Here is a 204,480-nt window from a genome sequence, read left to right as displayed (position 1 = left end):
AACTAACCAATAACTGCACTAATATTGTCTTTGCATAAAATAACTCAATGAAAATTACCTAACTTATACGATCAGTGTAATTTATATCAGCACCGATATCGAAACGCTATAACTAACTATGATGGTATAGCTACTATATTTTATTTTGTAGGAAAATCAGCACACTTCCGGTGTTTCTGTGATTAACTTGACGCAGCTCGCAGCATCCAGGCCGTGCGACTGTGTGACGCTCCAATCAGCAGCGTTCAGTGAAGGCTTGGTTGCCCAAGCACCCAATTAATTTGGACTTAGGGCGTGTTCACTCTGAGGAGGCCGTACCACTACCAGATCAAGAGGGTGATTATGAAGACAGCAGTACAGCAAGGCTGATTGAAGTACCCTTAGGATTCATAGTTAGTACTAATGTAACGGATTTAAAGGATTATGTATCTTTATGAGGTTCACCTTGAGGTATAAGTAGCTCGTTTACCTTTTGTGCGTTATCTTTCAACGACTTCAGCTTCATCTGCCACAGCTATAAATGAGGTAAAGGGGGGAAAGAAAAAGAAATTCTATTGCAAGCAAGAACATGGTACTAGCAGAAAGTGTAACTGCAGGCGACTCATCAGCTCTGATTGGTGGCTGAATTAGAAGCTGGAGAATGGCAACATGTTCAGGTTTAATGTGATCAAAGGGGAGCTGCAGGCTGTCACCTGTATTTAAAGCAGTGAGTCGTAGTGAACTCAGGTGCCAAGACACTGAGAGATCCTCTGCTGGAGGAGCATGGAAACTGGAGCTGAATATCAATGTTCACGGGCTGCTGACAGTCACAAGCTTATAATTGCCTAATTAAGCAACATTTATCATTTTATTCAGTATAATTAAGATATAGTAGGCTATATCTTAATTACAGACTAAGTTACAAATGAACAAATACTGAAAATCATAACATTAATTCACTAATGCAGAACCATTCTTAGTAATATTTGCAGCAGATATGACTTGAAAATATAATAGGAATCACCTCATATACAAGGAGTTCCCACTAAATCAAAAGTACTGATTTAGATATTGCATCATGTATCTCAGAGGTTCTTTTGGGGGACAGGGACCCCTTGGGGGGGGGGGGACCCAATTGGACCCAATTATAGTCCTCAGCTGATAAAATGCTGGGTACTTTGTGATGACATGCCACTTTAGCTTGGCTTGCTTCATTGGTTTATATACTAAAACTTGAAGACACACAATAATAATAATAATCATAGACACAGACATAACGTGTAATTTCAGCTGCCCATTTTCACATTAATATGGCAATAAATACATCACTGGCTCTCAAACTCAGCTAATTAGCACAATGGACAAATAATAACAATAGAAGACTAAAATGTGTTGTGTGTCTTCAAGTGCTAGCAAATGAAGCAATGAAGCCATGTCTGGTTAATAAAAATCATTCATACTTTTGAATCACTTTGGCTGTCATGTCCAACAGCCTGTGCCTTACTTACTTGGACACCTTAAAAGTCTAAACACATCTACTGGTTTGACTGTAATGTGACACTGATATTATTTTAAAGTACCTTTGTCATTTATTAGCCACAGTCAGTTTCAGTTTTTGGCCAGATAATGGTCTAACTTTAAAAAAAAGGTGATGGTACATATTTCTCTAACACTTAATTTGGTTCTGGCGTAATTCTGATGCTGAACATCTGAAATATATTTTCTTAGTGTAACGTCAAAAGATACATTTTACAAGATATCAATACATTTAAAAAAAGAAGAAAGACCCATGGTGAATTTTTTTTTGCACAAAAACAATACATTTATTCAAGTGTTCTCCAGCACAAGTACATACGAAGCCTTTATCTTCTCTTTGAACACTAAACAAAGGTATGGGGCAGAGAATGACTGCTACATCTGCTGTATGAACTGGTCTTGAGGAAAACCATACAGGCCATAAAACAGTTATGACAGAAAGAAAGTCACAAAGAGCGTTAACAGTATCACTGAAGTATTGACCTGCTTTGACCAGTAAAATGAAATGCTGTTTCAGATTTTTTTTTCTTCTTTTTTTTAAAAACAAAGAAACAAGTAAGCGTCAGTTCAAAACAACATTCGGAAAACAGACATGGAGAATATTGTGGCATGGAATGTAGGATTAAGAAGCAATGCGCATTAAGCATACATTATGCTACAGTAAAAGTTATTACCATTTTTTTTCTCACACAATTTTCCCACAGATAAGCACCGACTACAGCAATCTCTAGTCTAAAACAATATAGCAAACCTTTCATTATTTGTTATCCTTATTTTTTCAAGTACAAAGTTAAAATGCCTTTGTTAATATATTTATATGAGTGAAATAATAGTTATTTTTCATTACTACAAGGAACTTAAAACAGTCATTGTCAAGACATGTTTATTTGTCTTCCAATCAAACACATTTTTCTTGATTAGGTAAAATGTTTAGCACCATCGGAAACGCCTACAATCCCTCTTTTTAAAGTCTTACAAAAAGAAACAGAAGTTTAAAAAAAAAACACCACCGTGTAGGGCTGTGCAGTGAAGTTTAGACCGTCAATCTTAAAGCTGTCTTTAGGCCAATGTTAAGATCACAAAACATCCAATCTGGATTCACTTGAAACAAACAAATAAAAAAACAAAAAAACAAAAAAAGCAGAGTTGGAATCTCTCTACATCTAATGCTTGAAGCTTTGAATGAAATTTGTCAATGATTTTTATTTTCGACCTAAGATTTTCTTTCTATTTGATGATATATATTAGCAAAGAATTCTATTTGTACATCTCATTTGTAATTAAAAAAAGAAAAGAAAAAAAAATTGAAAACAGCAACCAGAAAACTCTATGTACAGAATGTACAACCATGAATATGACGTTAGGTATTAAAGGTGGAGAGGGGGATAACATCTGATAAAATACAAAGCACGAGAGCTCATATTGAGCCACCATGCATGGACAAAAAGGATGGCAATAAGGTCACTTAAGAAATTAATTACATTAAGAAATTAAATTTCAAATCTTAAATATGATTTAGAGAAGCGATAGCATCTGCTCTTACTCTTTACTCTTTGAGTGCTGACATCCGTGTCAAACACTGTGTCAGGCTTTTGTTTTGACAAACTGCAGCCTAAATCCTCTGTGTTTAGTTTAAGGATTACAATCAAGAGAATTTAGTTTGCGCGTGTAATCCATAATTTGGATCGGCGCTTACAATTTGCCAACGTGACGACTACAATTTATCGAGCAAATGGCAGCGGCCCTACTGTCCTTCACAGGGGACAAAATATTTTTACAAAGCAGGAAACACAGCTTTTTGACGCTGCCTTACATTTTTACAATCTTAATAGCAACAGACATTCCTTGAATTTACGTGGCAACATACTGTATCGCTGCTTCGAAACAGAGAACAATATGGATGATGGAAGGTGAGAAAAGGAGTTGGAGGTTACAAATGACAATCCATCTACTGTACACCGAGTCAAATAACATGGTTTCACATATAAAAAAAATCCATTCTTTCACTTCTATTGGCACAGCCCTACTGTATACAAAAAATATTACACGAGGATTGATCAGTTCACATCATTAAACTAAACGAAAAATAAACCAATTCACAAGAAAAAAAAAAGTTTTTAAAAGAAAAAGAAAGTGTACGTATAAAAGTGCTTGATAATGTTGATAAAACAGCACAAAATTGCTATAAAAAGGTAGAAGAACTCTGTGAAGCGGCACCATATTGTTGAGTATTTGCACCTGACAGTTATTCAGTTTAGAGAGGTGGAAGCCAAGGAGGAGAGTTACCCGGCCTGGTCGCTCTCCCTCCTTTACAGCGACCACGCTTACTAACAGTTGTACAGTAACGTCATTGTTCATGATGAAACTAGAAAAAAGTAGCTCATCACAGACTTTGATCTTAAGTTTTTTCTTTTGAATGACAGAAAACATCATCTCCCATGTGGCTAGCTTCACTTTCTGTTTGTGCAGATTCAGACAGTGAGCCTGAGTGTAGCAAGGCTGAGATTAGAAGAGCACCAGTACAAACTTGTGTAATAGCTGTAAAAACGCAGAAAAGAGTATAAGCTCTATTTTGCAGTCAAACGTCGGTCAACCGAACGGCATACAACATTATTTTATTTTTTTTTCGTTAAATGTAAAAACGTCAAACAAAAGTTCATCCAGCAACAGGTTAAAACGCTCCGTATTGTCTAAAAATGCATTGCCACATGGGCTATGATGTTTCATATCATCTTGGAGCACCATGGTATTGTAACCATATTACAGTAGTACCTTTATTACCTTCAGTTGTGTATAGAAACTGTAAACAAAGAGGTATATGTGATCTGGTGTTTTGGATTCTCAGAGACACAGCTCTCTTGACACTGAAGGAAACATCCCTGTGAGGCTCAGTAGCTGGAAGCATGGCTGCACTGCAGGTGGGAGTCTCGCAGTACGCTCACACAGCAGAAGCATTTCACATATCTTGAAAAAAAATATCCTACTTCCTGTCTTTCTGATGTTTCCCAATGTATTCCTATCCCTCTCTCTTACAAGACGTATTTAGCACTCTTCTGTCTTCGTGTCTTGAGAAGAAAGCATAGTCTCAAGTATAGCTTGCACAAACAAATAAACAATACTTGATAACACTGCAGCGGCCCTACTGTAAAATGATATATAAAATTAAATAGAATAAGAATTGCAATTCAAATACAAGAAATAATGTGAAATCTATGTTTCGCTTACAAATTATACCAGAGTATAATTTGAGGATCAAGGCTCTTGTTTCTAGTCACAACATACAGTTGTGGTTCCTAAATTATGAGGTACCGTAAGGGACATTATTACTGAAATGCTCTCACACACACGACTAAAATTTTATCTCTCACACACACTACTGAAACGCTCTAACAAACGCTACTGAAATGTACTCGCACACGCTACTGAAATGCAGTCACACACACTACTTAAAACCAAGGCGTTTCAGCTGGATAGGGCAGTGTTGCCAAATCCTTAGTAAGGAAAGTCGCTATTAGCGTTGTTGTCCTAAAAGTCGCTAGAAGTTGCTAAATATGGTCATTGCCTAATTTGCATAATTGGTCATGCTTATGTAATTGTAACCTATGTTGTAGGAGAGAGAAATAACATCGTGGAAGAGACATAAAGTGGGTAAAAAACCACCCTAAATGGATTAGGAATATATTTAGAACTACAAATTAAATTCTTTGAGTAATTATTGTTTTTTTTAATGTCACAATTCTAACCCTCCTCCTTTATCCGGGCTTGGTACCGGCAAAAGTGACCCAAAAAAGGCACTCTGGCGGAGTTACACACACACACACACTGTGTGTGTTTAAGTAGTTTTAAACCTTGTGATTTACAAAAAGTAAAAGAAGAACTGACTGCGTTAAAGTCAGGGTGGGAGCAGCGGCTTTGCTCATGCGTGATTCATTTGCAGTTTGGATGGGTAGGGATCAGCATCTCCTGCTCTGACAGCAGCTGGGGGCGACTGCTGCCTGTGAGCACTTTGGCATGGGCGAAGTGCCCACGGCAGCACCCGCTGCTTGTTGGGAGTAAGACAGATATGTGCTTTCACGTCAAAAAGTGGTCATAGGTCTTCCTAATAACAAAAGCAAAAGTCGCCAGATTTGTCGCTAGTCGTTTTTTAGAGAAAAAAAGTCGCTAAGGGGGTCTGAAAACTCGCTAAATATAGCGACAAAGTTGCTAAGTTGGCAACACTAAAACACCTTCCTGTTCAGCTGAAATGCCTTGGTGTTCAGTAGTGTGTCTGAGAGCGTTTCAGTAATAATGCCCCTTACGGCACTTCATACTAAATGGTTCTGAGCTAATTTTTTGACTGCTCAGTCACAGGCAAAGTACTCTTTGAGTGGTGCAAACAGGTGGCGGATAACTGGGACGCTCCATGATCTGCCCAGCAGCCTCTGCCTCGCCAGTCGGCTCATGTTGGATACGTCTGTATAGTGGACTGGAAAACCAAAGACCCTGATGTGAGCAACCATCCACACCACACGTGCAACCAGCGAGCAGACAGGGGAAGACAAAGGAAGAAAACCTTGAAATTCTGACCTCTGAAAAAAGCCTACACAGTAGTTGAAATCATTATGTTTACATACCTCTCCATCTCAGTGCACCACAGTATGTCTTCCTTCTCATTCATGTAGACTGGGAAGTGCTGGTCCTTGCCCTGCTTGATGGAATTAGACCTGGTAGTGATAGTCCTCACCTTGCCAAACTGGAGGACAATAAAAAAAAAATTTGTTTATGCCATTTTTATGTCCTTGCTGCGTAACAAACTTACAAAACCTGAGATACCTTTTCTAAAATGTTGAGGTTATCGTGATCAGATAATTTGGTAAACATGAGGTTCCATGTGAAGACCTGTCCCTGGATCTTGGTCCCAGAGTTTTGAGTCTTCAGCTTTGTATTTTTGATCTTTATTTCATGATTCTGTATTGGTTTTAGTCCTCTGTTGTGAGTTTTTCGTGTTCTGGTTTCTTGGTTTTAGGCTGGTTTAAGAATCCCTGGTTATTCCCGCCTCTCGTTTCCTTTTCTGGCCCAGTATTGTTTCCATGTTTGTTTACCGCCCTCATGGTTGTGTCTTCTTTCGTTAAAGTTTTGTTTCCTAGTTTTTTGGACATGGAGTACTTTGTTCTTTGTTGAAGTTTAAGCTCTGCAATAAAGTTGTCTTTTAGTTTAAACTTAGTTTCTGAGTCATGTCAAAGCTGATTTTTTTTGTTAGATAAATTCAATTTGAAACTATTACATCTAGCTGCCACATGGAGCCACCAGTGTGCAGAGTTTTACACTCCTGAATCAAATGAACTGTATTACGAAATCCGAACATGTCACACAGTGGAAATTTGCATTTATCTTTTATATTGGTCTTATTCTGATTCTAGTGTTTATTTGTGAGTGTAGTTTTTATTTGCATGATTTTATTCTGGTTGTATTGCATGTTTCTTCTGTATACTTTATTAATCCTCTGTAAGAAAATTACTCTCTGCATTTAACCCATTCACTCAGTGAAGCAGTGGGCAGCCAATCCAGCGCCCGGGGAGCAGTGTGTAGGGACGGTACCTTGCTCAGGGGTAACTCGGGGTAGCCGTTCGGTGGATTTGAACCCCCGACCTTCCGATCATGTTTTAATCCACTGTGGACTGGCTGGGCATGGGACAAATTAGCTGATAGCGGTCACCTCCTGAGGCATGGGTGTGTCCAAAGGCGGCCTATCAGCTGTTTAAAGGACCTATTAAAAGGAAGCTAGCTGAGCACTGGAAGGAGAGAGGCCCCAGATATGGAGAGGAATGCATGGAGGCCAGCTGATAAAGAGGGACCCGCTGCCTGATCATGGGGGTGCGACACCTCATCTGGAGACAGTCTGGTCAGCGTGACGTGGCGACCCAGTCCCAACAGCAGGAATGGCGACAGTGGGAGACAACATGTGGGATTGACAGCAGGGCAGAGGTATACCTCTGGCTGCATTTGTGAGTAGTGTCTCCACCGTTGTGCAGCCGTGTTGGGAGACGGTCGCCATGGCTATAAGCCAGGCCAACTTCCGGGACGATGGTTCTGGCCCCTGTTTGTTTACTTACAGGGCAATGATGCAAGGGGAGCCGTGGTGGCATCGAGCAACGGACTCCAGTGCAGAATTCGAGCTGGGCAGGGATGTGATGGGACGAGAGGGGGATAGAAGGCTTCTCCTCGTCTTCCTGGGACGAGGCTGGTATGGACCCCGCTCTGGAAGAGCGATTTCTGCCCTGATTGTGAACACCTAACAAACATTCGTCCTTGGCTGTGGGACAGTTACATTGTGTGACGGGGTGGGATTTTAGAGCGCATAGAACATTGCGTTTTATAAGGTTTTTTTGATATTGGGTTTGTTTATTCCTGGGAATTTTAGTACCTCTACAACATTTTATTGCTTATGGCTTTTAGAATTGTTTGTCATTCTTGCTCCCTGGCCTGGAATAAACCCTTTCTGATCAGACCTGCTTCATCTTTGTGCCCTGGGTTTCTGACTCGCTTGCTCCCCCCTTGTATGTAAAGAACCATCCTCTAGTATGACATTCTGCCACACCAGCTTTAGTGTCTCTGATATTCTACTGTATTTAAATTGAATGAATCAGATTAACCAGAGAGATTACAGCTGCCAGACTGAGTTTTTGTGTGCACCGGTGAGCGAACATGATGTGTATTGAAAGACAAGCTGCAAGTACCTTGGCTGTCCTGCCATGTTCTAAACAGTCCTGGAGTTCCAGCCTATCAGTGCACATGGCAGTCAAAGGCCTGAAAGAGAGAATGAACAATTTACACTTTAACACGTTATTTAAATCTAACATGCATTTCATTTTTTTCCTGGTCCCTATATACACTTACAATAGTGGATGCTCACATTAAACTTGGACTAAGTTTCAAACAATTACATAACAGGTCAGGGTATGGTGACACAGTTGTCAGCACCGTCACCTCAAAGCAAGAAGGATGTGGGTTTGAGTTCACCAGCTGGGCGCCACGGACCTTTCTAGATGGACACGGGCTGTGGGAGGAACTGGTGATTCTAAATTGTTAATAGGTGTGAATGGTTGTCCGTGTCTCCGTGTTAGGATGGATGGAATGAGTGCAGGTACAAATAACCCTGGTGAGTTCAAATCTTTGTGGACAAAACGTAACAGTCAAAAACAGTCAATTTTCTCATTACTAGGTGTGCAATAAAGCTCATGCTACATTCCTCTGATTACTCTACCTTTTTCTAAGCCCTCCCCTACAACCTTGCATTTAATGCCACATTGCTACGAACTCTGAGTAACTGTCTTGAGCAAAGTCTACAGAAATGCAGACTTGTGAAACTATGGATAATGTCTAGCAGAGAGCTCTTCATGCATTTCATAATGTCACAGTGGGATAGCCTAAGTCTCTGAGTCTGTAAATGTAGACATTGGGATTGAGCCAAGGGAGGAACGGGGCCCAGAAAAAGATAACAAATTATTATTTGAACTGTGAATCATGCAAAGCTACACTAATAGAGTCCAAGAATAAAAATATGGAGCTGGAGGTAGTAAAAGGTCCCATTTACAAATGTGAAAGTAGGGCATAATAGACTGAATTGGATCTGCTATACTACAAGTCTCTACTTCATCGGCCTTTATCTGCAATTTTAAACAAGAAAAAAAATCTCTGCCGGAAGTATGAAATTACTTCTAATCTAGCCACTGAAATCAGTTTCAGTCCATGCCATAATGGCACTTCATTTTGATTCAATGATTTTGGAGATAATCTAATCTAATTTGCTGTTCCATGCTTTGAATGCAGTATTAAGAAAACAGAAGATAATCTGCCAGGACAAGAATAGTTAAAAAAAAAGAAAAAAAAAAAAAGAAGCCAAATCAATTGGGTATGTATGACTCACTATCACTACCTTATCTATAGTCATAGTAAAAAAGACAGTATGATCCTTAAAATTCTGTTTTCCCATAAATAAACTAAAAATAAAAATAATCTGGTCTTTAGCAGGTCTTAAAATATGATACATAAAACCTCAAAGGGCCTACAAAACACGACGTACCACACTGTGTGACTATCTATTTAACAATCAAAAATCAGAAGCAGTGCGTGAGAAACTAAAGCCACACTTCTTCTTCCACACTGCTTCAACAGGAATTAAGAGAATAAGTAGCAGCCAGGTGCTGCTAATCAAGTTCACTCGATTCATTGATCATCAGCAAGCACGCGCCTCTAAAAAACAAAAGGTTTAGGCAGTTTGTTCATCAGGAACATTCACATGTGTGTTAACACAATGCCAAAGAGGAAAAACATCAGCAATTATTTTCAGCAGAGAAGCTGTTTCCAAATAGTCTGAGGTCTCTCATTCTGCAGTGAGAAATATTATTCACGATCAGAAAACATTCACGACAGCTGCCAATCTCAGCAGTGGCGGGCCATGCAATGCTCAGAGAAATGACAAAAAAACAAGAGCTACGTCTCAGCCTCAACAGGCCTTAATTAGATAGTTAAATTCTACAGTTCAAGACACACTGAACAAATGTGGCATACTTGGAAGGGTTGTCAGGAGACATCCTCTTCTCTCTAAAAATAATATGGCAGCATACTTAGATTTGCAAAGATGCATCTGAGCAAACCACAAGACTTCTGGAACAATGTCCTTTGGACAGATGAGACCAAAGTAGACATGTGTGGCTATAATGCACAAAACCAAATACAGCACATCAGCACAAACACCTCATACTAACTGTCAGCATGGTGGTGGAGGGGTGATGGTTTGGGTTTGTTTTGCAGCCACAGGATCTTGGCATGTTGAAGTCATTGAGTCTTTGTATACCAAAGATTTCTAAAGCAAAATGTGAGGCCATCTGTTTGACAACTGAAACTTGCCAAAATGATGTCATGCAACACGATAATAATCCCAAGTACAGCAGCAAATCTAAAACAGAATAACTAAAAAAGGAAATAGCGGAAATGCTATACCACATAAATTTACCATATAAATGCCTGCAAATCTCAATGAACTGGAGGAAGTTCCTCCACAGCAACATGAGAGACGAATAAAGTCATGCAGAAAACAAAACACTTTAAATTATGGCACCTAAAAGTTATAATGAAACACAGGGTGTGATTAGTTTTTCACACACCACTTTTTCTTTTGGGCTTACTTTTCTAAAAACAAGTAATAACATAGTGTAACATGTTCTGTGTTGTTGTTCATTTTTAGTTTGTTTTTGCATTATTTTAAGACTTGATACGGACTAAAGAATTTAGGTTGTACTTTGTTGTAACATGACCATATAATTTGACATAAGCAGTCCCTTTATAGTGTTACTTTTTTGTTAAATACTACTTCTTTTCTCACCATTCATACACCAACCTGTTCATGCCAGGAAGGTTACCCCAGAAGTAACGGGCACGGTGGGCAGCTGACACTTCCTTGGCATCGATCATCACTGGGTTACACTGAAAACAGAGACGAGGAAGAACAAGCACCAATCAGGAAGCAACAAAGGTAAAAAGCTTGTGATTGCATACAGAATAATACAAGTGTAATCACACAACAACAACAATTTTATTATATAGCACAATGTTAATATAACAGAAAAGAGTCAAAATTAAACTTCAAAATTGTCAGTTTCCTCAGTGGACAGTCATTTAAAAAAAAGAGAGTATTCTAACAGCTAATGAGGGCTTCACCTAACAGATAACCAGAAACACCATCTAGGAGTAGATTGCAGCGCATTAAAGATGGCATATTAAACTGTTGAATGAAGATCAAGACGTCAGAGCTCCGTTCTCATAATTTTTGCCTAAAGATAATGAATTATTGCCACAAGGGGGCATTCAAAGCCCAACAATACCCACTTCACCAACGGCACATCATACATCTACCGCCTACAGCAGGTAGAGATTATAAGTATCAGTAAAGAAATTAACCTCTAAAAAGCGAGATATGTCCCTCTTGTCACTGACGCCCATAGCAACCACATTTTCAAAGAGCCAGAAGAAAGGCCTGTCTTCCCCCTGCTTCGGCCGAGCCTCATGGAGCAGTCGGTAAAACTCAAAGAACAGGCGTCCGGTGCCCTCTGTGAGACAGAAAGAGGTATTAAACCAGGTGCTGAAGCAAAGCAAAAGACATAAACTCCTTATATTCTAGTGATTTATTTAGGCCAGTGACTTTATATATGAATGAATTTCCCAACTAATACATTAGCAAAGCAAAAAAGCAGTGGACTCATTTAAACTTACCATACAGACCCTTCCTTGCAGGATTGACTATTGAGAGGTCATTGCATGGGCTTCCACCTATAACTAGATCAAAAGGACCCCACTCGTTTATCTGTATAGAGAAAAGAATCAGAGTCAGGATTAGGGTTATGAACTGAACCAGCAATGTACTCCTAGTGAGTAGTAAATACTAATAAAACTAGCTATACAGATGCTAGAGTTTGAATGTTTTATAATGTCTTTATTGTCTTTTACTCTCCACTCTTGGCTTTTAATATGACAAGGTAAAGTGTCAAAGAAAAGCATGGTCTCACTGTCGGTCATTTGTACATCTGGTAAACAACCATACTGTTAAGCCTTAAAAATATCCACATTTTCTGTTTAGAAGAGTCTGCATTTAATTTCTGGTTTTCCACAATAGAAAATGATATCCAATGCTACTTAGTACAAGCGAGTAATGATATATTTGTAAGTTTGTAGCCATTTGCAAGTTTGGTGTCTCTTTTTAGTAACTTATTCTCACTCACATGTTTGCGCGTGATGTTCCGCACGTCTCCAACGTACATGATGCGACCCTCATGCCGGACGATACCCACAGTGATGGAGTCTTCACACACTTCAGAAGCTATGTAGCGACCCACTTGGATGCCAAGTTCTTTGAGCACCAGCAGTCCTGTGCAGGGTGTAGTTAAAGATTTTTTTTTTAAAAAGAAAAGAAGGAGACAGTCTAAAAAAATCTGTCCACTTAAATGATCTGATCTGAAGAACTGGAGCTATCCCTAATAAATAAATCCTATGATGACTAACACAAATATAGCTAATAGCTATATAGCTAGTATAGCTAGTTATATATGGCATGTGTAGTGACTGAGACATGGCAATGTTCTGACTAATAAAGGAAGAAAGTAAATCCATCTAATTTTTTATAACACAAACTGGGGAAAATTTTCTAACCTGTGGCTATGCCATCAAATAGTGAAAGGACACGAATGGGCTTCCTCTTCTCCGCCATGACTGGGGCGTAAAGCTTTGGTGGATCCTGAAATTATTGGCAGAGGGGGCAACAGTGAGACACAAAGGAGACAGACTCCTCAGTCACATGGTGATTGAGATTTATGGCCTAGAGGTCAATTACTTACAAAATCTTGATCGTGATTATTTGCAAAGAAGTGCTGGAGACGGCTGGGCCAATCGCTACGACGCTCCAGCAGACCAAACACACCCTTCTGACCGCACATGTAGCAGTTCCATGGGTCTTCTTTGATGGCAGCGTGAGCGGCTCCTTGACCAACAAGAAGGTCCACGCACTCCACACAGAAGCACCTGCGCCAAGGACAAGGACATTTACTTCTAAAATGATAACTAACCCTACCTATTAAAAGCAGTCACAGTGTTAAGTACAGTAAGCGACTAAGTGACTAAATGTGGTAGACTGCATGTTTTCCATTAGAAGACCAAAATAAACTATTAACTGTTTAAAATGGTCTTGATCTGAGAATGAAAATGCAGGAAATGTAACGTGCAAGTAGGGTTGCCAACCGTCCCTTAAAAAACGGAATCGTCCCGTATTTAGAAACAAAAGTACACGTCCCGTATTGAGCTAATAAGGGACGCACTTTGTCCCGTAATACAGTGAGAATCAAAAGTAGTCTATAAATGTTAATGGAATTAACGCTTTGTTGGAAAACATAATTCCCAGCCCCTCTCCTGCTTTGTGACCAATGAGCTGACAGCACACTTATGACAATTCGAGTATGACAATTCAGATTACTGCTCATCTCATTGGTCGAGGAAAGGTCGCTTGCGGAGAAAATACCGGAAGACAACAGATGACCACAACAAGAAGCATGGCCAACAGGGAAACAAATGCCAACACTGCAGTGCAAGTCTCGGACGACAGTACACCTAAAGCTGGGCAAACACTGTGCGATTTTTTCAGTCACGTTATTCAGCTCCTGCTCAAACTGCACGATTGACTCGCAGGGGTTAGAAGTTCATAGGTCACGATGCAGGGTCTCACACTATACGACCCGATACTCTGATGCGACCTGAGTGCTCACACTGTGCCTCCATAAAATGAAGGTTATAACAGAAAATCTGTCGCTCGCTCTCCCTCTCTCTGTCTTTCACTCACACAGACACACCACCACCATCAACTTTGCTAAATTGCTAATGAAAAACATTGATCAGGCAGCTGTGATTGAGCAGCAATGTAAATCCAACTATTTTCACAGTTGTTGTGGTCATGATAATTTTGTGAGGCCACATCGAAAAGGCTCGGATGAGCTTTCCAAAGTTCTACAAGTTGTGCCTCCATCGCTTGTGTCCAGATCACACGCTGCACAGCTGTGCTGCTCCACCTTTTTCACCGACGTTTACGTGTTTGCGCGTGAGCAGTGGTCGTGAGGTGTTAATCGTGTCTCGTTACCCCACGTATACTACACGATGCACGATGAAGGCCAAAATCGGGCCGATCGCCAAAACGGTCGCACGACTCAAAAATCGGCTCAAAATGGGCCAAAAATCGCACAGTGTGAGCCCAGCATTAGAGCAGCAATGTTTGTTCGCTCAGAGAAAGAAAAAAAAAGGCTGCAAAAGTACAGGGAGGAATGGGAAAAGGAAAACACCTGGCTGGAAAAGTGCACGATAACACCTTTAAAGCGCACTGCACTGTGTGCCGGCGCACTTTTTCCATAGGCATGCTTCTAGTGGTGGGCACATGAAGAACAAGAGGGGCGTGAAAGCTCGGGGAACCCTTAACCAATTTCTTGTCCACCAGGCCACGGCAGAAGCAGATATGGTATGCAAACACTGGTTTGTTTTTTTTAAACCCTCTGGTTAAGGTTAATATGGGCATGTGCAGTGAATATCAGCGCTATGTGGCCAGAAGTGTGATAATATAATTTATTTTGTGTAATAAACTGCAAGGATAGATGATTACAACAAATAGATGACTAATACATAAAAGTAATACATAGATTAATAATGATGATGAGTTAAGATGCGTAATCATGGGAACAAGCAGGTTTACAAACAGAAGCAGCTGATTAGCATTAGAAAAGCTGAAATAATACCTCAACTGAAGCCAATTGTACTAAATGCACTATATGTGCACAGTTACAAGAATATTTTTCATTCTATTGCTTTCTATTAATTTATATAATTTTAAGTTAAGCAGGACAGAGTTCTTTTAAAGAAAGATTTACTTATATTCTCAAAAGTTAAGCATGACAGGCTTCTGTTTAAGAAAGAGACCTGTTTTATTGTGTTAATGTTGTCATTTTGAGCTAAAAATAAATGGCTAAATGATCATTTGTTTCCCATATGGTCATATCACAAAGAATATGCATCTGCTTAAATCAAATTCAAGTCAAATGGTTAAAAAATAATTTCACACACAAAAAAAAGAGCTACCACACTGGGAAGGGTGAAGACAACTGGGTTGCCCGGCCCTGGCCACGAGGTGTCCCTTATTTATTTTTCAGGGAGTTGGCAACCCTACGTGCAAGTGAAAAAACTTCTGCATCTTTGATGGGGTTTACCAAGGTTGTCTAAAAGGCCCCAAAGTTCATAGGATAACTATATTTGAATTCTTATACAGGTGTTTGTAAGTTTATATACAAGTTTATATGCTGTTCATTTAGCATTTAACCTTCTGTTAGTTTGAGCCAGCCCACCGTCTGGTGATGTCATATAGTTAGTAAGGTGGGCAGTTTTAGTGTCGGATGAGCAGTGTTGGTCAGGTGGGGGTGCACTGATTCCTGTGGGATATGATGTGTGCGTGAATGGTAAGTGATTATTAACCTGTGTTGCATTTTGCTTTATTTGTGTTGATACTGTGATATATTTACCATTTAGGAGCTAATGTAGTTCATAGTTGGAGCGGTATAGGCCACGCACGCAATGCGTGAGTTCACCCTCATTTCACATGCTAATTGATGTCAGTTACTTCATCCTGGTTTGGCTTTAGTTTGCCACATGTACGATCCTCAATATGTTTCTAACGTAATTCCTGTGTTATCAGAGCTTCCCTGTATGGTATATGTGGTGCTCGTGATTCTTTAATTTAGAATACGGAGTTTATAGCGGATAATTTGTTCAGAGTACCGCTTAAATGCCGAGCGTAGTTCGACCGGAAGTACCATGTTCCTACTTCCCCTTCGCAATAAAAGCATTACGGCGGATTATAACGGAGAAGCCTTTATTTTCTACAGTTACCGGAAGTAGTTCCTCTGTACTGACGTTAACTTAACCTCGCAGTAATGCTATTTAGCTGGCATAGTGTAAGCAGTAGAAGTGTACTACATTGCTCTGCTCATTTAAAGGATAGATTTATGTAGAGATACATCTTTTTGTGTTTAGCATTACTGCCTTACACTACTGTGCTCTTTTCTTTATGTATGGTTATGTTAACTATATTGTATTATGCATATATCTGGATATGTCACTTATCTCTTCACCTTATTTATCACTTATTTGTATTATGTACTTCTTTAGTAGAAAACCACACACACACACACACACACACACACACACACACACACACACACACACACACACACACACACACACACACACACACACACGATTACAGCCACAGGAATTGAGCTGTGAAGGAAATAAACTTCCTCAAACCAAACCTTAAGCTTTTTTTTCCATGCTCTGGGAGAATTGGTGAAGTGGTGTTCTGGCTGACACACCAGGGTGACCGTAGTGCTAAGGAGTGAATCAGTGCCATAACCGTGTCTATCCCTGATACCTCCACTACACAGGTTATTTGCATTTTTAGGAAAAATCGTTTAAAAAAAACCCTCAACAAATAAGTCTGTTAAGTCTTTCGTTTGTGCCAGTAGGACTGTAAGGAGAAATGTTTGGTCTAGCAGTAATGGTTTAACTAGAAGAGGAACAGGAAGTTGTGACTGAAAGAGCCCCACACACACAGAAGACAGAGTGGTACAATGCCTCTGTTGAAAATTTGATTGCCAGGGTAATTATTAGCCAACAGCAAAGCCAGATGCATCTGGCATAGTTTACTACCAGATTAGAAAGGAATACAGAGGATGGTCCATAAAAGATGAAATATCCAGTGAGCAGCAGTTCTCTGGGTAAAGATGCCTTGTTGATATCAGAGGTCAAAGGAGAACAGCCAGACTGCTTCACACTAATAGGAAACCAACTGTTACTCATATAACCACTTGTTACAACCAAGGTATGCCGAAGAGCATCTTTCAACATGCGACACTTGAAACCTTGAAGGTTAATGGGCTGGAGTGGTAGAAGACCACATCGCGTGCCACTTCTGTCAGCTAAGAACAGGAAAGTGACGCTCACCAAAATGGGAAACTAGATGACTGGAGAACTGTTGCCTGGTCTGATGAGTCTCAATTTCTTCTGCTACGTTCAGATGGTAAGGTCAGAATTTGGTCTTAACACTATAGCCAGTTTGATTACTCTTGCTGACCTCATCCACCCCCTTTATGATCACAGTGTACCCATCTTTTGATGTACCTTGATATAAAGAACAAATATTCTCAAAATTGCATCTTCAGCATCTTCACTGTATTCACATGGCCTCCAAAGTCACCAGCTATCAGTGTGTGTTTTATGACAGACAAATGTTGCCCTGGAGTCACCTGCTGTAATAAGAACAACCACAAAGGTGGTTTGAATACTTCATCAAGTAGGCAAGATACAAATCCAAATATTTACAGGCTGAGATCAAAAAGAAAATCAACCAATGAGTACCAAGGACTCGTATGAGGGGGTTTGCTGACCGTAATGATCGTAGGAGAACATCTGTGTCCTTCAAATAAAATTATACAATATGAACATGACCGACATGTCTCTCTTCTCTAAATCAGTTTATCAGTCATAGGCAGAGATGGGCAGTAACGCGTTACTTGTAATGTGTTACTGTAATCTGATTACTTTTTTCAGGTAACGAGTAAAGTAAGGGATTACTATTGCGAAAACGGTAATTAGATTACCGTTACTTTCCCGTAGGAACGCTGCGTTACTAAAACCGTGATTTTTTTGCCAGAATGTCTCATGACAGTGACGTAAGCAAGTGCGACGTTCGTGACAACAGCTGTGTGCAGATCAACAATGGATCATATATCGAATGCAGGAGAGAGTATGAGCGTGCAGCGTTTAAAGCGTGGAAGTACTGACCTTATTTTGAGTTTAATTCCATAAAAAGTGACAAAAACATTAGCGTCCGTTGTGCCTGGGAAGAAAACTTCTCTTTATAGCGAAAAAAGCCCCTAAACTTCCAAGCAAGCACCGAGTACGCTGAGAAACTCGCGGATTCTTCAACTGACCGCCGCGGCACACCTGCACCAGGGTAAACCTCCGCCTACGCTACTCCTGCTTTACAGGTGAAAATAGAGCAACAGGACCGCTAGTCTTTGATGTTAGTTATTTTCTGCTGTGTTTTACTTGCATCTATTTGAAAGACTGAGTGTAAACACAAAAAAAAAATATTTTATGTGCTGGAATGTGCAGAAAATAAGTTTAAATGTTAAGCAAATTTCTTCCAGTCAGAGACTGTTGCATATAATTAAATTTTTGCTTGATGCATAAAGTTAAAAGATTAAAACTGATAAAACAAGTTAAAAACAAGAGACTTTTCCATTTGATTACATTTTGTATGATGGATTATGCAGAAAAAGTAGAAATGGGCTGAAAGATCTATCACTTTATCACCTATTCAGGTTGTAAATCGTGTTTTTAAAAAGTAACTAAGTAACTAAGTAATTAATTACTTTTGAAAAAGTAATCAGTAAAGTAACGGGATTACTTTTTGGGGGAAGTAATCGGTAATTAGTTACTGATTACTTTTTTCAAGTAACTTGACCAACACTGGTCATAGGTCAAGCACAGTTTCATTATCACTCTTTGTTTTGTATTTAAAAGGTGTAGATAAAAAGGTTTTTAATGGGGTTTGTGGGTTTTGAGAAGCAGCAAGTTATCGTTAACACTGTCATCCAAATGTCAAACGCCACCATCCAAAAATAGCATTGTTTGTGATCAGTCCAGCATGCCTCTGACAAAGCTCAATCTGTTCTCAATGGTATTTTTCTAGACTTCAATCTAACTGTGTGAGAACACCAGTCTGTTTCTTTATGTTTAACAATGCTCTATTCAACAGAAATACAGTGCAACCACACTTTATAAAATATTTGCTATCAGCAAGTTCTCCACTGGGCTGCCACGATGTTGCCTTACATCACTGCTACGAGATTAGTGACCCATCACAAAGCCTTTATTGTGCATCCAATATGAGCAGTGAACGCACAATCCTGCTATCTGTGCTGGAAAAACAACTGTAAATTTAGAGGCAAGTACTGTCCTATTCAAAAATGAAAAATATTGCTGTTATTTGCTACACAGCTTCACAATGTTCTTTATTAAGCAATAATTTTATGAGTATTTTTTATGACAAAGAGATTTGAGAACAAGTCAATTGGCTGATTATCCTGTAATAAAGGTGTGAAGAAAGCATATGAGAATTTTGCAAAGATTGCAAGTTTTTTTTAAAGACCCTTTCATACTCTACTAACAGTAGATTTAGGTTATGGAAGGTCAGTTTATTTTTAGTTTCTTGTTCTTAGCTCACAGGAGTGCCACTTGGTGTGGTCTTCTGCTGCTGTAGGCTTCTAATGCTTCAAGGTTTGACGTGTTGCAAATTTAGAGATGCTCTTCTACATACTTCGGTTGTAATGAGCAGTTATTTCAGTTACTGTTGCCTTTCTGTCAACTTTGCACCAAGAAAATCCCTCATAGCTATGGTTTTAAAAATCCAACTGTTGTCTTGACCACTTAGCATATCAAAACTATAAAAAAGGCTGTGCTCAGGTCAGGTAATGTGTAGCTGTATATGTAGACTAAATCTAGTTCTACCAGACTCCATGCACATCCATGTAATTGCAACACAGGCTCTCATGGTAGAAACCTTACCGACAACAATTGTTGTTCCCACACATGAGCACCTCTCGTCCCCCGCAGCAGATAGTGCAGTATGACTGGTAGCCGTCGTCGTCGTATTGATAAGCACATTCTAGGAAGCAGTTCTGCAAAAAATATCCAAAATATACTCTAAGACACGGGGTCACATCAGTTGCTGCTTAAAATATGTGTTGTTTATTAGGAGCTTTGAAATTTGCTGTGACTTTTAATAACACCCTAGTTGAGTCCAAGTCTAAGCCTTTATCGCAGCTTACCTTGCAACTCTGACACATTCCTCCAGCAAAAAGAGGGTGCTCAAGGCTAACATTCAGACTTCCACAGGAGATACAGATGTCTGCAGTAAGAGAAACACCATGTTAGTATTTAACAGGCAGAGCTCTGAGAGGAGTGAGCACCCAGAACTCACACCTCTGTGAAACAATTTGAATATCTATGAGATACAGTTGTGGTCAGAAGTTTCCATACGCTCATCATGGGACACGAAGGGTAATTTGTACTTTTAATGATTTCCTGTTATTTTTCCAGAGTGGGATGATTGTACAGCATACATCTTTGCACTAGTTTTAATTTATTTTGGATTTTCTCTTATCTAAACATGGTCAGAAGTATAAATCTTTGAATAACTGGTGCTGAAGGTTCTGCAATGTCTTTTAACTTGACAAGGCCTGTTAGCTTCTCATTAGTGATCATGACTGGTAGTTTCTCTTTGCCAGCATTACAGAGGATAGGCAACAACACCAAGAAGCATGCTTAGAGTAGTAAGGGTGAGTGTTTCAACCTAGAAACACTTCGTTATCCAGCTGTCAGGTAATTGTCAAGCATGGTGGTAGCATCACCCAATCCTTTAACTTCACCTCAAATCAACAGCTGGTTGAAACTTTGATATAATTGGATGTCCCAGCTGGGCAACGATCCCATATACACATCAAAACTGATTTTAAAATGAATAAAGCAGGCTAAAATTAAGCTTCTGGAATGGCCTTCCCAAGGCTTCAACCTGAACCTTATTGAAAATGTGTGTACTATGTACCAGAAAACCAACAAATTTAAATTAATTCTGTCAATACCACCTAGAAGACCAGTCAGATATACAGCCATAATTATTCCAGAAGCTTGCTGATGGCTCAGAAGGGTTGAGCTGCAACTTGCTAAGAGAGACTGAATGAAATGTATGTTTGAGCCCCAAATTATTATTCATGACCATAAGTGTGTGTAAACATTGACCACAACTGTAGGTCTAGATCTAGTTAGTTTAGCTATCAGGTTATGAGAAAACAAACAAAGCTGCTAATAAGGTAGATGAAATTACAGAAAACCCATTTCCTCCTTTTTACTCATTGTTATTTTGTGAACACAGATGCATGCATATAATCGGCTTTGCCCGTCAACAACAGGTACAAATAAGAGGTGTGTCGGTGCCTCCTGAGAGGCCCTTCGGTGTTGCTACAAGCAAGAGCACACAGAGAACATTTCACTTACCCTCTAAGCTGCGGCACTTTTGTCTCACTTCATAAACAAGTCGCTCTGACACAGAGAAATGAAGAATCTGTGTTAGTTCCTTCATTTTTTTTTAGAAGTAAATTCAAAAAAATATAGGAAAAAATAAATAAAACTAAAATTTAAGATGGTATCACGCAAATAAAACTTCTTCGCCAAACATGTCAGAAACCACTTAAAGTATCAGTCATCATGATAATCCCTGACAGCACAAATGCTTTCATGATATATAAAGAAATAATGTAACAAACAGATCATTTGATGGGTCAGTCAAAATACACATTTGGTTATGTTATTGTTGGAGTTTCCTCTGTTTTCCTTGTATTACTATGGGATCTTTATTTTACATTATAAAGCACCTTAAGGCAACTGTTGTTGTGATTTGACACTACATAAATAAAACTGAATTGAATTACACTTCTTTTCTTCTTTTGTCATTTGGAAGAGACGGAGGATGAGTAATACTTGTAATAAAGACAGGGCACTGTCTTTCTAGATAGCATCTATTTATTGTCTTTAGAGCAACCTGAATCTTTTTGCCTTCTCACGTCACTTGCTAATGGATCTCTTGTCCATACCTTACCTCCCAGACCACTATAGTGATGTAAAACACCGCCGCAACCTCCCCAAGGAGCTGGACACAGAGTTCATGACTCCAATATAACCCAATAAATGAGGCACGTTACCTCGTGTTCTCTCATCAATGATGTCCTTGACCTTAGGTTTCTCTGCTGTGCTTTTGCGAGGCTTTTTGGCTGGAGGAGGTGTATAGGCTGCTGCTTCTGGCTCTACCCATATTTCAGGATAAACTTCTTTGTATGGGTTACGCTCCTCTGGGGTGCACAACAGAAGCAAAAAATTAATATTGCACCAAATGTTACGGATGTTTTTAATTACCAAGTGTATAGAATACATCTGCTATGCCATTATATATAGCAATTTTTAACTCTTCCAGATGGGTCATAAATAGGGTTAAAATAGTGATGTCATCTTACCTTCTGGTGGCTCCAAGCCTTTGGGTCCAGTGGGCTGAAATCCTGTCATAGCCCACTCAATCATCTGCTTGTTTAACATTTCCACGGATTTTGAGGTCTCTGTCTCATCACTGTCAGGGCAGGCCATGAAGGCCTTTCCTGCCCGGCTGCTAGCCACCTACAAACACATTCAAAACGTTTTTCACCAAAAATGTATTCTTATTCTATGATATTTACAGTAAAGATCCTTTAGTCCCATTCAGTTTAATACTATGCCTAAAATGGGTGGATAATTTGAGAGGGCTCTGCCTGCGGGGCGTCTTGGATAATTTTGCTCTTGAATTTCTCATTGAGAGCACTTATTTTGAAATTACTTCTTCGTTTTTTTTGCATTTGGCTCTCCAAATTATGGTAATTGCAGAAACGTTTCTGCAATTTTCATAAAGCTTCTTAAACACCCTCTTCCTGAGATGCTCAAAAAGACTGGGGAACATGGAATAAAGTTACTTCTTATTCTATATCTGCAAAAAGACACAAAGACACAAACAAGATGTGCCATGTTAATATTCGTGGCCTTTCTAAAGAACCATTGCAGCTGCTTCAACCCTACTTCAAGTCTTTATGCTATGCCAAGCTAAGTGTCAGTAGGCTTTGGTTTAATGCCACAGCAGATATTGAAGTCTTTACATGAAAGATTGAAAACATGTAAAAAATATGAATGTCAGATACATTCGCTTTGTAAGTTTAAAGGTTTAACTACAACGAAAGCTGTGCCCTAAAATCTTCTCCCATGCTCACCTGTAAGACTTCGTAGATGGCTTTCCTGTACATGGGCTGCTTGTTGTAAGTTGGTTGGTGAAAGGCATTGTTAAAGGAACTTAAAGGCAATAGTTTCTCTACACAAACCTGTGAAAATACACATAAAAATAAACGATTGTTTACACCGCATGTTTAAAGGAATCGTGTTGAGGTAAAAAAAAAACTTTCCAGACATTGAGTTTTCTGTTTATATTCTAAAGGATCATCTGGCTGAGTAAATAAAACCAATAAGCTCATTATAAAGTCTGTGGCTGTCACTATAAACAGACGTCTGTTTTGCTTGAAGAAGAAAAAAAAAAAGACCTAACAGCAATATTAATGTTGGCTCTAAAGACTCACCACTGAGAATTTTCCATCTCCAAACCACATGACCCATCTGGTTCCCTCAGCAGCTCTGCTACGTCCCGTCATCCACCAGGATACGATGCGGCCTGGCCACCAAGAGAATCCTCGGAGCTTCCCCCAAACCAGCTCGCCGATGCCAAAACCACGACCGTCCTGCAGCCAAAAGAAAAGACAAATCATCCCCTCTGCTATGACTTGTGGGCAGAGTTGTGAAACCTTTTTTCAACAGCCTGTCTAGGGATATTTTTTACTTTTTGGATGGTTAGATCGCTTAGATAAAAACGTTTATATGAAAATGGTGACCGTAGCAACATCACAAATCACCTTTTTTTTCTGAGAAAGCTAAACTCACTTTCCCATAAAATTAACAATGCTAGGGATTTTTATGTGGGAGAAAACTATGAAAAAAGTACAGCTTATGAAAATAGGTTGAATAATTGCCGAATTAAGTAATTGATTTACACATATCTACTCCAAATAACCGTTAAATTAGTGCATATTTAAAAACCTGTCATTTATTTGAATGCTTCGTTTGCCCTTTAAAGTTTGCAGATGTCACAATCAGAATTCTTAACAATCCCAGAAGAAATTATGTAAATATCTGAAATGAATACATTCCCAGAACGTGACCGGCTACCTTGCATGATAAAGATGAACCCTCACCGTCAACTGGATCCTTTATCCAGTACAGACTAGCTTACAACCAGACACGAGTCAGTGGGAAACCCAAAATGATCTTACCTCATACTCAGACTCAGTGTCTGGAGTCTTGGGGGATGTCTTGTCTTCTCCTTCGATGGCGACAGGCTCTGGGGTCGTGGCCACAGTGGGGGAAGCTGGGTCAGTAGGCTGTTGCTGCTGTTGCTGCTGCTGAGGTGGCTGCTGATGTTGCAGTTGTTGCTGTTGCTGTGGCAGCACCAGCGGTGATTGCTGTTGATACTGAGGCTGTGACTGAGACTTAGTGTGTGGCTGCGGCTGCAGCTGCTGCTGCAGCTGCTGCTTTGAAGGCTGTGGGTGTTTGATTATTGAGACCTCTTCATTCCGGGTCTCTGTTTCATTATCCTCGTGATCCTTCATCGCGTTCATTGCTGACATTTGTTTGGCCTTTTTCTCTGCCTGAAACAAAGCCAAGTGATAACAGAGATGAGGACATGATGCGTGCAGTCACTGAGTTTAAGTAAGTTTAAGCTAGATATCAAGATATCAGGAATTTACACTATTAGAGGATTTAAAAAAATATAATTTACAAAAAATATGTATAAATGTGACCAAATCAGACATAGCTGTTTGTATATTAATACAAACAGCTGAAGAATAACTGTGAAAAAAGAAGAAAAAGAAGCCACTTGTGATGAAGCTAACCAGTAAGAGCACAAAGCTGCACTTTCTGGATTGGCCATTTGAGGCTGGCTCCAACAGCAACTCAATAACCATACCCTCCCATGTTAAAACATGGTTTTGGTATTTATAGAAAAATTACTGCCCTCACACCAGCTGTGCAGGATCTGATTTGTTAACACCTCCGTTTTAAATATTATTAAGCCTTAAAATTACAGGTGGACGGAGCTGTAACAGCTAGCTATGTTCCAGACTTCATCTGCATCTCTCATTTTGTGTCTTTTCATGCAACTGTGTAGGGGTGGGCGGTATAAACGGTATATGGTAGAAACGATATAAATTTGGCCAGCAGTAGATTTTTACTATACCGCTCTACCGCAATAGCACATGTTGATGGTGTCATTATCAAGCTGCGCCTGGTTGCAGCGGCTGCAAACAACATCATCTAACATTGGGTAGGATGTTTTTTCGGGTAGGATGGATTCCCAGAACACCGGGCGACAGTAATAGCAAAGAGACAAAGCACTTCTGGAATATGAGGAAAGTCAAAAACTGCGCTTCCTCCACTTCCCTACCATTGATTCATTAATGCCGAATTCCCTCGCAGCTGCTCTATTCCCATGTTGTTGCTGTATATTAATGACTAACCTCGTATTGTGGATGGATTATCTTAGTTGTTCTCCTGACTGAAGTTTGGTCCGTTTATAGCATCCTGCTATGCAATTGCATTTGTCCCTAACCAGCAGAACCCTCACGTTAACTTTTATCGAGTGGAAAAAAGTTAACGTTCATCCTTCAGCTTCACTGTGCTAATGTTATGCTAACATAGCTGTTTTGCTAGCAATCACGTAGGACATTATTATATACCAGCTAGTCCAACTTCAGTAACCCTACAAACGTCACTGCTTAGTTTTCTGTCCTCATTTATGTTGGAAGTGATAGCAGAGCTGTACGTTTGAATTTCTTCAGATATCTCTCAGTCAGAACATGGCATGTCATGTTTAGGTGGAAACCAGCGAGCTAACTTCCTGCTAACTTCTAACTCCGTTGAATTTAATAAATTCTGTTTTCATGGATGCCTGGATGTTAAACTTAATTGTTACAACTGGTAAAGCAGCAACGCTGATCATTTTATTAAAGATGAAATAATTTAGACAGTTTTTAACTGTCAGTAATGCCGCAGTGTTCCTTTGACTTTGGGACCTGAAGCAGATGGAGTTTTGGACCCAGATTACCAGGCTCCTGACTACGGTAGCCGTAATGCTCCGAGGCGGTGTGGCTTCATAGCTTACCAAAGTCGTACTAAAGCATTTTTGACAGATTTTTGAGCGCCGTGTACCACATAAAATCTGTTTGAGGTCAGTAAGCACAACCAGAATTCATACATAAGGCACACTGTCGATTTTTGAGAAAATTAAAGGATTTTAAGTGTGCCTTATACTTTGTAAAATACGTTATACAGAAGAAAAGAATATATCGCAATATATATCGTTACCGCACATGCTTCAAATTATACCATGATATGGATTTTAGGCCATATCTCCCAGCCCTACAACTGTGTGACAAATACTGACTTGCTGTGCAAATAATTGTACCTTTTCAAAAATTCTGAGCACCAGTTTTGGTGAGTGATACTTTGTTTATATGTTACTTGGCGCTAATTAGCAGCTGTCTTTTTCAGCATGGTAGCACTAGCTAATAACTTAACTAATACCCCACCAACTTGTCAAGATATGTAATGAAGCACAGGAAACCCAGGTACTTGCAAAAAAAAAAAAAAAAAATCAGCCAAGCAATGATGAAACATCAAGATTTCAAATATTTGCTGTCTTAACTTCATTTACTACAATATTTCTCAAAACGCTGTGAAAAATCTAGCTTATTTGAACCAAATCCTCATATAACATACCTCTTGGCTATCAGAGCAGAAACCCCCACGCTTTGCAGCTAAACATGGGTGTGCGACCCTTTAGCCTGATAACACTGTGTGGTTTGTGTTTGATGGACAACCTACTGAAGTGTTAAACTGAAGCTTAATCATTTACCAACGTCCTTTATGTGAGTATTTATCAATTTGCAACATTCTTAAACCACAAAAATAGGCACAGTTTGACATTTTCAAGTTAAAAAATTAATTGAAAATAAACAAAGGTAGATAAATGATGTGTAACCTGTGCCTCACTTCTAGGCTGAGCTACTGTAATTCGTTATAATCAGGTTGCTTTAAAAACTCCTTGAAGAGCCTTCAGTTGATCCTGAACGCTGCAAGGGATGGATCAGGTGACACTGAACCCTTCTTTAGTAATGCTGCAACAGGCTTAGGCTGCTAGGGGGGGCTTCCTGTTGCTCATTCAGTCTGTTTTCAGTACCTCTGTTAATACATCACTAAATCACATTTAATCTTTATTAATTATTAAATATCTCTCCCATCATGAATCTTTTGTCCTGTCTTCCTCCTGTCATGCCCAACCGGTCACAGCAGATGGCTGCCCCTTCCTGATCCTGCTTGTGGTAAAGGTTTCCTCATGTTAGAAGAGTGTATTTCCTTCCTACTGTCACAAAGTGCTTGCTTATAGGGGGTGGTGTGATGTTTCTTTTTGTTTTTTGTTGTTTTGTTTTTTTTTTGGGGGGGGGGGGGGGGTCTTACTAACCTCAAGGAAATATAAACGCAATATATCAAAGAAGTAAAAAAAAAATAAAAAAAAAATGTAAAACTGCCAAAATGTCTGTGAAGGTTCTCAGTCATCCAGGTCATCGTAGTCAAAGGAGCTTGCAAAGAAAAGCGTCTGGACTTCTTTAAGTTGCTTGAAGACGTTTCACCTCTCATCCGAGAAGCAGTAAAACTGCCAACAACTTCTATGGACACAGTTTTTTACTCACAAGGGTAACAATTTGTTACGCAGCCCAGTCTTCCATAAATCTGGTCATGCATGAAATGCTTCCCTCAGATATAGATATAGCTGTACAGAGGCTGACGGATTTGAAGCTATTTAGCTATAGAACATAAGAGGCACGCCTCATTTCTGCTGTGTAAATGCAGAATGGTAGCCTTTGCAAACGCGTCTTTATCTCTGCGTGTGAGACCTATTCATCAGCAGCACTGAATACAATAACTCTATAGTGTACAGACCTGCAGTGTATCGTTCACTTGGTTTGTGGTACCTGACACTGAACCGCTAGGTCGATCAGAGAGGACGAGACACAGCCGGGACTTAAGCCTCTCACAGCAAATCCCCAACAGCTGCACTCATTCTGATCTCTCTCTCTCTCTCTCTCTCTCTCTCTCTCTCTCTCTCTCTCTCTCTCTCTCTCTCAAACACACACCCAGTAGGGCTGTACTGCGAACACGTGCTAACTTTCTTCTTCCTTTCTTTCTTTTCCTTTGTCACACACAGAATATATGCAGTACCATATGTAAACACGTGCTGGTCATACTATAGGCTCCACGTGAGAGCAGTGCTGCACAGCTGTGCTTACTTTTGCTCAAGTGTTTCTCAGGTTCTCATATCTCACTCAGAGGCTCTGTGGGAAGAGGAGGAAAAAAAGTCAAACAGCAGAGAGGCTGAGAGAGAGTATAGCACAACGCTCCGTCCTCTCCCCCAGTGTGACTAGTAAACAATAGTGCCTTTAAGGGGAGGTAGTGCCGAGCATGGGGAGGGGTGTCGGCGCAGAAGAGTAGAAACATGTGCTCTTCAATCAAGAGGCTCTGCTGTGGTTTATAAATATCTGTACTGTATTGCGGGATGGATGGTTCAAAGCCCTCGGCCATATGTGTTAGGCCTCTTGGCTCCAGTACAAGAACACTGAAGTTAGTGTTCGAGAGCCCTGCGTGAATGTGCGGTTCCAGTTGGTAAAATACAAAAACTACCAAATGCCAGTTAAGCTGACATAGTTTGTGGTGGAATAATCCGTGTTGTTATGGGCAAGTGAGGAGGGCAGTCACTGGTGTAGCTGTGACGAAATGAGCTGACTTAAGACTAACTGGAAGGTTAGTTAGTCTTGGTTTAATGAATTAAACTGGCACAGTGAGTTTCTTCATATTTGTTGACTGGTAATTGCAGGTATACAGAGTTATCTGTAAAAGCCAATGAAGCACCTTTTTCCTGCATTCGTTTTTGTGTTTTTAGGACTCGGCTGTCTCCATGACTCCTTCTCCTCGGAGCCAATGAGAAAGTGACGCTGAAAATGCCAGTGGGGGGAGGAGAGAAAGTACAGTGGCTATAAGAACCAGATATTTGTCTTGCCCCCTTTTGGGGGCCTCACAGTGTGTGTGCAGCTCCACCAGCAAGACAGGCCCTCAGAGTCTAAAGGGGAAAATACGAAAGGAGGTAGCAGAGACACAATGCGGTCTTTATCACTTACACACGCCTGCCCGTCACTGACAGCTTAGAAATACCAGATACCAGAAATACCATATATCCGCTGTCACGCTGTGCTGAACAACAATACCAAAAATGACAGCAGACATACTGTAGTTGTAAAAACACTGCAAAATAAATGTGCTGAAAACAACTACACAATCCCCCTTCCCCCACCCTCCAAAAAACTATGTTAAATGTTCTAAAGTATCATGCAAGACTAAGCTTCCAGTGATCGTGGACTTTGTTATGAGCAGAGAGAAAACAGAAGCTCTGCAGGCCCCTGGCAGACTGTGGAGACATGTTGGGCGCACAATAAGGGATAATCAGACTTAGAGGATGTGCTGCATGATACCCTGAGGGCTCAAGGGGTGACAGAGTGCACTGCAACGGAGGAAGAAAAAAAAGAGAAGTGATATTGGTCTCTGGGGTGTGCAGATGATACTTTACTATCAAATCTGGCAGCACTTGTTAACAAAAAGGTCACTTTTACTGCATAGCTGCAGTCAGCAACTGTCTATTATATGGTTATTAACTTTACAAGTTATAGACGTCTCAGTATTTACGGGTCAAAGATTTAAAAGTGCAGTTGCTGAGATGAAACAACACTGTGCATGTTAAAAATAATATGATCCAGCTACAAAGAGAAAATCAAATCTGATTACAGAGAGAAGCGTGTTAAAACTTCAAGAAAAAATGCCATTTAGTCAAAACAATCAGGTATCCTAAACATTAGACGAAATGCACTGTCACAAAAATTACACTGAGCCTTTGAAACAACACAAAAGAGTGTGACCTTTGAATGCAGTAGTCTGTCATGCGCAACAGGCAGGGGAGGCACAGCGGGGACTCATTTGTGTGACTGTGTGATGGATAATGCAGTGAGATGTCTTTTCAGTGCAAAGACCTAAGCTTATCTGCTGAGCAGAACTGCAGCAAAATAATAAAAACTAAAGCCACAACAGGTGTAGTTAACTCCAAATGGAGAATAATCTGATCCTAAGCTTTGAAAAAGCTTTTAGCGTGGAAATACTTTGCAAAAATGCACAAATGTCAGGTTCAGCGGCTACTGCTTTCATTAGGCTGTTTTTAGCACTGATCCCTACAACATGAGTGTCCTCGGAAGAGGGGGTGCGGGGGGTCACATCGCCCAGAAAATACGTTTTAAAAAAGGCCATCTGTTTCTCATTGTATTACATCCCTTTAAGAGATAATTAGGAATTTTACAGAGCTACCCATGAATACATAAATCAACTTCTCCATTAATCCACAACTAGAGTTGTTAACAAAAAAAGCCACTTAAAATATTTCTAAGGGATTGAGTTTTTACAGTAATCTATGTTAGGAGTCAAACAGAACAAAGTGCACAAAGATAGGAAGAAAAGGGCTTCACTTCACACTTTTTCTAGGTGCATGTTATGTAAGGTGAAGGATACCGGCACTGAGGAAATAAAAAACAAACATTTTTTTCAAAAGTTAAATATACTTCACCTCTGAAAACAATGCTATTCTAACATTTCTAGCTGCTGCTCTGAAGCAGGAAATAGTTTGAGCAAGTATTCAACCCAGGGGAAAAAGTTTTTTTCATGCCAATCAACTTTTTCCCAAACACGGCTAAAGCTCCCTGCTCCCTCTTCCTTTTTAAAGAGACGTTTCCCTTTAAGCCGTGCAGAGCAGATGGTCCACAACAATTCTCGTGGAAATACCTGAAGTCAGCATATTCCCCTCGCTGTAAGCAGGCTAATCAGACATGCACACTATCCCCCTGTGTTATCAAACAAACAATGCAGTGCACATACCCATACACGCCAGCGTGCAACCCTCATAATCCAGTGTGGGGCTGAAGTTTTTTTTCCACCCCCACTCTTGGCGTAGGAGAGATCGCTTAAAAAAAGAAAGCATGAACATTTCTTTGTCTGGGAATTCAGGGTCAGGTGATTGCCGACAGGAACGCTGGTTGGCTAGAGAGGACTTGCAAAGTTTTGGCAAGGAGCCAAGAGGCTCTCTTGCAAGCAGGGTTGGAAATTTGCTGCAAACCTCATCTTCACCCTCATATCCATAGCACAGAGTTCATTTCCATAGCTGGGGGAGGGGTCCTTGGAAGAATGGAGCAGGGAAAAGGAGAGGGAGAGACCGAGAAGTCCACTGTAACACAGGGCAAATGAAACAAACAGGGATCCTGGAGAAAGTGCAAGACAGCCTTTCAACAACATATGGCCCCTGTTGCAGCAGAATGCAACAGCAAAGATCTTTGTAGCAAGAGCAGAACCAAAATTACGGGATATGAATCATATCAAGAAAGGGCTTTTATGTCAAAACAAATCACCCTTTTATGCAAATGAGTTCAAAGCTTGCAAAAAGCCAGATAAGAAAAGGATGGGGAAGGGGGGGGGGAGCAGGTACATTCAAAATTTGCATCTTGCAAATCCCCATAAATCCCTGTCTTGTACAGCTACTTCTTCAAGAGTATCCACCTCTGTTTGGAAAATGTGAACTACCCACTTTGTATTTTATGACATTTCACTCGTAGGACTAATTTGGCAATATTTTCTCTCTGGAGACACTTTTACGGTCCCGAGGAGAGCAGAGGGAGAAGCGAGCAGCAGAAGAAATGGAAGACTCCCCATTATGTAACAGATGAAGGTAGGTGCCATCACATTACTATGAGGATTAAGTAAGCAATGTGGAGAATTTTACAATGATGAAGGATGATCTATCATCATTCACAGATGATAAATGTTCTAAAAAGAAAAATCAAGGATAAATATTTGCCAGAAGATAAAAGAGCAAGCTGTGTGATTGTTCTGAGTGTAGTTAATGGATATAAAATATTGTTTGAAGTGTGTTAACAGGTAGCACAGAGGTCTTCATAAAACCTGCGTAAAAATCCCCTCCTTTATTTGGAAGTGGCCACTGGTTCTGGCAAAAATAAGAAAAAAAGGAAGGCCAACTGTACCACAATGCAACATCATCCAACAGTAAAATTAGACAAGTGGAAATTCCTGGTTTGCAAATGCTGTTTGATTCAGCAAGAGTACTATCAGGGACCATAAAAACAGATCATATTTCTCCTATTTCAGCTTCTCTTTATTGGCTTCCTTCTAAATCCAGGAATGACTTTGAAATCCTTATTCTGACAAAGTCCTGAATCATTGGCCTCCAACATATTTTTTTGTATTAGAGCAGTTCACTCTCAGAGTGTAGACTAAAAGTAGAATGGGAGGCAGACCCTTCAGCTTTCAGGCACTTCACCTGTGGAACCTCCCAGTTTGCATTTGGTAAACAAGCATGCTCTCTAACTATCATATTTGATAAAGCTTAGAGTTAGCGCTGTACTCGGTGACCCTGGACCTTCCCTTAATCTCCTAGAGACTGAATGGCGACCGCCTGGTCAGAAAAAATATATATGTAATTAATCAAAAAGATGATGACATGCAAAAAAATTTCTTACAACTGCTTTGGTTGCTAGTATTTCGCTGCAGTCGCCCATACAGAAGAGGTCAGCTTGTCTAAAAGCACTCCAACTACATGCTAAACCATAGGGAGTCTGTGAAGAGTGGAATGCAAACAATAAAAAGGAAACCATTTATTTTCACAGTAAAAGTTGCATCTTTTGAAGTGTGTTGGTTTCAGCAAAAAGGGACAACTTTTACTTGAATAGCAAAAGTTCTACTTTTGCACTTTGCAAAAGTAGAACCTTTTCAAGTTTTGCAACCACATGTTTGCAAATCCATGCAACCACAGCCACAGAAATCTGCTGCTGAACAAACCAATTAGGTTTTTGATGCAGCACCTTCTTTGCATCCAATCTCACCCAGTAGCAGCCAGCAACCTCGAGGAACCACTCAGCAACCTGTCAGGGCATACACATTTTTCTCTACCGACTGGAGATTGGCAGGGGGTTGCCAACCTGTCTGAAGACCTGTGCGACTGAGGCCTTAGTTATGCTGCTACCAACTGAAGCTGCTGGGGGACTTCCCATGATGCACTGAGTGCTTCTTTTCGACTCATGATGCATTTACATGCCACTATAAAATCTACTTTCGGCAGCCCCATTATTCAATAGGGATTGCTACAGCTGGTTGCTCAGTATGTTTGATTTGGCAATACTGTCAGGGGGGCTTTACTTTAAAATACAAAACACCTTGAGGCGATTGTTGTTATGATTTAGTGCTACATATAGCTATATATACAAATTAAATTTACTCTGCAACTGTTGGGTTGAAAGATGAAATGATTGCTACTGTGATTACGTTTCAAAGCAGTAAAGTCGGCTGGTGTTTGTCCAGCAGAGGAACTCTGACTTTGTCTATAATACGTTCTGCAGTACAAATAGCAAAGTACACAGCACAGCTGCAGATGGTGGGCAGAGTCAAGCAGTGTCTTCACATCAAGTTGTTAACAACCTTACAAATACATTGCTAGAATTTTTTTAAGTGCATCTATAATACACTACTTTTTTCTATTTGACTGAATACACAGGAAGAAAATGGGTTAATATGCTGATAATTACTTTTTTTACTCCTGAATCCTTTCCCATTAAATTATGAACCCGTGCCATATATAAGCATCTGCGAAAGCTTTGAAAATACTACTCTTACAAGATCATCCTCACACTGGACTTCTTTAATTTTTAAACACCATTTCTTAAATCTAAACTTAGTCTGATCTAGCCAATTAAAAGTACATTCGATATTAACAAAGACAGAGGGAGAATCTGTCCTTAGGAGACTGCATTGGCTGGCTCAGCTTCAACACACCAAAAGCAGTCAGAATGATGCAAATCGAAATGTAACACATTTTCATCCAGGAGGCATGAATCATATCAACACACCAAACGAATGCTATTTACACAGCTGTGTGTGATTTCTTCTCTGCAAATGCAAGACACAAGAACTAAGCCAGGAGACACAGGAGCCTACTGAGCCAGAAAGGCCTGGAAATCCACTGAAATAAATGGTACCTTCATGAGATATCAAATGACCCATCAAATACACTTGGCAGAGCATGAATGCACTACGAGCTCTGTCTTTTACCCTGGCGGCTTTAGTCAACGCCTGTCACTCATCCTGCCGTCTGTGGTGGCTGGGACAGAGCTGGGGTACTCACCTCCATCTTCCACTTGGCCAGCAACTCCTCTCTGGTCCTCTTGCTAATGTAATAAGGGTCACCAGCCTGGAAGGTTATTCTGGGCATGGGCCTCTGACGAAGGCTGATCTCCCAACCAACTCCCCCTCGCAGCCTGCCTCGACCTCCCTGTTTAAGGCGTTAAAAAAAAAAGTTAGCTATTTGTTTTTGATTCTTCTTCTGAGAGTTTCTGTCATAAGGAAGCATCCAGATTTGTAGTAAAATGACTGATCTGTCGCTACAACCTGCAAATTAACAATTTAGGTAACAACTGGGTAATAATAAACTTAAGATGGGGTTAACTACATTGCTAAAAATATGATGTCTCGCATGCTGGTGATTGGTCAGGCAGGAAGAAATGATGTCACCATGTCTAACAGACTCAAGGCCAACAATACCGACTTATACAACAAGCTCCCAAGTGTATTTGATATTTCAAATTTATACACCATCAGGTACCATTTCTTTCATAAGTCCAAAGGCAAGAAAACGAATAGCCTCCACTTGTGTAATGGTGCTGATACAGTGTAGGCTTCTTTGCTCCATTTATGGGAAGGCATGTGGCAAAAGTTTAATGAGTAAGTTTAAAGGAATAGCTTCTCATTTTTGCCATGTTCAGTTCAGAACCCAACCGGTTTGACTTCTGGTTTGACACGAGCAAGGTAATTCACCCACTTCAATAAATGAAGCTACACTTCTGCAACGTGGGACAGTCACCTTAGCTACATTAACCAAAGAATAAAGACACAACAGGACAGAAATCTTACCTCAGTCTTTACCGCATCACTCCCATCCTCCTCCTTGTGCTCCACATCTAGAGAGAAGACAGTGACACAATGGATGGCCTGAATCATTCATAAGAGAGAGGGAGCTGGCATCGGCTTTCGCTGTATCAATGTTGAGCTTCAGTGAGCTCTCGTCCATCACTGAGCCATATTATACATATATTAATCTGACCCCCATAAATGACGTGTTTGATCAAATTAAAGTCAAGTTAATAAACTGCTGAAAGATACCATAGCCACTCCGAACATTCGGAGGGCCTGCCCAAATTATGATGAAGATGGAGGGTGGCCAGGATTACTTGCAAATGTTGTGTTTCTGACCTGATATCCCCCCTTCATGAGAAACACAGCTGGCTGCCATTAACATGGCCCCTCCCTAACTACTGAGAGTGAGTTTTGAAGGCAACAGTACACTGCTTCACGTCTGTGACTCTGGGGCTGTATATAATCTCCCCGCCAATCTCCAAAGCCTGAAATGGATCGACACAGGATTCTCATTTCCCTGCAGTTGTCTTGTGTAGATGGAGATGTATGTAGTGAGGAGACACAATAGCCAGTGCTTGTCAACATTATTTTGGAAGGAAAAAAACAGCCTCCTATTTTGTGTATTAAAGCTGAGGAGTGAATAATTTACTTTGTACCTTAGCTGAGTACAATTTTGTCAAAGCTAAGTTTGGGCATTCAAAGATCACAGACTTCACAGCTAACAGGAGGGTTTCACCTCACAGTTCATTCAGTAGGAGTTTTTATTTTTATTTTATTTTTTTCTTAGTTTTAAAAGATTTATTTTCACATTTGGAACTGTTTTAATAAACCCCACTGAATCAATTTAATGGAAAAATAAAAAAGAATAAAAAGAAAACCTGACAGCTGAGGCCAGCTGGCTACAGTCCAAATGACATCTTAAATTATCCAAAAGATAACTGCAGTGTCATATCTTTGTCCACACATATAAACACACACACCTACACGCACACACGCACACTTACACAGTTACCTGCACACACCTGTTTAATAGACTTCTGTTTGATACGCCTTTCCAAGCCTATCTTTAGTTTTCCATTTTAAATATATTGTTTGGTTTTTTTTTTACTCCTTTCCACACTACACTCTTCATGATGGAGTCAGGATAACAGCTGGGGGGGACACTTCATACAAATACGCTGCTGCTGCCACAACTCAACTATTTTTCCTTCTTGGTTGTCCCAGTCAATTGGTTTAGCCCATTTTAAAATCCACTGATACCATTTAGACACATCACTTCATGATGCATTCCTGCTGGCTGGTTGGAAGACATTAAAGAGGTTGAAGCTCCAGTGCTTACTTGACCAATACGTAATGAAGTACCACAGGTTTTCCTGGATTGTCAACCTGTCTAAAACTACTGCTTATCTCCACAGACCTTGGAAGTAGGTGAAGCTGTGCTAGAAATGTCCTAAATATTAGACACTGTGAGAATTTTTTTGTCCCAGATAATCTTCGGTTGCAAGACTGAAGACTGAAGATTACATTGAATGCCTCTCACTGTACAACACAAGCACCGTTTTGGGATTTCCATTATCTTGGACACCCCAAAATTGCAAACTGGCTTTAACACTGCCAACACTATAGAGAAGAAATCCCTCATGCATCCATGGCGATGAGAAAAATGAGTATTGATAGTTTTGATATAATATTTCTGAGGGACTTCCTACAGATTATTAGTACGGTTTACTAGACTACATTCATGCAGCAGTTAAAAATGTCTGATTGCCACTGTACAACTTTTAGAATATGATATCACACGTTAAATTATACAACAGCACAAAAGTAGTTCAAATGTAAGTAGTAGGTCAAACTAGAGCAGGGCGATATGACCAAAAATATTTATCACGATATGCATTTGAAAATTTGTGATAACGATATAACTGACGATATAATTGACACTAGACAAAATACTTTACAACTCCACAACTTTATTAGTACAAAAAAAATCCCATCAATGTATTTTTACTTAAACAAGCAGCTGTTTTTATGAGCATTAAAGTTATATAAAAATTTAACAGTGCAAATGCAAATTCCTTGCTGACAGTTTAACCAAAAGGCATTTCTAGTGGAAATTGGCCTCAGCATAACCATGTATAATATCCATAAAACTTAAAAAGAGGTTATACACACACAATACGATAATATTATGTTGAAGCACAGTACGTATCACTCTGCGAGGCTCCTGCCTACGATAGCCGTAATGCTCCGACAATCCATCAAGCGGTGCGGGTTCGTAGGTTAGCAAAGTCGTACTAAAATATTTGACAGATTTTCGAGCGCCGTGTACGACATAAAATCATTTCGAGGTCAGTAAACACAACCAGAATTCATAAATAAGGCACACGGGATTATAAGGGGCACTGTTGATTTTCAGAAAAATCAAAGGATTGATTTTAAGTGTGCCGTATTTTCCAAAGAACACGGTAATAACGTCGTCCCGCTAGCATGCTCTACCAAAAATAGTGCTTTGTTGTGTGTCTGACAGACGAAAGCTAAACCAGTTCCACACCACTGAAGTTGCAGCATTTTTACAAACCAATTCTGGTTCATCCGTTTCATTCAACGACCCGCTTTCGCCCTTCTCATTCTCCACCATGCTTTTTCCGCCATGTGCGTATGAAAAGAAAGGCACTACGCATGTGCGTTTTACCCATATTCTATCGCGATATTTCATTTTCTTATCGTTGCCCAACATTATACCGGTATTACCGTGAACGGTATGATATGGCCCAGCCTTAGGTCAAACTATAACCAGCTACAGTAATAATATAGTAATAAGAATCTTTGTAAACAAGCAAGCGTTCAAGAATTTTGAGCAATATTTAGATTTTAAGTGGATGAGTCAATCTAACAACTATAGTCCTTCATTTATAAGCAAAAAGACAACTAATCATGGATATGTGTGGGTTTAAGTGGGCAGAAACTCAGTGTAAGAAGCTAAATTTTTTCAGGGTGCTATTCTTGCCAAGAAATGAGGAGATATTCATATAAGAAAAGCTCTAACCGCTGTATTATGGCATTTTGATCCAAAAATGCAAACCTCCCAACATTACTACTGGAAAATTCTACTCTTCTTTTTAAAAATCTGTAAAAACATTCACGCAATTACATGAAATCATCATGCTTTACCCACCGCTGATATATTATTACTGCTCAAGACGCTAAAGAGTACCAGCAAGTCCAGTGTTTTGCACAGGAAAGAGTGCCTAACTGTACAGAGGAAGTTGCGAAACCGTAAGTGAGAGGTACAGCAGCGGGGTAAAGCTGTCAAAAATGGCACTGAAAATATTTGCTGAAACGTGCACTGAAACCGCAGTCTAATAAAAATGCTTCAAACACAGTAAAAGCTCCAGTTGGGATTTCCCATTAACTTGGCCATGATTTAATGTCTGGGGGTGCACACCAACAACGGCATGTTATTCATTCTTAAAAGGCATTGTTTGCCTGTGTTCAGCGGAGCAGCGAGAGGTTAGCCTGCGAGCATGGATATCACCCAACTGAAACGCTAGCCTGGCAGCAGGGATTCATGATTTATGAAAAGGTTTTCTGCCACAGTGGCTGCAGAAACATTGATAAGCAAGCCAAAATCAGCTTCATCACAGAAGCTCAAACCAGAAGCTCGTGTATTACTTTCACTATGTTTAATCTGAATGAAGGCACGTGTTTCGAAAAGGGCCCTGGCTCAGTGATATTACACCGGGGCAGCATACACACAACATTGAGGCAGCTGTGGCCTGAATTAGCATGATGGCACAGCCAGAGTACACATAACTAGCTGCTGTTTTAAAGCCCAAACACTATCATAACACTCGAGTCCTAAGAGGTTAAGGACAACTTTTGATGGCGTGTTTTCTGCACAGGATTGTTAGTGAAGTGCCCTGCAAACCTGTCCAAACAATAGTCCGCTCTCTTAGCAGCCTCTTCAAGTTGGTTCCATGTGTGGCTGAACTTGCTGCACCACCACCACCACCCCCCCACACACACACCCTGACCCCACCCCTCTCTACTGGTCTCCTTGTCCTCATCGGGAATAAGTGACTATATAACAAATCGGTGAGGCATGCACACTGCCAAGGTCACTGGGTTTGCATGAGGAGCTGGCTAATGTTGCCCACAGAGAGTATACTTTGAGTGGGTTCCAGCTCTAGTATTGCTGGAGCTCAGTTCAACTCCTGCTGGAGCTAAAGTCCTTCCTGTACCCTCCAGATGGATAACAGAAACCCTGTTTAGCTGACTATTGATCGACCGCAGTGCCTCCCACCAAGGTCTCTCCACTCTAAAAAGGATATACCAACACATTTTAAATGTTTAGTTAAAACCTTAATAAGCCCCCTGCATGGATTGTTTTGGGATTTTTTTGCAGTCTGATATGCTGTTGAGTATAATGCAATAAGGTAAATGTTAACATCATACATGCGCATGCCAGAGTGTTTGCATAACGCCTTGCTGCTTTCACATTTCTGTAAAATGTCACCATCCTTTCTCCATGTTGATTAAAAAAAAATCTTAAAATCTCGAGCAAACTTTCTGCTGTATCATCCCACATAGCTGCTGGTGAACACCATGATGCAGCCATGTCGCTAACATCTGCTGCAGATTTTGAAGGACTTGCAGAGTGCTTGCAAACCTCTACTCTGAGTATCTGATTGTGAAGGTTGTTTGTTTGACTTTGTGGCTAACGGTGCTTTATCACACTACCTAGTTCCTCTGTCTGACAAACTGGTCTGACATGTCGACAACTGGTCTTATCTTGTGAGAGAAACTTTGCTGAGACCTTTCATTTCTGTTACACAGCTAAAGTGGAAAGGAATGCTTATAGGTTGTTTCCTGCAAACTCCCACAATTCACTCTAGATTATCACGGCACAGGGCTCATTAAAAGTGGTTATCGTGGAAAAGAGTGCTGACAACCCTTTCAAAATTTTAGAGATTAGGTCATTCTTTATGTGGTCTTAATGTTTGAAAAATAATTACAAACACATTTGTCACTGAAACACTGGGAATTTACAAAGCTGCTGTTAATTTTCTGAGTTAGCATGCTCCTATATTAGACTAAAGTTGTAAACAGTGCTTTAATGTTGCACTTTCCACTGGTTTCAAATCAGTGTCCTCAAAAAAGACACATTCTTTGAATAGAGGCACGAGTAACACTTTTTCTGACAGTAATATTAGCCTTTTGACAGACTGGTCAAGTGCTTTTCAATAGTTTTAACTTCATGCAGTCCCTAATAGTATACTCCCTAATAGTTTTCACTTCATACAGTCTACTTCTAAGGCTTCTCCTCACTGTAAAAATAAAAAAAGATGCGGTGCATTGATTAGCGCTGTCACCTCACAGCAAGAAGGCCCTGGGTGTGAATCCCAGCTGGGACCTTTCTGTGTCAAGTTTACACATTCAGGTTTAACCGGTAATACTAAATCAGCTGTGGATGTGAGTGTAAATGGTTGTCCGTCTCTGGGTCTCTTCCACAGTGTTTTTTATCCTGTCTTTTGTCCAGGTCACAGCAGACACCTGCCCCTCCCTGAGCCTGGTACCCCTGGAGTTGTTTTCCTGTTAAAAGGGAGTTTTTCCTTACCACTGTTGCCAAGTGCTTGCTCATAGGGGGTCATCTAATTGTTGGGGTTTGCTCTCTATTATTCTAAGGTCTTTACCTTGCAATATAAGGCGCCTTAAAGCAACTGTTGTGATTTGGCACTATATAAAAAACTCAGTGGAATTAAATTGTCTCACTGTGTTAGCCCTGTACCAAATTGGCAGCCCGTCCACGGTGTACCTTGGCTCTCACCCTATGACAGCTGGGATAGGCTAGTTCTCCCCACGACCCTGAATCAAATAAGCGGAAGAAAATGGTTGGCTCAAAACACTTTCATGATTTATCAGAGAATTACCATCATTAAGGTAGAAATGTGGAAATCAGATTTCCATGCCATCTGCGTCCCATGCTAATGGTGAGCGGCACTGGACTGAGCTTTAAGAAATCTGACCCTTTTTCACCTGCAGCCAATATGCATATTCCTGCCTTTTGCTTGGAAGTGAAGTAACAGATCCTAGAAGCACAGATCAGGTGTATGCAGAGTGCAGACTCAGTTTGTAAAGAGTTCTGGGCACAAAGCCATCCACCTGGCAGGACCCCCGACAGGGAGGTGGCCACAACAGAGACCTGCCAGCTCCCAACAGAGGCCCGTTGCCAGGAGAGAACTTGCTCCTCCCCTCGATTTATTTATTGCACTCATCAAGGTCATAGCCAGTGTGTCTGCCGACTGAGAGCGGAGCAGGAGAGGCACGTGGCTGAGGGAGAGATAGGACAAAAAATGGAGTGCATGTGTGCTGTGATGGGTGTGTTGGGGGGGCTAAGTGATATGGTTAATCTCCATCTTGGCCTAAAACCTACCTGTCAGCAGTATTTTCTCACAACAATGCCCCACTGATTTACATCGCTTTACATGGTTGTTTTATCTCCTGGTGCACTGCGACTGGTGCTGATTTAGTCCAACAGAACAAAAATCTGATCTATACAAAATAATTCTATTTGCCATAATTATTTTGTCAAATTATTTCCTGAAAAATAAATATTTGAGGCATTCTTCAGTACGACATTTCCTTTTTGTCCTAATTTTCTTGCATCCCTCTATTATAAACGATTTAATCCCGCTAATTTTAACTGTTAATGTGGCCATATTTTCAAAATGAACATGAGTAGAGTAATAAATTACATGCACTAATCATTTTGTCTGTTACGTTGTACAAAGTCCAATAAATGCAGCGAACATTCGCATTCGAGAAGCTGGCAGCAGAAACTACTTGTGCATGGAGAAATTATTAGAAAAACTGAACAGACAGATTAATAAATAATTGCTTCTTTAATCTAAAACTGCACACTGGGAGCAGAGCCTGTTCTTGTCTTATTAAAAAGTTAAACATCTGGGCATTTTCCCTAAATTTTTAATTAAGTGTTGTCTTCAAGATTAGTTTGTGAATTCATACTGTCAGAGCTGCTGGTACATGTAGTCTGCGTTTTGATGTTTTAATGAACTGCTGGATGAGTCGAAACCTTTGGGGTAAATTAAATTTGTATTCTTTTATATCCTGCTAAAACGGCACATTGTAATTAACTTAGAGGATAGCATAATAAATGTAAAGTGATCCACTCTTCTTTTCACTACATTATCTGGTAATTATCCCTTTCTTTTTTCATTACATTTGTAATTTCATTTTTGTCATATGGAGCACGCTGAGCTTTTAAATGCCAACTGCTTCTGCATACTGAAAGCATTTGGTAGCCCAAACTGAGGCAAAATAAGCGACATATTGCATGCATAACAGTCTGCATACTGTGTCTCACATAAATGTTAACAGTGGAGATCATCATCACCAATTTGCTTTGCAGACTAGTCTGTGCAGCAGCATGAAGGCACCTCTTCGAGCCCAGTGTTACTAATCCTGGCAGCATCAGTCGACCTACTTGGTCTGACATCCATTTACGGTTCATTACTCAACATCTTGTACTTGTCACACGCCCAGGATTTTTTCTTCCTGGAGCCACACAAGACTGATCAAAAGATAATAAACCTCAACTAAAAACTAAAAAAAAAACCCCAAATGAAAATGGCCAAAATCTTACATTTAGTTGGGTGCTCCAGTTTCCGCCTCCCTCGTTTCTTGCGCGGCGTCATCAGGCAGTCATCATTGGCTTTCTCCAAGTCCTGTTCTTCCCGGCTGGACAGGAATCCGTTCTCTTGAGGATGACTCAGACTCTGCCCCTGAGAGCTGTCCTCTGCACGGCAGGAGGAAGGGTCTCTGGGAATCCCATTCTCGACTTCCCGCTTCTCCTGTTTTGGGAAGCAGGCATCGGGCATCCTGTCTCTGATCCCGCCCATGTCCCCATTGAAGACCTGTGCCATCGCCATAGTGTAGCTGTGGCCTACACTCGCACTGTCTTTAAGAGAGCCACAGCTCTCAACCTGCTGAAAGGAAAAGGGGAGGTTGAAATGTTAACATCCTGATGATCGATCATCCTTAAAGATTCTTACAGCTGTATGCTATAAATTGATGTTTTGAAGTGTACAACAGAGTTGTGCCTCAGCAGTCATGAAATATGACTGGATAGCTGGCTGTGAGATAAACACAACCTTTCTGAATTTACAACAAATCATCCAGTGGATCTGAACGACCCACAATAAAACAGTTGGCACTATCCGTGTCAGGATAAGCACTTTTCAGCGGTGGCTAAATGGCCTTTTTCAAAGAGAATGTGAATGAAAGCATTCATCTCTTTCATATTAGACAAGCCTAATTAAATTTCCTCAGCTCTATCTGGACAGAATCAAACATGTAGCTCAGCTCCGCACGTATTAATCTGTGAATTATGGCAAACTTATAAACTTCAAAGCTGTGCCAGTAAATGTGCTGTACAGCCATTAACTTGCAAGAAGGAAAGGGATTACATTACAGTTCATCAGGTACACTAGTGCACTTTTTGTAGTCATGTATTCATCATTACAGCAGCACGGAAATATGTTGAGAATGTTGGCTGTTTGACAATGGGAAGGCTTTTTCTCCGGCCAGTTTGGAACGCCCAGTCAAGTGTTTCATTCTATAAAGCGGAGTAAATTCAAATAGAGCTGACCTGAAGCTGAAAGTTTCAATGGCAGGAACTCAGTCATCAATCCTTAAATAAAACACCAACTATCTTAGAAGACCTAGAAAAGTCCTAAATGTTTGAAGCAATGTAATAGTGTCTTTGCTACTGCCTAAAAATAGCCCTAAAAACCGAGTTAGTGAGACAGTCCCACTATAGGGTCACTGAGGGGAGAAAGTGGAGTGTGTCTTGTGAGATTAGACTGTCAGCAGTTACGACAGTATCTGAAACTTTTATCTGCAGGTATTTACAGAAGTTTGAGGAAGGGGGAAAGCAATGCCTCAGGAGGCTTGTCTGTCATCGGACGAAGTTGAGCAAAGATCCTCTCCAGGAAGGTAAGGATCAAATCCGTAATCTGATTCTTACAGTCGGAATAAGCAAACACAACTTAAATCAAGTTTTAATGTCTGTGTAATGGATGCAATGCAAATTATGAGTGGCAGACATGCGAAAGAAAAAAAAAGCTTCAGTGGAAGTTGCTCTGAATCGTAAAACAAATCTACAGCAAGCCAAAGTCGGTTTCAAAGCATTCTTCAGAGGCCGCAGAACTCTAAACGACTTCATCACTGTAGTAACTGAGAACAAATTAACTGTAAACTGAACAATTGCACTCCTACAAAGAACAGCTCTCCAGTAAATCTCTTTGACACGACGAATGAAAACAACCCAGAGCTCAGACATTATTAATATTCTGACTCAGTTTACTACTAGAAAAAGAGGCTACAGTGTGTGTGTGTGTGTGTGGGGGGGGGGGGGGGGGGTTACGCAAATATCACACACATGCAAAAAAAAGAAGTAAGCAAAGAGAAAACCCAAAAAACTCATATTCTCAGACACACATGCTAGCAACACACAGAACTCACAGTGAAAGAATTACGCAACAGATTTGTGACATAGTTAACAACATGCGGCCCCTGCTACAGGTCAAAAGTCAAAGTTGGTAAATCAGGCAGCTTAGACAGAGAGAGAGGTTGAAAAAAATAAAGACTAATTACCTCAACCAACTTACTGCTACAACACTCACACACCCTCATAGAACTAGGTGCAGTAATAATATGATTATAAAGGTTTCTAAAAATACACATTGAAATTAAAATTAAATGCAGATGTACGCCTGAAAATATGAGCTAATAATTCATTACACTGCCTGATAACTTCTTACATTATTCAATTAACAGCAACTGGAAACTGTTATGCGAAAAGAGGTATTTTGCTGCCTTTCTACGTGTTATTATCATTGATTGAAGATCTTCTGTTTCTGGAAAGCTAGCTGAACAGGAAATATTAAGATGTTTATGGAAGTTTTTCTTTATTTTCAGGGTTTTTTTTTTTAATACCACTCCAGTGTTTGATCTGTTTAACAGAAAACTAATCATCACATTTAACAGGCAACAGGGCTTTTTTGCAGGCAAGTTTTTGTTTGGATTTTTTATATTTTTAGCCTGAAACTTCAGAAATTCATCAGTTCACGTGAAACTAGTGCAGTGCAGCAATAAAGAAGCTGGGTGCCCTAAAAAAAGAGCTTAGTCATGTTACTTTGTTCAGGCAGGTTTTCTAAAGGATTAGCTCAACATCTTTCCAAGCAAAACCTGTTTATTCATGTTCCTGCCAAGTGCTACGTTCTCATGTCTGTACAATAAGAATTAAGCTATAGCAAGTATTTTATCAAAAAGACTTTACACACCTTATACAAACTTATTCTATACATATGATATAGTCAGTATATAAATGGCTATCTGTGTACAGCTCCTAAGCTATGCTAACATCCTGATGGCTTTAGTTTCATACTCACTTTGTTACCTAGTATATTGATCTTGTCACTGAACACTTAAAAAGAACGCAAATATATGTAAAGAGCAGAATGAGTGAGTATGTACACAATAAGGACAAAAGTATAGACCTGAAGCAATGGGGCTAAGATTCAAAGATTAAGAGGTTTGACCCAATACTTTCACCCATATACAGTAGTGTGCATTGATAAAATACATACACTTTTGTAGAAAGGACATTTCTGAGAATTTCTCTCCACTGTCTTTGTCCATGTGGGTAAACGCAACATACGAAGAGGGCTAAAGGCTTGTTTACGCTATCCTTTCCAACAATTACCTTCTGTTTTCACTCAGCTTTTGACAGTTTGCATGGAAAACAACATTTTAAAACCAATGTTCCATGTCAGCCTCTTTTCAAAAAAGTCAAACAAAAAAATTAAAAGAGGCTTTCTGACAGCATTTGAAGTTGGCCAATCTGGCATTTGAGTGACTCTTTTATTCAGAGAATAACAACAACAACTGTGAAACATCTATGTGAGCAGAACGCCTGGTACACATGGTCAATCCCCCACAGCTGTGAAAACACTCAGTGAGGCGCCCCGATTCTGCGTACGGCTTTTCTTAATCAGTTATTGATACCACTCCTCAGCTTCTTTAAATACAGGGGCACAAACCCTCTGGCATATCCCATCCAATCATACATTATCTGTAAATATTTGTCTAATCCTTTTTTCCCTTTTTGGTTTGTTTAATTGCACAGTGAGAGTTAATTAAGATGATTTTCAACAGAAGCTTATGCAAATGCTAACATCTCAGGGAAAGAAAAAATACCCAGAAACATGTTGGCCCTTAGAGTCATTATTAAATCAGAGCTTTTAACTACACAAGGCATCACAAATAGACTGCAAATGGTGTTAGTGTAGTGCATGCATGTATCTTGGAAACAAGGTTCAAGAATATGTCATGTTTATTCATGAGTACAAAGGAGTACACGTTGTGTCTTACAGGTTAACAGATTTCTGAAGGCTAAAATAATACTTGTTTTTCTACTGAAACTGCTTATAGGTGCCATGTGCAAAGACAAAACAAGAGCTTTCATTATAAACTGGTACATTCCTCAAATAATGTGGCGTACAGATAAATGATTACTTGACGATGAGGCAAAAACATGGCGAAGGGAAGAATAATATCAAATATTTTTAGATGGGCTTTCCTTACAGGCATTTCCGCCATTATAATCTTTCTGCTTGAATGGAATGATGAGATTCACTCAGTACATCGGGCTTATAAATACCAGTGAATGAAACCGAATATGGCCAGGTGGGATTCACAAGAACAATCATGTTGAAACTGGTCAGATGGTTAAACACATCGTTCTGACGATGCTGGAAAAGGGCTGAATTTTGAAACCAACAGTCTAACAAGCACTTCACGCGATGACTGGCCAGCTACAGTATGTGAAGGTGAAAAGGCAGCCATCTGTCCTTCTGCCTTCCAGGAGGGTTTCAGTTCAGTAGTTTCAGTTCTGAAACAGCAAACCTTCGGTTGTGGTTGGACAACTTGAACCCATTTTGAGTTCTAAATTTATTTCTTTGCAACTTTTTTTTTCTTTTGACATTTGACACTGAAGGCAGGAAACAACGCAAGTCAGCGAGGAGGCTGATATGTGACAAAGTGAAGTGGCTGTCTCGCTCAGAGATGAATTACAACAACAGCAACAGTGAACATTTGAGCATTTGGTACATGTGGTCAATTCCCCACGCAGCTGTGAAAGCACTTACTAAGGTGCCTTGATTCGAAGTAGAGTGTTACTATACCAGGTATTAATACTAACTCCAAGCTGCTTTAACCTCCTAGGACCTGGCGTCCACATATGTGGACATCACATTTTGTGTTATTTAGACCAAAATACTCAGTTTTGCTCTACAAGGGCCTGATATCCACTTACGAGGACATTATACTGCTACTGTTCTATCAAAATTTTAAACGAATATCCTCATATGTGGCTCTTATTTTTCTTAAAAACAAAAATAAGTTTTAAAAAAAATCTGGTAATTCTTTGTTTTTACATTCATCGGGCCCCAATGTGACCAAATATCAAAGAGAAATTAAAAATGCATGCCGTGGAAGAGTTTGGGTCTTAGGAGGTTAAATTTACTTACACAAGCCCTCTGGCACATCATCTGCAAATATTTTTCTAATCCTATTTTTGGGTTTGTTGAATCAGACCTAATCACTGCAAAACAAGTATGCATGCGTGGACAAATGTAATTTGTTTAGACATGTCAACACTCACTGAAAACTGCTTGCGTTTTCTTCCAGGCTTGCTACTTTTAGGTGACTTCTCCTCCATCAGGTCCGAGTCCAGTATTGTTCTCTCACCCTATCAAGAAAAAATGCATGCCACAATTTAGACAAAGTACCTGCAGCTGCTTGGGTAAAGATGCACGTAACACTGAATGATTTAATTAGTGCATTTTTGTGTACAATCAGCTAGATGGCAGTTTCACCTCCACCAAAGATACTAGATCTATAGGAAACAGAGACAACTGCACTACAGTGAAACACTTGAACATTTGGGAGGGCTGGAGCAGGTCCTCCAGTGTCTTTGGTTGAGTGGACAATGAGACAGATAGAAACTGAATGACACATTCCTTTGAAGTAGGCTGAAATGAAAGCTCCTCGGACGCAGTGCTGACCTTCCACAGACAATTCCCTCTTGACACCGTTACAAAGACATAGATCGGCCCCCACCTTCCCCTGCTGCAATTTCCCTTTGATTAATAAAACTGTCTAGCCCCAGGAACAAAGCCCCATGTCTGCCATCACCAAGTACCCCTGGGGTTGACGGGAGAAAAGATGATCCTAATGTAGATGCTTTGAGTTTCAATATTGACTGAATAGAACCACCAGTACCAGGTTTGAATGCAAATGAGAGTGCAACGCCATTCCTGACAGCTGCAGTGGGGGGGGTGGAGGGCCGGGTCCTTATTAAATTCCTTCAGTACTGAATGTGAAATTCCATCAAAGATAAACGGGGTCTCTGCACTGTAGGCATTCTCCAACCTCTGCTGACATGTTGATAAGTGTATGTATGTCTAATCTCTAGTGAGATGGCGTAGTACAACATGATAAAATGTTACTATGAGATAGTACAAGCTTTTGTCTATATATAATGGGTGGAGTTAAGTCTAACAAGAGGAGTTACTGAATTACGGAGGTAAAGTGGTATAAAACATTACTAACTTTAAGAAGCAGCAAACCAGAGTAAAAGCAGTCTCCAGTGCATATCCACAGTTAATTTGTCATCTTAAAGACATTTAACTAGAAATTACAACAATGAACATATGAAACTACGTCAGATTTAGTGTATTTCAATATGACACAGAATTACTGTGCTATGCAGACTATGGAAGTATCAAACTGCAATTAAAGATAAAAGCAATTATGGCATTGCTTTAACCTTGGATGTTGGATCTCATGTTCATACCTGAGCTGTCTGCGCTTCATCAAGAAGGCGATGCCATGAACACAATCCTTCAGCAATACATGGAGTGGAAGGCTGCGACGCGTTCATGGATAGAGCCTGGTGGGTTTTCTATGTATGGCTTATTTAGGGAGTCATAAATACACAAGACATGTTGCCATTTCAATACTGTTTGTGTGCAAAGGTGGCGCTGGCATGAATTCTCCAACTTTCCAAGTGGCACGTTGACTTGAATGGGCATTCCAGCTAAAACTTCAGAGACTGGAAACTTCCTGCTTCCAACAGAATGCAGGATAACTGTGGGACTGAAAAGCGAATCCAAGGTGGAAATGCCTTGAACCTTAATTATTTCACAATGACCAGCAGGAGGCAACTCTTGTAGTTGCTGTATGATCTATGAGTAAATGGGCCTACTTCTCACTCAATTTATGACCTCAGTAAACACTCTCCTACTGAGTTTAAGACCTCATTCACTCATTTCGCGTGCTGTTTAACACAGCATGACGTTCATTTTTTAAAATTATGGTTCCATTTACAGTAAATTAACAATAAAGCAGGTTATGCTTTAGGATTTGGCTCATAGTGTGGTATTTTGGGGGGGGGGGGGGGGGGGAGAGATTGGCTGTGGTTCAGGAGGTAGAGTGAGTCATCTATTTTTTGGAAAATTTAATCCCTGATTCCTCCAACTCGAAGCATCCTTGGGCAAGATACTGAACCCCAGGTTCCTCCCGATGTATTCTTTGGAGAGTGAGTATATGAATGCTAGGTCATAAGTGTTTAGGAATAGAAAAAAGCACTTCTATGAATGTTTGTGTAAATGGGTGAGGCTTATAGTCAGTGTTGGGGAGTAACGGAATACATGTATCGCCGTTACGTATTTAAAATACAAAATATGAGTAACTGTATTCCGTTACAGTTACCGTTTAAAAAGGAGAGTGGAAAAGTACGAGCTGTCAAAGAGCAGAAACGGGAGATGAAAGCATGTAAATATAATAATAACCACTGCAGCCAAAAAGAGTGCCTGATGAGCCCAGTTGTAAGTAAGCTATTAAGACTCGACTGTACACTGTGATCGTATTTTCCTCTAAAACAATAAGTTACGTTGGAGCAGCCTTTCAACGCCTCTCTCTGTCTCTCGCTAGCAAAGCGGACTCAGACAACAAAGTAAAGCTAGTTTTCAGCTACGAGCCCGACATGAACCCGACGTATTAGCCAGAGGTCCCTTTACTACGGTTTCGGAGCCGCGGACCTGTTCTATACACGCGCGGAATAGTTTTCTATATGAAATCGCTGCAAAAAGTGCAGCCTTACCTAATGTCCACCTACTGTTACTCATTTTATATTAAGATTTAAAAATCTAGTTGCTATTGGTATGGAGAGTATCCTTCAGTTATAGTAATAAATCACACAGCAATACTACATTCATGTAGTTGTAAAAAGCATGATAATATATTAAGTAATCCAAAGTATTCCGAATACGTTACTCTCATTGAGTAACTTAACGGAATATGTTACAAAATACATTTTGAGGCATGTACTCTGTAATCTGTAGTGGAATACATTTGAAAAGTAACCTTCCCAACACTGCTTATAGTAAATAAGAAAGCAATTTGAGTCCATATATGCTCCTGTTACATTTTTTTTTTAAACAAGATGGCAGCAGCAAAATGAGACTAAGCAGCCCACAAATCAACAAGCTGCTTCAAAGTGCATGTGCACGTCTTTTACTTACACTGCATGACTTCATCTGGTCTTCCACCCTGGTGTTACATGAAAACATTTACCTTATAGATTATACTCTAGTGTCATAATTTATTCTGGAATTAAAGAACAGGAAATGAGGCCACAGGATCCATTCATAATTAGATCTAATTAAATCATTTCCTTTTATCAGCACAAAGGGTTCAAAAGTCAAATTTAAACACTTAGGGGGTAAGGGGTTCTTGATTTGGGCAAAAAGATTACAAGCTGCTAACTGGGCCTTGGAGTTAATTATTCTTTCAACTGCTGTCTCAAAAGTCAAAAATTCACCTCATATGTTAAACCAAAATGGACGGGATTTCCTTCATTTTCTCAGAAAATTATTTAAACAGGAACAATTTCATTTTAGCCGTACAAAATGTGCCCTTTGACGATGATCTTGTCATGTGAAAAAAAAAACTTGCAGTATGCAAAGTGAGTTTTTACAGTAGCCTTAGTGTTGAGCATATTTCATGAAGTACCTGGTAGCTGTGACATTCTGGGTTTGAGTCAGTCCTACAGTAAAATCTGCAACTCATCCGATTCTGTGCTGATGAAATACTATAACTATATAATATGTTTTAAAAAATACCATAAAAGTACCACAAGGTCTACTAAATAATTTAAGGGCAAGGGGTTTTAATCATTATAGGCAGTTATTTCAACCGTCTGGCCACGTTTCGCCCTCAGTGTCTGCCATAGCCATCAATGCTCCTGGGAGATAAACTAATTTGCATAAGGAAATAGATATAATCAAGGTAAATGATACTCTGATTGATGGGCAGAGGATTAAAACTGGAAGAAATGGTTATAAAATAAGTGAAAATAATGACATTTTTGTTAGAGATAAGCATTTGAACGGTTATTTTTACACGTAGATTTGAAACCTTTTGTAAGAGAATGTGTTTTGATGATGGTTCCAGTTCATTGTGCGATCACTAATAGAGTGCCTGGTGCGTCGGTTTTTCCCTACCAGGGCGGCAGAATTTGCATAGATAATAGCACGTTTTGAGTGCAGCCTGGTGTGCAGGCTTATTTGGGAACCACTTACATGGATGACACAATTCAGTGGTGCCTGGCTATCTCTGCAAGGACAGCACAGCACAGCACACCGCTCCTCCAGTTCTCTGTTAGAGAGCTCAGGCTGAGGTCCTCCGACTGAGGACAACACGCCATTTTCACATTCAGCTTCACCCTAATATTTTCTGAGAAAAACAACAAAAAAAGCCTGGAATATAATTTGTTCTTGCCTGGAGTGAACCCTACTACATTGTCAATATCTCTGCACTATTTCCGTCTGGGTAGCCAGTTATTTAAGGCAATGTCTGTTGCCAGGCAACAAGACTAAGGGCAGTACTGTGTAATGGGAACACAGAAGAAGAGGACAGATCCCCCCAGCAAAAGAGCTGTCGAGCCATTCCAGCTCCATCTCAACCTACACCAGCCAACGCCCACGTCACCAACCACCATTATACCAGTAAATGTCACAGAATACAGCTGCACCTCCCAACAGCCTCTTCGGTGCTGCTGCTATTGCTGCCACACAGGTGATGCTGCAGTTACACAGAGACTGAAATTACAAGTGCGTCTGCATCATGAAAGGTGACAAGGCATGTCACGTGCTGTTGGATTCTACTGTAAAAATTTGCCCATTTCTTCACTGAATAGAGGAATTCATTGCAATGAGGTCTGCTCTAGCAATTCTTTGGACTGCACAGATTAGTGAGTGTGGGTTAATGATTAACGGGAATCGTAAAATTGAGGAAGATTTGAATTGGTTTTGGCCTGAAGTGACTATAGAAATCAATCCAATCCACTTCCTTTCATTTTTAAGGCTTTATCTGTGTAACAGCACGGTCATAAAAAATACAATTCATGTACACATACTCCGTGCCAAGATCATATGAAAATACAAACAGGCAGTGCATGCTATATCACTGCAGGACGAGCTCAGGGGTGAATAATGTCTTTTTAAATCAGTGCTTCCGAAGACATTAAAAGAAGCACTTTTCAGTGATGGACGAGCAAATCCAATTCAATCTTGAGCTCAAGTCAAGTGATTCAGAAACCCTCCCGACATCTTTTTAAAATCACCAGATCATGAGTTAAGTTCCGCAACGTGTCAAGTGACGCATTTTTTGTTGTTGTCACGCACGTGTTTCTTACCATTGGATTTCCAGGTGAATCAGCAGTGGTGGTGGTGTTGGTGAGAGTGTTGGACGGCATCATTGAGAGTCTTATGAGCTTATGGGTAATGTCTGATGATGGGTAGTGTAGATATGGACTTTCACGTTAAAAGGAAGTTGAAAAGTTTAAAAGAAAATAAAGCAATGACGGATGATCCCCTCTTCTTCCTGCTCTCCTGGAAGTTAAAAGAAGAAAAGCAATGGTAAGATATGTTCAGCAAGTTTGTCTTTAATGTGTTGATTCTTTAGTTTCATGCAGACTAGATAATCCAGTGACATATTTTATGTATCTTCTCTAAAATGAAGTTGTTTTACCCTGAGCATCAGCTTTCTCTTTGCTGAGTACACGTCATGTAGCTATAGGACCCTCACAGGCTTCTATAGATACTGTATGGCCACTATATCCTACAGGCCCCTTTACACCACATGAATGTGTGTTGTGCAGTAGACGACATGAACTGGGTGCATCGTGCAGCCTGAAAATAAAGAGCGCGATGCTCCAAACTAAGCGCAAAAATACTTGTATTTTTGTGGGGACATTTTTCAAAATTCATTAATATTTCATTTCCATCGTGAGAGTCTGGGTTAAAGTTACTCGAGCGGTCTGCCTAACGCGCAAAGCGAAGCCACAGTTACACTGTTTTGCACTCGTGGAAATTTAAAACAACAACCTATATTCGTACAGGATGTGTTGAATCTAAAGGCTAAAATGAGACTGATGACACTCGGTTGTGATTTATTTAAAACATGCTGTATGTAAAACACACTGCCGGATTTACGTCCACGCTCGTGGAAAATAAATGTAGGCAACAACCAGAACGTGTTAAAAAATAATTTATTATAAGGCCACACAGGCGTTCAGTGTCACCGCATTTCCATGCCATCAGCCTGCAATCAGGCCACACGCTTACACCATACTACGATCGACTGATGTGCATATATTATTCAACCGGCTATGCGTTAAAAATTGCAAAGTTTTAGACGTCTTTTTACAGCAGGGGAAGTCTGCAATATGACCCAGGGGATTGTGGATCTTTTACAGGCCACGGACACTGAAGGATAACCCCCCCGTTATTTCCTTTAATGAGGCCACAGCTTTGAGAAGCCGCGATGCTGGTTCCGTGCTCCAAAACCGGTCAAGTTCACATCTCGACGTCCAATCAGCACATCTGCAAAAAGCGAACCCTAAATCGCTATTTCCCCATTTCCATCGAGCGCCTTCCGGTCGTTAACGTTTTTTGTTCACATAAAGGTTACCCTTCCTGCGTGGTTGCTCGTGGCGGGTTAAACAAATTTACATGCGTGAGTCACTGTGTGTCATTACCCGGTTTTCCCAAGTCCCAGGCCTGACCCTTTTTGTCTCGCTTGCTCCCGGAGCCTCCTTCCTCTTCTCTCCCCGTCCTCCACCTCCCCAGCCGGCCAGCTCTCTTCCAGATGCGCCGCTCTGACTGCAGGGGCCTGAAGTGTGCCTGCTTTTCTCTGGGTCCTAGAAACAGTCATATATCGTGGACTCAACACATTTGCAAATATCTACATTTTTGCACGATAATAGGGCTGGTATCGTCACTGATTTATATAATCGATTAGATTCCGATTCACAAGGTCCCGATTCGATTGGATTTCGATTGAAATTTTGCGTCAGATAAACAGCTTAAAAGTAATTTCTTCGGTATTAAACAGCAGAAATAAGCAATAAGCAAGAAAATTATGCAGAAAACTGAGATTTAAGATGGGAAACTATTCTTGAACTACACTGACAGAGAGAGAGAGCTGTGCAGGAAGTGTGATTTTATCCTGATGGAAGCAAAACAGCAAAAATAAGAGTAATTAATGACCATATTTATCAAATTTAAAGCGTAGTTTGATCTTCTTTTACTGCTGGTTCAGTGCATTTTGGTCGGAGAGCGACAAAACCTGCACCATCAAAATCTATGAGGTGTCGAGTCTGCGCTTTGTGTTTACGTCTTTGTGTTAATAAGAAAATCGATAATTGAAACCCAGCCCTACTCCATGTGTATCCCCCGAACATTTGGGATGCCTTCATATGTTTATTCTTGAGTATTTACCAAAGCTATTATAATTAACTAAACGAATATTTGGGGAATGCGTCTATTGAGATTTGTGTACATTGTAATGTGTGCATGACTGTGAAAATAAATGAAACTAAGCTGAATTGAATTGAAAACAAACACTCAAAGTAAAATTAAAAAAAAAAAGCTCAATTGGAAATGCAAGTCTTTAGTAACTCTGGCCTTTACCTTATACTCTAACATGAGACAGGTAAAGGGGAATCCTGTATAACAAAGATAATTCAGGCTGGGACTCATGCTACCACACTGTGTGCACTGAAGACCACAAGGCTGCAGGGATGCCTCTATAACTTTATTTACAGGTCTATGCATTATTGCACAATTGGAACAATACTATGCTTAATTTCTAAACTGATTTTACACCAGAGACATTTTAATGGTCCAGATGTCCCCTAAGTGCTGCTCTGGTTGGCCCCAGTGATGTGACCTTAGGGTAAAAATAAGCAGTAAACCAAACCACATTTTTACCACTGCCCCTTAGAGAGTCTCTGCGTGCCTGTGCCAAATGACAATATGCACTTGCAGTCATAACCAGTCCTGAGCTGTTTTGTCCTTTATGTGTGTGTAGTCCCCATCTCCTTTTCTGCTCATTGCATATTCAAAAGATTGTCCAAATCTCACATGTCAAAAACCTGATGAACCTGATCATTTAAAGCTATCACCAGCAGCTGTTGAAATGCCGTGCACGTAAAAGTGACACACTGACAAAATATGCAAGATAAGTTCTTAAATGTATCAAAATACACAAATACTAAGTTGAGAAAAATGAAACAACCAAGCATGCAAGAAGTTTCCTGTTTGAAAATGATTGTTGCATTTTTAGTATTGGCACTGAAACACACAAAGGCTTGAACTTGTTCAAATGTAGTGTGTAATACAAGTAATACATGTGTAATAGAAAATAATGACAAAACACACACACACAGGAACCTGGAGAGACTTCCTAGTTTTTATTTTGTTTCTTTTATGGGCCCCCTGGTGGCTGTGGGGCCCCAAGCAGCCATGTAATTAGCTGATGCCTGAAGCCAGCTTTGGGGTCTGGTGAAGTAACACTTGTGTCATCTATGCCTATTTTAATTAAACTGCAATGTGTGTTTTACTTCTTGACGCTGGTGTAGACTTTTTCTTTTAATGCCCCACTTTTTTTTTTTTTTTTTTTTACATATTTATGGATTGTAACATTCCCTGTACAGTCTGTTCATCCCTGTTCAGATCCTTCAAATTACTCGTAAATGTGCCTTTGTTAGATTTAGACATTTATGATTCTTTTTTTTTAATCCTAGATTTCTTATTCTGTACGCTAATTGGTACCTGCGATGCTTTGTCTCTGGTATCTAATAAGGGATGAGAGGACAACAGTATCCTTCAATCCTTTCTCGGTCAAATCAACAGTTTTAGAGAAGCAGACAGTTCAACTGGCGAAACGCAGTTGGGACTAATAAAATGTTCAAAGTTTCACTGTGATGCCTGTAAGCGCTGGAGTGGAGGCTGTGACAAATCAAAAGTAATTTCTGTGAAAAAACTTTGGTACGTTTCCTGTAAAAGAAAGTTTACTTACACAAAGACAATTTAAAGTCATTTACATCATGCATTAATACATAATAATAATAAGGCTTTTAAATGCAAATTACAAGAACATTAAACAAAAGGAAATAAAAACAAGTTTAGAGATGTAAGAGTAGGATAATTCATGATGAGCTTTTAAGGCTCAGCTGAAGGCAATACACAATATTAAAGGTATTAACATTTAGTATCTGAGATCTTTGCTCGGTTTTACTCAGTAACTTCTAAGTCCTTGTTTAATTTGCCCCCTGGGAACAGTTAGTATCCTTTATATCGCAGTAAAGAGTCACATTAGTAGGATTTATTAAGATGGCAAAACAACACATTAAAAGAGAAGCTGGACAAAGGTATGAGTTAAAAAAAAAAACAGTGCAAAGGTCTAAGATTCACTTTATTTCAAATGTATCTTAAATTAAACGTGCAAAAATGCATGCAGTATATCAAAATGTTTGGGACTATAGTCCATATAGAATTCTTCATCTTGCACCATGTCTGTGGTTTTATCATTTTCATTTTATTACTCACTATTGCAAACAACCATCTATACCCGTACATGCCACTAGACGCAGTCGCCCAATGCCAGATTCCAGGAAGGCTAAATGTTCACCGAACAAATCCCTTTGGGGCAGCTTGAAGGCTTTTCATGGGCAATGAGGAAGAGAGGACATGTGTGCGTAGCAGGCAGATGTGGTTCACTGATGTGGAAGTAGCAATGGCTCCTCTTTCTCATAGTGTCATTGGGACTGAGTGGTTCATCTGAGGATAGCAGCAGCAAGACGATGGCACATGACCTACAGACATAAGCAGCGTGCTGCTGGCTGGTGGACACCCTTTGTCTATTCGTGGAAACCCCAAGAGGAGGATACTGAGAGGTCACAGTATCCTGACCTCATGTCAGCTTCATAGCTTTTGATATGATCTACGCCTGAAGTATTGGGAAAAAGGCCACACTCTTTTTGATTTAGAGTTTGGTGGGCTTCATTTTTTGCTGGGTTATTCTGTTTCTCTGCTTCTTGTTTAAAAGAAGATGCTGAAAAGGTGGTTGCACATAAAAGATTAAAATCAAGGGTACTCACACTTTCTTGTGTCTGCAACTTGGAAATACTTGTGTAAGGTTGGCGAAACAAGCAGTAACTGAGATGTAAAGAAAATAGCCTGTTAAACAAGTAAAATATGGATGGATATTACACTGTAGACTTACCTATATTAACAAAGGATGAAACACTCATAAGACAGCAAGTGATGATTTGTCCTTAGATACACATTGGAGTAAACGTTCTTTTTAATCTACTCTACATGAATGAAGTGCATATTAAATAAAAGGGATGTGACCAACATTACTTGCAAAGTTTCTGTTTCCTTGAACTCTATACTTCCTGTATTAAGTGAAATACATGTTAAAATAGCATAATAGCATGTGTCTTCACCACTAATGCATTGAAATAAAGGAAGTAATACTTTAAATGTGTAAGAATGACCTCATTTACAAGTGTGAACATCAAACTAGACAAAAAAAGTGATCAAAGAAACCCAACTCAACATTTGCACTGCAACAAACTTGCAAGTACATTTCAGGATTCAAAAGCAGTTATCTTAATGTTTCTATGTTGCAATGAAACCCAAGACTTTTACTGCCCCATTCTTTTAATTGGTATTATTAATGCTCGAGAACGTAGTCTAATTAAAAATAATAATACTGCTATGTAAAATTCAGCAATGAAACACTAACTAAAATTAGTGAATGAGATTTTTGTAAGAACATTCACTATAAATTAATAGTGATGAGAGTTGCTATGAATGATGCTTCCATTATGTGTGAATTGTAGCCTCAGTTTCCTGTTCTTAGCTGACATGAGTGGCACCCAGTGTGGTTTTCTGCTGCTGTAACCCATCTGCTTCTAGGTAAGACATGCTGTATGCAAATTTCTGCATACCTCAGTTGCAACGAGTGGTTAGTTGAGCTACTGTTGCTTTACTGTCACCTCAAAGCAGTCTGACCATTCTCCTCTGACCTCTGGCATCAACAAGCCATTTTCTCCCAGAAAACTGCCACTCACTGGATATTTTCTCTTTTCCTGACCATTCTCTGTAAACCCTAGAGATGGTTGTGTGAGAAAAAGACGACAGGCCAGCAGTTTCTGAAACACTCAAACCAGCCTGGCAACAACAACCAAGTCACCTAAATCACTTCAGTTTGAACTTCAGCACGTCATCTTGACTATGTCTACATGCATAAATGCATTAAGTTGCTGCCGTGTGCTTGGCTCATTAGAGATGCGCCAGTGAGTACATGTTACTTGCCACCAATGATAGCTGATGTATGCATCGAGTGATGATAAATAAAAAAACGTGACCAGCCGCAGCCATATTTTAAATCTTTTTAATATATCTCACATTTGATTTATTTACAAAAGACAGTGGCTTTGTGACATAAAACTCTGTTTTGTAAAATCAACATGAGAAACAATGGGTACCAGAAGCATAACCATACAGAACACATACATAGATAAATAACATCAGGGGAGCGTTGTCGCCGAGGTTGTCCTCGTTACACATTGTCTCTCTGCAAACATTAAAAGGATCACGATGTATGCACCTCTGTGTGACCAGCTATGTTATAATTGTATTACCCCGAGTTTGGTCTGACAGGGTATGTACATACAGTATTGCCTCTGCGTTGGTTAAAATGACATCAGTGACTCTCTATCAGTAGATCTGGAATGTGTGTGTGGTTTTTTAAATTATCTTTTTTTCTGAAATATTTAATATGAGTTTGTTTTTGTTTGGGGATTTTTTTTTCCCCAGCAGATGAAATCATTAAATACGAACATCTTCAGGCATTCTGTGAATAAACTATGAACAACAACGTACTAATGCAGATATACTTTGATATATACCTGGAATTTGACACACAATGTCTGCAAACAGTTTGGCACAAATGTAAAGGCTGAGCATGAGTAAGTTTCCCCCAGAACATAATAAATAAATAAAATCAAAAGCTAAAACAGACATAAAGGCTGACAGTATTTGCTGAATGGTTACTTTGTACAGCACTCTACAGAACAGCTACAGGCACGGACTGAAAGAACAAACGGAAAGCTCAATTTTGCACCGGAATGCATGGTTGAAATGACGGGGAAGACAGGAACTCGCTAAATTTTTACCTGTGCAGTTTTGTAATTTTGGGACCTTTGACGCCGGACGAACTTTTTGACAGCAGGGGTCCCAGAATTGTACTTTACGGCACCTGCTATATATTATATTTGGGCAATTATACAAGTGAATCCTTATTCCAACAAAATCATTACAATAACGATACTCCACTAATATTGTAAACCATAATAACAGTAATGATAACGCAGAGCAGAAAAGAGAACTTAATGAAAAACGTCACATTAAGAACAACAATAACAGAGGAGTGTCTTTTTGTTGTTTTTCTTGACACAGTGTAACAGGTTGTTCAAACCCTATACTTAGCTTATAGCACAGGCTTAATTTACAAATCTCAAAGCAGAAAAAAAAATGTAAATAAATAGATCACACTTTTTGTAGTTTAACTGAGGCAGACTTTACCCTGCGCTTCTTTCTGGGACTGAACACATCCCTCTTAAACTGCTCACCAACGTTTACCAATCAAGCATTTACTTAAAAACCCGACGTTGCCTGTTTTCATATGAGATGAAAGGCTACTCTGAAGGACAAAACAGTGAGCTAGACAAAAATGTAAAATTAACTGAGACTCACTCTACTAGTGACGTAGGATAAACTTCCTTTCATGTTAACAGCTGCCTCCTTAACAGGCGAATCACTCTGCTTTTCCACAAAAAGTACAAATTCACACACAGACAAACTATATTCAACAACATGCTTCACTGAAATCTCCTTTTCTTCGAATCCAATAAATAAAACAAACTTGACTTGGTAGAATGTGAAACTATTTTGGGAAACTTCAACAAAGCCAGTGACCACAACTGCACTATTCTGCAGTTAAATCCTCCATCTTCAATTAACATTGATCTTAGTTTGTGGCAAAAGATTTCTTCATGTTACCATCACATTTCACCTAAATTACCTCTGCAGTCCCTGAGCACCTACCTTCATTGCACATACACATTGTCAATATTCTCGAAATAACAAAATAAAGCTATTAAAACATTATCTACTTGCTCACTAAAACCTTAAATCCTCAAATTTTATAACTCAAAACTAAAAGTCAGTGCCTAATTCATTACTATTTAACATCCTGAGGTGCTTCTCTATATTTTAAACCAGTGTTTCCCAACCCTTTGGAGCCACGGCACATATTCCCCATTAGAAAAATCACACGACACACCACCAAACAAAAATGTCACAAAAAGCATATTGATCATTTTCCCCGGCACCGGCCATAGCGGAATTGGTTTGGTTTGTCCCCAGTATACCTTTTTTGCTTTCTTCTGACCACTACTACAGCAACCCATTTAATTAGAGCAGCCAGTTATACTGCCCTCTAGTGGAACAGAATGTAATACAGTAGTTCTGCCAGTCGCTGAGTACTAATCAGGTGGAAACAGATAACGGCACACCTGATCATTTCTTACAGCACACCTATGTGCCGTGGCACAGTGGCTGGGAAACACTGCTTTAAACAATAAATACTGAGGCTACCAGCTAGTCAGTGTCATTTGCAAGGAGGCACCATGCTGTGCTGAGCAGTACAATGCCCTTCAGGTGGTTCAGTTTTCACTGGGAGGAAACAAGGCTTGGCTCATTATTGTGTATAGAGCAGCCCCTCGGTTTGTAAGCGCACAGCCCTCTTTATTTGCAAGGGTTTGCTCACTGAGAGCACATTAGCAGCAGAATAGTATAGACTCATCGAGTGTGTTTACATGCTCCTGATATTCTGGAAACAACAGTGGTAAAAGTTCCATGCTATTCCTTATTCATTCCAAGATTTTTTTAAACGATTAAAGGAAAAATTCAGCCTTGTGGAAACTACACCTGCTTGCTTTCTTGCCAAAAGGAGAAAATCAAAATCAGTGTCAGATGTGTACTCTGGTCTGGAAGGTAAATGCAGGACAATAGCAATCCTTGCAATCACCGTGGTCGCTGAAAGGTTGCCATGGTCACCAGCAGTTTGCATGAAAGACTTGTCTGCAAACATTTGCAAACTACTCACCAAGCTGTAGCGAAACTGTTTATAGTAAAACAGAAACCAGAAATGGAGAACTTATGCCGTCAAAGTAAAAGTTGTGCCTTTTGAAATGTGTTAGTTGCAGACGATAAGGAAACTTTGATTTTTTTTTTTCTCACACTTTTCACAGCATCACTGTTGCTTGCAGACAAATTATCATCTCCATTGCAAACTACAGGTAGCCAGATAAAGGTTTTTGATGCATCACCTTATGTGCAACTAGTTTCAATTAGCAACCAGGGGCTCGTTGACTGGTTTCTAGACCTGTGTGAGTCAGGCTTAAGCCAGTATTCTTGGCTAGAAGCGGGTGCTCAACAGCTAACTTGGTTTTGCTTGCTTTTAAATATTCGTTGAAAGAAAAATAGAAAAAACAACCAAATCTAGTGATTTTATTTTATTTTTCCCAGCTAAGTTAGCTAGTATTTTGTTTTTGTGATTCTTGATTGCCAGGCCAATGGCTTCTGACAGACCAGCTAACCCTCCTCCGGCTTTTATACTAGATTAATCTAATTTTGTCCCAGCTTAATCCTTTCATAGCACTACGAGAAAGGAAATGAAATATTCCTTAATATGAAGCTTTTCTCCAGGCTGTGACCAGAGCATAGAGCGTCTTTGCTATTGGAGACTAGAGTGGCAGAATACAGATGTGCAGGTAAACACACTCAGCATGAATTCTGAGGCAGGACACTTCTGACACTCCAGCTGTCATCATAAACCCACAAAGAGCTGGCATAGTGTGGTACAGTACCTTTATCAAGACACGAGTGCAACGTCATGCAAAAAATATCAAAACAGAAAAAAAGAAATGCTAGTGCTAATCATACAAAAAGCAATGACAGGGAACATGTGGTGACAGCAGGTCGCCTTCATGTCGGGGCATTCCCAAGGTCATGTGTGTACAGAATCTTATATACAGATGATCTGCTGCGGTGGAACAGTTGGGAGAGAAAGCACAGCAAGCCATTCCTTAGCAGTCATGAGGGAAATCATTGGGTAATTACAGCAGTTTTTGTTTACAGGACAACATACATACTTGCTAATTATACACATCTTGCTACCAGCAAGGTGCGAAGAAACTTTTTTTTTTCACATAGTGAAATCCTGTTAGATTACAGCATGCATTACTCTACGTGCTAATGCCAGGGGGGTTCTTGTTGTTATTGTTGCTGATTCTTCCCAGTTAATGACTGTATGTCCTTACAGGATGGGATGGTGTTCTCTTTCCCTCAGTGCTTCTGTAATCTCACTGTGCCTGGATACACAAACAGAAGAGCTTGTTGACAGCCCGAAGAGTCTAGATGAATTAGTTGTTTTTTTTTTTAAAAAAGAAAAAAAAGAATGTGGCAATACGCCACAGTGCATCGCTGCTTTTGGATGAAGTGTGACAGAAGGAGCCCAGTTCGAAGAGCCAAACAAGTATATTTTTCTTGGCTGATATAGGTGCCATGCAAATATTTAGTCGGAGCCAATCATTCAAATCCAACAAATGAAGAAACAACACAGTCATTGTCATCAAAAGCTGCTGTTTCTGCAGTAATTTTATATTATCCTGTCAAATTTTGATTGATTTTATGTTGCAACAGAAAAGAAACCAAATATTGCATATTTTGATCCTGGCCAATCGTTATAATTACTATTACCAGACTTACCTCTGTCTCCACCATTCCTCATGTTGGTCTCCTCATCCTCTGCGGCATCGTCCACTTTAAAAAACAAGAACTACATTTTAGTGACAGCAGTTCCTTATGTAAATACTTGGGCACAAAAGGCTAAAATATAGCAGAAAGAACACAGAAGTGCCTTTTTCAAGATAAGAAAAAAGGACTGAAGGCGAAGAGGAAGAAAAAAAAGCTAAAAACCTATTTTGTCTAGACTAACCTGAGTGAAGCTCTTTCACCAGTGACGACATGGTGTTTGTGATTGAGTCAGCAGCAACTAAAAGATCATTCCGAAGATTTCTAGGCACACCTGAGGAACAGAGAACGGAGAAGACATCAAATGACCAGTCTTGGAGTGTAACTTTGCGTAAGTATAATCTGCTTCAAATCCTCTTTGTTTTACTGGTTTCAGACTAACCCTGAGCAAAGGCCTCCAGCACATCCCCTCCCACACCTGCCAGGCAGTCCTGTGGTGTGTGAGTTGGGGTGGACCCAGCCGAGGTGGAACGTATGGGCATAGGCATTGAGCAGCCCGCACCGTGGCTGGGAGAAGAGTGAGGGGAGCCTCCAGACTGTGACTGCAATGGATAAAACCATTTATGATAGTTACGGTAATCATCAGCACATTACCTAACCTCCAAACGTAGGAACCACATGCTGAAAGTTCACATGCAAGAGGGTAGAGCACAACTTCCAGGGAGCACTCTAAAAATAGTAGCAAAGTTGAAATTGGAGAGGTATACAACCAGATAAGCTTAAAGAAGAGACTGGCTACATTTACATCAGGACTGATTTCTGATATTTATGTGTTTGACCCTGGCAGGTACAAAGACACTAGCTGACCGGTGTCATCTTCTTCCAGAAGCATAATAAGCGAAAAACATGGAATCTATGCTTGCTAACCTTTAGTGATTCTACAGAAAGAAGATAAAAAAACAAAGAAACCTAAATATCAGCCTAACATCAACTAATCAAATTCTCGAACAACCAGTTTAAATAGATGATGCTCTATTGGGATCACAGATTGCAGCTTTAGGAAACCTTTTTGTTTCTAAAGGTGACTTCTAATGAAATAAATCTTGACACAGATGTGACCAAAAGAACTTAATCCTTACTGGGAGAACAAACAAACAAACAAACAAACAAAATATTGGCTAAAAGCCACAACCCCCCCCCCCCCCCCCAAAAAAAAGAAAGACTTGTGGTAAAGCTATACTGATTGGCTTTACCTTGTCTGTCTATAGTACACCTTTACTGCATTCACAGGGTTAATGAGAACCATGCGTAGGTGTGCATGTGGGGCTTGTGCTGAGTTGGGAGCTATATCTCATAGAGAAAGGATCAGTGTGTGTCTCTGGGACTGTTGCAGGCCTGGGTTGATGGCTCCGTGCCAGGCAGCAGATGGCCAGCCAGACTGCAGTCATATTAGAAGTGAGTTTGTTAGCGCCAATGAAAGGAACAGGTCCCTGACATTTGGACCAAGAAAAACACAGTTCTCTCAACTCGCCTGGGTTAGAAAACAAATTTTAAAGATTGTGCCTCTACCGCACTGGCATGAAGCTAACAAGGAAGTGGTGGAGCAGAATCAAGTTTGACAACTAGATCAGTGTAATCATGTTAGGTAGTGGAATCCTATCATCTTTCTTAACAGTCGTCTTAAAACCTATTATAAACGCTTCCTTCAATCACATCTGTGTGGAGAGGGGAGCAGTGGACTAAGTGATGTGACTAGAGCAGGTATTGAGCCTTGCAAACTGAATTAAGGGCAACTTACAGCCTGCTTCTGCTCCTCATCCTATCAGCCAGCAAAGGTAAGCAGAGAGTGAGAGAGCAAGGAGAGTGAGAGCAACAGAATTAAAGCAATAAAAGAAGAAGAAAGGGGTTTCTGCATGCACCACATGGCACGTTTACATAAGATTACTGCTGTCTTGGTTTTGAAGACTTAAGGAAATTTTCAATTCATCAAATAAAGCCTAATTATGTAAGGTAGAATATCATTGATAAAACCTGTGAAATATAAAAGAATAACAGCAGATTTAGGACAGTTAATATCTGTTCTGTTCTGGGTTATTATATATCCCTACTTGAAGATAAATCTTCTCCAAGCAGGTGAAAGTTTTACCTTTAGCAGCCTCATGAGACCCTCCAGCTGCACCATCAACTCCCGCCTGCTCTCTTGCAAGGCTGACATGCGCCTCTCCAGCTCATCCTTCCTGTGTCTGCCGAGGAAGGAGGAAAACAAAAGATTTATGCATTCCTGTTTTATTTGTAAGGCATAATCTTACACCAGTGCTTTGCTTTAAACTCCAAACAGACAACAAAAGATTCCTGGAAAATATTCTGTAAAGAAGGTGGTGTCATCTGAAACTGAAAGCATTTCAGATGAAGTCTATTTCAGAGACTTCATCAAAGTCTATTAGCAAATTATTTCATACACTTATTCACTTCCTGAAGAGCAGCTAAGTGAGGGGATTATTTTTGTGTCTGGGAGACAGACTTGCCTTTAGGTCCCACGGCATTTGCATCAAGTATGTGCACCATAACCGGCATTATTAGGTAATATGTTTTCTCGATATTGAAAAAATGACATCAATGTCACACCTTAAACCAAGTGTGTCAACCTACAGCCATTAAGGTCAAATCCAGCCATTAACCCTCACCCTGACACTAACACTATGCTATCAGAATATGTGTTCTTTCACGTTTTGGCATTCAGGAAACAAAGACTCCTGGATGCCAAATAACAAGGCTCTAGTGTGTTTTTCTGTTCTTGCTATGATTAAGCCCCAGTGTTCCCTTTTATTCTTCATGAGCTCTTTGTTGTTCAGAGGTCTGTTTTAGGATAAAGTTTTGATTTGCTGCTTTTCATAAAGTACATGCACAAAAATGGTCTAAAATAATTCTTTTATATATAAAAACATGACTCTGTGACTGCTTGTGGCCTCTTTTCAATTCAGCTTCTGGCTCTTTATCACCCCCTGGTGTCCATACTATGTAACTGTATATTGAAAAAAAAAATTAAAGCACAGTAGCAATCATTTGTATGGCTAAAGTTGTCCTATAAGAAACGTACAAACATTTGCAGATTGTAAGCAGCAGTTATCTGTTCTTCATCCTGTGGCTGTATAAATGCAATAGGACATCTGTTCAGTCCAAATACAGCTCCACACAGAACACTGTGCTGTTAAATATTTACCATTTGATGATGTCTGCCCTAAAGCAAACATACTAAGAGAGCATATTAATATATGAAAACCTGTTTACTAGTAAGAAACAATGTGGTTACGTGACATAAGACAGAAATTACCTAATAATTACCATATTATGAAAATATTATCAACACTAACATGCCAAAAAGAGTCCGCGTGGGGAGTAAAATTGAAAAAAAAAAAACCCATGATACAAATGGATGAATGACTAAAGATTAATTTAGAAGCTAAACAGTTAAGCTATAAAACATTAAAAGATGATGTGATTTGAACCTTTGGCACAACTGTTGACTTGCAATGTTGCCTCTGATGCATTATTTAGGCCAGTTGACACAATCAAGGAGTCGTTCAAGGTAAAAAGTGCTGTAACATGTCCTCACAGGGTGACTCTCTCCCAGCAACTGAACCCAAGGGTCTCAGTGTCCTGCCAGCAAGACAAATGTCCATGCTGTTGTGGAAGCAAATGCTCCCTAATTAGGCACACATTAATTTTACGTAAAGAATGAGTTCAGTCCAAAAAGGTACAACCGCCCTGAGGTTTTGTTTGTTTTTATTTCTTTATCTTTTTGACCCCTTAATGATGATGTTATATGTGATGTATCGTGTCGGCAGGTTGATACCTGAGGAGTCGTAGTTCGGTCAGGAGTGTGGGGTTCTGCTGGGCTTTTTCTGGTGTCGGCTGAGAGGCCTGTTCATGCTCCAAACGCAGCCTCTGGATTTCCTGCAGGATCTCTCTGAATATAGCAGACAGCAGAGACGAAACGTGAGCTTTATTACTCATGCTGTGTTGTCACATGTTTAAAAATACCTTAAATGCAAAACTTGCATTTGAAATGATTTAAAATGTGAAAGGAAAAGCACATATTGTTTACATACTGTACTCAGATGAGTCAAAGGACAAAGATTTAATAATGGGTTTACTGCTAATGCATTCACATGCAAGCAGCATTTTAATATTACAGATGGCTGAGAAACTTTCAAAGGAACAGCTTGATTAGCCACGCTGTGCACCGTTGTAATATTTTTAGCACACATATATAATCATCATCTCAACTAAAGGCTGTAACAGAAAGCAAATGAGTGCAACAAAATCATGCATCACTGCTTTACCACCAACAAGCCAAAAAATCAAATCAAAACCTGTCACACATGTATGACAATGGTCGCATGATAAGCTGTACCTGTTTTTGTTCTCCAGCTCTGCAATCAGCTGCCTCTGCTGCTTATTGGCATCAAAGTTGAAACTGAGATCTGTTGGAGGACATTGTTGCTGAAAAACAAAATTATCATAAAACAGTATTAAAAACACGGTGGGGAGAACAAAAGTTAAATACAAACAGCTATCGCGTCTGACCACAGCGAGCAGTAATGATGCTCCGCTGGAGACTTATTATGTTTCAGCATAAACAGGAACCACAGCGTCGCTTTATCCCTTCCATATATAACAAACAGTGACAAAGAAATCTACTGCTGCTGCTTCACAACAAAAGAGTTCAGCTGGCGAAACCAGCGGGGCGCTTTTTATTTTGAAGCATGTATGTGTCACCCTCGTTACCATTTTTCTTCACCAAAATGTGCCTTCAAAACATATTTTTTTCCATTTCTTGGAGAGGTTTATGTTTAAATTTCTAAAAGGTAGCAATGGAATATGAAAGAGTTAAGAAGGAGAGAGTTGTACTCTTCCAGCTCACGACTAGTGGAGCATAAAATCAGAAAGCAGTTTTTATTAAGAGAACCTGATTTTGTTTGGCTGCAGAGTAAACAGACCCAGCAGTTGGTGTATTTGTGATAAGGAATCTGGCTTGAGGAGTATTTGTTGCATATTTGAGCCACACTTTGCTGTTAACATGTTACCAGCATAGAAAGGACTAGAACTTTTAATCAGATGACATGTGCTCCTTACTTCACTGTATTTCTAGAAAAGTCATCAACGTAAGGGCTACGTTTCCCATTGCTTAGAGATTTTAATGCCCTGAACATGTTCAACTCCCAGCTTGGCTGACCTTCAACTTGAGTCATTTCCCTGCTCACTGCCCCATGTGCCCTGCCTATTTCTCTACAGCGCTCTGCCAAAAAGTAAAAATTCCTTAAGTCTTTCTAAAACAAATACAAGTCATGGAAAATAAAAGCTCACATTTCAGTTTCAAAATCCAAGTTCCCTGTGCTGATGAAGAAAACCTGACAAAAACTTCAAAGCATCAAATCTGAAATGCAGGGTGACTGATGCCCACCATGGGGTCTCATACTCACTGTGGAGTTGCCCGCCTCAGCTGCCAGGCGGGCAGCGTATCGAGCAATGAGGCGGTGCTCTTCATCTAGCCGGCTGGGACTCTCCAAGACACTGCCCAAAGTCAAAGATAGAAAGACACATCATGCACGCGTGCACACATGCACACAAGCATAGACAGCAACAGTGACTCAAATGTCAAAAGCGCTTATGTAAGTAGAAAGGAACAAAAAAAATTGCATGGCGCAAGTGATTATATAAAATAATTTGCATGAAAACAAAACTTCATAATTAAGGCGACCTTACAAAGGACAATTGGCTTTGACTGCAGTGTTGATAGACAGTCTGAGGTACAGTAATTGGTCATAACAATGAACTGTGATGGATAAGAGAGAATGCAGCATGCCAAATGCATTTGTGACTGTGCCAATGCCCATTCTGGCCATTTCATCACTGACTGGAAATGTCAAATAAGGCGCAAGACTTTAAATGACCATGGGTGTGGCATATGGTGCGGACAGACGACAGGACATATGCTGTTCTTTCTCGGCAGGCGGTCTGCAGTGAAGAGTGAAGGACAGCTGATATGGAGTTGGGCGCTATCTGAGAGTAAGTGATGATTAAGACCATTAAACCCAATCTGGCTTCAAACCCGCTGCATCAGCAACCACACGGCCTCAAAAGGACTGATAATCAGCCTCTTAATTAACATTTGTATTTGAATCTTATCTATACACATAAATCTGCTAGTGTACTGAGATCATTTCAGCTATTTTTTTCAATGTTTTTTTCCCATAATTTCACTGATTACATCATTAAATAGTCACTGTACGATTTGACATATTTTTAGATACTATCACCTGACTGGAGGAGATTAAACTTGGTCCACTAGAGGAGAAATCACTCAACCAACATGTCATAGCAGTCGTTTTGAGCCAGATCTCTGAAAATGTCTCGTTAAGTGGGGCACTTTCTAAATAATTTACCTTCTCGTCCTCAGGCCAAAGCACAGGCAGAGTCTGAGGTTTCTTGTAGAATTAAAGTAAGGCATTAACATACGTCAGGGAGCCGTTTGGGTTGAATCTTCAGGCTGGAAGCAGCTCCAGTGTTTTGTTCTTCAGGGAGTTTCTTGGCACCACCTGATGGCCTGAGCCAGGTTTCAGACAGAGATGCATGAACTACCTTTAAGCGCTCCAAACTGGCATCTTTCCCAGATACTTATTTTAGTTGTAAGCATTTTTACTCAAACACAATTTCTCAGACACCACTGTGTCTGTCATGTTTACCTATTTCAGCTCAGCGTGGGCAGGCTCAGAGTTCAGATTTCTGGTTTCTTTGACGCTCCTATAAATAAAGACTAAATGACTTTTAAGTGACAGATTTTGGATATCAAGTGTTTACAGCACTAAAATCAATATATATGATTTAGAGTAAATTCATCCATTTTCATAAAAAACAGCAAAACATTACATTAGGTCATTTGCCAACCACTATAAGTACGATAGAGTGACGTTAATATGTTTTTGAACAATGACGCAGTGTTTGTAGTTTTACCTAGGTCACCATCACATTGGATTTTAACCAAACACTAAATATGTCATTGAAATAAAGACATTCAGCTTTAATTCAAAAGTTTTGCATCATCTGTTTAGGACATTCAGCCATTTATACATAGTTTGCCATTTTCAGAGACTCAGAATTAAATGGACAATTGGATGACGAGCAGTTTTGTGGCTAGGTGAGGCCTGTTTCCTGGTTATTTACAACGATCTAAGTGGATAAAAGATCTAACGCCTAAATCCCAAGTGTTGAACATTTGGCTGCTTTTCGATGGAAATCTCAATATCAGGTCCAAAGAGATTCTGCAACAACTCAAGGAGTCTATCATCAGCCAAAAATCAAAATCTATCAGAGAGAGAAGAAAATTTCACACCCTACGTCAAGAACACTCTCAGGGATGAAGGTGTATTATTGTCGAAGTCTAGAATCAAGAGAACCCTTCACACATATAATTACAGGGGGCTCACAACAAGATGCAAACCACTGGTTACACTCAAGAACTAGAAGGTCACTTTGCGAGGAAACATCTAAAAGAGCCTGCACACTTCTGAAAAAAAATTCCTTGGACAGATGAAACCAAGGTGAACTTGTACGAATGTGATGGGTGTACACGGCTCAGATTCAGCCTAATAGGACAGTGTTTTATAGTAGATAGATAATGGCCCAAAGCAAACTGCAGAAGCAACCTAACAGTTTCTCAGGTTAAACAAATGGTATATTGTTCACTGACCAAATAAGTCACCTGATCTCAACCCAACAGAACATGTTTTTTTAGTTAATAAATACAAATCTGAATGCACAGAGACTCAGCAAAGGCCTGGTAGGCCATGTCATGTGAGGAAATGAAGCATTTGGTGATTCCCACTGGTTCGAGAACTCAGACAGCCATTGATTTTATTTAAAATCAGGTTAGTTTGTCCGATTACGTTCAAGCCTGTAAAAAGCTGCCCATTATTCTGTATACATTTTAAAACCCTTGAATTAAAGCTGAAAATCTGCACTTCAGTCTAATATTAAATGCTTGACTAAAAAAATACAACGACGGTGTACAAGAATTGTGCCTTTATCCAAATGTGTATGGACCTAACTCTATCTGTTCCGTTTCATTTACTCACTAAATACACCAGGTAAGCCTGCTTCATGAAAATTATTCTCAACTTCAATGTTAAGCAAGCAATAGCAGTTCATCAATCACATATAACTACAGCTGCTTTGTCAATAGTGCTTTCATACTGACGTTTGGTCAATAGTGAGTTGACTCTGAGTTAATGCCCTTTAAGTCTGAGACAGCATTTTGTTTTTTGCTGCTATAATGCGGCTAATAAGTTCTAAATTGTGGGCTGTTGGTTTGCTTGCTTATGCTGAGATATTGCTGTGTGAGAGGGAGATGTGGAAGAGAGCAGATGCCCTGTCAGCAGAGCAGACAGTATCAGAGAGCACACTGTGATGGAGGCTAGGAGCACAACACGCACTATTTTTTTTTTTTAGAGAGCATCAGTTTTTTTCTTTTCCCTGACATCTTATAGTTCTGTTTCTGTTTTTTCTTTTGTTTGTTTCCCTGCAGTAAAAAATCTGAAAGAGTCAACAAACAAGGACTGCACTGGTGCTGCTTTTCAGTTTGAGGCTTTCAAACTGAAGCAGAGCCACAAGGAGCTTTCCATTATTCAACAGTAACATCTTTGACTCGTACATCCTTAGTAAAAAAAAAAGCAGGCAGGCTAGCGCTGCGCAATTATCAAATACAATAATATGAACCCACTTTGACCTGCCTACTGATATCCTCACTGCCACTCACAACACAACCTATTTTAGAAGCGTCACAATGGCTCAGTGCACAATTCCTGCCCTAAAAATGGCAGCTTTGTGGTTGTTAGGACCCCTCCGAGGCAACAGCATCTTCGGTGCATGACATCTTCCCATACAGCCATGACTCACAGAGCAAAATGTCAAGACAAAGGTTATCGGGCTTCTTCAATGCACACAATGAAGCAAATCTCAGGAGAGTGTCGCCTTCTGCCTGCCCATGCTGCAAAACGTAATGTCTTCCACTGACCTCCACAGGTTTGGATGTGAGGTATTGTTTACAGCCTCGGGTGACCCTATCTTGTCGGCTTCCCTCAATGCAAGCTGTAATCTCGATACCGTCGGGCCACACAGACAAGACTGCACTGCACAAAATGTTGATCTTGCAAAGAAAACTAATCCGGTATTGATTGCTACTTTGCTTTCAGCAAGGTTAAATACTTACACTTTGTTACCAGGTGAAGTGACTGATCTTTAAAACAGAAAAACAGGCTTATATTAACACGTCTCTTTAAAAACACAGTTTAGGGCTAAATCTAGTTGCACATCATTGGACCCTTTTTTTACAAGGTGCCCTTCAGCTGCGAGGGTCCTTGGCATAGTATTGTATGATACCTCAGCCTGGAGAAACACAAGTGGATTAAAAAAAAAAAAAAAAGCATCCACAGGACTTCATTAAACTGCACACTGAATTCTTAAATAAATTCTTTAGAGTTCAATCAAACGCCGCATGCTAAATAGGTTTGATATTCATGCCTCTATTCATTCTCTACAGTGGACTGTAGCGTGTCTGCTAACGTGCCTGTCTTGCAAACACAAATTGCTGGAAAGATATGATAAAGAGATTGTGAACACAAAAAGGAAAATTTAACCAGCACAGACCTGCGAGAGAGAGTGCAGATACATTACAGCTCCCTCGGAGTGCTCTCCATTATTGAATTCATAACCACAATGGTTCATTAGCACTGTGAGTAAATAATAATTGAGGTTGCCTTTAACTGAGAGGGGCAGAAATAAGAGGACAATTAGGCTGCTTTCACGGGGCCCTCGCCTGCTATCTGCTTACATGATAAGGCTCCAGTTCTATCATAATCTATTTGTCAAATCAGCCCTTTAAGTAGGAGTGCTCGCATATTCTTCACGACAGCGGAACTAATTTTCCTCTAAAATTACTCACAAGGCAATGCTGTTCGGATGCAAAAAAACAAAAAAAAGAAAAGAAAAAAAAGAAATGTGTGTCAAGTGTGAAGGAACAAATAACATCTGTAGTTTGATTCACTGACTGCCCTCTGTTATTTCCACTGATGGGAGGAAACCCGAAACCATCTGAATCCTGTGATTAGAAGAACTGACAGCCAGAGTGTGCAACTGCAAGTGACGTCTGGTCATCTTTTAAAGATGTTATACCTTCAGAATGACACCAGGCCTGAGGGTCGCTTACCTTTTAGTTGGAGTAGGTGCCCCAGAGGACATGAGCATTGTGTCGTTCATGTTGTTGGCCGCTGGTTTCGGCTGACTAAAAGACAAGATTAGAGGTCTTTAATGCTGCGCTGCAGAGGTCTGTGGTGCTTGTCACCAGGGAATGGAGGAGAGGGCATTTGCATTTTATTAATAATCATGAATCAGCGATCCTGGCTTCAGTTTAATCCAACTGTACCAGGAGGGTGAGGAGGGAAGCAGGAGGATCATTATAAACCACTGAGTGTGTTGCAGGAAAAAAAGCAACATGCTGTACTCCAGTTAACTTAAAATTGTTGCAAAATAATTGACTATTCCGGGAACAGCGAATTAGATGTTTTTGGGCTATTAGCTTAAACCTAATTAACATGAGCAAGAGCAAGAGCAGCAGACAAGAGATCTAATTAAACTGGAAGTCTGTGAAAAACTAGTAAAGGTGACATTGTAGGAGGTAATTTTTTGTGAGAGTAAACAAAGCAGTGGGGTCCATCTGGCGGCTGAATCAGTGGCAAACTCATCGGAGTCCAAACCCCCGGACCACAGAGTCTCATTAACGCGCCGAAATATCACTCTGCACATCTCAGGTCCTCTCAGCTTCACATCCGACACAGAAAACAGCAGAGGAAAGCATTTGATTTTCAAATCCTTGAAGACGCATCCGCAGTATCTTTGTGTAGTTATCAGCTTTGATTCTGTTGTAACAGTTTTATTTAAAACACTCATTACCACATAAAAGAAAATGCAATGTAGAGCACTGTGTCTTATTAAGATTATTTGTCCAATCAGCTTTTCCTTTTTTCTTTTTTCCAAATCAAACTATTTATATCTACATTGTGCAAAAAAGCCACCTTTACCCCCCCACAAAGTGCATCAACAGCACAGGCAGTTCTGTATATTACTCAGCTACTAAAAACAGAAATCAGCACAAAATATATGAAAAAATGCAGCAGTACTTCTAAATGCATGCTCCTCGCATTAACGTGGGTGCTCAAGGGGGTCAGTGTGTTCTTTTTGAAGACACACTGCAATTATTAATTCATTCAGACGTTTATGCCCCTCAAGAGTTGCCTAATGGGGTCGTAAGAGACGCAAGTCCGAGTATTTGTTTCTGGGGCCGTTTGCACAACCACAGCACTGCTAATTTCTGGATCACGCATTAGGATAAACAGGAACGCAAAAGTGTCACTACTAAATGGCCACGCGCTGCCTTCCAGTCTCCCTGACAAACACTCCGGCTAAAATCCCAGCGCATGTGAAAAATGTTTACCTCTTTTTTTTTTAATCACATTAAAAAAAAAAGAATCCACCCTGAAGGTGAGCTCCAGTCTGAGGACAGGAAGCGAGGCGCCACACTTACCTCTGTGAGGAGAGAAAGCACCTGTCTGGCTGGCAAAATACATCCAATTGCTGCTGTTGCCAGATGCCTAATCTGCCCTCAACTGAGCAGGCGAGCATCTCACTATTACACTGCTGTTGTCTCCAAGGAAACTCAGCGGTCATGTGACTTTGTGACGACGTAGATTTGCTCTCTCCCTCTCTCTCTCTCTCTCTCTCTCTCTCGCACACGCTCACTCTCCTCTCTTCACCTCTCGCTAACACAGTGGAAATTAGGGGGAAATGCCTTTTGCTCAAAATACCTCCTCTGCAAACTCTAAACAAAAAAAAAGCACAAATGTTTTATCATCTCCTCAGCAGACAAGCGCACAATGAACTCTACAGTTTCTACTATAATTGCAATTATATATCCTTACTCTTCCCCTTACCTTTAGTGAGTTACATAAGTCAAAGCTCTTCCACAGTTAGCCTTCTATAAATAATCATCAGCCCTTTTTGAACATACCAATAAAACTCCTCTGGCACAGCAGGGTGCCATAAAAAAGCTTCCTCTTATGTAAAGCAGTATTTCATTCTCCTCTAAATGTTAGAATGAACTCTAACAGGCATCCCGACTCGTTCACATCAGTGTCTGCAACGCTGTGATTCACTGACTCCCTGAACGCTGATTAAGGACACACAGGCCAGACATTTGGGCGGCGCCTCAGAGGTCAACCAGGAGTGAATTGACACAACATTTAGGCACTAAGAGATCAAAGTCTGCAATGCGCTAAGCTTTGTGTTACCTGCGTGCAGCGAATGACAATGTACCACGTGCTATTTATACTTGGCTTTGAAGGGGGTACTGGGAAAATTAAGTCTAGTGGCACCTCATGCACACTCGTTCGCCTTATTTCTGAAAAGGACGGGTGCCTTCAATCGTCCTCAGTCGGCTAAAAATAATAAGCAAGCGTGAAGCATCCTCTCCTGCTGTGCTCCTATTTCCCGCGAGGCTGACAGTACCTCGGCCATAAAAACCCAATGGATCACGCTCTCAGTGAAGTGAATTATATGCCTGTTCTCTACATTTTAATGACACTGATGGAATTTTCATTGACCTGGAGAATAAAAAAAAGAAAAAGAAGAAGAGGCATAAAACAGAGGAAAGCATTTTAAAATGTTAATGGATTTCTAGGGATTATATAGAGAGTGGAAAATTGGTTACTAAATATTAAACACTGGAAGAGAGAATTTGAGCCTACAGACTCACAGACTTGGTGTGTTCCACATTAAATGCAAAGTACGGCAAGATGCCTATTTTTTGACTCTTAGTCTGTTTTGGTGCTTAAAGTCTTTTGGCAGAAGCGGTGCTAAGTCTGAAGGTAAGAAGCCGCATCCTAGATTTAAAGTTTCTGAGACAGACAGAAACTTTAAACTTTAAACCTATAACTCCTCTCTAAAACACAAATCCCCAAGAATCTCGCTGACAGTTAGAGTGGAGAGAAGAAATTCACAGCTCAGCTCACTGTTGGTCTTTGCTTTCAGATGCCAGTAAATATTTCAGAATAGTTTCAGAATAGATGCACTTTGTCTGAAGATGATATGAGAGTTTGGACAACTGGGAGACTCGTGTCCGTTCGATTTGGGCGTTTTGATCAAACTTGACTCTCTAGCCTGATTCTGCCATTATTAGTCACTCACAGAAGCTCCGTCAGCCATCACAGACACACACACACACACGCACACACACCTAAGAGATCGCACTGATGTATGTCCTCTGCTTTTACGATATGAAACACCATCTCTTCACAAATAACATTCATCAGAATTGGCAAGCAGCAGCAATAGTTTTAGTATTCCAACACTGCATCTCTCTCACTCTTATGCATCACCAGTAAAATGAAGTCGATGTAGAATAAAACTAGAAGCCTGGCAGTTTTCCTGTGACTAATTATCTGAGGGATCCATTTCTATAGCCAGCAGGGAACTCGGAATGGTATGCAGATAATTGCTGTGTTCCCCCATCATTTTTTTTTATTAAACTGCCCATTAAAAAACAGAATTATTCCATTAGCGGCAGAACTCATGGCTCATGGCTACAACGAGGGCATACGATTTACAATTTGATGTTGGATTTAACGGTACAGTTCAATTTAATTTTGTCCTTGTCTTACAGTCAAACAACAAATATCATATAACATCAAAGCGTAGTTGTTATTTTTCAGTTTTTATGTTTTATTAAACATCACAGATGTAAATTAATCAGCTCTAGAGGTGCTGGGAGGCTTTTAAACTTTAAACTTTCATCTGGAGCCAGATTAGCTAGCTCCCCCATTTCTGGTATTTATGCTAAGTTAAGCTAAGTTTTAAAGCTGCTTCTTCATAATTACTGAAGAAACATGGTTGAAGCACCGCTTTATTCACAGCCACTAACTGTAATTTTTATACTCTGAGCACCTCTTTTCACTCTTTACCACTGCAGTATGTCATTACAATTTAGTCTTCTCTCTCTTAGTTGGTTTTGTCCTGTCTCCCTATTTCCACTTAACCCCAAACTGGTGGAGGGCAGTGTTGGTCAAATTACTTGAAAAAAGTAATCAGTAACTAATTACTGATTACTTCCCCCAAAAAGTAATCCTGTTACTTTATTGATTACTTATTTTCAAAAGTAATTAATTACTTAGTTACTTTTTAAAAACACGATTTACAACCTGAATAGGTGATAAAGCGATAGATCTTTCAGCCCAATTCTACTTTTTCTGCATAATCCATCATACAAAATGTAATCAAATGGAAACATTTCGTTTTAAAACTTGTTTTATCAGTTTTAATCTTTTAACTTTATGCATCAAGCAAAAATGTAATTATATGCAACATTCTCTGACTTGAATAAATTAGTTTAACATTTAAACCTATTTTCTGCACATTCCAGCACATAAAACAAAATATTTTTTGTGTTTACACTCAGTCTTTCAAATAGATGCAAGTAAAACACAGCAGAACATAAATAAAGTCAAAGACTCAGCGGTCCTGTTGCTCTATTTTCACCTGTAAAGCAGGAGTGGCGTAGGCGGAGGTTTACCCTGGTGCAGGTGTGCCGCAGCGGTCAGTGGAAGAATCCGCGAGTTTCTCTGTGAATTTCCCATTACGTCATAGCGCACTCGTGCTTGTTCGGAAGTTTAGGGTTTTTTTCGCTGTAAAAAGAAGTTTTCTTCCCAGGCACAACAGACGCTTATGTTTTTGTCACTTTTTATGGAATCAAACTCAAAATAAGGTCAGTACTTCCACGCTTTAAACGCTGCACGCTCATACACTCTCCGCACTGATATATTATCCATTGTTGATCTGCACACAGCGGTTGTCGCAAACGTCGCACTCACTTACGTCACTGTCATGAGACATTCTCGCAAAAACATCACAGTTTTAGTAACACAGTAACGCAGCGTTCCTACGGGAAAGTAACGGTAATCTAATTACCGTTTTCGCAATAGTAATCCCTTACTTTACTCGTTACTTGAAAAAAGTAATCGGATTACAGTAACGCGCCCATCTCTGGTGGAGGGAGATGAGTGCCCCTCCCTGAGGCTGCTTCTGGTGGAGGCTTCTTCCTGTTGAAAGGGAGTTTTTGCTTCCCACCATCACATAGTGCTTGCTCTGTAGGGTCTTTACCTTACAGTATAAAGTGCCTTGAGGTGGCTGTTATTGTGATTTGGCACTACAGATGAAGAAAGTGTTTTTTTAACATAGCAAGGGATTTGTAACATAGAATTTCCATACATTGTAGTTTTCTTTAGAAACCAGAAATAATTTCTTTTTAGACACATTACTTCAGAAAAAAACAAAACAAAAAACATCTACCAATTACCATGATCAATATTATTAGTCCCTCTGGAGAACTGACCTTTTTATTAAGCAACTGCACAAACTACTGCTGTGTATTGATGAAATTTAACCTTGTAAAGGTTGTAAAATCAAGTTAAAACTGAGAGTTATCTCCAAATTTGCACACAGTATAAAAACTTCGGCATGGGTTTGAGCTGTCACTTGAGAAAGCATCACGCCAAAAACAAAAGAAATCGGTTTGGACTTGAGATAAAAAGAACTGTTGGCACTCACAAAGCAGGAGATGGATATGCAAAGTTATAGCAGCGTTTCCAAGTGTCAAGAACTGGAGTGAGAAGTATCATCAAGAAATTCAAAGAGAGCCACACAGTACGGCACAAGCTTGGCAGAAGCAGGAAGAGAAAGATTTCAAAGACTCTGGAAATAAAGAGATGTGTCAAAAGACACCAGAACAACTGCCAAAACTCTAGTGAATGACTTACCAAGTTGGCAATTGTTGTCTTAAAGACGAAAATCACTCGAACCCTCCACAGGAACAGACTGCAAGGTTGTACACCAAGAAAACAAATACAAAAAAGATAACTTCAAGCCTGAAGTATTCTAAGGACAACGTTGAGAAACAGAAATACTGGAGTCACTCCCTTTAATCAGGTGAGACAAAACTAGAGCTCTTTGGTCAAACTGAAACTGTTTATGCTTGGAGAAAGACATGAGACGTGTACAACCCAAAGAACAACATCCCCACAGTGAAACATGGTGGTGGGAGTATTATGCTGTGGGGATGCTGCAGTGCATCTGGAACTGTGAGGTGGAAGGTGGAAAGTGGAAGAAAGATATGTGAAGATTTTGAATGAAAAACCTCAAACGGTCAGCACCAAAACTGGCTCTGAGTTATCACTTTGTCTTCCAACACGACAATGATCCCAAACACACATCACTCCTGGTGAAGAACTACCTCCAGAAGACCAAAGTGAACATTACTGAATTCTGATTATGTTTCTGTGTGCAAGGTAAAATAAAGTAAGCATACAAAATAAAACCAGGATGTTTGGAAAAGCTGTGTTAAAAAATTCCTTGCTCTGTTTAAAAGCGCTTGGAAAATACTTTAAATACTTTAAATAAAGGGAGAGAAGCTAATAATATTGTCCTTATCTGTATATAAATTAACCTGATTTGAACTGAATGACCTCAAACTAATTTCTTAAACATGGCAACAAGTTCACTGCACTCATATGATCTGCGTAGTCACCAGATCTCGCCACATCCAATAGAAATCCTGTTGGATGTGGAGGAATGGGAGATTCCCTTCATGAATGTGCAGCCGACAAATCTACAGTAGCTGCGTTTACGCTATCACGTCAATGTGGACCAAAATCTCAGAGGAACACTCGCAGCACCTTGCTGAATTTATACCACAAAGAATTAAGGCAGTTGAGAAGACAAAAGTGGATCCAACCCTGTTGTAGCAAGGTGTACCTAATAAAGTGTCCAGTAATTGTGTAACATATAAAATGCTAATGAGGTTCTAGATTTTGTTACAGTTAGATAGAGCCATGCTAGTACTTTTCTCACATCTAAAGATAAGCAGACTTAAGTGTCATGTTTAATGTATAATTTCATACTAAGGATCATATTCCAAAGAACTAAACAACACTGTTATTTCCCCCTGTGTGTTGTTTTGCAGATGTATCTGCCTGCTATTTTGAAGACCTGCACAGTTAAATTTGGGAGCTTTTAATCCGAACCAAAATTGAGAATGACAGTCGCTGATGAATACATATTTTGAAGGGTTGTCAGGTTTAAAAGCTTCTTTTCATTGCACAGCTGATGAGAGGCGCTACTTCATCGCCACACAAATCAAAACATAAAATCATTTCTGGAACCAAAAATAGATGTTTTGTTTTTTTTGTAAATGCCCTTTCAGACATAACAATAGAGACAAAAAGATATAAAAAGAAGGGGTCAACAGTCACATCCATTATCCTAAAAGTCAGCAAACACGAATACAGAGTTTCAGCAACCTGAAAATGCCATCTGCAAGAGCATGAGGATGCACTTTGTGTTCAAAACCCTCAAAGGAGATCATAACAATAAGTTCTTGGAATTTCAAAGAAAGAATGCCAAACATATTTTTTTTATTAAAGCCCAATAAGCTATTAAAACTTAAAAGTAAAATTATAAAAAGTAGAAATAATCGTGGTACAACTTCCTCTAAGCTATATTATATTCAGTATTATTTAATCAAGGGCCTTTTCTCACTGCAAATTTTAGTTTACATCAGAAAATACTGAGCAATTAAAACCAGTTTTAGAGCTCTAAACAAAAGCCCCAGCTGGTTTCTCTGTGACGGAGCTCCATATTCTCCGTGACTACACTGTCTGAAATAATCAACATCATAAAAAAAAGATAGATATAGATATGGATTGCAACTTCCTGTGGCCCCTAGAGATACATAATTCTAAATATATTTTAGCCACAAATTTTATTTTTTATCAATATTAATCTACTTGTGTGAAGTAATTTCATGCTACGCAGCCTATAGTGTGCAAGCTAATCCAATCGCCTTATCTCTCAGTAGGAGGAAAACATCCGGGTCGACAGTTGGCTCTCCCTGTTGTGATGAATTGTAAATTTATGCAAATGTAAACTCCATCTTAAACGCATAAGTTTGGGCACAATGCAGAAAAAGCCCCCTGGCAGTGGGCAGAGTCTGGATATAAAAGCGAATCGGGGTAAAACAGGAAATCATGCGAATGTATTTACGTTGTGTCAATTTTCTTGGTATTCACGAAGCTACTTTCTCCCCTGTGATGCAGTACACTATCAATTACTCACTGACACTTGCCAGCAACAAAAGGATATACAGACAGCTTAGATTTATGGTCGTGACTGGAATATGAAGCGGGATTTTGTTATGAAACGTGCTATGGGAACTGTCGAAAGCTCAAATACAAAAGTTGAGAGATTTCCTGCGATCATGTTAACGCCATAGACAAGAACAACCATGGACCACTGTTTTTATACTCAAAACACAGTTAGATGTTGTCTTGGTGGAGACCATAAAGTGTTGGAGTTTCAGTGCAACAAAGAAGACGCTACGTGAAAGTATCTCAGTGGTGGAATTGATTATGTTAATAGTACTATTTTTCAGCTGAAATGTAAATGAGTCTTCAGGGTTTAGGACACCAGCAGAATATAATGCATTTTCTATAATGATTTCCCAAAGCCTAGAATCTGAGATTTATACCATCGTCCCTGTTTCATTGCCAACAGACTGATGAGGATGACTGCGCTTAACGGCAGCAGCGGCTGAATCTGTGTAGTATATCAGCATTTCCATGGTAGCAAATAATCAGGGACGAGATGTCTGAGCAGGATGGCGCACTATCAGTCATGTGGTGACAGCAAAGTGGAAAGATGGAGGCAGTTACATGACGGTAGCAGACTATAGATCATGAGGATACTGATCCTTGCCATGCTGTTAATCAACAAATCTGCTGGGGTTCCCTCAATAATGACAGAGAGAGCAGGAACAAATGCATTGGGAAGAGTACTTACACAGTGTGGGTGAGCTCCTGTGGTCTCTCGGCCTGCTCGGGGAATACGGGATGTGGCGGCTCTCCGATGGGGACGCAGCCTAGCGATTTACTGATGGCATGGCTCAGCTTTTTAGCCGGAGACTTCTGTGAGTTAGGCAAGACAAACAACGCATTGGTTAGCTTTGCAATTTTGTTGACTGCTGTGACTGTGTTGGAGTGAAAACAGTTTTACGCTGTTAGAAGTCATTTACATAACTAGGTCAAGACGTTGTTTACTGTGGGAAAAGTGGGGATGAGAAGTACTTGTTGCATACTCAGTAAAAGCTTCTATTGAGCAGGTTCGGTGGATTCTTTAATCCAAATGGCTGAAAAACTGCAGTGAAGCTTGACAGCAATGCTTCATTCAGGAGAAATAAGGGAAGAAGCTTCAAAATATAACAAACACATTTAGGTTTGGCTACTCTGACCAATGGTTTAGGATGATTTCCAGCACTTGTATTTCACTCTTTAGGAAACTCTGAATTATATGGGAAAAGTATACAGTACTATCCCTAATGTTTCTGATGAGTGATACTTTAACTTCTTAACTGAAGTCACTCATATCTTATGATTTTTTAAATTATATTTTCTCATACTGGCAGGTTAGAGCATCTTTCAACATATTTTAGTGCGGTACAAGGTGGTCACCACAACAGATCATTTGCCTTCATCTCATCCTGTCCCTAGCATCCTCTTCGGCTCTCACTAATCCTCTGCATGTCCTCCTTCACTACATCCTTTGGTGTTCCTGTTTTCCACCTGGCTGGCACCTCTGTGTTCAACATCCCTTGTCCAATATATTCACTATCACTCTTCTCCAAATGTCCAAACCATCTCAGTGCCTCTCTAACTTTGCCTTCAAAGTGCTTATCCTGAGCTGTCCCTCTGATGTACTCATTTCTAATCCTGTCCCTCCTGATCACTCCCAATGAAAATCTTAGCACCTTAAGCTACCTTCTACTCTGCCTCATGTCTTTCTTTTGTTTGACCGAATGTCTCAACTTAGAAACTTTTCTTTTCACTTTTGTTGTTATCCTTCTGTCACAAATCACCCCGGACGCTCATCTCCACTCACCTCTCTTGTGCACTGTCCATTGCTTTGGATGGTTAACCACAGGTATTTATATTCATGCACCTTCACTGCTTCTTTCAACTTCACCTCCCCCTCTAAGCATGACTCCATCTCTGCAGGCTCTCTTCCACCTGCTTCCTACTCTTACTACAGATCACAATGTCAATTGCAAGCATCATAGTCCTTGGAGATTCCTGCCTGACCTCATCTGTCAGCCTGTCCATCACCACTGCAAACAAGAAGGGTCTTAGAGCTGATCCATGATGTAATCCCACCCCCACCTTGTCACTCCTCATGCACACCTCGCTATTGTTGCTGCCCTCATGTTCTGCACCACCATCAAATACTTCTCTGTCACTTCTGACTTCCTTGTGCAGTACTACAGCTCCTCTCTTGGCATCCTATCATGTGATTTTACTAGAGCCATAAAGACACATTGCAACACATTCTGACCTTCTCTGTACTTCTCCATCAGCGCTGTCAAACACTACATCTGTAGCGCTCTTTCCTGGCATGAAGCTGTACTGCTGCTCACTAATTTTCAGCTCTCTTCTTAAACTACCTTCACCAACTCTTTCACTGGTAGCTCTGATCACTTGACTGTCATGTTGACACCTGAATGCAGGCCCAGAATGAGCCAAATGCCTCCGGCAAGTCAGATATCAGAAAGCGGCCTCATGAGGCTAATACATCCTTGCAGGACAGCTTTGAGTGCGCACGGTGGACCTTTAGAGACACAGCTACATCAAGGGAGTTGTATAGACCTCTAGGAATACACAGATGCTGTCACTGAATTTGTAAACAAATGCACAGACGATGTGACTGTCATCAGAACTGTCAAGACACTTGGTGACAAGCCACAGCTGACAACTGAGGTCTATTCACCACCGAGGATCAGAGTTATCATCTGGAAACAGCTCAGCCTATAGCATACGAAGAAGCAACTGAAAACAAGCATTATGTGAAAAACTGTCAAATCATTTTACAAACAACAAGGACACACAGTGCTTGTGGCTGCGTTCCAGACAGCAGAAGGCTATAAACCCACTGTGCAATCAGGTCTTAATGACCCCACTCTACCAGATAACACTCAGCACTCTGAACACAGACAAAACTAAGGACATGATCATGGATGTCAGGAGGACAACCTCCAGTTGTGTCCCACCACTGACCATCAGTGGATCTATAGTAGAGCAGGCAAAGTGCACCAAGTATTAGGAAGTGTATCTGAAGGAAGGTTTGAACTCCAGTGACAACACCACAGCCCTCATTAAGGAGGTAAAACATTGTCTCCATCTCCTCTGTAACATGAAGACATTGAACCTGAAGCGGGACCTCGCCACTCCACCCCTGACAGTCTATTACAGAGGCACCACCGAGAGCATAATCATGTCCTGCATCACTTGCTGGTTTGGAAACAGCAGGTCTGAGGAAAGACACAAACTGAACAGGATTGTGAAAACAGCAGGTGACAGCATCATAAATGATCCCTGCCATCTATCTCGCAGCCTGTTTTCTCACCTGCAGTCAGGAAGAAGGTAAAGAAGCATTTTATTCTGCTATAATGATTTTATTCTAAATGCTTCTTAACCATGTTTTATATGATCCAGATATTTTTAAGTACCAATGTTTATTTTCATTATCATTGTTTATTATGGTCCTCATATGTTGAGCTAAATGTTTATTTTCCCTAGGGCAAGCAGAAATGGTATTTAGTTTTTATGCACATAAAAATGATACAGTTCAAGTTCTTTCCCATATCTTCATAGTGTGACTGATTAAACACATCCGTCTGTAGCTACTACAGCTCTGCACATCAACCTTGTTCTTGAAAATCGGGGCGACGTGCAGAGCTGTAGTAAACAGCACTCCTCTTTCTTGCTAAGAACCTTAATGTTAGCACAACGTAGTGAGATGTGGTGTAGGAATAAAAATGCATGTCCTTGCCTGTATAATCTCACACTTGAGATTTAACTAACAAATAAAAGTAGGAAAAATAAATGTACTGCACTTGGAGGCAGATAGAGAGCAATTGAAAAATGGATGAGCATCCATTTTTTTCTGTCACATAGCCAGTAATACTGCCAGGTAATCAGGACCGAGGTTAACAGAAAAAGCATCCAAATGGCAACAGCAAATAATTTCACTGGTGTGCGTACATCATACCAATTTATCAGGGAAGCAGGACAACATCCCAAACAGATGCATGCACCTACCCCATGTTATAATTTTCTTTCTTTTTTTATATCAGAGAAAAAGCGTTTTGTTTTTCTCCGGCATGTCATTCCAGTCCTCAGGCTACAAGAGCAGTCATTCTTCTCTGTGTAAAATCCAAGTGGTATGTGAAATGGGTTCAGACTTCCCATGTTTCAATTTATAACATAATGATTGAGCTTTGGGGGCAGCAACACAGTAAATTCAGTCAATACAATTTTATTTGCCAAGATGAGTAAAACCCCATTAAATCCCTGCTGAATTTGTCTGAAAGGACGAGAAATGTGGGCACATGGTTGCTATGTCATAAAATCAGTCGAGATGAGACCGAAGAGATATTGACTTTTCAATTGTATGGAAATGGGAAAAGCATAATGTAAGACTGAGAAATAATCAGAGCCTTTTCCCCTTACCCAAGACGAGTGCTCCTTCATCTGGTGCTGGTTGCTATGGGGACCATTAGCATGGCCACGCCAGAAGCAGCTTTGACAGAGCTGGTAGCCATGGCACTGTTGGCACCGATACCGGAAACCCATCATGCTCTCACTCCGGCAATAAGAACATTCCACCGGATGGAAGACTGAGTGGATAAACACGAAAACAAAGACACTTTCCTGTCAGAGTGGTGATGTCACTAATCTCAGAGCTACTTCTGTATTTGGTTTGTTTTAAATAATAAAAAAATTCAGATACTTTACGTATGTCAATTTTATGTTACCTTATACTCCACTATATTTACTTGAGAAATTAGTCAATGCTTTACAGATAAAGGACAATTAAAAATGATCTTCTGAGTTGACTCCACCACTTCTGTAACAACCAATAGCTAGAAAGTTGACACTATGACACATCTTTAAGACAGCCCACCTCCCCCCCACCCCGCCCCCTCATTAGCATATGAAATGTAGAGAGAAAATATTTTTATTCATTTGGAGAAATAAGCGACGGGAAAGTACATTTATAATTTATTTACACAATTTGTTGTCATCGTCTTGATTTTGGTCTTGGAGCCAAGCCAAGACTGGTTTCATGATTTCTTCTGGCTTTTCGTATAACAGGATTTCCTTGTTGGTTTTTTATGATATTTCACTCACTTTATAAAATGTTACCATGAGAGAAAATGTCTAAAAATAGTGAATTATTATTCCTTTCTCAAGCATCTCTTCTCAGTATTAAATTTGGTTTGGGAAAACTTACCATTTTCAACATTAGCAAGTCGGTGCATGAGCGGCAGCCACACAAGACACTGCGGGGGAGGATCTGCCATCAACACATCCAAAAATGTGTTCAGCATGATCTTCTTCTAGATACAAACACACACATGCATGCGTTGAACAAGTGTAAAGCACTGAAGACTTTGAAAAAAGTAAAGGAGAAAGCTGATTCAATATTCTCTTCCTACCTGCTGAGGGAAGCACGTCCGCACTGAGTGCTCCGTGTAGCCGAATGATGGGCCCTCGAACACGGCTGTGGGGAGTTTCAGCACCTCCCGAAGGAACTGATCAAACTTTGCAAACACCATGACGCCACTGGAGTCGGAGATCTGCGAGAAAATATCTGAGAAAGCAAATGTCACATTTTACTTTTGAGCAAAAACAGGATGCAAACCGGCACTTGACATTTATGTGAATGGAAACTATTGATCCTAGGTACACAGACTCAGCATTAATTTAATGCATTTAAAATAAATGAATACTGTATATATGTTGCAGCAGTGCCCCTGTGTGTTTAACTCGAGTAACTACATGCAGACCCTGGCATAAGTAATTAACCAAAACATCAGCTTTTAAAAAAAGCAGTCAAAATTGTACTTACAGCGTAGTTTGTCAACAATCTTCCCTCCACACATTGTTGCCAGCATGGCTTTCATTGAGAAAACTGTCAACTTCCCATGGCTTTCACTGCAAGTGGAAAGCATTCCAAGAAGCAGAAAGTTGAATTCAAAATGAATAAAATATACATTTGTTTATTAATTCTGCTCCTATAGTACTAGGAATTTATGGTTTTTATGCTTTTCATGCTTCTTTTTTTAATTTAACCTGAAGTTTTGTCATTTAAGAGGAAAAACTAACATTCAGGAGTACGAACAAAAATAAAATTGAAAAATATGACTGCAGTGTTGATTTTGCATCCTTTAGCATACAAAATGTGAAGAATCTTTAACTAAACCTTAAACTACGGTTGACCGTGGACGTACAAATGATTATTCACCTGCTTTATTAGGTTTCTACAGGGAGTGCAGAATTATTAGGCAAATGAGTATTTTGTCCACATCATCCTCTTCATGCATGTTGTCTTACTCCAAGCTGTATAGGCTCGAAAGCCTACTACCAATTAAGCATATTAGGTGATGTGCATCTCTGTAATGAGAAGGGGTGTGGTCTAATGACATCAACACCCTATATCAGGTGTGCATAATTATTAGGCAACGTCCTTTCCTTTGGCAAAATGCGTCAAAAGAAGGACTTGACAGGCTCAGAAAAGTCAAAAATAGTGAGATATCTTGCAGAGGGATGCAGCAGTCTCAAAATTGCAAAGCTTCTGAAGCGTGATCATCGAACAATCAAGCGTTTCATTCAAAATAGTCAACAGGGTCGCAAGAAGCGTGTGGAAAAACCAAGGCGCAAAATAACTGCCCATGAACTGAGAAAAGTCAAGCGTGCAGCTGCCAAGATGCCACTTGCCACCAGTTTGGCCATATTTCAGAGCTGCAACATCACTGGAGTGCCCAAAAGCACAAGGTGTGCAATACTCAGAGACATGGCCAAGGTAAGAAAGGCTGAAAGACGACCACCACTGAACAAGACACACAAGCTGAAACGTCAAGACTGGGCCAAGAAATATCTCAAGACTGATTTTTCTAAGGTTTTATGGACTGATGAAATGAGAGTGAGTCTTGATGGGCCAGATGGATGGACCCGTGGCTGGATTGGTAAAGGGCAGAGAGCTCCAGTCCGACTCAGACGCCAGCAAGATGGAGGTGGAGTACTGGTTTGGGCTGGTATCATCAAAGATGAGCTTGTGGGGCCTTTTCGGGTTGAGGATGGAGTCAAGCTCAACTCCCAGTCCTACTGCCAGTTTCTGGAAGACACCTTCTTCAAGCAGTGGTACAGGAAGAAGTCTGCATCCTTCAAGAAAAACATGATTTTCATGCAGGACAATGCTCCATCACACACGTCCAAGTACTCCACAGCGTGGCTGGCAAGAAAGGGTATAAAAGAAGAAAAACTAATGACATGGCCACCTTGTTCACCTGATCTGAACCGCATTGAGAACCTGTGGTCCATCATCAAATGTGAGATTTACAAGGAGGGAAAACGGTACACCTCTCTGAACAGTGTCTGGGAGGCTGTGGTTGCTGCTGCACGCAATGTTGATGGTGAACAGATCAAAACACTGACAGAATCCATGGATGGCAGGCTTTTGAGTGTCCTTGCAAAGAAAGGTGGCTATATTGGTCGCTGATTTGTTTTTGTTTTGTTTTTGAATGTCAGAAATGTATATTTGTGAATGTGGAGATGTTATATTGGTTTCACTGGTAAAAATAAATAATTGAAATGGGTATATATTTGTTTTTTGTTAAGTTGCCTAATAATTATGCACAGTAATAGTCACCTGCACACACAGATATCCCCCTAAAATAGCTAAAACTAAAAACTACTTCCAAAAACATTCAGCTTTGATATTAATGAGTTTTTTGGGTTCATGCAGCGTTCTGACGTATGGATTTCTAGTGTGGTTCCCCAGCTGCACCAAGGCCGATCAGCAAGCACTCCAGCGGGTGGTGAAAGAAGCTGGCAGAATTATTGGAACAAGTCTGCCAGAGATCAGTAATATCTTCCCTACTCGCTGTCTGAGGAGGGTGCACAGTATCCTGCGGGACCAACATCACCCTGCGCGCCACCTTTTCCATCTGCTGCCCTCAGGGAGAAGGTACAGGTCTATACAGGCCAGAACATCCAGACTGGCCAACAGCCTGTATCCACAGGCTGTGAGGCTCCTGAACTCTCTGCCCCCCTCTCACGGACAATAACCATATCCAACTTCTTAATAGCAATGAACTGGTCTGCATTGGTGCATCATATCTTTATTCTCTTCCCCCTCCTGCCCCCCCCTCTTTCTTAAATAGATAACTATCATATCTGATATCATATCTCACAGTACAATAATATTGAATGGGTTGCATTGTTGTATTTTGTCATGTTTCTCAGGTCTTTGTCTGAATTTCTACGAACATTATTGCTAAGGATTGTCTTATTGCATTGGAGTCACACTGGGTTAAATATGTACACTTGGGTTTTAAGGGGTATTTATTATTTTCTTCTTTTTTTGGGGTTGTATGGAAGCCCCAAACGCAATTTCATTGTTCTTGACAATGACAATAAATAAATAAATACTAAAAATACTAATACATTGAGAACATGGTTGTTGTTCAATAATAAAATTATTCCTCAAAAATACAACTTGCCTAATAATTCTGCACTCCCTGTATTCTTCTTATAAATCGTTTTAACTTGCCTAGCGAGACCAGCTTGTTTCGTCTGAGATTCATTTAGCTCTTGCTTCCGAGCAGAAGTAACAGAGTGGATGAAAGCTCTCCTGCCTAATTCAGTTTGGACCTGAGGGACAGATAGCAAAACTGCTTCCTGTGACTGCAGCAAGTCGTTTCCAAAAGTTTCACAGAGATACGGGAGCATGAATAATAACAGAGTGGGACCAGAATGGCTTTACAGATAAAAGTAAACCAATTGAATGGATCCCTGAATGGAGAGGGCAAGCAGCCAATCAATTTGAGTACACGAGGTACAATAATGAGAGAGTGCTTTATGGTCAATAATAAACCTCCCTGATTCAGGAAGCGGATATTAAGAGGAGGGACGTACCGTAAAACATCTCCAGGGTTACCAGACTTTGTCGACCGGTACAGGGTAGCTTATATGTTAACATTTTTGATTGATGAGCGGTTTAATATTTCAGTTAGTTAAATGTACATAGACAGGGTCCTTTAATAAAAGTAAATATGCTTGTATAATCTTAATTATTAGCTAGCTTAGAGTCTATTTGTTAGCCTGATCCATACCCACCTAAAATCCTGATTTTGAACCTACTAGAAGTTAATAACATTTTACATTCTTCATCGATTGCTGGGTCATTGATACTCTGTCCTCTGCACCAATCTGTATTTCTGGGATTTCTGAAAACAAGATCCATGGACCATCTAAGTGCCAGTAATGGTTTTACTGTATTTTGATTATGTTTGGAAATAACTCAGCCATGTATAAGTGTCTATTTAACATCCTGAAAGTTAAGCAGCTACAGGAAATGTTCTCCCCTGGTCTTTTTAATCACATATAACACAACACAAACCAGAAGGAGAACACTTGGAAGTGCCCAAGCAAATCTTTGGGAGGTGGCAGTCTTTCTGTTAGTGTGACAAATCACAGAGTCAGAAATGTGGATTTGTGAAGATTTATGGGTTGAAATTTTAAAACTGCACTTGATTTAAAAAAGGTTCAAAAAGAGCATTGTGCAAAAGTCCAGAGCCACCTCAGATTTCTATATATTTTGCTAGGAAGATGAGAAAAGGCTCCCGAAATTACTGATTTATTAGTGAGCTTGAAAGTCAGTATTTAATTTAACCACCTACATTCGTCAACACAACCTGAACTCTCTTACTTGCCATTTCTTTAAGTAGTCGTCAGGAATAGTTCTCTTCCCACTTACCGAAGGACATTCAAAGTTAAGTTCTTCTTTGGATGTTGGCTCCCTTTTGTTTAATTCTGTTGAGGTTTGGGCTCTGGGGAGGCCACTCCAAATGACTGATAGTTTTCTACTGTTTTTCTATCCAGGTATGCTTTTACTGCAGTGGCAAGGTTGGGATCATTGTCATGCTGAAAAATGAAGTTGTTGCTAATCAGATTATTTTAGATGGTATTGCATGGCGAATCAAAATCTGATGGTACTTTTCTACGTTCATAATTCCATCAATTTTGATAAGATCCCCCAAAACCACTGACTGAAATGCAAAGTCAAACCATGACAGAGTCTGTACTGTGTTTTACAGATAGCTGCAGATACTTTTGTACCTGATCTCCTCCATATATACTAATCATATGAATCCAAGACCTGTTGCCACTGATTTTCATTCCGGTTCTTGTGTAATTTGGCACACCTCAGTCTTTTATCCTAGTTTCCCTTCCTTGACAGCCAACCTACCATTTCTTTTGAGGCTTTAGCAAACAGTGGATTATCTGCAGGCTCCAGTGTATCTCTCGGGTCCTGTGTAAGGTTTTTGATGGATTTTTTTACTAGTTTTTTCTTCTATTAAGGGGATGACTTTCGACACCATTGATCTGCTGTAGATCATTTTTAGAACTGTCACTTCTTCTCTTGAACTTCAATTGCTGAGATATTTGGGGTGGCGGGAAAAAAAATCGAACCAGCACAGTATTGTGATTTTTTGCATGGTGATACTGTATTAACCCAGGGACATGAAATATCAATATTTTTTGTTAAAAGAATGAAAATAAATAGAAAATAATAAATGAAAATACCCTGGGAATACGACTCAACTGCATGACCATCCTGAGATAATGTTAGCTGAACAAGTTTACACTAAATCCAACACTGGAAAAACACTTAGCTTGATAAAGTACGTAATTGCCAGCTTGACCCATTCAATAGCAGACTGACAACAGAATGATAGCAGGTGACAAAGTTTATGTCACGGTCCTGGGTCAGTGACGCAGTGTTTTGTATTTTCAGTTATTATATAGTCTTTGATTTCATAATTTATCATTTCTGGTTTCTTGGTTTCTGTTCCTGTGCTCCTCCTGTGCTCCGTGTTTCCTGTGTCTCCTCAGTCAGTGCCAAGTCTGTATCTTTGTGATATCTGTGTGATTTGTGTATCTTATTTCAAATAAGAAAAAGCTTTTTTTTAAGCAATGCATTTTATAAGCGATTAAGAATTGATTATTACCTAAAAACTGATTTGAAGCAACAATGTCAAATAGTTGATGGCTTCAGCTCCTCTTTTGTGACAATGTGAGGTTTCCACATGTTTTATATTAGTGGACTTGATCCAGTAATCTGTAGCCACTTTTTGTCTTTTTAACCTATTTATAAAAACTATTTACAGTTTATTGCAAAACTCATGTTGGATTCATCTTTGCTTGTTGTTCTGTTGAATTTTTTTTTTTACTGCATACAGTAAATTTTCTTGCAGTCCTGCAGTTACACTTATCTTGAATTTGCTATTAGCCAGCAGATTCAAACCATGAACCATCTCGCTGTGAAGCAACAGTGCTAACCACTGCTCCAATGTGCCACCCTCCTTTGGTAAATATTATCTTTAAAAGATCCTAAATAAGAGCTGTGCCTTTACTCTTTTGTTGTTTGTTGTTTCTATCCAAACAACACCACCTACAGACTAGACTACAGTATAGTACTTCTCTGTGTTGTGCACCTATTCCATACCTATCATATGTGGCCACCATGAAGTTGAGCAGGAGCCCAATGGACTGTTCCACATTGATCTGGTGGGTGGTGGGCAGCCGCTTGTTGAGCTGGTAGTAAATGGAAGACAGAATAGTCTCCAGTCGTGACACATTGATTTCAGCATTGTGGTCCAATGTGTTGAGCCCGTTGTCACGAAAGGCTTCGATCATGTTCCAGACATCCACCAGATGAACTGTGAGGGGGGATTGGCAAACAGACAGAATACAATCAATCAAGTCTGCATTCATGTTCAAACAAATGTTTCTGCTGGTGTTATAACGGCTGAAAAGAGGTGACATTTTTTTCTTACGGTTACATCTCTTCTGCACAAACCGAAGTTTGCAGGCAGTCCTATAAGTTGACAGTCTGATGACATCAAAGTTTTGAGCTCCTGAAAAATAAGAGAAACGCAGTCTCAAAAAATCATCTATACCTGACAAATGTAATCTGATATCAAAGTAAAAATATCACTTAAAGCTTTTTGAATGTTTATTTAATCAGTGATACGCTCTGTGTGGGAGGAATTACACGCGAGGGACCATGCATGTTTGTGCATTACATGAGATAGTGAAAAGACATCTCTCGCAGTCGACTCCACTCACTCATTTCCATGAAGAGCTGTCTCTTCTCCACCATGGCCTTGCCTCGTTTACTGCCTTCCTCGATCATTCTGTGGCACATCAAACACCAGTGCATGCAGCACTTACTCTTACTGTGCTTACTGCACAGCAGCATAGTAATAAATGCAACACACAACTCATTTCAGTGTCAGAAGTCATAGAGATAGGACTAAGAAGGATTTGAATGAACTACACTTCTTGCATAAAACTAAAGAAAATGCAGATATATACAGAACAGATGATTTTTGTGGATAAAACAGAATAGAAAAGGATCTGGTGTTCAAGTCTAAATTACATTTACCAGTGGAGGGCACACAGTAAGTGATCCAATATGTGGCTATAATGAATTATTGAAACACTCAGATGAACCCTTGAATACGGCTGTACCAGCAGGAAGTTTGCAATTTACCCTCTGCACAAAGGACAGCGTTAGTCATCAATATAACCTTGGTCAACTATGTAGATGATTTTGCTTTGAAATTTCACTTGTTTATTACTAGTCCATTCCCTATTACCGAGAAGGGACAGAGAACTGAAAAGAAATTATATATACATTATACTGAGAGTGTGCTTGGTAAAAGAATAGCCGTGTCAGAACTGTGACTTTTATTAAAAAGAATAGTTTAACACTGTCCGGATGATGTTACTTCCTTCATTAGGTATATAAGGAAAAATTAAAAAATATATCCTTTCACATTTGTAGGTTTAATATGAAGCTACAATCAGGTGCCAAATAGCTTAGCTTAGTATAAAGATTTGAAAATGTGGAAATTGTTTGCTCTCCAGCTTCTAAAACTCACATAATGACCAGAATAGGTTGTAGTTTAGGGTGGGTTACATAAGGGATATTTATATATAGTATTCCAGTATTTCTGCATAGACAGTTTTACCAGTTTCTGGCTATACTAGCTTACCAATGTGAGAATGTTTTAGATCAATTACGCGATCTAACTCTTGGGGGAAGTGGAAATAACTAGAGATGCGCCAACTGACCAACAAGAGACCAGAATCAGCTGATTTCCAGTGTTCTTTGCCCAGACAGGTGACCAGCCAGTCAGCCTCATGTACATATATGGCTTATTATGGGCCAGACCACAATGGCATAGGCAAACAGTCATATACTAGCATCTTATTGGGTGAAGACACAAACCTTGGCAAAATAAATCGCCACAAAATGGAACAACAAATTTAATAAGACACTTAAATCCCCCTCACCAAGCTGAACATGGATATTTTAAAAAGGTAGCAAAGGCAAAATGGCTAAAGCTATCAGTATCAGCCTCGGTATGAGCAATGAAAGAGTAAGTGTAACTTACTGCAGTTTGGCAAAATTATTCAATCTTATCAATTCTTTACTAGTGAAAATAAATTTTGCATTAAAGAAAAGTATGCTGTCTATTGCAGTTCTTAGAAAGAAAATCTCAAGAAGCCAAGGAAATTGCAATCTCTACAAATCTTTTAAAATATGATGACAAAATCTATTTAGCTCTAAACTCACGAGCATGTAAATATTTCTCAGTGCCCCCAAATAATTATCTGATACCAAAGAAGAGATGCCTATTGAACAGCTTTAACTGTTGCTGCCTGATTGAACTTCACTGTTGACTCTGTTGTGCATTTTCAAACAGGATTCACTGCTGGTGTATGTTTTCTTCTCAGCTCAGCAGGGAAAGAAAAGCCCCCTTTGAAACAACACAGGTTTCATTACTTCATTCACTTCTTTCTCTGTACTATTTTTCAAAAGCATCTCCATGGCTTTTATTATTGTGATTCCAGTCACTTCTTTACAGTGTCACTTCTCTCAAACACAGGACAATTTAATTTACCGTTACCACCAATTCTTTTGGACTTGTTTTCTTATCTGACAAAAATAATTTACCGTGAAGACAATTTGCACATGGACACTGTATCCTTTCCTGCTTACCAAGCGCTTATATGACATGCTTTACATGTGACATATTATGTCACACTGATTTTAAAAGTACTTACCTGCCGCACACTGTATGTCAACAAAGTGAAGCCTTAAACGTTGACCCTGTGAAAAAAAAACAAATTGAAAAAGGTCAGCGAGGGTGTCTTGATATTGACTCGACACCACCATTACTACGAGAGATGAGCTATTTCACGCTGACAAAATGTAGTAGACTTTTAAATAAGTAATTAACACCTCCCTTGTTTACCTCCTTCAAGGACTTATTAACTCTCACTTTGTGCTTTTCTTAACCTCCCCTCCATCGCCTCCTGTAGAGATACTGGTGAGCCAGCAAGGGAGCACTCCAGTGCCTGTGGTCTGTGCAAATGATAATTCTCTATGACATCCCGCTCAGCAGTGACTGCATCCTGTGGGCTAATGACACCGACTGAGCTGCAAAGGAACCACTTAATGATGACGGACACAGAGCACATTAGGGATAGCCAATAAGCCATTAGCACTGGGTGTCCCTGGGACCAAGGACTCAAGAGTATCCCAAACATGTTTAGATTACTTGCTTATTCTCATGGTGAATTGAGGGCATTCAGCTGATCAGCAAACCATAGAAGCCAAGGTTCGAAGTGTGTAGACAAGAAGCCCCCCCCCCTTTTTTTATTTTGCTTTCACTTCTATCCAACCTTGTTTTAGACAGACTGATCTCTAATGTTATGACAGAGCCTATTTCCAGTCACAAACTCGCACCTCTCCCTTGTCTTGAACATTTCTCTGTGCTGCTTACAAGAGCCAGCAAAGATTTTTAAAGGGGACGCTTCATTGAAATTAAGTTTTAAATAATAGATATTAATATAATAAGAGCCACATCTAAAGACTATTTTCAACATCAAACAATCTGCTGATATTTTTCTCAAATGTTCAATCAATATTTTTGCCATACGACAGCTTTGGGTGATTTCTTTAACTACAGCCTGGCTTTCTAACAAGCAAAACCTCCCACTTCCTAAACAGCGGGTTGAGTAAAGCAGAAAATCCAGTTGTGGGAATCTGATGTTTGCTTGAAAAACCAAACGAAATGTCAGATTTTTTCCAAATAATTAATTTTTTTGAGCAACTGAATGACTCATCTTCAGCTCTTTGACAACAACCACTCGTTTCACAAGCAGCAAAACCACTCTGTGCAATAGTCAAAAATCTGCTTCAGTGCTTATAAACACCATCACATGCCTTTGGAGCTGGCAAAGCATGGTAGTTTGGATAAAGTCAGACCAATTATATATCATAATTGTGATTCTAAATAGAGAAAAAAAAAAGAGCTTTGGGGGCATTTTTAGAGCAGATATGTCAAAGGGGCACGGCTGCCCTTTGGCGAAATGGTTAAAAAACATTGGTTATGCAGTGGAAGACCCAGCAGAGACATGTCAGCAAAATATCACAATGGTTCATTGTAAATAAATTCCCTCTATGAGGTAACTGCTGAAATTCATGAGTATGCAACAAGGGTTGCACACTGGCAGTTCGTGTTCACAGACGTGTAATCAGAGCCTGTAAGCAGATGACAGTTTAACGGTTAAGTTGATTATTTGATGGAAGTTTTTAATAATTCATGCCAAAATAAATTCAGCACATTCAGATCACAGTCGGTGTGATCACTGTTTCACCGGTCCCGATCAATGGGATTTCTGGCTAGTGCCATTTATTCATCTCCCCATAAACAATCACAAGCTCGTAATAATTTGGATGTCAGATGCTTGCAGTGAAGTCAGACTGTGTAGTAATCATCACAGGCATGGAAAGGTGCATTTTACTGTAACCGCACCTTCAGCTCCAAGGTAATGACAACATCCTTTGACGCGAGTCAACATAAGGACTCGGTTACTGCAGTATCTCTCCGCCGCTGATATCATTCACTTCTCCCTTTCTACGAGCCTTAATTCTAACGCTGAGCAGCACCGCAACACTTAAAAATCACTTCTAAAGCGACGGCAGAGCATCAACGCAGCCATGTTGCTGATTTAACCGCCTATTTACCTTATTTCCGCAGTGGGGAATGTGTGTCGTGATGTCCATACATTTATTTTTTATTTTTTTAATTTGTATTTTTTTGGTTAACAAACAATGACAATTCTGCATTTCTTCAAATCCTACTGGTGTCTCCACAGCCAAGTAAGATACATGGCGGGGAATTGGCCTTTACCGGAGGAAAATCGCGCAGGTTGCGTTTAGAGCATCATCATCATCATCATCGGTGGCAGCAGCAGCAGCATCAGATAGGGAGGATGTAAGTGGCTATGGGCGAATAAGGGGGATATTTCCTCCGTGCTGGACAGCCCCACTTCTCACCTTTAATAAATCCACGCGTTTCCCCTGATGTTAAAGCTGTCCGGGCGATGAGAAACAGCTCGGACCATCCATCGTCGTTTTTCAAGCCCCTCTCCCGTCTCATCCGACTTCAGTCTTCGCAACTGCGGTTGTAGCCGCACACAGAAACGTAGAGGCGCCCTGCTCCGCTCGGCATCGTCAGCGACCCAGCGGCAGAGGACAGTAGATACAAGCAGGCACGAAGATGCCATGCGCGACCAACTACTAGTACACTTTACGCATGTGCGCACGCACACTGGTTAAAGGCGCACTACTATTATTAATACCGCTGTTACTCTGAAATATAATCCCCAATATTATACACTGAATAGGAAGAAGCACAGAATTCATTTAGACTAATTTAAAGGGATACTGCAGCAGTTTGGGACTTTCATAAAGAGGGGAAAGAAAGAGATGTGGCCGGCGCAAATACTTTCTAAAAGACCGGAAAAGTATCATGACTTTCTAGTTGTCTGGAGAACCAAGCTCCATAACTCCTGGGCTCTACATTTCTCATAATGCAGTTCAACAGCGTCATAGAGTGTTCCTGTTCTTTATTCAACAACTGGACTCTTGTGGATAATATACTGACCCCAAATGTTTTTAAATATTAAATTAAATATAGTTTATTTTTTGAAGCTATTTAATGAAAATAATACCCGCTCCCCAACTGTGACAGTGTGGTGACCTCATATAAAAACATGTATCCCTCCTAAGGGCAGAGATCTTTAGGAGACACCCCACCACATTTCTTTTTTACATTTTTCTAAGACAGTCAGGGATAACTCAGCTACAGCAATCAGGGTTATGATGTCAAACTTTGGAGCAACAGAATTTTTTTTGTCAGACTGGCCCATACAGGGGTCGTAACATTATTGTGCTTTAAAAAAAAAATAAATTTTATATATATATATATATATATATATATATATATATATATATATATATATATATATATATATATATATATATATATATATATATATATATACACACATACATATATATAATTATAAATAGTACCAAAGACAAAAAATACAATAAAATGAAGATGCAGTCAAAGAAGAAACTTTTTCCATTATTATTTATTCATAATATTCTATTACTTTGATAAAATACACTTTGTTTACAAGTTCTGATTACTATATTACATTCACCTGGAGTTTTAAATGGAGACAAAATGACACTGACATTTAAGAAATTCACCTAGTGTCAAACATGACATTAAAAGAAGAAGGGAAAAAAAGTGGAGACCCCCCCCCCTTCCCTTCTTCCAGCCATTTTCTATATGATGTGCTCTACACATCCAAATGCACACACACAGTTAGCCTTAGTATTGATTGGGACTGCTGTTGGACTCTTGTTTCAGTCATCATTAACCAAAATGTCAGCTGCCTTTAGGATTGAGAATGATTGTTGTTAATATTTTTTGCAGTGCAATCCAGTCCAGCAGGACTCTAACATCACTTTCAACCAAATATGACGTAAATGTTTAATGGGGATCAAAAATGAGAATAAAAGAGACATCTGTATCACTAATTAAAACATCATTATGTCCTTAATAAGTGAAATTTCTATGCCTTGTGAAACTCCTACTAGATTCTAGCCCTCAAAAACAACTTTCCACAAGACACACCCACCAACTAAAAAATAAAACTATATTAAATGAATGACTTTTAAATGGTGCATTAAAACATTATCTTTTCATAAAGTGATGATGCAAATAGACAAGTAAAAGCTACACTTTAGACAACATCTTCATTGAAAAATATAGACCAATGGATTCACTAAAAAACCTGGACCATACAGAATATCAGATACCTGGACTATTTGAAAAGTGATTATTCTGCACGGTGGTCTGTCCAGCCTAGAAAAAAAAAACACTATAGGAAAGAACGGGACAGCCAATATATTAATATAGTAAATACCCTGTTGATTTGTCAAAAACAATTAGCAAATAGATCTTTTATATTAAAATATATTAATTAAAATATATTACTTTGATTAACTAGTCAGACATTTAAAAACAACTTCTGATTATTTTTTGTTTTCTTTAAGGTGACTTTGGCATACTACCTTGGAAATAATTGCTATAAAAGAGGTCATGTTTTGTACCTCCAGGAGATTCTAAAATATAGATGTGTCAATATTTGTAACCAGCAAAAACACAAAACTTTTGGAGATAACACTTCAAACACAGTGGCCTTTTTACAAGTCAGTACGCACTAAGCACTAATGTTAAAATCATCATAACGGGCCTGCAAAGGTTATAACAAGTGCTGACACCACTAATGTGTTGTGCATCACAAAGACAAATTACTGTTGATTAAATACATATGTGACAAATATCATTTTTACAATACTTCCAACCACAGTATTATAGAGGATCACTCTCTTAATTTCCTGGAAAAAGGCCACGTTAAAGTGAAGTGTTACACTCACTTATTGATGTATTGGTGACATATTGTACCTGTTTTTAGCATATTTCACTGTTCTTCTCTATTTTCATTCCACAGTAAAAAAAACAAAAACAAAAAAAGAAAAACATTTTGAAATAAAGAGCCAGTTATGCTCAAGCAAGGTGTGCAGCACGAATAAAATAACAATATTTCTACATCTAGGCAAATACCATACATGAGCAAGTATATACAGCAAACTAACAAAATTGTCAGCATTTTCTCCACCCGCCTTGAGTGTTTAAATTAAGTTTGCCACTGCTGATTTATCTATACAGACGCACAAGCATTAGAAATCCCACACCAAGGGAGATCATATCCACAAACCTGATTTTTGGGGAGGAAATGCTGATTCACGCAGTAGGAAGTGACTTCAGACCTTCATTGGAAGTGAAAAGATCTTAATTTACCAACAAGGATTATAGAGGAATTATATATGATTCTCTTTTCTTTAGGTTTGATTTTAAGTGCTGTACACTGTTATTACTTTATATCCAGGTGGTTTTCGAGTTCTTTGCCTTGGAAACAAGTCAGGTTGATTTATATAAAGTATAATTCAAAAATCACTCTATATCTTCTTACTAAAACTATACATGTTCATTTCTAGTTCTTAAATCTGAGTGTGTTCAGTAATAAAAGTACAGTTTCATATAAAATAGTTACTGTAAGTTGCATTTCCCTGCCACACGTGCATAAATGCCAAATAGGAGGTACTCTACATCAAATGATTATCATTAGCGCCCTTTTTCTTCTTTTTTTTTGCCGTTAAACCATAACTGATTAGGACCAATAATAAAAAGTGTCAGTCTAAAGCACAACAGTCATTATGTTCTAAAAAAAAAAAAATAGCAACATTCATTTTCCCTCCTCAAAAAGAAAACAAAACAAAAAAAAAAACAAAAAACTAGACGCATATATATATTTAAAAAAATATATCACACTAATCTAGCCAAGTGCAAACACTGCCAGTTTTCATTTCTCACATATCTGACAACATTTGATTGAAAATGGATTGGCATTTCTATGACACAATTGCACAAAACGACTTTTCTTAGATGTTAGTGGAAAAACAAGACCATCCAGTGTAAATCCTTGCCTTTCCCACAACGAACCGATCCTAGAGCCGTTTTCTCCAGAGTGTGACTTAACATGTTTCAGCCTATTATGCACTGATTCTAAAACACTTGCTTCTGCTTTGTGCTGTGACAATACAACTCTAACCAATTTTTTGTTACTGTTAATTTAATATCATCGTACCACTAAACACGAGACACATAGTTTTGAGGGGCCTATGCAGTCATCATGGCAAAAAGCTCCACACCCCTTGCACATGATCATTGCCTTCAGTCGGCAGTAGCATTTAGACTGGACGTCCTCCATGTTGGAGCCCTCAATGAATGACTGTTCAGGTGAGGGCTCGCCCTGGTGGCCGTGGTCTAATGAGTGACCAGCAGGTATGGTGGTAACAGTCACTGAGAAGGACATAACGCTCCCGTGGATGCCACCACCATCAGCTTCTGATGAGGATGTGGAAGAGCCGGTGCCTGCAGTGCTGCGGTTCAAAGTGTGAGGTACGGACATGCTGATAGTGCCACCGTAGCGTGACGCTACCGGGGGTTCCTGATTATCGAGTGTTCTCTGGGATTGAAAGGCAGTCGGCCGCTGGTGACTGGGATCCACGTGGGTAAGATATGGCTCGGAGTTTCCTTGATTACTATTGCAGAGTTCGAGGTGCCTTCGGTGTGATTGAGAAAAGGGGCTGGTGTCTTTGGTGGTTGCGCTGGTGTTGTTGTTATCACCACCAGCTTCAAAATACTCTGATCCAGGCTCAGTCTTTATGTTATAGTGATGCTGAAAGCCCGCTGGTTCATTAGACTTGCCTACTGAGCATCTTTGCTGCTCTGTTTTGACCCCAGAAGGAAACAGAAAAACCTTCCTGGCTGGTTGGTCCTCCTTGGCTGCGTCCTCTGCTTCTGTGGTTTCCCTTTTTGTGCTGGTTACAGTTGTGTTTGGAATGGCAGACAGGTGAAGTCTCCTGCTCTCTGATCCTCTGCCATACGTGGAGACATTGAGCAGGTAATGTCCTGTCATGGCAGGCCTTGGCATCCTCCTTCGACCCAAAAAACCAACAGAAATCCTGGATCGATCCTGTCGCTCTTCTGCGTGCATCAGTTGCTGAACTTTGTACTGAGGTGACTGAGGCCCTACACCCCCTCCATAAGGCTGACTTTGTTGGACTTTCCTCTGCATTAGAGCCTGTAGGATCTGCTCCTGAGTCTCCTTGTCAGGAAGTTCCCTGTGATGTTTTGTGTTTTCTGAGAAAACACCAGCTCGGCCTGATGTATTGAACTTCTCAGCCCTGTGCTCAGCAGAATGTGACGCCTTTGCCATAGTACCAGAGGAGAAGTTTGACATCTTTACTTCCACCTTGGATAGCGGTTTTGGGAGGATCTGCTCCAGTGGAACTTCTTTGCCCTGCAGAAGCTGAGTGACCAGCGGGTTGTTTGCAGGGATGCAGGAGCTGATTCTGGTTGTTGATCCAGTAGTTAATGGGATTTCCTGTTCCTTTGAAGCATGCACCAATGATGGTTGTGCTGATACACTTGAACTCTTTTGGACGCTATGGATTCCTGTACTGACTGTACCAGCAGAAAGACTTGTATGTTTTTCTTCAGTTTTGCTTAAGTACTTCTGAGACTGGTTTGGGCTACATGGACCAAAAGAGTCCACTTGGCAAGGAGAAGATATACTAAACTGTGTGGCTGCTAACCTAGCAGATCCCTGTGGGGATGTCGGGCTGGATAAGTGGTGTGTCTGCTCACTACTGCCTCCACCTGGCCCTGGGCCTGGCACTGCCCCCTTTGAAGCAGATGATGCTGCTGCTGCACGTTGTGCTCGGGCAAGCTGAGCTTTGGCTTTGATATCTGCCAAAGTGCGAGCACCAGTACGGCATGGGCTACTAAGTGGGCTTGGGAGGGGAGTCCTCGGTGAGATCTGGCTAGGTGACACAGGCAAGGGAAGAATTCGTGATACTGGGATCTGCAAAATGGGAAAAAAAAACAAAACGGAGATGAATTCCCATTTGTATATCTAAAAAATATAAATAAAAAAAAAAACATATAACAATATAAATAGGCTTCAAGCTGTATCCTATTTTATTTTCCCACACGTACAAAACAACAAACTCTGGGATTTACTGGGAAAACTCTAAGTCTTTGGAGCATAGTGAGACTAACAATATACTCAGCAAGTATAGTTTCCCAACTCTGAAAAGATAAAGCTACAGACCTGTCAGGTCCGCTCAGAAAATAGAGTGATCTGAGCAGACTTTGAGCTGCCACATTTATTCCTACCTTTAGTGGTGGAACCCTCTGACTTGTTGTTGAAGTTGGTGTAGCAGGGCTGGATATGGATGATGCTGAGGGAGACGCAGATGAGAATGAAGACACTGAAGAAACTGACGACATGCGGGGTCTTTTCTCTGGTGTTAATTCACCCTCTATCTCACTGAGAGACTTCCTTTTCAGTGGCTCTGAGGAGCCACTGGGCTCAGAGATGATCTCTTCGCTCTCTGCAGCAGGCTTAACCATAGACACCGACTGAACTTCTTTCAACTCTGAACTAGCCTTTGGTGGAGGGCTGCTGTCCACAGACAACTGGGAGCGTTCAGTTTTCTCCTCCTTCATGTCTTCCTTGTGCTCCTTTTCTGGCACTGTACATGCTGCACTCCATTCACCACGTTTCTCAACCTCTGGTGCTCTCACTGCAGCCGCCAGTCCAGTATTTGCAGTTGTATTCATCTTCCGATCCTCAGCATACTGTGAGCGTCGCGTCTTCATGGGTTCTGCAGTAAAGAGAGGCTCTTTTTGAGCAGGCAGTGCTTTCAGAGGCTCCTGTGACGATGTCTGCGCTGGCTTTACGTCTTTTGCAGGAGCATCAGTCAGGCTGCTGTCCTTGGTGCACTTAGATTCCTCTAGTGCTTGAGCGACAGGTCCTGTCTGATGAGAGGGGGACTGAGGCCTGGCAGACTCCTGATTCAAATCAGCCTTTGTCAGCTCTTTGGATTCCTCATAGCTGAGCCCAGAACTGTACAATAGAAAGGGAGACAAAGAAAAAGAGAGAAAAAAAAAACATAAATCTACGAATTAAGTCTTTCTTGAATGAGGAAAAAGTCATTAAACACTTATCTTTTAAATTTTTTTTTTTTAAAAATACACAAGAAGAGCTTTGAAAATGACAATAGCCCAAACAAACTAAAAACTATTAATCAGCTAGTATTGTTTTATTCATTGTAGTATTTTACTTTTCAATCTGTTCTTTTTCTTATGAATTGCTTAATTTTTAACAACAAACTTGACAACAAATGACAAATCTTTGAATCACAGAATCTAATCTGAAGTTGTGCATTAAAAGTGAAACTGTTGGAAAAAATTCATACATCCATAAAACGAATGACACTTATGAGCGCTATCTGGGCATTGCACTGACATACTATTTTGCCCTGTTTGGTTAATCTGTTCCAATATGTTATACAGAAAGTAAATATCCTTTAGAAACAGATATTCAATCAATATTCTTAAGAAAAGTGACTGTTCCATTTTCCTTTTGTAAATACTACAAGTACTAAGATTTTAGTCTTTTTTGATATTTAAGAAAAAAATACTACACTGCAAGATAAGGGAGGGTGTAACCTAGGCCAGTTTTTGTAGATATAATTTCCTGATGTCCCCTAAAGTTCCCCTAGAGGATGATGGAAAAGATGACAGCTGTAAAAGTGAACTAACTGAAGGTGTGTGTGACTGTGCCATGGCTGTTTAGACCAGGCATGAGTGACTGATGTCATTTGATACAGGACACCAAGGACAGTATATAAAGAAAATTAAATAAAACCTGTCCTGATATCTTATTAAAAACTCTGCCAGGTCAGGATTAGATGACCTTTGGTAAGACTGAGAACTCTTTTTGGCTCTCATTTTCTTTGAAAGCCTTCAAAGGGCTTTCTGAGAGTGAAGACATGGGGTTTTTTACAGTTAAAGTAAGAAGTTGGTTTAGGTTAAGGTTTGGATAAAGATGTCACACTTATTTGTGACGGTTAAACTTGGGATTAGGTGGGGTTAGAGTCTCGGGAAAGCAATAACACCAATACATGTCCTCACAAGAAAAGCCAAGCAAACATGCCTCATACTCATTCTCCCTGAACACAGAGATTCTAAAATTTTAGCTAAAATATTAGAATTGGTCATCTAAACAACCCCAAACCTACGACACACTTATTCGGGGCTAAAGATCTTCACCTGCCAAGTGGAGACCGAACAGCTGGACTGACAGATTAGCAAGATACTGTATGATGTCCAAGTTCATGAGAACTAGGTAGGATTAGTGGATCAAGAAATTATAAATGAAACAGAGAACCTACTTCTCCCCATAATAGTTTTCAAAGAAGGCTTCCTTCCAGTGCTCAACTTTCTTTTCCTTCTCAATTTCTTGGCGCATTCGGAGCTGCAATTCAGGAGTGAATTCCCCTAAAAATGGAAGAGTCACAAAAGAGCAAATGTAAACCTTGGTGTTGTGCTTTTTTTTTTAATGTGAATTGAATTTTGCAGTTATGAACTGAAAGCTTTTGAACTAACCCTCAGCCAGCCTGTCTTTCCAAGACTGAGCTGCTGATGTGAAAAACTCATTGTTTAAGGCAGAGCTAGTGACCTTCAGAAGGCCGTCCATGCAAGCCTGAGGAGAGAAGGCACAATGTTATGACTAACAGCATGACGATCAACATCACTGCATCGGTACATTGACCTTATTTGGATTCTGCCTATGATCTAGAATTTGCATCAAGAATCATACAAATGTTTTACAGAGATTAAAAAGATATTTTATGAGGCATATATCAAATAATGACTGACAGATACTGCACACAGCAACAATTTTACTTACACATTTACATTTAATGTAATATAAATAGCAAACGTTATAACATATGTATAATTTTAGGGCTACCTGGCGGTCTACTTCTGGCAGAAGTTTGACCAGCCTTTGCTGACAGTCTGGAGGCAAGACAGAGAAAGTGTGCTTGTTGATGATTGCTCGCAGGTTGGTGTTAACCAAAATAGAGTCTGGCGTCTCCACGTCTATTTTATACTTGGCACGTTTTATCTGCCCTGCGATACAAACAAAACAGGAAACAGATGTAAACCAAGGGAGATTCAATAATGCAAAGAAACAACTGTGAATTATGTAGTTCACTTTTAAATGTAGTAAAATAATTTGTTTTACTTAACTGTTTTCTGTCAAAGTAGAATAATTTTACTTACACCTAAGAAATAACTATGCAGACAATTAATTCTAGATTACAAGCAGACACAGAAAAGCTGAACATATAAAGTTAAACCCAACTGTCAGATTATTCTTAACACTCGAAACAAAAATTCTTACTGTAAATAATTTGGTTAACCCGATGTTAGAAAATTTCACTCACATATGAATTAATAGTGCGTGTGTGACTGTTTGTGGCATACTAATGGATATTTGTGCTATCAGGCTGATTAATGTGGGAGTGATTTAAAATACACTAAGAGGTTGTTATTGTGTGCCATTGTGCTCCTAACTGTCCTAAAGAGTATTTTTATTTGCTTCTTAAAAACAAAGCAGGACTACAGGGAAACTACTAATTGCTAACTTTTTTCTGTTAAATATTATAATTAAATCATAAAAATTTCCACACAACTGATTTAAATAAAAGCAGTTGTCTGAATTACCTGCACTGAGGCGACTGGACCTTTGGGGAACCTTTCTGGGTACGACTGGGTGGCATAAATCTGAAAGAAGAAGAGGAGCTAAAGGAAATGCTCTGAGAAATGAAAGCCAGAGATCCGACTGCTTCAGTTTCCACATTAAAGCTGCCAATTATATGAGTCATGTTTGGATGATGATGATACATAACCTTTTGTAGTCTAGCTATAAAAACCTGCAATAATAAACAGGATAATTCCCAGAACTACATCACTATCCATCATCTATCTACAAAACTGTGAGTAATATCATGCAATTAACATCAGTAAACTATCCAACAATTTGGCAATGTAAGAGTTACCACCTACCAGTTTTTGTTGTAATGTTATCTGCCATGTCTTTAAGGGTTTTCAGAAGCAGTCTTGGACTGGAGGAGGTTGGCATTCCCCCCTGTCTACGCTGGTTTCTCTGCTGCTGCTGCTTTAGGGCCTTAAAATGAACAACACAGAAAGACGCAAATAGCCAGCAGTATGAGAAAAACAGAGTGTGAATATGTGTAACCCTCTGTTTCCCTGCAATTGCTCCCCAAGGGCCACTTGCCTGGTTAAATAACAGCTAAATAACAGCAGAGCAATAGAACATAGGTTGCATAACAGAGGCATAAATCCTCGCCTTGCTGTAAATCTGAGAACAAGTCAGATCAAATTTGTCACAAATTTCTCTACACGTTTAAAGAAGCAAAGAAAGGAGGTCCACCACAATAAGATATAAAATAGGAAACAATAAACAGATCCGTCCAGTAATGTTTCAGCCAAGTCGCCATCTTGTAGTGTTACCTACGCCCAAATAATGAATACAAATTCACACCAGCACAGATGGAGTGAATTACAATGTGTGCAATCAAATTAAATCTAATTAAATGGAACACAAAAGGCAAAAGACAGCCAATGGGAAATGGGTTCTTTGAAAACATTAACACTGTAAAAACAACAAAAAAACAGCTACAGGCATTTCTCCCTGATGTTTGAAATAATCAGCAAGATGTCAGATAGAGAAAAAAAACAAAGAACACCAGCTGAAACACTACCATTGAGTTATATGCTGCCAATTAAAACAAAGTAATGAACATAATCATACAAATTTAATTGCTCATTGTAGCCCAAAAAGAGCCCAAGTCTAAGACTCCACACTCTGTATACCGATGTAAAAACAAAAGGGTGGATTTGCATAGTGCAGAACACAGAGGGAGTGATTTATATGGGAGTGGGGTGTGGCAGGAACTCATGTTACTCATCTGAGTAGGGAGGATAAGTTAACAACTTAAATGTATGTTTAAAAAAGAAAAACAACAAGAAATATATGTTGTTTGCTGTACCTGTTTCAAAGCTTTCTTGCTGTGTTTCTGCGAGGGAGAGATGAGCTTACTGGTGGGGACAGACGGCGACGAGCATCGAGGCTGTGGAGACGACGGCTGTGACTGCAGCTTGGAGGGAACTATGAAATACAGAAGCACAAAACAGATGTTACCAAATACATTTCCTGAGGGCGGTGTGCAGACTTTATAACATTGTGCTTTTGTTTTGGCGAAACTGAAACCAATTCTGTAGACAAAGAAGCAGATTACATTACCTTACTAAAATATCATATTGTTAAAAATGAGCTCAACTTCAGAACAATCCCCCTCCTACTATCTGCCTTCTGTTTCTTACAGAACATCTTTCTACATTCTGCAGCAGTTCCTTCCCAGTGCTGCCTAATTTGCATTTGACTTTGCAGTCCTTTGCATCGATTATTTCAAAAATAAAGCAATATCAGAGCCCTCCTACTCAGCTGTAAACCAAGGTTATTTGCTTGGTACTTTTAAGTTGTGCATAATGAGGAAGTGGTCACGGGTCATACTGAGAAAAATCAGTTTCCTGTTTTAACCGTCACTTAAGTTATTCAAGTGGCAGTGAGAAATAATAAGAGTCGGTAAGACCACAACCTGAGGAAAACAAAATAATTGGCACTTGATGAAAAGCTCCCTCTCTCAAACCGCATTGCAATCAGGCACAATCAGGTGTTCATTTCACAATAAAGCAATATCTTAACCCCACAGAATCACAAAAGATCAGAAACCGTTGTAATGTGGCTGTTGTGCGCTGCCAGCAGGCTCTTGGTGAACAATTATCAGACAGCATTAAGGACAAAGTAAAGCTCAAAGATAAAACCCACCTTTCGCTATCATCATGTTCAGTGCTGCGTGTATTCCAGGAAATGTTTTTGATGAGGTGGTGTATTTTATGTTTGTGGTAAAGCCACTTTCCAACTTGGCATGTCTAATGCGACTTGAGCTAGTTTCCGGTGTTTCCACAATAACCTACATCATCAGCTGACAGGGGGGTGTTAACTCTAACTGGCATAACCAATCAGCTACAATCACCTAAAAAAAAAAAAAAAGCCAAACATTATTGCATTATGATCTGTTGATGGGGTTTTTTCCTTCTCTGTTGACTGATGAACAGTGATGACACTTCAGCAAAAAACACACGCTCACTCTTTAATAAACGTCAACAGGGGTTGCATCTAAAGGTGTTTAAGGAGTTAGTAAAGACATATTTCAGTGCTTTATTAAGTAGTATTCACTGTTAATCTATATAGGTGGTCTGGAAGTTAGATAATGGTGACATATTTCAAATCTATAACACTGATCAACAAGTGTTTTGTTTTTCAAAATTTACTTTTTGACCCCAAATCTGAAAACCATTTTCATCTGGTTAAGCCATTCCAAGTACTGGACAACTGGGATGACTGAACACACACAGCAATGCGTTTCAACATTTAAGATGTAAGTTTGGTCTCGAGAAAAGTGAAGCCAAAATCAACAAAGATGTTTTTGTTAGTCCTGAAATCCGTGAACTGATGCTTGACGATGAGTTTGAAAGGAAATTGTAGCCAGCTGGATCAGCAGCATAGGAAACATTTGTGCAAGTAGCCAGAATTTTCTTGGCAATCTCAGAGCAGAGAACTTGTGTTTAACATGCTGAAATCATATCAGTTAATGATATGATGTTACTGTTTTGTCAACGTTCTTTCCATCAAATCTGAGCGATGTCAGTGATGAGCATGGTGAAAAATTTAATCAAGATATTAAAGTGATGGAAAACTGATATCAGGAAAAATTTAATCCGAGGATGAAGGGTGATTACTGTTAATTCTTGCAAGGAGAGACAGATATAGAAGCAAAAAACCAAGTGCCTCGAACATTTTTAAGTGCGCTGAAAATGTGCTTTATTGTGTCTCTCATATCACCTTCTTGTTTATTTTCAGGAAAAAAAAACACATTAAAACTGTTTTAATGGGAAATAGTTAACATTCCAGAGATTGCACTGATACATTATAATGATATTCAAGTGTTAAAAGAATATGATGGGTACTTCCAAAATCTTATGCGCAAAAGTTAATTAGATTTCATATCTAAAATCAGCTTCTCACTGCAAACTCCAGCTTCCTTCCATAGTCCAAAGACATGCAACTAAAACTAGTTTAACCAGGTTAGCTAGTTTGAGTTAGTTATACTGGAAATCTAAGGTGTAATGTTGAATGTGAGCACAAATGGTTGTGTGGCTCCATCAACTAGCTCTGCGATAGACTGGCAACCTGTTTAGGGTGTACCCAACCTTTCATCTGTAATAGCTGGATTAGGTTCCAGCCCCACTGCAACCCGAAATTGGATAAGCAGAGGAAGATGGATGGATAATTTTGTTTGAAATCTGCAGGAAATATAAGCTAAACATGTAATCGAGCTATTAAGAATGAGACCCTTTCTTCATGGCAGACAATCTGACTGTTCAAACTGCCCATTTATTCACTCTGTAGTCTACTATTCAGTAGAGTAAATCAGCCATCCTGCAGTGCATTTCAAAATTACAGCTGCAAATTTCATCCACTACAAGTATACACTGGTACAGTTCATACACTGACTTGGACCATAATGTTTGAGCAGTCTGCTGTCACAAGTTAAAAAACAAATACTCATTACATATTGATAGAATATGATTTTCTTACCCTCTGAGAATTCCTGGTGAACACTTAAAACTAAAAGACCTACCAAAACTGTATTTGAGACATCAGGTACAACTAAATTTTTGGCATGTCTGAAATGTGATGCTGAGTAGCCTGCTTATCAAATATTTACTTTAACGGAATTTACTGCTTTGCATCAATTATGTTAATTCACAGTTACAGCTAAAATCTTCATCATTCTTAGCTAAATAAAAAAATACTTCATATAAAGCACACATTTTTGTGTTATGAAGTATTTCAATGCAATGGTGAGTTATGATAATTACAATGAGTACTTTTTTTTTTTTTTTTAAAGCCATAATTACAAATTAGATTACAAACAGACAGCACATATTAATGTTGTAGCAGTAAAGGTAGGACCAAATTATCTTGCAACAAAGAAATGTCTGGAAACTCATTGCAAACAAGTGACTTTATGGTCATGTGTAAGTTAATTAAAGAACCTGTATGCAAGGGCACAATACCTCTTCGCATCCACCTTCCTCTCCTGCCCTCTTGACTGATAGCACTACTGTTGTTTTCTGAGCTTCGAGAGTCAGAAAGATTGTCACTGCTCTCCTCAGAGCCCTCTTCCGACAGTTCCTTCACCACATCTGAGATGTCCTTCTATATGAAAAACAGAGCAAAAGACTCCATGTTATTTTTATGCAGGAAACAGAGCGGAGGAACAGTTAAGCAGAAGTAAATAAGAAAATGACCAGCTACGGCATGTACATTCATAACTTAATTTGTGTCCAGGTACCCGAAAAGCTGCAATTAGCAAAGAAAAACATGTGCTAGTTCTTTTTTCCTGTATTGGCTGAGTAATAAACAGTGCCTTGTGTCTCACAAACCTTTAATGTGTAGACTCCCATTCTGCCCGGAACTTTGTAGAAGATTCCCTCCTCACCACGAGAGTTCGTGTGCAGCATTGCATTCAGACACGCCAGCGGTGACGTTCCGCTGGATCACAAGAGGAAAAACACAGTTTACACATCTGTTCCCCCATAAATCAGATGGCTGGGAAAAGACGAAGGAAGGGGAGAGGTTGGTCTGGTAACTTGGGAGAAGCTGCTATCATGCATCAGGAAAACATGTGTGAGTTTAGGTCAGATTTGCATCAGTGCAGTTAGAGGGGAAATTTGCTCTGTGCTTTATGAGAAATCAGCTGCAGAAAACTGATCCAATGCTCATCTAATTAAAGTGATGGACCGATATTCACAGAATAAAGGGGTCTGACATAAAAATGCCTGTTGCAAAAAAATTAATCTGTCAAGCTTTGCTTAAGTCATGCACAAATCTAGACTGACAAATTGAACCTTACTTTTTTTTTTGGTCAAATTGCATTTGTGCTGCTTTACACAGTATAACACATAAGGCTTTGAACAATATAATTACTAGAAAAAACAAAAGTCTATTTTTAATTTTTGGGAAATTACTCTAGTTATGCTTAAATATTTCTAATTTTTATTTTGTTAATTACTCGGAAAAAAAAAGAAAATGTAATTTTTATGCAACAGGTGGCTGTGGAAGCTCAAACTATGAACGTAGCATTGCATTTTTATGCAACCTCACCTAGAACATGTTATTCCTATTAACATGCAAAAAGGCAACTCCAAACAAACCTGCATTGCTGTGAGTTTGTTAAGATAAGCGGGGGGGCTACCTTTTCTTACCTTCTGGATGAGAATAGTGAAAGTGAAACAAAAAGAAATAAAACAATTATTAATTGAGTAAAGTAACTGTGACTATGTGAATAACAAAAAGGCACATGATATGAGCAGCTGAGAAATGACAGATGACACCTGTTGTGCTCTCATGAAAATGTCTCATATATGAAGTGTATCTGCAGCTCCAAAGCTATGACAACAAGGACCTGTGTACCTTATTTCCTTAAGTCTTTCTCTTTGGATCACTTGCAAGATCTCTTTATGGCTCATAGGTGTATTAGGGTACTTCTCCAGAACCTAGAAAATAAAAATGCAGATGATTATATTTTGCTGAGAGATTATTTAAAGGAAAAATATTCAGAAATTAAGAGGCAGTCCAAAGGTTACTTCATTAAAGATATCACATTTTTTACACATCAGTAAAATTAAATTAAAATAAATAACCACAGGAACAACACTCCTCACTCACCAAGATATTTCTGTACTGTTCGGCAAGCTAACAGGATTTTATCTGTAGTAGGAGGTACAGGCTCCCCTTATGTAAGTATAACCACTGTAAATATCCATTTGTTTCTCTGTCAGTTAAACTGCAAAGTGCTCATGACTGACTGACAGAGAAGTGGCAAAGGTTTTTAAGCTTTTTTTTAATCTACTAATTGTTATTTGTTCTAATGACTGTGTGCCTTTTTAGGGTTTTTGTCTTGATTTTTATTGATTTTCGATGCAAGACTTGCCTGATCCAGGACGATTTCCTCAATCTTAGCTTAAAGCCTGAGCAATTTATGCAAAAACTCAACTAGTTTGTACTATGGTTAAAATGATCCAGTCAACAAGCACAGCACAGTTGTGTTTTGTATTTCTTCCTTTTTTCCACTATTAGAAATATATTTGGCATGAATATTTTGCAATCTCTGGAGAAAATGCACAGAATCCGTCTAGTAATAAATAAGGGGTGGTAAATTAAAGTTTCATTTGGGTTTGAGGTGGATGCACCACCTTATGCTGTAACATCTCACTTCTCTGAGTGTTGGCTGAAAAAAAAAACATGACAATAAAAGCTTCTCATAACAGTATAATAATAATAATAATAATAATAATAATAATAATAATAATAATAATAATAGTAATAATAATAATAATAACAACAACATATCAGCAACTTTAAATCGGTAATTAAAAAAAACTACTATGGCTGACCTTAAGATGTAGCGCTTACACTTTTCCCAAACCCTCTCGAAAAGCCTTGAATTACTTTAGCTAGTGTTTTGAGCACTGCAATGAAACATAACTTTGAGTCCTACAAACGTTATCGCTATTTATTTTCTATGCAGTTAGCATACTACACGCTGTGCGCAAACTATAAAGTGTAAATACCTGTATGAAGCTAACGCAAGGCGTTACAGCCGATTGCAATGTGCTTAAATTATAAATTACTATTGGACGTTTTGATAATTTTATACTCGTTAGCATGCTATGCTGTCAGCTAGCTCAATGCTAACAACATATATTGTACTCTTGCAAAACGCTAGCATGACTAGACGGACTTTGTCATCGATTTTGTAGTTAAGTAGTTTGCTCTTGGGTTGCTTTAACTACGGAAACAGGAGGTTTTGTAGTGGTTTATTTCCAAATAATACAAATCAAACTTGTTGACGAACAGAGTTGCGTTAGCAGGCGTTAGCCCATGCTAGTCGCGCTAGCGCGCAACATTGGCGTGATTACTTCACGGTTACTTCATTGGACTTAATATCCTACGAGACCTGTCAGCCTTACTATCCCCACAAAACACATACAGTGGGTTCAGAGGCATGCTTGGGTGCACATGACTTATATTTATTTCGCTGTATTTATGCTTTGAGGTGCCACTTGATGAAAGCTACAAGGCTAGTAGTGACAGCGGTCTTTCCAAATGTCGAACCGTCAACACAGGCCTTGCGCGGTGCACGCAACATTTCATCTTCACCAGCAGGTCGTGAACTCATAAACACAGTTGTACAAGTGGGAGCGTTCAAGGAAAACAACCACAACAAACGCTACATAAAACACCAAGAATACCGTTTTCGCTGCTTCCGCCCACGTCCTCCCCTTCTTCTTCTTCTGTCTCTCCCTCATTGCGAATGTCCTGTTGCAGAGTAGTCTTCAATTTCTGTTTCAGTTAAAATGTTGCTTTAGTTACCGCGTAAGATCCACTCCGTCTGCCATGTTGGACTTACTGTAAAAGAGTCATGTGACTCTAAAAGAAACGTCATCTTACTGTATGTAGCTGTCATTCCAAGTCCTCAACTTTCCCACATGTATTTACACATTTGCCAGCTGCAACTATGACGAGAAAGGAGGATATATATATATATATATATATATATATAATAATGAGTTTAAGACTGTTTAAGTCTCTTTATTTTCATGTGTAAGCAAATGGACTTTGCACAATTTCACAACTATGAAAAAATAAGGCAGCTGATATAGAGAGCACTGCAAGCTTTCTTCACATTTTTGGCTTACAATTACACTGGCTACAAACTGAAGCAACAATTCATCAAGCATACAGGCTAAACCAAAGTGGTCTTGCAGACACTCCCCCCACCTCCATTACCCTTCAGTGTTTTGGCAAAGACTGATATATGGCTAAACAGAAAAAAAATAAGTATTTAAGTGTTCTTATTGGGGGTGGGGGACAGATTCAGTAAATACAAACTGGACTAAAATACACCCCTATTAGCTGAAAAAAGCCTGGAAGCCTCGTCTGTGCTATTTTGATAGGGCAGTGTAAGCCAAGAAAATTGCATGGCTTAGGCAACAAAGAAAAAAGCCAAATCTTATTAAGCCAAACAGCAAACTATCACTTTTAAGAGTCAGGCATTTGAAAAAAATCAATAAAGGTTAACTTCTGGGTTAAGCTGAACACATGCTTACTTCACCGTTTTGCATAAGAGAACTTAAAGCAATCTAAAGTCAAGACATATAGCCACCCCCCCATCTCTCCCAGACATTACTGGTGCCACCATTAATTAAGGCCGGCCCTACAGTGCAGGTGTAATCGACATAAATCAGGGGCTTGTCTGAGTTGGACTTCCCAGTGGAAGATAGGCAGCTGAGGAAGGTCTTTGTCGCTGAGACGGAGAGAAGTTCTGAAGTTCTGATGTCAGAGTGGTGGACGAAGAAGATGATGTGACAGATGCTGCTTGTGGTGCCTGATACCTGCAAACCATTGCAAAAACCACTGACTATATTTTAATCTTTAATATCACAGAATGATGCACAAGATTTAATAGGTGAGATATAAAAAAACAAAACAAAATATGTGAATTGTATTTAAAGCAGAATGGTGCAATGTATGGTAAAGTGCATGGACATGTTTTCAGGAAATCCAATTTATTAAAGAGGAAAACTGAAGACAAAATTACAAAATTATTCTTCTAAAATTTTGCTGCAAAATTCAGTTAGAGCCATAAATAAAGAAATTATCTACTTGCTGTTCTCTTACCAGGACTTAGATTTCCTGACCATTGGTGATGCAGTCCTTTCTCTAAAGAAAACATTTGCCAGGGGATCGTGTATTAGCCTCGGTGTAAAGGCTCTCTCCAGGTGAGTACCATCAAGATTTAACATGAACATGGTTGGGGGAGACATGTCTAACTCCAAAAGCATGATGTTCTCAGCCTGTAAGGATATACAACAATAAAAATGTAGTTAAAAAACACATTTACTTGCACAAAAAAATCCAGCCTCCACTCTAAGCCAGTTTCCATGGAGAAGCACATTAGATTTAATCTGAACAGTCACAAGAGACCAAGATATCCCAGCTCAGTCTAATGTTGGGTTACACTGACACTGATGCAATCCTTATAAAAACATTCGTTTTGCTGGATATAAGGATATCAATATGATCCCTATGGTGGTTATTACTCCTTGGTTGTGCTGCACAGCCTGAAATCAGTGTTAGACTCTTCCATGGTGCTGACTGGTCTTCCCTGCCGTGAGTGTATTTGAACTGAGAACCCGGTGTTAAAGACCACTGCTGTAAAATACCTGTCTATATTTAAACAAGATGGCTATCAGGTAATCAGATATTTCTAACAGTCTGTTAGTACACTTAATCAGACAGCTATAATATTTACCAGACAACTGCATTAAAAAGACTCCATAAAACACCAACGCCACAGACATAGATCCAATCCAGTGACATGAATTAGCTGAAGTGATGCCTAGATGCAGAGTTAAAAGTTTGGACCCAGCCAAATTCTTTGCGATTCAAAAATGGTCTGCAACTGTTGCACACCAAAAACCTTCCATCATTTTATGCAAATAGTTTTCTCCCTTTCCAGTAAAGGCTTCTGTTGTAAAGCTTCTGCTCTTTAATGTCTTATTAACAGTATCTTAACACTGATAAAACATGAAACATTAAACAGCCATAGAGTGATGAGTGATTCTTCTGAAATGTAAACTGTATGCTTTCTTACAATAATGGCTCACTGGCTAAAGATGCGAAAGTTAAATCTGTGAATAGTTTCCATGGCTACAATGGTCTCCGCATCCTTCAGCAAAGGTTCGTGGTTGTGAACATGAAAATGGAAATTAGATCACAACTTCCCTGTTTCGCTGCTGTTTCTGCCAACTGGCCTTGTGAATTTCCAAACACTGACCTGGTATCGAGATGGGGCCCCGGTAGCTGTGGCAACAGCCATCTGTGCATATTGGCTGACTGGCCTCTTGTAACCCAAAGCTGAGAGAGGCCTTCTCCTGACCTGAGTGGGTGTACTGGAAAAAAAAAAAAAACATAGGAAAGGATGAATTTCTGCAGTTAAATACACTTAGGGTGGATGTCACCTGAGATGTAAACCTTTTTGAGACCCATGTTCCCCATAGATAGCCAGCTAATTAGCTTGTAGCAATATTTCTCAACATGGCAAATGTCCCAGGTTAGGAAATAAAAATACACCAGATTCATGAGAATTCATAATATATCATTATCTGTAATCCTTAAGACCAGAGCCATTTTCATGTGAAGGATTTTTTTTTTTTACTTTAGTGACTCCCAGTGGTAGCTAAAATTATTGTGGCTGAAAAATACCAGATATGCTGTTAGATGTTATAATTTAGACACAAATTCTATCAATATAGTCAGTATATGAAGTGCTAAAATATCTTTTGGCCAGATCCACTTTTCTGGTTATGTGCTTCTGTTACTTAATTCCTATATTTTCCAGGGGGTTGATTGAGAGCCCATAGAAAAGAAATGTGCAGGTGCATTTAAGTGTAAAGCATGCAGATCAAAAGAACTCTAATAGCTACAGTAGAAAAAGCACATGTGTATCCCTTATTTAAAACCTTACACATTCCAGGTACACAGCGGCTGGTGTTTTTCTGTTTCAGTGATGGATTTCTTGCGTGCTCACAATTTCTTTATGAGAATGTTCTTTCTTTAATGTACCATTTACAGATACAGATATTTAATTTACTGACCTCTCTGATGGAATAACTGGTCGGAGTCTCCACTGGTCCTCCTCGCTGTCAAAGTACAGCCTATTTATAATTTTGTTCTTTTCCTCGGGAGGTATAAAATTCTCAATCAAGAGATATCTGTAATACAGAAGACAAGCGGGTGCAAATTGAAATCAGCCAAAATAATACAAATTAAATTCCTGTATAAAATGGTGTAAAATGGAAACAAAAACTTGGGCATATGTGTGTTTCATTAGGATAGTCTTAGAGTACCTTTAGATAATTGTTGTTTTGAATGAAGGTGAGACATCTGTTTAACTTGATATATATTAATGATATTATAGTGATACAGTATAACAGGAAGACACCTCAATGATGGCGTAAAATTTAAAAGCTTAGATTGTATATTTCCAGGTGAGGTCTAAAACAAGTTGCACCAATGAACAACAAAAAATATTATCTTGGTTACAAGCATGCATGAATAATTTGCATTCCTGATGACTAAGAAAGAACAACGCTAAAGACCCCAACTCATGAAAAAGTTTATTAGTTTATCAAATAAAAATGCATTATAGCCAAAATTGGGTGGATTTCTTTCTTCTTTCTTTCTAAAAAGAAAAATTCCATAATGTATGTTTTATGTACTACTTACTTGTACTTGAGCTCTCGGGTGAGCTCATTCTGCGTCTGTTCAAGTTCCTGTCTTGTTGTGATGTGTTCGTCAATGATTTCTTTCATCTCTCTCTTCAGTACCTGTAGTTTGGTACACAACTGTACAGAAAGGACAGAACAGAGGTCTGCATCACGAAACCTGGAGTAGCAAAATGTTTGCATGAAAACAGTGATGGTTTATGCAAATGTAAAATACCCCCGCACAAGAAAAGTCATTAAAACCTCAAATTTAAGCTCACAATAACAATGGCTAATCTAAGTATTTTACTGACATTGTCTGTGTAAAAAGGATTGTTTATAGTAAATAAGACTAATAGTTAATTGATTTTCCAATAATGCCATTGGGACGCATTAGTTGGTGAGTCATCTTACTCTTTTCAGCTTCTTTGTCTTAAGTTCGATCTCCTGCTGCAGGGAGGAGTATGTTTCTTTCATTTCCACGGTCTCCTCATCCTGCAGCATCATCTGCTGTTGGATCTCTCGCTCTTGTCTTATCTGCAAATTAAACATTCCAAGCTGAATAAAAGCAACAAAAAAGTTTCTTTATTATTGATTTGATTTTAGACGCAATTAATAACCTGTTCTGCAATTTCTTGTCTCTTCTGCTCAAGCATTTTTTGTTGTTCATTGGTGTGATCGATTATAGTCTTTCCCCCAACTAACAGTTTGCTCTCCATGGCCTGTGAACAAAGATGCAATTAATTATTTATGCAGATTTCTTTTGTTCCACCAGTGTCTCGTTAATCTGAAATTTTACTGATTAATTCACTGGTTTCACACTTACAATACCTTATATTTCTCTATGATCTTCTCCACTGAATCTTGATCCCACTGCATGTCCTCCACGCTTCTTCTGTTTTCATTCAGGTGCTTTAGCTTTTCACTGCTTCCCTGGCAAGCCAGGACTATTGGGATGTCACCTGCATCTTTCAAGTTCCCATCTGGTTCCTCTTCCACAGTCTTCCACACATCAGCATCCCTCTCTCTAAGGACGTCCTCCTCCATGCCAGCCAAACTTTTACTCAATCTTTTGCTATTCCTCCTCCTTCTTCTCTCTTTCGCGAGCATTCCCCGCTCCTCTAGCTGAGCTTTCAAGCGTGCGATCTCCTCCTGAAACTCCCTCAGCAGGGCATCTTTGGGGTCCTCATTAATCCGTGGTTTGTTCTTTATTTTCTTGGCTCTGCTGGCGTATCTCAGCGTGGCCTGGGATTCATCAAAATTCTTGTGCGAAGGCCCCACTGTTGCTATCATGACAGTCTTTGCATTGCCACCCAGGGAGTCCTGGAGCAAGCGGGTCAGTTTGGAGTCTCTGTACGGGACATGGGTGCTCTTCCCATCCACCAGAGCTGAAATGACATTCCCCAGCGCAGAAAGGGACAGGTTGATTTTGGCAGCTTCCTTCAGACGCTTCCCCTTGGCGCCTGTCTTGCTCTGGCGCTCGCTGCCAGCCAGGTCAACCATGTTCAGCTTCCCAACTCGGATGTGGTCCTCACCGTCTGGCCCTACTTCGCTGCACTCCACAGTGATGACAAAAATTGCATGAGACCTAGAGCTGCGTTCATTCATGTTGGTGAATCCCACAGACCTGGACTGGTTGCCTATGTTCATCACATGTTCAATCTCTGTGGCATTCTTGGTCACCACTGAAGACAGGTCTTTAACATACACGCCAAAGTCTGGGCTTTCTTTAAGTTCCAGTTTCCTGTTGTTATCTTTGCACAGCAGGTCTCGGATTTCCTCCTGGTAGATCTCGAGATAGGATGACCTCACCAGGTATTTCTGATTCTGGGTTCTGGATATTTGTGTGAAAATGTGCTGAAATGAATTAGGTATGACACCTCTCCTCTCTGGGTCGTTTGAAACCCCTTGCATGGTGTGGGTTTTACCTGTCCCAGTTTGTCCGTAAGCAAATATAGTCCCGTTGAAGCCTTGGAGGACGGACTCCACCAAAGGTCTCACCGCATCGTCATAAATGTCGCTTTGCTTTGAATTCCATCCGTAAACAGAATCAAACGTGAATACTTTCATTGGCTCATCAGGTGGTGCCTTCGGGTTCCTGATGGTGATCTGCCCCAGTTTGTCATCAATCTCTAAAATGTTTTCAGACCCCGCTATCTCTTCTCTCCTGCTGAACGGCCGGCAGCGGACCACTACCCTGACCGCCTCACAATGTTTGGTTTTGGACATTTTATCTTAAAAAAAGGCTAACATCACCTCACCACGTTAAAAAAGCAATTATCTCGCGCTGAGTCCACATAATTTCTCTTCTCCGTACAGGTGCAGCAACTCCCATTTTATTTAGTGAAGAAAGGCAAACAAGTCAGACACGCCTCATGTGAGCCGCTTTCATCACCCACCGATGACCGCAGCGTCTCCTCCGCCCCGAGCATGTCTCAGAAAAGAGGCGATGTCACAAGCTTGTAGAGGAGGCTGATGAAGAGGGGAAAAAACCCCCCCACAGAATATCCATCCATCCAGACCCAGCCCACACGTCCCCGGTACACACCCTGCTCTGCGGACAATGGAAATAAGACATGTGACTTGCGCAACGAATTAGATTTCAGCAAACCTTGTGGCCCACAGACGCGGCTCGTTTCCCATCTGAGCAGGACGTGAACGCACCTTGCAAAAGACAACGCAGGTTTATTTCATTCAAGCTTTTATTTCACATCACATTGTCCAGACCAAACCAGAAAATCTTCCACGTAGAAAAAAGAATGAAAAGGCATTCGCTAAAACATACTTGTAGACATTCATTATAGAGGAATTTCATTGTTACCATTTGGAGCCGTTTATTTTACATCTACAGTGTTTTTACATATGCAATGTGTAAATAATTAGCCCCTAACACACCTATGCAATTTTTTTGTTAATGATAAAAAAACAACTTCAATTTTAGATCATCCGTTGCCAGTTTATTAGATAGACCTAACAAAAACCAATGCAGTCTGATCTCCATGAAGATGGAAATGTTCCAGTTTTTCTGACAGTTTTAAAGAGGTATTGATTGCGTTTTATGATAATTTGGGATGCTTTTGTGCACACACACCGTGGGAAAGAATTCAACACACCTCAGATTGCATCCTGTCAAATAATCACAAAATTAGATCTACACCACTTTAAAACACATTAAAAAACAGAACATTACAAATTTCATGAAGGCAGAATTTACTGTAGGACTATTACATTAAACAGCATTACTTAAGGTTAGGTCAAGGTTTAGACTCAGTGCGTTTCCCCACCCTATACCGATATAAATGTTAGGCACATTCAAATGGCAGGCTGGAGTTTTTACTATTAGCTACTGGCACAGCATGGTGATTCGGTCACTTGTGAAATTTCTTGCTGGAATCTTTTGCATGGTCCAGTAGAAGCTGGCATGGTGCAAAGTGATTCCCGTAGACGGCCTCGTATTGCCTCATCTTGTTCACCAGTTTGTCAGCACCAAAGCTGTCCACGAAACGGAAAGGTCCTGGAAGCAGCAAGATGTATGAGAAATATTAGTATTACATACATTAAACAGGAGTAACTGCAAGATGAGTATTCAGTTGTGAAATGCCTTTGCAATCAAATCTGACCTCCAAGGCAGGGGGGGAATCCAAGACCAAACACTGCTCCGATGTCTCCTTCCAAGGGGTTGTTCAAAATACCTTCTTGCAAACACATCACAGCTTCGTTGACAAATCGAGAGACAAGTCTGTACTGCACTTCAGAGTCTGATGAACTGTGAGAAACACGAGTGGTTAAACATCCCAACCTCAAGAAGCAAGTAGAACACTGCATGAACTTTTAGATTTAGACCTGCAATGATAGCACTTTCTCTCCCCCCCCCCCCCCTTTTTTTTTTTTTTTTTAATAAGAAAAGTCTGAACTGAATGTCCTTTTACTACTACTACTACTACCTCTATAACTGTCAACTTACACAGAGGGGTTTGGTGTCAACTTATATTTCTCAAGAATGTCTCCAATATCCGGGTTCACATCTCTGACTTTAGTTCCTGGCTGGTAGACGTAGCAACCCTTTCCTGATTTGCGGCCTTGAGAATAATAAAGAAAACATTAACACAATTGAGAATCAAGTAAAATTAAAACTTAAGCCCTTAAGTCACTCACCATATTTCAGTAAGAAGTGAAGTACATACCCTTGAATCCAAGGTCCACCATAGTCTTCAAAACCTCCACATTTCCACCACCAAAGCGGGAGCCAAAAGCTTTCCCAAGGTCCTCTGCCACATGGGCTGCAACGTCAATGCCAACTTCATCAGCCAGTGTGGCCAAACCCACGGGGAACCCAAAACCTGTGGTGAGTGCATCCAGTTTCTTGGGGTCAACACCTTCCTGTAAATGCGGAAAGATAAATTAACATATTCTCTATTAAATATTGATGCTGTTACATCATTTACAGCAGTCAGCACTGAACTCCGAGCTGGAATTTGTTACTGGAACAACACTAACCTGAAGTAATCGCACTGCCTCAGCCAACATGGGAGCCAGGCATCTTGTTGTGTAGAATCCGGGTCCATCCTGCAAAAACATGTTACATTTTAAGCTAAACCATTGTTAGTTTTAGTTTAAACTAAGAGGGGAAAGAACACACATGGCGCCAAATCTCACCCCAACAACTATGATGACTTTTCCTTGCTTCAGGCCAACTGCCACAGCGGAGGCAGTGGTGTCCTTTGATGTCTTATCAGTGGTTATAATCTCAAGGAGCTGCATCTTGTCCACTGGAGAGAAGTAGTGCATTCCAATCACCTAAGAATGGAGAAATAAAACAAATCAAAACTTTCTGATTTCAGGTTAGGTCAACATCAGCACCATTTTTTATGGATTTTTATATATAGCATTATTTGAAAGGTGGATCTTAGGAAGTTAAACTCAAGTACAGACCTTTTCTGGTCTTTTGCTGGCAGCTGCGATGTCCTTTATGGGCAGAGCAGATGTGTTGCTGGCAAATATGCAGTGAGGGGGGATCACCTGAGGACAAAAGCAAGATCACAGCTCAAAGTTACAGTTAGTGCTACAAATGCTTACAAACCAAGTATAAATCACATGGTTTAAAAAAAAAAATTATACTCACAGCTTCCACCTCCTTTATAACTTTATGCTTGATGTTTATGTCTTCAAACACAGCTTCAATAACCATGTCGGCCTTTTCAAAACCCTTGTACTCCAACTGGCCAGTCAGGTTAGACAGTATAGAGTCTCTCTCAAACGATGTAATGCTCTTCTTTTTAGTCTTATCATTGAGCCTTGTTTTAAAAGAAAGAAGTCATACGAGTCAGCAAAAAAAGCTATAACATTACCAGAGGTGACCTGACCGTTATTTTATCATGGCTGTGTCACTGCATTTCCCATCAGGAGGTGGGTTCGGTGCTGGGTGATATAGAAATGAGCTCACCCTTTGTAAACCTGCTGTTCGCCTCTTGCCAGTCCTTCCACTGTGGTGTCTTTCAGGATTGTATGCACACCTTTGTCCACGCTCACTTGAGCAATACCTGCTCCCATAAGACCTGCTCCCAAGATGGCAAGAGTGCTAGTGGTAAAGAAAGACAACCTAGATGTTAACTTACTGTCATGAGGGTCAATATGTCATATTATTTAAAAAAAATAAAAATAAATAAATAAAATAAAATCAGCAGCAAGAATTCACGCAGGACTAAAACTCATTAAAAAAATATCAAGGGCAGGACATTAGCAACTTTAATTATTAAAAGAGGAAGACTTGCTTGGGAATGTTCATGTGGGTTGTACTTTTTTGAAAGCTTTTGGCTTGTTTATAGTTCTGTTTTGACTTCTGGCAAATTACCAGTTGTGTTAAAATTCTTTAAGTTGTTTTGTTTTTAAATTGCTGGATGCAAATATGCTAACTCCCTTCCCATCTGCATTACACTTACTTCACTTCTCTTTCAGGGGTTCCAAAGCGATTCTTCTTGCATGCAACCTGACCATGGTACAGACCAATCAGGGCTGCCGATTCTGAAGTTTTAGCCAACTGACCAAAATTCTGTGATGAACATGGATATTGATGCCGTTTATAAACACATTTTATTAATGTAAATATTTAGGGTGCCAATAATTTAGGAAAACAACCTCACCTGAGACTCCGCTAAGTATCCAGCAACAGGTCCTTGTTCAACTCCAGTTTTCACACACTAAGAGGAGGAAAAAATATATAATAAAAATGTTATATTATTTTCTTAAAAAATCTCGTCATAGAAGCCAAAGGTGCAGATTGCATGAGAAAGGTTTACCCAAAAGCGATGCCATGACTTTGACTTCTCTGTACTATTCATATCTTTCACTGTATTTCCTAAAACATATTCATTAGAAGGCGCTTTTACTTACTTCGATGATTTTCAGGGGTGCTGGATAAAGTCCTTTGCTTTGCTTCATAACTTTGCCTTGGACCGTTTTGTAAATCTGATTCCGGACAAAGGGGAAGCTCATAACATAGTCTTGAATCTCTATGGAGATAAGAACAGAAATGTTATTACGATAAAACAAGCAAGAGTGACTACAGAATCAAATGATAAACAAATCCAATACAACTTACTCTGCATTGTACCCTTTTCTTTGCGAAGAGAAATCTTTTTGTTGGCAATCCCTTTGGCACACTCAATGGCAACTTCCTCAAGGTATTCTATTGTTCTTTCCTCTGGACTCTTCAGTCCTGGTCCTTTAATACAAACAGAAATAATCTCATCCTCAGACTGAACAACGTACACTCAAATACCGTATTTTCACGACCATAAGACGCACTGTACTAAAAGGCGCAGTCTCAGTTATGTGTGCCATTACTGTATTTAACACACACATAAGGCGCACTGGATTATAGGGCGCATACAAGTACCGTATGCGTATTTAAAAATAAAGCGGGAGCAAACCTGAGTTCGGTACCTTACTCACATTTTTATTACCAGTAATCGTCATCATCAACAACACACAAGCATACAAGTGTGCGTATTTAAAAATAAAGCAGGAGCAAAACAAAGTTTGGTACTCACATTTTTATCATCAATCAAACCCATCGAAGTCCTCATCCTCTGTATCTGAATTGAACAGCTGCGCTAAATCTCCATCAAACATGCCAAGTTCACTTTCTTCACTGTCAGAGTCACTTTCCGTGCCGTGCGGCTCCTCGGAAATGATGCCGGCTTTTGCGAAAGCTCGAACAACAGTGCCAGCAGACATGTTAGCCCAAGCATCTACAATCCATTGGCAAATTGTGGCGTAACTCGCCCGGCGCTGCCTTCCACTCTTAGTGAAACTGTGGTCTCCATCGGTCATCCATCGCTCCCACGCCGCTCGCAGCCTTACTTTGAACGGGCGGTTCACACCGATGTCCAGCGGTTGGAGTTCCTTTGTCAGGCCTCCCGGAATGACAGCAAGCTCACAGTTCATTTGTTTCACTAGTTTTTTCACATCGGCTGTGAGATGGGCACGCATAGAGTCACAGATCAACAGCGATGGTGATGCGTGGAAAAAAACCACCTGGTCTCCTTACATACACCTCCCTCAGCCACTCTTTCATCATTTCCTCATCCATCCAGCCCTTTTCATTTGCCTTAATGATGATTCCTGCTGGAAACTTCTCTTTAGGCAAAGTCTTTCGCTTAAAAATCACCATAGGCGGCAGTTTCTGTCCATTAGCATGGCAGCCAAGCACAACAGTAAAAGAAGACTTTTCATACCCCGTTGTGCGTATCGCTACCGTGCTGGTCCCCTTCTTCTCCACAGTGTGACTCACCGGGATGTCAAAAGTGAGCGGGACCTCGTCCATGTTTGTGATGTGGCTGGGCTGGATGTTTTTGTCGCCGATGTGTTTGCTGCAGTAGGAGCGGAAGATGGCCAGCTTTTCCTTATAATCTGCTGGAAGTTGCTGCGCTACCGTAGTCCTGGTCCGGATGGAAAAATGGCACCGTTTCATGAAACGAAAGCACCAAGACGGACCTCCTTGGAAATGTTCAATGTTCATCTCTTCAGCTAGTGAAACTGCTTTTAGCCGAATGGTGACCGTCGAAACGCTTCTACCGCTCGTTCTTTGCTCGATGATCCACCGCTCGAGTCTTTCCTCCAACTCGGGCCACCTCGCCTTATGTCCGCGGAAACTCTGCTGCGTTTTCTTGACCTGCCGGAGCTTGTTTTCTAGCTTCTTCCATTTGCAAACCATCGATTCGTTAATCTTAAATTCTCTCGCCGCTGCTCGATTTCCATGTTCCTCCGCATAGCTGATGGCCTTCAGTTTAAACTGTGCTTCATAAGCGTGTCTCTTTGCCATTTTCAGGGTTGTTAAAACAACGATGTTCCACATAATGCACATACCTGTCCTTTTATACAGGTATGTGCGATTGTCCGGTATATACGATCAATGCCCACACTTCACCCTTTAGCCTTCTCATGGTGTTCTCTACTACGTCCTCCTTACAACACACAGGGCGCACTGCGCTATAGGGCGCGGCGTACTTTTTGAAGAAAATCTAAGACTTTTAAGTGCGCCTTATGGTCGTAAAAATACGGTACTTACCAAACTGCACAGATTACAGCAAATTATAATACTTCAAATTACCCACATGTTCACCATTTTTTAATTTTACTTGGGTAGCATTAGAGTTTTACCTAGAGGATCTACAAGTTGGTCAACAAGCCTCATCTTTTTGGCTTTATCTGCTCGGATATTTCGTCCTGTCAGCATCATGTCAAAAGCAGAGGGGAGGCCAACCTACAGGTAAAGAAAGCAGATCAATAATGCACTGAATAATCATCACTATTTAATGTGTGGAGAAAGAAAAATACACTAATATATTTTTTTAATTTTTATAGAGGTTATAATGTGGTCCACACTAGAAAACAGCACATGATGAACTGGAGTGATAATCAGTCTGCAAAGTCTCCAACAGCTTAAACCAATTACGAGCATTACCTGACTGCTCTGTATTAGAGCTTTGCCAATATAGAACATCGTTGCTACCATTTCACAAGTATCTCCCTGAATGCCACTTTTTTAAGTGAATAAAGTTCAACAAAATCAAAGACAATTTGGGGAATAAATTCCAGTACTAACCATTTTGGGGAGTCTTTGCGTACCACCAGCTCCAGGTAGAAGACCCAGCATCACCTCTGGAGTCCCGAGAACTGTTTTGTTGCTCTTTGTTGCAACTCTGTACTGGCAGGCAATAGCAAACTGAAATGCAACACAAAGAGCAGGTTAGAGAACACATTATCATCATCGATCCCTGTTAAACACAGCAAGCTGCTAAAAATAACACTTATTTACCTCTAAGCCGCCTCCTAAGCAAGAACCATTGATGGCAGCGACAATGGGCTTTGGAGATTTTTCAATCTGCTCAAACATTTTCTGTCCTTCCTGAGAAAGTTTGGTAACCTCTTCTGGGGTTTTGCAGCCCTGGATCATACTGAATCAGATGTAGAATATTTTAAATAAAATGACAAGCCACTTGGACTCATTATTCAGAGACGTCACTCATTTTAGGGTCACGCTTTGTGTCTGCACTACCACCCTTAAGGAGTTTGTGCTTACTTGATATCAGCTCCTGCAATGAAACATCCCGGCTTTGATGAGATAAGAACAGCACTGTTAATGGCATTGTTTTCCCACACTTCATTCATGACCTCTGTCATCTCTTTTTGCATTTGAATAGACAGTGTGTTGACCTAGAGGGAAACATAATTATAGTTACATTTAACCTGCACGATGCAAGACTGTAAAATAAACTAACTGTCTGTTACTGAGCTCACACCTTTGAGTTTGGGTCATTAATCCGTACAACAGCGACGTCTCCCTTGACTTCATAGTTCACATGTGTTCGGGCTGCAAATACAGAAAGAAGAGAGTGTAATTAGGTTCAGCGAGTGTCTGACATATTTTTATACAGATGATTGACAGTATGATTGTTCTGAAATTACCTAGCATGGCAGGAGATACTGAGAAGGAGCGATAAGATGGGCCTGTAAAAACCAAGGGAAAAGACAGTGCATTATTAGTTTATGTGCCAAGTTAGTTTACTATTGGGTTTTTCCATCACAAATCTCTGTATGACTTCTGCTGATCCATGTCCCATCTGCCTGAAAATTTTATGATCTAAAGTTAGGATAAATACACTAATTGCTGTTCAATTTTAGCTTTATATAGGAAATCCATTTAAGATGCACTTTTTTGAAAAATGGTCCAATCCTTTTCCAACATTTTTTCCCCACAAAGTTAATTCTCAGGTAGTATTTGTACATGAATATAAATATTACCATAAAGTTCAATCAGAGCCAGGGGTCTTGGCCTTGGAATACTACTTACCCGAAAGAAGCTACTAATCCCCCTTTTATTACTGTTAATTACTCAAATATACATTTATTTTTTTATGTAGAAAAATATTTACATTATACTTTCTGAGCCCTTGAAATCTCTTGGTATATGTTAAACTTAACCTGAATTAACACAATCCTTCAGGGTAGCAGATGTCAAAATGGTTGGTATAGGATGTATTGAAAAGGATATGAAATATGCATGTATTTCACAAAATCATTTTCTTAGTTATAATTAGAGTAAAATCTGGAAAAATCACAAGTTTTGTTTTTCCGGAATAGCTACAGATATTTCTTTTTTATTGTATAACTTGTCATATTAGCTCAATCCTGCACCAAAGTTAAGTAAGTTGATTATTCATTTCACGTTCAAAAGTATTATAGGAGTTTTGTTTTGCATAATCGTGAAATACAAGTATATATTATTTAGAAACAGTCACGTTGTCTTTTTTATATAAAGGTTTATATTAGTGTGAGCTCAAATGTAACACTTTCTAAGACTGCTTAAATTTATTTTTTCATATTTGAACTAAAAATGCAGATATATCTGTCCCATGTTACAGCTTCTGTTTCAATGTTATAGTAAGAAAGAATTTCAGGGTTTTACCTTTAATAGTTTTTGAGATATTAATGTTCAATGGCGTCAGATTTCAATGTGCGGGAAAAAAAGCCTGAAACTGGATGGGCAGGCCTTCTATAACAAAAATCTCTCTTTCTACATATACACATACGTGCGTGAAGCTAAACTTTCACAACAAGCATTATGTATGTTCAAATCTTGGGGCATAAAAGACAAATAAGAAATGATCTAACAGAAAAAAATGTCATGATCCGAGATGGAATAACCAGTTTTTAAAACATTTTGAAATATTTTAAACAATATCTTTTGCGTACAGATTTAAGAGTCAATGTCATATTTAAAAGGAACTTAAACCGAATGTCCTCGTGCATTAAATACATCTGATGTATATGAGACGTTCACACAACATTTCCGTGACCTCAGTGCACAGCGACCTTTCACCTACATTCTCCCCTCACCAGTAGGACAGAAACCGCGGTCATCACAATTGAGAATACTGTACACAAGCCTTTAAATCTCAGTCTGAACTGTCTTAATCAATACAATGTAAGGCTTAAAAGTGAAGCAAATCGATTTACAGCTTTGATCCACTCCCACTTTAACTTATGGGCTTCCGTAGCAGTAGGCTAGCTAGCGCTTAAAAGTGTTCTCGCTGCACAGATAAAAGTTTAGGAGTGTCGCGCACTTTGAAATTCTGGTTAAACTTTAATTGAGATATACGTTTACTGACTCAAAATTAGCGTTATTTAACCTGCACTACCACACGTTTATGCAGGGCATTCATTGGCGATAAGAGCTAGTCGCAAGCTAATTATACATTTAATACATTTACGACACTTAAATACATTTGGACTCTCGCTGCCATTCTCTCTTCCGACTTTGCTTAAAATGTCTGCATGAAACAAGTGTACAGTCTACCTGTAAAAACGTTATATCTCCTTAATGTGAGTCTGGAGAGAACACCAACAGCTCGTACACCGGCCATCTTGGAAGCGTAGGTCAGTCTGCGGTGGCGTGAAGGGAAGCTAGCTAACTAGGAGGTGCTTTAGAAGAGAAGAACAAGACTTGTACTACTTCCTGAAAGCGGTCAATCGGACAAGGTACTTATTGGCTGTCTTTCAACAAACCCCCACAGCATTGGTCAAATCTCAGGAACTCGCACGTAATTGGACGCCCAAAGACTACAAAACGCCTCTTAACCAAACTGTTAAAAATGAGCCAAACGTAAGTACTGCCGGCTGGGTTTCATCCACACTGTCCTTATACATTTTTTAAAATAAAAAATTCAAGCAATTACTACTATTGTTATTACTATTTTGTGTATAGCGAAAATGTTCAATTTTAAAGTTAACAATCACACCGTATTCATGATGCAATCGCAGCATGCTACCACAAGGTAGAGGCAGAAATCAGTGAATACAAACATAACCAGAATATTTGCACTGAGTTCTTTAAATAGCAGAGATATTTACCCATGTATATGTATTTATGACTAAAATGTCCTTTAGCTACAGATTTCAGAGAAGTGGCGCCTTTTAATAAAGGCACGCAGGAAGAACTGCGTCTTTTTTTAAAATTTATTTGCCTAAAGCTACAGTCTTCTGCATAGATAAAGGAAGCACATTTCTTCAGGTAGCCAACAATTTTGTGGTAGACTGCATGAATGATCAGTGCAGATTTGCTCTAAGAAAATTTGCTTTTTACATTAAGAAATATTCACACAGGAGATATTACAAATACAATTTATTGAACAAAAAAAAAGGAAAAAATATTTACAATTACTGTCTACGTGTTTGTTCTCCACAGTAACAGCACAAGGGCGACACCCCGTGGGCAGTTAACTGAATTGCATTAGATTGACAGTTTACGTTACAACCATCCACTTGAAGTTAACATACTAGCCTAACAGTTTTGCAGTTAATTCAATATTTATTAATGTTATAATGTTCACATTTGTGTTGAATCCGTTTTTGAGAGATTTCCTTTCAGAAGTGCGATCGTTTTGGATAAGGTGGTTTGTATTTCTGAGGAACTGCTCTACCTCAACTAACAGGAACTGATCACTTTCATGATATGCTGTTTGTGGCAAGACCAGATGAGGGGATAAAAGAAAATCTAAAAGAAAAGTAACTATAATTCCTTTTAGACATGTGCATAATAGTGAAACAATAAAATATTACTATCCTTAGGCAAAAGTCATACCAGCTCTGTATTGTTGGATTATCTCTTGAACCTATTGCACCATATTCCGTATTATGGTTATATGTTAAATCTGATACATTTTTCTTCATTCTAACTTTATTATCTTATTGACAGTAAGTAGGATAGGACTGAAGAGGTTTCATCAGAAAACTGAAGTGGAAAATCTAAAGTGAGATCTGCACCTAACACTGTAGGCCTGCATTAATTTATTACATTAGGACATGCGTGTAGTTTGTATTCATATGTATATGCTGTCTAAACTGATAAGAAGTATTTATTATACTTACATTCTGACCTTTGGCACAGCGTGTTAACACGGACATTTGAAGGCAGCACCAATATATTGGAGAAGGCGGGATTATGTGTCGTTACGACGAAAGAATCCAATCAGAGGCCAGCTTTTCACATAGTAACCCCAATCAGCGAATAGGGACTGGCTGGTTGCGAAGGTAGTGGTCGTGGTGGTGTACTGGAAGAAGCAAGTGTTTCCTCTGGGCTTGTTAGCTGCAAGGTTTAGTAACAACCTTTTACTCGTGTATCTGTCAGGTTAGGCGCCGAATTTATCGGCGTTTGATCCCTTTGTTATGCATTATATGGTTTCTGCATGCTAATTTTGCAATCTAGCTTGGCAGGTGAATCTAAATCTGTCTGAAAGCATATTTGAATATAATAGGGACACGAAATTACGATGCCATCCCCGATGGAGGGATCTTCCAGAGAAGGTGACCTGTTTACTGTGAAACACGAGCTGAAAAATGGTAAGTTAGCTGGGAGCCGGTAAAACTCAATGCTGTGAATTTCATTCGATATTTATGTTTTGGAGACACGTGTCGGAGCGAGAAAAATGTTAGCTGGGCTAGCTTAGGGGAGGCAACTGTCACTGTCAGTGATCGTTTGTAGTAAGCACTAACATCAACGTTACACAAGTTCAAACATGGCAGAGGAAAGCTAACATCCGACTGTCATTACTACTTATAACGTTACCGCGAACTCACACAAACTAACGTTATCTGACCATATTATTACGGCGAGCTAGCGGCTAGCGTTTGTTATAAACCGAACTCAACCAGGGAAATAACATTAGCTTAAGCTAGTTGTCAGCGTGTAACCAGGTTAAAAACAGAGCATCGATGAAGATTTCACTAAGTTAATGCCATTGTCAACGCCTTAACTTATTTTGCTGGGTTTTCCTGCTGTTGCCTGTGTGTGACTGTTTTTGCTGTCACAGCTAACTTCTCCTCAGTCAAAAAAGGCAGAGCCAGCTGCAGTGATGTCAAGTCCAACACGCTAATGTTAGCCTATAGTTTCATTCTGCATATTACACAATAGTTAAGATCACCTGTAACCTTAGCTACAGCTGTTGCTTCTAACAGTGCATGCAATGACATATTAATCTCCTGAGCAGCCTGGTTAACTTTATACTACTAAGCCTCATCCCTAAAAGGGTAATCTACTGAAGGACAGTATAGTGTGAGTTCACTAAGAATTTACAGTAAATCTAGGCAGGATTCACAAATAAACAGAGATTTTAATGTTAGTGTTCAATTCAATTCAATTCAATTTTATTTCTATTGTTCGAAAGAGGGTTTCTGTGAAGAAGTGAAGAAGACTGCTTAGTGAAGTTGTACAGTGGACAACTAGGTTATAATGATACAGGGCTCCTGTTCAGGCTCCAACATGACTATGCTGCACCCCGATTATTGCCCTGCCCTAAAAATGCAGTCTGTCTAGTTGTCACTTTTTTCCCTGTGTGTTTCATTTAACACAGTGAAACTTATGGCTACTTTGCATCCAGCTGTACCATTTTGTCTGTGGAGATGTCTTAGTCCAGAACAACCACACAGTTCTCCAAGCTCATATGTCAATATAAAAATATGTCAATATCAGTTGTCATTGCACCTCCCTGTCTTCCTGTTGGAGATCAAGGCAGAGCTGTACTAAATGTGGCTATGTTATCATAAAATAAGTAATCATGCTTGTGCTGGCAGTTGCACAATAAAAGAATATTCTTGCTTGTCCGGGGCTTGTATTAGATGTTGGGTCTTTAACAACAATTGCTCAGGAAACCAACCAAGCACAAAGTTTAACAGATCTGGGTTTTTTTTTAAAGTTTTTAATTAATTTATTTTTTTTAAAGGAAGCATAATTTCCCTCCAATAAAGCAAAGGGATTCCTAGGACTCCTCTGTTAGGCTATTAATAAACACCAAAATCAAACTGGGCCTTGGCAGGGTAAGCTTGACAAGGGTGTTATGCAACCTGAATCTCTGACCTTAAATTTGAAGGACAGCTTTGTTGTTCTGAAATGATACAGTGTGCGCTCAAATTGCCTAACAGTTGCAGCATTTTGTCTTGTGTGTAACTGGAGAAGCAGAGGAAAAGATTAAATCAGCCGCTTTAATTGCTCAGTACCCTATTTCCAGAGTGCGAGACAGAAGGAATGTGTTCACTACAATGGACATGCATGTCTAAGAGTGTGCCGTGCTCAGTCAGCTGTACTGGGAGACCATGATTTAGTGAGACACAGGGAGTCACAGACAGTGTGTGCTGAATTCAGTGAAGATCTTTAATGGAAGATAATGACCTTTTGCTGGTTAATTTAGCGAGTTTGCTTGCAGTGGAAGGGAGGATTATTTTGTAGTGCTGCATATTTAGGAGACAGGAAGAGCAAATGTGTTTTTGTAACACTTGTTTACATGGAGGAAGTTTGGTAATCATGCATGTGTTATTTGCGGTCATTTTTTTTTTTTAACGTAATGGTGAAGTGAAATCACCATAACAATGCTACCAGTCTGCTGTTGTTGGTGTTTTGTTGTCTCTTGTTTTAATTTGATGGTTCTTCATTTGAAAGCCCAATTCTCCAGCTTTTAAACCTTTTCATTAAGTCTCAGTTAAGTCACATAGTAAAGTGCATCAGAATTCAAACTTGACCCCAATCTACAAAACAAGTGTACCAAAAAATGTCTACTGGTAGACATGCAGTGTTGATAACTCAACAGTAGTTAAAAACAAATTAAGATTTGTTTTGTTGATTAATAATAGATAAGAGGAGAATTTTTTACTCATAGTCCTTTATTTCATCCCCAATAGAGCACACGAGCATGGTAGTTAACAAACCATCTTTAATCCTTATTATTTAAGACTGGAAACAGATATATTATAGAGCTGTGGGGTAAAGATCGGACCAGAAATTAAACCCTTCAGTTTTCTATTACAATGTGTATCCACAGTTTGTGCTTCTTTGAACCTTAGGTATCTTGACTTTACTATCTAATCTTTAGCCATTAATAGTTATTTCCAGGTACTGAAAAATGCCAGGTGGGAGCTTCATAGTGCAACTGCATACAGTCAGGCTGTGAGTATAAACAAGGATGCACTATGGGAAGCACTGAGACATTTGCTGAACATTGGTATTAGCCTATATTAGCCTTATTAACTGGTACTGGGATATTGCTAAACAAAATCGCATTTGCAAATATCAGTGGCCAATATTTATGTGTTATATCCGTTTTGCACTGGCCTGCCTGTTTCTCTAGAGCAAAAGGGGGAATAAAAAACAACAAAAACCAAATGAAAAATGAAAAATAGTCATATCCAGAATTTCAGAGCATCCCTAAATATAAAGTTTTTCTTGTAGTAAGCATTAAGTGATCTTTCAGTGCTAATAAACTTTATCCTATGTGATTTAATTGCTTTGGAGAAATCTTAAAAATATAATTTCACTGACAATTACTTTTCATGCCAAAAATACAGTATGAATATATTTTCAAGTGTCTGTGTATATTGACAATCAAGCCATCTTTATTATTTCAAGTATTCACTACAAATATATTAATATTGTTATTTTTACTTTGACTTCAGCCAACCTGACGGGCCATGTAGAGAGGGTGGGGATAGAAAACTTTGAGCTATTAAAGGTGCTGGGTACCGGAGGTAAGTGCAGTGTTACTTTCCCTTAATGTAAACTTGAACATTCAGAAATTTGTTTGCACGCCATTCTGTCATCCAACAAAAGAGTGTTTTTGGAATGCTAAGCGTGTCGAACGAGTCTTTTCTGTTTACCCACCTTCATTGAACTTTGCCCTGTCTGTGATTATTTTCCTGCCAGCATATGGAAAGGTGTTCCTCGTGAGAAAAGTCAGTGGCCATGATGCAGGAAAGCTTTATGCCATGAAGGTTTTGAAGAAGGCCACTATTGTACAGAAGGCCAAGACTGCAGAACACACGCGGACCGAGCGGCAGGTGTTGGAGCACATTCGCCAGTCTCCATTCCTTGTCACACTTCACTATGCCTTCCAAACAGAAACCAAGCTGCACCTCATTCTTGGTGAGGATATTTGATAATAATTTTTTAAATTTTAAGATAAATTCAGATTTTAAATTGTTATATCAAAGATTTAAGGCCTATGGCAACTGTCTGAACCCAGTGGAAAACCCCCACATTTTTAACAGCTAAATATATTAATGTACGCAGAGAATAAAAATTGTCTTTCCTTGTAGGGACATTAACTAACTTACATAACAAACATGATGTTTTCCTTTATAGATTATGTAAATGGTGGGGAGCTCTTCACGCACTTAGTGCAAAGGGTGCGGTTTAAGGAGCAAGAAGTAGCCCTGTATAGTGGAGAGATTGTCTTGGCACTAGAACATCTACACGAGGTGACCTTCAGATTTAGCTCAACAGTAAACAGTAGCGCTTCTTCCGTCCTTGATGATTAACCTGTGTTTCATTTTCTTGTTCCAGCTTGGGATTGTCTATCGGGACCTTAAACTTGAGAATATTCTACTAGATTCAAACGGTCACATAGTTCTCACAGATTTCGGCCTTAGTAAAGAATTTGATCAGGTACAGTTTGCCTTTATGTGTTTAAACCTCTCAAACCTTTTCTATTCTCAAAATACGTTTTAGCTAATAAAACCCCAAAAAGGACATTTTGCTTTTTCTTTAATGCCCTCAAAAACCCAACTGTGAAGCCAGATTTTTACTTTAAATAGTGTGGGTTTGGGTATTTCACATTAGAGATATTTTTTCATCAGTATAGAGATATAACCACTTCTCACTTCCTCATTACAAATGCAGAGAAATATTAGGATGCAGCGTCTGTTAGGATAGAGTATTTTATCTCTATTCTGTGTCATATTTGTCTTACGAAATGTTTGGTTTTGTTTTTAAAAAATAGGCTGAAAGAGCTTTCTCTGTCTGTGGCACCATTGAATATATGGCTCCAGAAATTGTGGAAGGAGGAGAGTCTGGACATGACAAGGTAAATTCTAGTTTCATGTCATTGCCTGTTTGATCAAATCATGTTGCACACTCTCCAGTGAGAAGTCACGGTTAGGTGCTTTCATGCATTCCAGGCGGTGGACTGGTGGAGCCTCGGCGTGCTGATGTATGAGCTTTTGACTGGTGGGTCGCCCTTCACTGTTGATGGAGATGAGAACTCGCACACGGACATTGCCAAGTATGAATTCTCCTTGATCATCAGCCTCAGCTTGCAGCTATATTTCAGTTATAATCAGTCTATAATGCTGCTGTATATCTCTCGCACATCACAGGAGGATTGCCAAAAAAGATCCCCCTTTCCCTAAAGACATGGGACCACTGGCCAAAGACCTAATCCAGCGACTCCTCATTAAAGATCCAAAGAAGAGATTAGGGTCGGGGCCTAATGGAGCGGAGAATGTAAAGAAACACCCATTTTACCAGGTGGATTTCATTGCCTGTCTTGTAATGGTCACGATATTTAATATAACTAATGGACTGAGATGTCATTGTTTTGTACTGAGTATTTCTACATGGTTTTCACATTAGAAAATTAACTGGGAGGACTTGGCAGCCAAAAAGGTGCCTGCGCCACTCAAGCCAGTGATTCGGGATGAGCTGGACGTCAGCAACTTTGCAGACGAGTTCACAGAGATGGACCCCACCTACTCTCCCGCAGCTCTGCCTCAGAACTGTGACCGCATCTTCCAGGTGGGAGGGAAGGAAGACATCTTAGACAAGCAGACTGTGTTTTGTTGTGACTCATGCTGCTGCTGTTTGCAGACAGGAATATTTCTTTGTGCTCCTTGGAGGTCATCGCACAGGACACCGTTTATCGGCATTTGTTTAGAGCCCGTGTTTGTCTGGGCTTTGGTAGCAGGCAGTGTGAAATGTTGACACGGATGAAAAATCGCATTATACATTATCCGCTTTTTGTCTGTGACTATATTTGACATACTTCACAGCAATTGAAGTAATCAAGTGAAGTTTTGAATATCCTCAAAAGGTTGCTGTAAGTCAACATGAGTCTGTCTGTGTGCATTGGTATTCAAATTGACTAAAGGGTCTTTTATTGAAGTAATTGCTGCCATATGCAGCTCTTATTGAAGTAACAGATGTGAATGACTATTTTTGATGTAGCTTTGAACCATAATATGGCCCACAACTCCATGCCAGCTGATGGCTGTCTGATGTATTGCATGAAATTTCAACTCTGATTGCCTTCTGGATCCTTGAGCATGCTAGATCAATAGATCCATTAACGGGCTTCTCTCATGGAATAAAAGGTTACACTTTGAGAGCATCACCACGTCTGTCTCGGTTACGCCTTCAGTCTTTGATTGCCAACTTCATCTTGGCTTTTTTCACTCTCAGCTGCCATTCATGTAGTCTGAAATTTTGTGGTCTTTATAATTTGCAAGCCTAGCAATCTCTGCGATAACGACAGCAATCCCAGTTTTAAACCGTGCACTTGCTCCCCCGCCGTGTCGCACAAAACAAAATTAAAATTGCATTAAGAGCGCCAAGATGTAATTTCACAGCAGAGCAATCAAATATTCAAGCCCGGCAATTTAGGGCATCTCATTCATTCAACACCCATCCTTCCGTCCATCCATTGCTGTCACTACATATCACACAGCTGTGTGTGTGCCGGTGTAAAAGAGAGAGGGAGAGATTAATGCCAGCTCAAAGCTCTGTGCTCCCCACAGCTGGAATTAAGCAGGCAGCGCTCCACAATGACAGGCCTAACAATAGGAACAGCTGGACAGCCACTGTCAGTCACACATGAAGAGAATTGGGCTTATTGTTGAGCTGACAGGCTGGTTTTGATAGATTTAAAGAAAACTACGCAATTTTGTTTTATTTTAAGGGACTCTATTTTTCTGTGGCAGTGGAGGAAGTTTCCTTTTCTCCTGCCCTAGTCCATCTCTCGCTTTATGTCTTAGTAAAATGTAAACACCTAGGGCTCTTGTGTTTTTATTTGCAGGGTTACTCTTTTATGGCCCCCTCCATCCTGTTCAAAAGGAATGTGGTGATGGATGACCCTGTCCAGCTGTGTGGGGGTTCTGAAAAGCCAGGCTCAGCTGCGGTGGCCCGCAGCGCCATGATGAAGGTAAAATGAATGGACTTGGTTCTCCGAGCACAAACACACTTAAGCTAATGGATGCTGTCACAGACAGATGAGAACTTTTCCTTCCTTTCCTTTCCATTCCACTTGAACTTTATTTTTCTTCTGTGCTAGTTTTACTGCACTCACGTTCCGTTTCAGGCTTAATCCTGTTTATTTAATAGCGTTTGTTCGTGAATACACTTGCGTGTCTTTGCAGCATAATGCTTTTTGAAAAGGTAGCAGTGCTTTTTGTGCGCTCAGTTAGCTTAAAGCTTTCTCAACAACATCCTGGGAAACTGAGCTGTTTTGCAAACCTTAGCATTTTCTATTTATTATGAGATTAGTCATAATGCTGAAAGGTATTGTAATTATTTATCTTAGTCCTTTTCAGTTTGCTGCTTCAATAATCCAAGAAAACGGAGGGAAAAACAAGAAATTGGGCTTTTAAATTGTATCTAAACAATGAAGGAAATTAGTGGTTTAACTACAGTAGCTGGCTTTTCTTTTCTAAAGTTTCCACTGGGTGCACATTATAGGTTTTAAACCAGATTCTGGTTAGCAAACAGGAAGCTTATTAACGGTATTTCTGTCTTATCATGTGACGATCTTAACTCTTTTAGTTCAGATCTAAAGTCGAGACTTTCAGTGCTATTTTTTTTAAAGTCCTCGTCACATTTGTATTTCTTCTTTTCGATTTTGCATGTGAAGTGTACAGGGTTGGTGTGGTGATATACTTAAAAACAACCCTTTGTGTAGCATAAAACTAGAATGAGAGAAGAATTATTATGAACATTATTATGGGTGAGAAGAGGGATAGCTTTGGGGATTCTAGCTGTAATTGAATCAGGATTTTTAATATAAATTCTGCATACAACCTCCAGAAAAGACTTGACTAAAAGAAAGGGAATAGAAAGAATGAAGAATGTCAAGTGTACCAAGTATTCTCTGTAGAAAACTGAAAGCAACTAAGGCCCTGAGATAATACTCAGATAATTGGCAAATTAATTTGGTCATAAGTAATGTAGGAACTTGCAAAATCTCTACTTTAATTCTACAAACAAACATCCTATATCAGGCTATAATATTTAATGTGAATTTTATTTGCGTGATAATAAAATATACACATAATTCTTACTTTTTGTGATTATTTTTATGCGTATTTGCAGGACTCGCCTTTCTATATGAGTTATGAAATGGACCTGAAGGAAAGTGCTCTGGGGGAGGGTAGCTTCTCGATCTGCAGACGGTGCACACACAAGAAGACTGGGCAGAAATATGCAGTCAAGATTGTCAGCAAGAGGTACGAGTTCACTGGGTGCACACATGTGTTTGTCAACTCAGATGCTTTTGGCTCTGTCTTTTGTTTATAGATTTACTGGATCAGTTGGACCGCCACCCTCCTCCATCCCCTGCTCAGCCAAGTCTGAAGCCAGTCTGAGAAGACTAATAAATGTTAAACTAACAAAGGCCAAATAATGTCATAATTCGACCTGATTACATATTTTCCTGATTTTTTTTTTTCCCTATGAAAAATCCAGGTTATATAAGTAGATCACTTGGTTGTTTTTACTGCCACGTCCTGTAAAATCCCATGTATGCTTATAATACACTCCTCCACAGTTTGGCACCCAGTATTATAGTTCTGATTATAGTTGACATTAGGACTGATGCAAGGCAAACCCATGTCCAGTATTTTCTAGCTCTTCGTTGGTTAGAGCAAAACTGCCCTAAAGTATTTTGGAAATTCCCCTAAAGTAAACAAAATAAATAAAAGAAACCTAATTCCTAAAACCTAATATTTTCCAGTGTGTTCTGGGTTATAAAAGGATTTTTTTTTTTTTTTATACTGTATTGAGCATGTTATAAGAAAACGTTAACGTGGTACAACTAATAGTGTTGTAATGTGTGTAAATGTTTTGTCTTCTTTAAAAAAAAAGAAAATCTTAGCATATTGTGCTCCTAAACATGTAATGCAAAAGTAGGAAAATGTTCCACTTGTCCTGTGTGTGTATATGTGACTGGCTTTGCTGTAGGATGGAGGCCCAGACTCAGCGGGAAATAGCAGCCCTGAAGCTCTGCGACGGTCACCCCAACATTGTCAAGTTACATGAAATTTACCACGATCAGGTAAAGATAATCGCGTCCGTTACATTTGCCTCCATAAATTCTGTTTTCCATGGGGACTGCAGCCTTATTAAGTCGAGGAAATGGAACAAGGCAGATTAATGGGGATGCTGGTAGCCCTCTGGGTGTTTCTTTATCTCTTTGCATATTGTTTCATGAACATCTCACACTGTGCTCAATATTTCGCCTCTGATTTATTTCTAAACTGCAGCTGCACAAACATCCATTTTTTGCCACTGAATAGTAACAACCTAGATTCACTTGTTTTGCTAATTGAGCCGCACACTTAACCCAAACTAAGCGCGCATATGTTCTAAATGTAGCTTACCCCCGGTATATGGAAGGTGTGACCGTGTGTGTGACTGTGTACAGCTTCATTAGCCTCGGTCCTTCATGCCCAGGAGCACCACTTTAGTCCTGATGAGCTCAGTGGGGTTATTACTGTACCTCACAGGTCTGTGACCCAGATCAAAGCAGCGCTGCCTCACCCGCCTCAGCTGAGTCCTGTCTTTGTTCCCTAGATCCTGCACTAATGAGAAGCTCAACCCCGCTGCTCTGGCACATCATTCTCCTGCCACTTTGTCTGGCCCCTTTCATTTTTACTTAATACCAATGTGGTTTAATGTCACCATCATGAGATCAAGGATGGTTTTTTGTGTGTGTTTGTTTCTGTTTGTTACGCAATAGAAAAATTACAGTTTAATGTTTCACCCATCACTTTTCAGTTGTTTTCAATGTGGTGTTCAAGCTTTGAAAGCAACATTGATGATATTTTAGGAAAGACAAACTTTCCAATATTTATTTAATTGCCAAACATTTAAGAGTGTTTGTGCATGCCGAGCTAATTCAAGGGTTGTTAAAGAATATAGGTTAAGAGTGGGTGTAACAGATGTAACCTTATCCTGTATGTGTTTGCTGTAGCTTCACACATACCTGGTTCTGGAGCTGCTTGGTGGAGGGGAGTTGCTGGATAGAATCCGCCGGAAACAACATTTCAGCGAAACGGAAGCCAGCCGGATCATGCGCAAACTGGTGTCTGCTGTCAGTCACATGCATGATGTAGGAGTTGTGCACAGGGATCTTAAACCGGAGGTATTGGAGAGCTTCTCAGCTGAGCTATTGCCAGAGATTTCTTTCTGTCCAAGCACAGTTTGTGTCTTTGTGATGAATGCAGGCTGGCTGGATCGTACGTTTCTGAAAAAGAATTACTGTGTTTTTCTGAACTTTGTATGATCTGTCCTTCTCTCGTTCTCACTCTGCTATTTTTTTACAAAACAAGAGTAAAATTGTTTGACCCCAACGTGGGTCACAAGTACCTGGTCAGTCATGATGTACAATTTACTACTTGAGTGAACCAGTTCTGCTGAGCTGAGAAAAATGATTGCTGTGCGTGTCTCAAATTGCTTTGTAGAACCTGCTCTTCACAGATGAGAGTGAGAACTCTGAGATAAAAATCATAGACTTTGGCTTCGCTCGACTGAAACCACCAGACAATCAGCTCCTAAAGACTCCCTGCTTCACCCTACAGTATGCTGCACCAGAGATACTCAAATATGATGGCTATGATGAGTCCTGTGACCTGTGGAGTCTAGGGGTCATCCTGGTGAGTGGAGCAGCCACGCTCAGGTTAAATCAAAGCACTATTAATTTGACCGAGGATCATTGATTGTTCAGCAATTGGGGAGAGAACAACGAGCAAACCGTTATCTGAGTTTTTGAATGGTGAACAAGCTGTTTATGCTAACGTTACCATTTACACTATATGAATCATAGATTGTAGTGCATTTATTGATGTTCATGTGGTGAGCCTAGGACTGTTGCATTGTTGGTAGGGTTGAGTTGGCTGGAAATGGAAGGGTATTGGATCTTTAACTTACTTTAAATCCTGACTTAAGGCTTTAATTTGAATTCCATTAACCTGTTCTATTATTAATATTTTTAGGTACAATTGTTGATTACAGTTATAGCTGATCTTTTTTATGGTTATATAATTAATAGATTAGTAGGCCTTCTTTTTTTTTATTTTTTTATATCCATCCATCCATCCATCCATCTTCATCCGCTTTGTCCGGGGCCGGGTCGCGGGGGCAGCAGCCTAAGCAAAGAGGCCCAGACCTCCCTCTCCCCAGCCACCTCCTCCAGCTTGTCCGGGGGAATACCAAGGCGTTCCCAGGCCAGCCGAGAGATATAATCTCTCCAGCGTGTCCTGGGTCTGCCCCGGGGCCTCCTCCCGGTGGGACATGCCTGGAACACCTCACCCAGGAGGCGCCCAGGGGGCATCCTTGTCAGATGCCCGAACCACCTCAGCTGGCTCCTTTCGATGTGGAGCAGCAGCTGCTCTACTCTGAGCCCCTCCCGGATGGCCGAACTTCTCACCCTATCTCTAAGGGAGAGGCCAGCCACCCTTCGGAGGAAGCTCATTTCTGCCGCTTGTATCCGCGATCTCATTCTTTCGGTCACTACCCACAGCTCGTGGCCATAGGTGAGGGTAGGGACGTAGATCGACCGGTAAATTGAGAGCTTCGCTTTTACACTCAGCTCCCTCTTCACCACGACGGACCGGTGCAGCGTCCGCATTACTGCAGCTGCAGCCCCAATCCGTCTGTCGATCTCCGGCTCCCTTCTCCCATCACTCGCGAACAAGACCCCGAGATACTTGAACTCCTCCACTTGTGGCAGGAACTCATCCCCGACCCGGAGTGGGCACTCCACCCTTTTCCGGCTGAGAACCATGGCCTCAGATTTGGAGGTGCTGATCCTCATTCCCGCTGCTTCACACTCGGCTGCGAACCGTTCCAGTGCGAGCTGGAGGCCTTCACCCGATGAAGCCAACAGAACCACATCATCTGCAAAAATCAGAGATGAGATTCTGAGGCCACCAAAGCGAAAGCCCTCCGCCACTTGGCTGCGCCTAGAAATCCTGTCCATAAAAATTATGAACAGAACCGGAGACAAAGGGCAGCCCTGGCGAAGCCCATCACCCACCGGGAACGAGTCCGACTTATTGCCGGCAATGCGAACCAAGCTCTTGCAACGGTTGTATAGGGATCGAATGGCCCGTAGCAATGGGCCAGACACCCCATATTCCCGCAACACCTCCCACAGGACACCCCGAGGGACACGGTCGAATGCCTTCTCCAAGTCCACAAAACACATGTAGACTGGTTGGGCAAACTCCCATGCACCCTCAAGTATCCTGGAGAGGATAAAGAGCTGGTCCAGTGTTCCGCGACCAGGACGAAAACCGCATTGTTCCTCCTGTATCCGAGGTTCGACTAACGGACGAACTCTCCTTTCCAGCACCCTGGCATAGACTTTCCCAGGGAGGCTGAGGAGTGTGATCCCCCTGTAGTTGGAACACACCCTCCGGTCCCCCTTCTTAAAGATGGGAACCACCACCCCGGTCTGCCAGTCCACAGGTACTGCCCCTGATCTCCACGCAACATTGCAGAGGCGTGTCAACCAGAACAGCCCTACAACGTCCAGAGCCTTCAGGAACTCGGGGCGGACCTCATCAACACCAGGGGCTCTGCCACCAAGGAGTTGTTTAACTGCCTCAGTGACCTCGCACCCGGAAATTGGCGGGTCATTCCCCTCATCCCCAGACTCTGCTTCCTCCTCGGAAGACGTGTCAGTGGGATTAAGGAGGTCCTCGAAGTATTCCTTCCACCGCCTGACAATTTTCTCAGTCGACGTCAGCAGCGCTCCGCCAGCACTATACACAGTGCAGGTAGAGCACCGCTTTCCCCTCCTGAGACGTCTGACGGTTTGCCAGAATCTCTTCGAGGCAGTCCGAAAGTCTTTTTCCATGGCCTCTCCAAACTCCTCCCACACCCGAGTTTTTGCTTCAGCCACTGCCCGAGCCGCATTCCGCTTGGCCTGTCGATACCTGTCGGCTGCCTCCGGAGTCCCACAGGCTAACCAAGCCCGATAGAACTCCTTCTTCAGCCTGGTGGCTCCCTTCACCTCTGGTGTCCACCATTTGGTTCGGGGATTACCACCACGGCAGGCACCCACCACCTTGCGGCCGCAGCTCAATGCAGCAGCTTCGGCAATGGAGACTCTGAACATGGTCCATTCGGACTCAATGTCCCCAGTCTCCCTCGGAATGCTGTCGAAGCTCTGCCGGAGGTGTGCGTTGAAGATCTCGCGGACTGGGGCCTCTGCTAGACGTTCCCTCATGCAGCTCCACTTAAGAAGATCCATACCAAACCTGTCATCCTTAGTAGTATCTGTTATCCAAAGAATGGTTGGCTGTTCATAGGTGTGGTGCTTTTTCGTAAAAAAAAGGCAGAATATAAATTCCAGGGTATATTAGTGCGTTAAGTTATTTTGCTTGTTGAAATGCAATATTCTTGGTAAGTAAAATTTCATGTAGCTCAAAGACATTATGAAAGTATTGCTCTGTACATGAAAGGTAGATTTTTGATGAAACTCATGGCTCTCACAGGTTGTAATAGAACTAAATAACTGATCATTGATTAGCCCTATTCAGGAGCATCCTTCTTTGTGACTTAACGCCATCACTTTCCACAATGCTCCAGGAAAGTGACCTGATTATATAAATGTATAATTTACACAAATCTTTTCAGAACCCAGATTCCCACTTTAAAGCTTGTCTAAAAATGCTTTTGACTGAAGTGTTTCTATAACCAAATAAATGTTTAATCAGAAGCTTCATATACTCTTGATTTGCACATCTTATCCAGTTTGAGGATTAAACATTTGACACAGGCCACTCTGATTAAGCAATCAGCTGTTATTTTAACTGATTTTGGTAGTAGTTTAGGCTAATCTGTGTTGGATGATATTCATCTCCTCTTGTTCAGCGGTACAAACTTCAGCATCCTGTGGTGAGCTGACACAGTTTACGCTCACCACAAAAAGAAGCAAAACCTGCCCCACTCTTAGACCTGGTAAAGGCTATGCGGATATGTCATCCTCATTCAACTTTTTTTTTTTTTTTGCATGGAAGAGAAGAATTAAAAGGAGAGGTAGACAGGATAAGGAAAGGACACATAGTTGAGAGAAAGATTTCTGTAGTTGGCCAGTCATCCGTACAGAGCCATGGCTCTATGTTTAAGTGCTGCTTCCCACCGTCGCCCCCTGGGGGGATATGGGTGTACTGTGCCTCTTGGAGGTTTGATGAAATGGCTACTGACATGCTTTGTGCACAATGCCCTGGAAGCCAACTGAGTTGAGATATAGAGGGAGAGAGAGATCACAGCACAACAGAGCCTTTGCTGCCAAAAGGGTTGTTCCCAACTACTGTCATTTTAATAAGAAATATGAGGGCAGATGCATTCAGGCCAAGGTGAGAGAATCCTGTTCTTTCAGCTGAGCACAAACCGCTCTTCTCTTGAGTGCTAGTTCAGCCATGGTCAACAACTTGCAGCATAACAATGGAAAAATGTGGACAGTCGTGATCGGTCAAGGGCGCTTTTAAAACATGTTATTTTAACAGTAAATGTGTTTAAACACTTACGTCTAGTTACTTAACCAGCTTATTGAAGGTAGTGTGGCACTGACAAAAATGAGCACATAGTGTTTTTTCGTCCGCAGCTGTTGTATAAAGTGTATAAATTAGATTTTCACTAGAGATACCTGATTTCTGAGGACAAAGGCATTAGAGATTTAAATGGAGAAAAAAGATAGTTGGGATGTTTTAGAAGATGTAAATAAAAAAAAAAATGCAATGCAGTTATTCACCATCAAAAGCACATATAAAGATAAAAGAAAAATGTCAAACCGCTTAAAATATCTGTTCATTTCAAATTTAATGACAGCATGTTTAAAAGGCCAGTTAGGATCCTTGAATGTTTTACTACAGAGCCACACTGATCTGTGCAGAATGGGGTTTGATGTTGTGTTGCTAGAATAGCCAAGATCTTCCCCGAAAAAGAGGTTTTCCTGATGAGAGCATTTGTCGCTACCAAACCTGTGTTGAATTCTCCCAATTCTTTGAATCTTTGGGCTGAAGGAAGGACAATACTCGGTGTATAAATGCTCAATCAACAATCATTTATTTCCATACAATTCAACAATAAGAGCATTACAACGTCCGGACGGGAGAGATGCTACCAGAGGGTCAGGCACATGTCTCAAAATGGTGACGGGTTGCTCAGCTTTTTATAGTCTCTAGTGGCCCCCAGCTAGTCGTAAAAGCCAAAACATCACATTTTTTCTCTGTTACAGCGCCTAAGTTATGACCTCGGCAGTTGTTTCTCTGCTTTCTGTAAGGTGGGGGTGTGGAATGTGGTCTATCTATCTCCCCTGTCTTTAGACACAGAGTCTCCTGCTTACAACCTTCTCTTCATGATTCAACAATTAAGCATGTCAAGAAAACAGTGTAACACATTCCCAGCAGATCAAGGATACAGAGTGATACACATTTATCTAATGAACTAATATGTGAATATGTTCTGTTAACTCAAAAGTATAATGAGAACTAAACTACATACAGCTCACACACTCTATATTAAAGGGTATAATGTGATCTACAGCAGTATTCTAATTCAACTACTCTGATTACATATATAAGGTAACATATAATAACAGAATAATCTAATAATTCCCCCTTTTGATCTCTGAAAGAGATCACTTACAACATGCACTCCAGGGTCGCAAGGTCCAGGTTTTCTTGATCCTGAGGCCCTCTGTCCCCCTTTAACGGGTGGACCATATGTGGGATGACCTCTGTGTTCACGCAGTTCAGATGCAAGCAAAGTTAGATTTACAACCATAACAGCAGTTACAGATGACTCTCCCATCACTCCCCAATTCTCCCACAGCTTTATTCTGGTGCTCCAGTTTTCCACTCCCATTTTAATGCCCCCTTATACCTTTCAAATGTACTTAGACTAGAACCTCTGTCTAAGGAGCTTTTAACCTTTATTTTTATTGCTGCAGCTACCAGTGTCTTCCAGTTGGGTGATTCTCAGCTTCTTTCTTCGACCTCCGGGGTTAGACCACCCTTTAGTCATTGCACAGTTCTGGGGATTATTCTGCCCCGATTTCAAACAAGGATCTGTGTGTTTTGGGTTCACCGGCGTGTCCCCCTTTTTGCCAAGAGCCTCTTGAACCTCGTTGGTCTGGTGTTCCTGGTTTTCGCCAACCCCTTCATGGTTATTGCTGTGTTTGTGGGATCCATCTTCTCCAGGAGCCCAAACGTCATGACACTTGACCCCAGTTGCTGTCTCGGCAGTCCCTACATCTGTCCCTGCTGTGAAGGGTCCTCACATCTCCGGGTCCCCGTCTGGTGTCTGTTCCTTTCTCTGCAAGAGACAGAAAACCAAAACACCTCTCTCCCTAGCCTTGATAATCTAATATTGTTATCCATTGTTCTTCTAATGATTCGAATTTGGTTTAAAATATTATGTTCAGGACTTATTCTAATCATAATCTATGTGTGTGTAAAAGAAATCAAAAATTAGTGAACCCTTTCTAAGTCTAACACATTATAAGCTTAAGTTTTACCATAGCTAATTTATTAAACACAAAAATAAACTCATAGAAATTTTCATATCACCATTGTTTGATGTTCAAACTCAACTCCCCCTTTTTGACACACTCCCATGTGTCAATTCATTGGAGCTAGACAATTAAAAGAGAAGGTTGGTGACATCATATCTCAGAAAGTATCAGAAATTCTTCTCTCGAGTACCGTTGCTCCAGCCTTGTCATCCCTGAGGATCTTCGATCCCGAAAATGTCCCTTCTCCTCATGTAATAAAGTCTGTCATCCTTCCATGCCCTGGTAACTGGTCCATCCAGAGCTGTAACATTTTGAAATGTACATACAACAAGCCAAACCACACCTTGGTCACACCAACCCTTTTCTGCCCTGAAGATGTCCAACACCATCTTAGTCTGGACCAGGGTTGTAATAGTTTTGCAATTTTCATCAGTTTTAATCAGTTTTTACCAATTGTTTGCTAGTTTAGTTTAGTTTTTATTTTCTGAAAATCCTTAGTTTCAATTTAGTTTTATTTGTGTTTTGCAAAAAATTAAGTGTAACAAAATCCCAGTTCCATCATATCAGTCATGCTCTTCTGGTTATCCTTGGGTGTTGAGACTAATAACTATTAACTCTTGCCGCACCGAGTGGTCCTAATTTTGGTTGAAGTGAATTGATAACCTTTTGAAGGGGATTGTTTCACACCTTTATTTAGATGTCCCAGTCCTGTTGTCTCGGGATACATCACGCTGCCTTATCTGGGGTTAGCTGTTTTCTGGGGATGCGGGTTGAGTGGGTGAGCTCTTCAAGGAGGGGGAGTGTGCTCCCCCTGATGAGGTCTTCTAGGTAAGCTAGGTTAACCTTCTTGTGTGGGCTTTTCAAGTGCACTTTAAGGTTAGTGGGACTTTTAGTTTTATAAATGTCACTCATGACCCCCTGATGACCCAGTATTTCATTTTTGCACACTGTAGTACACATTTTAGTTTTTGCTTGTAGCTCGCATACTCTACTTGCCACTCCTCTAATTCCTGATGTTTCTTAGAGAGGGCAACAGTACCTTTAAAATTATATCACATGTGTGGGGGTGTGGCCTTGCCAATTGTTTTGCCCACCTTTTCAAAATGGCTGGCGTGCCCACAAGCACATTTCATGGAAAAAGAAAGGTAAGCTTGATATTTACATTTAAAATGTTTTGTTAAACTCAGATTTTTATTTTATTCTTTTTGCAAGTACCCCTCCTCGGTGGCGAGAAACTGTTGGTGTGGTCAAGTGGGTGCTCTAGAAACAAACGCTCAGGACAGAACAGTTATCAGTCATGTACTTCCTACAAATTTTGCATATGTTTTATTTCATATTGATCCTCTGAGTGTAATGGTACATTTTAATTTGAATTTATCCAAACTAAACACAATATTTTCTTTATTTACTTTGCTCTTGTTCTTTTTCAGTACCACATCCTATCAAATGTCCCTGTCGATTATATTCTACATTTAATAACTTACTATTTCAAGTGAGAACCTAAATCACGTGGACCAATGTTTATTATTGCATATCTCTATTCTGAATGTGGCCAGTCATTCATAGGTATTGTTCAATTTTGGCGATTTTCCTCTATAAAATTTAATTGACTTTTTACAGTGGCCTGCTATGGTTAATAATAACATATTCCAGTCATGAGTGGTATCAAAAGTCTTCTCCACTGTAGCATTTGGCATTCCCAATAATATAACATGATACCTTAATCAAAACACAGCTAATATAGCACAGTTTTCTTAATGCAAACATCGGTAACTCAAAATCAGCAACCACAGTGTTAAGTCTGCAGTTCATACTTATGTGAAGCTAGAGTCTCCTCCTCCAGTCTCTCTTATCCTCCTGCTCCTGAAAAAACAAAACAAAACAAAGCGAAGCATCCACCCTTCTCTTGTCGGCTGGGTGAATTGTTTATGAATTGTTTATTGGCATTTACTAATCCTAAAGTTGGTGCAGTCATTGTCTCAGTATCAAGTCAGTCAAAGCTTCCAGTCCGTCCATCACAGTCCATTCACATGCATACCTCCATACACATTCATACCAGATGTTGCTGATAATGGAGTCTCCCGCGCAACCTATTCGAGCCTCCATCACCAGCAAGATGACGTCATCATTTTAAAGGAAAACAATTCCTTGTTGTTTTTTGGGCCGGATTGACTCGGTGCAATCCTTTTAGATCAGTGTTCCCTATAAGTGAATTTCTCCCAAGCCAATTACAATCATGGAGAAGCACACTTTGCAACTGTTTACAGTAATAATATTTTATAGCGCTTTAAATTTCAATCTTTCAGGCCTGGTTTAAAGAGCTGATTGTTAAATCATGAACTCACAAAATATCACCATATCACCACCGGTGGATCACACCTCTCAGATGTTTTTTCTCCAGTGCACTGTAACAAAAACGAAAACAGACATAACCAACAAAATACTACTAAAATAACACAAACTAGGGCCCGTTGCAGACATGTCCAAGCATAAAACTATCCCTCTCTCGCTTACGAGAAAGAACACAAGCCAAAGCTCACTGATAAAATCAAGCTAGCGCTAAACAAAACCAAACAATCAACCAGAAATTCACAGGAACATTTTGCTTCCTGCCGGGACAATATTGTGTGGGAATGAGAACCTCAGGTGCCGTAACACCTTTTGTTCCTCCTTGAATTAAAACTCAATCACAGAAAATGCCGTACTCCGACCTAAAACTTACACTATTAATTCATCATTTTCACTCTGTGCCACTGTTCCTCATCAGGGCTGTGTGAAGCACAGCAAAGAATTCAGTCAAGGCCTTGAGCCATAAACAGACATCACGCACAGACATTGTTTTCATAACCAAACTTTTTTAGACCTTATTCCTAAAATCTACATAAATGCCCTCTGGGTGACATATAACACATTCTAAGTAATCAATGGCTCCTCATAAAAATTATGCATTGGGATGTTTGTGTGCAGCATTTTGCATATCAGCATAAGCAAAGCATTCTTCATTGCATCAGCGTGTATGTGTGTGCGTGTGGATCACTCTTCATTGCACAAGCGTGTGCATGTGTATGTGTGTGCATCACTTCTCAGTGAATCAGCATTCCCGTGTGTGTGTGTGTGTGTGTGTGTGTGTGTGTGTGTATATGTGTGTGTGTGTCATTTCTCACTCACTCAACGAGTGCACGTGTTCATGTGTGTATTTCACTTCATTCTGAATCTGTGTGTTTGGAGACGTGTGTGTGTGTGTGTGTGTTCATCACTTTCCTGTTCTGGTGTTCTGGGTAAACCACGGCCTGAAGCATGCCCTGGGGTCCTGCCCCCCTCTTTTTCAGTTTGTTTGCGACCATTGCTGCTGCTGCTGCTCAAAATTCAGTCCGTCCTGGTTCTGACCCCAATTGGGGCAGTCCTTTCTCCAGTGTCGATGTTCACCGCAGGTGAAACCTGCATCTTCTTCTGTGTTTTTTGTCCATTCTGAGGTGCCTTCTGTCCTCAGTTACTCCTCTTGTCTCGGTCACGCCCTTTTTCGCCACCCGATCATCCGTGTTGGTCCATCACTGTCCTGCACAGTGTGAATGCAAAGTTATCAAGGTCAGCATTCTTTCGCTCGGCCTTACTTTTCATTCGGGCTTGGCGGGCGTCTCGTCACAGCTCTGTCAGCTGACGCAGTCTGGGAATTTTCCCCCGTGTAGTGAAACGGGCCTTAGGTTTAGTGCTCTCCGTCTCGGCTGCATGAGATCACATTCCTGCAGGTCTGTTGACATTCTCAGGTCGTTGTTGTGGGTCCAGCTGTTGCAGCATTTGGTCAGTGTCACGTATGGGGGAGAGCAGGAGTCCAGTCAGCCTCGGCTTTCAGGGCCGGCAAAGCAGCCTGTAATTAAATATGTATAGAAAAAACAAAAAACAAAACAAAAACAAACAAAAAACAAAAACAAATGAACAGGAAAATGATGTTGTGTTGGCTGTGTTATTCAGAGGGGAGACAATGGGGCCAGGCCCTGTGTCAGCCTTCTCTCCCCCTTTTTTTTTTTTTTTTTTTTTTTTTTTTTGTCTCCCGATATAATCAACTCCTAACCCACCAAGTTGACAGGACAACACCGGTATATGTTAAAATTCTTAAGATCATGTTTAAAAGCCCAAAAAAGGAACTTTCTTTCATTCAGTAATCACTTTTATTAATCAATCAACAGAAAACATGTCACAATTTGACTCTTTTTACCACTAAATTTGTTGTGTCTTGCCTGGTTGGTTAGACCAGTGTTCCTTTTTTTTTTTTTTTTTTTTTTTTTTTAGTTAAATTGTTGTCCTGCAACCCAGAGGGTTTCTTTGTCAGTAATGTATAGACTTCATCATTTAAGTATGTTAATTTTTCTTTAACCTTGCTGGAAAATCTTCACGTGTTCATGAGTGTAAGCTGTTTCTTCATTGCGTGTATGTGCATTTGTATAAAAGCAGGTTAATTTTATCTTTTCTCAAACTAGGCGTTACCTTAAAAGGAGCCTTTCTCTCAGATTTCTCTGCTTGTGTGTTTTTGTTTCACCTTTTTGTTGTGATGCTCCGGACGCCTTCCCAACCTCCACAAGTCCGTTGGCCCCAATTTTATGTGTTAAAACTTCTCTTAATTTCTTCTCTAATTCTCTCCTCGCTGCTGTCTTTTTCACAGCTGCTGATTCGTGCTGGGTGTGGTTCCCATTACCTATAATTTTGCTTCGACCGCTGTGCTTGTGGGGGCAGTTGGTCCAGGTCCGCAGCTTCCTGTATTAACACACTAAGAGATTTATTTAATTTCATTTTCATCACATGTTAAACAGATAAGCAGGCAACCCGCCTACCTTGACAGCGTAAACTGTACGCCAGTCTCCCAACACATTCCTCTCTGTACTCCTCCATAATTCTCCACTGCACACCTCTTACTATCTCTCCTTTTTATTTTTATTACACCACAGAGTAATACACCCAATTATGCCCGTCTATCTCTATGTGGCTCCAAATTCCCTCTTTATTTTAATTTCACACTCGTCAGGGGACAGGCACACAACAATTTCAACCACTGAAACGAGGAATTCAACCTTTTTATATTTCTTTACTAATCTAGACTCAACCTTTGTTCGCAAAATGTGTCTTGTTCTAGTCCGGAATAAATGTGAACCCGTGATTACACGGCCGTTCCAGTGTTATTTCCGTAGCTATGCGGGGGCCCTCACCTCCCCAAGTCACCACCTCGGCACCCGGACGACGCCGGTCCTGGCCACGCGTCCACGGACAGGAGGGTCGCCACTCCTAGGGCAAATGTTCCACAGGTACACTAGGCATCAACCTTTGATCCTAAAATGTGTATTTGCTCTAATGTCCTCCTAATCAAACACATCAACCGTCACTGTCACTGTGTTCACGCTTCACACTCCACACAAAAAACACACTCAGAGCGCGCCTCACTCACACTCTCCCTCAGTGCGCGCTTTACCCACAAAACAGCACCCAGAGCGCGCTTCGCAGCTTCACACACACTCTCTCACCCAGAGCGCGCCTTCACACTCACACACAACACTTTTCCTCAGCGGGAATTTTACACAGAAACCTCTGAGCTCAACTATTAGATCTTCTTAAAGCACACTGCACCATAGACCAAAATACCCCTTTCTCTGCGCTTATGACCGCCACAACGGGGCAAAGTCGCATCATAAAAGTGATGCTTGCATCCCCGAAGTTATACCTGACATCATAAACCAGGTGTTGCTATGTACTAAATTTTTACTTTGTATTATGACCGCAGCCCTTTATACTCGACTGACGCCACAAACCACCGTCAAAACCTCTATCCAATGTACTAAAACTAGCACCAACCACTACTGCACTTCACGGCCGCACCACCGGAACACGCCGTATCATAAACCAAACCTACGGACGTGTTTCGCTCTCGCGTTGCCAGCGTTCAACTGCACCGTGAAGCCAGCATCTGCTTTTCCTTAAATCAACTTCTATTTCATAGCCGGCAAAAGCCAGGACGTCACTGACACCATAAACAAAATAAACAAACCTCGACTTCAATGTACTGGACTAATGGCCGCGTCTTCAGAATAAATTCTAATGTATTATTGCTACAGAAGCCAGTATTAGACAAAATTAAATGTGGAAGGTAAAGTGGCTGCAACTAGCTCAACGTAGTATCTTATTAGTTTCTCGGTAGAAGCAGTTTACTGCAACTAGCTCAACGTAGTGTCTTATTAGTTTCTCGGTAGAAGCAGTTTATTTAACACACTGGAATTCAGCCTCAACTTATGTTGTTAGTATCTTGCGCCAAAAACCAGACACCGACAAATTTACTGTGAAAATACGTGTGACTCAGTGAACAGATTAATTTGGAAAGCCCAATATGCACATTTGGTATTTATAATACAACAGGCTGTGCTTACCTTTCTGTTTTAGGCCGGCCTTCTGTTCACTTTGCCCCACGATCTCACCAAAGGCCAAATCTACACCTCCTCAGCACACCAAAGATCCGGGTCACGGCACCAAGTTCTTGAATTCTCCCAATTCTTTGAATCTTTGGGCTGAAGGAAGGACAATACTCGGTGTATAAATGCTCAATCAACAATCATTTATTTCCATACAATTCAACAATAAGAGCATTACAACGTCCGGACGGGAGAGATGCTACCAGAGGGTCAGGCACATGTCTCAAAATGGTGACGGGTTGCTCAGCTTTTTATAGTCTCTAGTGGCCCCCAGCTAGTCGTAAAAGCCAAAACATCACATTTTTTCTCTGTTACAGCGCCTAAGTTATGACCTCGGCAGTTGTTTCTCTGCTTTCTGTAAGGTGGGGGTGTGGAATGTGGTCTATCTATCTCCCCTGTCTTTAGACACAGAGTCTCCTGCTTACAACCTTCTCTTCATGATTCAACAATTAAGCATGTCAAGAAAACAGTGTAACACATTCCCAGCAGATCAAGGATACAGAGTGATACACATTTATCTAATGAACTAATATGTGAATATGTTCTGTTAACTCAAAAGTATAATGAGAACTAAACTACATACAGCTCACACACTCTATATTAAAGGGTATAATGTGATCTACAGCAGTATTCTAATTCAACTACTCTGATTACATATATAAGGTAACATATAATAACAGAATAATCTAATACCTGTATACATAATCTGCATTAATGGTGCCTTTACACATGTCTATGTAGCTAATTCTATATGCACTATTGCTCCCAATTATCACAGATGCTGGTTTTAAATAGTGTGTTGTGTAGTTTGCAGAACGCAGCATCCATGAGTCTCAAAGAGATGTTCAGATTTTTCATATTTACTGTGAAAAAATGAGTTTAGTAACAGTGCAATGTCTCTTTCAAGATTATATTGTTCTTTGTTTTATTTAGGCCTTATAAATTCTTCAAAATCATTGGATTATTGTGATATTTTGGTGATATACATTTTACACAGCATTCCAGTTCCTGGAAATCAAAGTTGCAGAGTGTGTTGTACTGAAAACGGAAAATAATGGAGTCGTTATTAACTTTGTAGTAAAGCTTTTCACAAAAACACTGTTCAAGTTTTGACACAGTTGTTCTATTTGTGCTACCCAATTTTGTCAAACTAGCATCTTTCACATTTAATTCTATTTTATTTATATAGCACCAAATCACATCAACAGTCACCTCAAGGCACTTTATATTGTAAGGTAAAGACCCTACAATAATACAGAGAAAATTCCAGCAATCAGACCCCTTTTAAGAAAGCACTTGGTGACAGTGGGAAGCAAAACCTCTCTTTTAACAGGAAGTAGGTGTCAGAGGTGCGTCTACACTTTGTGGCGAGCTATGGTTGAGTCGCCACAGTTTGATGATGTGGCAGCTATTGTTAGCTCAGAGACAGAGAAGAGCTGAGAAAAATTAAAAAACTAATAATTTAATAATTATTAATTCTAGGTGACCAACAGTTGGCCTCACTCCAAGACTTTTCTCAACAATGTAACAAAAACCTAAATAAACGTTGTTCTCTCTTTAAAGTCTATAACTGAAAAGCTAAGCGAGAGCTATTATAAACTGGTAAGCCAGTCTAAATGTGACTGTATTGTAAAAATTGCATTGAGATCTCTAAATCATCTTTATTTTAATATGTTTATGTTCATAGCAGATTGCATGGTCTTCCTTTGTTTGCAGTACACCATGCTGTCCGGCCAGGTGCCTTTTCAGTGCCAGGAGAAGAGCCTGACCCACACCAGTGCTGAAGAGATTATGCGTAAAATCAAACAGGGAGATTTCTCTTTTCAAGGAGAGGCCTGGAGAAACGTGTCCCAGCAAGCTAAGGACCTCATACAAGGTGAGGGGAAAAAACTGGCTCATTTTCTTTTGAATAACTTGAGCTTCGGTTTCTTTTTTCCCATTAAAAACATAGAAACATAGTGCACTAAATTTATAAAATTCCACTTAAGTAGTACTACAAATTTTAGGGTATGGTTATGAAAGTGAGTAGTGTTAGCTTGCAGCTCCAAGACTTCTGTTATCGGTAGATTCTTTGTTCCAGGCTCATTTTTTCAGAATAAAATATCGACTTTCAAAATAAAGTAGTATGAACTGTTTTTGTGAAATTGTAAATTAGTTAAATAAATAAAATGAGGTTTATGCAAAAGCTTTGAGTCGTGTTTAGGGCAGATTTTGGTGGTGCTGGTAGAGTCTGGAAGAAGAAATGGACAAGTAGTGCTCCGTTAGTGCAATGTCAGTAAGTGATGACGTGTTTTGGATGAACTTTCTACTCACAAAGCAGCTTTCAGAGATCAGGTTTCCTAAAGAGGAAATAACTTCCTGCCTGTGTCTCACCTTTTCCCACCTGGATTAAGAGCGTTAAAGGTAATTATCTGCGTCTTGTTCCTGTAGAGCTGCTGACGGTCGACCCTAACAAGAGGATTAAGATGTGTGGCCTCCGTTACAACGCCTGGCTCCAGGACGACAGCCAGTTGTCCTCCAACCCACTTATGACCCCAGACATTCTCGGATCCTCCACTGCCTCTGTCCACACTTGTGTCAAAGCTACTTTTAATGTATGAAATGTTCAGAAGGGTGCTAATGTTAGATAGTAGGTCAGAACGTTCCAACCTAGTGTAAAATTTGGATTGTGTAGCTTCTGCTAAGTGTCAACCGGCTGTTATTAATAGAGATGGAGACCACATTATATTAACCGTATTGTGGGAAGATTAATTCAAACAAATGCTAAAGATATTAGTAATTTAAAATGCATCAAAAGGCACTTTGATACTGCAACAAAGCGCAGATGCTAGTTTTTGTCTTACTTGAGGTTGGATTTGTGTTGTTATTGCGATTCATCAAAATGCTGAATGGATATTAATGCGACTAATGATATAATTATGTGACCTGGGTTTTGGCCAAATATTGATGGGATCTGAAACGTAAGATCCCTTGAAAAAAGATGAGAGCAGTGCATTTCATTGAAACTAAAATGTAAAAGTCTAACCAAACATCTGTTTTGTACTCGCAGGCATTTAACAAATGTAAGCGGGAAGGGTTCCGCCTCCAGACGGTGGACAAGGCGCCTCTAGCCAAGAGGAGGAAGATGAAAAAAACAAGTACCAGCACAGAGACCCGCAGCAGTTCCAGCGAGAGTACCCATTCGTCCTCCTCCTCCTCCCAGTCACAGGAGAAAACTTTTCAAGAAGGAGACCCAAATCGACAGCACTCTAACATCACTCCTGTCATCACCCCTGTCAACACACCGGTGCCCTCTGGAACAGATTCTGGGCACCAGCCAGCACCTCCAACCTTTCCCTTCTCAGAAGGACAGTAAGACAGCCTGAGGAGAATCCAGATTCAGACAGTTGGGTCTGAAAAAAAAAATGAAGAAGAAGTTTGGCTTGGACTAGTATAGAGACATCCTTCTTCTTTCTCTCTGTCTCTGGCTCAATTGCATGGATGTCAGCACGTCTCTAAAACCAAGCATGCAGCAGGAGCAGCACTGTCACCTCTATATCAATCAATCAATCAATCAATCAATCATCACTAGCAATAGCCTATCCTATCGTATCTTTTGCTCTGACTTTCTCACACAGACTATCAATCAGGGACTGGACCAGGAAGAAGTGTCACCAGTGTCCTAAAAGAAAAGGGCTGCCCTACTGCCCCCGGTCCAGAGAATGGAGAGACATCTTCAGTCTCGTCATTAAATCACAACATCTGTCCTCTCCTTTTCTGTCTTTGTCCGAGTTTTTAGAGATTTAAAGGGAAAGTCAGTGTTTACACCACGGATGCTTTGTAATTTCTGTCAAAAGGAGAGAGAAACAAAAGGCCACATGCCGGAGGATAATCTTACGTCTCTGCTATACGGAGCAGCTTATTTATATGTGAATTTTGCAGACTGAAATTTATTTATGATAAGCTATATTATTAACTTATTTATGATTCATTATGATCTGAAAAGAAATAATGGATACAGTGAGACTAAAAAAAGAAGATATTTTGTGTGTGTATGTGTGTGTGTGTGTTTTCCTATCAGCTCAAAAAAACTTTCCATACAGTGAAATGATCTTTCATATATCTTTCTAGTTAGACACATCGAAGAGTCTAGTAGGTCAGTTTTAGTTTGTTTTGTATACATCGTAAGAGTCAAAGTCATGAAACCAGAGTTCTTTATAGGTACTGCTAATTATTTAAGGTGAATTTTAAGATTGATATTTGTTTAGTGGCTTAAAAAATATACATTTCCTGATTCATATAAAAGATGAAAATGTGTGCACATCTTTTTGTAAGAACCAAATGTGGATGTAGTATGTTCAGCCAAATCTGTGATTTTTATCAGCGAGTACTGCTGCCTGAGGCAGTGCAACCTGACTAGAACAGCTATATTTAGACTTTTTTTTTGTCTCTTATGTGGGAGTATGGCTACTGCCGGACTTAGCATTGCTGCTGTTCCATGTGGTCTGATCCTGAAGTCAGTATTTAGCCAAGCAGTAGAGACCTAATTGTCTCATTATCACTACAACCAATTGGATTGAGCAGAATGTCCCAAATGGAAAATGAAGATCAGCTTAGCGTAAGGGTCGAATGCGTCAAGTAGTTTGAGATTTGAGCCTTCTTGGAACCAAGATGCCTGAGGGCAGTTTCAAGTGACCTCTTTTTTTTTTCTTTTAGATTAAAAAATATTAATTAAAGGAAGGCTTATGTGCCAAACTGCATTTGAATGGTAATGTTTGCGTTTAAAGACGGTCAGACACTAGGACATTTGGAGACAATGTAGAGCAAAAGTAGCCCCGTTTTGTCTTCAGTCATAAAACTACTGCAAAATGCCGAACTTTGATGATTACAAGTTGTTGAGCACAAATTAGGGATGCACCGATTGATTATATTAGCCAAATGTTGGTATCTGGCTGTTGTGGGCCTTGTTGACTCATTTCAGCAATTAAAAATGTCTGATGTGCGAATCATATCAGTGTTTAACTGGCTTATTGTTCAAGTATAGTGTGATGAAGCGTTGAAAGACTTCAAGTTCAGTTATGCTTATTTATAGTGAAGATTTCTTTGCTTCCCTGGAACAGAAGGTGGAATAAGTACATCAGAATTTGCCAGTCGGCCCAGAAGTTAACAATCAGTGCATCCCTACCACATGCTTCTTTTTACTATTGATGCCGTCCTTGCTCTATTTACCATGTTGTACTGCATGACTGAAAAGGTGATCTTTGCACTGTGTGACAGCTCGCACTTTGAGGCAGATATCTTGTTAGTATTAGGTCCCCAGTGCATGATATGACCCGAAACATCAACCACTTCCTTTATTTGCCTTTGTGGGCTTTTTTGGGGGGCAGATTCTTACTTGATTTAATGTGAGTTTGTTTACTTGCTTAACCAATTTTCAATTCGGGACTTTTACTGTTTAAAATTGTGATGGGTGTACAAAACCCCTTGTTACAATAGCCTAAATATTGTAATATCCCAGTGTTACAATTCTGGTGTTAGTTGGGATAGTTAGGGGAAAAAAATGCCATGCTCTGTTAACTGTTTTTTTTTTTTTTTTTTTTTTTTTAATTACGTCTTTGTCTGTTTTCATTGTAATAATTGAAATACTGTATTTTGCTGTTGTGTGGGGTACTTGGTGATCCGTATGTGAAGCTACCTAGAATCAGATTCTCCTGCTCAGCCAGGATACAGATTTTCAGTTGGACTACTGTGTGCATTTAAACACACGCTGTCATCCTCTTCCATTTTTACTCTGAATCAGAACCAAAGCATTAACTTCAAGGTAGCTGCTTTAAGCTGCATGAGACATGACCTTTCATGCAAATATGCAAAAAAAAAAAAGCTTCATATATCACATTTTCTGTTTGTTCGAGTTTCTTTTCTTGGTCCATTCAATGAACGATATTTTTTAGTACAGATGATTTTTTTTTTTTTTTTAACAGCACATAATGTGTTTTCTTCAGAGATTCTTTATGGAATCAGTAATATCAATACCCAGCACATTATCATGCTTAAATCTATGCATCTCTTTTACACTTTTGTGTTGCTTGTTTTGCCATTTCACAAAGACCTCATTGAATGGGTTTAAGCAGAGTGCTTAAAAAGGTGTAACAAAATTTCTATACGCTGATCGTCTACAACACCAAATATTGTGTAATGTCCAGCTTGTGCCAGAAGAAACAGCTCTGACATGTTGGAGAACAGACGTGAGATGCTGTTAGTTTCTGGGACAGGGCAGATGGACTGCTGTCAGTCAGTTTGGAGAGCAGTTTAAGACCTTGGGCTCTTGCTCATGTTTTTTGTTTAATTTTTGTGGTGTGGCAAGGTGCACTGTCCTGCTGGGAAAAGCAGTTATTTCGGTGGGAAGCGTACGGTGAAGGAACATCCACACGAATGGTGCGATCCAAGTTTTCTCAGCAGAACATTGCAGAGAGTGTTTTTAATGTTTTGGCTGATCAGTGTTTACTGTACTTTTACTCCCATAACGTCAGCCACTGTAGAAATGGAACAGATGGAAAAGATTCCCAGTATGAAAAAGCTGGAATCCTTGGAGCTAAACACTACAAAGCTCTCGTCTAACTTAGTTCGCATGAGTTCCCCGTTGCTGCCTCATTAAGCCTCTTTTCTTTTGTTTGGGTGTATTAATAGCTCAAGTGGAGGAAGAGGAAGAGTGTCCTATATTGAGCTCCCCTCTGGGAGCCAGGCTCTATTAGCTGATGTGCTGCAGTGCTGTTTGTTCCAAAGAAAATACCGTACTCTACTCACTGCCTCTGTGGGACCCGGCTCACTTTCTTTGTAGGGAAAATAACAGTGCATCACAGGAAAGGGTTGGTTTAGTATCAATGTCTCTTGGGGCTGATTTCCAAACTAGGCTTTCCTTCTTTTGATGAACACCTTGTTTATTGTGCCACCACGAGGAAGAGAGACAGAGGGAGGCCGGTTCTTATTTTAGGCCTTGTTGCCTTTGATACATTATTTTGTCAGTTCCCTTAAATTTTAACGAAAGTTCCTTTTCTGCCTACAGTGCTTCCTCGTTTCTAAGCCTGAAAGCGTCACGCCTAATGATGCTAAACCTTTTTAGCATTTTTCCAACACTTAATTAGAGGGCTGGTAGTTTGAATTGTTTTGTGTAAACCAGCGACTGCTGTTGTACACTTTAGTCAGAGAAATTGGCTTGGGATGTTGCGGTGTGTTTTTAGTGCTCCGGTCCATGAAGTCACGCATGGGATTAAGACACTAAGGGCAGCGTTGAGTGACATCCTGTACTGATTCTCAGTATGGTGCTCGTGTGCATGTGTTGTTTGTGAACGTCGATAATTTTGGACACACCTTGCAGCTAGTGTTGTTCTTTTTTGTCAACATTAAGGACGTGTACAGTACTGTGCAAGAGTCTTGAGCCAAGCTTCATTTCTCTATATTTTGCCAGGAAAATTGGAAATATGTGCAGTGAATTATCGGACACATAGAAACTAACTTGGAAATACAGTATACAGGCAAAATCAGAGTTGGTACAAAATGTTTCATTGTATGATCTTTCTTGGATGATCTTACCACATTAACAGTTTGTTTGGGGATCATTGTCATGCTAAAACTTGAAACCAGTGCCGATGAGATGCTTTTTGTTTTTGCATGGTGGATAAAATCTGATGCTACTTGTCTGCATTCATGATTCCATCAGTTTTGAAAAGATCGCCAACACCACTTGCTGAAATCAAACCCAAAACAATGGCTGAACCTTCACTGTGTTTTACAGATGGCTGTAGACTGTTGTACCTCTCTCCTGACTTCCAAAATGTTAAAATTTGGATTCATCACTCCATAAGACCTTCCCACTTATTTTTAGTCCAGCACTTGTATAGTTGGCACACCTGTCTTTTCTCCCAGTTTCCCTCCTTTAAGAGTGGTTTCTTTAGTCACTATTCATTTGAGATCATTTCTAATGATCAACTGCAGGACCAGATGTCTATCTCAGGTCCTGCGTTAGGTCTTTGTTGGATTTTTCTTTTTTCTTGTCTAAAAAATGAATGAAAAAGCAACCAGTGTCCACAGACCAACTTTTAGAAAGATTACAGAACTTTTGCTCTAGAAAATGTTAAAAAAAGTTAACAAAGTATGTTTCCTTGGAAGCAAAATACAAAGAAGTGATGGGTGACTCAAGACATGTTGATTGGTCACTGCCTTATGTATGGAGCTGTCCAAGGTGCTGAAGTGCTCAAACTATCAGTTGTTTGAGAGAAGCATAATAGTGCGATCCTTTAAAATGACCATGATGATTGTTAAGTGGCTCAACGAATCCACAGAAAAAGTGCTTCAAAACAAACAAAATCTCCCGCTATGGCTAATGATAAGTATATTTATTGATACAATTTAGAGCACTTCCAAGTAAGGTAGAGCTTTCATCAGTCATGAGTCAGGTGTAGCAGCTTTGATCAAGAGCGAGAAAAGAAAGAGTGAATGGTTAAAATGTCCAGCTTTGCTGTGCTTCTGTGTTGTAGATGTTTATATCAAAGTCTAAAATACTTCAATGTCTGAACATGTAATCTCTGCGTGGCAAAAGCTCAGACTTCAGACCGCTCTGAATTCTTGGTTTCTTTCTTTTTCTTTTTTTTTTTTTTTTGGTCTATTGGTCTTTGAACCTGACATTTTATGATGTCAGTGAGAGCAGATATCCCAGATATGGGCAGCCAATCAACAGAAAGTTGGCTTGAAGGGAGCGGGAAGGGAGAAAAGCTCAGTATATGATTAAAAAAAAGAGATTCATTTGAAAGGTTAATCATGCAAAGGCACCCTGGTAGTGTCCACAAATGGCACTACTGAGATAAAAAGGACCTAATACGCTCCACTTTGGATACAAATAATGGAATTAATAATGTTAAATAATATCCAGAATCATTTCAGCCAGGAAATGAAATATGTGAACTTTTTTTGTTTTAATTTGGGAGTATATGCTAACAGTTACTTTGATTAAAAGTATCCAACTACAACTACACTGATATCTCTGGGGCAGTGACAGCCATATGTATATATACCCCCCTTACAGTTCAGCCTTTTAAAAGCAAGTGGTCAGCTACAAAGTGGCCTTGCTGAGCTACACTTACCTGCATGAGGACGTGTTCTCTTGCGTTAATTTATTTGACTCAGCGAGTGTTGCTCTATGTAAAGTTGGTAACAGATATTAATGCTTCCACATCCATGGGTTGTAAGGGATGTAAAGGCATCATCCTCATCATCGTGATCATCATCATTTTCGTCACCAGTGCAGCCATCATGCATGTGCTGATGTTGCTTGATTCCTGTCAATCTTTCTGTTCTTATCAAAACTTGTCCAAACGTACTGTAGCAGTGAATCCCTTTGAGATTGGTCACTAAACTGGTTTAAAACACAACATCAAGCTTTAAGGGCAAAACTTTGCACTTACATGTTGATTTAGTCACGCATATGTTGCAGGAAAAATGTCCTCTTTTGTGCAGGTTCAAATGTTTCTCATCTTTCTGTTTCTCTTGATGGTTGTTGTCAGATAATTCTAAGATAAAATAAACCTCAGCAGTAGTACTTTTTAGATACGGCGAGGAGACACCATGTGCGTACCTGCTTCTTAAGGCACTGTGAAAATCATCCTTCAGGACTTTTGGGCACACCGTCGATAGTATGAGGGGAAAAAACCCTCGATTTGCTTCAATAAATGCTTTACGTGCTAGCTGAATACATGTGTACGTTTGATAATCTGATACCAGTAATGAGTCTTTTAATAGATCCTCTGCTTCATTGTATTTTTAAGTGTTTACGTCATTAATGAAGATATTTTGTGATACCAGGATTTGTGTGTATGAGTTGTCAAAAAGACAATAAACGTACGATTTCCTGTTCACTTGATGATTTTGATTTTAATAAATCAGGTGTGAACTTGTCATGTTGACAAGAGTTTTAAAAGTATGTCAGACGGCAGCCACCAGATGGCAGTGTTTAATAAAGTTTAACCAGAAGAGCAGTTTACTGTTCAATAAGCCTTTAGAAACAAGTAGAAAATTATGTTTAGCATATATTATCTTAAACATTGCTACAATAAATTGTGTCTTCAAGGTTGTTTAAATCACCACCAGATGTAAGGTTTATGCCATGGGTGCCCTAAATTAACATTATTGATAATTACCAAAATAATTTTGTATATTTCCTTAATGGTTAATTCACCAGTTAAGCTCTTAATATGAAGTGAATTTTCAAATTTCTTGTTTATCAAAAACATAAAAATAGTATTAGTAGTAATAGTAATAATTTTTTTTTTTTTTTGAAGGGGTTGAATATTAAGATTGATTCATTTCAGATTTAGGCATAAAAACAAGAATTCAATTTATTTGCCTCATAAATAACAATATAGTTTTTACTTTTAAAACACACATTTGATGAATTTAAAATAGTAATAATTGTGTTTTCTTGCATTTATTACAGTTTGTCTTTTAAATTTGTTAAGCACCCTAAGACTGTTTCTCTCCATAAATATGCCAGTCTCCTGTTATATCATTTTTATGTTTTGATTTACTTATTTGTATACAGGGCAGTATTTATAGATATAAGACAAATGTAATAATTTAATCATCTGGAAATATGTGAAAAAAGGGTTCTCAGACTATTTAAAAGCAAAATTATTACTGTTTGTGTTTAGTGTTAGAATGATGTTTATTAAACCAGCTTTATCTGTTTTCCTCAATACCAACATATTAAATGTCTTTTCCACTAAATTGTAAATTATTTGTAAATCATTAGCTTTTTTTACTCATTTGTCGATTAAGTTATTAATCATAGCATACGTGCCACAATTCAGAATCGGTGAAGTATGAATATAGTTTTTGAAATAGTTTTCTGCCAGTTTACTTAGCTGGAAGTTACTGTGTAATATCATATGCTACCAGGAGAGGATGCTCTACACCTCTCACCGAAGAGGACTCTATGTCCAGTATAATTCATCTACATCTTCTGAAAAAAGTCCCAGAAAAGTGAAGGAGATGGAGTTTTATATATTTAGGCAAAAGAATGTACAACACCAGTCACAGTTTCTTTTGCATCAGTATTCTTTATAACAAAATACAACATGTTTACATTAAATATTCGTCATAACAGTTGTGAAAAATATTTCATGTAAACATGTTGTATTTTGTAGCTATAGGGTTGTTTTTTGAAGGACATGGCAGCAGAAATTCTACAGGAAAACCGCACTTGTTCATGCAAATGTTTACTTTGCAGGGTGTTCAAAAAGATACTGTTCCCTTTATACTTTCCTTTTTCCACCATCAAATCAAATGCCATTTTAATACAAGCCAGTAGGCAGGTCATGTTTTTGAGTGTAAGCTGGCTTCTGCAGGACACAGACAGTACTCCTGCATAATATTTAAAAAAACAAAGAAGATTTTTCCTATTCATGGCTTTCAATCCACTTATTGTGGTTTCACCCCACTTGCTACTATATGCAACAATACAGATGGTGCACTTACAGAGCACTTTTGCCTGGCTAATTTTGCAACATGGACGCTCTGCAGGAGAAACTCATTATACAGTGTGTGTGTGTCTGTGTGTGTACATGGACATGGACATGATATCTCTTTTCTTTGAAATCTCTCTCTCCACTAACATGCTAGCCATTACTAAACAATGTGTGGTATACAGTAGGTAAGTATTCAGATGGAACGTCTGTGCTCTAAAACCCATAACTGAGAACTATTTGCCAATACACCAAAAAAGACAAAAATAAACACAGAAAGCAGAACATCTTATAACCATGTGCTGCATAATCACAAGGGTGCCTGAGTGTAAGATATGGTTTATGGTAGACATGTAGTGGCACAGTGATTAAAATGCAAAGCACCAGAAATTCAGCTAACTGTAGTAAAGTGAAAACAATGTAGACCTTTGTATGATACAGCACAATTTATGCAAAGGCTTTTTTTTGTTCACCTTCAAAGAGCACAACCTGAAACAATGTTACTTTTGTTTGTGTCCGCATTTCGTCTCTCCTCATCTGCCACTACTCAGCACTACGCAAAATGTTAAAATGATTACAGACATTTCTCAAAGATAATTCATGCAGTTAGGCACATGGCTTATTTTATGCATCGCCACGCTGAAATAACGTCTCAGATTAGAAACAAAACCTGCTTAAAATGCCAATTACAATTAAAACAAGACTAAATGTGCAATAATTTATATATGATATTGCTATAATTTGTCAGTCTATAAAGAAGGTTACAATTTAAGAGATATGCCAAGTATTTAATCATTCCAGGCCTTCATTTTTTTTCAAATGAGAAAATTTGTTGTTTTACTTCTACTTGTTTTTTCTTAATAGAAACAGTCTTAAACTTGATGGAGCCAAGGACCTGGAGAAAATATTCCAAATGATCCAAATGTTCAAAGGCCCCCCTCTTAAATAAACAATAACCAATAATTTTACTAGAATTTTAAGATGCCATGAGAATAATTTGTTTACTCAACTTTCTTTTACTCTAAATACTTTGGATGTGACATGATGCATCATGTTTATCCTAGAATTTCTAGTTCCTAAATATAACATAAGTGGGAAATTTGGACATATAATTATTGTTTTGTCATTCTTAATAGTGGTTTAAATTTTAACTTTATAAAATTACATCATAGTTTTTAAATTTTTAGCAAATTATTTTTTCACATCCCTTGCTTGGGCTCTACTGTCCCAGTACTAGTATTGAATATTTTTTCATATATTTTGCAGTAGACCTAATCAGATTAATTAAAGATAATCGTTATCAAGAAGAAATAACAAATGCTTTCTGTTATGAATGAAAAGCTGCTTTTAAAAGCAACAAATGCTTTAAGTGAATATTTTAAACCAAAAAGCAAATATACCAACAAATCTCAAAGGTTTTGCACAGCCTCTGATTTAGTTGCAGCTCCTCCCAGGCATGTCCTCAAAGAGGAGAGCAGCGTTTGAGAGATGAATGCAAAATGGGACAGAGGGCAAGGGAGGAGGTTGAACTTGGAGTGTGGTTTTGATGTGTATGTGTGATATACCTTTACAGGACCAACACTTTTTTATTAACATTTTTCAGAGAGCTGAGAACTTCCTCAAACTGGAGGATGTTGCAATAAATTAGATGGTGTTGGGGAGTGAGCATGGCGAATCATGGCAGAATCTTTTTGTGTAGCTCTGTTATGATGTCATGATTCACTGCTTTAGATCTAAAAATCTTAATAAGTTGAAGTTTAGAAGGAAGTAAATATAAACCGAGGCATTGTTGTCTCTCTGGTATGGGCAAAGTAATGTGTGTGTTTCACCATGTGTGTGTTTGTACTCCACAGGGTGAGGTTTAAGCTGGACTCCAGAGAGGTGAAGTGCCTTCGATCCCTGGGAGTGGAACGCATTTCCTTTTGTTGCCCTCCAATTTTTGACTGGCTTGCCCCAGCACATGAGGATGATGGGGCTGTTCCTATTATCCAACTTCCCAGACCCCTCCTTCCACCTCACCCCCACCCTACCCTGCTCTGCCTGTTCCCAAAGCGACTGGCATTCCTGGGGGCCACCAGTGAAGCAGCTTTTAGAGGGAAGGCCCGCTGGCTCCTGGGTGGCCTCTTGTGCACAGGCTCCAAGGGGAGGAGACAATGTCTTATTAATTGACTGGGTGTCTTGGGCAGAGTGCAGGAATTTGCAGAAGGGGGATCGATGGAGGGGCAGGATGACTGAGGAAGATTCACAGTCCACCAGCAGAGATTCATTGACCTCTGTTTCAGATTTATGTCCGTTTGATTTACACTGCGGTGAGGAGGACAAGATAGGAGGCAATGCGGAGGTGGCTGCACTGCAGTAACACAGAAACTATTTTTTAAAATGACTTTTAAGTCAATAACTTTTAAGTTCTGCAATATTAAAACTTTCCAATTTGGCTGCAATTAGATATTTTTCAAAAAGTCTTAGAGTCCAACCTAATTTCACAACATAGACAATATTTCTGAGATGTATAATACACTAATTTTAGTTTATTTGGACCAAAATAACACATTTTTCTTCTCAAAAAAATTGACATATCCGTTTTCATTTAATCCTAGTGTACTTCTACTTTCCTGCACATTTTATTTCAAGTTTAGCCTGACTTTATTTCATTCAATATTACATCAGTTTTATAAAGCAGCTCCAAATACAGGATGACAACACTACTTCCTGTTAATGCAGTTCACTTTGGTTATTTGTCCCTTCTTCCCCAGTGGCTATTGGTTAAATACATGATGTTCAACTTCATTCACCATAAAGATTTGTTTGGCGTTACCTTTAGGCTTTTTAAAAAAAAAAATTAGATGAATTTGAGTATGGTGGCATAGTTTTCTGTTGACGCTAAGGTGCTGAAAAATGTCAAACATCAATGTCAAACAAAGATCGTTCTGCATATGACTTGTGGGTTTGTGCAAGTTTGATGGAGTGGGACAGGACAGGGAGGGGTTGTTTGGGGTGGGGCTGGGGGGTGGTGGTGAGGGGGCTGGGATGGGGATGAACCATCTCCCCATGTGGTCTCCCCCCACGTGTCCTCACCCTAATTCTGTTACATGTGTCCCCCATTAGCACTAATGGAGCAGCCATTGTCCCCCCGTTGTGTGCTGTTGCACCCTCGGCCCAGTCACCTTGAGTCAGTAAACTCAGCTCTGTCATGTTTGGACTGCTTCCCACAGCCAGAGGTCTCCATGACGACTGTGGACTCCACTCACTCACACACGCACTGGCTCACACACACTTCATTTTGTATGCATTAAAATGTAAAAATACATTTGCTGCTTTTGAAAGAGCTGACGCCTTAAAACACAATCTAAGATGCATGATGCATGCATGATGATGTTTAGTAAATGACAAATATTAATGACCCTTTCAGTACATTATTTGGTTTGTGTTACATCAACACTGTTGTGTAAAGTCCAAAAACTTTGTGACACTGCTTTAAAAATATTTATGTGTTATTAATAAAGTGTAGAATTTGCTTTGTAGATAAAAAGTGCCTTTATTATCACTTTTATGCTTTAATTTAAACAAAAGTTTCTGCACAAAAATTTGTTAGACCTAAAATGTCCCTAAAATGTTAATTTCTTTATTTTTTTAAAAAAAAAATCTTGCTCTTCAAATGTGCAGAAAACACAGATGTTTCCCACACTTCTTGTAGAAAGATAGAAAGTTGGATGGGTAAAGTGAGCGGAGACGAGTGCGCATGTAGACATCTTGCTTGGTACATTTTCAGGTGACCTGGCCCCCATGCTGCATCCATCATGTAGAGACTGATTGAGCTGACCTTCAGGCCTGCCCTACCGACCCCTGGGCTTCCTGTTCTTTGTCAGCCTCTCACAATACCACTGGTATCACACAGACAGGGGAGGTCTGAGAACCGACCAGGGGAGTCCACCCAGGCCACGCTGGGGATGCGGGGGGTAGTGATGGGGTGGGGGCAGGAGTGGAGAGGGTCTTTGGGGAGGGAGCTGAGAACCCCCTTTTCAATTTCACCCGGTCTTTCCAAATTAGAGAAAAGGCAGAGAGTGGTGTCCTCTGTCACCCTGCCACACAGGGACCTTTAAAAAGCAGCCTCAGTGGTTTTTCAAGTGAGGTGTCTTCTCAAGAGACAAAAAAAGAGGAGAAGAATAAGTGGGCGAAGAATTTAATTGTGGCCCTGTGTGAGGACTGGCAGGAGGATGGCCACTCTAGGTTTGTAAAGGATTCAGGCAGTTTGCTTGTCCTTCCTCTGTGCCTCTCTTTGGACCCATGTATTCTGAGGGGCCTTAAGAAGATGATCTTTCTCAGGTGACTCTTATTAACAGTGATGGAAGACATACATTTAGTGAGGTGAGTTCCTGTATGGCAGGGTGACACTACAAGCCCTGAAATTAAATTCTTACTTAGGTAGAGGAGAATGCAGCAAAAGCATAAATGGTTCTGAAAGTGTGTATTCCAAGAGTCCATGGGGTTTTGGGGTTGACTTTTTCTGTAAAATATTTTGTTACTTTACCTCTTTTGGGATTGACCTGTTATAGTATCTAAATGAAGCTGATCAAGACATCTGAAAATTGACAAGGAATCCAATTAAATATTACTTTTTGGGAGAGTGCCAACAAGGCAAAAAAAGTTGGGGACCCAATCACACATTAAGACCTTTGGCCTTCCTGGGCTAAGATCTGCTTTTTAAACAACTACCATACACAAAAGCCTTGCTTGTACATGTGTAAAAACTGCCAGGTCAAGGTGAGAATGAAAACTCTGCACACAGCACAGTGTAGGTGAATTCTGCACAATGGGAGACTTCTGCTATGATAAGCTTGTTCTTCTTATGTAAAATTTCAATGTCAAATGTAAAAAGGAAAGGTCCTACAGTCAATAGGTGTAGTGGAATTTTAAAAAACGGATCAGTACTGGAGTACTACAGTACTGTGTAAAAGTCTCAAGTTGCCCCTTATTTCTTTGTATTTTGCTAGGAAAAAGGGAAATAGAGGCAATTTAGAGACATACATGGATCTATAGCATTGAACTCAAAAGCAGAGTTTGTACAGTTCTAACAAGCTTCAAAGTCAATATTTGGTATGACCATCTTTATTCTTCTACACAGCCTGAACTCCCTTAGGCGAGCTTTCTTGTAATTCCTTTAAGTAGCCTTCAGTAATAGTTCTCCAGGTATCTTGAAGGACAATCAAAGCTCTTCTTTGGATGTTGGCTGCCTTTTGTTCAATTCTCGGTCAAGACGATCCCACACTACTTCAATAATGGGTGATCGTGGCTCAAAGACTTGGCAGTTCATCTTGGAACCAGAACGTCGCCGGTTCGATCCCCGGCTCGGACAGTCTCGGTCGTTGTGTCCTTGGGCACGACACTTCACCTACCGCCTACTGGTGATGGCCAGAGGGGCCGATGGTGTGATATGGCAGCCTCGCTTCTGTCAGCCTGCCACAGGGTGGCTGTGGCTACAACTATAGCTTGCATTCACACCAGGATGTGAGAGTGAATAAATAGTGGAATTGTACAGCACTTTAAGGGCCCTGAAAAGCGCTATATAAAGGCAATCCATTATTACTATTAATGTTGACGTCTGGCTCTGGGGAGCACAATCCTTGACTCATGGTGTTCCATTGTGTGTTTTTCTATCCAGGTATGCTTTTACCGCATTGCCAGTTTGTCATGCCAGTGTCATGCCATGCTAAAAAATGTAGCCGTTACCAATAAGATGGTTTCCAGATGATAAACTCTTATTTTGGACATATAAAGCAAACAGACCAGTATATACACATATTCACAGATACCTACACACTGCTCCCCGGGCGCCTGCTTAGTGGGCTGCCCACTGCTTCACTGAGTGAATGGGTCAAATGCAGAGAAAAACAAGTAATTTCCCCATGGGGATCAATAAAGTATCCATTATTATTATTATTATTATTATTATTATTATTATATACATGTACACATACGTACACATATTTGCTCAAACAAAATAAACAAAGTCTCGGTGACTTGGAATAATCCCTACCCCACAGTCAACACTCTACAGACTTACCATATTCATCCTTATCCCCAGTTCCCTTTAGCACTATAATCTATAATAGATATCATTTAGATATAAATTAGCATAATTATATATACTAGCAGTCATCAGTTTCATTAATTTCATATTCTATATTGCATGGTGGATCAAAATCTCTCTGTTTCTCTTACTTAAACATGGCTTCTTGACAGCCACCCTTCCACTAAGACTATTCGTGAACAATAGATCATTTGTCTGAAAGTGATCAGGAACACGGACTGGTCTGAAAATGATTGAAAAAGCAGCCATGTTTAAAAAAATTTTTTTTGAAAGACCTTCAGAAAGCTTGGAGAAGTATTGCTCAAGATAAAAAAATAACAAGACAATTTAGCTCCTAGGAAGAAAAATATGCACAAGATATGGCACATAGTTACTGCTCATTAAGAGCAACATAGAGAACCAACTGCTTGGGCTGAAAAGGATCCAGATAAATTTTAAAAAGAGTATGCTTCTTTTTTTTTATTTATTTTTTAATTTTTTAGCAGCGTTCACAACACCACCTTTAGGTTTCTCTCTGGTTTATTTATGCTTATACATTCATGTTCATGTGTGCGTTCCAGTTCTTAGTCATGAGGATACATGAAGTGCTGTCTAAAGTACCTACTGGTTACCATGACAATACTTCTTCAGAGAGGTTTGGGACAATCACCTACCTGTATTCCTTGTATTCCTTCAATGTACAAGTGATCTTAATATGAGTTGTCCTTGCGAATAAATTGTGTTAATCGATTCTGGATTCACAAAGGTCCATTCATTACATGGTCAAAGTAAATACTTATTACCTCCACGCATGCTCTTTCAACACACAATATGTACAACATCCTTGTAATGGTTAATTTATATGAATAAAATCAATAACGCTGCATTGAGCGACCCTGAAGATCCTGGGTAAAAGAAATGCTATGTGAGTTGTCATGAAAAAGAGGGACTAAGAATATCTTAATGACCATCGGGGGAGGGGCGGGGGGGCAACAACTCATAATAGTGAAACACAGAAATTTTAAATAAATACCAATTTATGATCATAAATAAAAACCTATATGACACATATTTTATTTTCTGTTCTATATCACTGTGTAAATATGTATTTTTTTTAGTTTTACTTATACTTACACTGGTTAACCCATCAAAGCTTAAATTCTGTTATAGAAACCTGAAGTTTCACTTTGGTTTGTAAAATGCTTGCCACAGAAGGGAGTGCAATTTGTTTGATTTGGCAGAATTTCATCCCTAATGCCCTTCTTGATGCAAACACAGAGAGGTTTTGTGTATCCAGCTCAGGTTGAACCAGCAACCTTGGACTTGCTAAGCAAACATGTAAGCCATTACACTATGTAACAATTTGTAACAATCACCCATAGTTTTGCAACGGCTGTGTCAGTAGAGCCTGTAATTAATGCCTTGTCATTAAGTCATGAATGTTAGTATCGCATCCTAATACTTATATTGTGTTTTTAAAAATGATCTAATTATTGTTGATGTTATTGGTAGCAGCTTTTAGTTGTCATTATTTCATACAAGCTGTAGATGATTACAAAGAAATACCTGAAGAGAGAGAGAAAAAAGCTGGAAGTTGTTAGACTTAAGACATTACAGCTGAAATGGTGAAATATGATTCTGGAAAAGCCTGATGATTTTTTTCCCAAATGAGAATGAAAATCCTCATGAAAAATGAAAATGTATTTTTTTGTAAAATGACTCAGGTGCGATGGTTAGCACTGTTGCCGCACAGCAAGAAGGTCCTGAGTTCAATTCCACCATCAGGCCGGGGTCTTTCTGTGTGGAGTTTGCATGTTCTCCCCGTGTTTGCGTGGGTTCCCTCCGGGTACTCCGGCTTCCTCCCACCGTCCAAAGACATGCAGCTTGTGGGGATAGGTTAATTGGATAATCCAAATTGCCACTAGGAGTGAATGAGAGTGCGAATGGTTGTCTGTCCCTGTGTGTTGGCCCTGCAACAGACTGGCGACCTGTCCAGGGTGTACCCCACCCCTCGCCCTACGACAGCTGGGATAGGCTCCAGCGCCCCCCGCGACCCTGAAAAGGATAAGCGGAAGCGAATGGATGGATGGATGGACTCAGTTATTGCTGTGGGACTATGATTTGTATGATACAATGTGGAAACTAAGGTTTATTGTTTTCTTAAAGATAGAAAGAAATTATTGATGAGAGACTCCACCTAGTAATAGAAGGTAGCAGAAAAAAGGCTAACACCAACCTTTGCATGACCTTTAATTGCAAACAAATTGATGTTATGGTGCATGAAGAAACCTTATAAATCTTTTAAATGTACCCCTTTGAATCACTACTGCATTTCGATTCCTGTTACCTACCTTCATCAAGAATAACATGAAATGTTAAAGCTAACAGTGTAGCCACTATGACCTACTGTCAGCTGCTCCCTGTCCCTCAGAGTCCTGGAAGCACCTGGTCAGGATGTGGTCTTCTATGTCTCAGCCCAGACTGCAGACCTATGGCCCAGCACACTGAAGCTCCACTTCTTTTTCTTCAAATTCATTTGCATTGCTAATGCACAGGAGACAGCTGTCATCTTGCTGCGACCATGATCAATCCAAAGCCAGGGGGAAAAGGTGGAGGGAAGGAGAAAAAAAGATAAATAAAACTGCCGGATAAATAGGTTGGCCTATTATCTTCTGGCCTTGCATGGGTGCCGGTCCTTGAGAGAATGAATTTCAATGAAAGTCTCTTTTCACTGGGGGGAAGAAGAAAGAGAATAAAATACCGGGGGGAAAATGCCTAGAGAAACAATTGGAAGCAGAAAATTAAAAGAGGGTTGAAGGAAAGCAAACAAGTTTTGTTTTCAGCTCCCTTGTTGAAAGTACTCTCCATAAAACAATGGAAAACATTATAAAGGTAAGGTGATTCATCCTGAGCATGTATCCATGTGAGGGCTCTTCATTCAGCATGTAGACATGTCTTTTCTTGAGAACACATATACCTGATTACTCAGTTTTCTTTTTTTGTGTGTGTGTGTGTTTTTGTTTTTTTTTAGATTTCCTGAAAGTCTGTCTGGTCAGGATTGTTTACAGCAGTCTGGTACAGCAACATCAGTGTTGTATTTTTTCCCTTGAAGTAAATGAAATGCCCTTGTATCAATAGGTCTTTCATTCAAACCCTGTATTTTCTATTTGTGATGTAGCTGACAGTTATAGCTTGTGATGGAGCCATGTGGAGGCTGATTTTTATTTTCATAATGTTTTTTCAGTTTCTAGTATTAAAGAGGGAAAACATACTCGAAGAATATTCCTGGTGTTTCACTGAAGTTACAGGTAAACACTGATGAAAAGTCATTTAGGTACAAGTAGTACACTTCACTGAAAAATGTTAGAGTGTCATCTTTTTACATACTAAAGAATTTTACCTGATTACACATTATTTATTTAGAAAGACTAATAATAAGAAATAGTGTGGTAATAATGGTGTACTAAGGTGGAAACAAGAAGGTAATAATATGGAGATAGCGGGTTATTACCAATTAATTACCAAAGTAATAGTCTAGTACTAACAAATAAATATTGGCACCAACTTTGTCACAACAATGGTTTTAGCCATGTACTATTACACTAACATTTTCATAATTTTGTAATAAAGAGCCATAGAGGGACAACAATGTGGCTAAACCAATCAATAGTGTTAGTGTAGTATTATAAACTAGTATTAATATAGTAATAGCTGTATAGTAGTAGTAGTATAGTAATTAATAATTAATTTACAAAAGGCATATACTGACTTTCAAGTGATAGTAACCTCATAATAATAAGGCAATACTGATTCATGATTGAACACATTTAACATAATATCATATATTTTATCATATTGTACTACAGTAATAAATGCTATCTTATGTTGCCAACATCCTTCTTTGGAGGTAAACGGTGTAAATATTATGTTTAACTTGGTATTTCCGTATTAATAGCGCACAGTTTCCACCTTATTACACAACTATTATTTTTCCTAAAATTTGATTTTTTGAAACGTAAGGTATATTAAAGTGTGAAATGTAATGCTTGACTAACAGACTACTTTGCTGTAATCCTTTTTATCTGTGATCATTGCAAATAAGAAGAGCTCTGATTCAAAAGCCTTCTTGAGTTTGTGCCTCAATTTGTTCATTTATTTGTTTATTTAGAGGATATTGGAAACAGCCGCTTAGTGTGTTAGGTAAACCCAGCCAAAGCTAATGCAGTCTAAAAAAAAAGCCTTCCTTCAATAAATCCATCCTTCATGAAGCTTATATTTGGGATTGATGCTGTATCCACCTTTTTTGTGTCAGCAAAACCAAAAATGATGTCCTCGAAAATGTTCATATAGTTGAATCAACAGCCCTCAAAGGAACTTTTAAGACAATCTAAGGTTAATTAAGCCTTAATTAAGGTTGTAGGACTCCTGTATTAGACTGCAGAAGTTTAAGCTGAACTGGGTAGGGATAGCTTTTTCTTTTTATTGCTACTATTGCATACAATATCTCGTAATAAATGCTGCACTAATTAGTTATCCTGAAGGAGCAATACTGGAAGTGTAAGATTTAAACAAAGTAGCCAGACAGAAGCCTTTAATTTGGAGACCACATGATGACAATGGAGGTAAGTGAAGACACAAGAAGCTATTACTTTTCCTTCACTGCCTTCACTTTCTCTGCTAATAATGTTTGCCTAAGCGGGACTGAGGGAAATGAGGTGGAAAACTCGGAGTGTACTTGTGTGTTTGTGTGTGTGTGTGTGTGTGTGTGTGTGTGTGAGTTGGGGGTGGATCTATTTCTGTGTGTGGGGTGGGTTTGGTGTGAGGAGGGAATCAATTGATTCCTGCTAAAGGAGTAGCAACAATGTTTCATCTTAAGATGTCATCTCTCTCTATCTCCCTTGCGCTTTCGCACCCCCAACCCACACACACACACACACACACACACACACACACACACACACACACACACACACACACACACACACACACACACACAAGCCTGTTGATGTCAGGAGCAGCAGCAGTAATCCCTGTTCTAGGCCGCCCAGATCATTATAGACTCTGATCTGCAGTCCCTGAAAGAGGGAATTAGCTGGGAACACAATCCCAGCGACCTTTGTGACACAGGGACAAAGCCTCAGCTGCCGGGGGTCCACATCCCTAAATCAGCCCATATGGCTCAGACAAAACTGTTACAATGGTCGCTACAAAGGAAGCACAGTGGGAGGGTTGGCCGGACTGCCTCCCTGTATACGTGTTCCCGCAATATCTGTCAGTATGTCTGTGTTTGCTCATTAATATGTTGATCTTGATTGTGGATTATCAAACGGACAATTTGTGCTGTAGGAACTCCCCTTCAAGTAGCGTAAGAGGTGTAAGAGGTTTTCCTCCTACTTCTGTCGTGAATAAGAGCATCATGCAGGATTTGAGACAGTGTGTGTATTTGTATTTGTATCTTTGTGAGGAACTACTTCAGATAAGCAAATTTTGTGACCTTCGTTTTTCGCCACTTTGCAACACACATCCAAATGTGTAATTTGGGGTCGATACTCTGGTGCAGCTTGAGAGTTAAGAAGTTCCTATGTCACAGAGCATCCTCACAGAGATGAAAGTGCAGGCGTTTTTGTGTGCTCCTCCTTTAGAGCATGTTTCCTATATGTAAGCCTTTCCTCTGCCCTTATGTGAGCTGATAGGCTTCCTAAGAGCCCCCCTGGTGAGTTCATGCTCGGCAGCTCTTTGTATTTTCGGTGATTGGGAAGAACCCCCTTCTTTTAGAATACACACAAGCGCTCTCCCACTCTGCTTCTCTCTGTCTCACACATACACACACATATTTCTTGCATCACCTCGGATTTTTTTCTTAATCCTCAAAACTTTTGGCTGTAGTTTGAGAGGTTTGGAGACCTTTCAAGAGAAAAAAGAGCAGGATCACTCCCCAGCCTGCCCTCCTTCTCCAGCTCTCCCCTGTCACAAAGGCAAATAAGGCAGTGCCCATTCAGTTTCACACTGGAGGGTATACTCTACTCTACTAGGTGAAAGTCCACTTTTATTTCATATGTGTGCTTTTTCACTCTTTATACTAGCCTACTATATACTGGCCAAAGGTTGTTATGGATTTTCTTTCTTTCTTTTTTGATTTGTTGGGTACTGCAGTTTTAACATAGAAATTTATTATGTGTTTGTGTTCACTGTTTTGAAAATGTATGTATTTGGATGCTTTGGACATGTTTGCTCACATCACAACTATCCTATTTTGTCAGAAACTAATAATGGAGGAGCAAGTAAACAAGGTTTATGCACACCGCATGTCTTCATTTTGGCTCAGATGCAAAATTTTATAGAAATTGTGCTTAGTTTCCCTCCATTTTTCTGTTAGCTATCGTCTGACGGGTGGAATATTACAGGATAACAGCTCTTATAATCTGTCATTGCTGGACTATTGCCGTCAATATGATGAGCCTTGCTCGTTTTTGGATGTTTTGAACACGCTCTCAACTATTCAGACTTTCACAAAGGCAGCAGCAAACTGGAAATGTACCTTGAAGTGATGTTCACTCAATTTAATCTATTCAGGAATTTAAGAGTGAAATCATTTCATACTTTCATACTAGCCTAACATTTGTTGCTTTGAGCTATTTCAGAGGCAGCGCTAATAACAAAGGTCGTCAATAATAGTGAATTGCATGCTTTGTCTCGCAATGAATCCAATTCACAAAAAGTGGGGAGTACTTAGTGCTGCTAGATGGTTATGAGGCTCCCGTTTTCACCTATCAGAACAAGATATTTCTCTAATGGTCCTTGCTGATTTGAAGTGGTCCACTTTTTGCTCCTATGGCACACTTCATCAGATATTTAAAACACTGGAAATTATTACACAAAGCTGCTATTGAAGCTGAGAATATGAACGCTGAGGTACCATGTGCTTCCGCATGACCTGTTTTCCAGGCGTGGGTCCTGTTAACGTGTGTCATGGTCCATGTTGAGTCAGTAGTGTTACAGCAGAGGTGCATTTTCTCTTGGGGCCATATTCTCTCTTTCTCTCTTCTCTCCACTCTCTTCTCCACTCTTCACCCTCTCCAATTAGGGGAGCTCCAGCTGTGTACCAGTCAGGATCAGAGGCTCGTTCTATTAGCCAAATCCATTTGTGTAGCAATTGAATCACTCCCCAATCTTCTCTTTTCATCCCCCGGCCCCCACACCCCAAATACACATCCATACACCCATGCTTTCATGAGTGCCCCTTGGAACCCCCACCCAAGCCTTGCTGACAGCTCTGCAAACCCTAAATCTGAAGACATGAAAAATGAAATACAGATACAGTATGTCCACCTTAACCAGTTGTGTGGATGACCCTGCAGAAATACTTGGAAAATTCAATTCAGGTTGCTGTTGGATTTATAAGACATGACTTATTTCCATATGGATGATGTTCAACTAATTTGTTATTAAAGAAAGTTCTTTAAAAAGAACCAGTGTAATACTAATTAGAGATGGAAAGGAATTAACGTGAAATAAAGAAATATGGCCCATTCGTGTTGAACTGAATGCTAAATGATTGACTCAAGAAAATAAAATGTATTTTTTGATTTTCTGCACACTGATCAGAATGCTCGGGGAGTTGATGTATTTAAAGCTGTTTTAAAAATAATTCTGACATTTAAAGTTAAATAAAGCATTTCTACCTTAATAAAGAAAGTGAATTAAAATGAATGTAATACTTTCTAGGAATTCAGTTAAAGTTGCAAGAAGCAGAAGTAAAGCAGACTTGCAGAGCTGCAGAGAAGGAACAGAACCAGAACCAGAGAAAATAATACATACCGTACACTGAAAAGCAGGTTTCCCTCGTCTTACTGTGGTCAAAAAAGATAATTCTTAAATTCAGTCCCTGTTGAATTCTTGCCTGTCCTTGATAGAGTTTCCCATTTATTCCAGAAGGTGGCACAATTGTGTAGGAACTGGTCACAAGCTTGGCATTCATCATGGTGCCATTGATGCAATATAAAAAGCTTGTCACTGAGGTCTTGTTCCTTAGACAGTCATAGAAAACAGTATATCCATCTTTGTGCACTGTATGTTAAGAGACCTCTTGACCCTTTGCCCTGAAGACAGTGTTAACAAGTTGCCAAAATGTCACGGTCTTTTAGTTTTGCAAAAAAAAAAAAATGTTGGTTGAAAAGAAAGCATCAGATGAAGAGTATGTAGCCCTTCCATGGAGTCATATAATTCAAACCCACCAAGGGCGAGTCTTTTATAAATCCTCCCCTTAGTCGAGTGTACTTTCCTGTTTTCCGCTCGATCTCACACTTTTTTTATTCTCTCTCTCTCTCTCTCTTACACACACACACACACACACACACACACACACACACACACACACACACACACACACACACACACACACACACACACACACACACACACACACACACACACACACACACACAAGCCTTTGTTTCTCTATCTCTGTCCTTGCTTGCTCTCTTGAGTGACAGTGTCTGGTCCTCAACAACTTTAATGGCTGTCAATTTTAGCTGGGATAAAACACCAGCAGAAACCGACTCGGTGGTTCCCGGTGTTCTGCAGCTTACAGGACATTTGCTTGATTAAAAACTATTTAAGCATCTGCTAGCCTAACCTTAACAAAAAGAGCATCACTTGAAGATTTTTAAGTTTAAATAAAAGTTCAATATCCTCACTGAAGGTAAACCTTGTGTTTTATATGGCAAGATTTCTCACAGGGACTTTACACTGATCCTTTTTTATCCCTGGACTTTGAAATTAATGTGACAGAAATGTCTTCAAAATGCTATTTTGTCCTGCTTTGAGGAGGTGTGGACATTGTTAATGACCCCCATCAAGAAGGCTACATTTTGAATTTCTTCATCCTTTGCTTAGTGAGGATAGTGTTTCAGAAACTTTAAGAATCAGCAGTTTCACTGAAATTTCAAGGAAAGTTTGCCCACTCTAAACTTTTGTTGATATAAGTGGACTGATGTGAATCAATCAACCAAAAACTGAAAAATCATGTTTATGGACTTGACTTCCTTATCTTAAAATACATAAATAAATAAGATTACAATACAATAATGTACAAATTGTCCTTTAAAAAAAAAAAATGAAATCAAGAAGGGAGTTATTTTAAACAGACTGGTGGTCAAATTCAAACATCTACACTGCTTAATGAAACCATTCTCTTCAAAAATATCAGATTGTTATACACGATTCAAATTTTGGACACATTGTGCATTTTATTAGATATATAGAGTCAATTCGACACAGGTGCCCTGCCATGAAGTCATATAATACCTAGAATGTTCAGTTTTGTTGATACTATTATTTATTAATACCAGGAGGACATTGCTTAAATTGTTAAATTGTTTATAATCAGCTATTTCTGCTATTATGACCTTAAAATGACCTCTCAGTATATCATAGCCCAGCGGACCACAGCTGTCACCTATAAATAATAAACATATGATTATATATATCGACAGAAAAATTAACATTTCGAGCTTTGTGAAAATACATTCTAAGGCATTGTTGTTGTACTGGACTGTGTTAGAATGTGCAGATACAGTTAATAAAGCAATCATTAGGAATATATACATAGATAGTTTGCAACCTGCTTACAATGCCAGGTGCATGTGTGTATTTTCTGTTACTTTCAGGGTTCTTTTTGAATGACAGCTAAAAAAGACAGCGAAACTTAAAGGATAAGTCTTTGCATGTAATTTCGATGGAAACAAAGCTGGCTATACGGCTACATGTAGATATTTGCAGCGAGCACTCAGTGAGAATGCTTTGCTTTGAACATGTCTGATTTCAAGAGGGTGAAAAGTGGCCTTGTCTTTCCAATAAGGTGCTATATAACTGAATATGTGAAATAACTGTGAGTTAAAATTGATTTACTTGCTTTCCATTAAGTGTTAACGTGTACAGTCAGAAAAGACTTGATCAGTCCCTAATGGTAAACAAAAGAATGACTGCTACCTCTTGAAATAGTTCTTGCATTAACTCATTATGGGATGATGGCATAACGAGATCTGTTACGTAACTTTCTAAAGATTTTCAAATATATAATAAAAAATATGAAGTATCGCACAGCTGTGGCAAAGGCACACACTTCAAACCAAGCAGAGTGCAACTGCACATGTACATGGTATCCTCGCAGAATTTCTTTTGTGCTCAAAACACTATAGCAAGAAAACATTTGGAGGCAGAGGCATCGAATGTATTCACAGGGGAGCACAGTTTCTGATCCTACTCACACTCCTCGTGTATTTTCCTGCCCGTTCGTTGGCCCACTCCGCACAACCTGAAGTTCAAGCCTGAGAGATGCCTCCTGGTACTCCTGACGACAGGAGTTTAAGAAAAATAGCTGCGGCTAAAAGGCTTGGCAAGGTATTCTACATGGGCATCCGAGTGTGTTTGTTTGAGGGGGTACACTTGACCTCCTCCCTCTCGAGGAGCAATGGAGGAGACAGTGGAGAGCTTCTCAGGGCTGCCAGTCAGACTTTATCCTCTCATGGATGTCTCAGCTCACACCTCCACAATGAAAACACAGTGAATAAATTGTCATGTTGAGTGTTTGATGCTACACCTTTTTGTTCAACAAATTACTGCATTTCTGGCTCGTAGTGTTTATTTATAAGAATTATTTGTGGTTTTACCCTTTTTTAAAACATCTTACAGCCTTGAAATTGAAATTTGAATTAATTGAGCTGCTCTTTATAGTTGTTTTGTAACAAAGTTCTTTTTGCTTTACATTTGGCACTAAAAACTAACTTGTGTCATTGTTACATTCAGGAGAAGATGCGAGGTAGACTCAAAAAACACACACAAAATGCTCAGAACCAGGAATTTCCTTTCTTTGCGTGTCCATGTGTTGGGGTGGCAGTGGGGTTATTGGAAGTCATTCTGGCGGCAAAGAGATTATTCTTGTCACTGGGGGGCTGTGTGATGTCCTTGGCTTGTGACCTTTCTACATATTTGCAAAAAATGTGTTGTCCAGAAGTTGCAAAAAACTCTTGGGAATGAAGCCTTGATGCCATTAAATCCTGCAGTGCAGTGCTACAATAAAATTCTTTTTTCACCTTCTTCAGTTTACTTTCATTATTTTTTTTATTGAAAACTTGAACAAGAGATTGAATAAATCCAAGGTCACACGTCGTCCACATGCTGCACATATACTCTATAAAAATCCCCGAGAAAAACAGTCTCACTCGGTCTCAGAACTTTGAATCACGCCTCTAACTTGGTTTTGTTTTCATCGTGTCTCATCCACTCTCAAGATGATAGTGCTGATTGTGATTTGTATTTTCAAAGCTGGGGCGGGAAAGCGTGTGGGTGGGTGTTAAGGGGGTGTAGGTGTTTGCAGCAGGAAAAAGACAATACAATTAAATGATTAATGCACAGAGGGGCCACTGACAATTAAAACTATTATAGAAATTAAAATGGCATTATGTCACAGTGGAAAGCTGATGATACCCGTGCCGTCTTTTTAAAAGCAATTTTCATAATTCCAATAATTGAAATTACGGCATATTCATTCATTTACTGGGTGAGGAGGGCTAAGAGCGGCTACTAATGAAATGCAATCATTAGCATCCAAACAAAGTAATTGGGTTGTCTTTTATCCTTGGAGATAGGTGATAAGGCACAATCACCCCCATCACCCCCTCCATCAAAATGCAAAAGCAAGTAATTAAAGCACAGACAAAGATGAGACCAGCGCTGCTGCTGTGCTGTACACCTCTGAAAACAGTACTGATTGCCTTGATTAGAGACCTTACTGTACCCTCTGATTTTGTTTATGGATACTCTGGCATTCTTGGGGAAAAGAAGGGGTTGTGGGTGGATGGGTGTGAGTTCTAAATGTGTTTCTGAAATTGCAAGAAAACACATTCAGAAAGATGAGAAATTCTCCAAAAATGTTATATATACATTAAAGCATATGCCACGGTTGGTGCTTTTGCAGGCGATGGAGCTTGAAACTCCCACCTAAGCGCACATTTATCTCAGTTAGATATTAGCTCCTTGTACATGCTTAAGTAAATGGAAAGTAGTACTACTCTGTAGTGACAATTACCAACCTGCTCCCGAGGACAGAGCGGCAAGAAAGGGGAGGATGGCTGGAGGTGGAGAGGTGAGTGGAGAAGAAGAGAGAGGTTGAAATGAGAGGAAGATGGGCACATGAAGAGTCTTGAAGAAAAGAGCTCCTTCTCACTCGTCTCTCTAGTGGGGACGCCATTCTCTCTCCCCTTTCTTGGCTACCTCCTCTGTGGCGTTCGGGGTGCTTCTTCCCAGTATGCCCCCAACCCACATCCCCACACCCCTCTTCCACCATCCTGGGAGAGTGTCATTAGGCCCTCCTGGAGGGGAGTCAAGAATATAATGCGAGAGGGGCCAACTTCTAAAAAAAGAGCCCAGTGGAACCTTTTCTACTTGTGCTGTCCCCTCATTAACAGCCTCCTCTACTCTATGCCAGCTCCAAACTTCAATCACACCTTCTTCTTTGCACCCATCTTCATCTCCAGTGTAAGGTAGCTTGTGTATCTACCCCCCTGAGGGCCAGGGAGGGAGTCCATTTCTTGCTAGTTCGGCAGAGAGTTGACACAGTCACCTCCTCCCAGGCCCTAACACTATACTTCCACCTCTTCTGTGATGGACTGATGGGCGAATAACAAAAGAACCTAGAGGGGAAAGAAACTCCTCTTCTTATAGCCTTGGCCCTGAAGCCCACCATTCCATTTCGCAGCCTGTGAAAGTAGGGCTTTTCATCTCAAAAGATCAACACATTTCTCTCCTGCAGGCACCTACACCACTTCTCTCTCCCATTTTCTCCCTCTCCTCTCTTTCTATACACCTCTCTCATTCTTACTCCTTGGCAAATGGGAAAACTGTCCTTGGTTGGATTCTGTTTTTCAAAGGAATCAATTCTCCTTTGTACACACTTGATCTGACCCTGTGACAGGCATTAAGTGTGTCTTCTGCCTGATACAGAGGCTCGTGTTCTGTGTGCTGATGGACGCTGCCCATTATCACACACAAGTGCAAGCACACACTCATGGACACTCACAAAAAGGGGCATTTGTTCACATATCCATGCATGCAGACACATGTCCACATTCACACAAGCATGGATTCACGGTTATGCTGCACCGAGCCACTTGCATGCAAACAACAACAGACACATACTGATTCACACAGTCTTGGTGAGTGTGGCCTTTGAGATAATGTGCAGAGAATATCGGTAAAATCCCTGTGACTGAGAATTCATCAGGTATGTCCTGCTGAGCTCAAACTAATGGCTTTGACAGGAGCACTAAATGGGTTGAAGAGGTCGCAAGGCAGAAATGTTCAAACCTGAAGATAAATTGGGAAGAAAAATGAGGAGTGATGATGAAATTTGAGGTTATTTATGGGCACCAAGCAGCTGCAGGTAAATGTGCAGCCTTGAGTAGTGAAATCGATAGCTTCTAATGGGCTTAACAAAATAAGAAATATTAGAACACTAATAACTTTATGACCTGTTACTTTAGTGGGGAATGAGTTGTGAACACACCACTGACATGTGATCACCTTTCAAGGTAAAAAACCCTGCTTAGAACAACAAATACGACAAGTAGAATGCAATGGGATGTTTTTAGAGCTCTTATTAAAAACATTTGACTGAAAACATCTGGAAACTGCAGGAGAGAAATGGTGCTGTGAGAACATAGAACCAAAACTCTAAAATTACAAGTAAGATAACAGCTCCGATAACCATATCAGGGATGGTAACACACAATGTATAATAACAATGTTATACTATAATATTATACTGCTTGCAGGAAACCTCAGGCCCAGTCTGAGCATGCCTTAGAAGTAAGGAGCTGAATTTTGAAAAAGCTTAGTCAGTGAACAGTCAGTACACTTGTGTCCATGAAAGCACAGAAAAAATATGTTGGAGGGAAACATTTGCTAATTATACTGATATTTTATCTTTTTGTTAAACTCATATCACTTTAAAAATCTGTTATATTTTTCATGACTGGCACTTATTGTCTGTTACACAGTTTTCAGTGCAGCTGAAGCCTTCCACAGTGTAATATTGTAGTTCAACATAAAAAAAGATGCTTGATCATGTATTTTTCATATAAATAATATCGATGTTAATGTTTTCCAAAAGATGCTGTGTCAAAGGTAAGTGAAAACAAAATGCAAAACTTTCCAAATTTCATAAGCTCACATTTTATTCAAAATAGATCATCCAACACATATTGAATGTTTAAACTCAGACATTTTACAATTTAATGAAAAATATTACTTCATTCGGAGACACCAAAAGTCTCGAAAAGTACCTGGTACTAAAAAGAAACAGTCGCCTGGACATTTTGCAACTAATTAGGTTTACTTGCAACAGTTCAGTAACAAGACTGGGTATAAAAAGAGCATCTTAGAGAGGCAGACTTTCTTAGAGGTCAAGATGGGCAAAGGTTGCCCTGTCCGCAAAAGAACTTGGTCTGCATATTGTGGAGTCATTTATGAATGATGTTCCTCAGAGTATTTGTTTGAGTATTTCATTTTATACAGCACATAATATAATCAAAAGATGCTGAGAAGCTGAAGAAATCTGTTAAATCTGCCAAGAGGCAGATCAATATTGGATATCTGTCTGTCTGTCTGTCCGTCTGTCTTTCATTATTCAGATAGAAGACTAGTCCTGTCTGTTCTGATTTCATTCTCAACTAGAATATACAGATCTCCATCACTTGTCCTGTCTTTATTCTCAGCTTTACCTGTCTTTTGAATGCTTTTTAATTGTCTGTGATTTCTCTGTTGTTGGTGTGTTGCTGCAGATACAAAACCCCACAGAGCCTTGAAAAGGCAAAAAATGAGAAAAGAGGCTGAGGAAAAGCGAAAGGGGAGACGAAAGAATGTGTTTGATTAGTGCAAGTTTGCTCAAGCTCAAGTTCACCATTGTGTTCCTTGTGGATGTGTGAATGTTACTGCGAGCAGAAAGGCTAAGAAAAGACAGACATGTGAAACATGCACACTGACATTTCTTAATCAAATATGGCAATCAGGGGGCCAACCAACAGTATACCATTTGCAATCCCTTTTAATTCATAATCAAAATCTGAGCAAATGAGGCAGAAATTGAGAAAGACTGAGGGGTGGGAGGGAGCAAGAGAGAAGGAAAGAGAGGGAGAGAGATGCAGGTCATTACGTCTCTTTTTACTGGCCCGATGAGAGCAATGTAGAATTAATCAGAGGCCATTAGGCTGTATTTACTTACCACTGCAGGGGCTCAGATCTCTCTCTCCCTCTTTCTCTGGATACAATCCCTGATATGATCCTACTCTGCCCCAGCCCTATAACAGAAAATGGAGCAGGGCTAAGAATAAGGGTATAACGAGAATGATCCCGCATACAAGTGTGTGTGTGTGAGAGAGAGAGAGTGTGCATGTGAGCTTGTGTCTGTATTTCTGGACATTATGTTGCATCATGTGGGTGTTGTATGCACCGAGGACCCGAGTGGTACAGAGAGGAAAGGAGGGGAGCTGGAGAGATGCTCTTAAATCAGAGTGTGTAATCCCCTGTGGGGTCAGCCTGCGGCCTCTGATGTTGACTCACAACTCAGGCTATCACACATCTCTCTCCCTCTCTCTCCTAATGCACTGCTGCCATTACTCACCCAGGTCCCGCCAGAGCTCAAATCTCTCTGATAATGGGTCTGATAAAGGACAAAGTTAGCACCATTTGAAGAAAATGGAGATCATACCTCTTATAAAAGGAGAAACTTGAGTTTTTAAATGGTGGGATATTTGATATTTATGGTTAATAACTATATTATTAATGCTTTATAGACTAACTTCCTGGTTGCACACTGCTGGTCTATGATACCAGAAATATTAACAGTGTTACATAAGTTAAAGAAATATGAACAAGCACTTGGTGACAGTGGAAAGGAAAAATTCCCTTTTAACAGGAAGAAACTTCTGGCAGAATCAGGCTCAGTGAACACACATGCAGTGACCTGTTGAGTTGAGGGGAAAGAGAAGAGAGCAAAGAGAGACAGGAGAACAAACAATGGGAAAGAGAGAGAGTTTCACAATTAGTAATGATTAAATGCAGAATGGTGTATAAACACACAGGGAGTGAAAAGATTTTTCAAAATGGAAGCTTCTAAGCCTAATCTTAAAAGTAGAGAGTACACAAAGGGTATGAATCCATACCCGTTCTTCTTTTGAAAAGACTAGGAATTCCAAGTAAGTCTGCAGTCTAAGAGAGTTCTGTTTGGATAATAGTACTATGAGGTTTTTACAATATGATGTGGCCTTGATATTCAAGATTTTGTATGTAAGGAGAAGTTGACATAAAAAAGAGTGCTATTACATGACAGTTTTTTCAGTTTTTACTACATCATAAAATGTTTCCTCTGTAAAGTTGACCTTGGATTCTACCTGTATTATTATTGTACCACTGCACAAAAACACCTGAAAAGTCCTATCTGAAACAAGTTGTTTTAGCTTCATTCTCCGTCACTGTAATGAGGCAATTCCTTGCAAAATTCAACAAGTGGGTGGGACTTCTGTGCTCAGTGCATCTGTGCTCACAGCCAGAAACCTAAAATGACCAGTATTAGAGAAACACCCTCCTCTTGACATCATAAACATCCAAAAGGGGATCAACTGTCTAAGTGTTGAAAGCAGTCTGTACCACAAGGTTTTGGTTCTGATTGATTACTTGCCTAAACACTAATCTCATGATTTGAAATTTTGGCTATGTTTAATATGGATAGTGGAGCAGTATGTATTCATTGAACACTTTAAAAGGTACACCGTGCAAGTACTGAGTTGGACCCTTTTTGCCTTCAGAACTTTTTCCCAGAATTTCTTTGTGGCATAGATTCAACAATGCACTGGACACCTTCTTTTATCATAAAGGCATGGAGATGGGCAATCCTCAGATAGGTTGTAATGTATAAATGATACTCAGTTGGTAGGTGCCCAAAGCATGCCAATAAAATACCCCACACCATCACACCACCAACACCCGCATCAACGATTGCTACAAGGCCGTTGTGCCTGAAATCTGCTGGAGCCATTCTTCCAGTTTTAGGGTTACAGGTCCTAACGATCCTATTACCTTCCACTTCTGCACCAGTTGTTTCTTCAGTTCCTGGTACTTCCCCTGGTTTCTGATGTTGGTGTTTGCTGGGGTTGCCACATCTATCTCAAACAGTCTTCTGCTCCTTGTCAACCACCATTATTATGGTTGGTTGGCCAGCAGCTGCTTTTCTGTCTGGAAGCTGAAGTCCTAAAAGACCTTAGCCCTGTAGTTCTTTACCATCTATGTTTGCATCTTTCATCGGGACTTGCAGTAAACTATATCAGCCACTTGGTTGTACTTCTTAGTATATGCTGTCATTTCTTGATCTTACATCCTGCTACAATGTGTTGGGTATTTCCCTGGGCATCTTTGCACAGTCTATAACTTGGGCCAGGTCTTTTGAGGTGGCCCTTTCTAGTTTCTAATAGGATTTCTTTATGTCAAGCACTTCGTTTGTCTGTCTATGGTTCCTCCTGTGGAGGGGCTTGGTCATCCATGATAGTTCTCCTCCTGTTCCACATTACCCTCCCTCTTCAGCTGGCTCAGGCACTCCTAAAGCAGCTTTTTCTGCTGTTCCAAGATCAGCTGGATGAGGTGGCCAGGGTGAGGAAAAAGCATCTCTGTGAGTTGAAGTAAAAACATGCAAACTCCAGACAGATTTTGCATGTTTTCAAATCACATATACAGAAATCATACACCTGAATGTCCCAGCTGACCAGCACATTTGAATCTGGAACACTGTAGAGCTCAGAGGACATGTTTAGTTGACCAGTTGTGAGTTCTTTTTCACAGTAAACCACCTTTATGTTGTTTTTGGTCAATTCTATCAATTGTTATATTTCTGTTTCAAAAATATTAATTATAGTTGCTTTATAAAACAGACATATATGCTAGTATAGATCTTAATGCATGGTTGTCATGATTTTTTGTCAGAATGTTTGCTCATTTAGTTGGGGTTACAATGCTTCATTTGTGGGGTGAAGGGTGGGGGCGTTTTTTAATTGATGTATATTTAAATGTAAAAATAAAATAAAGTAATGTTAGAAATAGATTTCACATTTTCATTCATATTCACGTTTCATTACACAATTCAGGAGTATTTCAATACGTGACAAACAAACCTGCCATTTAACGAACATTAAAGGCACGTTTATGATCTCTAAAGCATTAATAAATTACTTATTAACATCCATTAAGTAACTGGGTTCAACTGATAAAGCTTATGTGAAGGATGCCTTATTAGAACATGTTCAATGCGAGAAGAGACTCTCTGCTTTGAGAAAAAAAACAAGTTTTCTATTAGTTATTTTGTCATGTGACCTGAAAATGCAACTTTAGGGTCAGCTTTCAGCGACTGTTGACGTTAATTCACCGGTTGAGACGGCACTTTAAAGTCCCTGGCACTGACTGACCACGCCATTACAGAACAAACCTTTTTAAACAACTGATAGTGAGACAAAGGAGGCTGCAGCATACTTTCTGTGGGCGATATGAGCAAACAGTTAATGACGTTTACTCAAGATTACACGGGGCTCACCACCAAAGGAGTCTGTCTTGGAAAGAGAAAGAACCAGCAGAAAAGAGAAATACGCCAAAGAACAAAAGGAAGGCAATTCAATGCTTCGGTCATTTAGTCTACATTGTTGTTTGTCTGTTTGTTGGGTGTGTCAGAGGAGTGGAGGAATGCTATGGTTAGAAGTGAATAATTTGTCCAGGCCTTGAATGACACATACAGGCACAACTCTGACTGACTCACACAAAAGCATGTGATGAAAGCATTTCATGAATAAATCATAATTTAAGAAGAATAAAAATTTCTCAAACAGTATCACTCATCATGTAATGCAATAAGTCAGTGTGACACCAAAGAATACTTACTTGGATCATGCTGATTGCGCTTAGAGCAAAAAAAACGTCAGTCAAAGTCTTAGGCTGAGAGTAAATGACAGAAAAATTATGTTACTTTAGGTAGACTTGTTTTTCCAGAGCCTAAACATTGTACTTAAGTAATCTATGTCCCCTTCTAGCAGATGGGATCGGTTTACTAAAATCACAGACTGAGTAGTCAAACAAATAAGTATTCATAGAAGCCAGGTGAAAAAAACAAACAAAAATAAAAAGTAAAAAAACAATCCTATTTCTCAGAAATGCACTGAAATACAAGTAGAGACTAAAATTCATTGAAGAGTACATAAGAAATGTCTAAAACAATATATAAATGTGCTAATGCAGATTTTTTGTTTTTGTCAAGTTCTAAACACAGCATGGACACCTGCATAAAATATGAAGACCTAAGGAAATCTGGTACTCATTTACACAGTGAGAGTGTAAAAGTGGCATTCCTTTGGAGTCATACTAAATTTTAGTTAAAAAACAAACAGTGATGGGAATAAAGAGTCAGTTGTATTTGAGGACTGGTAACAAATTGTCCATTCTAACTCTAACCTTATCAGCTCCTTTATGCATTTGGACATTGCAAAACATAGCACACCAAAAAAAAAAAAAAAAAGAAGAAGCCAAAAATATAGGCATTTTTGCCTATTACTTTATTGGTTATACAACTAGACATTTTTGTTATGTGAGTGAATGGACCATTGAAAGGTGTTTCAGAGAAAGTGTGCATGAAAGGTAAAAAAAAATATTGATGCTTAATCTAAGTTATTGATTTGAAAACCTAACTTGAACCACATGCTCCAGCAGTGCATGTATATCTAAAGGGTTTGGCTGTAAAGGTTAACTGAAGTTCCCACACCATTAAAGGACTAAAGTTTAGTGTCTAATTTCCTTTCATGTCCCCAACAAACAGAGCCAGACGGCTGTCTCTTCCGCCCAGATACGTCTGCAGCCGTACTGTAAAAAGCACCACAACAACTGCAGCTGATTCCTCCCCGAACGTGTAATTTTCTCATTTAGCTCACAAGCGTTTGGCCCGACACCAATTAGCACAGGGCCCTGACCTCGGATGTCTGTACCAGGAGACATGGCGCTCAACGACGCACCACGTGGCGTGCCTCAATCAGCCACTTGCACCCTCTTTTCTATTTTGCAGCCATCAAATCATTGCTATATACATAATTCATACACCTCAGATTTGGAGGTTTATTATAACCCCTCTTTTACTCTGAGGGTATGATTATATGTCAGCTTCAACTTTATAAAAATAGGAGAAAAGGGCTGTCTTTCTCTCTCATCTACATCTACATCTACATCATTTTGCATAGAGTTACATGTTGTTGCAGTTTGTGATATCAAGTAAGTTTTGTCATTTCTGCATCTCTGGCTATTACACACTAGTGATAGTGAATGTTAATGTGTGTGCTCTTGAAAATAATATTTCGTCTGGCTATGTTATGCAATACCAAATCTCGCCATAGGGGGGTGGGGTCATACCAGAGTGCTAGTGCTGTCACCCATGCCCTCTTAATATTGAGAGAGCCATGAATGTCAAAGGGGAGGGTGTAATTGGTTTCAGGGATATCTAAATGTAATGGGTCGATTTATAATATGAAATTTTGATAACTGTCGAGAACCAGGAGGCAGATCCTGTGTTTTCTTGTTCAGGTATATGATGGAGACGAGTGTGAGGAAAGTATCATTATAATGTTCTGTATTAACTTGTAATTCTAAAAAATTAGAGCTTTCATCCTGGGAAACTTCATGCAGGACTATAAATAGTAAGTAATACATGTGAAATGTAACTGTGGTGTGACATTAGAGTGCACTGAGCTCATTAGATTGGAGTAAATTAAGTTGTTATTAACCTCTTGAGTTCATCTTATTTGAAAAATGTTCATTTTTGTGGAATCACGCTGTATTCGATTAGCATCCTGCTATATTTATTTTCGAATAATTAAGGGACGTTTGCACTGGTTTCTGCAAGCTTGTGATGTATGTTGGTGCGAACAGGTGTTTCCGTATGTAAATGTATACATGTGAGCATATGCGAGTCCATTTGCACATGTGTGCATGCACATGTGTAAGTGTGCAGCATGCACATGTCTCTCCTCCTTGACGTTGTCTGTGCACCCCACCAGGCAGCTCTTGGCCTCCTCCTTTCATTGCTAAGAAACCATCCATTCTGTGTGAGTAATCAGAGCTGTGCCTCCAGGAGCCCAGCCAAGCCTCTCATCCTTGGGCTGCTCAAGAGCTGCTTTAATTAACCATCATACCACAGATGGGATCGATTTTTCCCCCGCCCCCCCTCCACCCCCTCTATCTCACCCTTTCTCTATGCCTCTCTCGCTCCCTCTCTCTTGTTGCCTCTCTCTCTCTCTCTTGCCCTTCTATCTCTGCTGCTTCTTTCCTCCACCCTACTCTCCCATACACAAGCCCCATAATTGCACTGGAACGGTGCCAGCCGCCAGTCAGGCCCCAGACTACAGGCCTCTCCTCCCTCTCTGTTCTCCTCCTCAGCCCCTGGCCTCACCTGCTCAATACCTTATTAGTGTCGGGATCTGTAGAGAGTCATTGCGGATTAACTAAAGAGATGTGAGATTGATTTCTGCCCCTGCAGATAAAATTGAAGTTTTCTTCATGTGTGTGCACATGAGCACAAGTGTGTGTATGTGTGCGTCTGTGTGCGCGTGGGTATGTGTCAACGAGGGATGGAGGCTGAAAAAGAAAAATAAGAATAGGAAAGATGGTTCTTTTTTTTAAACAAAAGACAAAGCCTGGCTCTTTTAGGCTACAGCCTTGTGTGAATATATTGGATCCATGTGCATGTTGTGTGTGTTTGTGCATTACTCTCTCTTCAGTATGTATGAGGGTTTTTGAAATGAGGGTTTGCTAATTTGCTATTGGAAGACCCACTTGAGCCTCTACCTCTCACACAACAAATTAATCCCCCCTCTTGCTTTACCTTCATTGGTTTTCATGTGGCGCTATGACGGCACTACGCAGACCCATATCCCTCCTGTGTTACAGTGTATTCGTGAAAGAGCTTCTCCATCCATACACGTGACCACAACCATAGGGAAAAAAACCCATACATGCACACCCACCTCCATGACAAATCTGAAAGTCCAATCTCTGATTCTAATCTTCCGGAGGAATAGTCACCAGAAATACCCTATTCTTGTACGTATGTTCAGGTAAATAGCGCCCTATTGATTATTCATGATTCAGGGATGGCTATAAATGTGTCAACGAGGTCTCAGAGGAAGGCAGTTGGGTGAGAGATTAACATCTATTTCAGAGATAGGTGAATTTGTAGTGGAGGAGAGGTGGGTGGGGGTGGTCGCAGGCAGATTGTGTGTGAGCGGGGAGTTGCAGGAGGTTGGGGCTGGAGCGAGGTGGAGGGTTGTCTCCTCAGGATTGTGCTGTAATCACAGGCCTCCGTCTACATGGCACATCTCAAGAGTGGTGTCAGCTGGGCTCTCTTCTGTTTGCTAATAGCAGGGGGTCAGGCCTCGCTCACAAAGAGGTGCGTTTGATCCCCAGGTATGGGACACAGAGGGAAGAAGATGACACTACTGAATACTAACAGGTTGTGCTACATGCCTGCTTATCTTTTGTATAATGTGTGTGTGAGTGTGTGTGTGTGTGTTTGACGTCCTAATGGTATGTGCTTTGCAAAGAGATTAGTGGGTGTAAAGGTTGAAATATGAGCTTGTTTCAAATAAACCACCCAAACCAAAAACAAGAAAAACAGAAGAAATCATATAGGGTCTAAGTGACACATACTAAGACCTACATTATTAGTTCTTATACTGGTATTAGATATATGCACAGCAATAATAATATAAGAATGCATAACATAAAAGAGAGACTATTTTAACTAGCCTTGAGAAGCCAAAGAAACTTTCCAAACAAACTAGCCCTGTTCTTGTTGTTTGATGGCAGGTGCATTGCCTTTGTGTGTTACAGCTGCTGATTTGTAGTGCGGTGTTTGTGCGTTTGTATAGAAGCCGTTGCGGTGGCGGTTGTGTAGCAGTTCACGGGTTCCAGGGCCCAGCTGCCAGAGTGAGGCAGAAGAGTCAGACATCATTGTGGTGTGATTTCCTCCTCTCCTTGCAGATGGAGTGTTTTTGTCAGAGCGAGGGCCACAGTGATTGCCTCTTCGCCACCGGTGTCAGCCCAGGATAATACTGCAGCCGTCCCCCCAGGAACAAAACAGGATCAGCACAATCCATTTTCTTTTTCATGGCCAAAATGGAATAATTTCAAAGAGACAATTCTTGGTAGTCTCCAAAGCCCAGGAAAAATCAAAAGACAACCATTATGGCAAAAACTGTGAAAGAGGTGTCCCACCTTTCTCCTTGGCTCTGCCAAATACGATGCCCAGCTCTAACTAACAAGCACGGCTACAGATAGACAATGAAAGTGGATTGAAGAGCAAAGCTAGCAATCTCACAAAACGCAGCACTAAAGCGACACATGACAGATTCATGCACAGAGACTACAGATGAAGAAACAGCAAGTGCAGTCCCCAGCATGGCCCCTTACATTAGATACCACACTCAGATCTTTATATTTAAAATATTGTGGTTTTATCTTTGAGTCCATACATCTGCAGCAATCTGAGTTCTATGGCAACCTGCCCTTTACAATCCTAATGACACTTCAGCAAAGTGTGGTGGCTGAGAGAGGGCGGGAGCCGGGAGGCTTTCCCTCAGAAAGAGCTGAGAGCATCTTATTGGAAAAAGGGGCTAAGAGTGTTGTTGTTGTGATGCCTGACTCCATATTCTTGGGTCATAGATATTCAAGAAGCGCTCCTCCCTTTCCATTTTCTCTTCCTGTTGCCATAGCACATCAGTCGGGACATGCAGTCCTATACTCAGCCACCTGCAAATGAATATCCGTGCAGAGATGGCAGTGTGACGGGGCTTGAGCATGATGGTTTTATGTTTAATAAAGATGGGGACATGCTGGAAAACTCTCCTGAAAGTGATTTTTTCTGCACATTATGGTGCAACAGAAATAATCAAAAGTGTCTTATCCACACTTTTTTTTTGTGCATTTAAGAAAAATAACTCTTCACACATTTCTCAAGAACTTGGCATGACACATCTCAGGTTTAAAGCTCTGCTATGCACAGGTGCTTGAAGGACAATATCGGAGTAGTAGTCTATTATTGTACAGTGTGAATGAATGAAGAGTGATTGAGTGCAGTACTCCACGCCACCTATATAAAGCAGAAGTATTGCAATGTGAGGGCCAGAGAGAGGGAGAGAGAGAGAGAGAGAGTATGAGAGAGCTCTAGAGGCCTAAATGTGGCAAAGGGAAGTGGAAGTGTCCAGTAGGGGGTCTGCTGCTGTGGGAAGAGAGGGAAGGTGGGGGAGGAGGGCTTGCTCTATGCAGTGCCTGGGCCAATGCATGAGGGTTTGTGGCTAAGTGTCTCATCAGCATCCAGCTCAGGTGCTGCCAGGACCCACGCACTAACTATGCCCTGACTTGATTGTAATTGCCTGAATTCAACTCCCGCTGCTCCCTCCTGGCAATATCACAGGCACATTTAACTCCAGAGAGCCTGGGGACTGTGCAGCAGGGCCACAGAGAGCAGCTGACTGCCTCTTGTTGAAGCCTGTGGGCTACAGGGGGATCCTCTCTTGTGCTGTCTGCTTTGTGGGGGAGGGTCACAGGTGCATGCACTCTCTTTATCTTGGTGTTTATGAACATGAAACAAATGCGTCTGGATTGGATATAACCTGAGAGTGATGGTATTTGCTGTGTTTTTCATGTTGCTTAAAGAGAGTGAAATTTTGCCACCGGCGTCCCGGGCCACCAAAAACCTCTACATGTACATGCAAAATGTGTGCTAGTAGCAAGCACTAGTCATGAAATTTGAATTATCCGTGTGGTTTCAGAGCTATGAGAACCATAAATTATTTAACATTATCTTTAAAATTTCCACACAATCAAACGGCAGAACACTCCCTGTTCCTGTCAGCCTGTGTTTATCATGTCCAATTCAAAACCAAAGTATACACTTGATTGCTTCATTTTGCCACCCACAATATTTTTATTTTACACACAGTTGTGATGCTGCATACTGTAGTTATGCTAATGTTTTGTGGGTTGAAAATCACTCAACAGAAACAGTGAGATGGAAAAGAAAAAAAAGCCCAGACCACCATCAACAATGTAGCATTAAGTCCATTGGGACTCTCTCCTAAAATGCATCTGAATTTGGTTCCAAATCTATAGTTATAGAAAACTGAAGCTGCGAGCATTTGAGCCCCCTTTGTGACATTTGCGACTGACAAGGGCATGGATAAAGTACTTCCCCCTTACGGCGACAAAAGCCCATATTCAAACACAACATCTAAAATTACAAGAAAAAATAGATTTTCCAGTGGTAATGCGTAATCTATGTTTCCTAATCGCCCAGCTTTGAAAACTGCAGCAGGGTTAACTTAAAAAAGTTAGCCTGTGGCGCTCCTCATCCTGTGATAATAGGCCTGTCTGTAATGAAGAACAGGCTTGTTGCCAACAGGTGGTCTCTTTAAAAGACCAGAGCCACAGCACTCAGGATGGGGAAAAAACTGCCATGGCAAAATGTGTCAGAATCTAATGTTCTGCAGAGTGAAAAGCCTGTTTTCTGTCTTTTGTTCCCAGCTAGAGATTCAGCCTTGTTCCTCATTGTTCAGGGCACAAACGAGCAACAGTCTTTTTTGACACTGAGCCACAGATGAATAAAGACTGGAGCTGACTAGTCACAGGAAAGAGCTTTCTTTTTGGAGGGCTTGGAGCCCATTAGGAGTTTGTGAGATATGAATGGATATGAATCCTCTCCTTCGACCCCACAAAAAATACTGGACCCACGGAAGACAAGGAACACCTCTGTGTCTTTTTACTGAGGTTCCCAAGGACATTTCAAGACATCTGGCAGAGGAAGGACTGATTGACAGCCAGGAATTACATAGAGTCAAAAAGGAAGTGGCTCTTTGTTCATTTGGAAGGGTACAGGTACACTATGCCTACACAGACATAGAGCACCAACCACTGACACTAGTGTTGACATATTGACTTTGTGTTCTTGATATAAGCAGTAGGAAAGAGGAGAGGTAATTGCCATGATTTGAAACTGCATTACTGTGATATAAACTTTACATTTTTGTTAGATCCACCGTAGGAAGCTGCATGCATAATGTGCCAATGAATAAATCAGACAGGATAAAGATAATGAGATATTTAGGAAGCCACTTCACGTAGACGCTAGATAGCGTATTTGGCTCAATGGGCAGATGATGGGTGGATCCCAGAGAAAGCAGCCCACAAAATACGAGCTTTTGTCCAACTCCATAATCCATTTGTTACACTCAGACCAATTTGTCCTCATTAACCCTCATAAGGGGACTGTGTTTGAGACAAAAGCTCCAGAGGAACAATGAGAATACCCCCGGCCTCCCCGCGTCCACATCGCCACAGCTCAAGTGCTCCCCTTCCCAGCACATTGTGGCCCCTTGTTGCCTAGAAGGTTCCAGTCTATGAGCAAGAGATGGACAGACCCCAACAAGCGGGGTTCACCTGAAAGAAGGGGTGAAAAGAAATTTCCCCATTTCCGCGTTAGAATGAAATATCTTCCGAAAAACACAATGCGACGTCTGCCGTTGTATTCAGGTCACTCCATCAATCAACTCTGAAATAAATCTTGACAAGATGTACAAAGAGCAACTGGAGAGAAAAGGAAGGGGAGTTACAGTAATTTCCCAAGACGTGAGAAAGTTGTTTTTCTGGACTTGTCAGTTTGTCACACCTGCTGCAAAAATTATTTTGAAAATGACATTGCTATTTTTATTCAGTTAGAAGAAGAAGAATTTCTGTCCTGTGGCTCTGAAAAATAGACTGTGCCTGGGTCTGCTAGCCATGAATTCAAGCTGCTGGTTTTTATAACATATATACAATATTATAATATAGAATTTTAAAAAAATGTTTTCGATCAATCTGTTGAGTTTTCGTTTTAAAAACAATTAATTGAGTGCTTTTCTCGCCTCTAAACTGGGCTCATTCACTTCACAGTATTAAAACCCAGCTAATTTGAATGTTTATGACACTTCATATTTGCACTAAATTTAAGAGGACATTATTGCACATTTTATATAATTACATTTAATGGACAGGTCTTGTTAGTACTTACTTTACATTTATTTATTTATTTCATGACATCAACTCTCCAAGATAATATACAATGCCCCTTCCTCGATGGAAACATATTACGTATACTTAATAAACACAAATTTATTATAACACACAATGACAGGCAACAGATGATTTATCTACATGACAAAATAACTTTTTCAAGTTATGTGGTGAACTCTTATTTAAAAATAAAATATAAAGTATAGCAGTATAACGTTTCAGAAACCAGTGATTCCTGATGTTTTTGGCACGAGAAAAAAGAAGAAGCATGTTTTAAGTATCTCTGAATTGATGCGAGTTCTTCTAAAGTCAAATTTTCCTTATAAATATTTAAAGTTTGCAGATTATCATCTCGACCAACTGTGGCCGTAGTGTGTTAAAAACAGTGCCATTTCTAATACCAATTAATACTTATGGGGGTAAAAGTTAAGTATTTTTTTTCCTTTTGATAAATTTGCTGCTCAAAAATACGACTTTAAATGCAGAAATCTGTGTAACAAATACTTGTGTTAGTATTTTTCTTAAGCTTCTATATACATCCTCTTCTACTGAAGCAGTTTCAAGATAAAGCAACAGCCCTTCAGATTTGCTGATAGCTGGAAAAAAAGAAATCATAATTACAGCTTCACTCACTAGCGAAGTTAAAGCTCTATGCAAAAGCCTTTTATGAACATGTCACAGTGTCAAACGCAGCAGCATCCCATTTAATGCTGGTTTGTTGGGTCTCCAATATGTTTCCCAAACAGAGTTGCAGTAATCAGGTCATTTGTTATAATGACAACCATTAGGGGTGATCATCGTCACACAGCAGTCAGGCAGATAAATCAGGTGCACTCTCCCTCCTTTCTCTGATTCATCTCGACTAGACACACACACACACACACACTGTCATGCATAAACGCACACACTTGCCTTCCTATCATTAGGGTGTGAAAATGAAAATGTCAAAGATCCAATATACATGCATTCTATAATGTTAAATTTAAAAGAGTATTTTAGGTTATGTGTTATCTATTTGAGCTGAAATTTAAAAACCACTGATTATTCATAAAGTTATAATACAAGCAAAAATACACTGAGTATAAGGCTGGATACTATGTTGACATTTGGTTTCATTTACAGAACAAATTATTCACAGTGAAAATGTTTTTTGATCAATCTGATTAATATTATTTGCACTACTAATTTCTACCTATAAAAGTCACAAACTGCATTTAGCTTAAATTTTAGATTTAACTAATATAGTAATAGCTGTGATTAAACCACGAGTCAGGGTTTTCATGGAGGAAAATATAGATTTATTTACAGAAAATTTACATTTCATTTAACTGTTATAGCAGTACATGATTTCCATCCAATATCATCAAATGTCATATGAAGAGTTTTTGGGAGTTTTTAATGACACAGACGATGAGAATGCTGCTAATGAGTAGCTGAGAGTTGGAGGAAAAGAAAATGATGACACACTGTGAATGCTTGAGCAACTGAACTCGAGTATTTGTTTGTGCTTATGAATATATCACAATGTACAATCTGTTCCAAATTCAGGCCCAAACTCAGTCGCCCTCTTCAGCAGAGCTGCTTTCACTGCGCTTATCTTCTCATCCAGCTCTGTCAGGCTGCAGGACTGAAGGACAAAGAAAGAAAAAAAATGATCAGCTCACTTAATATAGGTTAACCTCCACTTACAAAGTACTGCGAGAGGAAAGGAAACACAACAAACCTGAGCAGAGGACGTCTTTTGTCGTTTGTGCAGGTGACTCTACAAAACAAGCACACAAATACACATAAGACCTTCTTAATTAGGGCAATTTTTAAACAAGCTTTGAGAAGCATACTGAGGTGCTCATCTGTGCTCCTTCCTACTTTGCCCTCTCAAGGACAGAAAAAAGTATTATCCCAGAAAGGAATACAACGCAGTAGAAAAGGGGAATACACAAAGCCGAGGATAAGGAAAAGCTCCATTTTAATCTAAAACATTTTTGTGTCCTTATTGGATGCTTTTACAATAAATAGGTAAACAATAAACACTGGGAGACAGATAAAGGTGGCCTCACCTAACAAGACCATCAAAAATGAATAGAAAACTTCATGTATGTGAGACTGTGTAAGCTTCTGTACCTTTAGTTCTAATTTTCAAACACGGTCAAATTTTTTATTGATATGTTGCTGTCTAATTTTGTTAGGAAGCCTCCATTAATAATCAGCATTTAAACGCTGTCCCTGGAATCATGGGCCAACTGTGTACAGCTTTTTGGAAAACACCAAACTAATGCAAAAAAAGGGAGGGCTGGGTTGGAGGGGCGGGGGCGAACTTGGAATATAAAAGACCCCCATCCTCATCAGTTTATTCAAAGACACTCAACAACTCTTGCTCAGCTCACACAAACATGCAGTGAGTCAAAAGCAGATGGAGAGCAGCATACTCACAGAAGCAGCATGCTGTGCTGAGAAATACCAGGATGAAGAGACATGTAGCATCTCAAGTACACTTAGATAACTAACACACTGGACAGACTCCTTCAGCTTGGGAAATCAGAGTCTGTGTGACTGCTGATGTCTGACAGGTTGAATAGAAAGACCAATAAATTACCTACTGTCATCTTTTGAGTCAGCGTCATCTCAATAGCAATGAACAGTTGTCAATTCTGAGATTCATCCGTCTGCCCTCACCTAAACGTTTACGTAAATCTAACCAAAGGCACTGCAGTTCTGATTTAAATCAGCTTAAGTGTTACTTGAAGAGTGAAACGTGTTGAAGTATCAAAGCATAACAGAAGAAATTCCATTCTCATAACCCACAAACTCCTTTCAGTAAGTAGATATCACTCTGAAATGATTTTTCCTACAGCAAACCAATACTCTCCATGCCAATTTAGGCATCATACACAACTGAGCTGACAGTGTGCAAAATGGAGAAACCAAAATTCTAACTAAACTAAAGCCTTCTTACCAATGCAGTATGGATCTTTTGTCTTTCTCCGATACGAAAAGGGTGCCATCTGTCGTGAATTGAACCTCAAACTAGCATCCTGATCACAACCAGAGCCTCAATACTCAAAAGTCATTAAGAAGTGCAAACTAGTTGCAATTCCATTTGGAAATGGAAGCAAAGTTGTTTTCAGTTCCAATGCGACAACATAAAAGCACTTCAAAACAAAATGGAGAAGGAGCAGACTGTCGTGTTCAACAATTTCCAAATTCTCTATGATTACTATGACTTGAATAAGGGAAAAAAAAAAATCACTGACAACAGGTTTGGGGGGGGGGGGGGGGGAAGAGAACCCCACACATACACACACAAAAACTCTAATCAGAGCAGGACGCATGATTTATATGCTCCACATTAACACGCCTGTAAACTTCAGTCTCACGAGGGCCCAGAGAGTCTTTTGTGTGAACAGGGAGGTTTGCCTTCATGGTTAGTTTCTTTCAGTCAGGCTCCTCAGGTGAAATGCAGCACCTGCTTACTGTATGAATCGCAGCAGACAGGCTGGCAGCTGGCAATAGCTGGAAATAAACTGGCTTAAAACTGACACAAATTGTGCAACTCGTAGAATTTCATTAAGACATATGGCAATTAAACTACATTCAGTGCCTTAAAATAAATTCTCATTCCTCTTTCAAACATGCATGACCTCTGCCATAAATAACTATTAACGCCTTTGATGTATCTGTATTTGTATTTTGAAGCCAGAGGACTCACTGTGGATTGAAAGTACTCAGGCGAGAGTCCCTCCAACTCGAGTATACGATCCTCCAACTTCTTGAGTCGCTGGTAGACACTCAATGGAACTGGACCCACTGAGGAGTAAAACACTTGTTGAACAGTTTGAAAATTGAAATTTAGAGTAGGAGCAAACAAAGAATGACTGATAACAACAGATAAACCAAATAATAGATCAGTTTATAAATAAAGGCTTACTATAAGTAAAAAATACAGTGCCAATAAAAGGTGTCATGTAATTGCTGAGTTAAATATATTGTACAATGTTATATACAAGACAAAGATCATTTGAGCCTCACAATAACTTCCTGTCTCTCACCTGCTGCAAGTTTGAGGTGAGCTTCGATGTTGTTGAGTCGTTCCTCTATGGCTGCATTTCCACAGTCTCTCGTCAATGGCCCCCTCTGTTTATCCCCAGCCTCTGCTTGGTCTCCCCCACTACGGGTCTGGGGTCCGTAAGTGTTTACCACTCGTGTGACTGCCCAGCCAAGAAACAAACACAGAAGATACA

At 39.9% G+C, this 204,480-nt stretch overlaps 7 protein-coding genes across 16 annotated transcripts in view; 1 reads left to right on the top strand and 6 right to left on the bottom strand.

The window, feature by feature from the left end:
- Positions 1–1,788: 1,788 nt before the first annotated feature.
- On the bottom strand, positions 1,789–54,242 carry LOC146646754 (DNA (cytosine-5)-methyltransferase 3A-like). 8 transcript variants are annotated; one of them, XM_085390767.1, is made up of 23 exons: positions 54,128–54,242; positions 52,784–52,979; positions 47,687–47,773; positions 42,605–42,947; positions 34,939–34,985; positions 34,154–34,300; positions 24,090–24,464; positions 23,343–23,501; positions 22,983–23,090; positions 22,206–22,362; positions 21,897–22,043; positions 21,193–21,237; positions 19,968–20,047; positions 19,705–19,817; positions 12,885–13,068; positions 12,700–12,784; positions 12,273–12,418; positions 11,767–11,857; positions 11,455–11,603; positions 10,880–10,980; positions 8,232–8,301; positions 6,129–6,247; positions 1,789–5,997 (listed from the first exon to the last, which is right to left on the bottom strand). In XM_085390767.1, the coding sequence occupies exons 2-23, from the start codon at positions 52,844–52,846 to the stop codon at positions 5,856–5,858; spliced, it is 2,958 nt and encodes a 985-aa protein (XP_085246893.1). In that variant the 5' UTR covers positions 52,847–52,979; positions 54,128–54,242; the 3' UTR covers positions 1,789–5,855. The 8 variants fall into 8 exon arrangements, with proteins under 8 accessions (XP_085246893.1, XP_085246896.1, XP_085246895.1 ...); XM_085390770.1 differs by having other exon boundaries at positions 10,895–10,980; XM_085390769.1 differs by having other exon boundaries at positions 42,605–42,944.
- Positions 54,243–58,881: 4,639 nt separating this feature from the next.
- Positions 58,882–98,116, bottom strand: dtnbb (dystrobrevin, beta b). The gene is made up of 20 exons (XM_085392115.1): positions 97,953–98,116; positions 95,672–95,717; positions 93,665–93,732; positions 93,373–93,453; positions 93,042–93,255; positions 87,381–87,466; positions 86,968–87,122; positions 86,763–86,868; positions 85,979–86,145; positions 82,260–82,384; positions 73,528–73,602; positions 68,747–68,837; positions 67,678–67,766; positions 67,117–67,230; positions 65,410–65,506; positions 65,062–65,082; positions 63,706–63,865; positions 63,508–63,597; positions 63,279–63,332; positions 58,882–62,881 (listed from the first exon to the last, which is right to left on the bottom strand). Exons 3-20 carry the CDS (start codon positions 93,729–93,731, stop codon positions 62,856–62,858), a joined length of 1,818 nt encoding a protein of 605 aa, XP_085248241.1. The 5' UTR covers position 93,732; positions 95,672–95,717; positions 97,953–98,116; the 3' UTR covers positions 58,882–62,855.
- Positions 98,117–99,049: 933 nt separating this feature from the next.
- On the bottom strand, positions 99,050–115,076 carry asxl2 (ASXL transcriptional regulator 2). 2 transcript variants are annotated; one of them, XM_085390993.1, is made up of 12 exons: positions 114,925–115,076; positions 113,084–113,166; positions 112,054–112,162; positions 111,685–111,826; positions 108,531–108,649; positions 107,524–107,644; positions 107,182–107,241; positions 106,424–106,584; positions 106,057–106,153; positions 105,843–105,948; positions 103,780–104,512; positions 99,050–103,465 (listed from the first exon to the last, which is right to left on the bottom strand). In XM_085390993.1, the coding sequence occupies exons 1-12, from the start codon at positions 114,979–114,981 to the stop codon at positions 101,675–101,677; spliced, it is 3,579 nt and encodes a 1,192-aa protein (XP_085247119.1). In that variant the 5' UTR covers positions 114,982–115,076; the 3' UTR covers positions 99,050–101,674. The 2 variants fall into 2 exon arrangements, with proteins under 2 accessions (XP_085247119.1, XP_085247120.1); XM_085390994.1 differs by lacking the exons at positions 111,685–111,826; positions 112,054–112,162; positions 113,084–113,166; positions 114,925–115,076 and adding an exon at positions 109,370–111,647.
- Positions 115,077–115,258: 182 nt separating this feature from the next.
- LOC146646751 (kinesin-like protein KIF3B) lies at positions 115,259–121,486 on the bottom strand. Its single transcript, XM_085390995.1, has 8 exons — positions 119,773–121,486; positions 119,562–119,663; positions 119,356–119,478; positions 118,964–119,082; positions 118,333–118,449; positions 117,513–117,627; positions 116,354–116,529; positions 115,259–116,067 (listed from the first exon to the last, which is right to left on the bottom strand). Exons 1-8 carry the CDS (start codon positions 121,168–121,170, stop codon positions 115,917–115,919), a joined length of 2,301 nt encoding a protein of 766 aa, XP_085247121.1. The 5' UTR covers positions 121,171–121,486; the 3' UTR covers positions 115,259–115,916.
- A 139-nt stretch (positions 121,487–121,625) lies between these two features.
- On the bottom strand, positions 121,626–130,947 carry hadhab (hydroxyacyl-CoA dehydrogenase trifunctional multienzyme complex subunit alpha b). Its single transcript, XM_085391427.1, has 20 exons — positions 130,802–130,947; positions 128,911–128,952; positions 128,745–128,815; positions 128,525–128,658; positions 128,261–128,399; positions 128,048–128,167; positions 127,603–127,705; positions 125,540–125,662; positions 125,332–125,450; positions 125,082–125,138; positions 124,881–124,990; positions 124,385–124,519; positions 124,064–124,235; positions 123,874–123,960; positions 123,598–123,738; positions 123,439–123,507; positions 123,126–123,321; positions 122,906–123,020; positions 122,562–122,707; positions 121,626–122,455 (listed from the first exon to the last, which is right to left on the bottom strand). Exons 1-20 carry the CDS (start codon positions 130,866–130,868, stop codon positions 122,310–122,312), a joined length of 2,292 nt encoding a protein of 763 aa, XP_085247553.1. The 5' UTR covers positions 130,869–130,947; the 3' UTR covers positions 121,626–122,309.
- A 1,425-nt stretch (positions 130,948–132,372) lies between these two features.
- On the top strand, positions 132,373–161,328 carry rps6ka5 (ribosomal protein S6 kinase A5). 2 transcript variants are annotated; one of them, XM_085392360.1, is made up of 18 exons: positions 132,373–132,596; positions 132,759–132,843; positions 135,946–136,017; positions 136,193–136,411; positions 136,631–136,746; positions 136,832–136,933; positions 137,268–137,351; positions 137,446–137,549; positions 137,644–137,794; positions 137,900–138,061; positions 139,338–139,463; positions 140,627–140,760; positions 141,494–141,587; positions 142,506–142,676; positions 142,996–143,187; positions 157,223–157,382; positions 157,937–158,100; positions 158,556–161,328. In XM_085392360.1, the coding sequence occupies exons 2-18, from the start codon at positions 132,774–132,776 to the stop codon at positions 158,859–158,861; spliced, it is 2,427 nt and encodes an 808-aa protein (XP_085248486.1). In that variant the 5' UTR covers positions 132,373–132,596; positions 132,759–132,773; the 3' UTR covers positions 158,862–161,328. The 2 variants fall into 2 exon arrangements, with proteins under 2 accessions (XP_085248486.1, XP_085248485.1); XM_085392359.1 differs by having other exon boundaries at positions 132,374–132,843.
- A 40,197-nt stretch (positions 161,329–201,525) lies between these two features.
- mbip (MAP3K12 binding inhibitory protein 1) overlaps positions 201,526–204,480 on the bottom strand; it is a 5,615-nt gene continuing 2,660 nt past the window's right edge. The window contains exons 6-9 of the mRNA XM_085392256.1: positions 204,289–204,447; positions 203,949–204,046; positions 201,966–202,004; positions 201,526–201,869 (exon numbers count right to left, since the gene is read on the bottom strand). Of these exons, the coding sequence (XP_085248382.1) occupies positions 201,762–201,869; positions 201,966–202,004; positions 203,949–204,046; positions 204,289–204,447 (404 nt within the window). The 3' untranslated portion in view covers positions 201,526–201,761. The remainder of the gene's footprint in view (positions 201,870–201,965; positions 202,005–203,948; positions 204,047–204,288; positions 204,448–204,480) is intronic.

The sequence above is a fragment of the Rhamphochromis longiceps genome, linkage group LG19 (assembly GCF_057381845.1).
Source record: "Rhamphochromis longiceps isolate RC_006_pf linkage group LG19, R_longiceps_female_GT1.1, whole genome shotgun sequence".
Classification (NCBI taxonomy): domain Eukaryota; kingdom Metazoa; phylum Chordata; class Actinopteri; order Cichliformes; family Cichlidae; genus Rhamphochromis; species Rhamphochromis longiceps.
This window is presented reverse-complemented; position numbering and strand designations above follow the sequence as displayed.

Bases quoted from the DNA above. Each gene is read 5' to 3' on its own strand.
- hadhab (XM_085391427.1), bottom strand. From the start codon at position 130,868: ATGGCCGGTGTACGAGCTGTTGGTGTTCTCTCCAGACTCACATTAAGG. The intron at 123,322-123,438 runs GTTAGTGTTGTT...CCGCATTTACAG, and splicing joins AGGCAGTGCGATTACTTCAG to GAAGGTGTTGACCCCAAGAA. The intron at 123,021-123,125 runs GTATGTACTTCA...ATTATTCTCAAG, and splicing joins GGTGGACCTTGGATTCAAGG to GCCGCAAATCAGGAAAGGGT.
- rps6ka5 (XM_085392360.1), top strand. From the start codon at position 132,774: ATGCCATCCCCGATGGAGGGATCTTCCAGAGAAGGTGACCTGTTTACT. The intron at 132,844-135,945 runs GTAAGTTAGCTG...CTTTGACTTCAG, and splicing joins GAAACACGAGCTGAAAAATG to CCAACCTGACGGGCCATGTA. The intron at 136,747-136,831 runs GTGACCTTCAGA...TTCTTGTTCCAG, and splicing joins CACTAGAACATCTACACGAG to CTTGGGATTGTCTATCGGGA.
- LOC146646754 (XM_085390767.1), bottom strand. From the start codon at position 52,846: ATGATGCCGTCCAACACTCTCACCAACACCACCACCACTGCTGATTCA. The intron at 22,044-22,205 runs GTAAGATGACAT...TGTGCACCCCAG, and splicing joins AGGCTTGGAGCCACCAGAAG to AGGAGCGTAACCCATACAAA. The intron at 11,858-12,272 runs GTGAGTGAGAAT...TTCTCTATACAG, and splicing joins GGAACATCACGCGCAAACAT to ATAAACGAGTGGGGTCCTTT.
- dtnbb (XM_085392115.1), bottom strand. From the start codon at position 93,731: ATGATCGAGGAAGGCAGTAAACGAGGCAAGGCCATGGTGGAGAAGAGA. The intron at 93,454-93,664 runs GTGAGTGGAGTC...CTTATTTTTCAG, and splicing joins ACAGCTCTTCATGGAAATGA to GAGCTCAAAACTTTGATGTC. The intron at 68,838-73,527 runs GTAAGCGACCCT...GACTTTGGGCAG, and splicing joins GCACCTACTCCAACTAAAAG to TGTCTTGGAGAGTCCCAGCC.
- LOC146646751 (XM_085390995.1), bottom strand. From the start codon at position 121,170: ATGTCCAAAACCAAACATTGTGAGGCGGTCAGGGTAGTGGTCCGCTGC. The intron at 119,664-119,772 runs GTATTGTAAGTG...CTTTGTTCACAG, and splicing joins AGATCATAGAGAAATATAAG to GCCATGGAGAGCAAACTGTT. The intron at 116,068-116,353 runs GTAAGAGAACAG...AATGGTTTGCAG, and splicing joins GTCAGGAAATCTAAGTCCTG to GTATCAGGCACCACAAGCAG.
- asxl2 (XM_085390993.1), bottom strand. From the start codon at position 114,981: ATGAGGGAGAGACAGAAGAAGAAGAAGGGGAGGACGTGGGCGGAAGCA. The intron at 108,650-111,684 runs GTATTGTGCCCT...TGTATTTCATAG, and splicing joins AGGAAGGTGGATGCGAAGAG to TTCCCTCCAAGCTGCAGTCA. The intron at 106,154-106,423 runs GTAGCCCTAAAA...TTCTCTCCTCAG, and splicing joins TGCCAGAAGTAGACCGCCAG to GCTTGCATGGACGGCCTTCT.